The sequence below is a fragment of the Aquarana catesbeiana genome, linkage group LG01 (assembly GCF_042186555.1).
Source record: "Aquarana catesbeiana isolate 2022-GZ linkage group LG01, ASM4218655v1, whole genome shotgun sequence".
NCBI lineage: Eukaryota > Metazoa > Chordata > Amphibia > Anura > Ranidae > Aquarana > Aquarana catesbeiana.
In genome coordinates this window covers 280,566,175-280,854,532 of record NC_133324.1, presented here as the reverse complement: position 1 = coordinate 280,854,532, position 288,358 = coordinate 280,566,175, and the positions used below count along the sequence as shown (strand labels likewise).

Below are 288,358 nucleotides of genomic sequence, written 5' to 3'. Positions count from 1 at the left end.
GATGTGCTGGGGGGGGCGTGTCAGGACAAGTGTGATCATTGGAGGAGAGTACACTGAGTTCCCAGCAGAGTTAGAGAACTGACCATGGTGTGCTCTCCTGCTTGGTGTGGTCAGTTATTAATAGGAAAGCAGAAAGACTGTCAGGACCACCAGGGATTTCACACAAAAAAGCAATACAAAGAGAATAGGATCATTTTTAATTCAAGTACATGGTACAGCAGGCACATATCAGGAATATGAAATGTTGGGGTAACAAACACTTTAAGGCAATTTTACTTTTTTTAATGTTTTAAGTTTCAATAAATAATCTTCTCCCCATCAAATGGTATTGTTAAAAACTTTGTTTTGCATTGTTACATATCCCTCCTGGCAGTGCCTAGCTCCTTATGCCTTTGTTGCCTCTTAGCCTTGAAAATTGTGAGAACTGATTTACAAGCTTCGCTTCTCGTTGATGTAAAATTGCAATTGAGGTTTGCATTAAAATGTGAAATTTGTGAATTTTTGTACATGTTCATTGGCAATGACTGCAAATCGAAACCCAAGCAGATTTGCTCATCACTAGTAAATTGATAAATTGTAAATGACCCCTCTGCCAGGCTTCTATACAGAGGGCTGTGCTTTTAGGGATCACCTGCTGCAAAAAGATATAGATAATGCAGAAGACCATTGGGGAGCCCACCAAATGTCCTAACAGGGTGAAGGAAAATAAGGCACAGGTCATGAGGCATACAAAAGTTCAGGACTCTGCATAAAAGTTTTAGTCCAGTCCCAAATCAGGTTATCTCATTTGTACATTAATAATGAAGGAATTAACAATACATAATATATTATATTTAAAACGCTATTTAACCACTACAGCCCCGGAAGATATGGCTGCTCAAAGACCAGAGCATTTTTTGCGATACGGCACTGCGTCGCTTTAACTGACAATTGCGCGGTCGTGCGACACTGCACTCAAACAAAATTGACGTCCTTTTTTTCCCACAAATAGAGCTTTCTTTTGGTGGTGTTTGATCATCTGTGCGGTTTTTATTTTTTGCGCTATAAACAAAATAAGAGCGACAATTTTGAAAAAAACACAATATTTTGTACTTTTTGCTATAATAAATATCCCCAATTTTTTTTAAAAAAGCTAATTTTTTTATCAGTTTAGGCCAATATGTATTCTTGTACATATTTTTAGTAATAAAAATCTCAATAAGCGTATATTGATTGGTTTGCGCAAAAGTTATAGCGTCTACAAAATAGGGGATAGATTTATCGCATTTTTATTATTATTATTTTTTTTTTACTAGTAATCTGTGATTTTTATCGTGACTGCGACATTATGGTGGACACATCGGACACTTTTGACAAATTTTTGGGACGATTGACAATTATAAAGCGATTAGTGCTATAAAAAAACACTTATTACTGTATAAATGTCACTGGCAAGGAAGGGGTTAACAGTGTTCTCTGACTGTGTGTTCTAACTGTGGGGGGATGGAACTGACTAGAGGGGATGACAGATCGTGGTTCCTAGCTATTAGGAACTCTTTATCTGTCTCTCCTCACAGAACAGAACAGGGATTTGTGTGTTTACACACAAACATCGCTGTTCTGCCTCTCGTGCCCGAGATCGCTCGTGGCCGGCAGTCATCACGACCGTCGGCCACAAGCATTGGCACCCCCGCAGTGCAGCAGGCACTTGCACACGCCTGCTATCCCGCTTAAAGGAGCCGACGTATAGCTACAATCGCTCGCGGGATCGTGCTGACCTGCTGCAGTATAATGATGGCTGCTGGTCGGCAAGTGGTTAAAAAGACAGCATGCCACTACCATGCCTCTTGAACATAAGCCTTAGATATGACGCTGAATTACCTGCAAAGTTTAAGGTGGCAGGACATTAGATAAAGCAAAAGAAAAACACTATTATACAAATATACTGTATTCATTTGTACTTCACACTCAGGTAGGGGGTAACTACTGATCAGAATCAGGCTCATAGGCGTGGGCACAAGGTGTGCCAAAGGGGCCCCTAAAAAAATTGTAAAAAACAATAATAAAAAATGATTGTAAAAAAATTTTTTTTTAAATAATAAAACTGTAAAAATCTCTGCCCTTCTGACACCGTCCACTGCTCTACTTTCACCAACCTCTGCCCTACTGACATCGTCCACTGCTCTAATGACACTGTCCATTTCCCTACTGCCCTATATATACACGCACACATGTGTGTTTGAGCTTTGGGGTGCACACCCTAATGCAATAGGTTGTGCACACCTATGATCAGGCTTATAGGGTTTAGGCCGGGTTCACACATGTGCAGCCACGGGTTGGTGCCTGGCGTCCAGTGCGTGTCTGTTTACCGGTTCAGGTGCGATTCAGGTCCGAATTTTTGCCTGAATTTGCACCTCATTCAGACCCAAACACCCCCGGACCCTTCTTCAATCTGGACCGCGGCCACCACGGACATGTGTGAACCGCCTCTATTGAGAACCGGTCACACTTGCCTGTCATGCAAATTAAATGCGGGGATACCCACATCCAGTTCGCATATGTGTGAATCCAGCCTCAATCTGACACATGTGAAATGGCCTCAGCACCCTTTAAATGTCCAGATTGCATCTCTACATATTTGTTAGTAAACTTCTAGCAGTGTGATAGCGCAAAAAGGGAACATTTATCAGTTGGTAATGTAATATTAACGTTATCATTTCAAAAACTGAATACTTAAGGATAGATAAATATTTTCCCATAAGAAAGTACAGTATATATCTTTCATAACTGTTGTAAGAGCAAGCAAATGATCTTAAGCTTAGGTCAGCAGCAGTAAACCATTTAACTATTTTATGTCATAAAAACCTACGTACAGATAGAACCGCATACGGATACAACACCATGGGATGGAGACATGGTGATGAAAGGGTTATTCCAGGTGGCATTCTTCTATGTTGTTAGAACAGGTAAAGTGAGCCTCCTGTGAGTCAGGTGCAGAGCTGTAATCGCATGCAGAAAAAAACATTTACTTCTCATCAGCCTCTTAGTTAAACTAATTAGCAGTTTCATCGTAATTGCTTGTTTAATGTGTTTGTAAGCCACATTTCTTATCCTGGGGCTGGATTCTTGCTTGGTCATATTAAAATATAGTGCATAGACAATTTTTTTTGTCTGTAGTTTGTAAAAGATCTGATATAGCCCACTGTAAATTACTCTGAAAGAAAGTATGTCTAATATTTCATACTATAAATGTCCGACTAAAGGAAAAACACCCAGAGCACCTCATCCCAAATAGTTAAATATTGTAAGTGGGGAAGGAAGAGGGGATTTTTGCGGTGCTTACAAATAATAATGGAAACCAAGGTATAAAAAGGTATAAATATAATAGAATTATAATTAAAAACTAAACAGAGCCAAACGTTCAACGTTCAACATTTCAAAGTAGAAGTGGTCATAGAGGCAAATGTTCAAATTGAGACATGGAGATTCAAGTTCGTATATTAACCCGACATGTTTCGCCTAGTAGCTTCATCAGGGGATATATGATTACAAAGTGTCTTTAAACTGTATAGAAATCACAGAAAAAACAAAACATAATGAGTATGAAAAACGCAGCAAAAATACATTATATTGTGTACAGAAACAAATTAATAACAATTAGCAACAGTTGCCAGTGCTCTCTCCAAAGGAAGGGGGAACCTACCACCTTAAGACTCCCAGAGTGGCCACCACCAACAAAGGACCAACCAAAAGGGGAAATGGGCCCTGTGAGGCCACAGAGGGCACAAAAAGACCAGGCTGAAAAGTACAATAAAGTATATATGTGTGAAATTATCTAAACAGGTTAATGTTATATATATGGATATATATATATATAAATTTGGAATCAAATTCACAGAACAGTACCCAAAGTATACTTACTTAAAAGCAAGCAAATGCAGAGCATACGGTGGAGAGCGACTAGGATATGGGTTGAATTATATCCAGTAAAGCCAAAAAAATAAATATATCTGTGATGAGATAAAGAATAGGTAATAGAATAAAATCAAATATAGAGAGAAGGAAAAATCAATGGACCTGACAAGTAAAGAAAAGATGGATTAATCTCATAATACCTAAGATATGCAATTTTATGCTACATTTTCAATTATATTATTATTGTCAATTATATGCTACATTTTATGTTACATTTTATGCTACATTTTCAATTATATTATTATTGTCAATTATATGCTACATTTTCTTTAATAAGATTCTTGATTGAGAAAAAATAAGAAAAGATGGTGGTCACACCTGTTAAAATCAGAACCTATAGGCATTTATGAAGGGGTGGATAGAGTTATGGAGAAGAGGAGGAAGGGATATAGTAATAATTGAACTAAGTTTGCATAGTAGTATGTATAATCACTAAACTAAATTTGCAAACCTTGTCTATGGCATGTCTACCATGCAGTGGGCAGCCATCTTGGCTTGGTCTTATTCGATCCTGGAGATGATTGGCTGATGCAACAGAGCAAAGAGAGGTGGGTCTGCAGGTTGGTGAAGAAAGGGGAGATGACTTGAAGCAAACAGGTGTATGAAGAAGACTTAGCTACTGCTGCTGCTGCTGTCTGAACAGACCCCTCCCATAGCTGACCACAATTGGTGAGAACTCAGAGAAGCAAAGAGAATCAGAAAGAACCTTTTCTCTGGGAGGGTATGAGGTGTAATTTGGACACCTGGTGGGATCAGACTGTGCTTGAGAGTGCTCCTAAAGCTTGCGAGGAAGGAGGGACTGTCTAAGCAGGATTGGAAGAGAGACATGAAACAATTCATATCCCTGTCTGAGGACTTGAACTGAGCTAGCACAGGTACCTGGAGACCCAGAGGAGGAGAGGAGGCTAACATTGCACAAGTTAATTTGTTGTCTGCTGGGAAGACAACAAGGGCTTTGTTCAAGGGCCCCCACTTTGCCAGCCAATGTTTTTTTTTTTTTTGTTTTAGCAATCACTGGCCAGTGAGATAAAACTTTGACTGTCATAGTAAGTTAGGACTGTCTTTATATGCAGTTGCTAGGTAAATGCAGTTCAGTTCTGTTAATTACTGTTAGTCAGAATACTGCAGGGGTTTAACCATAACTCTCAGAGTAACGTTATTGTCATATTGATTGTATTGGAAGTACACTTCCAATCCTTTCTTTTTTTAGGCTATGCTTGGCCTTATAAGTTCTTTGAAATACCGTAAGGTGTATCGGTAAGTGCTGGGTGAGCAAGGTGTGTCATCTTCAGGTGTGCAGAGAAACAACACAACAATTCAGCATGTAAGGGGGCTTCTAAATGACTGACTGCTGGCGCCAAATTACTCAAGCTCCCGACTTACTTCTTTATGGATAATAAAACAAAACACTGCTATAGCCCAAAGTCTCTGACATATTGTGCCAACTCCTTGTCAAGAGCCGTCCCACGACATCCCTGGCCATTAGCCTTTATGTTCACATGTAAGGAATGTCCACACAAACGTTATAGTTTTTGCACTTTACTGTTGTTCTTCAAAGATGACAGTAACATCACATTGACATACTGACAGAACTCTTCAGCACGCATTGCCATACATAGGAGCAAACCTTCTGTTGCAGTCACTCAGGCTCGGAACACCAGCACATAATTAATAATTCATCTTCCCTTTGCTCTCCACTCTCCTCTCCTTGAGACCACAACAGTATTGGGACCCATCCCCTGTATACTAGATTCTGTAGCCTTCTGCTTTATTCCAACCTAGTTTTACAAGGTGAAGCATACTGCTCTGTCAGCTCAAATTAACAAGGTGCTTTCTGTTGTATACCAGTCTCTGCTTCTAAGTCCCACTCCATAGTTCTACCCAGCTGGGTATGTTCCCAGATGTCACTCTTAGTCCCAGCACTCAATCAGAGGGCTCTAAATTGCCCATTAGGCTTTTTGCATCTTGAAGACTCCCTTCATATTGTTCCACAAACAGGACTGCTACAGCTGCACTTCCAGATTCGGTAAACTTCTCCAAGGATCTCCAGATGAAATAGCACTCATGACAGAGAACACTTAGCCTGGTCTAAAAGGCTTTTTTTGCATCCCAGTCCTATGGACCATGTTTACTGAGTCAGAACGACTACAGCTGGCTCTTCTGGGTGTAAGACTATCTCACCCTGATCTTCTGCCTTGAACAGGGCCTTTCAAGTTGCTGACTAAATCTGCAAGGCTATGGTGTAATTGGCTCCCATGCCCCAACTCACTAGGCTCCTCCCCTGGCATTTATATAGACACTGACTCCACTCATTACATCTGTAGCACTCTGCTAGAGTAGTCTGATAGATAAATTGAATTTAGCTCCTCAGTAATCAGTGGAGCAGGGGTTGATTATTTAGGTCTGCTCAGTGTCTCACAGGCTGCTGCTTTGATTACTTCTCCCAGTATTCTAGATGATTCTAGAATTACAGTATAGTGGGAGGAAAAACAAAGAAGGCATTCTGAACATTTATGGGAGCCAATCCCTGGGGAGGTGTGCCCAGAAAGTGGTGGAAGAGCCCATACATAGACTGGGGCCTGGGGCAGAGCAGCAGAGCTCCTGGATCCAGTCCTGCTGGAGGAGACCCCTGTGCAGGGGCTCTGCCCCTGGGGCAGCTTTATGGAGGGATCTGTAAGGAAGACAATAAGGTCCCAGCTAGGCTTGGCCAATTCGCAAGCTGAAAACCAAGGATCAGGGGGAGAAGCTCACTGGAGAGAGCCAGGAGGAAGTTGGTGAGAAAGTGTCCAGCTGTCCTGGGTGGTGTGAATTTACACCTTTCTCACTAGGAAGAGCCTGGTGGATATCACCAGCAGGCAACTGATGATCCTGTGGCTAAGTGAGAAAGCAACCCTATTGCTGAGAAATTAGTGATTGTGATTGTGTAGAGCTTTTGAGCTCTGGAAGGAGTACAGATCACCATCAGCATAAAAATCCTGTAAGCCATTAAGCAGTTGTGCAGTGCAGCCAGCAGTCTGTCAAGCGCGTCCAGAAATTCAGGAGTCCTTAAGTTATCCAGTTCTACAGTTGTTAGGTTATCCCATGATCCCTATCCCAGTTTATTGTTTTTAATAAAAACCCAAAATAAACTCCTAGACTCTTTTTAGAACCAGCAGAAGAATGCAGGAAATAATGTGTGTCTAACTGTATGTGCTCTGAGGGGGGAAATAGGACCACAATTTCCAACAGCTCTTAAGTGGGGTACACTACACATCGCTACAGGAAGACTTTATCTAAAAGGGGGATAGCACTACAGAAGTTTTATGCATTTTTTAAATAAAATTGTTATAATCCAAAAGTTCAAATACAAAATGTATGTTTTTTTCACTCTCCCAAAGACAAAGGCAAAAAAGCAAAAACATGCTAAAGTAAAACTTACCAAAATATGCAGATTAAACTTAAAATCACAATTACAAAACAATTTTATTAAAGTTAAGTGTGGCATTAACGCGTTAGTGGTGAAGCGGCGCTAAAATGTTTTAGCGGCGTTTTTTGGCCGCTATTGGGGTGCTTTTAAACCCCGCTAGTGACTAAAGAAGGGGTTAAAAGCGCCTGAAAACCCCCTCAGTGTGAAAGGGGTCTAAATTAAACAACTTGTGCAAGTAGGTGGGGGATTGGACCAGTTCACTCAAGGTAAATGTTTATGGACAATAAGTGACCTGACTTCCCCTTTGACCCATGAACAGCTACAGGAGCAGAGGTAATATGCAATGGCACGCCATATAAAGGCCTCAGCATGCAATAGCAGGCTGTCATTTAATGTGATATGTAAAAAGGGAGAGGGAATAGGAGTGTACCACAAGTTTGCGTACTAAATGCAATTTCTATTTTAAAAAGTGGTGGTGATATTTTTTAGTCTGCACCAGCATCTACAATTGAGTGGCACATTGAACCACCTGCCGACCGCCTTCCCCAGAGATTCTACCTGTACATCGGTCCGTGCAAGAGATAGTGTGAACGCGTGCGCGCTGCACATCTGGGAGAGCGCATGCGCAGGTCCAGTGGACTCAATGTCCGCCGGCCACCCACGATCGCAGTACAGATGTAAACAAGGCAGATCCCCATTCTGACAGGCTGTTCCTAGCAATCAGAACACACCCAGGGAACACAGTAAACCCCTTGATCGCCCCCCTAGTGTTAACCCCTTCCCTGCCAGAGTCATTTATACATTGATCAGTGCATTTTTTTAACACTGATCACTGTATTGATCTCACTGGTCCCCAAAAAGTGTCACTTAGGGTCAGATTTGTCTGCCACAATGTTGCAACCCTGCTAAAAATCGCAGATCACCGCCATTACCAGTAAAAACAATAAAAAAAAAAAGTCCCTAAATCTATCCCCTATTTTGTAGACGCTATAACTTTTGTGCAAACCAATTAATATACACTTATTGTTTTTTTTTTTTTTTTTTTTTTTTTTTTTTTACGAAAAATATGTAGAAGAATAAATATTGGCCTAAACTGATGAAGAAATTAGATTTTTTACATATTGTTTTTGAATATGTATTATAGCAGAAAGTAAAAAGTTTTGGTTTGTTTTTTCAAAATTGTCGCTCATTTTTAGTTTATAGCGCAAAAAATAAAAATCGCAGAGGTGATCAAATAACACCAAAAGAGAGCTCTATTTGTGGGAAAAAAAGGACGTCAATATTGTTTGGGTACACGTCGCATGCCCGTGCAAATGTCAGTTAAAGCGATGCAGTGCCGCAATGCAAAAAATGGCCCAGTCATTAAGGGGTTAAATCCTTCCGGGGCTGAATTGGTTAAAATGAATCCAGCTGAATCCAGTAACCGACCATTTACCTTGCTGGTTTATGTTATGTCAAAAGTCAAACTTCTGGGACAAATGCAGGGAAAAGATGCACATTAGGAATTTAGAATCCTCATTGTAGCACATTCATTGTGAAGATTTGTCCTCAGCAGTGAATGTATAATACCATTTTTGTTGTCTCCTAATTCTTCTTGTCTTCTAATGTATTCATTTGGAAGTGCTAGCAGTGCTGTTGCAATATAATATGTTTTTCAAAAATGCACTCTGAAGAGTGTACAAAAAGGACATTAATTACATGGCAAATGGAACACAGCTTCTCACACACAGAAACCGTGGTGTGGCACTGGAATACAGTGTCTTAGTCCCTCGCTAGTAGTTTCTAATCTGACAGGTAACTGGACCTCTATCTACCAGAAGTGCCTAATCTGGCTCTAGCTTATGCTGTTTATTGAGCCCTAAATTAAAACTAGCTATAAGGCTGGGTTCACACTGGCACAACACGACTGTTGTACGACTGTCATCTTACTTTGCCCTGTGACATCGGTCCTAAATCGGTCATCTGACTTGAATGAACAGGATAAGATTTTGCTCTAACTTTGAGATAGTCCGACTTGTCCTTTGACCAATAAAAACAATCCCAGTGTGACATAAATTCCTTTTCCTGCTGCTGTAATCACCATGTCAGATGTCACAAGTTGGATGGTTAGGATGAGGATCCGACGTCAATGATATTGAATGATCTAAAAAAAGAACACAGTTGGACCAAAGTAGTGCAGGAACCTTTTCCAAAGTCGGGCCGACTTGTGTCGGACCAGTTAAGACGGCTCCCATAGGGAACTATTGATTTATACATGTCATACGACATGTGCTCTCAAAGTCGGAACGTATGTTGCACCAGTGTGAACCGGGCCCTAAACTGCAGACCCAAGACCAGAAAGGGCATGGTTAACTAAAATACCAGGAGCTGCATATAACTAAAATAACAGGAGTGCTTATAAACTATTGCAATAAACAGGTTCACCTACTAAAATACTGTAAGGTAACCACTACATACATACAATAGCACAGACCTAGCTAGCTATCTGGCACTTTGCATGTGAGATAGTAACAATAGGACAGAGATTTATCTGTCACTAGGACAGAGATTTATCTGTCACTATGATTCAAATCGAGAAATTATGGGAAGCTACAGGTAAACAGAACACAGGAACAATTACCTAATAGTATCTAATATTGTTCTGGATAAAATACAGTATTGCAGTAATGCACCTCCTGCATGTGGATATGTGGTGTCAGCACCCCTCTCTCTCCACTTCCTCCTTCAGGAGTTTAAAAGCCAACCTCCCAGAGACAGTGAATACATAATTATAGAATCTAAAATGATTATTAAAACTAACACAGGAAAAGCTGCTGACACCGAATAGGGTCCGGTTCACCCCTATTGTAACAATAAACTAAATATCTTGTATGGTGCTGCGCTAATCCAGAAATAATTTAAAAAATGTCACAGTCTAGGTATATATAGAACTATCCAGGGCTTTTTTTCTCAAACAATAGGTGCTGGAACTTAACCACGGCCACGCAAAACCCCTCCTCCTACACACACACTCCAAATCACATCAAATAGTGGGTGTGTTCAGTCAAATTTCACAAAAACAGTAGGAGGGTCTTAAAGGGGTATTAAATACCAGGAATGCATTACATACAGAGTGCCCTGATGAAGTCATGAGGTGTGTGACATCACGCGTAGGGACGGGACAGGCACTTTTATTGACAGATGCGTACGAGCTCGCCGCTCGTTGGAGTTTTGCGATCTTTGCTGTGTTTTATGTGAGTACCGTTTACCATAATAAACCCGACTTTGGTTCTTAAATTGCTACACTATGTGGCATATCCTTCTTTTTACTTATGGCCCCTGTGCCCCCTGAGGGACTGAGACATATGGAGATCTAGCCTCGGATCCAGGATTCACGTGAGAAGGAGCCGGTACCAGCAGTTCTGTTTCATGCTGTGACCTCAGTATTATGAGGTAAGGGGCCACTGCTTATTAGTGTAGGATTGGTGCATGAAGAGGAGCCACTTTTCCTTTCTGGTCTATACACCCCACGGTTTCCACCTATCTTATGGAATTCCCTATGGAGAAATATCGCTTTATGTAACAATCCACCGATTGGCACTACATGGACTGATTTGCTATTTTAGTCACTGGTTTTATTGCACATGGCACTTTGTGTTCTTTTTTTTGTCTTTGTTGTGTTATATCATACATTAGTTAACCGTATAGATCCATCACTGGTTCCGTTTGCACTGCACACTTTGTTACTTTAGTGCGTCCCGAGGTGTGTTGGGACGCACAGCACTGTATTGGTCTGCACTGAATGATTTATACTTCCCACTAGTGCTATGCCGGATGTATTAGCAATTTAAGTATATTTGCACTAAGATTTATTTAGCTTTATTGGTATGTAGTTTTGTATAATGTATGCACCTTATTGCACTCTGCACTTTTATTGTTGGAGATTAAAAAGTTTATTCTACACTTAGTGCTAACACAACTAACTTATCCCACTCTCTCATAGGGATAGTTCTATATTTACCTAGACTGTGACATTTTTTTAATTATTTCTGGATTAGCACAGCACCATACCAGATATTTAGAATACATAATTATACATAACACTGTGATATTAGCAGTTAACGTTAGAGGGCAGCAGATCCCTACAAAAAAAATACCCTGGGAAACTCTACTTTAAATAGTTTGCCTCACAATTGGTTAGTGAAGCCACCCATCACATTCAGGCATGGGATGAGAGGGTGAAGCTAAATACTGACTTCATAATGGGAGCTGAAATTTTTTCTCATGTTTGGGGCTCCTGGACCATCTTGAAAGGAAAATAAGGAGGTGTGCATTCACAGCTGCATACTACCTCTCAAAGGCAATCCTTTGGGGGAAAGGGGGACATAGTTCACACTGGGTACAACCACTCACAGGGTGCCCTGGTGTGGCTGTTCCACAAATGCAGAATGGCAGCAGGGTGCCAAGTTCCCAAAACCCTTTCTGTGTTCCAGCACCTAGCACTGAAAGAAGCAGGAGCTGTCAGGTGGAGAGATCCGCGCCCAACAGTAGAAGTGTACTCCTGGCCAATAGGTAGAGGCAGCAGCACAGGTAAGTAAATCACTGAACACCATTGCTGAAAGGGGGGTGTCTGATTATAGCCTAAGCCTGCCACTGACCACCAATGCCAGGGGGTTCGTAATACAGCCTAAGCCGACCACTGACCACCAATGTTGAGAAGAGCTTCCTTGATACAGCACACGCTTACCACTGATCACCAGTGCTAGGGATGGGAGTTATTATCAAAGCCTGCTGAGGGGTTTAACAATACTTCCACTTACCATCAATGAAGGGGGAAATGAATGCAGCCATGTACACCAATACTGGAGGTTACCATTACTGCCACTGACACCAATTATGGAGATTATTTTACTCCTACACTACAAGTTATGCAGAGTAAAGCAATACCCACTTTATTAGTTATGCTGCCAGCCAGGTGTTTTTCTTGATCCTTTTAATGCATCCCTGGTAATTTTTTTCACATATCACCAACTATGCAAGATATAGCATCTCTGAGCTGCTGCACACTGGGCAGATTGATATGCCAAGTCCAATGTCTCTGCATAAAGTTGCAACTGTGCATACAGCTGCTGCTGTCTGCCCCCAAGCCGGCCCAATCTGCTTCCAGCCCCTAGCATGCATGAGGTTTCATTTCATTATTTTTACTGAAAATAGGTTTGATGTATGGGGAGGAGGTGTTACCAAAATGATCTGCCCTGGGTGCCAGATATGCTGGGTACACCACTGTCTCCATTAATGAAACTTTACAAAACAGTGAGTACAAGTGCACTTTAAATGTAATTCTGCTTCATTTTCATTGTTAAATAAGTTGAGCTGCACATAAAAAGAAAACAGTTAATAAAGCAAGAAAGGAAATTGTAAATAGCCTGGGGTACCTGTTACTAATCCTGTGGTTTAGGAGCCGCTATAATAAAATATAGATAATAGGTGAGTTGTCACAACTGATGTCATGTGCCACAGCTATTGATATTCTTGCAGAAGGAGTGGAATTGCATTGCTTCCTTTGATTTCCCCTGGCTGAAAACTGAATGCATCTTGAGCATTCGACTGATGCTGCTCACCTTTGTGATTTACCTGCAATTACCATATATTATGTGAACATTGTATGTGTGATCCCCCTTATTGAGGTAGATGGCACATGGATCACTCACCAGGAACTTACCAGCTGAACAGGAGGATAAGGTAGAGTGTAGGCAAGATAAGATTCAATAAAACCAAGTGAGCGCTTTCTGGAATTAAAGGGGACCTAAAATTGACAATATACACTGAGCAAAATTATAAACACAACACTTTTGTGTTTGCCCCTATTTATCATGAGCTGAACTCAAAGATCTATGACTTGTTCTACGTACACAAAAGGCCTATTTCTCTAAATATTGTTCACAAATTTGTGTGTGTAGGCCCCTTTCACACTTGTGCGATTTCAAAGTCGCACGATTTTACCGCAATTTCGCGCCCGCAATTTTACTGTGATTTTGATGTGATTTGGGAGCAGTACTACTTTGTATGACTTTGCCACAACTTTGGCATTAACCATTCTCAGCTTGTGCTTACAAAGTCGTACTGAAATCGTGTCTATATTATTCAGGTACGATTTGCATGCTACTTGAGGGTTTAACATTGAGGTCTATGGACATCAACTTGCATGTAAGTTGGACCAAAGTAGTGCAGGGACTACTTTGAAGTTGGCATGACTTATGCCGCATACACACGGTCGGACTTTTCAGCTACAAAAGTCCGACAGCCCGTCCGACAGACTTTCGACAGACCTTCGACGGACTTTTGGCGGACTTTCAACAGACTTTCTAAGGACCGGACTTGCCTACACACGATCACACCAAAGTCCAACGGATTCGTACGTGATGACGTACACTGGACTAAAAAAAGGAAGTTGATAGCCAGTTGCCAATAGCTGCCCTAGCGTGGGTTTTGGTCCGTCGGACTACCATACAGACAAGCGGATTTCTGGGTCTGGCGGAGTTACGACGTAAAGATTTGAAGCATGTTCCAGATCTAAAGTCCGTCAGATTTGCGGCTGGAAAAGTCAGCTGAAGGTCCGATGAAGCCCACACACGATCGGATTGTCTGCCGGATTTGGTCCATCGGCGTCCGTCAGGTAAGTCCAGTCGAAAAGTCAGACCGTGTGTACGCGGCATTAAAGTTGTGCCAATATGAATGGTAGTCATTGAAAATCATGGATAATGACTTGTCATACGATTTTGCAGTACAAAATCATGGAACAAGTCGTATAAGTGTGAAAGGGGCCTAAGTGAGCGCTTTGCCTTTGCCGAGATACTCCATCCACCTCACATATCAATATGCTGATTAGACAGCATGATTATTGCACAGGTGTGCCTTTAGGCTGGCCACAATAAAAGGCCACTCTAAAATGTGCAGTTTTATCACACAGCACAACACCACAGCATCCTGATATGCCACACCTGTGAGGTGGATGGATTAACTCGGCAAAGGAGAATTACTCACTAACACAGATTTAGACAGATTTGAGAACAATATTTGAGAGAAATAGGCCTTTTGTGTACATAGAAAAAGTCGTAGATCTTTAACTGCAGCTCATGATAAATAGGGGCAAACACAAAAGTGTTGCGTTTATAATTTTGCTCAGTGTAGATGATCTACTTATCGTAACCTCACTGCACCCTCTTGTTAATTTATGTGTGTTCAGGCAAAAGATTAAATGCATAGATAGAGGCAGACTCACTCTATGTATCCTAACTCAAGAACACTTTTCTTTTTCAATCTGCTTCACATTTATTTTCACCTGTTGATCCTGCCAGTAACACACAGGTCTAACTATATTCATAGAAGACAGTGGTGTCACCCAAGGCCACTCACTCCTGATTTGGACAACAGAATAAATCCCCTCCCCTCATCTCCATAAAAATGAATGTGTGGTGGGGTAGGTTCTGTAAGCTTTCCTTTAAGAGAAACACACAATGGAGCCATTTAAACTGAAGGTACATATTTCCAAGATTCACTGGAAAAAGAAGCTTTCTGAAGTAACTACATATCCATTTCATATGATAAAACACAGATTACACACCTGTCCTATACTCATGTTTGTAAACCGAACATTTTCATTAAAACAAAATGGTGAAAATAACTTTTAATGCTTGATTTAACCCCCAATATCAGATGTGGAACAAAATTAAGCAAGCCATTATTGACAAAAATGTCCAATCCAAACCATATCCAACTTGTGTAAAGGTATAGTCCTGGTCTTAGGGTGATAGGTCTGTATTGAGATGGTGGACTATTTCTTTTTCACCATTGTTTTTTTATTTGCATTTCTTTTAAAAGTCTTCAGGGATAAATACAATAACAATGTAATTTTTAACATGTATTTATATAGTTGGAGACATATGTAGCATCATAGGTGGTAGCTCAATAAATGTGTCTTGGGAGGGGAACATTCTAGTATTTTAGCTCTGCATGCCTCAGGCCTGGTGGTCTTACGTTATTACCTACCTTGATTAACATAGCTTGCTATATTTCCAAAAAATCTATGTGATTTTAAAACCTGTGGGGATGTATTTAAAACTGAACAGCCAAGTTAAACCTGTACAAATAGGCTTTCCTGTTCTAGAGGCTACAATTATCTAAGGTGTCACTCGTCATCAATGTTTATAAAACTCTTGAAGAGATCAGGATTAAATGGTCTACTAGTTATGGGGGAAAAGAGAGATCATTTGAAACTAATCTTTCTTGACCTTTCTCTTAAATTTGATACTAAAGCTGAATTAGGTCCATTAAAGTATTTAAAAGGCACCAGTCACCTTTCTGTAACTTATTCAGAAGCTCTCTGCCTTTTTATCTGCCCTTATATCAGCAATCATCCCTATGAATGCCATGACTCTTGTCTGCACAATGGAGATAGAGCTGGGGGAAGGGGGTCATGTGCTAGCCAACAAATGATTTACAATTGAGGCATACGTGCAATTTAAAGGGAAGTTATAGAATATTTTTTTAAAAGATTATGCAGTTATTATTACCCTGGTTACCTATATACCCAGTAAAGTGATTGGCTTCAGGTGATACACAGAGATTCAACAAATCCTCCTACATAAGTTGTAGCTGTTCATCTGCTGTCTTCTCTTCTCTACATCTGTTAAAAGTGCAGAATTCAGCTTGTCTGAGCTTTCAGAAAGCAGGGGGCGGGGAGCTGAAGTTACACTCTGCAGATATCTGCAAAAGCTGATTGGAGGGAAGGGACACACCCTCTTCACACATGTTATCCTTTGTGTCTATTATGAAGTTCTTGCGGTAAAACCCAAGGAAGCTTAGACTTCTGTAGTGTATCAATTCTTTACTAAACAGGAAAGCTGCACATACAAACTGTAGGATGCACAATACAACACAACTCAGCTTACAAAAAGATGCCTACAACTATAAGCATGTACAATATGTACACGTTAAGTAAACTAAACAGTTACTCAACTTAGGGTTACTTTAAGATGTAATGTCCTTCATGGTTCCTTGCTCAGTCCAACTTAAAATGTCTCCAAAGTTATCCAGCTTCTGGCAGCCATGTGCTACTCCATCGTCCTTCCAAACACGGGATATGGGCTGGGCAGGGCGCTCCTTGTATGTGACCCCACCCCCTTTCTATCAGTTATCAAGCACCAGCCAATAATTGGGCTGCTTAAGAAAGGGGGCAGAGACACATACACGGAGCTGCCCGCCCAGCTCCTATCCCGTTGGCTTGTGTTTGATAGGCTAGCTATTCGGTCCCGCCCACCCCCAACATCATCGTCGAGTTTTGACAGCTGGTCTCTGCAAGCAGTGACATTACATTACAGTTTCACGCACTGAGCGGCTCTTAAATGCCTTGCTGACTGCTCAATGTGGAACTCACCCTCTCCTAGATCAGTGTCAATTGGTGCCGCCTATCAATGCCCATCAGTGCCACCTGTCAGTGCCAATCATTGCCACCTGTCAGTGTCAATCAGTGCCCATTAGCGCCAACCAATGCCACCTATCAGTGCCAATCAGTGCCACCTATCAGTATCAATCAGTGCCTATCATTGCTACCTGTCAGTGCCAAAAAGTGCCCATCAGTGCCACCTGTCAGTGCCAATCATTGCCACCTGTCAGTGCCAATCAGTACCCATCAGTGCCACCTGTCAGTGCCATCCAATGCCACCTATCAGTGACAATCAGTGCCACCTGTTAGTGCCAATCAGTGCCACATGTCAGTGCCAATCAGTGCCAACCAATGCTGCCAATCAGTGCCCATAAGTGCTGCCTATCAGTGCCAATCAGTGCTTCCAATGAATGCCACCTATTAGTGCCCATCAGCGCTGCCTATCAGTGCTGCCTATCAGTGCCCATCAGTGCTGCCTATCAGTGCCAACCAATGCCATCAATCAGTGCCCAACAGTGCTGCCTATCAGTGCTTCCAATCAGTGTTGCCTATCAGTGCTTCCAATCAGTGCCCATTGGTGCTGCCTATCAGTGCCCATCAGTGCTGCCAATCAGTGTTGCATATCAGTGCCATCTATCAGTGCCCATCAGTGCTGCCAATCAGTGTTGCCTATCAGTGCCCATCTGTACTGCCAATCAGTGCCCATCAGTGCTGCCCATCCGTGCCGCCCATCAGTGCTGACTATCAATGCCAATCAGTGCTGCCAATTAGTGCCAATCACTGCCCCCTATCAGTGCCACCAAGCAGTGCCCATCAGTGCTACCAATCAGTGCTGCCAACCAGTCCTGCTTATCAGTGGCCATCAGTGCTGCCAATCAGTGACCATCAGTGCTGCCTATCAGTGCTCATGAGTGCTGCCAATCAGTGCTGGCTATCAGTGCTGGCTATCAGTGCTGCCTATCAGTGCTTCCAATCAGTGCCCATCAGAGCACCGAGTGCAGGGATGGAGAGGTGAACTCAGCAGCCAGGCACATTGTCCATGGGGGGCCAGCCTGGTGGGGCACAACTGAAATCTGTATGTTTATTAATGCCACATGCCGATCTTTAGTATAATACGTAATCACCACAGTACTATTTACAATAAATTACTGGAGGTAAAATAAAAAAGTGTCAGTAAAAGGCCTGCCACTAAGCACTGTTACGTGTTCCCACACCACGAAAAAAAAAGTGTAACGCTAACTTACTAATCAATAACAATAATGGTGGAACCCTCTAATGTATGGAAATCTCAATAAACTTCAATATTATCACAATACTGATCTCTGGGATATGTAACATCACATATAATACACATCAAACTGAAAAAAGAAATGAAAAATGAAACTTAGCAGGGATGGTGGAAACCCCTCCTATAGATATTTTCCATACAGATTAACTACAAGTGCAATAATTCCAGTGATATGTGATTTCACATGCAATACACATCAAAATAAGAATAGGACATTTTTTTTAAACTTAGCAGGGATGGTGGAAACCCCTCTACAGATAATTGCAATACAAAGTAACTTTAAGTGCAACAACTTTTTGGTTGGGAGGTTCACACCATTATAGCACTTATTATACACTTAATTTTATATGTTTTAGTTACTATTATAATGTGAATTTTTGCACTTGAAGTTCATTTTCCACCACCCTTGCTCATCCATGTCTTTATGGACCTTGCTTTGTGCACTGGTGCACAGCCATGTTGGAACAGGAAGGGGCCATCCACAAACTGTTCCCACAAAGTTGGGAGCATGAAAATTCCAAAATGTCTTGGTATACTGACACCTTAAGAGTTCCCTTCACTGGAACTAAGGGGCCGAGCCCAACCCCTGATAAATAACCCCACACCATAATCTCCCTCCACCAAATGATTTGGAGCAGTGCACAAAGCAAGGTCCAAGGCAGACGCTGGGCGGGTGTACGGGGTGCACTGCACCCCGGCGCCGCAGAGCGGGCGCCAAAGTGCCAGGGTATCGTCAGTCCCGAGTGTGCTGCCTCGCGCCCGCTGCAGTGTGCATATTCCCTGCCCCCATCGCGCCCGTGGCAGTGTGTATAAAGCAGCATATTCCCCGCCCCGCGGCAATGTGCATATTGCCCTCCCCCAGGCGCGCCCACTGCAGTGTGCATATAGCATATTCCCCGCCCGCACTCCCCGCTCGCCTGCTGCACATCCCTCGCCCGCCGCCCGCTGTATATTCAGTACGAGAAGGAGGTAGGCTAGGTCTGCCCCACCTCCTCCCCATGTCCCCCCTGTGCCCACCCACAACCCCTTCATGCAGCCAATCAGTGCCTGGGAAGGAAGTGTGAGCGGGAGATTTCAAACCAGCCAGCAATCCTGCCTGATGTCGCTGCATGAGTGCCTGTGCCTCTGAAGACAATGCAGCCTGGGTGAGTGATCTCTCCCCCCTCTCTCTTCTCTAAATGTGCCATAGTGTTCCAGGCTTCCATGTATAGTCTTCCATGTGCCATAGTCTTCCAGTCTTTCATGTTCCATAGCCTTCAAGCCTTTCATGTGCCAGCCTTCCAGCTTTCCATGTCCCATAGTCTTCCAGCCTTCCATGTCTCATAGCCTTCCAGCCATCCATGTGTCAGTCTTCCAGCCTTCCATGTGCCATAGTCTTCTTGCCTTCCATGTGCCATAGTGGTCCTTCCTTCCTGCCTTCCATGTGCCATAGTGATCCTGCTTTCCTGCCTTCCATGTACCATAGTAATCCTTCCTGCCTTCCAGGTGTCAGTGATCCTTCCTGCCTTCTATGTGACATAGTGGTCCTTTCTTCCTGCCTTCCATGTGCCATAGTGATCCCTCTTTCCTGCCTTCCATGTACCATAGTAATCCTTCCTGCCTTCCAGGTGTCAGTGATCCTTTCTGCCTTCTATGTGACATAGTGATCATTCCTTCCGGTCTTCCATGTGCCATAGTGATCCCTATTTCCTACCTTCCATGTACCATAGTAATCCTTCCTGCCTTCCAGGTGTCAGTGATCCTTCCTGCCTTCTATGTGACATAGTGATCATTCCTTCCGGCCTTCCATGTGCCATAGTGATCCCTATTTCCTACCTTCCATGTACCATATTAATCCTTCCTGCCTTCCAGGTGTCATAGTGATCCTTCCTGGCTTCTGTGTGCCATAGTGGTCCTTCCTTCCTGCCTTCCATGTGCCATAGTGATCCCTCTTTCCTGCCTTCCATGTACCATAGTAATCCTTCCTGCCTTCCAGGTGTCAAAGTGATCCTTCTTGCCTTCTGTGTGTCATAGTGATCCTTCCATGTACCATCGTGATCCTTCCTGCCACGCCCATGTGGGGGGCGCTAGAAATATTTCTGCACCCAGGCATCTGTGACCCTAGGATCGTCCCTGGCAAGGTCCATAAAGACATGGATGAGTGAATTTGGGGTGGAGGAACTGGACTGGCCTTCACATTAGAGTGGAGACTGCGTGCCAGGCCTTCTCATCCAACATCAGTGCCTGACTTCAGAAATGCACTTCTGGAAGAATGGTCAAACATTCCCATAGACACACTCCTAAACCTTGTGGACAGTCTTCCCAGAAGAGTTGAAGCTGTTATAGCTGCAATGGGTGGGCCAACTCAATATTGAACCCTACGGAGTAAGACTGGGATGCCATTAAAGTTCATGTGCGTGTAAAGGCAGGTGTCACAATACTTCTGGTAATTTAGTGTAAATATATATATATTAATTATTATTATTATAATATATATATATATATATATATATATATATATATATATACGCACGTGTGTTTGAGCTTTGGGGTGCACACCCTAATGCAATAGGCTGCGCACGCCTATGGAAATCTACGTGTGTATGGCTAGCTTTGATCTCCAAATGTTTTCGTGACCTTACAGCCTTGTAGTCCAGTTATACTTATACAGTATAATATGACATTGCAAGTGACTGAGTCTGCCTAACTAGCATAGCCATGTTGAGCATTAATTATAGTCTGAATATCCGTCTACAGGTGAAATTTTAATGAAAGTTCAATTACTGTGAACCCGTTCTACTGAAGTAATTACACAGAATTGTCTCAGGCTTATTGCTTCTGCTTGTAATTAGCAAATTATTAAAAAGACATGCAAGGCAAAACCTAATGTATGGTCATTTCACGGTTAGTTGGGATTCAGATTAATCTTTTACCACATAAATGCTGTGCTTAGAATGCTAAAGTGGGCAAGCCAATGAAAAACTGTACATAGTGTGAATGACTGGTAACTACAAAAGGGAAAAAGGGAATGTTGACCTTCTGACTGGCCCTGATAAAATAGTTGGTGTATAAAACTATAATTAAAAAATATATATATTAATTATGTACTGTAAAGTCATACCAATACTATGATCAGTAATATTAAACAATAGCTTAAATCTTATTATGTTATGAATAATATAAATATACTTTATATTTCCTTTTGCAGCTTTTATATGGTAACCAAAATATAGAATTCAGTCAACAAATTCATTTCGTTTATTTTGTCCTACATTTGGAGGAAGCAGCATAACTATTCATTGTTCATATTCATTCAGTCAAATGTGAAAGCTGGCATTCATGTTAGATTTGCATTACTGCAGCCTGGGAGAAAACAGAGATTTTTACCATGTAGATGAAGAGATGAGAACGGCGGCACTCGAAGATACATGAGAATAAAAATTTAAAACGCGTTTCACGCGTCAGGGCTTATTCTGTTATTCAGTGGTTAATAAGCCCTGACGTGTGAAACGTGTTTACTGGCTGTCCTGGGAGTGTGTGAATTTCCTGTGATTTTTAACTGGATTTTCCAATAAATACATTTTTAGTCTCATCTATCTTGGAGTACCTCCATTCTCATCTCTTAATCTACATTGAACATGGCTGCAGACCAGGCTGGCACCCAGGTGATCCTCCGCATATGTGGATGTGCATGCAGCCACGGGTTGTGTGGAGCGGTGTCTACCTTGTTTGACTTTCTAGAGATTTGTACCATGGTTCATGTAAAATGTGAATTAAGTTTTCTGTTAAAAAAAAATGTAAATGAAATAAAGAGTAGTGGAGGTGTTAAAGTCCATACAATGTAAATTCCCCTAGTGAAGGAAGGCCAGGATCCATCCAGATACGAGGCTATTCCTCCACCGGGGATGGGACTTTAACCACTTCAATACCAGGCAGATAGACACCTTCCTGCCCAGATCAATTTTCAGCTTTCAGTGCTGTCGCAATTTGAATTACAATTGCCCGGTCATGCACATTTTTTATCATTTTGTTCCCACGAATAGAGCTTTCTTTTGGTTGTATTGGATCACCTCTGGGGTTTTTATTTTTTGCGCAACAAATAAAAAAAGACCGAAAATTTTGAAAAAAACAAGTTTTTCTTTGTTTCTATTAAAAATTTTTGTAAATAAGTAGGTTTTCTCCTTCAATGATGGTCACTGATATGGCGGCACTGACGGGCACTGATAAGGCGGCACTGATGGGCACCGATGAGGTGGCACCAATGAGGTGGCACTGATGAGGTGGCACTGACGGGCACTGATGACGGGCACTGATAGGCGGCACTGATGGGCACTGATAGGTGGCACTGATGGGCACTGATAGGTGGCACTGGTATGCGGCACTGATGGGTACTCATAGGCGGCACTGATGGGCACTTGTAGACGGCACTGATGGGCACTTATAGGCGGCACTGATGGGTACTTATGGGTGGCACTGATAGGTGGCAAGGATGGGCATTGATAGGTGGGCACTGATGGGCATGGATGGGCACTGACAGGTGGCACTGATGGGTTGCACTGATGTCACTGATGGGTGGCACTGATGATACTGATGGGTGGCATTGCTGGGCATCACTGATGCCTGTTAGTACATACTGGTGCCAATCAGTGCCCATTTGTGGGCACTGATTGGCACAGATCGGCATAATTTGCACATGTGGATGGCCATGGGGTACATACCTGGCCATCCACATGTTGCCCCCTTCCCTGGTGGTCCTAGTGGTGTCCCTGGTGGTCCAGTGTGGTCATCTGAGGGGGGGTTGCGCTGATAAACAATCAGCGCAGACCCCCCCTGTCAGGAGAGCCGCTGATCGGCTCTCCTGTACTCGCTTCTATCAGACGCGAGTGAGGAAAAGCCGATCGATGGCTCTTCCTATTTACATCGTGATCAGCTGTGATTGGACACGGCAGATCACGTGGTAAAGAGCCTCCGCCGGAGTCTCTTTACTGAGAACGGTGTAGCAGTGTGTCAGACTGACACACCGCTCCACCGATCACCGCGCGCGGTGGCTGTTATCCTGAAGGACGTCATATGACGCCGTCAGGACAACTGAACCACCGCCCAGCTGTCATTTTGCTATAGGCCGGGCGGGAAGTGGTTAAATGTGCCAAGCAAATGAGAAACCAAATAATATATACAAAAAACCCTCACGTTATAAAAACATCAGTTTTACTGTATCTTGTTAAAAGATGCCATCTAGATTAAAATCAACAGTACAAAACAATCATAAAAATGTACATAGGTATAGCAAGCGTGTGACCACTGACGCGTTTTGCTACATATGCTTCTTCAGGGTCATGCTCTAAAGATGGCAGCCAAGTGAAGTGTCTTAAACAATTAAAAAGACAAAATCCTATGCATAATTCTCCATCTCCATCCCACTTCAAACGTCTGCTATAGAATGTGTTCTGAGGTGTATGAGGCAAACACAGTCTATGACAGACGTTTGAAGTGAAGTGGGTTCAGCCACACATTTGTCTTGGATGTCCATCCCTGCCTTTTCCTCTCAGGAGTCTTTATAACTATCCATCTTGTGGAATGGTGTCATCCTGGATATAAAGTGTTTGAGATATGTAATCCCACCTTCTTGGCATGTACGTGTGGGGCTTCTGGGCAACTTTACGGGTTCCCACCCTGGGATGGAGGGTTATGCATAGGATTTAGATTTTTTTAATTGTTTAAGACACTTCACTTGGCTGCCATCTTTAGAGCGTGTACACTGAAGAATCAAAACGCGCCGGATGTCACACGCTTGCTATAACTATGTACATTTGTTTGATTGTTTTGTACTGTTGACTTTAATATAGATGGCATCTTTTAACAAGATACAATAAAACTGATGTTTTTATGACGTGAGGGTTTTTTGTATTTATTATTTGGCTTCTCACTTGCTTGGCACATTTAAAGTTCCTTCCCTGGTGGAGGAATAGCCTCATATCCAGATGGATAATTGTCCTTATGCATAAAAAAAGTAGAAATTAAGCACCGAGCCAACCAGCTTTCCATGATCAAATTTACAAGAAGTGTCAACCCTAAATCTATTTTTTAGTTTGGCATCATAGGTCCTGCGCTCAGTGTTGACTCTCAAGAAATTTAAAATGAATAAAATAAGAGTTAGAAGAATGGTAATAGCAGCACTCACTGCTACCTAAATACAATACCATCAACATAAAAGTAAAGACAAAAGTGTTACACTATACCTAGGGATGAACTCGATGTTTGGGTCGAACATAAGTTAGACTCGAACATCGGGTGTTTGCTCGTTCGCAGAACAGCGAACATTATGGGGCGTTTGTGGATAATTTGAGTGCAGCGGAACGCCCAATAATGCACTGCGAGATCGCAGCGCTTTACTGTATGATGATTGGCCAAAGCATGCACCTGACCTGAGAGAGCCATAATTGGCCAAAGGCAGGGTGCCTTTGGCCAAACATGGCTCAGGAGGACTAAGTCCACACCCCACACTATATAAGGCTGCTTACAGCCTTACTCTGTGGACAGAGAGATAGCTTGATTTAGATTAAGCAGGCAGGTTATTCTGTTAGTGGCAGTGTATTTGACATATATATACAGTCAGTCTAGTATATATATATATATATATATATATATATATATATACAGTATATACTCTGCATCCAGTGTAGCCTATATCTACAGTGCATTTTGTGGTGTACTGTTTCTAATACACTTTAGGCGGTGTATTAATATATATATATTTATATATATATATATATATATATATATATATATTTATATATATATATATATATTTACAGTCTTGTATACACAGTATCTCACAAAAGTGAGTACAATATCTTTTCATATGACAACACTGAAGAAATGACACTTTGCTACAATGTAAAGTAGTAAGTGTACAGCTTGTATAACAGTGTAAATTTGCTATGCCCTCAAAATAACTCAACACACAGCCATTAATGTCTAAACCGCTGGAAACAAAAGTGAGTACACCCCTAAGTGAAAATGTCTAAATTGCACCCAAAGTGTCAAAATTTGGTGTGGCCACCATTATTTTCCAGCACTGCCTTAACCCTCTTGGGCATGGAGTTCCCCAGAGCTTCATAGGTTGCCACTGGAGTCCTCTTTCACTCCTCCATGACGACATCACGGAGCTGGTGGATGTTAGAGATCTTGCACTCCTCCACCTTCCATTTGAAGATGTGCCACATATGCTCAATAGGGTTTAGGTCTGGAGACATGCTTGCCCAGTCCATCACCTTTACCCTGAGCTTCTTTAGCAAGGCAGTGGTCATCTTGGAGCTGTGTTTGGGGGTCGTTATGTTGGAATAGTGCCCTGCGGCCCAGTCTCCGAAGGGAGAGGATCATGCTCTGCTTTACGCACTTGGGCACCTCAGACCACAGGACAGGATTCCAGTAATCCATGTCCTTAGTCTGCTTGTCTTCAGCAAACTGTTTGCGGGCTTTCTTGTGCATCATCTTTAGAAGAGGCTTCCTTCTGGGACGACAGCCAATTTGATGCAGTGTGCGGTGTATGGTCTGAGCACTGACAGGCTGACCCTCACCCCTTCAACCTCTGCAGCAAAGCTGGCAGCACTCATACGTTTATTTCCCAAAGACAACCTCTGGACATGACTCTGAAAACGTGCACTCAACTTCTTTGGTCGACCATGGCGAGACCTGTTCTGAGTGGAGCCTGTCCTGTTAAACAGCTGTATGGTCTTGGCCACCGTGCTGCAGCTCAGTTTCAGGGTCTTGGCAATCTTCTTATAGCCTAGGCCATCTTTATGCAGAACAACAATTCTTTTTTTCAGATCCTCAGAGAGTTCTTTGTCATGAGGTGCCATGTTGAACTTCCAGTGACCAGTATGAGAGAGTGAGCTCGATAACACCAAACTTAACACACCTGCTCCCCATTCACACCTTAGACCTTGTAACACTAAGGAGTCACATGACTCCGGGGAAGGAAAATGGCTAATTGGGCCCAATTTGGACATTTTCACTTAGGGGTGTACTCACTTTTGTTGCCAGCGGTTTAGACATTAATGGCTGTGTGTTGAGTTATTTTGAGGGGGCAGCAAATTTACACTGTTATACAAGCTGTACACTCACTACTTACCATTGTAGTAAAGTGTCATTTCTTCAGTGTTGTCACATGAAAAGATATCATAAAATAATTTACAAAAATGTGAGGGGTGTACTCACTTTTGTGAGTGTATATAGATACTCTGCATCCAGTGTAGCCTATATCTACAGTGCATTTGGTGGTGTACTGTTTCCAATACACTTCAGGCGGTATACAGAGTATCTAATACAGTACAGTGTTTGCAGTTTCTACTACACTTCTGGTGGTGTACACAGTATAAAATACAGTGCAGCAGTTGTACAGTTTCTAATACACTTCAGGCGGTGTACACAGTATCTAATACAGTACAGTGTGTACAGTTTCTACTACTTTTCTGGTGGTTTACACAGTATCTAATACAGTGTGTACAGTTTCTACTACACTTCTAGTGGTGTACACAGTATAAAATACAATGCAGCTGTTGTACAGTTTCTAATACAGTGCAGGCAGTGTACACAGTATCTAATACAGTGTGTACAGTTCCTAATACACTTCAGGCAATGTACACAATATCTAATACAGTGTGTACAGTTTCTACTACTTTTCTGGTGGTGTACACAATGGGGTTTATTTACTAAAGGCAACTCCACTTTGCACTACAAGAGCACTTGGAAGTGCAGTCGCTGTAGATCTGAGGGGGACATGCAAGGAACATAAAAAACAGCATTTTTGCTTGCACATGAATGGATGATAAAATCAGCAAAGATTCCCTTCATTTCAGATCTTCCCCTCAGATCTAAAGCGACTGTACTTTCAAGTGTACGTCCAAGTGCACTTGCAGTGCATTTGTAGTGCAAAGTGGATTTGCCTTTAGTAAATCAACCCCAGTATCTAATACAGTGTGTACAGTTTCTAATACACTTCAGGCAGTGTACACAGTATCTAATACAGTGTAGGTTGGTGTTGCAAAACAAAAAATACATCATGTCCGGAAGGCCACCAAGGAGAGGCAGCCGCTCCCAGGCAAGCAGCTTCTGTGTCTACAGTTAACAGTGGTGGTCGTGGATATAGTGCTTCCTCTGCAGGTGGCCGTGGGGCACACTTGTCCTTTTTTTCTGCTGCTGGCCGTGTTATTGAGCCACAACATGCAGAAGAGTTGGTGGAACAGATAACATAGCCGTCCTCATCCTCCTCATCCTCTGTCACTCAGGCTCAGAGTAGTTTGCCTTCCAATACAGCTGCCAAAGCAGCCTATTCCACCGTCTGCTTGTCCACAGTCACTCTTTCCATAACCCCACCATCATGCACAGAGGAGTCCCCAGAGATATTCAACCACAGTGTCAGGTACGTGCTGCTGGAGGATGCGCAGTGATTTGAAGGCTCCGATGTTGGTTCTCTGAACCAGCGGTGCTCCGTAAGCTTTCAAGGGGCTACATAAGCAGTCAGGCTAAAAGATGCCATGCTGTGCTTGATTTGGTCTGCCTAGGTGACAGGAGCCACACTGGGGCAGAGATTCTGTCAGCTCTGCAGGGGCAGGCTCAGAGGTGGTTGACGCCATGCCAGCTTCAGCCAGGAACGGTTGTATGCAACAATGGCACCAACCTTCTCTCCACCCTCCGACAGGGACACTTGACCCATGTTCCATGTTTGGCACACGTCCTGAATTTGGTGGTGCAGCGGTTCTTGAGCAGGTACCCAGGCTTACAGGATCTCCTGAGGCAGGCCAGAAAAGTCTGTGGTCATTTCCGCCGGTCATACAATGCCAGTGCTCAGCTGGCTGACATTCAAAGGGAATGCAACCTGCCCACCAACCCCCTCATTTGTAACATGCCCACCAGGTGGAACTCAATGTTGGCAATGCTGCAGCAGCTGCACACACAGCAGAGGGCCATCAATGAGTACCTGTGCAAGTATGGCACCAGGACAGGGTCAGGGGAGCTTGGCTTCTTTTCGCCATGCCAGTGGCTACTGATCAAGGATGCATGCACTGTCCTGTCACCATTTGAGGAGGCCACAAGGATGGTGAGCAGCGACAATGCATGCATCAGTGACACTGTCCCTCTAGTCTTCCTGTTGGAACACACGCTTTGTGGAATCATGGACAGGGCACTTGAAGCAGAACAGCGGGAGAAAGAGGAGGAGTTCCTTTCCTTTCAAGGCCCCCTTTATCCAGATAGCATTCCTGCGGGCCCGCCAAACACACAGGAAGAAGAGGAAGAGTATTGTGTGAGCATGGATGTAGAGGATAACACTCAGCAACAGTCTTCAAGGGATGGTTTTTAGTCCCCAGAAACCCAAGGAGTTGTACATGGCTGGGAGGAGGTAGTTACAGATCATGTGATCCTTAGTGATCCAGAGGACTCAGAATCGAATGCCTCTGCAAACTTACGCTGCATGGCCTCTCTGATTCTGCAAAGCCTGCGAAAGGACCCTAGGATTCGTGGTATCAAGGAGAGGGATCATTACTGGCTGGCAACCCCAACTGGCAGCTCACATTTATAAAAAATAATCAGTCTTGGATCAGCAGCTATCAAGCACCTGATGCTGATGTAACTGGTTGAATTTTCTATGGATGTGGGATTCCTTGAAGACTGCCTATGCTGACTATCCTATTCCTCCTCAATCTTGATGATGCTAGCTTCCAACAATATTTTTGGTTTAGGGCATCACCCCCACCCAAGGCCCAATTTGTCTACCCCTGTTTAAAAAGGGCATGTCATTACAATGCTTTATATAATATTTCACAGCAGGTCCCGTTCCTGCGCCCAACAAGAGTAACTGTGAGGGCTTACAGTGTTCTGGTACCACCAACACCTAAGGCCCAATTTTCTGCAGAGTATATAGGGCAGGCCGTATAGTATATATAAATATAAAGGTAAGATTCCAGAGAAGATCACGAGGAAGAGTGATCTCCCTGGAACAAAGACAGCTACTATTGATATAGTGGACAGTAATGGGAGAGTGTGTAAAAAAATTCAAAATTTTATTAGAGTACCAAAAACGTAAACACAAGAGTCGTTTCTATAAGAAAATTGAATGATGCTGGTCCATCATATATCAATAAAAGGGCATAACAAATACACGATTGCATATGGTATGCCTATAAACCAGAGACACAGACAATAGACAAACAATGACATACATAAAACACACACGTTGCAGGCGCCTACGTTACCACAGATGCACAGAACCCCTATGGCTAAACGCCAATAGGAAATTAGAAACCAAAGTAAATAAATTACAGAGGGATATTGTGCATGTGTGGCCCCCGGAGTAATGGGGATCTCATAACCGTAATACTGCCAAAATGTGAGCCGCTAAACAGGAGGTTACTTTTCTGCAGAGTTGCCACAATGTATTAAAAGTTCTTGCTGAATGGAATGAGGATACTTCAAATCATAGAATTGCATGCGCATGCTCCAGGCATTTCATTCAAAAAATGTGTCCATTCCAGGAATTAAATAAACAAAGTGGGGTTCAAAGATCTCTAACAGGATATATTCAAAGATGAATAGATGATCACACAGTGCTTAGATGACTCCTGCCAGATGATAACAGCCTTAATCGGGATGGGGTAGATGAGGGTAATTTAAACCTGCCTTTTGTTGTTAATGTGTATCAGCTAGCAGTGGTTCAATGTCCATCACTGCGGGTTGTCCCGGAATCTACATTCATACCCAGGCCATGCCGATCACGTGTTTCAAGAAATCTGTGCAAGAATGCAAGTGTAAACAAGTAATGGTTTTGGTTACATTACCGCCCTCTTTCCTAATGTAGGGATGACGGTCGAGATCTCCTGCACTTCCACAGCAACACGTCAGCTCCGTAACTTCTCCGACCGTTGTAGGAAGGTTAAACCATAAGTGTTGTCTGGATCATACAATGTCGTATGTTAACGTGTTTGCTGACACTCAGCTGGTCTGTAAATTCGGACTGCGGCGGTGTCATATGGCAGGTAATAGCCTTGCTGCTGGCGGTTCCATTTAGAAGGATTCAATTTTCCTTTTCAAAGGATCCCCATCTCCCATTGGAGTTGGGAGGTTACTGAAGCGGCGTCTGCAAGCTGTGATTACGTCAACGCGTTTCGCAACGTCATGTCACGTAGCTTCAACTGGACGTGGAAGGGGCTGGCAGACATCTCTCCCTCTTATTGCACTGAGGTGCTGTCGCCCATCCTCCTTCTGTTTTCGTAATAGGTTTAACAAGGACGGGCTAAAAGAAAAGCCCGGGTAGATCTTTTTCTGCGTGTCTGACATTGGTCTAAGCTTTCAGAGTTTTTGTGGTAAGTACAGCGCACCAATCAATTACTAGAATGCATGGGGAGCAAATTTACACAGCAGCTCATAACTTCAGTCTCAAACCTCCTTAAATCCCTATGATCATCAAACAAAACATGTACCACAAAAAATATGAAGGTAAAGTCAACCAACAAATAAAAATAAGAATGAAAAAATAAAAATAAAAATACTATTGTCTTCGCTAAAGAAAGGGAGACAAGATCGGGATGAGATCAAACGACCAAAAAGGCAGAGGGAGTGCAGAAGAAAAGGAGAGAAGAGAAATAAGGAAGAAAGTAAAGAGAGAAGGCCTGTGGCCATCTATATCAACAGGTATATTAGGGAGTATGCTAGAAACGAAGGAGAAAGGAAGGGGCATGGGCAGGAAAGGAAGGGAGGGAAGGGAGAGAAAGGAGTGGGGGAGAACCAGAGGGAACAAGAAGAGAGACCGGGGTAGCGTAGAAGTTGAAATGAACAGATTTTATTGGTCCAAAAATGGTTGCATACTCAGTTCAGTATTCATACCCAGAGGTGCAAGGGACTTCAAAGTATATATCCACCATTGTTCCTTTTGTAGTAAAATACGTATAGTATATATACTGCTGTTCAGAGTATATAGTGCCTGGGGGCCCCCCCCACACCATTTTTTTTTTAATTTGGGTGCGGGGTTCCCCTTTGGGGGGGACATCCACGCCATCTTTTTTTTTAGTATTTTTGGTATTTTTATCTATATTGCCAGGATCCGACAATACATTACAGCCGCGAGCAGTTTTCAATAAAATTTTTTCCTTTAGAAATGTGATTTTGCTGTGGCACTGTTATAAACATGGAAAAGATGCACTACTTTACAGGCATACTAAGGACAACCCCCCAGGCACGATATTTAAAGGAATATTTTTTCATTTTTATTGTTTCAATGATCAGGGGGAAAAGAGCGATGGGCGGTCACGTGACCACTGATTGGAGAGAATAAATAAGGTATTTAGAAGAAGATTTTTACAAAACGGCATACACTATATACTCCATGTTATCCTAGCAGTATATAGGACAGGTTATCCTAGCAGAGGGGCTGGCAGTAATTGTGAGCAGTAATTTGTATATTGCTCGGAACGGTGCTAGAAGTGGAGCAGGGAGGGACGACTCACATATAGAGCTGACAGGCAGGAAGGGGAGGGGGGAGAAACAGTGGATGACAGAGGCATGTAAACTGACCATGGTGTCAGGGCTCAGCAGCCATGATAAACCGTGGTCAGTTTCCAGGGGGTAAGGTAGAACCAGACAGGATCAGCCAGGTTTTTAGGTGATACAAGGGGCCAAATTACACAGCACAAGCACTGTGCTGTTATTCATGCTTTAAAGGAACAGGATCCTTTTTTTTTAGGGTAACAAATACATTAAGTGCATGCATGTTAAGTGATTTATAAATGTAATGCTTCCAGTTATTTATTACCTTTACATAGATCAGAGTACTCAGCCTGACAATACCTCTGTCTGCTTTTCTCATCAGAACAATGGTGCCATTTTTCTTCAGGCACTACGTCCCACACTGGCTCAGAGATAACACAATCATGTAAATCATGGTGCCTGTGCATTTCCTGGCTATGTACACAAATGTCTGACACAGATCACATTCCTGCTGTATCCTATCACACTGCAAAGTTACAGTGTTGAAATCTGGGGAGAGGAAGTTCTTCATGTTGCCTGCAGAAAACTGAATATATCATCTCAACCTAGGCAAAAAGTGTCTAACTGAAGCTTTAGGGCTTCTTTTTTATACAATGTACACTGTTTTGAAATATTATACTATTTCTGTACATTGTGAGATGTCAGGACTTTATTTATGTAGACTTGAAAAGGGACTGGCAGGACCAAGTTAGGTGCGGCAGTAATTGGTATTTCTTTGTGTTGAATACAAAGTGACCAATGGCAAATGGAGGTGATAGAGCAAGCCCCATCAATGTTCATCAACTACTGTGGCATGCATTAGGAAAGCTACTAAGTGAGTCTTCGCCGCTTACAGAAATACAATTCTGCTTGATTCAGAGCATGCGTGGAATTTTGTGCGTCGGAATTGTCTACACAAGCTCGGAATTTACGACAACGGGTTTTGTTGTCGGAAAATTTGAGATCCAGCTCTCAAACATCTGTTGTCGGAAGTTCCGACAGCAAATGTCCGATGGAGCCTACACACGGTCGGAATTTCCGACAACAAGCTCACATCGAACATTTGTTGTCCGAAATTCCGATCGTGTGTACGAGGCATTAGGCTAAACAGGCCTTCTAGAAAAGTTAGGGGGTTGGCAAAATGCTCAAAGCATTCAATTTTTTCACTATTTTTCATACCAGTTATTTAGTGAAACTCCCTTCAGTAGGTGAATAATGTTTACCTAGGGTCTGCCCCTATTTCCACCTATAAGCTTTTTGCAATCTGCTTGAACACTAACAGAGCTATTGACAGGGCGATTTTTAATCATTTATGCATGTATAGATGTTTCACCAAGAAGCATCATTGGTTCATTCTTTTGCCTGCTAACTATAATTCTTCTGCCCTTTCTGTAAACATGTCAGTCTACAGTTAATATTTTTTAATGGAGTTATGAAGTGGGCTGTCGAAGTGCGAGAAGCACTGTTAAGTTTATATTGCTGCCTGAATCCTTGCTGGGGAGATTCACCCTCTTTATTTGTCCTGTACCATTGTAAAAGTAATTGGAAATCAAAAACTGGTAATCAAAAATATTATGGTTGCCACTAAAAGAGGATTAATACATCAGAGGAAATCTTCCAATGGGGGTACCTGTTCGAGTGACAACTGTCTAAGCGGGGATTTCCTTTTGCCTTTGAGAACTTTCCTCTCTCTTACTGTTTTGTCTCAGGAACTTGAACAGCAAAAAACTGACAGGGGTTTTCATCATTCACTACCTATCCCAGCAGCTCTAGCTTTACTTTAAACATGTAGCCATAAAAAACAAAGCAGAGGAGCTTCTATAATGTCCCTGTAGCACCACAGATGACATTTTTTGTTCTGTTTGTCCCCACACTTTGCAGTGCTTGGTGGCTAGTCATTATTGTTTTCTGTTCCAAGCGTATGGTATCTTCATGCAAATGTTAAGTCCTTTGGGTGTTTCTGATAGATGAGCAGCAGCATACATAATAAGGCCTCAGAGATCGTTAACGTTTCTTATTACCGGTCTCTTCTAAACACAAAGAATAAACAGGTATAATTCAGAGTAGATGACAGAATGTTACAATATTGCTCAATTTCAACCATACTGTAGTATAAATCCACTTCATTGTAATGCATATAGCAGTAAATTTAAGACGCTCATTCAAAGATATTTTGGGTAAATTTGACATCCATTATGTGTCCCTTTAATGCATTGTTCATCATTGCTAATTTCCATCTATATGATATAATGCTATAAAATAATGCTTGCCTTGATAGCTGTGTACTTTCTGCACTATAGGGCCTGCATAGAACAACAAGTAATCAAAGGCTCTCTAGGGATCGCTCCTGTTCTTGAATTTGGTAGCGTGCTTGTTAGTTGCCACAATAGCTGTGACTAATTCCCCCTGGAGATTCATGGCTTGGTGTGTGAGATTCAGACACTAGCAGACTTAGCTCTGTCTCTTTGAAAGGATGACTACGCACGGTACTGTTGGGTTACTATACACAATCTCAGAGGGGTCCCAGAGTGAGAGTCCATCCATCTCCCCCCAGAGCACCGGGAGCAATGCAACCATAAATGACATAGACCAAGAGAAAAAAGAACCACAATCTGGCAAGCAAGATGATGAAAAATCAATAAAGAATGGAACTTATAACAAAGGTAAAAGTCATCCACGACTGGCACAACTCAGGGGACAGATTCGTGCACAAATTAGGGAACACAGCCCACGCAACCAAATGATAGAACTGGTAGACAAGGTGTCTTATGCACAGCTGGCTTCCAAAACTCCTGTGGAGGGAGAAAAACGTAATGGACCACAAAAAGGCAGCAAATGTTGCCATTGTTCCAGCCCAGCCTGCTTTGCTTTTGACCTTGAGAGTCAGTTACATCTTGAGCTCAATGCACTCCGTTTGGAAATGAAATCTTCTTTTGAGTCCTTAAAAACAGAGCTTACACAGGAGCTGCAAGCATTGCAAAAAGAGGTTAAAGTTTGCTGTCACCACTGCCCTTCTAAGGATGTCGAATCTTCACCAGCATCTGAGAAACGGCCAGAATGGAAAAGTGTTTTTAAAAAAGTAAGTCGCAAAGAAGGCCAAGCAGCACAGACACCTTTGAAACTAGATGGACAAATTAAGGCAAGGTCTGTGCCATCACTTGTTCCTCAGTCAATTCCAAACAGGAATCAAGTCCTTCTAAGGGCTATGACCACCATTGCGGCTAAAAATGCTCTTGTGTCAAGTCTTGGAGCAAGATCAGACTCTGATCCTATGTCCCAAACCACTGGGAAGCACAACAACAAACATGTACTGAAGACTGAAGAGTCACCCAATCATCTGCAAAGCAATGGGAACTGGGGAAAAAAGATTGTAAATCGGACTGTAGCACCTCTTCCACAAAATGGGATTCCACCGACTAAAGCTCACTAAGGGACATCTGCATCAATGTCTGAAAAAAATTATATGAATAAAAAACTCTGTATACAGTAAGCTTTATTATAAGGGTCCTATTAAGTCACCGACAGCTTCCAGATATAGGTGACGTGACTGGTTTACTTAGAAGCAAACTTAGGGTTTCCTTACCCAGAGAAAGTGTAAAGTATTTTATTATCAAATGTATAACTACATACAAATCTATTTAAATCTATCAGTTGAAGTCATTGATGGAGCTTAAAGTGTATGTGCAGCCGAAAATTTTTTCTTAGTTTGGGATATTGTGGATAGAAAATTAGAACCCTTGTTGGATTCTTACTGCTGTGTGGGAATTTTTATTTTTTTGTCTGTATCCCTGTTGCATATTTTGCCTCATTTCTTCTCTGGTGATACAGTTGTCAGTAGGACAGTAAGTTGGAGAATTCTCTTTAACAGAGTGCTGGATATAAAAAGAAACAGACAGGGAAACGAATCCTTTCCCATGCTTTTCAAATCCCAAAAAAAAAAAAAGTTTTTTGGCTTCTTGATATACACTTTAAATCTAATGTGTGTCCATACACAAACTTGCTAACTTTTTAACTTGATCAGACATTGGCTATCATACCAGTATGAAACCAGAGCACTGAAAGCAAGCCAAGGACTCTATGCTAAGATATGAGATATAACCACTAACGTCACTTTAAAATGAATGGAACCGCAACACTCCAAAATGTGCATGTTACTGTGTGTTGTAACATGCAATACAACGCACCATATTTAGCCCAATTCACCCAACACAGAGCGTGAATCTGGCCTAAAGAGTCTATGAATGCAATATTATTTGAGCTCCTGTACCAGTAAGACTTGAAGTCAGTGGTTTTATATGCTCTGTAACATGCTGCATAATGTATTGCCAGAATATGCTGTCACATAAAATATCACTATTCATTCATTCTGAACAGTAATACCATTCGTACTATTCATTGTTATGGATTACTGCATTTTGAATATTGTACTTTGCATTATTACATTTTCTACAGTCTGAAATCCAGCATTGATTTCAAAAGAGAATAGGAGGTGGTATGAACTTAAAAAAATGCATCACCACTATATGTAAGGAGTCTATCTGAACCATGTTATACTTATTAGAGGCTAGACTGTCAACCCCCTATTGCCATGCAGTAAGTTTATTAGTGCACCTCTACTATTCTTGTTACTGAATAATTACAATGTCTTATGAATTTTTTTTTATTCCATTGTGATATATAGATATATATCAATGTTCTTTCATGTAATTTAAATAATAAATATCATTTTTTTTTTCTTAAATTCCAAACATGTATTCTGTTTTACTTATCAGACAGTAGGATGAAACTAGGGAAATAATTGCCAATACAATAAGAAGCCCTATATAATTATTACCTTAAAACATGCTGAGTACATCGTTTTCTCTTTTCAAAGTAAAATTTGTGAAACAGATATGTTTTTTTGAACCATCCAATCATAAGCAAAAATTCTGTTTTTCCTATTTCCGTTTGACTATACCTAGGTATGTACAGTGAGTATAGTAAAGAATCATCCCCCTTTAACCACTTTAAGATTGGGCCTATTTTTCAAACTTGTTACAAGTTAAAATCATTTTTTTTGCTAGAAAATTAATAAGAACCCCCAAACATTAAATATTTATTTTTCAAACACCCTAGAGAATAAATTGGGGGTCGTTGCAATACTTTCTGTCACACCGTATTTGCGCAGCAGTCTTACAAGCGCACTTTTTTTGGAAAAATAAACTTTTTTGAATTAGAAAATAAGTCAACAGTATAGTTAGCTATGTAAATTGATATCCAACATGTTATGCTTCAAAATTGTGCCTGCTTGTGGAATGGCGACAAACTTTTATCCCTAAAAATCTCCATATATGACATTTAAAAAATTCAACAGGTTGCATGTTTTGAGTTACAAAACAGGTCTACCTCACATGTGTAGTTTGAACACCGTTTTCATATGCGGGCACTACTCACGTATGTGTTTGCTTTTGCACGCGAGCTTGGCGGGACGGGGCGTGTTAAAATTTACATTTTTTTTTCTTATTTATCTACTTTATTTTACTCTTTATTTTTTATTTTTACACTGTTCTTTTAAAAAAAAAGTGTCACTTTTATTCCTATTACAAGGGATGTAAACATCCCTTGTAATAGAAAAAAAGCAAGACAGGACCTCTTAAATATGAGATCTGGAGTCAAAAAGATCTCAGATCCCATATTTACACTAAAATGCAATTAAAAAAAAAAAAATGTTGTTAGAAAAAATAAAAAAAGTCCCTTTAAGAGCTATGGGCGGAAGTGATGTTTTGACGTCATTTCCGCCCTGCAATTGTATGGAGCTGGGTAGGGGACATCTTCCCCTCACTCAGCTCCATAACACAAGGGGAGAGGATGCAATCGCCTCCGCCGATGCCAGCAGCTCTGGTAAGCGGCGGAGGGCACTGGAGCGTGGGGGGGGCCCCTCTCCAGCACCCAATAAAAGTGCTCTCTCGGCGAATCCGCCACTGAGACCACTTTTATCTGAAAAGCGGACTGTCCGTAAGTGGTTAAAATCATCACATTTTGTTGCTATGCAGCCTGAAATGAAGATAGATATTTTGTTTATCCAGCTGTATTTACTCAGTGAAACATACAAGTGAAAGATATAACACCAAAGTGTCAGAAAAAAAAAGAAAAAAAATCAAAAACAGAATCACTGAGTTGGAAAAAGGAGCACCCCCTTATGTCAGTATTTTGTTGAACTACTTTTTGCTTTAATTACAGCCTTTATTCTGTTGGGATGTGTCTCTACTAACTTTACACATCTAGACATTGCAATATTTGCCCACTCTTCTTTGCAGAAATGCTCACGTTCAGTTACATTTAATGGTGACCATTTGTGGACTGCAGTCTTCAGATTTTTAATGGGGTTTAAGTCTGGGCTCTGAATAGGCCATGCAAGGACATTCAACTTTTTCATCTTCAACCACTGTGTGGTCATTTTTGCTGTGTGCTTTGGGTTATTGTCATGTTGGAAGGTAAAACTTCTTCCCATTGACAACTTTCTGGCAGAGGGCAGCAGATTTTCCACAAGAATTTAATGGTATTTTGCCCCATCTATTTTTCTTTTTATCCTAACAAATGCCCCAGTTCCTGCTGCAGAGAAACACCCCCATAACAGGATTGAAATGCTCCAGAAAAGCTTTTTCATGCTGAGCTAATCAAGATGACCACAGCTGATCACAGTTGAAAGTCAAATGGCTTTGTGTGCCATCGAGAAGGTTATTAGCTACACCTGATTGAGTTTACAAGTCATTTTTAGGAGGGGGGGGGGGGTGTTCCTTTTTCCGATTCAGTGATTCTGTTTTGAATTTTTTTTAAACATTTTCTGACATGGTGTTATATCTTTCACATGGATGTTTATAAGTAAAAACTGAAAAAAGCTGGATAAAATAAAAACTGTGTCTGTCTTCATTTCAGGCTGCAAAGCAACAAAATGTGGTTATTTTAACCACTTGCCAACCAGCCGCCGTCATTATACTGCGGCAGGTCGGCACGATCCCGCGAACCATCGTAGCTGTACGTCAGCTCCTTTAAATGGGATAGCAGGCGGGTGCCGATGGTCGCGATGACCGCCGGCCAATCGCGGTCGCGGGTGCGAGAGGCAGAACAGGGACGTGTGTGTGTAAACACACAAATCCCTGTTCTGTAAGGAGAAGAGATGCAGATCGTGAGTTCCTATAGTCAGTCTCCTCCCCCTACAGTTAGAACACACACATAGGGAACACAGTTAACCCCTTGATTGCCCCCTAGTGTTAACCCCTTCCATGCCAGTGACATTTATACAATAATCAGTGCATTTTTATAGCACTGATCGCTGTATAATTGTCAATCGTCCCAAAAATGTGTCAAACAGGTCCGATGTGTCCGCCATAATGTCGCAGTCTCCATAAAAATTGCAGATCACCACCATTACTAGTAAAATAATATAAAAATGCCATAAATCTATCCCCTATTTTGTAGATGCTATAACTTTTGCTCAAACCAATCAATATACGCTTATTGCGATTTTTATTACCAAAAATATGTAGAAGAATACATATCAGCCTAAAGTGAGAAAAAAAATTTCTTTTTTTAAAAAAAATGGGGATATTTATTATAGCAAAAAGTATAAAATATTCTAATATATTATTTCAAAATAATAGTGCACAAAAAATAAAAACCGCAGAGATGATCAAATACCACCAAAAGAAAGCTCTGTTTGTGGGGAAAAAAGGACGAAATTATGTTTGGGTGCAGTGTCGCACGACCGTGCAATTGTTAGTTAAAGCGACGCAGTGCCGTATCGTAAAAAATGGCCTGGTCATTGAGCAACCAAATCTTCCGGGGCTGAAGTGGTTAAAGGGGAGTGGTTCTTTTCTATACCCACTGTATTCTTAATTATCAGGCCTTCACTTTATTCACTAAGCTAAAATTTCACTTTTGTAAAAGAATATTCTCTCCCCTTTTAAAAATCAATCACAAACTATCATATCATGTGAAGCAAGATAATAGTGTTGAAAATATACGTGATGTTATTAGCAAATAGAGGTCCTCCATGACTAAGCCTCATGGTCGGTGCGAAATGCGTTGGAGAACGTGTCCTGAGCAGAGTCTGGCCCGAGGCTGCTTTTATCATAGATACTTCTGGTTTTGTTGGATGTGTGGCATTTGGGATGTTTCCTTTCTTCATGTTTGCATACAGTATATTGAGCTGCAAAAAGCTCTTCCCCAGCCTGCACTCTTCACCGTGAGTCTCCGGATCTGGACAGATAGGAATCTTGAATATTTGGTTTTGGTTAGCAAAAAATAAGTGGTGTTACTGTCTTCTTTGTAAAAGGAGAACAACTAAACTAAATATAAAGTGCACTGTAATGGAAAGGCATTCATATAACTTGTAGCTATGGGGACAGTGATAGTAAGTAATATTAGGGTAAAAAGGACATGTTGGAGACAGTTTTATGGGCTGAAAGAAAGCAACATCATAGGGTTTATGTATTCAAAATTTGCAAATTTGCAAAAATGTACAATTGCGAGAAACATTTGCACAGCCCCAACAAAATTTGCAGTCTTTTGTGTAAATATAATTATATCCTATGATCATAAGCACAAATATTGCCCATAATGCAGTATTATTTTTTTTAAATACCTCAATCAGAAAAAAAGAATTATGGCCACTGGATTGTCTTGTGATTATATCAGATAATTATATGACACAAAATACTGCAAGTTTTGTTTGGATTATGCGAATATTTGTCACATTGGAACAGTAATATTTTTATACATAGACCCCCATTTCAAGTAAGCAGTGTCAGAGATGCACTATATTGTCAAAAGTATTGTGACGCCTGCCTTTACACGCACATGAACTTTAATGGCATCCCAGTCTTAGTCCGTAGGGTTCAATATTGAGTTGGCCCACCCTTTGCAGCTATAACAGCTTCAACTCTTCTGGGAACACTGTCCACAAAGTTTAGGAGTGTGTCTATAGGAATGTTTGACCATTCTTCCAGAAGAATATTTGTGAGGTCAGGCACTGATGTTGGACGAGAAGGCCTCGCTGTCTCTGATCTAATTCATCCCAAAGGTGTTCTATCGGGTTGAGGTCAGGACTCTGTGCAGGCCAGTCAAGTTCCTTCACCCCAAACTTGCTCATCCACACTATATTTCCAAAAGTATTGGGCGGGATTATGGTATGGGGTTGCTTTTCAGGGGTTGGGCCTGGTCCCTTAGTTCCAGTGAAGGGAACTCTTAAAGCGTCAGCATACCAAGACATTTTGGACAATTTCATGCTCCCAACTTTGTAGGAACAGTTTAGAGATGGCCCCTTCCTGTTCCAACATGACTGTGCACCAGTGCACAAAGCAAGGTCCATAAAGACACGGATGAGTGAATTTGGGGTGGAGGAACTTGACTGGCCTGCACGGAGTCCTGACCTCAACCCGATAGAACACCATTGGGATGAATTAGAGCGGAGACTGCGAACCAGGCCTTCTCCTCCAACATCAGTGCCTGACCTCACAAATGCACTCTCACAATACTTTTGACAATATAGTGTATTTCAGCTATAAGGATAAGAGCCTTTAGAGCAGTGGTGAGTAGAGATGTGAAAATAAAGAAGAATGGAGTTATATTTACATGTTCATTGCCCCACAGAACATTCATTACTTATAATATTCATTATGAAGTAGGGAAATGTGTGCTGTGATAGGCCATCCAGTTGTTGTTACACCATACAAAAAATGACAATAAAGATAATGTAAAGTGCAAGTGCAATCAATAAATGTAAAACCAAATATAAATAAGTGGATGAGCCAAGACAAAGAAAAGTGTCCAAAAAACCAGTGCAGTTCAAAAAAATGAAAATAGTAGCGTGTGACTCCTAATATCCGCCCAGTGTGAGTCCTCTGAAGGTGATGAGCAAAGTGCAAGTGCAGTAACCCGAGTTATATGGCAGTCAGTGTCAGCTGGTGTGCCTATCAATCCACTGGAGTGCGCTGATCGTTTCCCCCAGCCTCTCACCTGTAGTTGCGGCCCCCAGTGGGCCGAATCTAGCGTGTATCCACAGATGGTGGGACAGTAAAACGGGGACGAGCTTCCGGTCTTGGTCGCAGCCTCCAGGAACACAGCGTACACGGATTTCAATACATCAATCTCCTGCAGTCAGTAAATAGCCTCGATGGCCTCAAATATCCTCAGGTGGATAGCGGAAAAAGAGAGGATGGCCCCATAGTGTAGTAGTCATAAAATTTTATTTCTAAAAATTGTATCAACTTACATAAAAATAGCCTGCGTTCCACAGTGTAAAAGGAAGCTTCCGGGTTCGGCCGTGAAAAGGGGTACCAGGCCGAGTTTATTAAAGAGAAAATACATGATGTTGCATCACTCGATAGAGATATATTAATACAAGATAGTTTTCATTTTTCGAGGGAAAGGGTTATTACCCATGCAAAAACTGCTACGCATGTCGACACACGAAAGAAAATAAAAAGAAAAAACTGAGTTTTATTTCAACTGTAACACGACAGAGTTATCCAATAGATGATTTTATATCATGCCGTAGTGAAGGAGTTGTCTATTTATTGGAATGTCCCTGCCAATTACAATATATTGGTAGGACTAAGAGCAATTCTAACTTGATTCAGTGTAAGAAGAGGACACTCAGCAGCTGTTTACACATCTGGACGCAGGAGCACTAGTGTGGGACACCAGAACACCCTTTTTAGGGTGTTCCACACAGGTGCTCTAGTGGATACTAGGGGTCTCTCTATGTGTGATACTTTACCAAAAAAGGTAAGTATTCCAGCTTTAAGAAGGGGAAAAAAATCTTGTCTTCAGCTTGGAACTCTGCCAAAACAGACAATTGTACGACACTTCCAAGCAATGTTTCATATTCCTATTCCTTGCCTCAAATATCTATGTGCTAAGTATACCTTTTTGCTTTATTAACATAGGGGAGAAAAGACTCGGGACATCTGAGGACACCAAAAAGCCCACACCTGCTAAAGAAGGGTAAATCCCCACACACCCTGAAGAAGATGTGGAGGGAGGAGAGGTTCAGGCAATGGGCAAAATAGTGACAACAACAGGTCAGTGTCTCAGACCACAGCTTCAGGTAATAGATGTATGCCTGCATATTTATAATACATGGTGTGTTTTTTTATTTTTAGGTGATGTGGATGTTGTGGAAGAAGAAACTCATTTCACCAGTGCAAGTGCACAGATCCTCATCAGGGAGATAATGGTGTGCAATCGGGAAATAGAGAAGATCAAAGAAAACATCAATGATGTTGAAAAAAGACTCAACAACATCATTGATGTTTTAGACAGAATCTAAAACACCCAAAAAATTTTGAAGATGCACACAGTGTGTCAACATGTGCTATCTGCCATCACGGGATATCAATGTACGCGTTTTGTGGGTGCAACCCCTTCCTCGCAACTAAAGTAAGTGAGAGGAAGGTGTTGCATCCCCCAAACACATCCATTGATCCCCCATGATGGGAGCTAGTACATGTTGACATTAGGCATGGGATCAGGAGGGAAATCCACATTTTGACTCACAATTTGTGTGCATCTTCAAAATTTGGCTTTTACAGGGGTGACATCACCCCATCTGATGAAGGCAAGATCAAAACAGTTTTGACATACTAATGTCTGATCTGGCCTTCACTTTATCAAAGTTGAACTTTGTAAGTTCCTGAGTTGTGTATGTTATGGTTTTAAACATGCCTGTTTAACCAAAAAAAGGATATTTCTACTGTCAAACATAAAAATGTTATACACCAAAGATGTTGGTAAAAAACCCTTTTCTAACGCACATGTGAATGTGCTTTGAGTAAAATGTTTTATACTCAACAATGTGTGGCTTCTTCTTTCAATGCTCAGTACCAGTTTTTGGAGTAGGTTGTTGTAGTTACAGTGACAATGGAGGTTATTTACTAAAGGCAAATCCACTTTGCACTACAAGTGCACTTTCAGTGCAGTTTCAGAGCACTTTCAAGGGCACTTGCAGTGCACTTGTAGTGCAAAGTGGATTTTCCTTTAGTAATTAACCCCCACAGTGCTCTAAAATTTGCCCCAATCAGGCCATTTTAGGGATGATTATTTTTAGCATTAATGCATTACATACATTAACAACAAAAACAATGTGTGTGTGTGTAGCAGACCCACAACATAATATTTAGCTGAAGAAGAGATTGTCACCTAATGTGTCAAATAATTTACGTTTGCACTATTGAAGAAAATGGCCAAAAAGAAAAGGCCATTGGAGAACCCAGAAAACAGCTAAAAGAAACTCAATCAGTAAATCAAATGAAATATGAGTTCAGTTTTTACCAAAAAACTTTATTTAAAAAATGTTTTAAAGATTCTCTGGCATATCAATGGCCCCCCCCTACCCGCAAAGTACTCGAGATAACTTTGTCTTACAAAGGCGGCCGCTTTGGGGGGGCAAGCCAGGACAGCCAAGTTCAAGTGCCGTCAGAGTTGTTGTATTTTGAAAGCCGGCCTCAGTCCCAACCGAGGCCACATTGTTTGTTGCATTTTTTCTGAGGAAATTATGGAGAATGCAGCAGGCAAGGACAATATGATTAAGTTTATATTCCGCCATATGTATAGCTGTCAGAAATAGGCGGAACCGGCTGGCCATTATTCCAAACGCATTCTTCACCACTCTTCTGGCTCTGGCCAGCCAGTAATTACAAACCCTCTGTTCCGGAGTGAGGGTCCTCATTGGGAACAGCCTCATGAGATGGTCACCCAGCCCAAACGCTTTATCAGCGACAAACACAAACGGGAGACCAGCCACATTGTCTTCTGGAGGTGGCAAGCCCAAGCCACCATTCTGGAGCCGTCTGTAGAACTCCGTCTGGGCGATGACTCCACCATCAGACATCCGGCCATTTTTCCCCACGTCCACATACAGGAACTCTTATGTCGCCGACACCACCGCCAACATCACTATACTATTAAACCCCCTATACTGTCGTTGTAATAGTATGACCCCCGAGTTGGGGGGTGGGACTATGTGGACGTGATTCCCATCTATTGCCCCTCCGCAGTTGGGAAAGTCCCACTGCTGGGCAAACTGGGATGCCACAGTCTGCCATTCCTGTGGGTTTGAAGGAAACTGTGGAGTCAAACAAGAAAAAAAAATGAGTAATTTTGCACATAACATTGCAAGCAGATTAGACACAAACATTCTTGGCCAACATAAGTATAACATTTATTGAAATTAGTATTTAAAGAGAAAAGTATAGGGTCCACTTATCAGATTCCTCACCCCCTCTGATGGCCCAGTGTAAAAATGTAAGGGTGGGGGGGGGATGTTTTGGACAGGTAACCCTCTCCACTTCATTGAGAGCTGAATGCATAAATAACGTGTGTTACTTTGGCCAGCCCCTCCTTACTTACACTATTGGCAGCCCATTGGACAGGTAAGAAGTGTCATAATCCAAAAATATGAATACATACTGTCCAAATTAGAGCACATTTTTTACATTCTGCAATTACCTATCAAGATAATAGGAGAACAAAACTTTAAACAGTACCATTTAAAAGAATTCAGGCAGGCCCTTGCACTACATGCTTTGGTAAATTCATCCATAAATATGAACACAAAAGAGGTAGGTATAGTGTGTATGGGTTTGGCAAAATCAGCAGATAGAGGATTGGTAGCGGTTGACTTTAGCGGTTGGGGGGAAGGAGGATTCCAAATGAGTTTTGGCCCCCCCTAAAAAAAGCCTCTTGCACTCTGCCTGAATTTAAGGACAACAATAACATTTGTACACATTTTAGGGGGTGTTTAGGGGAAGCACTGCAATTGAGCTGACAAAATACATTGTTAAGTGACTAGGCTAGGTGTGGGCCCAGGATAGCATGCTGGGGAGGTTAGTGAAGGCAAATATGCATGAAGGACAAAAAAGGAGCATTAAAAGCTTCCAGCATGCATGAGGACAAAGAGGACATTCACAGCATATTAGAACCATGGTAATTATGGAATGATGAAATGAATACAATACATTAGTAAACATTAAATACATAGAATGTGATGTGAAAGGATAAAACTTACCTGAATATATTCCTTCTGCAGGACCTGAATAATGGCAGAACAGGTCTCTGGAATAATGATTCCCAGAGCTTGGGAGGAGATGGCAGTCGAGAACTTGATGCCCTGCAGACTTCTCCCCGTCGCCAAGTACTGCAAGGTGGCGACTAGACTTTGTTCAGGAGTGATGGCTTGCCGCATGCAGGTGTCCCACTTCATAATATAAGGGGACAGCAAAGCCAACAAACGTAAAAAACAGGGCCCATCATTCGGAGATAATTCCTGAAATCATCAGGATTATTGTCCCAGATCTCCCGCAACAAAGGCGAGAGAGCTGGAGCAACCAATTCTTTGCCCATGAACTCCTCCTCGCCCTGTCCATGGACTGGACTTGGGTCAAAGCAAGAACTCCAACACCAAGCCCTTGCACAGCACGAACTCTACAATGAGTACGTACCCGCAACATGGCTAGAAAACGGTCGGCTGGTCAGCACGAACTAACAGAACGCACTGAAAATCAGAAAGGACCTGAGAAGAACGATCTGAAAATCAGAAACGGGCGGACAAGAATGCACTGAAAAACAGATACGAACTAATAAATAGAACGCACTGAAAGACAGGAATGAACTGACAACATGCACTGAAGAACAGATACGAACCCACAAGCACAAACTGACAAGCAGTAACGAACTGTAAAGCACGAGGCTGAAAAGCGCGAATCATCTCTCACATAACTTCTACTAACACGAGATTAGCAGAAGGAGCCCAAAGGGTGGCGCACTGGCTATTGAACTTCCTTTTTATAGTCCCATCGTACATGTTGTATGTCACCGCGTTCTTGCCAATCGGAATTTCCGACAACATTTGTGTGACCGCGTGTATGCAAGATAAGTTTGAGCCCATATCCGTCAGATGTGATTTAAAAAGCCACAAATGTGAGAAATTAACCTTTAATTGCCATTTTAACCTGTGTGTGCCACCTTCTGTGTCTGTACCAAGGCCAAACATTCCAGAGTATGTAAACTTTTCATCAGGGCCATTTGGGTGATTTCTGTTATCATTATAATTTTATATGTGATAATGTGATAATAAATGGCTTCATGTGATAACTATCCTTGAATAAAAGACAGTTTTTGGCATGATTAGTCATGTTTTCAATATAAATGCCAAAATTTCACAATTTCTGCCAGGGTACGCAAACTTTTGAGCACAACTGTAACTGGATATTAACATTTATAGGTAATAACACCATTGTTGATCCAGGTGTAGCAATGATCCAAAAAGGGACCAGTTGATGTGATGGGTCCTCTGTTCTTATGCCCAGGACTCTGTGAACAGGTCTGTACTCTGACACACCTGGCTGGGCTGAGGATATGGATGCAGACATTTGTGAGTATATACTGTATGTGTGTGTATATATATATATATATATATATATATATATATAGTATCTCACGAAAGTGAGTACACCCCTCACATTTTTGTAAATATTTTATTATATATTTTCATGTGACAACACTGAAGAAATTATACTTTGCTACAATGTAAAGCAGTAAAAGTACAGCTGGTATAACAGTGTAAATTGTCTGCCCCCTCAAAATAACTCAACACACAGCCATTAATGTCTAAACCGCTGGCAACAAAAGTGAGTACACCCCTAAGTGAAAATGTCCAAATTGGGGCCAATTACCCATTTTCCCTCCCCGGTGTCATGTGACACATTAGTGTTACAAGGTCTCAGGTGTGAATGAGGAACAGGTGTGTTAAGTTTGGTGTTATCGCTCTCATTCTCTCATACTGGTCAGTGGAAGTTCAACATGGCACCTCATGGCAAAGAACTCTCTGAGGATCTGAAAAAAGAATTGTTGCTCTACATAAAGATGGCCTAGACTATAAGAAGATTGCCAAGACCCTGAAACTGAGCTGCAGCACGATGGCCAAGACCATACACCGGTTTAACAGGACATGTTCCACTCAGAACAGGCCGCGCCATGGTAGACAAAAGAAGTTGAGTGTACGTGCTCAGCGTCATATCCAGAGGTTGTCTTTGGCAAATAGACGTATGAGTGCTGCCAGCATTGCTGCAGAGGGTGAAGAGGTGGGGGGGTCAGCCTGTCAGTGCTCAGATTATATGCCGCACACTGCATCAAATTGGTCTGCATGGCTGTCATCCCAGAAGGAAGCCTCTTCTAAAGATGATGCACAAGAAAGCAGTTTGCTGAAGACAAGCAGATTAAGGACATGGATTACTTGAAACATGTCCTGTGGTCTGATGAGTCCAAGATAAACTTATTTGGTTCAGATGGTGTCAACCAGGTGAGGAGAACAAAGACAAGTGTGTCTTGCCTACAGTCAAGCATGGTGGTGGGAGTGTCATCGTCTGGGGCTGCATGAGTGCTGCCGGCACTGGGGAGCTACAATTAATTGTAGGAACCATGAATGCCAATATGTACTGCGACATAGTGAAGCAGAGCATGATCCCCTCCCTTCGGAGACTGGGCTGCAGGACAGTATTCCAACATGATAACGACCCCAAACACACCACCACTGCCTTGCTAAAGAAGCTGAGGGTAAAGGTGATGGACTGGCCAAGCATGTCTCCAGACCTAAACCCTATGGAGGATCTGTGGGGCATCTTCAAACGGAAGGTGGAGGAGCGCAAGATCTCTAACATCCACCAGCTCCGTGATGTCGTCATGGAGGAGTGGAAGAGGACTCCAGTGGCAACCTGTGAAGTTCTGGTGAACTCCATGCCCAAGACAATTAAGGCAGTGCTAGAAAAAAATGGTGGCCATACAAAATATTGACACTTTGGACCCAATTTGGACATTTTCACTTAGGGGTGTACTCACCTTTGTTGCCAGTGGTTTAGACATTAATGGCTGTGTGTTGAGTTATTTTGAGTGGACAGAAAATTTACACTGTTATACAAGATGTACATTCACAACTTTACATTGTAGCAAAGTGTAATTTCTTCAGTGTTGTCACATGAAAAGATATAATAAAATATTTACAAAAATGTGAGGGGTGTACTCACTATTGTGAGATACTATATATATATATATATAGATATAGATATATCTATATCTATATCTATATATATAGATATAGATATATATACACAAAATATAGTAATACATACACACCAAAGAATGGATGATGACACCAACCTGTTTGAGTAGTGGCAAAGAGTATTGCAACTAGGTGGAGGTAAGAAAAGACTGTACAGTGATGAATCAGCAATAAAGGGTTATACTGGATTGGTTCACAGGTAAAAGATATTACACAGCAGTCAACAATCAAACATCAGCAAATAGTAGTACTGCAGTATTGAACTGATACAATTAACACCCTACTTTTATAATATATTTTATATTTTATATTTTAAGCCTTAAAGCGGTACTAAACTGCAGGTTAAAAAAAAAAATCCCTGCAAGGCAATGTCATAATGTGCTAGTTACCTTAAATCAAAGCCCTCCAGCGCTGCAATGTCACTACTGAGAGAGCTGAAATCTTCCCCTGGTCTTCCTTCTGTGTTCGCGGCCTCCAGCTACATGAGCATGTGCGCGGGAGCCGCTGATTACGGCATGGACTCTAAAGGCCTGCCACTGTAATTCAGACCTTCAGAGCCCATGAGCTGGTGATATAATCAGCTACATGCACTCTGAATATCTCCTAAACTATGCAAGTTTATGTGTTGTGTTTGTTAAACAATATGATTTTTTTATATTAATCAGACATAACATTACATGGGACAGTCTGTTTCGTAGTTGGTCATAGAAACAGAAATCAGATTACTGTTGAGTTTGTTTGAGGATGCTACTCAAACAAATGCTGTTGGATACAATGGGGACATAGATACCATTGTTCTATTCCACAGTTTGAGCAGTCTATTGTCTCTATAGCTATAGTAAACAGGTAATATATAATGATGACATCTTGCCATCTTGAGAGGGAATTTGAGAGTGCATCTCTAATTGAAAGCTACAGAAATGTCTTTCTGTTAGTTGGTTGTTAAGGTAAACAAGTTTGTAACCAAAAAAAGGCAGCAGCACAGACTAATGGTGGAGGGCTCTATAATGCATTAACACCAAAAGACTCCCATCTGTGACCAGCCAAGAAGAAGGTACCTGATCTCCAAAAGAAGAAGCCTGAGCCTGAGTTGTCAACGGAGATAACAAACCTACAGTAACCGGATTTAAGTAACTTTTAAGCATACTTTTACTGTGTATAGACCATAGTTTCTTTTTATTTGCTAGGCATTTTGCTTGTTAGATATCTGTCAGCCTTGATTTGTATTCCTAATATATTGTAATAGTTTTATATGTACAGCATTTTTGTAGAGTAAAACCACATTTAAACACTGTAGAGGTCTGAGTTTCCTTGATTATACTGCAAAGTAACCTTGCTGGATAAACGCAAGCAAAACAATTTGGGGCTCGTCCAGGATATATTGCACTAAAGTTCAACTGAAGCGGACCTGTTTTCTGTTGTGTAGCTTATGCTAGGCTAAAATGCTGCGTAATCTGTTTAGGAAATAGGTTACAGAGGGTTTTGGTGTCCAGAGGGGAGTGTGCAGCTTACATATCTGGGCTTCTCCCTTGAATAAGACTTGGGGTGATAAAGTCTCAGATAATTTTGTAGATTTTAGCCTTAAGGGGTTGGATTTAAGTAAACAGAGAAGAGGACAGTGTCCACAGTGGGTTGGTACTTTATTCATGCTCTCTATACTTAATCACAAAGGATGGAGATGGCAGAGGCAGAAATGAAGGCATTCAAAGACCAGCTAGCAGTTGCTTCGGAATGTGTTCGTTCAACTGCTAGTCAGGCTGATGATTTGTAAGAGCAGTGTGCAGCCCTCATGACCAAATCAATTAATGCCTTAAGGAAAAAGGAAGGGCCGTAAACCTGTTAGTAAAGCCAGGGTACGTGCCATTGTCACATCCAAAACTGGGATTGTGAGGATGTGCTCTCCTCAAATGATAGTGAGGATGAGGAGATAGAGTTTGTTATTTCTGATGATGATCATCCAACGGGAAAGAAAAAGTGTGCCAGACCTCTCATTACTAAGCATAGGAAAAGGCAACATGATAGAGAGGATATGGCAGATTGGGAGGTGCATTATCGCAACCCCAGAGATGTTGAATTTGAAGAAGTACAGGAGTTTACACAAACTGAACACTATGAACTGGCAAAACAATACAAACAGAGGTCCAGGGCACCCCTATTGAGTTGGCTCCTATGTTTGTGGGATGAAGGGGCGTATAGTGTTCTTTTGTCAGGTAAGAAAGCAGTGGCTATGGGAGTGTTAACCCATGTCTGCAGGCATAGTACAGGAGACAGCCAGAGACTGCAGACATGGTACAGGAGACAGTCAGGGACTGCAGGCATGATACAGGTGTCTCTCGCAGGAGAGGAGCTGGCCGGACAGCACATGGAGGAGGGAGAGAGCCCCGCTGCTTAGTACAACAGGATACCTCCCGTACAGCCAGGGGGAGCCTGGATCCAGTGCTCTGTGTGGCCAGAAGTCAGAGCTGGAGGAAGGAGGTGTGCAGCGAGGAGACAAGACTTGTGGGCTGTTAGGAAGGGCGGGCCTGCACCTAGCGTTGCCACTGGGAGGAGGAGGCGGGGATGGCACTGTCCACTCCCAAGCGACATCACTTCCGGTATCGGTTTCCAGTATCGGAGCATTTTTGCGTGTACCAATACTCGTGAAAATGGCTAGTATCAGCAACAATACCGATACCAGTATTGGTATCGGTGCATCCCTACTTTTAAGCATACTTTTACTGTGTATAGACAATAGGCTGTTAATTTGCTATAGATATCTGTCAGTCTTGTACTGTATTTCTAATATTGTAATAGTTTTGTATGTACAGCATTTTTGTAAAGTAAAAGCACATTTACACACTGCAGAGGTCTGAGTTTCCTTGCTTATACCGCAAAATAACCTTGCTAGCAAGAAAAACAGTTTAGGAGATATTCACAGTACCTACAGGTAAGCCTTATTATAGGCTTACCTGTGGGTACAAGTGGTGTAACAGATTTTACTACCAATAGATAAAGTTATCAGTTAACAAAGAAATGTCACTGATCCAAGCGCTCAAATGGATCAATATGTTCAATGCACGGCAGCAGCTATTATAAATAAACTCAATCAATAAACAATGCTAAAAAAAAACAGTAATCTCAGCATTAACAGCTCTAATAGAATACTTAAAACAATATTCAGTGCAATCTAGAGAGAGTCCTTTAAAGGGTCATTCCACTTAAAAGTCCACTTTAAATTCAAATGTAATAAGATGAAAGGTGTGCTCCATAACCCTTAGCAACAAGACTAAGTTTCTCATCTGGATACCATCACCAACACCACGTGCACGGAAAATCCCCATTGGTAATGCACTCAGCAGACACAGGAGTGGCCTTAAATCTCCATACACTGTGCAATAAGCTTCAATCCTCTCAGCACGAGGTGTATTGAATACTGAAGTCTGTCACCGCCTCAGACTTGGACCTGGCTCCTTATCCCCGAATTAGATCACTTTTCAAATGAGCAGTTCATAAGTGCAAAAAAAAGAAGGGGGGAGCGTGCTTGCCATAGTAATTCCCCTGATTCCCATGCATACTGCTGAAAGAGGAGAGACTTTCAGCAGCACGCTCCCCCTTCTTTTTTCCCAACGGAGATTTTGTGATGGTTTCTAGATGAGAAACTTAGTCTTGGTTGCTAAGAGTTACAGAGCACACCTTTCATCTTATTACATCTGAATTTAAAGTGGACTTTTAAGTGGAATGACCCTTTAAAGGACTCTCTCTAGATTGCACTGAATATTGTTTTTAAGTATTCTATTAGCGCTGTTAATGCTGAGATTACTGTTTTGTTTTTTTAGCATATTTTATAGATTTTACTACCACTTTAAGCTGCTAGCTTTAGTAAAACCACAGGAAAGTATATCGTATTTACTTATTTTAAACATATTTTTTACTTAAGTTAACAGTGAACATTTTTTTTTAAAAACTGTTTTAAATTGGCATACAAATATATATTTGAAATTTAATCTTTATTATATTGTGGAAATAACATGGTGTGGGTGTGGGCTCAACATAGAAACTCATTGAAAACTGAGCATATGCAGAATAATATAATGATGCGACCTAACACAACCTGATTGTAGCAGTGGCAAGCCTCCATCCCTGATATGTATTAAACATATCGGTTTGAGCATATGCAGAGTTGCCACCACAGCTGCAAATAAGCTGAATTTGGGACACAAACAGAAGGTGGTGATAGAGAGCAACAGGATCAACCAGGTTTTTTGCAGAATACAGAAAACGAATCTCGTGTGACTGAATGAGTATGAACAACATGTAATACAGCATTTATTGATTTTTTTTTATGATGTGGGTTTAGTGACAATTTAACTGCACCACAGGATCTGCAAAGTCCAGGTCTTATTCCCAGGGCTCCAGAATAATGTCCGCTCCGCCTCCACTGCTCTCAGGTAGTAATTATCAGCTCACCGCCTCCGCTTATCTCTGGTGGGTTGTAGTCTGCCTCCGTCCTGGTCTCCCCGCAGATAAATTGCCACCTTCCTATATCTGCACATGAAAACAACTACAGCCCCTCCCCTTTAATGTCCTTCTCCTGGGAACTGTAGTTTTGCAAACCTGTAATAGTAGTAATGGCTGGGTATCTTCAGTGAGCTACACTTTCCACAATCCTCCACGCTTTTCCTCAGAGTCTCTTGAAGTCAATGTTCTAGTGGATGAAGGGAAGAATTAACACTGGCTGTAATAGTTCCACTTCCACAGTTAGAGTCTCTGTTATAGCTGTGCCTGTGTAGAAATCCTTTGTGAGCACGCATACAAAAGCAGCAGCAGACAGAGCGAGACTGCAGCTGCTTCTCTCTTGCCAGGTAAGTACTGGACTACACAGGGAATATCTGACTACCTTGGGGATAAGGAAGGACATTTTCTCTCCCTTATCCAGCCTTTGGGGTGTTATTCCCCCCATTGTGGGCAACAGTGGGGTATAGTTCCTGCCACGGACACCAATAATGGACATTCTTCCTCCCACTGCCACCAATAATGGGGCACTGTTCCTGCCCTGCCACTAATGATGGGGCACTGTTCCTGCCCCAGCCACCAATGATGGGGCACTATTCCTGCCCCTGCCAGCAATGATGGGGCACTGTTCCTGCCCCTGCCATTAATGACGGGGCACTGTTCCTGCCCCTGCCATTAATGACGGGGCACTGTTCCTGCCCCTGCTACCAATGATGGGGCACTGTTCCTGCCCCTGCTACCAATGATGGGGCACTATTCCTGCCCCTGCTACCAATGATGGGGCACTGTTTCTGCCCTGTCACTAATGATGGAGCACTGTTCCTGCCCCTGCCACCAATGATGGGGCACCGTTCCTGCCCCTGCCATCAATGATAGGGCACTGTTCCTGCCCTTGCCATTAATGATGGGGCATTGTTCCTGCCCTTGCCAACAGAAATGGGGTACTGTTCCTGCCCCTGCCACCCATGATGGGGCACTGTCCCTGTCTATGTCACCAATGATGGGGTTCTAATCCTCCCACTGCCACCAATGATGGGGCATTGTTTACTGACACCAGGACATTTTCTACTCCTGCTAGCCACGGTCCAACCCAAATAAAGGTTGAAGGACAGTAAACTGGCCTTTATTTTAGAAAGTTTGAAGACCCCCTGATATAGGCACTTGTTGCCCAGTGCCTTGGGCAGCAGATTAAGGCAGGGCAACTTTTTTCCTGCCTCCCCTGGCCACCTCTGTCTACCATTCAGCAATCAGCACATTATAGTAGGGGGAAGCGGGTGAAGGAAATGTTGGGAGATGTCAGAAGGCTCCTAAAATTTCAAGAAAAAGAAAAACCATCTTTCTCATTCTTCTTTTTTGGTGCTTTATACAGTTGAAACATAATTATGTATATAAATCACATAACATGCTGCCTCCAATAATACATGCCAGCATTAGATATTAGTAAAATAATCACATGATACAAGGGGCAGAGATTGTACAAAAGAGTGTCATCTTCCAGATGTACCAAAGCAGCATGGTGTCAAAATATGCCCCAGGCCAAAAAAAAAAAATTGTGTCTCGAATTGGGCTTTAGGGAATTAACCACTTGACAACTGGGCACTTAAACCCCCTTCCTAACCAGACCAATTTTCAGCTTTTGGTGCTCTCACATTTTGAATGACAATTATTCAGTCATGCAACACTGTACCTATATGAAATTTTTGTCCTTTTTTTCACACAAATTGAGCTTTCTTTTGGTGGTATTTAATCACCGCTGGGCAGGGCTGGACTAGGACAAAAATTTGGCCCTGGACTTCATCGTGACCGGCCTGCTTCAATTTTGAGCGTCCCCAACAGCGTCCCTCTTACATCAGTGTGTCCCCAACAGCATCCCCCTTACATCACTGTGTCCCCATCAGCAGTACCCTTCAGATCAGAGTGTCCCCATCAGCAGCCCCCTTCACATCAGTGTGTCCCCATCAGAAGCCCCCTTCACATCAGAGAGCCCCATCATCAGCCCCCTTCACATCAGAGTCCCCACCAGCAGCCCCCTTCTCAGAGTGTCCCCATCAGAAGCCCCCTTCACATCAGAGTGTCCCCATCAGAAGCCCCCTTCACATCAGTGTGTCCCCATCAGAAGCCCCCTTCACATCAGAGAGTCCCCTTCAGCAGCCCCCTTCACATCAGTGTATCCACATCAGAGAGTCCCCATCAGCAGCCCCTTCACATCAGAGTGTCCCCATCAGAAGCCCCCTCCACATCAGAGTCCCCACGAGCAGCCCTCTTCACAGAGTGTCCCCATCAGAAGCCCCCTCCACATCAGATAGTCCCCATCAGCAGCCCCTTCACATCAGAGTGTCCCCATCAGAAGCTCCATTCACATAAGAGGGTCCTCCCTCTCCTCCCCCTCCCACATGTACTCACAGTTTTGAAGGCAGCTTCTCGTTCCTCTCTCCAGTCAAGTGATTACAAGTGATAAGGGGAGAGAGGAAGGAAAGTCTGCCGGCTGTCTATCTCCCCCTGCAGGCTGGAGGGACCAGAAAGCCTATTGCTCTCTCCAGCAAGTGACGGCAGCTGCTTCTCCTGACAGGAGTGAAATTGCGATCACTCACTGTCAGAGAAGAGCGGCTCCAGGACTGCACCTGACTGGCCCACTGAGCCATCGGCCCACCGGGAAACTCCCAGTAGTCCCGATGGCCAATATATGCCTGCCGCTGGGTTCTTTATTTTTTGCGCCGTAAAAGAAAAAAGACCGAAAAATCTGTAAAAAAATACATTTTTCTTCATTTCTGTTATAATATTTTACAAATTAGTAATTTTTCTTCATATATTTTGGCCAAAATTTATACCGCTACATATCTTTGGTAAAATTAACCCAAATCGGTGGATATTATTTGGTCTTTGTGAAAGTTATAGAGTCCAAAAGCTATGGTGCGAATATCTGAAAATTGATCACACCTGAAGTACTGACGGCCTATCTAATTTCTTGAGACCCTAACATTCCAGAAAAGTACAAATACCCCCCAAATGACCCCTTTTTGGAAAGAAGACATTCCAAGGTATTTAGAAAGATGCATGGTGAGTTTTTTGAAGTTGTCATTTTTTCCCACAATTCTTTGCAAAATCAAGGTTTTTTTTTTTACTTTTTTTTTTTCCCACAAAATTGTCATATTAGCAGGTTATTTCTCACACACCGCATATGCATACCACAAATTACACCCCAAAACACATTCTGCTATTACTCCCGAGTACGGCGATACCACATGTGTGAGACTTTTACACAGCGTGGCCACATACAGAGGCCCAACATGCAGGGGAGCACCTTCAGGCGTTCTGGAGCACCCAGGCCAATTCTGACATTTCTCTCCTACATGTAAAAATCATCATTTATTAGCTAGAAAATTACATAGAACCCCAAAACATTATATATGTTTTTTTAGCAAAGACCCTAGAGAATACAATGGCGGTTGTTGCAACTTTTTATCTCGCACGGTATTTGCGCAGCAATTTTTTTAACGCGTTTTTTTTGGAAAAAAAAACTGTTTTGTGCTTTACAAAAACCAAAACAGTAAAGTTAGCCTAATGTTTTTGCATAATGTGAAAGATGAAGTTACGCCGAGTAAATAGATACCCAACATGTCATCTTTCAAAATTGCACGCGCTTGTGGAATGGCGCCAAACTTTGCTACTCAAAAATCCCCATAGGCGATGCTTTAAAATTTTTTACTGGTTACATGTTTTGAGTTACAGAGGAGGTCTAGGGCCAAAATTATTGCTCTCACTCTACCGATCGCAGCGATACCTCACATGTGTGGTTTGAACACAGTTTTCATATGTGGCCGGGACTTACATATGCGTTCGCTTCTGCATGCAAGCACACAGGGACAGGGGCGCTTTAAAAAATTTTTTTTTTTTTTTATTGTTCATTTTACTTTATTTATTTTAGTTTGATGCTTTTTTCCAAAAAAAAAAAATTTTTGACCACTTTTATTCCTATTACAAGGAATGTAAACATCCTTGTAATAGGAATATGGCATGACAGGTCCTCTTTACAGTGAGATATGGGGTCAATAAGACCTCACATCTCACCTCTAGGCTGGGAAGCCTGAAATAAAAAAAAAAAAAAACGATCCTGGCTTCGATCGTAGCGGTGAGTCGGTAGAAGCTCGGGAGGGGGGGACATCCCCTCTCGCCTCCTGTAAGAACGATCAAGCAGTGGAACAGCTGCTATGATCATTCTCATGGTGTAGGGAATCGCCGGCTGAAAAAGCTGATATCTGAATGATGCCTGTAGCTGCAACCATCATTCAGATATCTCCGCACAAAGTCAAGGACGTTGTATGACGGCCGGCGGGCGGGAAGTGGTTAAAACGCTTTTTTTTTTTTTAACACAAAGTTGTCCATTTATACAATATTTCTACCACATAACATGTACACACCAAAAATGACACCCCAAAATAGATTCTCCTGCTCCTCCTGAGTATGGCGATATCACATGTGTGAGACTTCCACAGCCTGGCCACATGCGAGTACAGCTGAGCATGGCTCAGCATGGCAGGGTATGGTGGGGTATTGCGGAGTATGGCGGGGTATTGCGGAGTATGGCAGGGTATTGCGGAGTATGGCAGGGTATTGCGGAGTATGGTGGGGTATGGCGGGGTATGGCGGAGTATGGCGGGGTATGGCGGAGTATGGCGGAGTATGGCAGGGTATGGCAGGGTATGGCAGAGTATGGCGGGGGCATGGCAGAGTATGGCGGGGGCATGGCAGAGTATGGCGGGGGCATTGCAGAGTATTGTGGGGGCATTGCAGAGTATTGTGGGGGCATTGCAGAGTATGGCGGGGGCATGGCAGAGTATGGCGGGGGCATTGCAGAGTATGGCGGGGGCATTGCAGAGTATTGTGGGGGCATTTCAGAGTATTGTGGGGGCATTGCAGAGTATTGTGGGGGCATTGCAGAGTATTGCACAGCATTGCAGAGTATTGTGGGGGCATTGCAGAGTATTGCACAGCATTGCAGAGTATTGTGGGGGCATTGCAGAGTATTGTGGGGGCATTGCAGAGTATTGCACAGCATTGCAGAGTATTGTGGGGGTATTGCAGAGTATTGCACGGCATTGCAGAGTATTGTGGGGGCATTGCAGAGTATTGCACAGAATTGCAGAGTATTGTGGGGGTATTGCAGAGTATTGCTCAGCATTGCAGAGTATTGTGGGGGTATTGGAGAGTATTGCACAGCATTGCAGAGTATTGTGGGGGTATTGCAGAGTATTGCACAGCATTGCATAGTAGTGAGGGATGGCTGAGCATGGATGGATGGATGGCTGGATGTCTCTGTGCAGCGCTGCGGGCACTACACATACAGCCCACAGCGCTGCAGACATCCATCCATCCCCCTCCCCGCTCACTGTGTACCGATCGGTACACAGGAGGGGAGGAGAGGAACCGGCGTCATCAGATGACGCCGGTCTGTTTACATGTGATCGCGCCGTCATTTGACGGCGCGATCACATGGTAAACGACCGCGATCAGCGGCCATTTACCGGGATCCGTGATGTGCCGGGTCCTCTGGACCCGGCGGTCACGGATGTGTTCGGGTGCGCGCCCCAGGGGGCGCGCGAGAAGGGAATTCTGGGAGGACGTCATAGTACGTCCTCCCAGAGTTATCCAACCGCCCTGCAGCCGTCATTCGGCTATGGGCCGGTTGGTAAGTGGTTAAATACAGTTATCAGGCATTAGCAGGGCTTTTTTTTCTGCTGGAACTTGCCAGAACTGCATCCCGGCACCTCTGCCAGGGAGCAGGACTTTTTTTTTTTTTACAGTTGGTTTATGCTGCTGCCAGTCGGCGAAGATTGCTGACAGCCGCATAAGCCGACACAGCTTCTATAGTTCCAGCTGCAGCCTTAAGAGAGGGGATATCAGCTGCACTCCGCCTCTCCCTGTAGTAGAGCGGATGTTCCTTTTGTGAGTAAGAGTTGCCGTGTGGTGTACTGTCCTGCCCTGTCCTTTCCTGAGACTCCTGACTGCCAGACCAAGACTGCTTTCGGTAATTGTTTAACTGTCATTGTTGTCTTGCTTTTTAGATATGTGTCTCTTAACCACTTAACCACCGGGCCATAGCCGAATGACGGCTACAGCGCGGCTCAATAACTCTGGGAGGAGTACATTGACGCGCACCCGGGAATATCCGTGACTGCCGGGTCCTCTGACAGCGGCCGTTTACAACGTGATCGCTCCGTCAAATGACGGAGCGATCACTTGTTAAAAAACCGGCGTCATGTCCGGTTCCTCTCTCCCCTCTCTGTACCGATCGGTATAGTGTGAGCAGAGATGGGAGAGATCGGTTGCAGCAGCGCTGTGGGCTGGATCTGTAGTGCCCACAGCGCTGCTCTGTGCCAATTCAGGGACTCATCGATCCATCCATACTCAGCCATCCCTCTGTCATGCTCAGCCATCCATACTCAGCAATACTCATCCATCCATTCATCCTCAGTCATCCCTCTGTCATACTCATTCATCCATCCATGCTCAGCCATCCACACTCAGCAATAATCATCCATCCATCCATGCTTAGCCATCCCTCTGTCATACTCATCCATCTATCCGTGCTCAGCCATCTACACTGAGCAATTATCATCCATCCATCCATCCCCAGCCATACTCAGCGATACCTAGCCGTACTCAGCCATACCCAGCCATACTCAGCCATACCCAGTCATACCCAGCCATACTCAGCCATACCCAGCCATACTCAGTGATACCCAGCCATACTCAGTGATACCAAGCCATACTCAGCAATACCCAGCCATACTCAGCGATACCCAGCCATACTCAGCAATATCCAGCTGTACTCAGCCATCCCATCCATACTCAAACATACCCAGCCATACTCAGCCGTACGCAGCCATACTCAGCCATACTCAGCCATCCCATCCATACTCAGCCATACCCAGCCGTACTCAGCAATACCCAGCCATACTCAGCGATACCCAGCCATACTTAGCAATATCCAGCCGTACTCAGCCGTACTCAGCCATCCCATCCATACTCAGACATACCCAGCCATACTCAGCCATACTCAGCCATACTCAGCCATCCCATCCATACTCAGCCATACCCAGCCATACTCAGCCGTACTCAGCCGTACTCAGCCATACTCAGCCATACCCAGCCATACTCAGCCATACCCAGCCGTACTCAGCCGTACTCAGCCATACCCAGCCATACTCAGCCATACCCAGCCGTACTCAGCCATACCCAGTCATACTCAGCCGTACTCAGCCATACTCAGCCGTACTCAGCCATCCCATCCATACTCAGCCGTACTCAGCCGTACTCAGCTATACCCAGCTGTACTTAGCCGTACTCAGCCATCCCATCCATACTCAGCCATACTCAGCCATCCACACTTATGGCTCAACCATGCTCAGCCATCCCCATCCACGGCTCATCCATCCCCATTCATGCTCATCCATGCCACATCAGTTCTCATCCATGCCACTACAGTGCCTCACAAAAGTGTATTTGGTAGTCAAATTAGATTTTAGAAATCTATGTCCCTAGAACACCTGATGCTGCTCCCTGCATGTTGGGCCTCTGCATGTGGCCAGGCTGTAGAAAAGTCTCACACATGTGGTGTCGCCATACTCAGGAGGAGTAGGAGAATCTATTTTGGGGTGTAATTTTTGGTATATACATGCTATGTGTTAGAAATATTGTATAAATGGACAACTTTCTGTAAAAAAAAAAGCATTTTCATTTTCTTTCCTCATTTTCCAAAAACTTGTAGAAAAAAATGACATGTTCAAAAGACTCATTATGCCTCATAGAATATACGTTGGGGTGTTTTCTTTCCAAAATTGGGTAATTTTTGAGGCGTTTCCATTGTCCTGGTGCTCCAGGGCCTTCAAAAGTGCAAGAGGTAGTCAGGAAATTAGATGTGTAATTTATGCTCCTGGAACGCCTGATGGTGCTCCCTGCATGTTGGACCTCTCAATGTGGCCAGGCTGTGTAAAAGTCTCACACATGTGGTATCACCATACTCAGGAGGAGTAGCAGAATGTGTTTTGGGGTGTAATTTATGGTATCAGGGCCGTATTTAAGGCGGGGCAAATGGGGCAGCTGCCCTTGGCCCAGACATTGTTGTGGGGCCCAACATCTTCCCACAATGCAGATGCAGCTGAAGGGAAAAGGAAGCAGAAAGTGGCATCATGACTGACACCGGAGCTGGCCGAGTGTGACAAGCAGCTTCAGGGACCGGAGGAGTGAGGGATTATCGTGGGGGGGTGGGGGGGTGGGGGGGTGGACAACTACATTCCTCAGGCAGCATGGATGAGTGCAAAAGCCGATGGGCAGTGGGAATCCTGATTCTGAATGAGCGTATGTGATTAATTGAGCTGATGTTATCCACTGTTTTAGCTGCTAAAGTTTAAACTATTATCGCCCTTCTCTGCTTACTATTAACACTATCAGTGCTGCCTGTGCATACTGGTCAGCATGGATGAGCAGACAGCTTGAATGTTCAACAGCCTGAATTGGCTCATTTGCCTTACTGAGATATACAGTGCCTTGCAAAAGTAATCACCCCCCTTGTCATTTTTCATGTTTTGTTGCCTCACAACCTGGAATTAACATGGATTGTTTGAGGATTTGCATAATTTAATTTACAGAACATGCTCACAACTTTGAAGATGTTTTTTTTTTTGTTTTGGAAAACAACAAATAGGACAAAAGAACAGAAAAAATCAAAGTGCATAACTATTCACCCCCTAAAGTCATTACTTTGTAGAGCCGCCTTTTGCGGCTATCACAGCTTCAAGTCACTTTGGATAAGTCTCTATGAGCTTGCCACATCTTACCACTGGGATTTTTGCCCATTCCTCCTTGCAAAACTGCTCCAACTCCTTCAAACTGGATGGTTTGTGATTGTGAACAGCAATCTTTAAGTCTGACCACAGATTTTCTATTGCATTGAGGTCTGGGCTTTAACTAGAACACTCCAACACATTGACAAGTTTCCCCTTAAACCACTCAAGTGTTGCTTTAACAGTGTGTTTGGGGTCATTGTCCTGCTAGAAGGTGAACCTCCGTCCTAGCCTCAAATCACACACAGAGTGGTACAGGTTTTGCTCAAGAATTTCCCTGTATTTAGCACCATCCATCTTTCCCTTACCCCTGACCAGTTTCCCAGTCTTTGGGTGTTCTTTGGGTGATGTGTTGGGTTTGCGCCAGACATAGCGTTTTATTTGATGGCCAAAATGTTCAATTTTAGTCTCATCAGACCAGAGCACCTTCCTCCATACATTTTGGGAGTCTCCCACATGCCTTTTCACAAACTCAAAACGTGCCATATTGTTTTTTGCTGAAAGTAATGACTTTCTTCTGGCCACTCTGCCATAAAGCCCAACTCTATGGAGCGAACGGCTTATAGTCACCCTATGTACAGAGATACTCCAGTCTCTGCTGTGGAACTCTGCAGCTCCTCCAGGGGTTACCTTAGGTCTCTGTGCTGCCTCTCTGATTAATGCCCTCCTTTCTCGGTCCGTGAGTTTTGGTGTGCGGCCATCTCTTGGCAGGTTTGCTGTTGTGCCATGTTCTTTCCATTTGGTTATGATAGATTTGATGGTGCTCCTAGTGATCATCAAAGATTTGGATATTTTTTTTATAACCTAACCCTGACTTATACCAGTTCCTTGGTCTTCATGGCAGTGTTTGGTTAGTGGTGCATCTTGCTTAGGTGTTTCAGCCTCTGGGGCCTTTCAAAAAGGTGTGTATATGTAATGACAGATCATGTGACACTTAGATTGCACACAGGCGGACATCATTTCACTAATTATGTGACTTCTGAAGGTAATTGGTTGCACCAGAGCTTTTTATGGGCTTCATAACAAAGGGGGTGAATACATATGCACATGCCAATTATCAGTTTTTCATTTCTGAAAAATAGTTTTATGTATATATTTTTCTCATTTTACTTCACCAACTTAGACTATTGTGTTCTGCTCCATCACATATAATTCAGATTAAAAAAACATTGAACTAAAGGCTGTTATGTAACAAAATAGGTAAAAAGCCAAGGGGGAGAATACTTGTAGTTCAGTGGCTAAAGCAGTGAAAGCTTCACTTATGTCTGCCTCTCTTCTTGTTGTGATCATTGACAGTACTGTTTTGAAACTGATCCTGGTCGGCTTCATCAACCCCATCTTTTCTGCCTCATGTTAAATTCTGCTACAGTGCAAGACAACACTTCTACTTTGGCAAGGGGACTGCTGTGAGTTTGTAGCATATTCTATCTAGCAACCAATCAGTTAGCAGTAATGATTTTCTGTAACCTCTAGCAACCATCAGTTAGCAGTAATAATGTGCTGTAACTCCTAGCAATTAGTGAGCGTAATGTGTGCTGTAACCTCTAGCAGCCAACCAGCAAGCAAAAATGATGTGCTGTGAACAACCAGTCAGTGCGTGGTACTGATATTCTGTAACCTCTGGCAACCAATCAGTTAGCAGCAATAATGTGCTGTAACCTCTAACAACCAATCAGTGAGTGGTAATGATTTTCTGTAACCTTCAGCAACCAATCAGTTAGCAGTAATGATGTGCTGTAACCCTTAGAAACTAATCAGCTGTAATCTGTGCTGTAATCTTTTCATGTTGTCACATGAAAAGATATAATAAAATAGTTACGAAAATGTGAGGGGTGTGCTCACTTTTGTGAGATACTGTATATGTGGGCCGCCTCTTGCTTGATATATATATATGTGGGCTGCCTCTTGCGTGGTAATGATTTTCTGTAACCTTCAGAAACCAATCAGTTAGCAGTAATGATGTGCTGTAACCCTTAGAAACTAATCAGCTGTAATCTGTGCTGTAATCTTTTCATGTTGTCACATGAAAAGATATAATAAAATAGTTACGAAAATGTGAGGGGTGTGCTCACTTTTGTGAGATACTGTATATGTGGGCCGCCTCTTGCTTGATATATATATATATGTGTGGGCTGCCTCTTGCTGGATATATATATATATATATATATATATATATATATATATATATATATATATATATACATATATATATATACACAGCAAGAGACAGCCCACATATATATATATCCAGCAAGAGACAGCCCACATATATACATCCAGCAAGAGACAGCCCACATATATATATATATATATATATATATATATATATATATATATATATATACAGTGGCTTGCGAAAGTATTCGGCCCCCTTGAACTTTTCAACCTTTTGCCACATTTCAGGCTTCAAACATAAAGAGATAAAATTTTAATTTTTTGTGAAGAATCACCAACAAGTGGGACACAATTGTGAAGTGGAACGAAATCTATTGGATATTTTGAACTTTTTTAGCAATTAAAAAACTGAAAAGTGGTGCGTGCAAAATTATTCGGCCCCTTTACTTTCAGTGCAGCAAACTCACTCCAGAAGTTCAGCGAGGATCTCTGAATGATCCAATGTTGTCCTAAATGACTGATGGTGATAAATAGAATCCACCTGTGTGTAATCAAGTCTCTGTATAAATGCACCTGCTCTGTGATAGTCTCAGGGTTCTGTTGAAAGTGCAGAGAGCATCATGAAGACCAAGGAACACACCAGGCAGGTCCGTAATACTGTTGTGGAGAAGTTTAAAGCCGGATTTGGATACAAAAAGATTTCCTAAGCTTTAAACATCCCAAGGAGCACTGTGCAAGCGATCATTTTGAAATGGAATTAGTATCAGACCACTGCAAATCTACCAAGACCTGGCTGTCCCTCTAAACTTTCAGCTCAGACAAGGAGAAGACTGATCAGAGATGCAGCCAAGGGGCCCATGATCACTCTGGATGAACTGCAGAGAACTACAGCTGAGGTGGTAGAGTCTGTCCATAGGACAACAATCAGTCGTACACTGCACAAATCTGGCCTTTATGGAAGAGTGGCAAGAAGAAAGCCATTTCTCAAAGATATCCATAAAAAGTCTCGTCTAAAGTTTGCCACAAGCCACCTGGGAGACACACCAAACATGTGGAAGAAGGTGCTCTGGTCCGATGAAACCAAAATCGAACTTTTTGGCCACAATGCAAAACGATATGTTTGGCGTAAAAGCAACACAGCTCATCACACCATCCCCACTGTCAAACATGGTGGTGGCAGCATCATGGTTTGGGCCTGCTTTTCTTCAGCAGGGACAGGGAAGATGGTTAAAATTGAGGGGAAGATGGATGCAGCCAAATACAGGACCATTCTGGATGAAAACCTGTTGGAGTCTGCAAAAGACCTGAAACTGGGACGGAGATTTATCTTCCAACAAGACAATGATCCCAAACATACAGCAAAATCTACAAAGGAATGGTTCACAAATAAACGTATCCAGGTGTTAGAATGGCCAAGTCAAAGTCCAGACCTGAATCCAATCGAGAATCTGTGGAAAGAGCTGAAAACTGCTGTTCACAAACGCTCTCCATCCAACCTCACTGAGCTCGAGCTGTTTTGCAAGGAAGAATGGGCAAGAATTTCAGTCTCTCAATGTGCAAAACTGATAGAGACATACCCCAAGCGACTTGCAGCTGTAATCGCAGCAAAAGGTGGCTCTTCAAAGTATTAACGCAAGGGGGCCGAATAATTTTGCACGCCCCACTTTTCATTTTTTTATTAGTTAAAAAAGTTTCAAAAATCCAAAAGATTTCGTTACACTTCACAATTGTGTCCCACTTGTTGGTGATTCTTCACAAAAAATAAAAATTTTATATCTTTATGTCTGAAGCCTGAAATGTGGCAAAAGGTTGAAAAGTTCAAGGGGGCCGAATACTTTCGCAAGCCACTGTATATATATATATATATATATATATATATATATATATATATATATATATACATATATATATATATTGGGACATCTACACAATTCTAATCTTTTTGGCTCTATACGCCACAAGAATGTGCTTTAACTGCACACTTTCAGCTTTAATTTGAGGGTATTTACATCCAAATCAGGTGAACGGTGTAGGAATTACAATAGTTTGTATATGTGCCTCCCACTTTTTAAGGGACCAAAAGTAATGGGACAGATTAACAATCATTCATCAAACTTTCACTTTTTTAATTACAGCCTGAAGTCTGGAACGCATAAATATCACCAAACGCTGGGTTTCATCCTTGGTGATGCTCTGCCAGGCCTCTACTGCAACGGTCTTTAGGTTCTGCTTGTTCTTGGGGCATTTTCCCTTCAGTTTTGTCTTCAGCGAGTGAAATACATGCTCAATCGGATTCAGGTCAGGTGACTGACTTGGCCATTGCATAACATTCCACTTCTTTCCCTTTGGTTGCTTTTGCAGTATGCTTCGGGTCATTGTCCATCTGCACTGTGAAACGCCGTCCAATGAGTTCTGAAGCATTTTGCTGAATATGAGCAGATAATATTGCCCGAAACATTTCAGAATTCATCCTGCTGCTTTTGTCAGCAGTCATATCATCAATAAATACAAGAGAACCAGTTCCACTAGCAGCCATACATGCCCACGCCATGACACTACCACCACCATGCTTCACTGATGAGGTGGTATGCTTTGGATCATGAGCAGTTTGTTTCCTTCTCCATACTCTTCTCTTCCCATCACTCTGGTACAAGTTGATCTTGGTCTCATCTATCCATAGGATGTTGTTCCAGAACTGTGAAAGCTTTTTTAGATGTTGTTTGGCAAACTCTAATCTGGCCTTCCTGTTTTTGAGGCTTTTTGAATGGTTTACATCTTGGGGTGAACCCTCTGTATTTACTCTGGTGAAGTCTTCTCTTGATTGTTGACTCTGACACACATACACCTACCTCCTGGAGAGTGTTCTTGATCTGGCCAACTGTTGTGAAGGGTGTTTTCTTCACCAGGGAAAGAATTCTTCGGTCAATCACCACAGTTGTTTTCCGTGGTCTTCCGGGACTGTTGGTGTGCTGAGCTGTGCGTTCTTTCTTTTTAAGGATGTTCCAAACAGTTGATTTGGCCACACCTAATGTTTTTGCTATCTCTCTGCTGGGTTTGTTTTGTTTTTTCAGCCTAATGATGGCTTACTTCACTGATAGTGACAGCTCTTTGGATCTCATATTGAGAGTTGACAGCAACAGATTCCAAATGCAAATAGCACACTTGAAATGAACTCTGGACCTTTTATCTGCTCCTTGTAAATGGGATAATGAGGGAATAACACACACCTGGCCATGGAACAGCTGAGCAGCCAATTGTCCCATTACTTTTGGTCCCTTAAAAAGTGGGAGGCACATATACAAACTGTTGTAATTCCTACACCATCCACCTGATTTGGATGTAAATACCCTCAAATTAAAGCTGAAAGTCTGCAGTTAATGCACATCTTGTTCGTTTAATTTCAAATCCATTGTGGTGTTGTAAAGAGCCAAAAAGATTAGAATTGTGTCGATGTCCCAATATTTATGGACCTGACTGTATATATGCAGCAAGGACAGACCACATATATATCCAGCAAGAGACAGCCCATATATATATATATATATATATATATATATATATATATATATGTAGGAAGGCCAGTGTGGTGGCCTGAATTTATGGGAGGAGCCCGGGGGGTATTTAGGCAGCCCGCTCACCTGTGGTGCTTGTCGGTTTCCTGTGCGCGATAGGATACGTCACTAGGCCGACTATTCGAAATACCATCGTCCGCAAGTTCTTGCCTCGCAAGTTCCCGTATTCGTTATTTCCGTGGTCAAAACTTTCAAAGTCCGTGTTTTCCGTTTGTAGTTCGTACCACGCGTCTGGCTTGGCTGTCGCAGGTAGGGTCCCGTCGGACTTTGTTTTTCGTTTTCATTACATGTCACTAAACGTGATTTCAAATTTTCGTTTCACTCGTACTATCGTTATTTTACCATTCGCCTTACTCGAGAAAACCACCGCGACGCAGACGTCGCTTCATTTCTAGCATGTCAGTGATTTCATATACGTCTGTAGACAGCCACAGCGAGTCGCAATTCTCTAATCTATCGGATCAAGTCAGTTCGATGCCAACCATGCCTCATTTCTGAAACATTTCTAAACTCATTTCTAACATTTCAAATCATTTCAATCATTTCTCATTTCAGTCACCTACCGCGCTCCGATTCGAATCCAGTCGCACCTGAAAAGATGCACCGATTCGCTCCGGTGTGCCCCAGTAGTTACGGCCTCATTTCAGTACATGCTCCAGAGTTACGTTATTTTCAGTCATTCGTACCTCTGTCATAGTCATCATTTCATTACCACGTATCATGTTCCGACATGAATTCAGTCGCATGGAGATGCACTGATTCGTCTCGGCGTGCCCCAGGATTGGCCACATTTCAGTACATGCTTCGGAGTCCGATTCGTAGCCAGTCGCTACAACAGCACGACCGATTTGCGCCTCCGTCATGGCAAACGATATGTTACACCTGCACTTACCGCGCTCCGCTTCGAATCCAGTCGCATCTTCCATGCACCGATTCGTTACGGCGTGCCCCAGGGCTCGGCCTCATTTCTCAAACATGCTCCAGAGTCCGGATCATAGCTAGTCGCAGATATCGGGCGACTGATCCGTATCTCTGTCATGCAATTACTACCATTTCACTCCCACAGCGCATCATCGTTTCGAAACCAGTCGCATCTGAGATGCACCGATTCGTCACGGAATGCCTCACTTGTTTCGGCCGTATCCATACCTATACCAGAGCTCGGTTAGTTGCCAGTCGCAAAATACGGCACAACCAATTCAAGCCTCGGTCAAGGTAAACATTTCTCTCATTTCATTTCATACTGCGCTCCGATTCGAATCCAGATGCATCAAACATGCACCGATTTGTCCCGGTGTGCACCAATGTTTTTCAGTTGCCTCATTTCAGTACATGCTCCAGAGCCCAGTTCACGGTCGGATCAGTCACGACACGACCAGGCCGGACCTCTGTCATGGAGTTCATTCATTTCATAATCAAGGCAAACATTTCGAATCATTTCATTGTCACAAGTTTGCAAGCACCATACAAATCGTTGCTTCAAGTTAGTTAGCAATCCCTTCACGAATTATCACCTTTTATTTTCTCTAGGTCAGTCAAAGTTCAGTAGGTTCACCCTGCACCAGGTTGGACGATATCCCCCCAGGTAAAAAAAAAAAAAAAAAGAGAAGAATGGGAGGATAAGTCGGGTAAGTATGACTCAGGGGATCAAAGAAAAACTTGAAATTCATGTCACCCCCAATAGGTTACAGTCAACCGGAAAATAAGAGCTCAAGACAGGAGATTCTCACCAGATCAACTATGTCTCAGGCCGGCAGCGAAGACTTCACGGCCCCTCTGTCACCTTCCCCGGTCTCAGAGAGCGGCAGCGTGCAGTCCCTCAGGGGATGGACTATCCCCAAACTGACGGCAGAGCTAAGACGCAGAGGTGTGCCCTTCCCCGCCACAGCGAGGAAAGGCGAGCTCTTCAAACTCCTCTTTCCCCAACCAGCAGCAGGACCCAGTACCCAACAGGCATCCCTCCAGTCAATATCATCAGCTATCTCACAATTACACACGATGGTGTCATCCTTGTCTACCTCAGTCACAGACGTCCAAACCAGGGTGGCACTCCTGGAGGCTCGACCGGCCACGGCTGTCCCCGACCCAACCGCAACTCAAACCTTGACACCTCTTCCTGCAGGTACCTCAGGCTGGAGCCCCAGTCCCAACCAGTATCAGGAAGGACATTTTGGACGGCAGGGACATCAACCTGGCCTCTCTCCTTATTTCCGTACACGATCTGGCAGAAAATAAGGCCTACTCCTGGGGTGACATATCGGTGGTCCTTAAAGCCAAAGATCCCAGATTGAACCGCAAGTTATCGGTCCCAGAATTTACCCTGGCCTTTGGCATGCTCAGAGATGTCCTATGCTCAGCTACCCCCAGCAGACGGGAAGAGCTGGACTTGTATCTCCATACGGTAGTAGACTTGGGCTACAAGTATGGAGGATTTGCATTTTATGATTACCACCGTTCCTTTTCCGCTAAGGCCGCCGCCAGACTCACACAGTTCCAGACTAGGACAAATTGGAGTCTCATGGACACAGAGCTCTTCTGCCGCCACTTTGCCGGCTTACGCTCACCTCTGTGTGCGATTTGTCAGTCCTCCACCCACACTGCCACCTGGTGCGCCAATGCGGCGATCAGATGGCCCTTCGAGTTTCCCTCTACCTCGGGTACAATTCAGGGTCAGTCGCCCCCTGAACTAACGCCTCAGGTGGACAAATTCGGACGCCCAGTCCGAACCGTGGGAGGGGCAGCCATCTGTAATAACTACAACTACGGGTCCTGCAACTTCAGCCAGTGCCGCCTACTCCACATCTGCACCTTATGCCAAAGAGAAATTTGTGTGAAGTCAAACAACACAAGAGGGCATGACTAAGCCGGATCAACCTCTTATGGTTAGGACTGTACCTCACCTCACATCCCACCCCTTCTCTGGCCACCTACCTTATCCAAGGCTTCACAGCAGGCTTTCACACCGGCCTCATTTCACTACCCCACAGTACTCACGAATGTGCCAATCTTCGTTCAGCAGCCATTGACGAACAAGCCATAGATCAGCTCTTACAAGCAGAGGTAGATCGAGAGTACGTTATAGGCCCTTTCACTTGCCCCCCTTTCAGCACATGGAGAGTCAGCCCTATTGGGCTTGTCAAGGGCAAGTTCACGAATAAATTGCGTTTGGTGTACGACCTGTCTGCGCCTCATTCTTCCCACATCCCCAGTCTCAATTCCCTGATCCCCTCCGAAGAGTTTTCCCTAAAATATTCCTCCGTCGACAGGGCAATACAAGCAATCATCAAAGCAGGTACAGGTGCCTGGCTCTCCAAAGCCGACATCTCGGATGCCTTCAAGCTCCTGCCCATCCACCCATCCCTTTGGTGCTGGCATGGCATCAAGTGGAAGGAGGCATATTATTTTGCCACAAAACTGACCTTCGGTTCAAAGAGTAGTCCGTGGCTCTTCGACACGTTCGCTCAGTCCCTTGTTTGGATACTGTTACACAAGGGTCAATGCCAAGAAGTCATCCATTACCTGGATGACTTCCTACTAATAGAACCTCCCAGCAAGCCCCCAGGAGACCTCGACAAACTCAGAGTGATATTCGGAAACCTCAATGTTCCCATCGCCGAGCACAAAGTCGACGGCCCAGCACACATCATCACCTTTCTCAGGGTCAGCTTGGATACCTGCGCTATGCAAGCCAGTCTCCCCCTCGACAAACTAACACGCATTAGGGCGGTCCTTCACGAATTCACACACACCAAGGGCTGTACCAAAAAGCAGTTACAATCTCTCCTGGGAATGCTTAATTTCGCCATGCGAATTATTCCACAAGGCCGCACCTTTGTATCACGCCTGCTTAGATTCCTGTCAGAAACTCAAGACCCCGATCAGATCTTAAATCTAGACTCCGCAGCTATAGCGGACCTATCTATGTGGGAGGAATTCTTGTCTGCCTGGAATGGCATATCCCTATTTATACCCGTGGTTTCGCCCCTGTCACCCCAGGTAGTGACAGACGCTGCAGCCTCCACAGGTTTCGCGGCAATTTTTGGCCACCATTGGTTTTCAGGACCCTGGCCTCAACAGATACTGTTGATACCCGGCTTTACTCAAACATCTGCCCTCTTTGAACTTTATCCCATAGTGGCAGCTGCACAGCTCTGGGGCCACCACTGGACAGGACAAACCGTAGTCTTCACCACCGACAACCAGACCACAGCAGACATCATCAACAGAGGCAGGTCCAAGTCCCTAGCAGTCATGTCCTTCCTGCGCAGATTGGTACAACTGTCCTTACAGCGTCAGTTTAATATACACTGTGCATTTATTCCCGGCAGATACAACTTAGCTGCTGACGCACTGTCACGTTTTAATTACACCTCCTTTTTTGAACAGGTTCCCGATGCCGAACCAATGTCGGCCCCTATCCCTGTCTGGTCACAACTGACCCTGGACTAGTTCAACATTTACACAGAGCAACGCAACTCATCAATCATTCACTCTCTCACAACACACTCAAAGCCTACCAGACAGCTTGGAAGGCGTTCAATAAATTCATCACATCCTGCCGTAAAGGACCAACAGATGTCAAACAGGTACTGGCCTTCACTGCACACTGTCACACGCAGCTGGCCTTATCCTACAATACCATTCGGCTATACCTAGCCGGCATTCAACATTTCTTGACGCTTGAAGACCCCACGAAATCTTCACTGTTCTCATCACACGCTATACGAGCCATCCTAAGGGGCATTCAGAAACAACAACCAGTCATCAGCACCAAGCGCTTACCCATTACGGGGCCCATCTTTAGGGACATGTCAACTATTCTGGCTACTTCACCATTCGGTCTGCTCCCCAGCACGGTCTTGCAAGCAGCCGTATATTTAGCTTACTATGGGTTCTTGCGACCTGGCGAATTCACCTCTAACAAACCCACAGACCAAGTACTATGCAGACGGCACTTGCTTCGATACCAAGACCATTTCATCCTGCACCTCGAGGTCTCTAAAACCCAGCAAACGGGCTCAGGAGTGAACATTCACCTCTACAAAACCAACAACAGCTGGTGTCCAGTCGCTGTACTCAACCGACTCCTGTCACTCCTGCCTGAGCAACCAGACAGCAGTCCCCTTCTACCATTCCCAGTTAAACCCTTAAGCGCCTCTCAGTTTGTGAAACACATAAGGATACTTCTCCGCAATCTTCACCTTAACCCTAGTCAGTATTCCGGACACTCCTTTCGCATCGGAGCAGCCTCCGCAGCGTCCCGCCACGGGGTTCCAGACCACATCATCAGAAGACTAGGCAGGTGGAAATCAGCCTGCTTCGCCCGGTATATCCCCAATCCTCAAGTAGAGATGGCACAGGCATTCTCCAAATTGGCCCAATAAATATCTGAAAACCAATAAAATTATAACCCTACCTGAATGTTTTTGCCCCCTTATTTTGGCATACCGGCCATTAGACCAAGGCACACTTTCAGGTCCATTTCATATGGTAAGTCCACACTTTCAGGTCTATTTCCGATGGTAAGTCTTATCTTTACTATAAGTGTTATCTATGTCCATATCGGACATAGGGCTCCGACCATAAGTAGGAAGGCCAGTGTGGTGGCCTGAATTTATGGGAGGAGCCCGGGGGGTATTTAGGCAGCCCGCTCACCTGTGGTGCTTGTCGGTTTCCTGTGCGCGATACCCACCCTCCCATCCCCATTTCACAGCATTTCTCAACTATTCATTTCATTCATTTCTCTTACAGAATAATCATTTATTAAACCAGGGTATGCCCCCTTATTTTGGCATACCGGCCATTAGACCAAGGCACACTTTCAGGTCCATTTCATATGGTAAGTCCACACTTTCAGGTCTATTTCCGATGGTAAGTCTTATCTTTACTATAAGTGTTATCTATGTCCATATCGGACATAGGGCTCCGACCATAAATATATATATATATATATATATATATATGTGGGCTGTCCCTTGCTGGATATATATATATATATATATATATATATATATATATATATATATATATATATATATGTGGGCTGTCTCTTGCTGTGTATATATATATATATATATATATATATATATATATATATATATATATATATATCTATATATATATATGTGGGCTGTCTCTTGCTGGATATATATATATATATATATATATATATATATATATATGTGTGGGCTGTCTCTTGCTGTGTATATATATGTGGGCTGTCTCTTGCTGGATATATATATGTGGGCTGTCTCTTGCTGTGTGTATATATATATATATATATATATATATATATATATATATATATATATATATATGTGGGCTGTCTCTTGCTGGATATATATATATATATATATATATATATATATATATACACACAGTCAGGTCCATAAATATTGGGACATCGACACAATTCTAATCTTTTTGGCTCTATACATCACCACATTGGATTTGAAATGAAACAAACAAGATGTGCTTTAACTGCAGACTTTCAGCTTTAATTTGAGGGTATTTACATCCAAATCAGGTGAACGGTGTAGGAATTACAACAGTTTGTATATGTGCCCCCCACTTTTTAAGGGACCAAAAGTAATGGGACAGATTAACAATCATCCATCAAACTTTCACTTTTTAATACTTGGTTGCAAATCCTTTGCAGTCAATTACAGCCTGAAGTCTGGAATGTATAGACATCACCAGACGCTGGGTTTCATCCCTGGTGATGCTCTGCCAGGCCTCTACTGCAACTGACTTCAGTTCCTGCTTGTTCTTGGGGCATTTTCCCTTCAGTTTTGTCTTCAGCAAGTGAAATGCATGCTTAATCGGATTCAGGTCAGGTGATTGACTTGGCCATTGCATAACATTCCACTTCTTTCCCTTAAAAAAGTCTTTGGTTGCTTTTGCAGTATGCTTCGGGTCATTGTCCATCTGCACTGTGAAGCGCCATCCAATGAGTTCTGAAGCATTTCGCTGAATATGAGCAGATAATATTGCCCGAAACACTTCAGAATTCATCCTGCTGCTTTTGTCAACAGTCACATCATCAATAAATACAAGAGAACCAGTTCCATTGGCAGCCATACATGCCCACGCCATGACACTACCACCACCATGCTTCACTGATGAGGTGGTATGCTTTGAGCATGAGCAGTTCCTTTCCTTCTCCATACTCTTCTCTTCCCATCACTCTGGTACAAGTTGATCTTGGTCTCATCTGTCCATAGGATGTTGTTCCAGAACTGTGAAAGCTTTTTTAGATGTTGTTTGGCAAACTCTAATCTGGCCTTCCTGTTTTTGAAGCTCACCAATGGTTTACATCTTGTGGTGAATCCTCTGTATTCACTCTGGTGAAGTCTTCTCTTGATTGTTGACTTTGACACACATACACCAACATCCTGGAGAGTGTTCTTGATCTGGCCAACTGTTGTGAAGGGTGTTTTCTTCACCAGGGAAAGAATTCTTCGGTCATCCACCACAGTTGTTTTCCATGGTCTTCCGGGTCTTTTGGTGTTGCTGAGCTCACCGGTGCGTTCTTTCTTTTTAAGGATGTTCCAAACAGTTGATTTGGCCACACCTAATGTTTTTGCTATCTCTCTGATGGGTTTGTTTTGTTTTTTTCGCCTAATGATGGCTTGCTTCACTGATAGTGACAGCTCTTTGGATCTCATATTGAGAGTTGACAGCAACAGATTCCAAATGCAAATAGCACACTTGAAATGAACTCTGGACCTTTTATCTGCTCCTTGTAAATGGAATAATGAGGGAATAACACACACCTGGCCATGGAACAGCTGAGCAGCAAATTGTCCCATTACTTTTGGTCCCTTAAAAAGTGGGAGGCACATATACAAACTGTTGTAATTCCTACATCGTTCACCTGATTTGGATGTAAATACCCTCAAATTAAAGCTGAAAGTCTGCAGTTAAAGCACATCTTGTTCGTTTCATTTCAAATCCATTGTGGTGGTGTATAGAGCCAAAAAGATTAGAATTATGTCGATGTCCCAATATTTATGGACCTGACTGTATATATACGTGGGGCGTCTCTTGCTGTGTATATATATATATATATATATATATATATATATATATATATATATATATATATATATATATGTGTGTGGGCTGTCTCTTGCTGTGTATATATATATATGTGGGTTGTCTCTTGCTGGATATATATATGTGTGCTGTCTCTTGCTGGATATATATATGTGGGCTGTCTCTTGCTGGATATATATATGTGGGCTGTCTCTTGCTGGATATATATATGTGGGCTGTCTCTTGCTGGATATATATATGTGGGCTGTCTCTTGCTGTGTGTGTGTGTATATATATATATATATATATATATATATATATATATATATATGTATATATGTGGGCCCTTCTCTTGCTGGATATATATATATATATATATATATATATATATATATATATATATATACATATATATGTGGGCTGTCCCTTGCTGGATATATATATATATATATATATATATATATATATATATATATATATATGCGGGTTGTCTCTATATATATATATATATATATATATATATATATATATATATATATATATGAGCTGTCTCTTGCTGTGTGTATGTGTGTATATATGTATGTATGTGTGTGTGTGGGCTGTCTCTTGCTGAATATGGGGATATCTGAAAGTGCCTCTGAGATTACTTTGGTTACTGGATATTTCTAATGTTTTGTACATTTTACTTTCATTGCTTTTTATTAACAAATTCTATACAAAAATGTGTCATATATCCCCCTAAATATACTTGGTTTCCTGCTCTCTAGGGGGTTCTCTAAGGGGGCGGTGCTAGGTGTGTAGGGGTGGAGACAACGGGTGGTCCTAGGGGGTGGTTCTAGGGGGTGGATAGGGGGCAGAGATGGGTGTGACCTAGGGAAGGGGGGTAAGTTCCTGCACCTTTTCTCTGAGAAAAAAATCCCTGGGCATTAGTAATATGGTCGCTAGAAATTCTATTTGAGCTTGTAGAAGAAACCAGTCCTTATGATAGAGTAAGAGAATCTAATAAAACATTCTAGTTGTGTTGCAGTAAAGAGTTAAATGATATGTAATCCAGGGTCTCATCTGTTACTGAAAAGATGTCTTAGCCTGCTATATTGTTCAGTTCATTTCTATAGCTGAGCTTTCTCAGTGAAAGGCGGCTTCCTTCAACACAATAAAATAATGAAACTAGACCGGACTATGAAACTACAGTTATGAAACTAGACTTGACAGACTTAAGTCATCAAAGAAAAGGAAATTCTCTATTATGTCTTATTCTAGGAAAAACAGATATGGGTGTACAGCACAGCCAAGCAATTGTTAAATACATGAGTTGCATAACTGTGTTGTTTTGTTATACAACGGTGTGCAGTTTATGGAACAACTCCGTTGAGCCATCCTTAAAGTGGTTCTAAAGGCTGAAGGATTTTTACCTTCATGCATTCTAAGCATGAAGGTAGAATACCTTAAGTATGCAGCCCCCCCCTAATACTCACCCAAGCCAGAACGCATTCTAGCGATGTGCATGAGTGCGGCTGATCTCCTGGGTCTCTGCCTCCTGATTAGCTGATGGCTCCCGTTGCTGTCAATCACAGCCCACAGCCAGTTAGGAGGGAACAGGGGTGAGGCCGAGTCCTGTTCTGTGTGTCTTATGGACACACCGAGTGTGGCTCGGGAGCGAGCATGCACGAGTGCCCCTACTGCAAGTGGTTTGCTATGGGGGCACTCAGAGAAGAGGTGGAGCCAGAAGCACCAGCAAGGGACCCGAGTAGAGGAGGATCATTGCTGCTCTGTGCAAAATCATTGCACAGAGCAGATAAGTATGGCATGTTTATTATTTTAAAAAAAATACCTTTACTATCACCAGGGCCGATCCTAGGGTCACAGACGCCTGGGTGCAGAAATATTTCTGGCGCCCCCACGTGGGCGTGGTCATCTTACCAACTCCTCCCATTTACAAATGTTACTATGGCAATGACTCAAACACAGATGCTCCCCTAAGAAGTCTTCGTTACCCTAGGATCCTCCCATGATCTTTTAACAATAAAGAAAATACAGGAAGAGCTTACACTAATGAGACCTGGAGGGGAGTCTCTCTGATGCACACAGAGAGGGCTTCTGTTAGAGAGTCTGTTAGAAAGGGCCCCCAGACATGTTACAAGAGATGGTCAGAGACTGCAATCTTAGTACAGGAGATGGTCAGAGACTGCAGACATAGTACAGAAGATGGTCAGAGACTGCAGACATAGTACAGAAGATGGTCAGAGACTGCAGACATGTTACAAGAGATGGCCAGAGACTGCAGACATAATACAAGAGATGGTCAGAGACTGCAGACATGATACAAGAGATGGTCAGAGACTGCAGACATACTACAGAAGATGGTCAGAGACTGCAGACATAATACAAGAGATGGTCAGAGACTGCAGACATGATACAAGAGATGGTCAGAGACTGCAGACATGTTACAAGAGATGGTCAGAGACTGCAGACATGATACAAGAGATGGTCAGAGACTGCAGACATCTTACAAGAGATGGTCAGAGACTGCAGACATAGTACAGGAGATGGTCAGAGAATGCAGGCATATTACAGGAGATGGTCGGAGACTGCAGACATAATACAGGAGATGGTCAGAGACTGCAGACATAATACAGGGGATGGTCAGAGACTGCAGACATACTACAGGAGATGGTCAGAGACTGCAGACATACTACAGGAGATGGCCAGAGACTGCAGACATACTACAGGAGATGGCCAGAGACTGCAGACATACTACAGGAGATGGCCAGAGACTGCAGACATGTTACAAGCGATGGTCAGAGACTGCAGACATACTACAGGAGATGGTCAGAGACTGGAGATATAATACAGGAGATGATAAGAGACTGCAGACATAATACAAGAGATGGTCAGAGAATGCAGACATACAAGAGATGGTCAGAGACTGGAGATATAATACAGGAGATGGTCAGAGAATGCAGACATGATACAAGAGATGGTCAGAGACTGGAGATATAATACAGGAGATGGTCAGAGACTGCAGACATAGTACAGGAGATGGTCAGAGACTGCAGACATAATACAGTAGATGGTCAGACTGCAGACATAATACAAGAGATGGTCAGAGACTGCAGACATGTTACAAGAGATGGTCAGAGACTGCAGTTCCTATGGACATTAGTAGATAATGGCTAATCGGCCCTCTCACCTGACCCAGCGATAAGGCAACGGTTCCTCTGATCAGGAGTCAGAATTGCCCGTAGCGACACTGCTGGGTAGCACCAGGATCTGTATTCTGGTAATTACTCCATTCCTTTATCCGCCAGGGATGGCGCTAGGCTGTGTGACTTTCCCTCTGGTGGCGCAGGGCAGCGAAATTCTCTCTCTGATGGTGTTCCCTCAGCACTGTCCTCTCTCTCTGGAGTCCTGGGTGTACTTCCCTGAAAGCTTTCCCAGGCTCCTGGCTCTCTCTCTCTCTCCCACTCAGCTGAGCATGCTGTGTGGGCTGCAGTTTCCGTGTTACAGTGGGGCTGCCAGTCCTCGGGACTACATGTCCCACAATCCTCTTCTTTGCTCCTTTTTTTTTCTTCCCTGGCCGATATGAAGCCGGGGGAAGAAACATAGTGCGTCGCTCACTGGTACAGCAGCAAGCGCGAAGAGGAGAGGGAGAGGGGTGTCACCTGGTGCGGTAAAACATGGTATCACCCCCCTCCACCAACTATAGTCGCCCCTCAGTACAGACCCCCCTCCACTAAGTATAGACCCCTCCCTCAGTACAGACCCCCAATCAGTATAGACCCCCCCAGGACAAAACACCCCCCTCTATCAGTATAGACCACCAACCACCCCTCCATTAGTACAAACCCCCCTCAGGACAACCCCCCCTCCATTTGTACAGAACCACCCCCCCATTAGTACAGACCCCCCCAGAACAAACCACCCCCCCTACATTAGTACAGTGCAGACCCCTCACTAAGTATAAACCCCTCCCTCAGTACAGACCCCCAATCAGTATAGACCCCCCCAGGACAAAACACCCCCCTCTATCAGTATAGACCACCAACCACCCCTCCATTAGTACAAACCCCCCTCAGGACAACCCCCCCTCCATTTGTACAGAACCACCCCCCCATTAGTACAGACCCCCCCAGAACAAACCACCCCCCCACATTAGTACAGAACCACTCCTCCTCCATTAGTACAGACCCCCCCTGAACAAACCAACCGCCTCCATTAGTACAGACCCCCCTCAGGACAAACCACCCCCCTCCATTAGTACAGAACCACCCCCCTCCATTAGTACAGACCCCCCTCAGGACAAACCACCCCCCTCCATTAGTACAGAACCACCCCCTCCATTAGTACAGATCCCCCAAAACAAACCACCCTCTCTATTGGTACAGACCCCCCCAGAACAAACCACCCCCCTCCATTAGTACAGACCCCCGGGACAAATCACCCCCTCTCCATTAGTACAGACCCCCCGGGACAAACAACCCCCCTCCATTAGTACAGACCCCCCCAGGAGAAACCACCCCCCTCCATTAGTACAGACCCCCAGAACAAACCACCCCCCTCCATTAGTACAGACCCCCAGACAAACCCCCCTACATTAGTACAGACCCCCCTGGACAAACCACCCCCCATTAGTATAGACCCCCCCAGGACAAACCACCCCACCTCCATTAGTACAGACCCCCAGAACAAACCACCCCCCTCCATTAGTACAGACCCCCCGGACAAACCACCCCCCCTAAATTAGTACAGACCCCCCAAAACAAAGCACCCCCCCTCCATTAGTACAGACCCCCAGAACAAACCACCCCCCTCCATTAGTACAGACCCCCTGGACAAACCACCCCCCCACCATTAGTACAGACCCCCCCAGGACAAACCACCCCCCTCCATTAGTACAGACCCCCCCAGGACAAACCACCCCCCTCCATTAGTACAGACCCCCCCAGGACAAACCACCCCCCCTCCATTAGTACAGACCCCCCAAGACAAACCCCCCCCACCATTAGTACAGACCCTCCAGGACAAACCACCCCCCCTCCATTAGTACAGACCCCCCCAGGACAAACCACTCCCCCCACCATTAGTACAGACCCTCCAGGACAAACCACCCCCCTCCATTAGTACAGACCCCCCCAGGACAAACCACCCCCCCTCCATTAGTATAGACCCCCCTGGACAAACCACCCCCCTCCATTAGTACAGACCCCCCCAGGACAAACCACCCCCCCTTCATTAATATAGACCCCCCTGGACAAACCACCCTCCCCTCCATTAGTACAGACCCGCCAGAACAAACCAATTAGTACAGACCCCCCAGAACAAACTACACCCCTTCCATTAGTACAGACCCCCCCAGGACAAACCCCCTTCCATTAGTATAGACTCCCCCAGGACAAACCCCCCCTCCATTAGTATAGACCCCCCAGGACAAACCCCCCTCCATTAGTATAGACCCCCGACAAACCACCCCCCCACTCCCTACATTAAGCTAAGTAAAAAACACCCGGGCGGCAGCTGGAGAGGAGAAGACAGTGTGCAGCCACGCCGCCCGGGTGAAGAACAGAGCGTGTCAGGCTTGGGCAGTAGGCGGAAGTTACACAGGAGGAGGAGAACTGGAACACGTCGGGAACGGGCCGCCCCCACCCACCCCCAGTGACATCACTGCGCGGCTGGTCTCTCTGCACACAGAGACACAGCCTCTCCGATCTCTGGCTGTTTCCGCTCTCCTCCTCTGACAGGAGGAGGGAGGGGGGATGGGCTTCGGCAATAAACAAAGCGGCGGCTGCGGTGACTGGCGGAGAGAGCCATCTACGGACAAGGAGAAGAGGAGGAGGAGGGAGGGGAGCACTCTGGCGCTTTAGTGCCCCCACCTCTGTGCCGCCCAGGTGCACTGCACCTCGTGCACCCCGTCCAGGATCGGCCCTGACTATCACTTCAAATTTCAGTTAAACCTTTTTTGGTTTTGGATAGGGCAAGGAAGGGTTAAAGGGTTAGAGTTTCCATCAGTTGTTTATAGGAGGGGGTAATTGGGACTTTAAATGAAGCACATGATCAAGAGGTCATGCGCCTCTATCCCTGTAATTTGATAAAAAGGAGAGAGTTGGGACTTTGAATGAGGCATGTGACAAAGATGCACGGTGGCATATTTATTAATTCATAAGTATACAGATAAAACATAACATATTACAGAAATGAAAAAGAAAAAAGTTAATATAAGCTGATAGGCATTCCCTGACATCAAACTGATTAAAAATACATGATCTATAAGAAATTCCAACGCATGATTAGGATATAATTGCATCCTAAAAGCTCAACTCATTTTTTGGAATATGGTCCACTTCCTCAGGAGCAGATGCAGGACATAAATCTGCAAAAAATATATAGGTATAAATACCAATGTGATCTGACAGTTAGCCCAAGGGCATTAAAAAAAAGGAAAAAATAAAATAAGGTATATAAATCGACCCCTAATAACTTACAAATCAGCTCAAAGTTAAAATTATGGTGCTAGAGGTTAAGGGTGGCTGAAGATGTGTCTATCGCAGGAGCTGTGGGGGCATACCCTGTGGGTGTCCAAGGCACACATATGGGACACTCCTGGAGTGGATAGGTCTCCATGTGTAAATTGAAAATGATGCAAAAAGCAACTTCAAGGGTTTTCTGTAAAAAGTATTAGTATATATTTGTTATATGATAGATATTGCTACTTGCATATAAGTATAAGCCTAGGAATCCTAGTATATCAGGGAAATAGAGAGAAGTGTGGGAAAAGGATTATACGAAAGTGCCATCACCCAAGAAAGCAGAGCCTGAATTAGTGTGAAAATCTTGCTAAATTAAAATGAACATAGAAAATTGACCCCACTGGGATGGATACAGCCAAAGAAAGACACGATCAGTGAAAGTGCACGTGAATGAGACTCCAGACTAAAATAAAGCCTAATGAGCCCAATAGTTGTAACCATAGTAAGTTGCTTATATGGCGAAAATTGCTACTTGCAAATTGGCATAAGCCTATGACTCTAGATAAAATACAAAAAGAAAGAGGTAAAGATTGTACCAGAGTACAACACAAAGAAAAAGAGTGAAGTTGTGGAAAAGTGTGAATATAATGGCAAAAGCCATAGAGAATTGAACCCAATAAATTACATAGACCAAGGAAAGGGTAAAAAAGTGAAGAAGGAGCCGAATTAGAATGAATACCTTATGAGTCAATTGGTGGTCAGTCACAATTAGTCCAAATGTGATCTACAGCATCCCCAGGAGAAAAAGCATGTGAGACCATAACACCACCAGGAGTGTTATACAGTATATACCCAGAACATAACCGCAGGACGCCCCTGGCATCATGCAGGCGTGATCAACAAGGAGATGCCATATGTCTTCGTTTTGGGGAGATTTCTCTAACAGGAACACATTAAGGGCCGGTTCACACAATTCAGTGCAGTGTGATTTTCAGGCCATTCATTTGAATGGGCTGAAAACACAATGGATCAAACCAAAAGTAGTGCATGCACTACTTTTCAAAAACACACTGCATGAGATTGCATGGTACCATAGCACTGTGTTTAGCAATCTGCATTTGGAGTGTTGCTAGGAATACATTGACACTCGCAGCAGATCGTTTTCCAAACGTAAAAAAAGGTACAAAAATCTATTCACAGATAATATGTATTACTGTAATTTAAAAAGTACTAAATTAAAACATGTGAGCCCTAACAGGATGATGTTTAGTTTGCTAAAGCGTCAAGTACCATAAACGATGGCCACATTTTTTTCACCATTTTTTTTCCTCTTTGTTGTATTTCAGTGCTGCTGACCCCCTCCAGCCTCTTTCAGCCACTTCCTGTCTATATGCGCTCAGCATTAGCTTGAACCTTATTGCTTTGGGCCAGCTCTCTGATGGTGACAAGGGTGGACCCTGCCTGTGTTAACATGGCAACTTGTGGTTTCCTGTGACAACAGAGTGACAATGCAGAGGTACAATGGGGAGTCAGGGACAGAGTGTTGTCACCCTATAGTGCCTATACAAGGACATTAATTTCAGATCATCAGGTATTTAAATCAAAGCTACACGTTTAAAAAGATATCAAAATGCCATACGTGACATGTAATCTTGTTTGTTTTAAATGGCCCAGTAACTAGCAATGGAAAATCAACAGTTTTACTGCCATTTCCTTTTAAATAAATCTCCCAATAAGAAAGGGCTGCCATTGCTAACCTTTTTCTGAAAGTGCTAGTTGCCTGGCTGTTATGCTGGCCCACTGAGTTCATTACGTTTTATTAAATGAGCCACAGTAATGAAATAAGATGTCCAGCATGACAACCTGCAACCCCCCCCCCCCCCCCCAAGATTTATGAGCATTATGTGTCAGCAAAAATCCCCCCCCCAACAAAAAATAAATAATGAGCACTAGTCTGCATGCTTAACCCCTAAGCATAAATCTCTCTCCTCCCGGTACAAATCCACCCCCTGCTGAAATCTCCCCTCCCCTCATCCCCTCTTCCAGCTCAAATCCTCTCTCTCTCCGCAAATACCCCCCACGCACAAATCAACTCCCCAAAAAATCGCTCCTCTTGGCACAAATCCTCTGCTTCTCAAATTTCCCCTGCCAGTACACATCCTCTCCCCCTCCCCACTCTAAATCCCCTCTCCCAGCACATATTCCCCAATCCACCCTCTTAGCACAAATCCCCCTCCCCCAAATTTCCCCTCCTAGCACAAATACCCCCAATCATCCCTACTAGCACAAATCTCCCCTCTCAATTCATACCCCCTGCCATCCCCTAAATTCCCCCTTGCAACACGAATCCCCCCCCCCAATCTCCTTGCAGTGCCCCAACCACTCATGATACCACAGTAACCAGAGCAGCCGTCCCTCCTGCCCACCCCTTGTCCCAGCCCTGCTCCTTGTGTCCATTCAGACATGGAGCCCCGACCCGGCCCCCCCCTTTCTCTTCCCTGATTGACTAGCTGACTTTGATTGACAGCCGCGGGAGCCAATGGTGCCGCTGCTGTGTCTCAGCCAATCAGGAGGAGAGTCCCGGACGGCTAAGACACTCGTGGACATCGCTGGAGAGAAATGTGGCTCAGGAAAGTATTAGTGGGTGCTGAGGGGGCTGCTACACACAGGTTTTTTATCTTAATGCATTAAGATAAAAAAAACTTCTGCCTTTACAACTCCTTTAACCTGTAAAAAATTGCAATAGACTCTGAGATGTGTGTACACCTGCTGGATATCAGAAGAGACATTTCTCTAGCCTTAGCTACAGGGGATAATTCATGATTGGTTGCTAGGTGTAAGCATAGCAGACCATGAATAGCTACAGTAATATTCCTTCTGCAGTTTCTTGCTGACACTGGAAAGAAGTTCATTTGCCGATTTGAAAACATAATTCCATGGCTGCTGACAGTGCTGGGTGGATTTATTAAAGGCAAATAGACTGTACATTTTACAAGTGCAGTTGCACTCTTTTTTCCCAGAGCTTAGTAAATGTGGTAAAGCTTCAGTTTGTAAAGAATATTCAATCAGGTGCAAGGAAAAAAAAAAATTTAATTTTTGCTTGCACATGATTGGATGATGGAAATTAGCAGAACGTTACCGCATTTACTAAGCTCGAGGAATAACAAGTGCAACTGCACTTCCAAAGTGCACAGTCTATTTGGCTTTAGTAAATACACCCCATTAAATTATGAGGAGTAACACAATCTTTCATTTGATTTTCTTCACAGTGACTTAATAAAATCACTAGCCCTGGGTAGCAGGTTATGCCATTGCATGTGCAGTGTGAGGATCACAAGCTGTATCTGGAATACCATAAATTTTGGGCATATATGTTTTGTCTAGTATTATCTCTAGAAAACAAGAAGATAGTAATTTCCATTACATTCATTTTTTATATAGCAGTAGAAGAGGTGGCACGCTGTACATTAAAAGAAAGATCTACATAGAGCCTCAATCAGTTTACACATCAGAATGCTTTGTTTGATACATGTAAATAGAGTCTATCCAGTCATTGTATACTAGTACTGTTCTTTCTTCCGACATCTAAATCCAACCTGGTCTTAAATATTTCTAAAGTGACAACTGTGCTGTTTGATGCCTGTGTTGGTCTTCAAATCGATCCCTGTGGAGCCCCTTGAATTGTAAGCTGTGGGGCCTGCACTGCCATCAAGGTCTAGATTAAAGTGGATTTAAAGTTTTTTTGTTTTGTTTTAGATAGAGTAGGAAGAGGTAAATCCTTCATCTGTTTTTATTGCTCTCCTGGTCCTTCCTGTGGAGGTTTACCCTCTCTATTTGTCCTGGTGATCCTAGTCACCAAGGCAAAAAAGTGAAAGGAAATCCAGAAATTTTGAGTTGCCGTCAGAACAATAAATGAGATTATCCTACAATGAAGACACCTTATCCTGTGCCCACTGTCTAGGATGGAAATTCTGTTCTCTTTGGAAATTTTCCTACCATTTCCTGTTGCGTCTTCAGTAAATTGCCCCAACTGGACACAGACAGTAAAAAATATTTTAATAGCGGTTTTAACCCTTTCCAACTTCTAAACTATCTAAAAACTAAAATAGGTTTTGGCTTTGCCTTTACATACAATTTAAAACCCTTTCATTGAAATGTCAAATGGCAGAATGTAAAGAAGAGGGAGTGAGTCAAAGATCTATACAGACATACGCCACTTTTAAGTACACAATGGGGTTTATTTACTAAAGCTGGAAAGTGCAAAATCAGGCTCCCTTCTGCATAGAAACCAATAAGCTTCTAACCCCAACTTGTTCAATTAGACTTTGGTAATAAAACCTGGAAGCTCATTGTTTTCTATGCAGAAGTGAGCCTGATTTTGCACTTTCCAGCTTTAGTAAATAAACCCCATTGCGTACTTAAAAGTGGGGTATGCCTGTATAGAGCTTGGACCTAGGATCCAAAGGAGCTCCACAGGAATTAATTTCTACTAGAGATACTTGCAAATACTACACGTTGCAGCAGGTTCTGCACAGCTGTCACTTCAGTAATGTTTTAGGACAGTTTGGGTTCACTGAATAGTTAACTTTACAAATCGACATGACTTATAAACGAGTGTGAGTGGTCGGCATGGCACATTTTATTTCATAAAACCAGCCACTTATTCACAGTGGCTTAGACTGGCCATACATGGTCAAATTTTGAAAATCAGAAGTTTTGTGATCCGATGGTGCCACCATTGATTTCGAAATTCGAACAACCAAGCCTTCAATTTCACCTCATGTTGCTACAGAAAATAATTTTCGTGGCTGGGAATCTTCTTTTCTTTCTGGGAATTTTCTTTTCTGGCACTCATATGTACAGACAGGTTTTGTCTGTACATACATTTTAAAACTCTGTCATTGAAGTGTCAAATGCCAGAATGTTAGGAAGAGGGGGTGAGTCAAAGAGCTTGGAGGTCAGCATGGTACATTTTATTTCATAGAACCAGCCACTCATTCACAGTGGCTCAGTTTTGAAACTTATAAAGTAATTCCAGAGACAGAGATAGCTAGGTTTCCAGGAGGTAATATCTGTGATCATGCCAGCCTAATCTGGATGTTCTATTATGTGATTCAATCAGAGCTTGTTTGTATTTCCAAGTTCATTCAGTTCACAAATTCATTACGTCTTCTTTGTGAAATTCTTACATAAAAAAATGACACAGATGATGGCACATTATTCTAATTCAGCAATATCCTGGCTGCCAGGCTAATCATACACAAGGACAATACAGGAGCACACAGGCCAGATGAGCAGCTCACAGTGGCATCTTTGGAAGCCAATACTTGACGTCCCTTAAGTGGCTGAGGTGGTCGGTAATTCTCCCACATTTTCACAGGGGTCTCTCCCTGAGAGGAGAAATGAGCTGTGTCCGTCAGGATTCGATGCTGTAAACACATTAAAATATACAGTGTCTGAGACCTATAATTAACATGAAGCGGGAAAAGAGACCACTGATCTCTTGGAGAATAAACAGTAAATTCTTTGCAAAGTCAAGGTAATTTATCATCATATACAAAACATTAACCTGCACTGTTTTCAAATGGTAAATTTTAAAAAATGAATAGAAAAATATCATGTTAAACTCCAAACCTCCAGTGTGAGTAAATTAAAAAGAAATTCACATAATAAATGACAAACACCATTGCTTGAATGAGTTTAAAGTCCTATAGGAGGAGTATCGTGATTTGTTTGGAAAATTGTGAGGATTTATCACACAAGTACAGGATATGAGCACATTCAATAAGGAAAAAAAAGATGTCTCCTATTTTCCTGATTATGGCATGACTATGGTATTAACCATTTCTTGTTACCTGCTATGCCAATAAAACCACCCCCCTTACCTCTAATGACCACACCACACATAACTGGGGTAAATTGGCTGTAGCAGCCATTTTATTAACCAAATATATAAATAACCAATAATGACCATTTCAATAACCTTTTAAACATAACATACAGTTTATTAACGATAATGGAGCCCAAGGTTCCAATAGGCATAAACCAGAACTGTACCTGCTAGTCACTTTTAAGGCCTCCAGTCGTGAACCCCCAACTCGGAGACAACTAGCAGGTACCCGTACCAACAGGGAGCCGTACCTCAGATGGGTCCCTACACCTTTTAAATGCCCATATGACCTAAAAGGACCTTGTACCCCGCCAGGTGCACCACTTTTCCTCAGGGACGCACACATGTCCCCCTAACCAACCGAAAAATTTCCACAACATGTAGGGCAGGAGGGTGGGAAGCTGTTGCTCTCTCTTTCCCCTGCAGACTGATGTCGCCTCCCTTCCTGGTCCTACGTCACTTCCCCCTCCAGGGCTCCACCCACCGAAACACCCACTACACTCCCCTGCTTCCCTAACCCCAGGTACCTAAAGCCCCATTAAACCCTGTCATGCCGGCCCTCTGTTATGGCTTTGGGTTGTACTCCATGCCTCTCTTTACTGGTTCAGCAACTGACTGCAAATATTCCCTAACTGCAGTCCTATCCGTAGAAAATCTTGGTTCAAGGGAACCAATACTCACATCTTCACATGAAGATATATATATATATATATATATATATATATATATATATATATATATATATATATTAGAGCTGCACGATTCTGGCTTAAATGACAATCATGATTTTTTTGCTTAGAACAAAGATCACGATTCTTGCGGCGTAACATCATCTTTCACATTATACAAAAAAATTGAGCTAACTTTACTGTTTGTTTGTTTTTTTTTGTTTTTTTATTGATTTAAAGTGTATTTTTCCCCTTAAAAAATTGTGTTTAAAAGACCGCTGCGCAAATACCATGTGACATAAAATATTGCAAAAGCGCCATTTTATTCTCTAGGGTCACTGCTTAAAAAATATATATGTTTGGGGGCTCTAAGTAATAAATTCTATAATAAAAAGTACTGTTTTTAACTTGTAAGCAACAAGTGTCAGAAAAAAGTTTAGTCTTTAACTGGATAAACTGACATCATTTACAAACGGAAGTTCATTCCTTGACCTAAATTCTAAAAGAACCAAATATTACATTGTTTATAGTTATCTCTGCCTAAGCGATTTTGTGAAACTTGGCAGGCTGCCTGTTTTTTTTTTTTTTTCTTTTTGACAGCTGTCAGCTGTGAGCAGAGAACTCTCTGCACTTGATCGAATCGAGGAAATGCTGTGTTAAGATGGGGGGGGGGGTTGAATTGAGATTGTAATTTTTTAACGATTAATCGTGCAGCTCTAATATATATATATATTTCAAGTATACAAGCTAACCTGAGCAGCTAAATAGCAGGCACCACAAGGTGTCTGCACATATATCTGAGCTTTCTGACACCCCCTGAAGTTGAGTGCAGTCAATAGGTAAATGTAATTTTAGCAACTATTAGCATTTCAAAGGTCTCAGTCACACTTAAAATGTACACAATGGGTGATTTTGTAATAAGATAAAATGGACAATGATATGCACCATTAAACCCTATGTCTAGTAAACACGATTAGAAAATCAGATGAAAAATACCCCTTTCAAATCAATTGTATGATAATCTGATCGTTAGTACACGGCTTTCAAGAGCCAACTACAACAGTTCATCCAAAATTATCTGAAGGAACAAACATGAAAATTTTTCTCGTACGATACCAGATCGTACAATTTATGTTTAAACAGTACAGTTTTCGAAAAAAATGCTTGGAAATGAAATACATTACAACACACTGGGGGTTATTTACGAAAGGCAAATCCACTTTGCACTACAAGTGCAAACTACAAGTGCAAAATGCACTTGAAAATTGCACTGAAAGTGCACTTGGAAGTGCAGTCGTTGTAGGTCTGAGGGGGACATGCAAGGAAAATAAAAAACAGCATTTTAGCTTACACAAGATTGGATAATAAAATCAGCAGAGCTTCCCCTCAATTTCACGTGCACTTTGCACTTGTAGTGCAAAGTGGATTTGCCTTTCGTAAATAACCCCCATTATATCACTTCCGAAGTTGTATTCCGTCATACGAGAATTTTCGTAACTTTAGTAACCACTTCATCTTTGATATGAGGCTAGCAGCTAAAAAAAAAAAAAGAAAACAGACGCTAATTTGTCCAACATTCTCATCGTTTGCAATCAGTCCAATGTTAACTTTTCTAAGCCTTAAGAAACAGAACAAGTAAAGAGGCTTCGATATTGATTGTTAGAGATTACTACATGCTTTTCCCTATTTACCCACAACCCATGTTTGTTAGGCCTAAAAAAAGGAAAAAAAAACAATCATTTTGGTTGTACCTGCGTCCTACTGATGGTCACCGGCTCTTCAAACACTGTCCAAATGACAGCTTGTGAGCAGTCAGGAGTTGTGAGGGAACCTTGATATCTGTAGTATCTTGACAACTTCCCATGAGCTGGGAGGAGGCTTTCCAGGGCAAATGGTGTCATTAGTACATAGTCTCCTGGGAAATAAAGCGTTTATGCATGTTAGGTACTTATGATGAGACATTAGGGCAATGCAAGTGTTAAAGTTAACAGCTGCTTTTAAATAAACTAAAACATAGATTGTATGGAAACCCTTCAAAATTACTTCTGATCAAAGTCAGACACAACTAATTCATTCACAAGGGTTTATTTGTTAAACCTATGCAAAGAACAATGACATTTATGTTCTGTTAAAGCAGTGAGAAGTCCAGCAAGCAATCAGATTTCAGTACACTGAGGTCAGATAACTGAATTCTGTAGTGGAAAACCAATTGAATCACTACTAATGTGAAGATAACCAAACTCTGCAGACTTCTCTATGTTTTACTGAATAAGGCCGATAGAAAGTACAATCTAATTGTTTTTATATAATAATACGGGTAAGAAGATGATGGTGATTCAACAGATATACTGGTTAACAAAAAAAAAGTAATATATACACTGACCTTCCAATGATATATTCTTCATAGCAGACACTAAGGGACTATAACTTGGATTATCTGCTTCTCCCACCTAAAGACAAATCAGCAGTAGCATACATTGACTAGATTTCCTAGAAATGTGGGAACATTTTTATGCCTGTTAAAAAAAAAATGTTGGACCATGATATAGTAGCGGAACACGTCTTACCATTATCAGTATGCCTAGCACAGCCAAGCCTTGAAGGTCTTTCTTAGCTTCGGTGACACTACTGTATTTGGCATTCATGTGAACGATATGCAGCTGAAAACAAATAAACAGTTATTTTTGCATCTCTGAACTTTTCCAAAACTTGACAATATACAAATGTGCCTCTGTTTGTACATTACTGATGCAGTCAACTAAAACCTTAACGATGTTTCAGTGTACTGCTGTATTATTATATTCTTCAAATACCCATCATAACATGTAATGACAATCTACTACACTCATGGAAAAAAAAAGATAACATAACCTACTTTGTAATTAAGTGAAACCCACCCACCTGGGTGGAGAGAAAGTGCTGCTAGCCCAAAATATGATTCATTTGAAAAATTGCTCCCAAGGACCTATAGGCAGCTAGAAAAAGTTGGACTGAATAGAATATATCAAAAAAAGTTCTTTATTGCGTACAGATATATGAAAAAAAAAAACCTCTGGTCATGCACGATACTTCAATTTGAAGGTGTGAAAAAAAACGTTTTGATCAAACAATGGCTAAATCAGTTGGACGATGTGTCCATATATGTACACTTCTTCATTGTTTTAGGATGCCTTAACCTTGATATGTTTTGTGATATTAGATGTCTTCATCCCCCTGAGGAAGATCAGAACTACATACGATCAAAGCGCGTTGGGACTCTTCTCTGAGCAATAGCATTTAGTGTTAAGAAACTCTTTTTTGCTATCTGCATTTGTAACATTGACATCTCATATTTGGATACCATGCATACCAGAGCTCATGTAGTTTTTAACGTATCTGTATGCAATAAAGAACTTTTTATGATATATTCTATTCAGTCCAGCTTGTTCTAGCTGTCTATAGGCCCTTGGGAGCAATTTTTCAAATTAAACATAACATACTTTGTCCCAGTGAATGCCATTGATAGCATAAATAAATTCATGACTATGCTCTATTCTGCTCAACTTACATTCTATAGTGGAAAACCAATTGTATTGTTTCCAATGTGAATAATTGCATGTGTGATGAAATGTATACAGTGTATGTAATGAGTACAGTGGTCAATAAATCCCGAAAATATATTTAGTGCTGAGCAGTTTATACTTTAAGACTATGGAAAGTAGAGTATAGGTCGTTTACATCGTTACCTCAAGTGGAAACTGCTTGCTATCCACTGTATGTTCTGATCCATCTTTGGTTGGGCTTCCCCAGTGAAAATGGAACTGTAAGGCCTTGTATGTGTTGGGTAAACCTGCACCACTGATACTTATATCTCCAGATAGGCTCAGCAGAACTGCAAAGAGCAGGTATATCATAAAAACATAACAACAAACATAAGAAAAGTACCAGCAGAGTCTTGCTAAAGCATTTGTGCAGCAACCTGCATCTTGAAAATAAACTGTATGGTTCACCATGGAGTAAATAATGAGACTAGTATGCCAGTAAAATTACCTCACCTGAGTGTCCATCATTCATAAGCTTCCATTCAGCAGATGGAGCATGATCATAACCGTTGAAGATGATGTCACCCAAGTGGCTGTCTCTCTTTACTTTGGCTTTTTCAATATTAATAGGTGATTGTTGATCGCCTCCACAGTTTTTATTAATGTCCTTCCAATGGTCAGGGCCTGACCCAAACAAAAATGCATAAAACAATCACGTTGTTTCTTCCATATCTTGAGCCATTGCACTTATATTAAAGTTTTTTTTCATCCCATTTACTAGAAGTTATATACTATTCTGTTACTAATGGGTGAATTAAGTCTTTCATATACCACACATCCTTTATAGAGTATGGGAGATAAAGAGTCACATTTTATTCGTTTTTGATAGAGTGGGGATTAATAAGACCTTTCTGTGTGTGTGCCCATTAGAGATAACACACATGTACACACACAGTCAAAACAGACAGTAAAGATGTGTGTAGATGCAGTTAGCCTTCCCACCTGTAGGTGGCTCTGTGACATTATTACATGGGAAGGGTAGTCTCATAAGGGAATTGAGCCCTTAGAGATTCCATACATTGCTTCAAGAGGAGAAGTGGTCTGATTGGACACTAAACTCTTGAAAGGATTGAGGGAACTTTTTAAACTTCACTTCACCTCACTTCACTTTGGCGCACGTCTGGAAAGTGAATGGTTAGGGAAAGGAACCCCTTTGTGAGGGAGAGTGCAAAGTACAGGGAAAGGTTTCTATGGAGGAGGGATAGCTTAGGGCAGACTCCTTGGTTATTGCTGATAGTCCCGTGTCTGGAAAGGAGGCGTGGGACCGAGACACTATCTGCTTCCAAATACATCTGCTTAAAGGGGGGTTCCACCCAAATTTTGAACAATATCTGTATGTATTCTCTTCCTTGCCTAGATGCTGACATGCCGTTTAAAAAAATTTAAATCGCCATAATTACCTTTTATTTTTCTATTCTTCTTTGCACTTCCTGGTTCTCCTCCCGTGGGAGTAGGCGTGTTTCTAGCCTCTCCCAGACTGCCCAGTGTCTCCTGGGAGCTAGTCTCAGGCTTCCCAGGATGCCACTGAGCATGTGCGGGAACGAGCGGTGAATGCTGGGAGCACAGCATTCACCGCATCCAGGAAATAAATGCTTGTGGGCTTCAAATGCCCACAATGAAGATGGAAACCGCCTGCAGTGAATAATATAAGTTATTCTTTCTGACGAAATCTGACACAGGCGGACATATTACACACAATATGTGAGTATGTAATGCTGAGAAGAAAAGTTTGTGAATTAACTAAAAAAAAAAAAAAACGATAGATAGGTGGACCCCCGCTTTAAGGAATGCTCCCTCTGCTAGCACAAGCCATTCTCTGGTAATGCAATTGGGTAATACAGTACTATACTATTCTGCATCTCTGTGCATACACTAAATGTATCTATATACTAATGTCCAAAACTGTTTGTACTGCACTATAACCTGGACTCATATAAATGATACTGTGCATTACACAAAGTGTGTGACTAACTACTCCCAATCTAACATAGGCCACCACTACAAGGACATCTCACCAACAGGGTCATACACCACAACAAATACCTAAAACAGGTTAATTTACTGCTGCCTTTGTCCCCATTGCAGAATTGTTCTCATGGGCAATTTTGATGACAAAACAGGAAATTAAAAGACATTTGCACAATACAGACAGCAACAAAAGTCTGACAAATGATCTAACCCCCCCCCCCCCCACACACACACACACACACACACACACTCTCTTAATTAATCATAAACTACAAAAATTGTTTGAATGTAATTCTAACATGTTTTAAAGGATGGATGTTTTTTTCAAACCTTATCACGCTTTGTTATTTGCTAAATTACTCACCGCATGCAGGGTTCTGAGAAGAGTAGCACCACTGACCTGAATAAAGATAGACAATTAATAAAGTAAAACTTCCTGAATAAGTTTAACATTCAACTAGTTAAAGTGAATCTTTCAGCTATGTCAAATACAGTGCCTTGAAAAAGTATTTATACCCCTTGAAATTTTCCACATTTAGTCATGTTACAACCAAAAACGTAAATGTATTTTATTGGAATTTTATGTGCTAGACCAACACAAAGGGGTTGATTTACTAAAGGCAAATTGACTGTGCACTTTGCAAAGTGCAGTTGCACTCTGCAAGGCAGTTGCTCCAGGGCTTAGTAAATCAGGTAAGGCTTCTCTTTGCAAAGAACATCCAGTCACATGCAAGGAATATTAAAAAAACTGCATTTTTGCTTGCACATGATTGGATGATGGAAGTCAGCAGAGCTTTTGCTCATTTACTAAGCTCTGAAGCAACTGCTCTTGCAAAGTGCACAGTCTTTTTGCCTTTAGTAAATCAATCACATAGTGTTATCCTATGTGTCCATGCACACTACTTTGGGGTATTACCCTTTTTTGAGCTTCAGCGTCTCCAGGAGCAGAACATTTTTTTTTTTTGTAGAGTTTCTTGGAGCGTTTTTACAGCAGAAGCGCTCCTAATAGCGTTTTTTTAGCCTTTTTTTACCCTTTTACTGCAAAAACGTTAATAAAATGCTAACGCTCCTAAACACTCTTAAACACTCCTAAATGCTCCTAAAACTCTGTTAAAATGCTACTACAAAAAGCTATTGCCAACATTTTTTATCAAGCGTTTGTTCAAGCATTATTTTAGATTTAAAAAAAAACACTAGTGTGCATGGAGCCTTATGCCGCGTACACACGATCGGACTTTACGGCATACTTGGTCCGGCGTACCGGATTTCGCCGGACAATTCGATCGTGTGTGGGCTCCAGCGGACTTTGTTTTGTCAAAAGTTTGACGGACTTAGATTTGAAACATGTTTCAAATCTATCCGACAGACTTGAGTCTGGTCGAAAAGTCCGCTCGTCTGTATGCTAGTCCGACGGACAAAAAACTACACTAGGGCAGCTATTGGCTACTGGCTACTGGCTATGAACTTCCTCGTTTTAGTCCGGTCGTACATCATCAAGTACGAATCCGTCGGACTTTGGTTGATCGTGTGTAGCCAAGTCCGTTCATTCGGAAAGTCTGTCGTAAAGTCCGTTGAAAAGTCCGCCAGGCAAAGTATGCCGTAAAGTCCGGTCGTGTGTACGCAGCATTAATCAACTTTCTCTAGATGCATAGGAGGGGTATGATATACTTTGAAATATGAAATATATTGTTTAAAGAAACAGTCATGTGGATACTGTAATTATTATAAAATAGTGCTATAATTTAGAACCCGATTATGAAACGCACCAATCTATTAAACTGTTCAGAAAAAAAGGGGAGATATTGCTTGACTTCCCCCCAATCCCCCAAACAGATCTAATAACAATGGCAAGGCTGTTATTCTGACCTATAAGAATTTAACGGATGGCCCTAATCCCTTAAACAAAATAAACTTTGCACGAATATCGCCCATTCTAGAATTAGAACCCCTCCCCCCAAATCATTGCTATACCACTGCATGTTAAATCTTGTATCAAGCCAATATAACAGAGTTTCTGTGATTTTTATTTATCAACACAGATGGACAGGACTTTATTCCCTTACATCTCACAGCTACAGTAATAAACTAGTATGTTAATTTTATATGTAGCTAAGGCTCATTTAATTTGCATGCAAAACTGCTGACACCAATATATTATTTGTTTTTTCAATGCTAAAAATGCAGCCACAGTAACCAGAAAAAAAAATGTTATCAGACCTAAAAAAGTGATTTATCAAACCTGAAAAATAATAGTAACTGATTAAGTCAGTTCTGTCCTGACCTCAGAACCCAACCTTAACATTAAACTCTACAAAACTGTTACCTGTAACATATCCAGAACATGTCTCTAAACATGACCTAACCTCTACACCTAAAGACATAGAAGAGGAAACTAAAGATGAAAAGAGAATGATTTTGTTACCATAATGATATTTTGTTACAATAATGCTATTCATGATTGTGGTCTTACCTTCTCCAGACACCTGCTCCAGTAAAATGATAAATGTTATACCGAGCTGCAGCATCTTCATGCTATCCTTAAGAATGTCCTAGGAGCTGAGCTGAAGTTGTCGGACACCCAGGTGGACTGACCATAGACCTATTCTGCTCATACCTCAATATTTATAAAGAATTGGGCTCTGTTTCATGTTAACTCTTTTCTATGCATGTTATGGGCAGTCAGTTTGACTCCACCTGGAGTGTTAACTCTTCCCCCTTCTTCATGAGAATGAACCAAATTCCTTTAGACAATAAGTAACAAGTAGCCTGCCTTGCCTGAATAGCTCAATGATGTTGTTTGCAGGATCTGGTCCCTACCACAAATGAGCATTTAAGAAAGATCATGGTAGGTTTAGAAGTTTTTACATAGCGTATGGTGGTCACCTATACACCATCAACCCATGACTCGAAAAGCCGGGAGTAAAAGAAAGGCCAAATCTAAAGGGAATAACCAGTGGTATAAGTATTTTCCTTGTTATGAAGAACTTTATGAAATAGAATATGACATGAGAAGGAATACGTTACAGACAGGATGTGTTATATCAGATGTTGGCTTATTTTTTTCAAAAGTGGTGTAGTTTTTCACAGCAATTTGTTAAATTTAGAAAACAAAACCCTATTTATAAAGTAGAGATCCCAAGAATGAGAACGTGCTAGATTATTAAACCCCTTGGGCCCCAATCACACCTTAATGTTTTGTTGTGCTTTCATCTACAAAGATAGGATACGATAAGATAAGACTTTTTACCTCATTTACTAAGGTCTGCAGCAAGTGCACTTGCAGTGCACAGTATATTTGAATTTAGTAAATCAACTCCACTGGCTTTTAGCAGAGTTTAGGAGCTGCCTCATTTAGGTGAGGTTTATCGCTTTGACCACGGGAAAATACAAAACGCTGCAAAATCGTGGAAAAAACGCGTTTTCCAACGGCCACGGTCAGGGTAGGCTAGTGTACGTGTAGGCTAACATGTTTTCATGGCTGTTCATGACTGGGCACATTTTATAATACATGCTGGTCATGCCCTATCGCATAGAAACTATGCATACAGGTCTATAAGATTCCCTGCACCCTAGCCCAAAGGCCACTTTCTATAAATATAAGCAAAGCAATTTAAAACCACATGGGATTCTCAAGCATCAGTTTTTGCTCATAGCCCATGTTTTATGAGAAGCAAAGCAGACAATTAGACATGTGAAATTTGTTTTGGTCCAAATATTTAATCGGACAAATTTTTCGGAGATTCTAATGTATTCAAATCTCCGAATGAGGTAGTAACGAATTTCTTTGAAAATAGTTTTGTTTACTTTTGTATATTTGTTTTCTAACATATTCAAAACGTACAGATTTGAATTTAGACTGGTTGAAAAATGATCAACCGATACGAATTCGGTGTGAAGAATAGTCAATGACTCATCAGCTGTCAACGAGCTTCCCCGCTGAGAGCTGAATGTAAACAGCCTTGCCGCAAAGGGTCTGATAATATATTGGAAGGCAGGCAGTTCTGTTAACATTCAGCTTTCATTGGGGAAGCTCACTGACAGTTGATGAGTCATCGGTTGTTAAGGACGCCCACTCCTTAAAAACCAGGTATTCGTCACACAGAATTAGAATCAGTCAATGATTTTTCGACCAATCCAAATTCGAATCATCCCAAAAATGTGTAATTCATTAGAAAATTCATAAACAAAACAAAATGAATTCTGAAACTAATAAACAAAACAAAATTAGTAACATAATGAATCTATCCTAAATGAACCAAAGCAAATTTTTCCGGTTTGCACATGTTTACAGACAATAGTTAAGGTGTAGCTCTGTGAATCCCTGTTCTTGTTGGAGGTCAAAACTACATGGGTACATGAGTACATTGGGTCTTACTAAATTAAAAATAAATGGTAAAACTGCAGAACACTTTGCCTAAAATCTAAAAGCCATTGGTCTCACAATTTATAACAAATAGCTTTGATCATCATCCACTTGATCTCTGATATGCTTTTAGAGGGCTTTCACACCGAGCCGCCACCGGCATTGTTTTTAGCACCGCTTTACTGTTGTTTTAGTGGCGCTGTTCGGCCACTAGCGGGGCGCTGCCCCATTGATTTCAAAGGGGAGTAGCGGTGGAGGAGCGGTGAGTTCACCGCTCCTTCACCGCTCCAAAGAAGCTGCTGGCAGGACTTTTTGTGATGCCCTGCCAGCACACCACCCCAGTGTGAAAGCCCTTGGGCTTTCACACTGGAGTGAATGGAGCCACTTTTTTCAGGCGCTATGCAGGCGCCATTTTTAGCGCTGTAGCGCCTGAGAAACGCCGGCAGTGTGAAAGGGGTCTAATAGACTACATGCAGTCACTGGGAATCCTCCCCAGCCATTGCCTCCCCTCCTCCCCCTTCCCCTACCTAGTCCTTTCCATATCCCACCTCTCTCTTCAATAACTTACCCGCCTCTTTTCCCAACCCTTCTACACTGTGTCTAGGCTTCTTGTCCCTTTCTCTTCCTAACCTTAATGACTGAGATGTACATTTGATGACATGATCGATCGCAACATACAAATCTTTAAATGGCGACGTCAGCCTTTGAGAAGGAAATGATTTAACCTAAGGCCTCTATAGAAGACACATGGCCACACAATGAGGTTGGACAAGAGGCAATTTAAACTTAAAGGAGAGCTCCACCCAAAAGGGGAAGCTCCGTTTGTCTGCCTCAGCCCCTCCCCCCCCCCCCGCTGCCACATTTGGCACCTTTTGGAGGGAACGGGTACCTGGTTTTGACGCGGCAAAGTGAGACTTAAGTTCAGCCCCCCTCCTCCCCCGCAGCCGGCCCATTTACAAAGCGCTGCATGATTCATGCATTTGCGCAGTAGGAAACCAGCTGTGAAGCCCCTTACCTTACCTTAGCCAAGATGGCGGCGCCAGCACCTGAGAGCCGATTCAAGTAATTTTTATAGTGGCTGACTTTTAATTTTTTTTGAGAGGGACTGGAACTCCTCTTTAGCCAAGGTTTACACTAAATTGTGTAAGTTTAGCTGAACTCGCACAATTTCAAACTGGCATTTCAGTCCAACTTCGGGGGGCGATTGAGGGACATCTGTGTGGGTTCATGCACAGATGTCTATTGAAATCGCCCCAGAAGTTGTCAAAAGTAGTGCAGGATCTACTTTTGAAAATCTGCGCGGCGCCATTGCCGTCAATAGGCTTTAATTTGGCATGCGATTTGACATGTCAAATCGGCCCAGTGTGAACGAGGCCTTAAGCTGTTAGAGCAGTAAGGATGTGGAACTACTTTCCATTGCCGTTAGTGTCAGCAGGGAGTGTAGGTAAATTAAAAAAATTAGTTGTGTTTCTTAGCAAACTGGTAGTGACAAAAACACACATACACACACACACACATTGAACTGGATGGACTGGTGTCTTTATTCAACCTTACCAACTAAGTAACCAGGTGATGCCATACATTTATAGACACACACAAGGTATAAGGTGACCATGTGCATTGTGTATTATTGCTTGTAAAGCTTCCACATAAAAGGCTATTCATAAATCATTCAACAGCACTCATTATCCATTTTGCTGCACAGGGATTAGCTATTTGTCAATCAAATTTGTACACCTCTAAAGCTGTGGAAATGCTTCCCTGCGTAATGCATTCAGCTCCCCTGACAAACTCTCACGCACACATTAACTAAATCTGGTACAGCCCTGATCTGTCCTGCATGAAGAGTGCATATCACAGCACAGAACAAAGAATTGTAGGTAGCTGTAACTATATATTTTATGTTTTGTGTTTTAAAAGATCAGTATATCATTGGCTAGTACATTATTGATAGAAAAAGTACAATGTTATTTCATTTTAACTTAATTATCTATTTTTGCATATTTGTTCCTAATTCATTTTTAACTCATTAAATTACAGTGATAATGCTGTGAAAATGGGGCTTTAACCACTTCAATGCCGGGCCCTTTTACCCCCTTCCTGCTCAGGCCAATTATTTGCTTTCAGCACTGTCGGCGGGAATAGTTTGTCATGATTGTATACAGGTAGATTGATTCATATTACTTCTGAAATTCATATGTGGAAAACACAGTTGCAATTCATTATTTGTCTACCCCCTATTCTGTGAAGCTGGGCTTGATCATTAACCACATGCCGACCACCGCACGCCGATTTACGTCGGCAGAATGGCATGGACAGGCAAAAGGGCATACCCGTAGCGTGCCCGCGGGTCCCGCAAACTCGATGTTCGCCGGCGCCCCATGATTGTGGTGAGGAGAGGCAGAACGGGGAGATGTCTGTGTACACAAGGCATTTCCAAGTTCTGCCTAGCAACATGACAGGGATCTTCTGCTCCCTGTCATCGAGAGCAGTGATCTCTGTCATGTTGTAGTGAGCCCATCCCCCCCACAGTTAGAACACACTGAGGGAACACACTTAACCCCTTGATCGCCCCCTAATGTTTAACTTCTTCCCTGCCAGTGACATTTATACAGTAATCAGTGGCTACTTGTAGCTCTGATCGATGAATAAATGTCAATGGTCCCAAAATAGTATCAAAAGTGTCCGATCTGTCGGACGCAATGTCGCAGTCACAATAAAAATTGCAGATCACCGCTATTACTGGTAAAAAAAAAAAATAATAAAAATGCCATAAATCTATCCCCTATTTTGTGGACGCTATAACTTTTGCGCAAACCAATCAATATACACTTATTGAGATTTTTTTACCAAAAATATGTAGAAGAATACATATCGGCCTAAACTGTGGAAGAAATTCATTTTTTTATATATTTTTTTGGGGATATTTATTATACCAAAATTGTCGCTCTTTTTTTTTTTTAAAGCGCAAAAAATAAAAACTGCAGAGGTGATCAGATACCACCAAAAGAAAGCTCTGTTTTTTGGGAAAAAAGGACATCAATTATGTTTGGTTACAATGTTGCACAACTGCGTAATTTAGCTTCCAATTGTCAGCTAAAGCGACGCAGTGCCGAATCACAAAAAATGCCCTGGTCAGGAAGGGGGTAAATCCTTCCGGGGAGTAGTTAAAGCAGTGCATAGAGCAATGGTGAAGGCCCACCTACACATGAATACCAGGGTCATGCTTTTCTACAATTTCCTTCTTCAGCTCAGTGGTTATTTTCGTCACAACCTTATTCTTACAATTCCTGCTCTGAACAGTCTCGTCACCTTCATTACCGCTCTGAACTTTCTTTTTACCACCATGCTTGCTCTGCACATTCTTGTCACCTGCATTACCCCTCTGCACATTCTTGTCACCTGCATTTCCGCTCTCCACATTCTTGTCACCTGCATTTCTGCTCTGCAAAATTCTTGTCACCTGCATTTCCGCTCTCCACATTCTTGTCACCTGCATTTCTGCTCTGCACATTCTTGTCACCTGCATTTCCACTCTCCACATTCTTGTCACCTGCATTACTGCTCTGCACTTTCTTGCCACCTTCATTACCTCTCTGCACTTTCTTCTTACCACCATGCTTGCTCTGAAGAGTCTTGTCACTTTCATTACTGCTCCGCACTTTCTTGTCACCTTCATTACTGCTCTTCACATTCTTGTCACCTGCATTACCACTCTGGACATTCTTGTCACCTTCATTACCACTCTGCACTTTATTCTTACAACCATGCTTACTCTGAAGAGTCGTGTCACCTTCATTACTGTTCCGCACTTTCTCATTACCACCATGCTTGCTCTGCATTTTCTTTGGAGCCATAATGGATGTCCGGTACAGTACAGTATGTGATAAAAAAGCACACAAAAAAGCTTTACAGCAAGTGTGCACAGGGATGTACAGTACAGTACTGTACAGTATGTGCTAAAAAGCACACCAAAAAGCTTCTCAACACTTCTCAACACTGCAAGTGTCTTCACAGTACACTTTCAGTGTCTCTCTGTGACCGCGATCTCACCTACAAGAAGTAGGTTATGTCAGAGCAGGGAAGATGGCTGTGGCTCGTGCTCGTGCACCGAAGTGGAGTTTGCGTACCAAAGCTAATTTTTGTGAACTCTTCTGTTTGCGAACTGAGTTGTTCGTGAAACAGAAGCATTAGTGAACCGAGGTATCACTGCACCTCGAATATATATATAGAGTACCTGAAATACAGTTTCAAATACCAACCACATTAGAGGTAAAAGTGTCAGTTGTGTAACAGAAAATAATCCCTTTCACCATCTGCTGGAAAAAAAGGGAACAGAATTTGCTGTCCAAGGTGCTAAAGATTTTACTAAGGTAACTTTACTGAAAGTATTTGTTGTAGTTTTCTGGATCTGTTTAAAATGACCAGAGGCAAATCCAGGAGCTTCTTTAAGAATAATATGTCACCAGCAATTAAAGAAAAAATCCCTACTTGGACATATAGGCGGGCCTAACCAGCGTACCCAAGACTTGAGTAAAAACATGTAGATACTTAAAATTTGTTTATACTGTAGAAATTAAATGACTGCAGAAATAAGGCAGTTCACAGCTCCAGCTGCTCCCTTCTCCCTGCCTCTCACTAACAGGAGTGACTGCAGTGTCACTCCTGTCAGCAGGGATATTTTTTCATTCAAAGCACTGTGGTATTTAGTACCGTCACCTTCAGCACTAGCCTTGCATTTGCACCCTTGGTACCCCTTGGTACTACTTGGACACCTTCAAGTTTATTAAGGAGCTGGGGCTACATGGAGTGAAGCCCGACTTGTGGAACCAAAAACTATCCACAAGTTGATTAGAGCATCGGACATTGTTGAGACTGTTCCAGGCCTCCCTTCAGCCACTTGTAAAGTGGTCTGGAGGAACGTTTCTTCAAAGAGACTCACCAACAGGCACAAAGATCTGGCATGGATGGCAATCCAAGGGGGGTTGCCACTCAGGACATTCATGCATGCCAGAAACCTGCGCAGATACAGGCACTGCCCCTTTTGCATCATCCAGGAGGAAACTGCTCTGCATGTTTTCTGGGAGTGTCCCTTTGCACAGGACCTGTTGAGGGCCTTAGAACCTGAACTCAAAGACTTTGTACCACAGACTGCTATCACACACTTTGGTGTGTTGAACGGACTCTTCTGTGGAACTCATTCACAGGAGGACATTGACGGTGCCTGGCGGGTGCTGTGTTGCTTTAAGGACGCTTTATGGGATGTCCATCGAGGACTGCCGCAGACTGGTTCACAGTCTGCTCAGAGACTATCACTTGATGGACTTCAAGGAGGAAGAGGAGGTCTGAAGATTTCCCCATCCCCCCCCTCCCACCCGTGTATCCTTTGGCAGTTCAAATAAAGCTTCGGGCCTGTGAACTCTTTTCTCCCTCCCCTACCCCACCTTCTCCACCCCCACCCCCCCCAACACACCCGTTGCACATTTGAATGTTATTAGACTGTATGACCTGACTTTTGTGACATGTGTTTGAAGTAATGCTTTCAGGGTAATGCGGCGTCATGCATGATGTGATGTTTCGGGGTATTATTACCCTGCACAACACATTAGGCATCATACTGCAGGATGAATGTAATTTATTTGTATGCTTGGCAATGTATTGTGATGTAGTGTATTTATGCGCTGCATCGCAGTACAGATTGGAATGTACCCTGTTTAAGTATTTGTTTTTTTGTATACTTTCTTGCAAAATAAAGTATACATTTTCAATCAAAACTAGCCTTGCACTTGCACAGCAAATTTACACTGTTATACAAGCTGTACACTCACTACTTTACATTGTAGCAACGTGTCATTTCTTCAGTGTTGTCACATGAAAAGATATAATAAAATATTTACAAAAATGTGAGGGGTGTACTTACCACACCGGTGGCAGAGGCATTCCCTGTCCTGCAGCTGCATGTAGGTAAGGAGCGCATATACAGTGGGGACGGAAAGTATTCAGACCCCTTAAATTTTTCACTCTTTGTTATATTGCAGCCATTTGCTAAAATCATTTAAGTTCATTTTTTTCCTCATTAATGTACACACAGCACCCCATATTGACAGAAAAATACAGAATTGTTGACATTTTTGCAGATTTATTAAAAAAGAAAAACTGAAATATCACATGGTCCTAAGTATTCAGACCCTTTGCTCAGTATTTAGTAGAAGCACCCTTTTGATCTAATACAGCCATGAGTCTTTTTGGGAAAGATGCAACAAGTTTTTCACACCTTGATTTGGGGATCCCCTGCCATTCCTCCTTGCAGATCCTCTCCAGTTCTGTCAGGTTGGATGGCAAACGTTGGTGGACAGCCATTTTTTAGGTCTCTCCAGAGATGCTCAATTGGGTTTAAGTCAGGGCTCTGGCTGGGTCATTCAAGAGCAGTCACAGAGTTGTTGTGAAGCCACTCCTTCGTTATTTTAGCTGTGTGCTTAGGGTCATTGTTTTGTTGGAAGGTAAACCTTCGGCCCAGTCTGAGGTCCTGAGCACTCTGGAGAAGGTTTTCATCTAGGATATCCCTGTACTTGGCCGCATTCATCTTTCCCTCGATTGCAACCAGTCCTCCTGTCCCTGCAGCTGAAAAACACCCCCACAGCATGATGCTGCCACCACCATGCTTCACTGTTGGGACTGTATTGGACAGGTGATGAGCAGTGCCTGGTTTTCTCCACACATACCGCTTAGAATTAAGGCCAAAAAGTTCTATCTTGGTCTCATCAGACCAGAGAATCTTATTTCTCACCATCTTGGAGTCCTTCAGGTGTTTTTTAGCAAACTCCATGCGGGCTTTCATGTGTCTTGCACTGAGGAGAGGCTTCAGTCGGGCCACTCTGCCATAAAGCCCTGATGGAGGGCTGCAGTGATGGTTGACTTTCTACAACTTTCTCCCATCTCCCGACTGCATCTCTGGAGCTCAGCCACAGTGATCTTTGAGTTTTTCTTTACCTCTCTCACCAAGGCTCTTCTCCCCCGATAGCTCAGTTTGGCCGGACGGCCAGCTCTAGGAAGGGTTCTGGTCGTCCCAAACGTCTTCCATTTAAGGATGATGAAGGCCTCTTAGGAACCTTAAGTGCAGCAGAATTTTTTTGTAACCTTGGCCAGATCTGTGCCTTGCCACAATTCTGTCTCTGAGCTCCTCAGGCAGTTCCTTTGACCTCATGATTCTCATTTGCTCTGACATGCACTGTGAGCTGTAAGACAGGTGTGTGGCTTTCCTAATCAAGTCCAATCAGTATAATCAAACACAGCTGGACTCAAATGAAGGTGTAGAACCATCTCAAGGATGATCAGAAGAAATGGACAGCACCTGAGTTAAATATATGAGTGTCACAGCAAAGGGTCTGAATACTTAGGACCATGTGATATTTCAGTTTTTCTTTTTTAATAAATCTGCAAAAATGTCAACAATTCTGTTTTTCTGTCAATATGGGGTGCTATGTGTACATTAATGAGGAAAAAAAATGAACTTAAATGATTTTAGCAAATGCCTGCAATATAACAAAGAGTGAAAAATTTAAGGGGGTCTGAATACTTTCCGTCCCCACTGTACGTGTGGCTGCGGGGAAGGGAATGCCTCTGCCACCTGTGATTGGCTGTCATGTTCGAACACTTCTGAGCTGATCCCTAGTAATGAGCTTTGTATTTGGGGGTTTGGGGTTGATGGAAGAGCTCTGTACTAGGGAGGTGGAAAAGTTTTGTAGTGGTGTTTCTTCCAGTAACATCACCAAAGCAAGGACATTTTTTCTTCTCGGTGACACCACCAACATAAGGATAATTTTTCCTTTCATAGACAACACAGACTCAGGGATATTTTTCCCTCCAGTTACACAACCGGGACAGGGGCATTATTTGCTTCCACCACCGGCTTAGGGATGTTTTCTTCTTTCCAGTGATACCACCAATCCAGATTTGGATAAAATGAGTATGGCGGACCATTATGGTGCATTTAATTCATTCATAATAACATTCATTGAGAAAAGCAGTCTATTCGTGCGATGGTGATATGGTCACACACAAACTGACCAGTTGACTGCAGCCAGTTTTTGCGCAGTAAAAACTCAAGAGGAGAGCCAACCTTGGAAGAACACTGACTATGTCCAGGGTCAGTCAGAGTCTCTATATATACAGTATTTAACCACTCAGATGAGCAGTTACATGTGAACAGTAGTGGTGCTGGCCATTGATTTGTAAAGATTAGTGGCAGCTGTACGTACACAGTCTGCACAAGCAGGACTTAAGCCGCGTACACACGATCAGATTTTCCAAAGGGAAATGTGTGATGACAAGCTGTTGGCGGAAAATCCATCCGTTTGTACGCTCCATCGGACAATTGTTGTCGGATTTTCTGCCGACAAATGTTGGATGGCAGGCTTTAAAATGTTCTGCGGACAAATGTCTGCTGGATTTTCAGAGCGTAAACAAGTCCGTCAGACAAAAGTCCAAAGTACAAACACGCATGCTCGGAAGCAAGGACGAGCCGGAAGCGGTCAGTCTTGTAAACTAGTGTTCGTAATGGAGAATTAACATTCGTGAAGCAGCAAATTATGAAATCTTAAAATGCAGTGCACAATTCTCTTCTTCTTTAATGGGATAATAATCAAGCTGCTTTGCTGGTGATACTGATGGAGTTATGGCAAACAAATTTTCAAAGGCTTTTTTTTTCTAGTGATATCAAAAATAATATTATTATGCTTGTTTTTTGGGGGGTTTTTTTGGTGCAAATTACCACAACACCATTATCCCGTAGTTTTTATGTCCCTTGTCAGTTTTACATTGTATTTTTTAAAATGTAACTGCCTACTCCCAAACTTTAATTTGAAGTAAAACACATAGCCAAGTATTATTCTCCACAATTTTTTTATTGTGCATTAAAAAAAGAAAACAAATAAAATTAGACATGCTATCTGCCAATAGAACTTAACCAAAAACTGCATTTTATGAATATAGAAAATATACCAAATCAAATCATTATTTAACCAAAAAATAAAATAAAAGCCTCCTGCATATGTCCTGCTTCTTAATATAGGGGATCAACAATGCCAAGAGTTGGTGAAAGCAGGGGTCTGTCATCTGGAGGTAATACCGAAAATCATCTGGATTATTCTCCCGGAGCTCCAACAGCAAAGGCATATGGCATATGACATAATTGGTCACGATTAAAGCGGAGTTCCACCCAAAAATGGAACTTCTGCTTTAAGGGAAGGTGACCCCCTGACATGCCACATTTGGCATGTCATTTTTTGGGGGGGAAGCGGAAACCCTCTTTTTAGAGGTTTTCCGCTCCCACTTCCTCCCGGGGCACCGTGGCGCCGGAAGTAAGTTCACCTCTCCCCTCTCTTTCTCGGCAATCATCTGGGACAAGTCACAGGTCCTAGATGATTGCCCAGCCAGTCACAGCGCGCGCATGCGTAGTGCATGCCCGGCTGTGGCGCCCACAGTGACAATGCCAGCGCCGCAGAGAGGAGGGGGAAACGAGCAGGGCTTTGTTCCCCAGTATCGCTGGACCCTGGAACAGGTAAGTGTCCGATTAATAAAAGTCAGCAGCTGCAGTATTTGTAGCTGCTGACTTTTAATTTTTTTTTTTTTTAAGCGGAACTCCACTTTAATAAAGAAACCAATTTTTGGTCCAAGAAATCCTCCTCTTGTTCCTGGACTGGACTTGGGCCAAAGCAATAATTCCAAGGCCAATAACAAATAGCACGTTATCTCCTCCGACTCCGCAACATGGCTTTTTGACGAACGGCCATTCAGAAACTAACTGAAAAGTGGGAAATGAAAAGTGCGAAATGAAAGGTGCGAATCAACACTCACCAAACTTCTACTAACTCGAAATTAGCAGAAGGACCCCTAAGGGTGGCGCTAAAGAGCTGAAAAAACACGTTCATGTTTGTCGGCCGACAATTCTTTGCTGTTTGTATGCAAGACAAGTTCCTGGCCAACGCCCTTCGGACAAAAGTCCGAGGCTTTGTCTGCGGAAAATCCGATCGTGTGTACGAGGCTTTAGACCCACCTGCAAGAATCAAATGATTCTTGCTGCTGGGCGCCCCTGGCTGAACCTTAATTGCAGTGTGAATGTAACCTTTAAGGGAGGCCCGTTAGATTATGTTTTTATTAGCAAAACAAGTGTGCAAGAGAGCTAAATATGCAAGAACTATATAGATATCAATAGAAGGATCCATTGGTGCCATCTAGTGGTCATCTAAGAATATTTTATAGACAGGTTAGATAGATATGAATCCCATTTCAGGTACCCCACATAGGGTTTTAAAAAAGAAAAGGATGTCTTCTAGTATTGGGGAGAGAAGTAAAAGAGAGCTTGCCACAATGGTTTTGTTATTTTCTGAAATCAAGTGGCCATACTGGAAATTGATTCCATCTTTTAATCTAATAAAAAAAAAGTTGAACTGACAAAGCAATTTATCCATCTGGCTGAACGATGTTTCTATTTCATATTTTGAGATAAGATACCACTGTAATAAAAAATACATTTTAAATTGAGAAAAAAATTACATATGTATATTATTCAAGAGAAGGAAGTGGGCAGGACCAAGCTTGACTTTAGAGGAAAAGTCAATATTTTTACATAAACTGTTACAGTATGCAGTGGTTTGTCTGCTAATTTGGAGTGTATTGTGGTAACAATAAAATGAGGCCCGGAACGGAGAAAGCAAAGAAAGCAAGTAGTGGAGGGCCAGGCATGACTAGGTGGAAAGGTAGCCAACAAGGGGTTAAGGTGGAAGAGGTTTGGAGGGGAGGTTTCAGCAAGAAAAGTGTTGGTAAGGGGAGGAGTAGTATAAATGTGGGTAGGCGGGGACTTCCGGGAGCACTTGTTGAGGTAGACAGGAGGAAGCGGTTTTACACGTTGCTCCTCAGTTATGGCAGACATTGCACGGAGGAGACTGAGGGAAGCAAGCGATGTCGGTGGACAGCTGGCGCGGCCTACCAGGGGCCCCGCGCATGCGAGCATGTGCAGCAGGGCGGCTGTGTCGGGTCACATAGGAGACGGCGATCTGAGCAGCAGGAATCCACAGCCTCCAGGCCTGCTTACACCGATGATGCCAGCTACAGAGGGACGGTCAGAGGGTGAAGTATCGGACTCAGAGGAGGAGGAGCACCAAGATCACCCGCCATCAGAAGCAGCGGCTGTGGGGGGCGTGCCCGGTCAGCCTGGTAAGTCAGTTTCTTTATCACCTGTTGATTTAAATGATGGATTGTGCAAGTTGTTAGGTGTGGGGGGTCCACGGTGATGGGGGTAGCTGCGCCACGGATCATTGCAGATACGGGGGGGCTGGCCGTGGGTGCCGGGCAGTCTGCCTGTCTCCCCTGGGACAATTGGGCAACTGCAAGAGTTGCTGGGGGGTTGCGGGACCTGGTCCAACACTTTGCGGGTGGGCAAGGGGTGCCCCCACAGGTGGCACCATGGGTTGGTGGGAGTAAAGAGAAGTCTGGGGACATGTGGACCCCCGCGGCGGTTGTGGACCCCCCGCCGCTTCGGCGATAGCAGTGCCAGTGAGTATGGCAGCTGGGGACAAGGGAGGGGAGCAGGTGTCTTTGACCAGGAAGGATGTGGTAAAAATTGCGGATGCCGCTAAGTGTGAGGTTTATTTTTGTTTTGAGGGGCCGTTGGGGGCTCACTTAAAGCAGGAGGTGTGGAACAAGATCAGTAAGGGTGAGTATGTGGAAATTTTTTCGTTACTCCCCCTAGAAAAATTTAATTTGGAAAGGGTCAAGCTTGATAACTCAAAGAAGGAGGATGAGGAGAAGCTGAGGTACCGTTTGATCCCGCGGACATTGGTGAATTGGCTGCAGGCATTCGCTATCATGGTCAGCGTCATAGGTGAGAAAAACCCGGAACACTGCTCGGTGCTGTTCTGTTATATGGATGCCATAGGTGAGGCTCATAGGGTGTATGGGGGGACAGGGTGGCTGCGGTATGACGAGCAGTTTAGGCAGTGTAGGGCGGTTCGACCGTCGCTCTGGTGGGATCACAAGGACATCAGCCTTTGGATGGGACTTATGTCTTCACCGCGGGCCCCGAATCAGTTTCTTCGGGGGGGGGGGGGGCCGAGGGACACCTGCCTCTGGACTGCCAGCCGGAAAGAAGTAGGGGGTGTGCTGGCAATTTAATGAGGGCTCCTGTAAGTTTGGGGGGTCCTGCCATTTTAAGCACGAGTGCTCTGGATGAGGGGCACTCATCCCCTGTCCCGCTGCTTCAAAAAAGGGAAGCATGCTGGGGAGTTTGGGAACAAGAGGGACAACTCCTGTGAGGGGGGAAAGGATGAAGCCTTTCCTAAATAGGTACCCAGATAGGGAAGCTGCTAGGATGTTGGCCTCAGGGTTTTTGGATACCGTGCTCCTTTACTGAGGTGCCGCCTATGGCGCGGAATTTGTGGTCGGCTCTACAGGATCGGGGGGTGGTTTCTGACAAATTGGCAAAAGAAGTGGCGCTGGGGCGCATGGGGGGTCCGTTTAAGGTTAAGCCGTTGAGGAATTTGGTAGTCTCAACGTTGGGGGTGGTGTCTAAGAAGGAACCAAATAAGCTTTGCCTTATTCACCACGTCTCCTAAAGGGGGGTCTGTTAACGATGCCATAGACCCTGAAGCGTGTATGGTGTCAGACACTTCCTTTGACATTGCTGTCGGGTGGGTTAGGCGCTATGGTCAGGGGGCACTTATGGCAAAATCGGACATTGAATCAGCGTTTCGCTTGCTTCCAGTACACCTGGACAGTTTTTGGCTGTTGGGGTGCTGTTGGCAGGAAGAGTTTTATGTGGATCAATGTCTGCCCATGGGTTGCTCCATTTCCTGCTCCATGTTCGAGATGTGTAGTTAATTTTTGGAATGGGTAGTAAGGGATGTGTCTGGCCTGGATTCTGTCATACACTATTTGGATGACTTTCTGTGTGTGGGGCCTCCTTCCTCTAATGTGTGTGCGATTCTCCTGTCCACATTGCAGCACATTGTGGGTCGGTTCGGCGTTCCGTTGGCGGCTGACAAGACTGAGGGCCCGACTATGGAACTTAGTTTTCTGGGCACTGTAATTGACTCCAGAGCCACGGAGTGTCAGCTGCCGAGGGACAAAGTTGAGATAAGGGGGGTGATGGGGCAGAGCAAGGTCCAACTCCAGATGTTACGGTCTTTGTTAGGTAAGTTTAATTTCGCCTGTAGAATTATTCCTATGGGTAGGGTGTTCTGACGACGACTGTCGGCGGCTACCGCTGGAGTTCGTGCCCCAATCTATTTAATCAGACTTACCAGGGAACTTAAGGAGGATCTGAGAGTTTGGCACACGTTTTTGGAGACGTACAACAGGCGATCGCTTTGGATGGATGGACCGGTGAGTAACTGATTTAGATTTGGTCACGGATGCGGCTGTGTCTACAGGCTATGGGGCTTTCTTTTGGGGGCAATGGAGTGCGGAATCTTGGCCTAGAGCCTGGGTGGAGACGGGGTTTCTTCAGAACCTGGTACTGTTGGAATTATTTCCAGTGGTCCTGGCAATGGAGCTGTGGGGAGAGGCGTGTAGGAACTTGAAGATTAGGTTGAACGGTGACAATATGGGGGTGGTTCAAGTCATCAACCGGATTTCCATGTCGTCATAGCTGGTAGTACGGTTGCTGCGCCACTTAGTGCTTTGTTGTTTACAGTTGAACATTTTTCTGTATGCAGTGCATATCCTGGACATTGACAGCCACCTGTCGATTGTGTCATCGTTACCCCCTCCCCGGTCGGTTACCAGTCCCGCACTTACCCCATCTATGGCGTGGGCCAGTGCGTCTCCACTCTCCTTCTCCTAGGCCAATAGGATCGCTTCTCCTATCGGCCAATCGGGGGCCTGCATCCTGATTGGCCCGGAGGAGAATCAGTGTGACAATAGCGAATATTCATTTGCTATTGTCACAAACCTGGGTGGTAGAGCCTCTGGCTCTAATCACGTGCTTCAAAAAAAAAAACCCTATTAGAATCCATGCGTCAAGTGCCTCATGTAGATTAGGGGGCATGAACTGCTTAGGGGACGCATGAACTGCATTACGGGCCACCACTAGTGTGGGTTGTTTGTGATTATTATTATTGCTGTATTTGTTGGGCTTTTTGACCCATTCAATGTTACTTTTCATTTATACAGTGTTATTTCACAAATTACTTTTTCCCATGTTATTTCTGGTTGTCCTCCTGACCTTTTTCACTTTGATGAAGGCAGCAAATTCGAGCGCCCCATAATGCACTGCATGACCTCAGTGCATTGCTGTATGATGATTGTCCAAAGCATAAACCTGACCTGCATGCTTTGGCCAATCACAGGACGCTCCTCAGCGAGAGCCATAATTGGCCAAAGGCAGGGGGACTAAGTCCACGCCCCACACTATATGAGGCTGCATACACAGCGCCCGTGTGTAGTGTTATAGTGGATGGAGATAGAGAGATTGAGCTAGATTAGGCAGGCAAGTTAGTGGCAGTGTAGTTGATATTATATATATATATATATATATATATATATACATACAGTCTGTCAGATTAGTATATGTAACTATATATATATATATATATATATATATATATATATATGTATGTATATATATATATATATATATACCATATTTATCGGCGTATAACACGCACCCAAGTTAAGGAGGGAATTTTAAGGAAAAAAACTTTTAGGAGTAAAGTTTAAGGAAGAAAAACTTACATTAAAATGCCCATCAATGCAGCGTTATCGGTGTCCATCTGCAGCCTTGTCAGTGTCAGTGCAGCCTTGCCCCAGTGTCCATTGCAGCCTTGTCAGTGCAGCTTTGCCCCAGTGCAGAATTGTCAGTGCAGCCATGCCCCAGTGCAGAATTGTCAGTGCAGCCTTGCCCCAGTGTCCATTGCAGCCTTGTCAGTGCAGCTTTGCCCCAGTGCAGCCATGTCAGTGCAGCCTTGTCAGTGCAGCCTTGTCAGTGCAGCTTTTCTCCAGTGCAGCCTTGCCCCAGTGCAGCTTTTCCCCCCTTGCAGCCTTGCCCCAGTGCAGCCTTGCCCCCCCGTGCAGCTTTGTGGGATCGCCGCGATCCCTGCCGTCATACACAGCCCTGTGTAAATTTAAATATGGCGCCGAGACTGCAGGGACTCGGCGGAGCGCTGATACACATAGCCGAGAGTCCTCGGGTTTTCTCGGCGCCGCTTACAGTCCCGCCCAGTTCCGCCCTATGGGCGGGACTGTAAGCGGCGCCGAGAAAACCCGAGGACTCTCGGCTATGTGTAGCTCCGCTCCGCCGAGTCCCTGCAGTCTCGGCGCCGTATTTGAATTTCCACACGGCTGTGTATGTCGGCGGCGATCGCGGCAATTGCCGCGATCGCTCCGATCACACACAATTGGGGGGGGATCGGCCTATAACACGCACCCACGATTTTCCCCTGATTTTCAGGGGAAAAAAGTGCGTGTTATATGCCGATAAATACGGTATATATAAAAACACAGTGCCTTGCAAAAGTATTCACCCCTCTTGGCATTGTTCGTGTTTTGTTGCCTCACAACCTGGAATTAACATGGATTGTTTTGTTTGAGGATTTGCATCATTTAATTTACAGAACACGCCCACAACTTGGAAGATTTTTTTTTTTTAACAAACAACAAATAGGACAAAATAACAGATAGATTTTAATGTGCATAACTATTCACCCCCCCTAAAGTCAATACTTTGTAGAGCCACCTTTTGCAGCTACCACAACTCCAAGTCGCTTTGGATAAGCCTCTATGAGCTTGCCACATCTTACCACTGGGATTTTTGCCCATTCCTCCTTGCAAAACTGCTCCAGCTCCTTCAAGTTGGATGGTTTGCGCTTGTGAACAGCAATCTTTAAAGTGGTTGTACACCCTGTCCAACCACTTTTACCTACACGTAAGCCTATATTAAGGCTTAACTGTAGGTGCTGGAAATATCTCCTAAACCTCCACAGTTTAGGAGATATTTACAATAAAGCTGTGCGCCGATGTCTAGGGCGCACTTCAGAAAGGGCAGATCTTGCCGTTTCTAAAGGGGTCATGCCATGACTGGCGGCTCCCACGCGCAGTCACAGAGCCAGAGTTTGCAGCCCCGGAAGGAAGAGGGGTGAAGATGGACGCTCGCTGCTAGTGAGGACAGCTGTGATATCACAGGCTCCCGTTTTAGGTAAGTGACACATAATGGGCTACTATGCAATACATAGTAGCCCATTATGCTTTACCTATGCAGGGAAATAAAGAGGAAGTAAAACCCATCAGGGTTTACTTCCTCTTTAAGTCTGAACACAGATTTTCAATTGGATTGAGGTCTGGGCTTTGACACTCAAGTGTTGCTTTAGCAGTGTGTTTGGGGTCATTGTCCTGCTGGAATGTGAACCTCCGTCCTAGCTTAAAATCACACAGAGTGGTACAGGTTTTGCTCAAGAATATCCCTGTATTTAGCACCATCCATCTTTCCCTCAAGTCTGACCAGTTTCCCAGTCCCGACTGCTGAAAAACATCCTCACGGCATGATGCTGCCACCACGTTTCACTGTGGGTATGGTGTTCTTTGCGTGATGTGATGTGTTGGGTTTGCGCCAGACATAGCATTTTCTTTCATGGCCAAAAAGTTAAATTTTAGTCTCATCAGACCAGACCACCTTCCTCCATACATTTTGGGAATCTCCCACATGCCTTTTCGCAAACTCAAATTGTGCCATTTTGTTTTTTGCTGAAAGTAATGGCTTTCTTCTGGCCACTCTGCCATAAAGCCCAACTCTATGGAGCGTACGGCTTATTGTCTTCACAAGATACTTATACTCAGTCTCTGCTGTGGAACTCTGCAGCTCCTCCAGGGTTACCTTAGGTCTCTGTGCTGCCTCTCTGATTAATGCCCTCCTTGCCCGGTCTGTGAGTTTTGGTGTGCGGCCATCTCTTGGCAGGTTTGCTGTTGTGCCATGTTCTTTCCATTTGGTTATGACAGATTTGATGGTTCTAGTGATCATCAAAGATTTGGATATTTTTTTATAACCTAACCCCGACTTGTACTTCTCAACAACATTGTCCCTTACTTGTTTGTTTATATACAGTGGGGACGGAAAGTATTCAGACCCCCTTAAATTTTTCACTCTTTGTTATATTGCAGCCATTTGCTAAAATCATTTAAGTTTTTTTTTTCCTCATTAATGTACACACAGCACCCCATATTAACAGAAAAACACAGAATTGTTGACATATTTGCAGATTTATTAAAAAAGAAAAACTGAAATATCACATGGTCCTATGTATTCAGACCCTTTGCTCAGTATTTAGTAGAAGCACCCTTTTGATCTAATACAGCCATGAGTCTTTTTGGGAAAGATGCAACAAGTTTTTCACACCTGGATTTGGGGATCCTCTGCCATTCCTCCTTGCAAATCCTCTCTAGTTCTGTCAGGTTGGAATCACAAACGTTGGTGGACAGCCATTTTTAGGTCTCTCCAGAGATGCTCAATTGGGTTTAAGTCAGGGCTCTGGCTGGGCCATTCAAGAACAGTCACGGAGTTATTGTGAAGCCACTCCTTCATTATTTTAGCTGTGTGCTTAGGGTCATTGTCTTGTTGGGAGGTAAACCTTCGGCCCAGTCTGAGGTCCTGAGCACTCTGGAGAAGGTTTTTGTCCAGGATATCCCTGTACTTGGCCGCATTCATCTTTCCCTCGATTGCAACCAGTCGTCCTGTCCCTGCAGCTGAAAAACACCCCCACAGCAGGATTCTGCCACCACCATGCTTCACTGTTGGGACTATATTGGACAGGTGATATGCAGTGCCTGGTTTTCTCCACACATACCGCTAAGCATAGCCTGATGAAGGAGCACGCATGCTCCTAACGTGAAGCACCGCCCACCTCACCCCACTCCCGGAAGTGAAGACGCAGGTCAGCACGGCGCTCCACGGAGGATCCATGACCGACATCCTGGCCGCCCAGAGGCTCTGAGAACCCTTGGCACCACCGGAACAGCTACCAGGACCCAGGTCACAGGACTCACATCCCAGGAACCCCCCACTGGCCCGCATCACCCACATCCCCTGAGAGCATGCGGATGAAACTACTTTATATGCTGGTTTTTAGCAACTCAAATGTGAGTGTTTTTATCTATTGTAATAAATATTTTTAACATACATGCTGTACTTAGAGAGCGCCATCCTTCTTTCTTTTTTATTGTTCCAGAGCTTCTTCTAGCTTTTATAGACTGGCTGCCTTCCATTTATTCAGCATCATTTTATCCTTACATGGACTAATACCTGAATTTGTTGTGAAACAATAACTACCACCACCAAGTTCCCCCTCTCAGGAACCCCCAACCCACCCCATCCCCCACCACCATTTTTAGTCATATGTACTCGGCTACATCCATTGTGCGCCATATTAACCCCTTGACCATAATTAAGGTAGAAATACGGTCTATAAACCTTAAATGCAGAAGGGAAATAAAGAGAGGCAAAATCAGAAAGGTAGGAGGGTTAGGCAATCCCAGGGGGGCTATTTGTCAGCTTAGTCATATAGATAGGAGAGAATGGTGAAATCCTTGTGGCTGTGAATTAGGTATCCACAATTTTAAGATTTCCTGGAGCTTTTCATCATTGCTTGCCATATAGTTTGCCAATCTTCCATATCCAACAGTAAATTCAACTCTGACTCCCATTGCATCTGGTAGGTGTTCTTTTGGCACCGACAACCTTAGCAGCCTTTATAGACATAACAGGGAAATGAGGCACATGAAGTGTGTTATGACAGTATTCCTGCCTCAAATAAGACAAAAGTTCCTGCATATGGAGAACCACATTCAACTGCAGCCCTCATGGCCTGGGACTGGCTTACCATATGCGAGCACTATTAAGGTGAGTCTTTAGTCTCCTCGGGCCTACTGTATACCCACTGCCTACATCCACATTCCTTCCATCTGAAAAAGGTCAACAATTGGCACCTGTAAGAGTCCTCTTTTCCATTCACGAAGTGGGTTTCCAGGCAAAATTACATTTTTATTTCTTGCATAGGTGTGGAAAGGTTAAAAATTCTGTCAGGTTTCTACTGCTGTCACCATTTGGCAGTGTTCACCTCATATTCTGTCAAAGACATAACATGAAGTAAATAGAATTTTGCCATAAATGTGAGAAAAAAAACAAAAACTTTTGACAGCTTCAACAACTGGAAGGTACTTGCCCCAAAATGTAGATTCGCTTAGAGATATTTGTAGATTTCATCTCATAATTCACTAATAAAAAAAGTTTTTGGGTGAAGTTCTACTAAATTGTTAGTGCAGGCTTACCCTTTAGGGGGAGACCTGTGTGTTGATAGCTACAATCATATGAATAATAAAGTACACCCCATGGAAAATGGTTATTTTAATATATTGGAAAAGTCAACAAACATTTGATCTATATTTAAGCATTCATTTAGACCAGGTGGGGAAACCACATTAAGGCACTCTATCCACATGGTCTCTTTTTGAAGGATGTACAGATTACAGTTGCCTCCACATGGATGCCTCCTCACCACCTCAAGCATAAGAAATCACACAAGCAATTATTAAGGGACATCTTTTTTGCTTCCCAATGGGGAACGGTTTACATCCAATTTTTATGCTGACTGCAGTACTCAGGAAGTTGTATACTTGATGGTGTGCCAGTGCGGAGCCTTCCATGTGGGGAAAACTATACGACAATTCAGACAACGTATTAATGGTCATGTTTACTATTCATTTAATGGGAAGATGGTGACTCCAGTTAGCTACAACTTGGACCTTTGCCACCGGTTTGATGCCACGTTTGTGTGTTTTTTTTATCCTTGAGGTTGTGAGGAGGAACCCACGTGGAGGCAACTGGGATTAACACATACTTCAAAAAGAGACCATGTGGCTAGAGCACCTTAATGTGGTTCTAAGCTAAATATATGGAACTGAGTAATAGGGGGGCTCCGCACTGGCCACCCAAATTCTTACATCCAAAAAAATATGTTTTTTAGTGTTTTACAGAATAACTTCTCTATCAGTCTGTGTTTCATCCCTGTGCCAATCTGCATTGTATAGAGTTCAGATGACACGTAACCGGAAACACTTTTTGCTTAGCTAATACATTCCATGCACACTAATGTCCGTATGTTGCTGCTGTTAATGGAATGTGGTTTGTAATCTAAAATGTATAACCATTTCCCTAAATATCATTGCACTTGGTGTGGGCAGGGTTGTCCCATGGTGGTTTGTCATATGATGAGTGTGGGGACAAAACTGTTTCTAAGGCGGTCTCTCCCTTAGAGAATGAGACTGGAATACCTGCTGGCGGTGTCTACATTTCCAGCCAACACTTCTTAAAAGAACCACAGTATATGTCTCCTGCTCCTATTTTGATAATTTTGTTGCTAACATAAATTTTTATTATCTGTATCCCTTAGTATTATTTTTTCTGTTTCCCTCTCTTCACTTTTTTTTTGTATGTGCAGCTGATTGGAGAGAGTGCCTCATCAGCTGCACATACAAACTACTACAGTGATCTGCGCTAGCATCTGGGGGCCCGTGCTACACGGCTGCTTTGCTGCATTGTGAACATAAGAAGTCACTCGCTCAGCATCAGTGTTTTCTCAATGAATGAAAAGCATTCTCAGATTGGAAAACAAAATGCAATACATAAATTTCAGCTTTAAAGTAGAACTACAGTCTGTAGAATATTTACCTCTATGTAAGCGATTTGACTGCTGGACCCCTCGCTGGCTTCTTCTGGGTGCTGGATTTTTAGTCTCTTGCTTGGCTAGTGAAGAAACCGTGAATCCTGCACATGCACATGGGAGTCATTCATCCCAGCACATTGGCATTGTGCCGAGAATTGCGGTAAGCTACACAAATAGAAGATTGGGATCAGGCACGTTGTTTTTATTGCAGATAGGACGTAGCAGGTCTATTTTGCAATAAAAAGCTGCCTGTTGGCAATTTTCTATTTTAGTGGTTTAGTGCCACTTAAGTTTACATATGTTGTACCCACCAGCATTTTCAATATACTCTATACTCACCTACAACGCCACTGTTCTAATATTTTCAACAGGTGGCAATCTTCAGTAATGTTTTGAGTTGCTTGAACACATGTGAGCCTTTGCCTCCACTTAAGTGTCCCTAAACCTACATCATAAAAAATGATCAATAAATGCGGTTTTGTATGCTGTTCATACTCACTGTAGTTCTGTATTCTGCAAAAAAAAAAATCCTGGTTGATCCTGCTGCTCTCTATTTCCACCTTCTGTCCATGCCCCCAATTCAGCTAGAGATTTTGCAGGTGTGGTGACAACTCTGCACATGTTCAGTTTTCAGCGATTTTCTATGCTGAGCATTTCCTCCCGATCACATCTGAGCAGCCCACGTGACTACAGATTCACACATGTGGGCATATACACAGTGGTAAACGACAGACCCTCTCTCCTCCTCCATGCCCACTAACCACAAAGGGGGTGGGATATTACATGTAGATTATTGGTGGCCTCACCTCCCTGTTATTCTAAAACATAGGCTGGAGGGGCGTGACAGTATATGACTGACAGAAATTCACCCAGACCATGTTATTGCCACAAAATAATAAAGATTGAATTTCAAATATATATTTCATGCCAATTTAAAACAGTTTATTCATAATATTTATTTATTTGTACTCTGTATTCCAAAGGTTGTTTTTTTATTTTGAACATGAGACTAGAGCAGAGGACTAGAAACTCCTGCTGGTTATGTTTCCCTGCAGACAGGCTGAGAAAGATCTGGGTCATGTGACAGCAGTATATCGAGTAGGAAAAAAAAAAGGTAATAAAAAAAAAAAAAAAAAAAAAAAGAAACCCATCTAATAAATTAAAATAATTATAGTGACATCATCCACATACAGAAATAGAAGGGACAATGTAAATTAAACTGTGTGTTTAATATCACTTTAATGGAAAGCCATTCTGCCAGCTTCAGACAGGCAAACCAATGACGGTACTGATGGGCACAGAGTAAAGATTTCAGCAACAGGCAAGAATCATCAAGAAGTTGTAAGAGAGGCAAGTGTGTGTCTCCTTCAGTAGTGGACACGCCCTTTGGTGTTAGCTACGCACCTACTTTATGATCAACTGCTTATGATAAATTCAGTTCCACTATAAAAATATCCAAATTAGCTGTTCTCTGTGAACATTTTTTTTTAAAGAGTTTAAAATGGTGACAGAATCACTGTGCCAGAACCTATGTAATCCAGGAGTGAGTTAGTATGTAACACAACCTTGGAGCTGTACCTAACTTTCCAAATTCAGATTTCTCAAAAAAAAAAAAAAAACACCAACAACAGCTGCAGTGGGATGGTTTTAAAAGCTAAGGCTCAATTAAATTCTTTAAGGCAGGGGTCTTCAAACTACGGCCCTCCAGTTGTTCAGGAACTACAATTCCCATCATGCCTAGTCATGTCTGTGAATGTCAGAGCTTTACAATGCCTCATGGGACGAGTAGTTCTGCAACAGCTGTAGGGCCGTAGTTTGAGGATGCCTGCTTTAAGGTATAATAATTATTTGCTATAATGAACCTTATTTTAAAGGAACAGGAGATGAAAACAATATCAAAGCTGAAAATGGCAATCGGTACAGCCAATACCACTTAGCAATTTGTAGAATTAGAGATATACCTTCTTGTAAGATGCAGAAAACATTAGATTTGTTTTCACCAGTACATGACAAGCATGTGCTACTTTAAAAAAATAAAAAGTATGGCCAAAGGTTTTTTTGGCCATACTTCTCTTCTGGGTCACATCAGTGCACTTACTTTTGTTCTCCTGTGATCCAGTCATCCAATAGCAGGCTTTTGCCTGCTAGCAGCTGACATCACAGAGCTGCTCCAGGCTTCTGAACGATCCTAAACATATTTTTCAGGATGCACACAACTGCCTGATTGACAGCTGGCTCCAGTCCTCAGCACACATATAAAAGCTAGAGCTAGTTACGCCTGCCCCCTCTCCTGCCCAGCACCCCCGTGAGTGCTGGAGGCAGAGAGCAGTGATTGACAGTCCCTGCTCTCCACTCCAAGCAGACCGAGAACTGAGGAAATAGGTGGTCAAGTGATCACTCAGTTCTCAACCTTAGAGGCGACACCAATGCTGCAGCATAGAGGTGAGCGTGAAAGTTTTTCTTCTTTTTTTATGTACGCCAAACTTCTCCTTTATGTAGACTTTTCTTTTGGAATAACCGTTGATGGAAGAAACCACATTTAAAATGCAACCTTTTTTCCCAAAACAGACCACATATTTAATTATTAGGACTGTAAAAGTGAAATGAAAGTGAAAAGTTCTAGGACAATCTCTCCTGTAACCAATTGGCAGTGTTTCCAAACTGACATGCTCTCATCAATCCAGTAGGTCAGTCATAACATATCATGTCATCATGCAGTGATATGGTAATGATCCATTTTGTTTGGAGATATCGGAGTATCGGTTCAACTAAGGCAAAAGGGACACTAAATGTACACATCTATAATATGTTCAAAGCAGGAGTGAAAATTAATTAGTCTTTAATGAAAAAAAAAAGCTCCTGGTCCCAACTGTAGATATCATCTACTCCTTGGAAGTCTACAGATGCAAGTTTGTCACACATACAAAGGTCTCACAAATATATTGTTGCGTGCTTGGGAGGGATAAGGGAAAAGTATTCAATCCATAACAAATCCATTAATGCCAAAGACTTAATGGCAATGCAACACCTCAAAGTGAACGCCAAACAAGTCACTTGTCCTGAAATTCATCGAGCACTTCTCTGCCTCTTCCATCGTGCTGGAGCTCAATTTACAGCATGTTCAAGGGTCCCATGATTGCAGTTCTTGCTTGATTATTGCAAGTTTTTCAAGTGTCCAAAAGAAGCAAAATACAATCCCCAAATATGTATAAAAACTCTACAGAAGATACAGTCATTCTCACTCTCTCTCACGCACATACACTCTAGGGTGGGAATGGAGAAAGTGCAGCACTTGAAATGTAATATTTACATGATAAATCGACCAAATTTAAAGACGTGACGTAAAGATGTAAACCGCCTATTTATCACATGATCTGCCTGGGGAGCTTTGTGAAATGGCAGAAACATTTTAGGTAGCAAAAGGGTTAAAGGGGAGGCAAAAAAACATCCTAAGGTAAAAAATTTTGTTCTGAAAGCATCCTGAAATAAGTACTAAAAAGTTCCCAGCAGTTCTTCAGGTCAACACTCCAACATCATTGATCATACGTAATTCCCAGGATCTCATGTGCTTTCTTCTTCCTCCTTCAAACAACAGTGTTCAGAGAACAGTTACTGGGTGAGGGCCCTGTCTGACCAGGGCTGGAGAAGGCTTCGTTTTGCAAAATACTGGGGGCCACAAGGAGTGAACTGCCTTCAGCATCTTCTGTTTCTTGTTGTGGTTGTGGCAGTTGCAGGCCTGATGGTGGCAGTGGTTCTTCTGTAGTTTGAGGTGAAGAGGCATTGCTGCTGCTAGCAGTTGAGAGCTGACCCAAAACAGTAGACTGACGAGTCACCTGATCTGTTTTTTTAGGTTCACAAAAGAAAAAAATTGTATTACATAATCACAATAGATAAAAACAAACATCCAAAGAAATTAGAAGCATTTTTTTTTATTGGTTTTCTTCCCACCATTAAATTTTTTTTTAATTGTTATACATGCCCCCTTCATGCTCCAGTGCTGTCCCCAAATTCCCCTTTGTCAAGTGCTGCCAGTCCAATTCAGGCACAACAGTCAGCAATTTTCTACCAGTTACCTGTAAGCCTGGTATACATGATGGTGTTATACAGGTCTTAAAATAGCTGGACCTCCGCTTTTACCCTCTCCGGGCTGTTTTTTTAGCTACTCTACAGATTATGTATATTGCCACTGTGTAAGTGAGATAATGTAAATTGAGCTTTTTGCTTTACATGTGGTGAGGTGTTAACTGCACAGTTCTTGGGGATGTGTGGGCCATTAGTCTGCCCCATGACACTGCAGGTGAGCTAAAAGTAAAATAGACTGTGCTATCATATCCTTGCACCCGTAGCTCTTGTACTTTGTTGCTTGCCATCTGCATGGAAATATTAAGCAATGAATGTCAAGCTCCTGACTGCACAACGTTGAATTTCGACCCAAAATTCTTTAAAAAGTCACATTGGTTTTCTGAATGAATAATAGAATTAGATGCACTCTCACCTGTTGTTGAGCACAGTATGATGTCTGGACATATCGATGCTTCATATGGTGGTGGAGGATCATCAGGGTGTTGGATATCAGAGTATTTGTAGGCTGTATAAGGGGGAGGAGGTTCATGGAAGTGGAAAGCTCCACCTTCTCCATCATCAGACAGGTGAAGGGGGGTGAGACCAGTACCAAATCCATCAGGTCCATAATCAAAGCCAGGCATTCTGCGACCCAGGTTAAAGTGATGCACTATGACAGATAAAACAATCAGTTGAGACTTTCCGGTTATAGAAAAGCCCACTATATGCAGTAACTGGTACTTTCACTTGAGTCTATTTAACAAGAACAAATGATTCAGTGAGGACAGAAATAGACTGCTATAGCTGGGCCTGTTTATCCTAGTGAGCCACAGACAGAAAATAAGCATTTAACCAATTAAAAATCTTTGAACCAGTGTTCTGCCAGATGAGCAAACCCATCAGATCAGCCAACGAAAGTGGCGCATGCGTTCCACCGCTACTAGGTTTGCTAATCTGACAGAACACCTGCCGTCAGAAGGTGGCAGCGGACATCTTAATAAGTCCAGCACAGTCTTTAATTTAAGTCATTTTAGCAATAAAGTGAGCGTATAAAAAAAAAAAAAAAAAATAGCATATTGGCATCTGTGATGCCGTTTAATTTTTGAAAGCCTTAAGTTTTAGCGCTGAGCAGTGCAGGGTGTACCAACATGGCCACCGCCACCTTCCTATTGCTGGCGTCCAGCTTCTTTAAAAATGTAACATCAAAACAGCATCACAGATGTCTATACACTAGATTTATTTACGCTCGCTTTATTGCTAAAATTACTTGCTAAAATTCAAGACATAGCTGGGTGTAGTAAGATGTCCGCTGCCGCCTTCTGACTGCAGGTGTTCTGTCAGATTTTTTTGTTTTTTCTTTAAATTCATTAAAGTGTATTTTTTTCCAAAAAAATTGTGTTTAAAAGAGCGCTGTACAAATACAGGGTGACGTAAAACATTGCAACAACCGCCAATTTTATTCTGTAGGGTCTCTGCTAATTATATATGTTTGGGGTTCTAAGTGATTTTCTAGCAAAAAATACAGATTTTTACTTGTAAACAAATGTCAGAAAAAAGGCCTGGTCTTAAAGTGGTTAACTTTTTAATAAAACTACTGCACTATGGAAGCATTTGCTTTGTCTTGCAGATGATTATATGAGAATACCGGGGAATTGAGTGGATTCACCTAACCCTGGGCCAAGTATACTGGGCAGCAGGCTCAGTGTCACAATTTATGCATAATGAAGCATGGGTGTTGGATATCAAGTAACACCACTTGCATATTTGGACTTTTATGCATATGGACATTTGATAATACTTAATTATATCCATGTTGTTTGATGTGAAGAAGACTCACTGTCTCATCTGGATACTTGTGTTATTATATATAGTATACACGGATATTTATACATTTTTTCCACTTTTAACTTTATTTTTTTTGGTGGTTGCGCCTCTGGAGGGGGTTTATTGTCTATTTCTTGTGGTTTTTGCACAGCTTTGTATATGCATACACTGTCGGATTATTTATATTTATGCCATTTTTTTTTCATTATTTAATTTGCCATGTTTACACCTCTGGAGGGTATTTACCATTTTGCAGTGTTTAGTGCACCAAGCAGCGTTTTTTTGTGAATTCAGTAGTTATGGTTACACTTACACATTACTACTTGTTGATCACCGATTGTTCTCCCTCAGGGGGTTATTACCATTGTAGGGTGTTTACTGTCACATTTTGATTACTTTATTTAGTGAGCAGCGCAGCATTATTTATGCACAATATATGTGCATTCCCCAACACGCAGTAACGTGAACCAAACCTTACACTGGGTTGAGACTAAAAATATTTTTAATGGCGTCCTGACTGGAAAAAGGTCGAGAAACACTGGCCTAACTCTGCGCTTCATAGCAACAAAAAGTTGCACACCCAACAGAGACATTACAGTTTCTTTAAAACCATTTACAGTTTGCATTATAGTTTTCTCGTTCACATTTGCAATTATAGTAAAGTCAATGCTCAGATCTTCATCTGTATGGACAATTTTGGTCAAAAGCAGGCCAATGCAGGATACAAATGAGGATAATGCAATGGACAAAGTAGAGCTAGAAAGAATTGAGCTCATCCACAGAACCTCATAATTATACGTCCAGAAGGTATACTGTAAATATTGGGCTTTGGTTTATACTTTGTTGCATCCTGGATGTGTATTGAGGGCAAATTTGAAGAGAACACTTTGTAATTCCTCAATTATTGCTAGCCAAGTCCAAGTTACACACCTCTGGGCCTATTTAATATTGAAAAAAAAAAAAAAAAGTGAGGCAACTTTTAACAAGCATTCTGATTTCATTGTAAAACAATTTAAAGCAGTCAGGACAGTCTAATTATAATTCTATATAATTCTTAATATATGTTATAATTCTACCTGTTTCTACACAATTATAACAAAACTATGTTTTAACGGAAAAAAAGTAATGTTGCAGGGAAACTTCTTACAGTTGGCTCCAATTAAAGATTCAATGCGTTCCCTCCGTCTCTGACGCAGCCGATGAACCATAAAAAGCAGCAGAGAGAGGATGAGGAAAGAGGAGATACAGCTCACAATCAGACGCATACCACTGGCCATTGAATCAAAAAGGCTGCTTCCATCTAAAAACAGAATAGAAAATATTTATTAGTGACTGCTCAAAAGAAAACTATCTGATAAACTGTATTATGATAAACCAACCTGAAATTCAAACTGGTGAAAATAAATGCACAAGCTGCATGTAAAAATAAAGAATGGTGCAAATGAAATCCATAGAAACATTTGAAATATTCTTTGCCATGTAAAGTGTATGTTACTCCCAACATTTCATATTCCTGCTATGCGTCTGTTGTGCTTGTATTGAAAAAGTATCCTGTTCTCTTTGCATCACTTTTGTGTAAAAAACCTGGTGATCCTGCAAGTCCCCCTGCTCTCCCATTTCAAACATGCATCCATCCTAGCATAGTCAGTTTTCTTCTTGGAATGCTACTTGGGAGCACAGCCTGCCTGTAATCCAATGGCCAGCCTTGTGCTGACACACCCCCCCTGCATAGCTCTTCACTGGGAAGATCCATGTAGTGGTTTCTGTGCCTCATGTCTACATGCCCTATTGCGTGAAACGACGCATCCGTACGTCATTTTATGCACGAGTCACTGTGAGCATGCACATGTGCCCGCTGCACAGCGGGGAAGCCAATGCGTGGGTCCGGCAGCCGCGAATGTCCGCCGGCCACCCGCGATCGATCCTAGAGAGGCAGAACGGGGATCTGCCAGTGTAAACAAAGCCGATCCCCGTTCTGACAGGGGAGTACAGTGTGATTGTCTGTTCCTAGTGATCAGGAACAGCGATCTATCTCTACACCCAGTCAGTCCCCTCCCCCCCACAGTTAGAGACACCTCCCTAGGGAACACTTAACCCTTTGATCGCCCCCTAGTGTTAACCCCTTCCCTGCCAGTGTCATTAGTGGCTATTTTTAGCTTTGATCACTGTAATACTGTCGCTGATCATCGCCATTACTAGCAAAAAAAAAAAAAAACAAATAAAAATGCCATAAATCTATCCCCATTTTGTAGGCGCTGTAACTTTTGTGCAAAAACCAATCAATATACGCTTATTGCCATTTTTTTTACCGAAAATATGTAGAAGAATACATATTGGACTAAACTGAATTTTTTTTTACTTTTTTTTGGGATATTTATTATGGCAAAAAGTAACAAAATTTCGTTTTTTTTTTTTTTTCAAAATTGATGCTTTTTTTTGCTTATAGTGCAAAAAATAAAAACCGCAGCGGTGATCAAATACCACCAAAAAAAAGCTCTATTTGTGGGGGAAAAGAAAAGGACATAAATTTTGTTTGGGTACAACATCGCACAACAATGCGTGCAATTGTCAGCTAAAGCGACGCAGTGTCGTATCCCAAAAAAAAATGGCCTGGTCATCAAGGGGGTAAATCCTTCCAGTCCTTAAAGGGGTTGTAAACCCTTGTGTTTTTTCACCTTAATGCATCCTATGCATTAAGGTGAAAAAACTTCTGTCAGTCACCGGCCCCCCAGCCCCCTCATTTTACTTACCTGAGCCCCTTTCATCTCCTCAACAGGGACGCGCTGTCCCCCTCTCTACTGGGTTCTAGGCTCTTGATTGGATAGATTGATAGCAGCGCAGCCATTGGCTCCTGCTGCTGTCAATCAAATCCAATGACGCGGGGCCAAGTCCGGCATTCATGTCTGTGGACGCAAATGCTGGACTCGGGAGAGCACCTGCAAGGTAACCCCCTCAGGAGAGCGCTTCTCCTAGGGCAGTGATGGCGAACCTTGGCACCCCAGATGTTTTGGAACTACATTTCCCATGATGCCCATGCACTCTGCAGTGTAGATGAGAATCATGGGAAATGTAGTTCCAAAATATCTGGAGTGCCAAGGTTCCCCATCACTGTCCTAGGGGGTTATCTGATGCGGAGAGAAGCCGCCGGGGGGACCCCAGAAGAGTATGTTCTGGGCCACTCTGTGCAAAACGAGCTGCACAGTGGAAGCAAGCATGACATGTTTGTTATTTTTATAAAATAAAACACGATCCTTTACAATCACTAAGTGGTTAATGCAGCTGAGAACAGAGGTCATGCGATCACAAAAAATAAATAAAAAAAAGGAGATAAGAGATAGAGAAAAAACAGTCCAGGATTGCTGTACTTAAAAAGAGTAGTGCTACTCTTAGGCTGAGTTCACACTGGAATAGAGCAGGTGTTTGAGAGGCGTTAAAAAGGCCCTTCAAATGCCTATGCACAAGATACAATAGACAGCACATAGTGCTGTTCACACTAAGCATTAGCGTTGCTTCAAAATTGAAGCCTCATGTCGAGTCAGGAGGCGTTTGAAGCCTTTCAACGCCTCCCATTCAAGTCTATGGGTAACGCCTCGCAAATGCTCTGGCAGGCAGTTGCGGAGCAGTTGCTGGTCGTTAGGATTTGTTCATTTGCTGTAATGGAATAGGCATTTGTGGAGCAGTTTTAACACTTGTCAAACGCTTCAAAACTGCCCAGGGATGCGATGTGCGTGTGACGTCTGCACGGGGGAGGAGCCTAGCGCCGGCTCCAGGGGAGGTGTAGAGACGGAGCGCCCAAGATTCGCCCATGAAAAGACATAAAATATTAAGGGAACTGTGCCATCTACGCGGGGACATAGTTTTCTTGCAGGAGACCCATCTGACCCTAGATACTAGAATTAGGCTATTTTCTCCTAAGATTCCACAATGGCTCTATGGGGACTCCCGTGATAGAAGGTCGAAGGGAGTCACCATAGGGTTTTCCAAGGCTTCGAATTTTTCGCTGCTGGATAGATTTACAGATCCTGAGGGTCGTTATATTTTTTTAAAAGGTAATATTGGATCTAGGATGTTTACGTTAGCAAACGTCTACTGCCCTAACAAAAATCCAACGGTTTTCCTGGGACAAGTTTTGAAGAAGCTATCGGAATTTGGGGAGGGGGAGGTAGTTCTGGCAGGGGACCTAAATTTCTGCCTCGACCCTGATCTGGACGGTACGTCCCGTGCCCAGGGGATAAGGAAGGTGTCACTAGGGTCAATTAGGTGGAAGCTGCTTCACAGCCAGTTAATGGACGTGTGGAGACTGCAACATTCCAAAGAGAGAGATTTCACCTTCTTCTCCCCTGTGCACGGGACTTACTCCAGATTAGATTATATCTTTGTGGACCATAGTTTACTGGAGTGGGTTGAAGAAACTAGAATAGAAGTAATGTCCCTCTCAGACCACTCTCCTGTCACGATGAGGGTGAAGATCCCAGAAGTATGGGGGCGGCCCTTCTCGTGGAAGCTGAATGAAGTTATGTTGAAGTATCCCAAGGTGGTAGAGCGTATCCAGGATGAGGTGGACTTCTTCTTCAAAATAAATGACACGGGTGAGGTGTCACCCTCTATTCTATGGGAGGCACACAAAGCCTTCATTAGGGGGATCCTTTTATCAATAGGAGCAGGTTTGAAAAAAAAAGAGAAGGGAAGAAAGGGGAAAGCTAATAGAGGAAATTTTTTCCTTGGAGCAAGTACATAAAAAGGCAAAGGGGCAGGACCAGGACTGTTATCATTTATTGGTCGCTAAGAGGGAGGAGCTGAGGGACATGATGGAGCAAGAGGCCAAGAGAGCTATCAATATATTACAAGGGATAACTATAATTGGGCGAACAAGTCTAGTAAACATCTGGCCAGATTAATAAGGAAAAAAAAGAGGTCGGAACTTTATTGACAAAATATATAATTTTGCAATAGTGACCAGGCAATAGTGACCAGTGGAGGTATGGCAGAGGAGTTTAAAAACTTCTATGGCGACCTTTACTCTATAGGGCAACAGGGGGTGGAGGACAGTGCCCGGATAGATAGGGGCGTGGAATTTTTAAAAAGGAGCAGGACTAGTGGGGCTGCCCACTGAGGACAGCGACTTTTTGGATAAGCCTATCGAGGAAGAGGAAATTCTAGCCGCCTTGAGAGACTCCCTGAAGGGTAAGAGCCCAGGTCCGGATGGATTCACCACCACCTATTTAGAGAAAATGAAACACATTTTGGTCCCTAGGCTTTGCCACTACTGGAACGAACTTGGTACCAGATGTGGAATGGAAGGTGAGGCACTGACCGCCACGATTACCCTGATACTGAAAGAAGGGAAGGATGCTAGGTTGTGTTCAAGCTATAGACCTATCTCCCTGCTGAATGCAGACGTCAAATTATACGCGAAAGTGTTGGCCAATAGACTGAAAGGGAAAATGACCACCCTGGTGCATCCGGACCAGGCGGGCTTTGTTCCCGGTAGACAGTGCAGGGACAATGGGGTGCGGGCGGTGCTGCTGTCGGAATTCTGTAAACGTGGTGGGCCCCCAGCTCTATTCCTGTCAGTTGACGCCGAAAAAGCGTTCGACAGGGTGGACTGGGGGTTCATGATGAACACTCTGGAAGCCTTAGGGTTTGGCCCGAGGTTTATTTCCTGGGTCAGAGTTCTATACAGCAGCCCTACGGCTGCGGTAAGAGTAAATGGGGCCATCTCAAATCCCTTTAGGATGTTAAATGGAACCAGGCAGGGCTGCCCTCTCTCCCCCCTCTTGTTCGTCCTGTCCCTTGAACCTCAAGGGACCTCTTGTTCGTCCTGTCCCTTGAACCCCAACCTTCACACCGCTGACTGCAGCGGTGTGAAGGTTGGAACTGAGGAACACAAACTAGCGGCATTTGCCGACGATGTTTTGTTCTTCATCACAAACCCTAGAATAACCCTACCTAACGTGCTCCGGATCCTCAGAAGATATGGAGAAGTCTCAAACTTTAAAATAAATCCCAGGAAGTCTGAGATTTTAAACATCAACTTGGGTAAGCAAGAAGAAGACCATCTAGCTGCAGTATTTCCTTTTCCCTGGAAAAAGGAAATTAAGTATTTGGGGATTAAATTAGCGAATACTTTCAAAAAACTGTTTCAAAAAAATGATATCCCTTTGTTAGACGAGATCAGTCCAGAAAGCGAGAAGATTACGATCTAGGCCCCTCTCGTGGCTTGGGCGAGTAAATGCGGTCAAAATGACTGTAACACCTAGACTTTTGTACAAATTCCAGCTGTTGCCTATCCCTTTACCGAGGTATTTCCTAAAAGCTCTAAGGAGCTTAATTGGCGAAGCTGTCTGGGGTGGCAAAAAAACACGCATCTCATATGCAATACTGAGTAGAGGGAAAAAAAAAGGCGGCATGGCTTTACCAGATTTCAATAGGTACTACATATCTGTAGTGCTTTCATGGGTCACGGATTGGGTTAATAAAGGGTCGGATAAGCGGTGGGTCAATATCGAGCACTTTTTGAGCAATACTAACCTTGGGCACTCACTATGGAACCCTCCAAAATTCATAGCACTAAGTACTAACACATCTTTGCTAACTTATAACACTTTTAAATATTGGGACATGATACATACTCAGCATAAATGGTTACACAACTCACCACTGATATATATGAAAAACAATTTATTTTTTGAACCGGGGAGGAGGGAGGTGGGAGGGAATTGGTTGAAAGATGATTCTATTCAATTAAAAAATTTCATAAGTAAGGGGAGAATTCGCACATTCACGGAATTAAGTAGTGAGTCAGAGTTATGGATAGATGGAGGTACCTCCAGCTTTCCCACTTTATTGAAAAGTTACCGAAACCGCTCAGAAGTGTGGAGGAGCTCAGACCGTTTGAGCAGCTTTGTATGAAGGAGCAAACAGGCGGTGTCATAGCTCAAATATAAAGGATATTGGGAGCAGAGCAGGAGCTGGAGGTGCCCCCCTACATCAAAAGGTGGGAGCAGGAATTGGGGTCACAATGTAATAGAATTACGATAGACAAAATTTTGAGGCTGGTTCATTACCTAGCATTAGACACCAGGAGAACGGAAATTCACTACAAATGCCTTGCAAGATGGTATGCCACTCCAGACAGGGTAAGCAAAATGGATAGGACGAAGTCTAATACTTGCTGGAGGGGGTGCTCAAGTTTGGGAACAATGGCCCATATCTGGTGGGAGTGCCCTATCATTAAAATATACTGGAAAAAAAATGTATTATTGATAAAGGATATCACTGGGATGGAAATTGTGGAGGACCTGTGGGTTTGTCTCTTTCATGGGACTTCGGAACCAGTAAAGAGTTATAGATCCTCTCTGGTCCCTATAATGTTAGACGTAGCCAAGAGACAGATTGCTTCGAAATGGCTGGACTCTTCAAGTCCCAACACTCGAGATTGGCTCTTTGGCCTTAATGAAATATATAATGTCGAGTGTTTGGATGAAGGGGGAGTTGAACCTGATGATGAGGAGGAATACACAGGGAAATGGGCAGGCTGGATTAAAATTTAAACAGACCTGGAGTTATTTAAAGGAGATTACAAATATGGTATAATAAGGCAGGAACTTTTCGAAGAGCAGAGAGACCATGACGGAAGGTGTCCCCTGTGAGCAGTGTCCTGGAGGGCGGGGTGGGTAGGGGGTAGGTGGGAGGGGGGAGAGCGGGAGATAATTTTTTATACCATTGTGGATTTGTATTATGGAATGTTCCCAGTGGGAAATGAATTGTTATGGAAAATGATAAAGAATTTAAAAAAAAAAAAAAAAACAAAAAAAAAAAAAAAAAGAAAAAACACTGCCCATAGGGCGTTTGGGGAGCATTTTTAACTCCTTATTATTGCTTGTAAAATGCCTATCTAATGCCCATACTAAAGCTCATTGATGCCTGTCTGATACTCATACTAACGCCATACAAATGCTATAGGAGTGTTTGTTGAATGTTAGAAATGTAGTCAAGTGTGAAAGATTGGATTGACAAACACTCCATTAGGGAGCTGGTCCAATTGCCTTTATCTCGGCATTTGTCTCGGCATTTTGTAGAAAGGCACATACTGTGGCATAGCTGGTGACAGGGAATTACTTTAAAAAAGAAATTCAGTGGATTCACAGTTTAGGCACATTCCAGCTGGGCAGATTAAATTTGGATTTTGATATACAGCTTTTTCTGTGAGAAATTGGGATTTAACAGTTTGTTAGATCAGCATACAATTTTATATTTTTTTGATGAGTGCTTAATATGAAGAGTGTTTGTAGACTTTTAGGTGCTAATAAGTATGTTTTGTTTAGGTGTTTATTATTTTGTATATCGATTATTTTTGAGTTTTTAATAGGTTATTGTCAGGAAACCCTTCATGTGCCTATGGGGAATGAACTCGTTAGCCTTTTAGGCTTCATGTACACTGCTGCTGGTAAACGGACGTTTAGGAGCAGTTGCGGTGTTTTTTTCAGCTGCCCCTGAACTCTTCTCTATGTTATCTTATCAGTACATGTACACAGGGTAATTTATAGTCACTCCTAGGCACTTGAGTTTAGAAGCATCTTTGGAAAGCAAGAGGTTAAGGAGGAATGTTTAGAGGCATTTGAAACACAAAATGCATGTAACAGCTTGTAAACACGGTAACTCGCATTTAGCCGCATTTCGTTTACAGGTGTTTTTCATCTTTGACTATTTGAAAAAAAAAAAAAAAAGGAAATGCAAACGTGGCAAAACGAACGTTTTTAAACGTCGGTTAATACCTGTCAAGTTGAATAGTTCAGGATAGGCTGAAAAACTTCCAGTGTACATTAAGCCTAAGAATCATGATTTAAAAAATGTGATGACTATGTTAATGATTTAATTGGCTCCTTATTTTTTGAGAATATATATATATATACACACACACACACACAGATATATATATATATATATATATATATATATATATATATATATATATATATATATATATATATACACACACACATTATATATATATATATATATATATATATATATATATATATATATATATATATATATATATATATATACATATACATACACACACACACACACACATACACATACATATACATATATATATATATATATATATATATATATATATATATATATATATATATACACACACACATACATACATACATATACACGAGACACGTGATAAATTTGTGCATGTTGTTTCCTGCCTCTTAGCCCGAAACTGTAGCAACAATGGAGCTTGCCTTATTGTAACTTTTGGGTTTTTTTTGCATGAACTATTTTTTCTATATACTGTGTGTCTGTTGGGAGAGCCTGATTGCATTGCACTAGAAGTTTTGCTGAAGCTATTCACCACACCTGTTTGAGATAGATAGACCAATGTTTCTCAACTCCAGTCCTGTATACTTACCTTCCGTAATTTTCCTTTCCTGACGCATCCCATGGCAGCACACACAATGGGTTTTGACTCCGCCTTCACAACCTAATAGTTACTGAGAATACAGCGGTGGGATCCTCTTCAAAACTTACAGCTAACCAGTCCTATCACCTTAGAAGGGTGGGATTCTGTGTGCTGCCATGGGATGCGTCAGAAAAGGAAAATTACGGAAGGTAAGTATACAATTTTCCTTTTCCTGACGCATCATGGCAGCACACACAATGGGAAATAACTCGCTACATGGGTGGGTGCTTTTAGAGCATTTTATTTACTCAGGTATCTTCCGAACTCAACCGTAGTTAATTGAGCCGGATCTATTCTGTAGTGTGACATAAACGTGGTTTTAGAAGACCAAGTTGCTGCCTTGCAAATAGTTTCCGCTGACACTCTGCAGTACGCTGCCCAGGAGGTGGCCACTGCTCTGGTCGAGTGGGCCTTTAGACCATCCGGTATTGGGAGTGATTGTATAATGTACGTCCTCTTGATGATTTTAATCAACCAAGTCGCTATTGTTCTTGGGGAAGCTGCTTGCCCTCTTCTAGGGCCATGAGGAATGACTAGGAGGTTTTCGACCTTCCTGAACGGTCCAGTAGCTTCAAGGTAGGAAACAATGGTAGACTTGACATCCAAGGGGTGTGGATGACCTTCATTAGAGAGGAAGACTGGAAGATTGATTTCCGAGTTAAAGTGGAAGGTAGACGCCACTTTGGGTATAAATTGTTCTGAGGGTCTGAGGACAACTCTATCCGGATAAAGGACTAGATGCGGTTCTTTAATAAATAGAGCATGCATCTCTGAGACTCTCTTGGCAGACGTTATTGCGATCAGAAATGATAGTTTGAGCGTCAGATCCCATAAGGATATTGATTCCAGGGGAAGAAATGGTTCTTTCGATAGAGCTTCTAAAACGGTGGACAAATCCCAGGTTGGAAAGACTGGTTTCCTGGGCGGCCTTATCTTCATGCATGCCTTTAAGAACTGAACTATGAGGGGGTCTAACGCCCATCTAGTTCCCATCATTGCGGACAGTGCAGAGACTTGTACTTTAAGAGTGCTCGCACCTAGGCCCCTTTCTAGGCCTGGCTGCAAGAACTCCAAAATATGATAGACTAATGGAGAGAGCGGATCCCAAGAATGTTGCTGGGCAAACGCGGTGAATCCCTCCCAGATCCTGTTGTACGTGCCATTTGTTGATCTTTTCCTGGCCTGTTGTAGTGTGGCCACTACTCTAAGTGAACATCCTTTATCCAGCAGCCTTTCCTTTTCAACCTCCAGGTCGTTAGGAGTAAACGTTCTGGTGACGGGTGCAGGAATCGACCCTGAGAGAGCAAATCCGGGCTCAATGGGAGCGGAAGCGGCTCCTCTGTGTTCAACTGTAATACAGTCGTGAACCAAGGCCTCCTTGGCCAGAAGGGCAGCACTGCTATGACCGTGGATGTTGAGTTCCTCAGCCTGGCCAGAAATCTGGCTATTAGGGGAATCGGAGGAAAAATATAGCCTAGGTGAAATTCCCATTGGTGGTGAAGGCAATCGATCCCCGCTGCTGTCGGATAGTCGTTCCTCGCTAAGAATCGGAGACACTTCTTGTTCTCTGGGTTTGCCGCCAGATCTATATCAGGAATTCCCCATTTGCGAGTGATGAGAGTAAAGGCTTGGAGACTGAGAGACCACTCGTTCGACACAAATATCCTCCTCAGGTCGTCCGCTAGTTGGTTTTGTATACCCGGAACGTAGATCGCCTTCAAGTCCATCAGGTGAACATGAGCCCACTCGAGTATGGGTCGCACTTCTTCCATGAGCGTTCTGCTCCTGGTACCTCCTTGTTTGTGGATGTAGTTTACCGCTACCGTATTGTCCATACGTAAGAGAACACTTTTCCCTGCTAGGAACGGTCCGAATGTTAGAAAAGCCTGCAATGCGGCTCTGAGTTCCAGGACATTTGAGACTATGCCCTGTGGGCGGAAAGACCAACGTCTCTGCGCTCCGTGATGTTGGTAATGTGCTCCCCATCCCTGGAGGCTGGCATCTATCGTGACTATTTCTGGTAATGGAGAAACTATAGGACGACAGCGTGTCAGGTTGCTGACTCGTGTCCACCACCATGCTGATCTTTTTATTGCCTGGCTGATGATTATTTGCTGCTTCATTGAAGACCCATTCCATTGAGACAGGAATGCATTTTGAAAGACCCTTGAATTCCATTGGGACCACTGGACCATTAGGAAGGTTGAGGACATCGAGCCCAGGATGCTCAGACACATTCTGGCAGGAAGATGTTCTGCCGCCAAAAGGTTCTTTATTTTGTGAATCTATGGCCTTATCTTCTCTTGAGGCAGCCCGACCGTATTGGAGCTGGTGTCTAATTCTGCACCTAAGAAGATCATTCTTTGCGTTGGGACCAGACTGCTCTTTTTCCAATTTATTATCCAGCCAAACTGTTGAAGTGTGGAAATTAGAATTGCTCGATGTTGGAGGGCAATTTGCTGGATGATGTAGTCGAGCCCTTTTTCTCTCAGAAGAGCTATGATCGGTAGTAAGACCTTTGTAAAGGTTCTGGGAGCCGTCGATATCCCAAACGGAAGGCTTTGGAACTGAAAATGCTGGCGACCTATTGCAAAGCGTAGGCATTTCTGGAAGGTTTGGTGCACCGGAATATGCAGATAGGCGTCGGACAAATCGACCGAGAGCATCCAGTCCTTTGTTCCTATTGCTAGTAATATGGACTGGAGGCTCTCCATCTTGAAGGATTTGACTGAAATTGTTTCGTTTAGGTTTTTCATGTCTAGCACTGGCCTCAAATCTCCCGTCTTTTTTGCCACTAGAAAAAGCGGAGAGTAGAATCCTAAGCCCTTCTGCTCGAGGAACCTCTATGATTGCTTGTTTTTGCGACAGTTCTTGAATATAACTGGTCAGGGTCTTTCGTTTTGGTAGAGAAGATGGTGTTCTGGTCGGTCTGAAGTGATCTTTGGGAGGTTTGTGTTTGAATGACCATCTGTGACCCTCCTGGATGGTGGAAATCGTCCAGGAGTCTTTTATTTGATTTGCCCATGTCTGAGTAAATCGCCTCAACCTCGCTCCTACTATTGCGGGCTGGGCGTGCGCGCCATCAAAATGACTTCTGCTGTTCTCCTGAATTGGGGACTTTCGGTTTCTGCACCCTCACAAAGGACGATTGGGAGTTTCGCCAATTTCGCTTGAATTCCCTAACTGGTTTGTAAGATCTTGCCTCTCGGTATCTTTCTGGCAACTGGCATCTAAATGGTGGATTTCTTTGTTGTTTGGGTCTTCTATCGGAAGGGATGAGGCCAGACTTCCCTCCTGTAACTTTCGAAATTGCTGTATCCAGTTTAGGACCGAATAAGTTGGTGCCGTCATAGGGAATCCTACACCAGGTAGATTTAGAGGTCGCATCTGCGACCCATGGTTTTAACCAGAGTGCTCTCCTTGACATTACTGAAGCCAACATCGCCCTTGCTGAAGATCTTATGATATCAACGGCCCCTTCAGCCACGAAGTCTCCTGCTAGGCTGAGTTCTTGCATAGCTGATATGATTTTTTCCTGGTCTGCTGCCTCCAGCAACAATTTTTCAATGTTGGCTGCCCAATAGGTAATTGCTCTGCCGACCGCTGCCAGAGTGATCGCTGGTCTGCATGCTCCTCCTGCCGCTGAATAGGTCTTCTTAAGATCGATGTGTATTTTTCGATCCATTACATCCCTAAAGGTTACGGCATCCTCGATCGGAAGAGTTACATGTCGCGCCAGACGCATTAATGAGGAATCTACTACAGGAGCTGAAATTAGAGGTTTTACCATTGGTTCCCTTAATGGGTAGAGTTTTGCTATCCTGTTGTTCAGACCGTTTTTTTTTATCTGGTTTCTGCCACTCATCCTTTATTAACTCCTCTAGCTCTTCAATAAAAGGAAAGGTTTCAGGGTCCTTTTTCAGGTTAGGAAAATACTTTAACTTGCGTGGCGCCTCCTTCTCCTCCTCCCAACCGATTGCCTCTTTTACCGATTTTGCGAAGGGATCTATAAGTGCAAAATCAAAGGAAGTGGGCATTAGAATCTCGTCCTCTTCTGGGGACTCTTCCTGAAGAGTATGAGAGGCTGACGGGGAGAGATCTTGAGGCGTATAAGAGGTTGAGGCCACTGAAGCCTGTCTGATGAATTCGTGGGCTGCCACTTGCATGATAGATTCTTTCACTGACTCTCTTATTATGTTGGATGCTTCCCTTGCATCCGATTCTTTTTCACGAGTTGCTTCTTCAAAACAGACTTGACAGACTAGTTTACCAGGTAGTGCTACTGCCCCGCAGACCCAGCAGGCATTGGCCGCAGGATGGGTGCGTTGGTCATCGCGAGATTGACGGGATGAAGTCTCATCTCTATGGTGATGGGATGAGGTTCTTGACCGACTTCTTCTGGACTGGGAATGTTTTGAAGGTGATCGGTCCCTGCGTTTGGAGTGCGTTGACCTTGATGATCTGCCAGAGCTATCAAAATGATATAGCATTAGTGGCAAGGCTCTATTTTACTCCTCTTCACTACTTACCTAATGTCTGCCCCCCTTACCTTGTAGCCCGTGGATGGTCTGCTGGAGCAGCGGCCTCCATGAAAGGAGATAGAGTGTATCTGAAAGGAAGAAGTGTTTTTTTTTTTAAAACAGGAGGTGCCACAAAAATGCAGAGCTAGCAAGGTGGAAGAGTAATCCAAAACTTACCAGTGTCAGGGATAGCACAAGGGTCACAAGGCAGCACTGTGGTGAGGCTCTGGTGCTCATAGAGGCTAAAATGACAGGATTCCCTGTTTTTAAATAAACCGCCTTCGTGGTGGCTCTGACGTCACGCCCGCCCACGCGCAGTGGCCATTTGCGGCGTCCGGCGCCACCTTGGAATTTGGCACGGCCGCATATGTCAGATCCTGTGCGCCCTAGAGCCGGTGCCATGCACAGTAAGGAGACGCTGAGGGACTACAGCGCCCAGCGCACCCGGAGCAATAATTACACAGATGTGCATAAGGGAATGCTATATGTCAGCAAAAAAAAGGAAAAGAAATGAAAACAGTACCTGGAGGCCGCTGCAGATGTCACAAAAAACCTCTTTAAGGTTTGTAAGGCAAAAGTTGATTTTTTTTTTTTACCCCTGAGACCACCAGAGTGGGGTTTGCCTGCATAAAGCTCTTTTAGAGACTGTACAGCCAGGGCTTCCAACTAGGAGAGGCTGAACCTAGCTGGGGCGAAACGGTAAGGGGTTTCCAGCTTTTACCGGTCCAACCATCTACGTGAGGGAAAAAAATGAGAATACAACGGTGGGCTCCTCTTCAAAACTTATAGCTAACCAGTCCTATCAGGTTGAGGAGGTGGAGTCACAACCCATTGTGTGTGCTGCCATGATGTGTCAGGAAAGGTTTATGCAATAACCAAGAATCATTTAAATCTGATTAAGCATGATAGTTTACCATAAAAATGACTGAAAATTGGGTGCTGCAGTCATGTACAAATAATAAACTATACAATGGTAATTTCAAGCAGCAAATAAAGTTATGTCTTAGCTAAATGTTTACATTAATTTATTTGCACCTTAAAAAAAAAAAAAAATTAGGTATTTGCCAGCAGCAAAGCAACTCCCAGTTTATATTTAAAGATCTATCATTTACCTTACAGCGCTGTCCCCTACGGGACAAAATACATGTAGTCATTTTCCCATGTTTCTAAATGCTTTCTAACTATAGTTATGGAGGGCCAAACTGCCCCCTCCTGCCGCAGCCAATCCAACAACAGCTATGAAGGAAACGGCTTATCTCAGCTGTGAGAACTTTCCTAGGACAAGCAACATGCAAAAAGAATGCAGGGATGACACGTTCTCCCTCCCTGTGCATTCTTCTTGCAAGTGCTTATATAGTGAGTGAGTACACCCCTCACATTTTTGTAAATGTTTTATATCTTTTCATGTGACAACACTGAAGAAATGACACTTTGTTACAATGTAAAGTAGTGAGTGTACAGCTTGTTTAACAGTGTAAATTTGCTGTCCCCTCAAAATAACTCAACACACAGCCATTAATGTCTAAACTGCTGGCAACAAAAGTGAGTACATCCCAAACTGAAAATGTCATAATTGGGCCCAATTAGCCATTTTCCCTCCCCGGTGTCATGTGACTCGTTAGTGTTACAAGATTTCAGGTGTGAATGGGCAGCAGGTGTGTGAAATTTGGTGTTATCACTCTCACGCTCTCATACTGGTCACTGGAAGTTCAACATGGCACCTCATGGCAAAGAACTCTGAGGATCTGAAAAAAAAAAAATAAATAAAAAAAAAAAAAGAAGAATTGTTGCTCTACATAAAGATGGCCTAGGCTATAGGAAGATTGCCAAGACCCTGAAACTGAGCTGCAGCACGCTGGTCAAGACCATACAGCGGTTTAACAGGACAGGTTCCACTTAGAACAGGCCTCGCCATGGTCGACCAAAGACGTTGAGTGCACGTGCTCAGTGTCATATCCAGAGGTTGTCTTAGGGAAATAGACGCATGAGTGCTGCCAGCATTGCTGCAGAGGCTGAAGGGGTGGTGGGTCAGCCTGTCAGTGCTCAGACCATACGCCCCACATTGCGTTAAATTGGTCTGCATGGCTGTCGTCCCAGAAGGAAGCCTCTTCTAAATATGATGCACAAGAAAGCCCGCAAACAGTTTGCTGAAGACAAGCAGACTAAGGACATGGATTACTGGAACCATGTCCTGTGGTCTGATGAGACCAATATAAAACTTATTTGGTTCAGATGGTGTCAAGCATGTGTGGCGGCAACCAGCTGAGGAGTACAAAGACAAGTGTGTCTTGCCTACAGTCAAGCATGGTGGTGGGAGTGTCATGGTCTGGGGCTGCATGAGTGCTGCCGGCACAGGGGAGCTATAGTTTATTAAGGGAACCATGAATGGCAACATGTACTGTGACATACTGAAGCGAAGCATGATCCCCCTCCCTTCAGAGACTGGGCCGCAGGGCAGTATTCCAACATGGTAACGACCCCAAACATACCTCCAAGTCTACCACTGCCTTACTAAAGAAGCTGAGGGTAAAGGTGATGGACTGGCCAAGCATGTCTCCAGACCTAAACCCTATTGAGCATCTGTGGGGCATCCTCAAACGGAAGGTGGAGGAGTGCAAGGTCTCTAACATCCACCAGCTCTGTGATGTCGTCATGGAGGAGTGGAAGAGGACTCAAGTGGCAATTGTGAAGCTCTGGTGAACTCCATGCCCAAGAGGGTTAAGGTTTTTACTTTTTTTTTTGACACTGTCCTTAAAAAAAAAAAAAAAAAATTAAATTGGCACTTTTTTTTTATTACAAGGAATGTAAACATCCCTTGTAATAGAATACAAGCAAGACAGGACCTCTTAAATATGAGATCTGGGGTCAAAAAGACCTCAGATCTCATATTTACACTAAAAGGCAAATTAAAAAAAAAATCTCCTTTAAGAGCATTGGGCGGAAGTGACGTTTGACGTTGCTTCCGCCAGTCAATGTTATGGAGCCGAGCAGGGGCCATCTTCCCCTCACTCGGCAGCCTGGCCACCACAGGAAAGGACGCAATCGTTGCCGCCGCTACCGCCGGGTCCGGTAGGCAGCAGGGACCCCCAGAGCGCGGCGGGAGGGGGCACCTCTCCCGCTGCCGATAAAAGTGATCTTGCAGCAGTCTGCAAGTGGTTAAAGGAGTTGCAAAGCAGCCACCCCAGCACCCTCCTACTTACTTACCTGAGCCCCACCTCTCTCCAGCGATGTCCACGAACGTCTAAGCCATCCGAGACACTCCTCCTGACTGGCTAAGACACGGCAGCGGTGCCATTGTCTGAATGGACACAGGGAGCTGTGACTCGGCTCCAGTGCCCCCTAAAGGAAACTGCTGACTCTGGGGGCAATCGACATGAGGGAGGGGCCAGGAGCAGCAAATAGGGACCCGAGAAGAGGAGGATCCAAGCTGCTCTGTGCAAAACCACTGCAACTGAGCAGGTAACTTTTTTTTTTTCTTCTTTTTAAAATGAGACTTTACAAGCACTTTAAGTAGCCATCACTTCATATAAAATTTGCTGTTAGTCAATACCATTGGAGGGGTTTCTGATTATCCCGTTGATGTCACATGAACTAAAATAAGCAATAGTGTATATCATCTATCTAGTGGCAGTTAACTAAACAAGTTTCTTTTGAGAAATTCCCTAGAGCTGTTTTCATTATGTGCAGTCAGACACTGCTTTATAACCCTGGAAACCATTGCATCACAACAAACATCTAGATCAGGGATATGCAATTAGTGGACCTCCAGCTGTTGCAAAACTATAAGTCCCATCATGCCTCTGCTTCTGGGTGTCATGCTTGTGGCTGTCAGAGTCTTGCTATGCCTCATGGGACTTGTAGTTCTGCAACAGCTGGAGGTCCGCTAATTGCATCTCCCTGATCTAGATAATATACAAAATTATGTGCCCTTAAATATAAAAGTTATAGCCATCCTTGCCCTACATATAGATCGATACAAACACTTCTAATCATACAACTATCCCATAACCTACAACATTAAGAGAGTCCCAATTACCTGGGTCAAGACAAGTGAATTTGCAGCATTCTTTGGGATCCTTGCGATATTGCTGGCATCCCTGTGGTTTCTCGCATAGAGCAGCTACGCACATTTCAGGTTCTCCATTGTGGCAAGTGCAGCTCAGACATGGATCATCCCCTTTAGGAGTGAAGTAGTAGCCCTCATCCACAATATTGTCCTTGATATCAACACAAGTCTGACCTAGCAAAGAAATATCATTATTGAGCAAACAATTATTGTCGCATTGCATTTACTTACTATAAGTGTTTATCGGCGATTAAAAATTTCAGCTTTTACAGTTTTTTTTTCTGCGTTTGGAGGCAGCATTCTTTTTGCACACACCAGTACTTAGTGAAGTAATTAGGTCCCCATCACATGAAGGGTCCAATCAGGTCCTCCTTTCAGTTTTTTAGGCAGACCTGCTCGAATGGTGCATTCACCCCTATGACTAGTGGGTGTAAAAACGGACATAAGGCCAGCCTACCTCAGGCAGATCAGAACAAAGTGCACTCGGGTGTAAACATACAGGCAGGCAGAATCTGGTTACTCACGGCCACTGACAGTGGAGTGGACTCTGACCATTTCCACTCTGCATAAACTGAGCCAGTGATCAGCAGGGGATCTGTAGACAGATCCCCTGCTGTACTCAAAGGGGCCCCCCATGTGAAAGGGGCCTTAGTGTCACATTAGTGCTCTTTAGTGCATGTGAGCTTGTAAGCTGGGTATACACTAATAGAGGTTTCAATGGAAACGAGAGGAAAATTCTTAGGGAGATTTGTATGAAAATTATCAGAGAGCATGTTAATTTGAGATTTCTTTGCTTTAAAAACTCAACTCCGGGCAAGAAAAACGTTTTCCCATGCAGTCAGGCTACAGCTAGATAAAACAAAAACTGTGCTTCTTCAATTCAGGCTGCAAAGTAACAAAATTGATTATTTTAAAAGGGTGGTGATTTTTTTCAATACCCATTGTACATATTAAACAGTCAACAACAAAACCCACTTACTGCGCTTGCACAGGAAGGACGACTTTTCATAACAGTTCTCAGCGTACCAGCTGTGCAGGCCATGGTGCCGTAGAGAAGGCAGATGGAAATACTGCAATTGTGCACACAATATATTCTCATTCTCAGACATTGCTGAACCAAATATGGGCACTGGGGGTAAGAAAACTTCAGAGGAACCTGAGAAATGACATAAGGCATTTATGATGTAAGTACCAATCTAGCTATTGTCAAAGACCAAAACAAACGTAACCAACTAAGTCCAGACACTTTCACCCCTTCCAGTCCAGGCCAATTTCTAGCTTTCAGAGCTGTCACACTTTGAATGACAATTACTCAGGCATGCAACACTGTACCCAAAGGAAATTTTTAGAATTTTGCAAGACAGAGCTTTAATTTGGGGGTATTTAACCACACTGGGTTTTTTTTTTATCTTTTGCTACATAAAATGAAAAAATACCAAAATTCTAAGAAAAAAAAAAAAAAAGGGGGGGGGGGGTCTGCTATAACATTTTTTGCTAATTTTATTTTTTACAAAATTTAGGCCAAAATTTATTTTAAGTTATTTTTACCAAAAAAAGTAGCAGATCAGTGTATATTTTTTAGTCTGTGTGAAGGTTATAAAGTCTACAAACTCTGGTATATATTTGAAAATTGATTAGTCCTGATTGTACTGACTGTCAAACTCATTTCTTAATGCCCTAAAATACCAGGACAGTACAAACACCCCCAAATGACCCCTTTCTGGAAAGTGTTCAATCCAAGGGTATTTAGTAAGAGGCATGGTGAGTTTTTTAAAGCTGTAATTTTTTTGTCAAGATTTGGAATATATATTTTTTTTCACAAACCTGTAAATTTTAACAAGTTATTTCACACACACAGCATACGTATAATTACACCCAAAAGCACATTCTGCTGTGCAAGATTTTTTTCACAGCCTAGCCGCATAGAGGGGCCCAAAATACAAGGAGCACCTTCAGGCATTCTAGGCGCATAATTTAAAAATCTAACTTCTAGACTACCCATGACATTTTTGGAGGCCCTGGAGCACCAGGAGCGCCTGGTGTAGCGGTGATTAGGGACAATATGACTGGTGTGGCAGTGATCAGCGACACTAACTGGTTTGGCAGTGGTCAGGGCCAATATGACTGTGTGGCGGTAATTAGAGACGCTGGGGGAAAAAACTATATACCTCTCTCAATCTCATTTACATAGTGACATTGTACTGTGCTGAGCAGGATTTTTTTTTATCACTGTAATAAGCAAAACAGTAAAAGGCTTTAAAAGGTTTCATTCAAGAAACCTTGTGTACTACCTACTGTGATTGGTCACAGATATCACATGGTACAGGGCCTCTGTGATTAGCCCTAGTATCATGTGATCGCTGTGACCAGAGTTTACACAGTAGTAAACAATGACATTGTTTACTACTGTTCATGTGCTCATTGTGATTGGTCACAGTAATCACATGATATCAGGGCCACTCACAGCGGCCTGGTACAATGATTGTGATCAGTTGTGTCTGGCGGACACAGCCATCACCAATCCTGCTGCTGCGTGCTCTAGAGTGCATGCACGAGTGGCCACTGCAGGAGGATATGCGGGTACTTCCACCCGCATTGGCGCTGCTCACGTCAGACCATAGTACAAGAGCTGTACTCAAGCCATAGTGTAAAGAACAAATTTAAACATTATAAAAGGCCAACATGTTTAAAAGTGAAACTGCAGTAGCCTACACTTACCTTTATAAGCAACCTCCCAGTGTCCCTCCACAGAATGGTTCCTGTTTGTTACCACAAACTGGTAACCCACCCACAACCTGTTGAACAATTAACACAGTAAACAGTTTTGCAGAGCACCAGAACAAAACTACAAAATCTAGTTCCCGAATAAGATAAGCTCAATCCTGTCAGGGTAATAAAGCTACCTGGCCACCTTCATGTATTATGGTCAACTATAGTAAAAATGTAAACAGGACTCATAACATTTAAAAACATGTTAACGGACTAAAGTTAGTCACCTTATCAGTGCAGGATCAATTGTATAGAAAACCATAAAGTTGCATTTGGTTTTGCAATAGTAAATAAAAATGTGTACTTACAGACAGTGTAGAAGTGATCACGTCTACAGGAAAAAGCATAACTAGCTCTTAAAGTGGTATTAAAGTTTCGGCTTTAACAAAAAGGAAAAAAAAAAAACAAGTTATACTTACCTGCTCTGTGCAGTGGTTTTGCACAGAGAAGCCCCGATCCTCCTCTTCTCGGGTCCCTAGAAGACGCTTTGGCTCCTCCCCCCTTGACCAGTGCCCCAAAAAGCAATTAGAATGCATAAAGGTAAAAAGCCTTTACAGCCACATTAAATTTAAAAACAAGCTTAGAGATGCTATTGCAGCCATGATCTTGTTAACTTCCTCTTACTCTCCCGTAGTAGTTACAGCTGTGGCAGTAAAAGGTTTGATGGTCTATGACAAAAGTGCCTATTCAATGTTAAAAGTAAGCACTTTTTAGTTGCATGATCTGTAATTTTTAAATCTTTCCTCACCGTCGCTGGTCCTTTCTTAAAAATGGCCTTTCTTCCATGTCCCACTCCTGAGCCAAAATGAATTTTAACTCTGAATCTGTGGTAAATGTTGCCAGTGAGCCATTCACTTTCTGACATGTCTGAACGGCATCCCAGTAGTTTTCCCCAGAGGAGTACACCTTATAGCAGCTTGCTGTTCCATCATAGTGGTGCCATCCTGATGGGCATTTTCCTAGGAAACATAAAAAAAACAAGGGGGATCACCACCCCCACAATGTGAACATCTTGGACACATTAAGGTAGAAAGCTCTGTATAAGTGGTCCTAAAATAATGGCTAACGAGACCAATAGTGTACTTGTGTACCTTTGGTTTACTTTGTTCAAGTGCGACACTGTCACAAGGTCAGAGGTCACCAGAAGACTGACAGTTGTTGCCTGTCAATTGCCTGACCTCAAACAATGCACATTTATAGATGAAAGACAGGGGTTGATTTAATGAAAATGAAGAGTGCAAAATCTATTGCAGCACTGCATAGAAACCAATCAGCTTTCAGGTTTTATATAAAAGCTCAATTAAACAAGCTTTAAGCGGATTAGCTACCATGTCAAAGCTGTACCAGATTTTGCCCTCTCCAGTTTTAGTAAATCAACCCCACAGTGTGCAAGGTCAAGAATCTGACTAGGCATCAACAGTCAGATTTTATCAGACCTCTGAATGCCTCAGGTTCCCATATTTCTATCCTAACCGTTTCCTTTTAATGTTGCTTGCTTGAGGTACTTACCTGGCAAATTTCTATGGTTACAGTAAAATATGTCCCATTACAATTATACCAAAAGAAGAGACCTAAAAACTGGTTATTCAACATCAGTAGTTTACAAATCGGTTGCCATCTTCAGGAAACACATTATGATTTAATACCTTTACCTATATTGCTTTTTAAGATGCTCCTGAACTGGAATTGCTAACTGACACAGGGATCCTATTCTGTTAAATATATTTTTCATTTTTTTGTATTTTAAAAATGTCTGTAGGCTTGCGCTCTTGTATGTCAGTATAATGAGGAGCAAAATAACCATCTTTTCCTCCCTCACTGTGTAATCCAGCCCCTTAGCAGAACAGCCCTTTTGGTCCTTATTAGCCCTCATGCACACAGGCTGTTAAAAAAACGTTATGAAAACGCCAGTATCTTTGCAGTGATTTTTTTAAACTTTTTTCAGCTTTTTTCAGTGTTTTTGCAATAGCGTTTTTGAGCGTTTTTTTTTTTTTTTCAAATTTTTTTTTTTTTCCAATGGATCAAAAACGCTAAAAAACATTGGTGAATGACGTTTTTGAGCGTTTTTCAGCGTTAGAGCGTTTTTACAGCTGAAAAACGTCTTTCAGAACCCACTGGTCCTGGGTTTTTTTTACAGCTTAAAAACACCTATGCCACTTGAAGCTCAAAAACACCTAGGTGGGCATGAAGCCATAGACAGGCCTTTTTAAGCTGCAAAAAAGCTCAAAAAAGCAGCTGTAAAAACGTCCGTGTGCATGAGGAACTAATGTCAGAGGATGGGCTAGTCCTGACAAAAAAACTGTGCACAAGCATTATTGTTCAAGGATCCTCAAACGGTAATGTTGTAGCTGTTACAGTGTAAAGTAGATTATACTCAACTTGTCAGGTTGATGGTTTTTAGCTAGTAATAGGGAGATGGGACCAGCAACCTACTTGCATATAGGCACACAAGAGGACAGCCCAATAAACAGTTCATGACAAGACGCTATAGAAGAAAACAGACACTGAGGAGGAGTTTAAAAAGATCAATGAAGACTGCTTGCTCAAAATATGCACAACTATTCTCTACTACATGATATTCCAGTTCTGTTTAAAAGAAAAAAAAAAAATAATAATGTTACTTTAACACCTTAAGGCCACCAAAGCTTGTATTCCAATGATGAGGAAACAAACTTCACCATCTACTGTTTTAAAAAGTTCTACTAGAACTTCTGAGATCCAACAGATTGAGCAACTAACTGTGGCTATAAAAGACCAGGATGATAAACACTGGCAAATATGGACACCGTAGTTGTTTTACAATGACCAAACCCACTTAACATCTCAGTAAAACAATACACCTTGAGCTCTTACCCTGCCATGCACCCCTTTGGACTTGGACTGTAGCAGACCCACTGCCTCCCCTCCCCTTTTGTTCCATCTTTCTCTCTATACTTTGGATACTTATGAAGTTTTCTTGCCTCTTAAAATATGCAAACCAAGAGAAATGACAGCTATGAGTTTTATGTACATTGTACACTAGGTCTGATGTTGGTTTTGACTAACAATCTGAATTGTCGATTTCAGCTAAATAAAAGAAATGTATAAACAAAAATATATGCACAATATTCTTAAATTGTACCTAAACTCAAAAAACAAAAAATAGGATTTCTATAACAGCTTACCTGTAAAATCCTTTTCTTTGAAGTACATCACGGGACACAGAGCCATAGTAATTACTATGTGGGTTATAGGCCACCTTCAGGTGATGGATACTGGCACACCCTAAGACAGGAAGTCCACTCCCTATATAACCCCTCCCACTACTGCGAGTACCTCAGTTTTTGTAGCAAAGCAATACAGGTGTATACCAGAAAGAAGGGGGGACCTCTGTGTCCCGTGATGTACTTCAAAGAAAAGGATTTTACAGGTAAGCTCCTATTTTCTTAATCGTACATCACGGGACACAGAGCCATAGTAATTACTATGTGGGATGTCCCAGAGCAATGCCAACTGAAGGGAGGGAGACACAAAATTAGGGCACCATGAGATCAGAGAACTTATACTGCTGCCTGCAGCACACCGTGCCCAAAGGCGATATCCTCATGACTTTTTACATTTTGATAGAATCTGGTTAATGTATGGACCGGGTTCTGGAAAAAATGAAGGTAGGACAATATCCTGGTTTAAATGAAAACTTGACACTACCTTTGGTAGAAAGTTAGGATGAGGACGCAATACCAACTTATCTTTGTGAATAATTAAATATGGCTCTTTACAAGCCAGAGCAGCCAACTCTGATACCCTTCTTGCAGAAGATATGGCTACCAGAAAAATGAATTTCCTTGTCAAAAGGACCAAGTGAATGTGTCGTATCAGCTCAAAAGGCTGTTTATGCAACGCTGACAGAACTAAATTCAAGTCCCAAGGGTTCAGGGGTGACCTAACCGGAGGATGAAGCCGCGTTACCCCCTGAATAAAGCTACGAACCAAAGAATGCGAAGCAAGTGGTCGCTGAAATAATACCGATAAGGCCGAGACCTGGCCCTTGATAGTACTCAAGGCCAACTTTATTTCTAACTCCATTTGTAGAAAGTCAAGGATTCTACCTATGACATACTTCCTGGGGTGCCAACCCCTGGATTCACACCAGGAGACATGCCTTCCAGACTCTAATATATGATTCTGGAGGCCGGCTTCCTTGCATTAACCAAAGGTAGATACCACTGAACCCAACAGCCCACGCTTCTTCAGAATGTGGGTCTCAATAGCCAAACCGTTAAAATTAGCATTGGTAAGGTAGGATGGAATACTGGACCTTATGAGAGAAGGTCTAGATGTGGTGGTAGGGTCCATGGGTCCCCTACCGCCATCTTTATGATCTCTGCAAACCAAGATCTCCTGGGCCACACGAATCACCGACTTTCCTTCCTGCTTGATCCTGTGAAGAAGTCATGGAAGCAGCAGAACATGAGGGAATAAATAAATCAGTGAAAACTGATTCCACGGGAATACCAAGGCATCTGTTCCGCAAGCTAGCGGATCTTTTGTTCTTGACACAAAGTTGTTGATCTTTTTGTTGAACCTGGACGCAAACAGATCTACATACGGAATTCCTCATCTCTGACCTATTGCCAGGAAGATGTCAGGGTGAAGAGACCATTCTCCCGGGAACAACTGCTGGCGACTCTAGTCCGCCTGCCAATTCCCTATTCCTGGAATGAAGACTGCCGGCAGGCAAGGTCCATTGTTTTCTGCCCAAGTTAGGATATGATTCACCTCTCTCTGGGCTGCACGACTTCTCGTGCCCCCTTAGTGATTGATATAGGCCACTGCTGTGGAATTGTCGGATTGGATCCAGACAAGACAATTCTGTAATCTGAACGTCCATGCCCTCAGGGCCAAGCGCGCTGCCCGAATCTCTAGAATACCGATGGGCAAGGTCATTTCAGACCTGGACCATTTCCCTTGGACAGTCACCTCTTCCAGGACTGCTCCCCAACCCAAAAGGCTGGCATCTGTTACCACCTTCCAGGTAACTGGTAGGAAGGATTTTCCTTTCTGCAGATTCTTGGTCATCAACCACCAACTGAGGCTCTGGTGCACCTTTGGAGACAAACTCATTGGGAAATCTAGAGCTTGGACCTTCTTGTTCCAAGCCGATAGGATACTGTTTTGCAGCAGCCTCGAATGAAACTGAGCATAAGGAATGGCCTCGAATGAAGCCACCATCTTTCCCAACAACCTCATGCAAAGTTGAATAAAAGGATTCTTCTTTGCCTTGACTACCTGAATCAGCTCCCTTATGGCACTGATCTTTGCCTGGGGTAAGAATACCCTCTTCTGGGCTGTATCTATGATCAGACCCAATTATTCCAAACTTCTTGATGGTTTTAAGGAAGATTTCTCTAGGTTGAGAATCCAACCTAGGTATTCCAGGTAGTTGACTGTGGTGACCATACTTTGGTCCAAGCGGGATACCGACTGGTCTATCAAGAGCAGATCGTTTAGGTATGCTAAAATAGTTATACCTTGAGCCATTAATCTGGCTAGAGGAGGGGCCAGAACCTTTGTAAATACTCGAGGAGCAGTAGCTAGTCCAAAAGGCAGAGCTACAAACTGAAAATGAAGATTTTCTATCTCAAAACGTAGATATTTCTGGTGACCGGGGAAAATTGGTACATGGGAGGTATGCATCCTTGATGTCGTGACGTCAGAAGTTCTCCACCTTGTAGGATGGAGACTACTGATCGGATTGACTAAATGCGAAAAGAGCGGATATTCAAAAACGGTTTAGATCTTTGTGATCTAGAATGGGTCTGACATCTGCATTTGGTTTTGGTATCGTGAAAAGGTTTGAATAAAACCTCAACCCCTGCTCTTCCAAGGGGACCACCGATATCACCTTTTGAGACAAAAGATGGTCCAATGCTTGAGAGAGAGAGAGACTTCTTTTTCTCTGGAACCCTGGGAATGTTTGATCTGATAAAACGAGGAAATGGGGACTCTCGGAACTCTAGTTTGTACCCCAGAGTTATTGAGGAAGCCACCCGTTTGTCTTGACACTCTTCCTGCCAGATCCTTGAGAACTGCAGAAGTCTTCCCTCCACTTGAGCAAGCGGGGGCGCCCCTTCATAAGGAGGCTTAAGTATCTTGTTTTGTAGGTTTCCTTCCCCAGGACTTCTTCTGTCCCTGGGATTGACCCTGAGTTTTAGCTCTTGAATTTGACGGTGTAGGCCGTCGAGACTGCCTGGAGGCTGATGCTCCTGGCACTGAAGAGGCTTGTTTAAATGAAAAACGCTTACTCCTTTTCCTAACTGGCAAAGGGGTACTTTTCCCATTAGAAAGTCTTTGGATGTACTTATCCAGATCCCCAAACAGCTGTTCACCACGAAAAGGAAAACTAGCCAGGAGCTTTTTGCAGGGCGCTTTGGCTGACCAATTTTTCAACCATAGAATTCTATGCATATGCACCAGCCCAAGCGTAAGGCCTGGGGAATAGAATCTCTCATAGCGTCTATTGCAAAACATAACGCCCCTGATAGCTTGGCCAATTATTTGGGCCTGCTGATCAGGAATAATCTTGGAGCACCTGTTTAAACTGGTCTCTCAAGGACTGACATACACCAATTGCTGCCAGCGCAGGCTGAGTTACAGAACCTGCCAGAGAAAAAGTGTTTAATAGGAATTCCAACTTTGTATCCGTTAGATCCCTAAGCATTTGAGTACTGTCTACCGGACTAATCAAACTTTAATTCACAGAGGATATAGCAGCGTCAATTGCTGGTATCTCCCATTTTTTATTAAACTTTTCCTCCATAGGAAAGCATTGAAAACTTTTTAGGAGGAAAAAAAAATGCTCATCTGGGTGATCCCACTCAGAATACATAAGCTTTTCCAGCAATGAATGGAGAGGAAAGGCTTGCACAGCTTGGGGAGGCTTTAGCGAACCCAAACAAGAAGTAGGCTTGTCAACTGACTCAGTTAAAGGGTAGCATAAATGTGGAGCGGACCAATTCAGTAAGAGATTGTACCAATCTTTCAGATTGTGAACCTGATCCTTCCGCATTTGACCCCTCAGAAGAGGAGTAATCAGCGACAGAATCGGCATGTGTGTGTGGGTGTGCGCAAGGAGGAGCCCCGGCAATCAAACCATTGTACAGGGGCGGTAAAAGACGGAGCAGCATCGCCGATTGTTCTGGCCTCCCCCTATCCATGTGGAAGAGGGGGAGAGCTTTGTCCAGATGGGGGGGTGTTTTTTTTGTAAGAAAATTCCCCCCTCAATTGTACCGGAGGCCTGGGCTGCTCACCGGAGGGAATCTGCAGCTTCTGCTGAGACAGCGTTATCTTTGAGGAAAGCAGTGGTGACTTTTAGGCATGACATTTCCTTTTTTAAAGGAGACCATTCATAAGAAACTTTAAAATCCCCTTTAGAAATCTCCACTTACCTCTCCCGCCGCAGGGTTTTCTGTGGTAAAACCAACAGACCCAATCTTCACCTCTCAAAGTGGGCTCCATTTAAAAACCTTCAGGAAACGGGGCCCCTTTTTATCGGGGGATCCACACTCCTGGATGCATAAAAGGCTCCGCCAGAAAAACCTTATGGCTGAAAAAAAACAAAAGTACTGTATCCCGGGGTCCAGCTCTCTAAAAAGAGAAGCGTTACGGGCTAAGCCTCGTTTCTTCCGCCACGAGGCCCGGGTATCATTCAATTTGGCCTGAAGAGACACTTTGAATGGATCCGGCTGCATAGCTAGCCCCAGCAAAGATTGCTCCAGTGGAGCTAAGCATAGCACATCTAAGGCACTGGCGAAAAAACTGAGGTACTCCCAGTAGTGGGAGGGGTTATATAGGGAGCGGACTTCCAGTCTGAGGGTGTGCCAGTGTCCATCACCTGAAGGTGGCCTATAACCCACATAGTAATTACTATGGCTCTGTGTCCCATGATGTACGATTAAGAAAAAATATGTTTTATGTTGCAGTTTACCAAGCCTTAGGATGTGGTGGGTGCATTCGTTTTCACATTTTCAGCAAGTACAGAAAATACCTGTTGATCTTGCCAGAAATGTCCTTGTCACTTCCTGTGAGCTTAAAAGAAGAAAAACAAACACCATTTTTATTGTGTAAATTACTAGTCCCAGCAATACATCATTCAGCATGAAGATGAACAAAAGGCATAAAGTACAGCCTTTGGGACAACCATGGCTCCTCTATAGATGCAGTGGAGAAATGAGCGTAGATATTAGGGGACAGGAAGTGTGTTATTTGCAGGATAACCAAGTGAAATTAAAGAGAAAAAAAAACAAAAAAAAACAAATGCAGCTATTACATTATTTTCAGTTGATATTGCAAATGATATGCGAGGAAAAAAAATAAAAAAGGTAGCTGCAATTGTAAATAACTTACAGTTAAATGACATAGAAAGAAAAGGCACGACCCCTTTGTTTTACGCGTTACGACACTGGTTGACACTCATCTCAGTTATATCAATTATGGAAACTGCCAGTTTCATTAACTGCTGAAATCTCGCTCTCTGAATGTATGCATGAGAAAACATTTTTTCCCCCAGTTCACACATGACTGGTAAACTGACATACTGCATTTTTCTTCAAAAAATACTATTTGCATGTACAGTGCCTTGAAAAAGTATTCATACCTCTTGAAATGTTCCACATTTTATCATGTTACAACCAAAAGCGTAAAATGTATTTTATGGGATTGTATGTGATAGACCAAACACAAAGTGGCACATAACTGAAGTGGAAGGAAAATGATAAATGGTTTTCCATTTTGTTTTTTACAAATAAATACCTGAAAAAAGTGTGGCGTACATTTGTATTCAGCCCCCCTGAGTCAATACTTTGTAGAACCACCTTTCACTGCAATTCTTTTTGGGGATGTCTCTACCAGCTTTCCACATCTAGAGAGTGACATTATTGCCCTTTCTTCTTTGCAAAATAGCTCAAGCTCTGTCAGATTGGATGGAGAGCGTCTGTGAACAGCAATTTTCAAGTTATGCCACAGATTCTCAATTGGATTTAGGTCTGGACTTTGGGCATTTCTAACACATATGCTTTGATCTAAACCATTCCATTGTAGCTCTGGCTGTATGTTTAGGGTCGTTGTCCTGCTGGAAGGTGAACCTCCGCCCCCAGTCTCAAGTCTTTTACAGACGCTAACAGGTTTTCTTCTAAGATTGCCCTGTATTTGGCTTCATCTATCTTCCCATCAACTCTGACCAGCTTTCCTGTTGCTGCTAAAGAAAAGCAACCCCACAACATGATGCTGCCACCACGTTTCACAGCGGGGATGGTGTGTTCAGGGTGATGTGTAGTGTTAGTTTTTCTGACACACAAAGTGTTTTGCTTTTAGGCCAAAAAGTTCAATTTTGGCCTCATCTGACCAAAGCACCTTCTTCCACATGTTTGCCGTGTCCCCCATATGGCTTCTTTCTTTCTTTCAACAATGGCTTTCTTCTCACCACACTTCCATAAAGGCAGATTTGTGGAGTGCATGATTAATAGTTGTCCTGTGGGCAGATTCTCCTGCCTGAGCTGTGGATCTCTGCAACTCCTCCAGAGTTACCATGGGCCTCTTGGCTGCTTCTCTGAATAATGCTCTTTTTGCTCAGCCTGTCAGTTTAGGTGGACGGCCATGTCTTGGTAGGTTTGCAGGTGTGCCATTGCCATACTCTTTCCATTTTTGGATTATGGCTTGAACAGTGCTCTGTGAGATGTTCAAAGCTTGAGACATTTTTAACCTAACCCCGCTTTAAACTTCTCCACAACTTTATCCCTGACCTGTCTGGTGTGTTCCTTGGCCTTCATGATGTGGTTTGTTCACGAAGGTTCTCTAACAAACATCCGATGGCTTCAGATAACAGCTATATTTATACAGAGATTAAATTACACACAGGTGGACTCTATTTACTAATTAGGTGACTTCTGAAGGCAATTGGTTCCACTAGATTTTAGTTAGGGGTATCAAAAGTTTATACACTCACTGGCCATTTTATTTAGTTATACCTTGCCATTACTGGGTTGGACCCCCTTTGCCTTCACAACTGCCTTAACTCTTCATGGCATAGATTGAACAAGGTGTTGAAAACATTCCTCAGAGATTTTGGTCCATATTGACATGATAGCATCATGCAGTTGTTGCAGATTTGTCGGCTGCACATCCATGATGCGAATCTCCCGTTCCACCATATCCCAAAGGTGCTCTACTGGATTGAGATCTGGTGACTGTGGAGGCCATTGGAGTACAGTGAACTCATATGTCATGTTCAAGCCATTTTGAGATGATTTGAGCTTTGTGACATGGTGCATTATCCTGCTGGAAGTAGCCATCAGAAGATGGGTACACTGTATTAATAAAGGGATGGACATGGTCAGCAACAATACTCAGATAGGCCGTGGCGTTTAAACGATGCTCAATTGGTACTAAGGGGCCCAAAGCGTGCCAAGAAACTATACCCCACATCACTATAACACCACCACCAGCCTGAACCAGAGATACAAGACAGGATGGATCCATGCTTTCAAGTTTAGGCCAAATTCTGACCCTACTATCTGAATATCGCAGCTGAAATTGAGACTCATCAGACCAGGCAATGTTTTTCCAATCTTCTATTGTCCAATTTTGATGAGCCTGTGGGAATTGTAGCTGTTCTTAGCTATTCTTATTTTTAGTTCTGGTTTCCTGTCCTTAGCTGACAGGAATAGCACCCGGTGTGGTCTTCTGCTGCTGTAGCCCATCTTTTTCAAGGTTCAATGCATTCAAGAGATGGTATTCTGCATACCTTGGTTGTAACGGGTAGTTATTTGAGTTACGGTTGCCTTTCTATTATCTCGAACCAGTATGCCCATTCTCCTCTGACATCAACAAGGCATATTCCTCCACACAACTGCCGCTCACTGGATATTTTGTGTGTGAAAATCCCAGTAGATCAGCAGCTTTTGAAATACTCAGACCAGCCCGTCTGGCACCAACAACCATGCCACGTTCAAAGTCACCTAAATCCCCTTTTCTTTCCCATTCTGATGCATTGAGTTGCTGTTTGCGGATTAGCAATTTGTGTTAGCAAGCAAATGAACAGGTGTACCTAATAAAATGGTCAGTGAGTGTATATATAATCTCTGTGTGTGTGTGTGTGTGTGTGTGTGTGTGTGTGTATATATATTTTTGGGATCACCGAATCAACACCAGTAACTGCTAAAGGCACTGAGAAAACATTTTTTCCCCCCTAGTTCACATATGACTGGTGTGATGTGCAGTGTGGTGCAGACATACTGCATTTTTCTTCAATGCACTGGAGTTCAGCCGATGTCAGTGCTGGTCACCGCACTGCAGCTCCACTGTAGCAGATAAGAGTGAAAAGTCACATTGACATCTCAATTAAAAGCTAAATCGTGCCTTACATTGTAACAACTGATCCCCACCACAAGCACAGAAAGGAGGCCAGCCTACGCACTGAAAAAGATTGTTTTAGTATGCAGGCATGTGTGAACAAGCCATTACAAGACAGGTATCTGAGAGGTTACATAATACAACTTACTGCTAAAGCGCACAGGCTGGGCAAAGTTCACCGTATGGAATCGTGGCGTTTCCCCATTTCTAACCCGACCATGTCGTGTCTCCACAGCCTCCTTTCCATGATATATTCTCTGGTCTCCAGACACACCTAAAAGCAACATATAAAAATACATCTGAAAGATCTATAATAAATTAGAAATACCAAAGCAGTACTGTTAAAAAAAATAAATAAATACACGCACTAAAATATATATATATATATATACACACACACACACATACATACACACACATACATACACACACACACACACACATATATACATACACACACACACACACAGTGGGGATGGAAAGTATTCAGACCCCCTTAAATTTTTCACTCTTTGTTATATTGCAGCCATTTGCTAAAATCATTTAAGTTCATTTTTTTTCCTCATTAATGTAAACACAGCACCCCATATTGACAGAAAAACACAGAATTGTCGTCATTTTTTCAGATTTATTAAAAAAGAAAAACTGAAATATCACATGGTCCTAAGTATTCAGACCCTTTGCTGTGACACCCCTATATTAAACTCAGGTGCTGTCCATTTCTTCTGATCATCCTTGAGATGGTTCTACACCTTCATTTGAGTCCAGCTGTGTTTGATTATACTGATTGGACATGATTAGGAAAGCCACACACCTGTCTATATAAGACCTTACAGCTCACAGTGCATGACAGAGCATATGAGAATCATGAGGTCAAAAGGAACTGCCTGAAGAGTTCAGAGACAGAATTGTGGCAAGGCACAGATCTGGCCAAGGTTACAAAAAAATTTCTGCTGCACTTAAGGTTCCCAAGTGAACAGTGGCCTCCATAATCCTTAAATGGAAGACGTTTGGGACGACCAGAACCCTTCCTAGAGCTGGCCGTCTGGCCAAACTGAGCTATCGGGGGAGAAGAGCCTTGGTGAGAGAGGTAAAGAAGAACCCAAAGATCACTGTGGCTGAGCTCCAGAGATACAGTCGGGAGATGGGAGAAAGTTGTAGAAAGTCAACCATCACTGCAGCCCTCCACCAGCGGGGCTTTATGGCAGAGTGGCCCGACGGAAGCCACATGAAAGCCCGCATGGAGTTTGCTAAAAAAAAAAAAAAAAAAAACACCTGAAGGACTCCAAGATGGTGAGAAATAAGATTCTCTGGTCAGATGAGACCAAGATAGAACTTTTTGGCCTTAATTCTAAGCGGTATGTGTGGAGAAAACCAGGCACTGCTCATCACCTGTCCAATACAGTCCCAACAGTGAAGCATGGTGGTGGCAGCATCATGCTGTGGGGGTGTTTTTCAGCTGCAGGGACAGGATGACTGGTTGCAATAGAGGGAAAAATGAATGCGGCCAAGTACAGGGATATCCTGGACAAAAACCTTCTCCAGAGTTCTCAGGACCTCAGACTGGGCCGAAGGTTTACCTTCCAACAAGACAATGACCCTAAGCACACAGCTAAAATAACAAAGGAGTGGCTTCATAACAACTCTGTGACTGTTATTGAATGGCCCAGCCAGAGCCCTGACTTAAACCCAATTGAGCATCTCTGGAGAGACCCAAAAATGGCTGTCCACCAACGTTTACCATCCAACCTGACAGAACTGGAGAGGATCTGCAAGGAGGAATGGCAGAGCATCCCCAAATCCAGGTGTGAAAAACTTGTTGCATCTTTCCCAAAAAGACTCATGGCTGTATTAGACCAAAAGGGTGCTTCTACTAAATACTGAGCAAAGGGTCTGAATACTTAGGACCATGTGATATTTCAGTTTTTCTTTTTTAATAAATCTGTAAAAATGTCAACAATTGTGTTTTTCTGTCAATATGGGGTGCTGTATGTACATTAATGAGGGAAAAAAAAAAAAAAAAACCTAAATGATTTTAGCAAATGGCTGCAATATAACAGAGTGAAAGTATTCAGAGGGGTCTGAATACTTTCCGTCCCCAATATATGTTATATAGATAGGAGGTGTGTGTGTGTGTGTGTGTGTGTGTGTGTGTGTGTGTGTGTGTGTGTATATATATATATATATATATATATATATATATATATATATATATATATATATATATATATATATATATATATATAATATATATATATTTTTTTTTTTTTTTTATAAACGTTTCCATGACTTTACCTGGAATGTAGCCCCCTCTCAACTATAAAGTGTGAAAGGGCCAGCACTGGGATAGGCAGGAAGGGATGTCCAGAAAGTCGGTAAAGCTGAACAATAGAAAGAAAAGCCTGGAGAAAATGAAGGCTGCTGGCCAGGCATTGCACATCTGCCTGCAGCCTGATGTCTACCTTCTCAAGGGAGCTCAGAGGTGGATAGGAGATACGATAGGCAAGCATGCCAAGTGTATTTGGATTAATGGTGTAGAGTACTGTGATGAATTATGTGGATTGTTAACGCATACTAATGTAAACCGTTACATTCAGTGCTTCAGAAAATGACAGTGGATTTACTTACAACACCGTTTCCTCCTGCCATTTTGTATGTAGAATTGAGTGAATGTAACTGCACATAAATGCAATCACTACTAGTGACCACCGATTCCATAGGACTTAAATTGCAGTTACCATTTACATTTTAACCAAAGGGTAAGCATCACCATGTGTATGGGTCATCTGTGCAGAAACAGGCTCCATCTCTCACTTAACCAAGCAAAAGTGACCATCCAGAGTGAATTGAATTTCTTGTTGGCAATTTGGACATTTTACAGTAGTAAATTTGGGGGGGGTGTCTCCTGTAAGCAGGACATTTTCCTGCAGAATAGATTTTATGAATACATATGAAAGCCATTTTATTGTGTGCATTTGGCCACATAATGTAGCCTTTTTAGAACCACACCACTCTATTCACTGTGCTGTAAATGACATACTCAAGGCCCTCACTGTAAGTGCCACACTTTAAACTACTCCCTTACACTATGCAGTACAATACACACACTAGACTGCCCCTTTGGGTATGCAGTGCAGTATATTACATGCTGAAAAACTCCTGTAGAATCAGCGCTTTTTAAAGCCCAATGTGCACAGACCCTTAACCGATTGCCGCCCCTGCCCACAGTCAAATGATAGAGGGTCGGTGAGGCTCTTGTTCTGGGAGGACGTCATATGACGGCGCCCCAGAAGGGCCGCCATTACGCACTCGTGGGGGCGCACAGCTAGGACACAGCAAGACCCTGATCTCTGTAAAGAGCCGTGGCTCTTTAACCATGTGATCGGCTGTGTCCAATCACAGCCGGTCACATGCAAATTAGGAAGTGCCATGAATTGGCTCTCCTCGCCTCACACTGACAGTGTGTGGTAAGCAGTGCCTTTCAGTGGCATCTCCTCGTACGGGGAGACCTGGGCAGGTAATCGGGGCACTGGTTAGTGCCCCCGATTACAGGAAAGCCCCAGCAGTGCCCATCAGTCCCACCAATCAGTGCTGCCCATCAGTGCCCACCACTGCTACCCATCAGAGCTGCATATCCGTGCCACCTATCAGTGCCTCCTCATCAGTGCCCATAAGTGCAGCCTCATCAGTGAAGAAAAATTAACCTCTTTACAAAATTGTATAACAGAAACAAACTTTTTTCTGCAACTTTTTTTTTTTTTTGTAAAAAATAAAAAATCCCAGCAGTGATTAAATACCACCAAAAGAAATCTCTATTTGTGTGAAGAAAAAGAAAAAAAAATATTTTGGGTATAGTGTTGGATGACTGCGCAATTGTCAAAGTATGACAGTGCTAAAAGCTAAAAAATGGCCTGGTAAGGAAGGGGGTGAAAGTGCACTGTATTGAGGTGGTTAATGAGTGGTAAGCTGCAATATTTTAAACCAATGTTAAATCCAAAACCAGAAATGTTAAATATTGCAGCTTTCAAATCATCAGATGTGGTGGTTTTCACCTGGTGATCTAGCAGTACCTACACTCTGGATGAAGGAGAAGAGGTGGCACAGCAGACAGCAGCATTGTCAGCCCTGGGGGAGGAGACTGTTAATGTATCTAGATCTGCTAGTCCACCTAACACATTTTTTTTTCCCTTTTGCGATAAAGGTTGTACATAAATAAACAAAAGCTAAATCACTGTAAGCACCTGTCAGTGGTAAATGGTCTGTCTCTTGTCTGCAACTAACACATTCTGCTGGAAACCTTGGTCTTTTGAAAAACAGACTTACTTTCTGGATCACCAGATGAAAACAGAAGAAAGTAAGCCAAAAAAAAAAAACACAACACACCCCAAAACAAAAACAACTAATGCTCCAAAGACATGCTGGTAGGTTAATTGGATCCTGTCTAAATTGTCCCTAGTATGTATGAATGTGAGATAGAGACCTTAGATTGTAAGCTCCTTGAGGGTAGGGACTGATGTGAATGTACAATGTGTATGTAAAGCGCTGCGTAAATTGACGGCACTATATAAGTACCTGAAATAAATAAATAAATAATGCAGCCCTCACAACCAAGAATTGGTAAGCTGTGATATAAAAATTGTTTGCTTTTGTGTTTAATATGGTTTTAAACTTGTGGTTTTGGGTTTAATACCGCTTTAAACAACTACTTTAGTCTCCACAAGATATTTATATGAGTTTTCAAAAAGTCTGGACATTATATATACACATGTATAATAAAAAACAATTATTTTTTATTTAACAGTTTTGTAATGGCAACAGGGGCGCATCAGCAAAGCTCTTTAACAGTTCTGAGCAGCTCAAGATCCACCAAATTATCATAGGCTTAGCAGTCAACACATTCCTTAGGGATGCAATCCCAATGCTATCAGATGCAAGAATGTTTAACCGTATGCTCTTCCCTACTAATATACTAAACAGTGCACTTCTGACCCCATCTGACATAAAAAGGTCATTCGGTTGGCAGGCACAGCTGCGAGAAGGACCAGCAAAGCAGGTGTCAGTCTGGATTTAGACCACAAGAACGTGTTGTGCTGAGTGATTTTAATGCCACTTGCTGCAAAGGATATGAATATTTCAAGCAGAAGGTTTAGGCTTTTACAAGTTATAATACTCATCGTATACATAGATGTGAAGCATACCACTGCTATCCAAAAAGCATTTTAATTTTACTTCCAATTTTACGGAGAATTTTCCATTTTAGAATTGCAATTTGCTAAAATGACAGCTAAACAAACATTTTGAAAGCATTCAACAATGAATTAAAATATAAATTTCCTTTAACCACTTAAGGACCGTAAGTATTTTTTTTTGCAAATATAAGTTTTATTAAGTTTTTATTAAGTTTCTGCAGGAATGAACAGGGTCTGTACAAAGTGACCGCATCTTATAACAAAGGAGGTCACAGCCTCTCATTATTGATAAACATGGAGCAGGGAGTTACAGTACATGGACCGTAAGCATTTAACCCCTTAATGACCAGGCCATTTTTTGCGATACTGTATGCGTCGCTTTAACTGACAATTGTGCGGCCGTGCGACGCTGCACCGAAACAAAATTGATGCCCCCCCCCCCACAAATAGCGCTTTCTTATGGTGGTATTTGATCACCTCTGCAGTTTATTTTTGAGCTATAAACAAACAAAAAAATAGGATTTTTTTTTTCGCCATACTTACCTGTAAATCTTTTTCTTTGAGTACATCATGGGACACAGAGTTAGGCTAATATTCATTACCTACTGGGTTATACCCCATCCCTAGGTGAATGGACACTGGTAGATAGTCTTAGACAGGAAGTGATCCCCTATATAACCCCTCCCATACAGGAAGTACATCAGTTTTGTAGCAAGCACTGAATCCTCAAAAAAGAGGGGAGGGATCTCTGTATCCCTTGATGTACTCAAAGAAAGGATTTTACAGGTAAGTATGACGAAAAAATCCTATTTTCTTTTTCATACATCATGGGACACAGAGTCAGGCTAATATTCATTACCTACTGGGACATCCCAGGGCAATAGCCTTGAGGGGAGGGAGACACCCTGCCAAACAATAGCAATGAGACCTTATACGGCAGCCTGCAGTACACTGTGGGCGAAAGCCAAATCCTCGGCTGCTCGAACATCCACTTGATAAAATTTTGTGAACGTATGCACTGAAGACCAGGTAGTAGCCTTACAAATCTGATCCACAGATACCTGATGGCGAAAAGCCCAGGAGGTTCCTACACCCCTGGTAGAGTTAGCTCTCACCCTAAAGGGAGGAGCTTTACGTTTCAGACCATAGACCTGAATGACCAATTGACGGACCCAATTTGCAATGGAAGCCTTGGACACTGCCTGCCCCTTCTTGGGTCCTTCTGGCAAAACAAAAAAGGAGTCTGATCCTCGGATCCCCGCAGATCTAGACAAATAAACCTTGACTGCCCGGACAACGTCCAAGGAATGCAATCGTATCTCTTCCGCCGAACGAGGAAAAAGGTGGCAAAATAATATCCTGATTCAAATGAAAGGCTGACACCACCTTTGGCAAAAAGGATGGAACAAGACGTAACACGACCCTGTCGTGGTGAAGGATCAAGTATGGTTCCCTGCACGAAAGGGCCACCAACTCCAACACCCTTCTAGCCGAGGTGATAGCCATCAGGAAGGCTAGCTTGCGTGACAGCAAGTCTAATGAAATTTCCTTGATAGGCTCAAATGGTTGTTTATAGAAACACAGACAGCACCAAGTTCAAGTCCCAAGGACACCAAGGTGACCTAATTGGGGGGGGGGGGGGGGCAAACAAGTTCCCCCTCGCATAAAGGGTCAGACCAGCAAATGGGAGGCTAAAAGCCTTTGGTAGAATATTGACAGGGTCGGAAACTGACCTCTGATTTTACTCAAAGCCAATCTGATTTCCACAGCTGACTGTAGAAAAGAGAGAATTCTCCCAATCACGTATTTGAGGATGCCATTTTCTGGCTTCACACCAAGCAATAAAAGGCTTCCAGACCTTATGATAGATCTTCCTAGTGACAGCTTATCTAGCATTCAGTAGGGTAGATACCACTGGTCCCGAGATGCCACTGGCCTTCAACACCCTGGCTTCAATAGCCATGCCGTCAAATTTAAATTGGGGTGGAATATAGGATGTTGGGACAGTAGATCAGGGTGACGTAAAAGCATCCATGGCCTGTCTATTGTCATTCTCACAATCTCCGGGAACCAGGGCCTTCTGGGCCAGGCTGGTGCCACCAGAATGACTGGAACCCCCTCAGTTTAGGCCGATATATATTCTTCTACATATTTATGGTTTAAAAAAAAAAAACGCAATAAGCTTATGTTGCTTGGTTTGTGCAAAAGTTATAGCGTCTGCAAAATAGGAATAAGATTTATTTAAGAGACCTGCCAGACATTTTTGACACTTTTTTGGGAACCTGTGACATTACAGTAATCAGTATGAAAAATATGCACAGACATTGTACCAATGACACAGGGGTTAACATCAGGGGCGGTCAAGGGGTTAAGTGTGTTCCCTGCAGGTGTGTTCTAACTGTATGGGGGATGGGCTGTCTGAGGAAAAACATACAGATCTGTCTTTCTGTATAGCAGAAAGACGGGATCTGTGAGATCTCCCATCAGAATGGAGATCTGCCTTGTTTACACAGGCAGATCCCCGTTCTGTCACTGCGGGGAACGATGGCGGGTGGCCATCTGACATAGAGTCCGCCCCACCTGCTGATTGGCTCCCCTGCTGGCCAGTGGGCACACGCACCCACAACATAGCGTTTCCAAGCTGAAGTACAATGACGGCGATACGTGGCAACGAGCCGACCTGCCGCAGTACAATGACGGCGGCTGGTCGGCAAGTGGTTTAGGGTGTTCTGACCCAAAAATGGACAAAAAGTCAGTTAACTCTTAATATGTGGTCAAACATTTGCAGGCATGATATAGGGATATTGGCTCTCTGTCATAAATCCACTCGTATGTGTCAGAAATACACCAACTTAAAAAAAATGCAAGCCTCCTCCTTGTAAGCTATTTTTTTGTTTGCCAGCCCTGAAGCCAGTTACTGACTTTCAGCGTAATTCAATTACTTCCAGAAACATTTGCTCAATAGATATCCTGCAACAATAGAGCTTTCTGGGAAACTACGGTCCACTAAATGCTCCATCTGGATCTATTTGGATCACAAGCCAAAAAACGTTTCAATCCATTTTCCCAATAACATCCTGTAAGAGACTAAATATAGCCTCAGGAAACTAACTGGCAAAGGTCTGCAATTCCTGGGATACAAGATACCAACGACCTTTGCATCTATAATAAACTCAGAACACAACCTTTCCAAAATGCATTTCACACCTGGGAATAGTGGGTACATCTACAGGCATGGTTTTAATTGTGTTTCTCTGAATTATAATGATGCAAAAACATCAACAGGTTTTTGACCATGAAGAGTATGCATTGTTTCACTGTTCTTGTTCTCTCACTGTTACCTAGTATGAACAGCCAAGAAGGAATGAATGTCAGAGATGACCTCTGGCTTTTTCGGACTGTGCTCGAACATCACTGTAAAACACTTTGGCTTAGTACAGTTCTTTCATTGGAAATGTCAGAATTAAAATTACCCCTAGTACTTGTAATCAGGGAAAGACTGGGAACCTTCAACCCACGGGGCAAACACAACCAACTGGCCTGTTTATTATAGGGGTGATAGCGGGCTTAATTCACAAAGAGTTATTTTCCTCTTTAAAATCTGAGAAAAAATACCTCAATGTTTTTCAAAAAAAAAGTTGAGCAAATAAAAAAAAAAAAAAAAAAAAAAAAATACTAAATACACAAGTTATTTTATCAAAATGTGAGGTATTTATCTCAAAACCATGCGGTATCCAAAGTGCTGGATAAAGTAGAAAAGGATTAGAAACCTGTCAGTTTGTATGGTTAATAAAGAGGTAAAATGGTTACAGTGGTGTAGTGGTAGCACTCTCGCCTAGCAGTAAGAAGGGTCACTGGTTCGAATCCCAACCACGACACTACCTGCTTGGAGTTTGCATGTTCTCCCTGTGCCTGCGTGGGTTTCCTCCGGGTACTCCGGTTTCCTCCCACACTCCAAAGACATGCTGGTAGGTTAATTGGATCCTGTCTAAATTGTCCCTAGTATGTATGAATGTGAATTAGGGACCTTAGATTGTAAGCTCCTTGAGGGTAGGGACTGATGTGAATGTACAATGTATATATATGTAAAGCGCTGCGTAAATTGACGGCGCTATAGAAGTACCTGAAATAAATAAAATAAAATAAAAAAATCATAGAAATATGCCAACTCACTAAGGCCCCTTTCACACTGGAGCGGTTTGCAGGCGTTATTGCGCTAAAAATAGCGCCTGCAAACCGACCTAAAACTGCCGCTACTGTTTCTCCAGTGTGAAAGCCCGAGGGCTTTCACACTGAAGCGGTGCGCTGGCAGGAGAGAAAAAAAAAACTCCTGCAAACAGCATCTTTGGAGCGGTGAAGGAGCGGTGTATTCACCGCTCCTACCCATTGAAATCAATGGGGCAGTGCGGCTATACCGCCGCTATGCGAGCGGTCTTAACCCTTTTTCGGCCACCAGCGGGGGTTAAAACCGCGCCGCTAGCGGCCGAATACCGCCGCTAAAACGACATTAAAACTGCGTTAAAAATAGCGCCGTTTTACCACCGACGCCCCCACCGTGTATACACACACACACACACACACTCTTCTTCCATCAATAAAAAGATAAATGTTGTCATTGCAGAGATTTCACTTCCTGTCACATAACAAAAACAGGAATTGAGAGGGGACCCCAGGACCCCCCCATTGGAAAATTTCATCTTTTCTGGGGACAATCCAAAATTTGGGACTATTACGTTCAAATTACAATGATAACGGTAAACAGGACAAATAGAGAGGATGAATCTCCCTAACGGGGGTGCACACAACAATCGAAACTGACGTTATCCTTCCCAACTGCATGCAAAAAAAAAAAAAAAAAGGGAAGAAGTTTTGCCAGTTATTCTTTAACTACTTCCCGCCCGCCAATTAGAAAAATGACGGACGGAAAGTGGCGCTGTTATCCTGACATCTAGCAGGATAAGCCATGATTGCGCGCAGCGTGGGGAGTCAGTCTGACACACCGCATCTCCAATCGAGGTAAAGAGCATCTGCCTCAGCTGAGCCCAATCATAGCCGATTATCAGTACAGCCCCCCTCCTGAGGATCAGAAATGCCCACCCATGGCCATCAGGGATGGCACTCTTTGCCCATCAGTCCCCCCTTATCAGTGCCCAGCAGTGGAGAAAGCTTACTTATTTACAACATTTTGTAACAGAAACGAAGAAAACTTTTTTTCAAAATTTTCAGTCTTTTTTTATTTGTAGCACAAAAAATAAAAACCCAGTGGTGATGAAATATCAACAAAAAAAGCGCTATTTGTGGTGAAAAAAAAATGATAAAAGTTTTGTTTGGGTACAGCGTTGCATGACCTCGCAATTATAATTCAAAGTGCAATAGCGTTGAAACCTGAAAATTGGTCTGGACAGGAAGGTGTATAAGTGCCCGGTATTGAAGTGGTTAAGTAAATCAGCCCTAATGATTGTGTTTTTCCATACTTAGGTTGCTATGCATTACTGTTGAGAAACTGATCCAAAAAGGTAGAGACTAACTCCAAATTGGCTATTATATGGTTACCTTCTTGCATGCCTGGACCACTTCTTAATTACCGCATGCATTTGTTTTTTTTCCCCCCCTTTAGTGAATTGACCAACACGGTTTCATGGAGGTATTTATTGAGCATTTTTTGTTTTTGGCGGTAAATACCACATAAGATGATAGTGAATTGACATTTTCAGTATCTCATGAGATGACTGGAAAAAATGTGTCACACGATTCAATTATCTCATGAGATATTCTTTAGTGAATTGAGCCTAGTGTCTTATAAAAGACACAGACACACACATTATATATATATATATATATATATATATATATATATATATATATATATATATATATATATATACATACATATACATACATACACACACACACACACACACACACACATACATACTCAGACAGTTGTGCTCATAAGTTTACATACCCTGGCAGAATTTACGGTTTCTTGGCCATTTTTCAGAGAATATGAATGATAACAACATTTTTTCTTTCACTCATGGTTAGTGTTTGGCTGAAGCTGTTTATTATCAATCAACTGTGTTTACTCTTTTTAAATCATAAATCACAACTGAAACTACCCAAATGACCCTGATCAAAAAAGTTTACACACCCCAGTTCTTAATACCATGTATTGCCCCCTTTAACATCAATGACAGCTTGAATTCTTTTGTGTTATTTGTGGATGAGGCTCTTTATCTTCTCAGATGGTAAAGCTGCCCATTCCTCTTGGCAAAAAGCATCCAGTTCCTGTAAATTCTTGGGCTGTCTTGCATGAACTGCATGTTTGAGATCTCCCCAGAGTGGCTCAATGATATTGGAGGTCAGGAGACTGAGATGGCCACTCCAGAACCTTCACTTTATTCTGCTGTAGCCAATGACAGATCGACTTGGCCTTGTGTTTTGGATCATTGTCATGTTGGAATGTCCAAGTACATCCCATGCGCAGCTTCCTGGCTGATGAATATAAATGTTCAAGTATTTTTTTGACAACATACGGCATTCATCTTTCATCTTGCTATCAATTTTGACCAAATTTCCTGTGCCTTTGTAGCTCACACATCCCCAAAATATCAGCCATCAACCTCCGTGTTTCACAGTAGGAATGGTGTACCTTTCATCATAGGCCTTGTTGACTCCTCTCCAAAATGTGTTTATGGTTGTGGCCAAAAAGCTCAATTTTGGTCTTGACTTGGTTAAACTGATGATAGACAACTCCTATCCTCATATTGATTAGTGGTTCCAAATTAATAATAACTACTGCAGTAGGGAACAGACACAAAAGATACGCTCAGCATCTTTCCAAATAACTGTTCTGCCTTATTATGACGCAATTGAAGGTTTTTATGCACATGATTACGTAGGTACCACATTAATATTACAATTGTACGTTTATGGTAACAAGGGGCGTTACATAGGCACACTAATTCTAATCAGGACTCGAAAGAATGAAACATTATTAGTGCTGTGTGCACAGTGAGGGCAGTGTGCAATACATACAAAATACAATACAATTATATACAGAACGTACAAATTTCCGTTACAATCACTAACCATACCTGCTATCACCTTTAACCTGGAACCTCCACACGCTTAGGTGGAGGTAGTCCTGGCCAAAGAGGCAAAAAACTCCATTGTGGAGAAAAAAATAGCTGAGCAACTTTGTTCATTACCAAATGACTTTTAATTGTGAAAAACAAATGATTGATAAGACATATTTATAGAGTACTGGCTGTACACTCCTGTGGCCAGAATGGCCTTCTAGCTGAATTGTGGGCATGCTGACTTATCAGCATATGTAAACAGACAATTCTACATAAAATGGAAGACGTACAAAAGACAAATATGACTTCAACATGGCTAAACTACTTTTCAAATATATATATATCCCTTACAATTAAAGTAATTTAATCAAAAAGTATCCTAGACTGTGATCACAAGAGGGAAACAAATCAAACACAGAGATTTCTTTAATTTAGTCATTTTTGCAGTGTCTGGTGTGGATCCAGGTGACTTTTCCTTCAATTTTTGCAAAAACTGTACATGAAATAGATGCTGTATTGAGTCTCCAAACATTTCCTTATATATAAATGTCTCTTAACAATCCACAAGTCACCTGGCTTTAGTTTTAGATCCTTCCAAACTTTTAGGATCTGGAATTGGGGAGAAAACACATAAATGAGTTTGTCAAAAAACCTTAAAAGATCAGCAACATTCTCTGTGAGATCCGAATGGAGGACTTCAGCTGCTGAGACAAAATATAAGCAAGTGAGTAACACACTCCCAAACCAAATCCCATAGGGAGAGAGTCCAACATCCCCCTTAGGGGTTTGATAAAGTAAAAGAAAACATTCAGGCAAAAGTTTTCTAGTTTCTTATTCTACTTTGTCTGCTACATTGTAGACAGTAGGGGGTGTAAAAATAAAACCTCAAAACTTCTAGTAAGGACTCCCCTATAAAAAAGGATTCCCTCTGTTACTCTCTGTACTTTCTGGCACTCTGTACTTACAAACTACTTCTGATAACACTTTTTACTGTGGCCTTTGTAGTAGCATTTGCCACTGGACATCCAAAAAACATGTCCATACAGAAAAAATGCATACTCGTAAAATCCTGACTTGGACATCTGGATATATCTTTTTTGTAATCTCTGGAAGGGATGTTCAGCTTTTGGTAACACCTTTGGTAACAGGTAAAACAAGAAGTGGTATGTTATAAAAACAACTGTGGAGAACCCTGGTTCTATCTCATGCTCATTTACTAAGGCAGCCATAACTGCTTGTGCCTGATGACACTGCCCATGTGTCAAGCTTTTGGGAAAAAGAGTGGCTGGCAGACATAAATGATCACCTTTTTCCAAAGTCCTGTTTCATAAGAAGTTGCCCCCTGTGGACCACTTGTTCTTCTCGTTCTGGGGTCCTTAAAGTTGAATTATTAATCCCAGCTATACTGGGCCAGAACTAGGGTGGAATCTGTGAGTTGCACAGACCCATCAAGTGTCCGGGGCTGTAATGCAGCATCCTTAGAGTCGCCTGGTCTGCTTCCATGTGTGAGTTTTAAAGTTAATATGGCTACCTCAGCAAGAACCTGGAAGGCTGAAAAATTAACTTGGCATGCTTGGTTGGTTTACCTGCCAAAGTAAAAACAAACTTCTGGCCCTTTAAATGGAACCAAAAGCTCTCGATATCTTGACTATCTATATAAATATACACTTTTTTTATAGCTCACAGGCTTTGCTAAAACATGGAGCTCTGCTTCTTGAGCTGGGGAAAAAGGATCCAATGACTTTGAATACAGAGTATCCTTCTGGGTGATAAACTGCATACTCAAATCTACAAAAAATGTAATATCTGGGTCTTCAGGGAGTGTGTCCCGCACTGGGCTCACAGCAGCTGATTCCTACACCATCAATTTAACACACGTGTCTTCCTTTGTCTCCAGCCTCGTCCAATAGAGGCAATAAGGTGGCTGGATTCAAATGTACGCATTTTTCATTGTTAGATTTATACATAAACTCATATTTTAAACCTTTCATTAGACAAACATTTAGTTAGCTGTATATTTGCTGCACAGAATGTCGGACCATTAAAAATTAAATGTTTGACCAAAACAATATCTAACTTTGTCTAATAGCACCTTTGCATAAAAGCTGCAGCTCTGATATAGCGGGATGAACCCTTCATTACTGGGTCCAGCTTGCATAAATATATTACAATGGCTTGTTTTCTATCACACTATTTGTGTAAGAACTCCAGTTTCATGTTTCAAAAGACAACTTCTTCCTGGCAATATTATAATAAATGATAACAATACCCTGCAGTCACGGAGAGATGCCCATAAATCCAAACTATTCTTCTGCTTATACCACTGTACTTACAAGGAAAAGGGGGAAATCATTTCACAATCTACATATTCTGCTTTGGATTTCAAAAATAAAAATAAATAAAACAAAAAGGACCAGCAATCTGTATGATGGACTAGAAGCATCAAAAACTATAAAACAACTGGCTGCAGGTGGCATCTATCCTAACAGGGTGTGTGGACTTGATGTGATAGGTCTGTTATATTTAAATTGTATTTATTATTACTCTCACATCATGGACCGCACATCAAGTTATTATCAAGAACCTTGAAATTTCATTTTTGTACAAAAACTTCTTATGTATCCCATCCAACTTGGCTTTGTTAAATATTATAGCAGCTGTATTCCAAATAACAACCTCATCTTAAATCTTTTTTTCTCTCAATAAGGGCTTATTGTATAAATGTAAAATTACAAAATTGTTATCTTAATCTAAATTAATCTCATTCATTACAAATTTCCCCAATAACCTGAATTTCACTTCCAACCAAAGATTGTCTAAACCAGTTTCAATATATCTATATTATTAATAAAATTGTTAAACTCATATTAGAAATGAATACTCATTATTACTTAATTTCCCTTTTTTAAATGCACTGCTTCCACTATCAAAGAATATTCAATTTGTGTAATACAGGGTTAAATGTAACCTTCATTTTACCATGTTTGGAAAACAGATTCAAAATAATTGTGATCACATTGTTTACCATTAGATTCGTTAACCCGGCACATTTTGTTATAAATGTTTTGTCTAAAAAACTGGAATTGGCATGGTGTCCTTCCAGCTTATCACTGACCTCTCATCCCAGCCACATTTCCTTCATCAGAGCACAAAGGAGGGGGTCACATCTGCGTACATGACACACACAAGGGATAGAACTAAAGGTCCCAGCATTCGCACACATACATACACCAATATCTCTCTAAAATCACTTACATTTTTCCCATTTGTACACAACACATGCATGTCATTCTCTCACTTTCTTTTAACTCTCATTAATATTTCCCTGCCTAAATTCTGCTTTCCTTATTTTGTTCAGAAATCCTTTATATTTAGCTTCTATGACCAGATGGGCAGCCAGAGTGCTCATCCCATCTTCCCTCTCTGACAACATATAAAGTATTCTGTTTTACCTCTCATTTCTCTGTTTCTAATTTTACTAGTTGTAGTGCCTGACCCCAAATTCATCCCATAACCTAACATGAAAATGTCCCTTTCTGTCTAGTGTTAATGTCACCCTTGATCCATCCTGCTCACATAGATAGCTGTTTCTCTAGCTGTTTACTCTGCATGATTCTTAGTCCCTGCGGACCTTGGTAACCCAGTTACCCATTGTGGATCCCTGTCCACTCTAACCATTAATCTAGGGGCTCAGTATAGGCCAAACCGCAACTTCAGTTCATATATAGCGCTCCTCTTGCGTTGGGCATTTTTGAGGGTCTCTTACCCTTCATTCCCTTACTTAATTCAATGCCCATAATGACTGGCCAGTCTTATCTCTTCTCTACTTGTGCCTATACTCTCTTGCCTCTAAACTACTTTATCTAGCAGATGTACTACATATACCTGTGAACAGCACTATTCTTCCCTTTCTTATCTATAACACTCCGGTGGACAATAGACAGTGACAACATAACATATAACCACCAATCAATACAGTTCGATTAAGGGGAGTAAAATAGGTACCCTTTGTCCCGAAAATGCCTTACCGATCAAGGAAGTCTGATAACCCAAATGTAAGCAAAAGGGTTACCTCAGCCGGCTGATTATCAGAAATTCCCGGATCGTCTCAAGCTCCTCGTTTCGGATACTCAGGGTCACCTGGAAACCCCTCCTAGGCAAAGCTCGCCATGCTGACTTGGTTAAATTGATGATAGGCAACTCCTATCCTCATATTGATTAGTGGTTCCAAATTAATAATAACTACTGCAGTAGGGAACAGACACAAAAGATACGCTCAGCATCTTTCCAAATAACTGTTCTGCCTTTTATGCACATGATTATGTAGGTATCACATTAATATTACAATTGTACGTTTATGGTAACAAGGGGCATTAGATAGGCAGGCTAATTCTAATCAGGACTCGAAAGAATGCAAACATTTACTGAAAACATTATTAGTACTGTGTGCACAGTGAGGGCAGTGTGCAATACATACAAAATACAATACAATTATATACAGAACTTACAAATTTCCATTACAGTCTCATCACTCCAAATGACTTTGTGCCAGAAGGTTTGAGGCTTGTCTCTGTGCTGTTTGGCGTATTGTAAGAGGGATACTTTGTGGCATTTGCGTAGTAATGGCTTTCTTCTGATGACTCGACCATACAGTCCATCTTTCTTCAAGTGCCTTCTTATTATGCATCTTGAAACAGCCACACCACATGTTTTCAGAGAGTCCTGTATTTCACCTGAAGTTATTTGTGGGTTTTTCTTTCCATCCCGAACAATTTTCCTGGCAGTTGTGGCTGAAATTTTAGTTGGTCTACCTAACCATGATTTTGTTTCAACAGAACCCCTCATTTTCCACTTCTTGATTATAGTTTGAACACTGCTGATTGGCATTTTTAAATAACTTTCCTGTTTTATACAGTTCAACTACCTTTTCCCGCAGATTCTTTGACAATTCTTTTGCTTTCCCCATGACTCAGAATCCAGAAACATCAGTGCAGCACTGGATGAAAGATGCAAGGGTCTTGCAGGAGTCCAGAAACTAATTGACCTTTTATACACACACACACACACACACTACAAGCAATCAGATCACAGGTGAGGATGGTTACCTTTAATAGCCATTCAAACCCATTTGTGTGCATGTTATCAGGCCAAAATCACCAGGGTATGTAAACTTTTGATCAGGGTCATTTTGGTAGTTTCTGTTATTATGATTTAAAAAGAGTAAAAACACATTGATAATAAATGACTTCAGCCAAACACTAACCATTAGTGAAAAATCTTATTGTGTCATCATTCATATTCTCTGAAAAATGGCCAAGAAATCATAAATTCTGCCAGGGTATGTAAACTTATGAGCACAACTAAAATATGTGAATCTGCGATTCTCAGTAGCAAGAATCTACTGATCCCCAAACTGTTCCCACAAAGTTGGGAGAATGAAATTGTCCAAAATGTCTTGGCATGCAGACGCTTTAAGGCTACGTTCACACTAAGGCGGTGCTGGCGTTAGCGGTAAAGCACCACTTTTCGGCCGCTAGCGGTAAAGCGCCACTTTTTGGCCACTAGCGGGGTGCTTTTAACCCCCGCTAGCGGCCAAAGAAAGGGTTAAAAGTGCCAGTGTTGCGGCGCTGCCGAAGCGTTTTGCAGGCGCTTCGTCGGCGCTGCCCATTCATTTCAATTGGCAGGGAGTTTTGGGAATGGTGTATACACTGCCCCAAAGATGCTGCTTGCAGGACTTTTTTTCCCGTCCTGCAAGCGCTCCCGCCCCAGTGTGAAAGCACTCGGGCTTTCACACTGGGGAGGCATGAGAGGCGCTTTTCAGGCACTTTACAGCAGTCGCTATTTTTAGCTCTACAACGCCTGAAAACCGCCCCAGTGTGAAAGTACCCTAAGAGTTCCCTTCACTGGAACTAAGGGGCCAAGTCTAACCCCTGAAAAACAACCCCACACCATAATCCTTACTCCACCAAATGATTTGGACCAGTGCACAAAGCAAACTCCATAAAAGACATGGATGAGTGAGTTTGGGGTGGAGGAACTTGATTGGCCTGCACAGAGTCCTGACCTCAACCCGATAGAACACCTTTGGGATGAATTAGAGCGGAGACTGTGAGCCAGGCCTTCTCGTCCAACATCAGTGCCTGACCTCACAAATGCGTTTCTGGAAGAATCCTACCCAAAAAGGTTCCCAAGCTAAAGTCAGCGCTGAAATGCAAGCACCACAACGTGCTTTTAAGTACTCATTTTAATCTGAAATTGATCCCTGTGCAGCCCCTTTAATTCTTATCCCAGGCAGTTTATAGAGCCTTGACTTCTGCTCAAGTTTAGAATAAGCCACATCCACTGTCATTCAACTATTAACTGTGGCAGCCTCTACTGTCCACTGAATTCCTGACAGAGCGTTAGATGAGGGCTGGGGCTTAGTGTCTGGAGACCGCAGACCTAATCTTGACTTGGATGGAACCTTTGGACTAAGATTGAAGGGACCTACAAAAGTAACATTAAAATTAAATTGAAGACAAACAGGTATTTTCAGGCACCACAAGGTGCTTGCACACCACTTACCAACAGTATCTACCCTTTCTACTTGTACACCACAACAGGAATGCATTTTTAGGATTTCTCCTTACTTTTTGTGTCTGCAGCTATAATCACTGGGACAGAGCAAAACTCTAAAGCCTCCTACACATTGCTAGACTTTTTTTGTTCAACCCAGCGAAAAAAAACCTGACAGCTCAAGTCAGAGTCGATGTACTATCTGATGTTAGTACAGTGCTCCCCCTGATGTGCTATTGTGTTGGGACAGGAGGATGGCCCCGCCAGAAGGCTGAGAAAGCCGATTGGCAGACCTTTTACGGTCATGACCCTTTGACAGAAGGCGGCCAGCTTCTGTCGGACCGGCTTCCATATACAGGGGCCGAATGTCAGCCAGTCTCTACTGAACTGGTCGATGCCGCCCAACATGCAGCCCGTGTGTACTAGGCTTAAGAAGAAAGAAAAAAGTTTTATGCAACAAATATACAACAAAGTTAAAACAAAAAAGGAGTATGTCAGTTATTGCTACACCTTTGACCTTAGACTCACCTGGACAGTTAAATTCATCGCTCTCGTCCTCACAGGTTGGCCATCCATCACACTGCCAGTTCAAGGGAATGCACTGGATGGCACCTCTGTGGCAGGCAAACTGCACAGGTGTACAGCGCAGTTCTGTGAAAAGAATGGATACATTTAAAGCACTTAGTCTTAGATTGAAAAATAATCCACAAAAAATTCACATTCAAAGCTGAATTCCATGTGCTATATCTGACCAATCTTCATGGTAGCTGGACTGCTAATCACTGATTGCCACTGGTTTCCGGGTCCCATGCGGAGTGGCTGACCTGCTGCTTAATGAACACAGGAGTTTACTCGGTCAGCATGGGAGCCAGTCAGAGTACACTTTGCATTTTTTCAATGAACACAAAGTACTCTTTGATTGGACAAGAAGGATAGTGATGTCACCACACCGCCTCTCCACCTTGTCCAAAGAGTGAAAACTTTGCATTCATTGGTTGAGCAAGCAAGCTCCTGTGTTCACTAAGCAGCAGGGCAGTCGCTCAGCATGCAACCCGGAAGCTAGTGGGAATCACTGTAGTAGTAGTGAAATGATTTAATAACTATAGAAATAAACAGTTTTACAAAGAGTACTGTTTGCACAATATTTGCTGAGAATATCACAGAACAGTTCTACTTTAAATAAGATTATTTCAATTTTATACAGGTGTGTAAAATATAATACTTGTATTCTGTATCAATTTTACCATCTGCTTTAGGGCTCAAATGAGCATTAGGCCTCTAACAAGTTTTCATGCCTACCAAATTCCACAGCATAAACATGTGTACATGTAAACAAAATTGGCTATTTACTCATACAGTAAACATTAAAACTCTCATAATTTATTTTATACCTGAGAGACCACTGTGGAGATTTAATAATTGTAGTAGTCAGCACCACTACAGTAATCGCCATGATCTTTCAGGCACTGTGCAACTGAATACTAACCAAATGTGGTCGCTCACGCAGCACCATTCACAGAACACCTTGTATTTTTTTTTCAATAAAGAGAAGTGTATTTTTTTTTTTTTGCTTGAGAAAAACTCCCCCGTACTCTAACTTCCTCAATCTGAGAACGTCTTGTATTCATCGAAAAAAAAAAAAAAAAAATACAAGGCGTTTTGTGAACGGCGACAGTGCCAAGCAAGCAACACCCTGTGGTCAGTGTGCAGAGGGGAAGCTGCTTGGCACAAGACATTGAAGACTGCAGAGATCACTGTAGTAATGCCAACTACTACAAATAAAAAAAAAAAAAATCTGAAGGCAACAAAATACCACAAAGATGTGCTCTATTGCACTATTGGGACATGCATTATTTAAAATAGGATTTTTGTACTCGCCGTAAAATTACTTTCTTGCTGTTCATTGAGAGACACAGGACTCGGACATAAAATCTTGACCAGTGTGGTAGAACCCCTCCCACATCAGGCATGCCTCCGTTTTGTAAGGTATGCCAAAAGCAAGACCATAAACACAGAGGGGTGGGACCTGAGTCCTTCAATGAACTATAAGAAAGGGATGTTATGAGAATAAAATTCCTAATTTTCTTTTGTCAGGATTCAGAGACATTTAGGGCACCCAAAAGCTAGCCAACTAAGGAGGCAACAAAGAACACAAAAACGCTAAACAGGTCTACTAAGAAAGCAGACAAAAACTGGAGACTGCCTGAAGCTCAATGGGCTTCCTGAAGCTCTTTACGCCCAAAAGCTGGCATCAGGTAAGGCCGTAATATCCACCCGATAAACTTTGAGAACATGTGAACAGAAGACTAAAGCTTCGTAACACACTGCTCGTTTTTTGTTCCAACCTGAAAAAAAAAAAAACAAAAAAAAAAAAAAACTGACCACTCAGATCAGAGCCACTGTACTAACAATCCCATGTGTCAGACACAGACAGCGAATCACGGGAGTAAGACAGCATGAGTGACACCAAAGCAAGCAGCTTTCTAGGGGGGCACTCAGTGGAGGGGAGGAGCGCTGACAGGGTACCCAAGAAGTGGAGATTTAGGTGGCTCTATGCAATTCCATTGCAGAGAGCAGGTAAGTATAAACCGTTTTTTTTGTTTTTTTTTTTTGTTTTTTTAAAAAAGCATTTATAAGTAACTTTAATTAAGGGTTTTTTTAAGCGCAAGCTAGAAGCTTCCTGAGTTACCATAAAGGCATCATGCACACTGGGCATAAAATAAATACATACTAAAAAAATGGGTTTTGCTTTTAGCATGTAGAAGCAACTCTATGTTAGCCTATGTGTTGACGCACATTTGGGCATTTACAGGCATATTTTGTAGAGGATAGTTTACAGGCTGGAAAAAAACACCACCATCAACGTGTTTTTGAGAGGTGCTTTGGGACAAAAAAAAAAAAAAAAAAAGGCTTGATGCTCCTAAAAGCGGCGTTTAGGCGCATCAGTTGTTTAAGTGTACATTTTTGCATGTGCAATATGCTTCATAGTTTTGGCATTTCTTTCTGCTGCCTAGTATGTATCAACACTAAAAATGTATATGAGAAAAGGGCTGTTTTTATGAAGCAGATCCTTAAAAGTGGTTGAAACCCCTTACACACAACCACTGAAGTGACTAGCCTCAGGTGATACACAGAGATACTTACTCCAACATAAGTTATACCTGTTAATCTGCAGTGATCTGTCCTGTGCGGCTTTCTACAACACACAGAATCTTAACAGAATCTGTCAACATCTCAGCAGCAAACGTCAGGGGTGGGAATCTGAGTACATAAACTGCACAGCTATGGGAGAAAAGCTCTGAGCCTATTTGGAGGAAAGGGACACACCTGCCTCACACTACAAACAGAACAAGCACAGCTGTGGCTGTCATTCACAGGACTTGTGCTGGAGCTCCTCTACCCAGCCACCATTTTTCTCTTAGACTACTTTCACACTGGGGCACTTTTCATGCACTTTAGCACCTGAAAAGCGTCTCTCAAGCCACCCCAGTGTAAAAGCCCGAGTGCTTCTTTGGGGCGGTGGAGGAGCAGTGTATACACCACTCCTGTCCATTGGAATGAATGGGCAGCGCTGCCGAAGTGCCTGCAAAAAGCATTCAGCAGCGCCGCAAAATGGGCGCTATTAACCCTTTCCCACGGATGCTAGCGGGGGTTAAAAGTGACCCGCTATAAGGTAAAGCCACCAACGCCCGCACCTCCCCAGTGTGAAAGGGGTCTTAGTGTCAGGAAAAGCTGTCAGAAGTGGATTCATGCTGATAAGAGAAACAAAGCAGCAGAGAAACTCAGAGCTTTGGGTAAAGAAGGGTACACAGTATAGATAGATTCAGATTTCATGTCTGAGGTTTACAACCACTTTAACAACTTGGTTCAAAGTGTTTCCCACATGTCTGCAGGGAATAGGCTGAAAGACAAGTATTAGGTCTTCATATAGTGCCTTAAAATTTGCATAATGGTAGTACAGCATGCTTTTATAAAAAAGGTTTGCCAAGCTTTCAGTAAGCTTTGAGCAGATTCAAACCTAGATATGTAGTTATTTAATGGAAATGTTCTTACTTCCGGTGTCAATGATCTAAAACAAAGGCAAACATGAGCACACTGGCTGTATGTTCCAGTTCAGTGACTAACAGTACTGAGGTCAGATGATTGGCATGGTTCGTGGATTAGTTTGGATGTAGAAGGAATGATTGGGCTAGCTGTCTATGTAGACTATGCCTGCACGAATACAATTTTCTATTGCAACACACTTCAACCACTTTTGGGGACCGTATCCTCCCCCCGCAAGTTAAGAAACCACCGCCTTATAAAGTTCGCTGTTCTCAGCAAATGAATTCTAGCCCCACCCTTTAACATCCATGGCAGTCCATCAGTTGCTGTTCAAAGTAATTGACTGAACAGCCCGATACACAAGAAGCCACCAGAGGAAGCGTTTAAAAACCTGTATAAAAATACAATTATGAAAAAAGTATGAATCAGCAAGCAATTAAAAACATGAAAGCGATAATGTTATAATCAAAAGTTGCAGTACTAATGCAAAACAGGGCACAGTTTCTCCTTAACAGCAAAGAAACCCTAGTAACGCTACTATAAGTAAGAGAATGCCAACAGTCTTTCAAAACACACAACTACATTGTTTTTTCCAAGCAAAACCAGATTCCTGCAAACGAGCTCCAATTTGGAAAGTGTTTAATTAAGTTCAAACATCAAGTAGAGCACAGCCTGACTACATACAAAAAACTAAATATATCACAGTTGAATGAAGCCATTAAAGTCTCTCATCTCCACTGCAACACACAGGTCTTAAGCTGCCTACATATAGATATCTTGTGAGAAGGATCACAAATGAACAAACAAAATACTAAATACTACACAGACTAAACCAATAACTGCAACCTTTCCATCTCAGACTGCTAATCAACTGTGGGAAGGGGTTCTCAGTCCAATGACTAAACACAAAAGCACCATTGTCACATTTAGTGCACCATTTCTAATTCGGCTTAGATTTCATATAAGTTCAAAGAAAATACATTGAAATAAGCCTTGACAAAACACACACACAATATTTGACAAAAGTGAGTACACCCCTCACATTTTAGTAAATATTTTATTATATCTTTTCATGTGACAACACTGAAGAAATAACACTTTTCCTTTTCTACAATGTAAAATAGTGAGTGTACGTCTTGTATAACAGTGTCAATTAATTGCTGTGCCCTCAAAATAACAACACACAGCCATTAGGCTGCATTCACACCTGAGCATTTTCAGCTAATAAAACGCTCGTAAAACGCCTGAAAAAACGCCCAATAAGCAAAATCCCATTCATTTTAATGGCACCTGTTCACATCTGAGCATTGTCACCTGAAGCAAAACACCCTAAACTCAAAAAAGAACATGAGCTTCTTTGGAGAAGATTATAGGCGTGTTTCTTCTTTTTACACTGGTGACCTGTACAAAATCCTGGTAAAAACACGCAACTTTGAAACCCTCAGGTATGAATGCAGCCTTAATGTCTAAACCACTGGCAACAAAAGTGAGTATACCCCAAAGTGAAAATGTCCCAATTGGGCCCAAAGTGCCAATATTTTGTGTGGCCACCATTATTTCCCAGCACTGCCTTAACCCTCTTGGGCATGAGCTTGGTAGGTTGCCACTTGAGTCCTCTTCCACTCCTCCACGACGACATCAAGGAGCTGGTGGATGTTAGAGACTGTGCGCTCCACCACCTTCAGTTTGAGGATGCCCCACAGATGCTCAATAGGGTTTAGGTCTGGAGACATGCTTGGTCAGTCCATCACCTTTACCCTGAGCTTCTTTAGCAAGGCAGTGGTCATCTTGGAGGTGTGTTTGGGGTTATGTTGAAATACTGCCCTGCGGCCAAGTCTCCGAAGGGAGAGGGTTAATCCTAAGTTTCAGTATGTCACAGTACATGTTGGCATCCATGGTTCCCTCAATGAAATGTAGCTCCCCAGTGTCGGCAGCACTCATGCAGCCCCAGACCATGACACTCCCACCACCATGCTTGACTGTAGGCAAGACACACTTGTCTTTGTACTCCTCACCTGGTTGCCGCCACACACGCTTGACACAATCTGAACCAAATAAGTTTATTTTGGTCTCAGACCACAGGACATGGTTCCAGTAATCCATGTCCTTAGTCTGCTTGTCTTCAGCAAACTGTCTGTGGGCTTTCTTGTGCATCATCTTTAGAAGAGTCTTTCTTGTGGAACCATAGCCATATAGTCCAATTTGATGCAGTGTGCGGCATATGGTATGAACACTGACAGGCTGACCCCCCCACCCCTTCAACCTCTGCAGCAATGCTGGAAGCACTCATATGTCTGTAGCACGAACCCCCGAAGGAGCTGCTAATTAATTGTTATATCCGTAATTCACATTTACCACCCAACTCTTGCAGCCCATAGATTCACAACTCACAGTCCTTGTTACTTTTTCTATGCTTTATTTGACAACATGAACTGGGATGGGAGAGGGACTTCCTTTGAGATGCTCTTTTATTATATTATCATCTTTTCCTTGCTTCACTTGCAAAAACTTATAGCATTGCGGGTGATAGTGATTCAAAACTGGATGATTACTTTATCAGGGAAGATGGAAGTAGATTTTTGATAGAGAATAATCAATAAAGAGTCACTCTGAATAACACCTTTATCTGCAGAACTTCTAAGAACAGTATGTTTCTCTATATGTGTGCTTGCAGCTTCACCGCTACCCTTTTACTACTACTTCCCATCTACATGGTACTTCCAAGTTGAGCTAAAGAAAAGTCACTGAATAACTCTTCCCGCCTGACTGATTGAAATCCCGGGGCATTGTTGAACCCAAAGTCATAGGCCATCACCACCCATCTCACTTGACTTGCGTACAAACAACCCTCAGCCTCTGGACAGTACCCCTCCCTTGGGCTTTTCACTCACTTGATCAATAGCCTGTGTGTCACTCATATGTAATCTATCACCCAGTTGTCCTCCGCTTAGCTACTGTTTCTCCTGCATAGTTCCTCTGTTTCCTTCTCTTCCTCTATGGACCGCTCCCTTCCCCGTAGGGGCGTCCTATGGCACCAGCGACCATATGCTGTCCGGTGTCACTAACTCCGCTGTGGGTCCTGGTGAAGTCCCCCCCCATCCTCCGAGGAGGGGGGCCCGTTGGCTCCCCAGGAGGGGGAACCTCTGGCTTGGCTCTCTCTGGAGAAACTGGAACCCTCACTGACCATGTGACCTGACTTTTATATGAGAGTCCCGGGTGTTATCAAGCAAATTAATGATTGGCCGAGACTAGCATACAAACTACCTGCCACTCAAAAGAAAATCAACAGACAGGCCTGCTGTAATAGCACAAGCCTGTTTAAATTTACTTAACATAGAAACTATTAGGAAAAAAGTCACCTACCTAAAAGTAGGTGCCCGCTACACGTCTATTTCCCAAAGACAACCTCTGGATAGGACACTGAGCACGTGCACTCAACTTCTTTGGTCGCCCATTGCAGGGCCTGTTCTGAGTGGAATCTGTCCTGTTATACCGCTGTATGATCTTGGCCACCGTGTTGCAGTTCAGTTTCATGGTCTTGGCAATCTTCTTATAGCCTAGGCCATCTTTATGTAGAGCAATAATTTTTTTCAGATCCTCAGAGAGTTCTTTGCCATGAGGTGCCATGTTGAACTTCCAGTGACCAGTATGAGAGAGTGAGAGCAATAACACCAAATTTAACAAACCTGCTCCCCACTCAAACCTGAGACCTTGTAACACTAACGAGTCACATGACTCCAAGGAGGGAAAATGGTTAATTGGGCCCAATTTGGACATTTTCACTTCGGGTTGTACTCACTTTTCTTGCCAGCAGTTTAGACAGCAAATTTACACTGTTATACAAGCTGTACACTCACTACTTCACATTGTAACAAAATATAATTTCTTCAGTGTTGTCACATGAAAAGACATAATAAAATATTTACAAAAATGTAAGGGGTGTACTCATTTCTGTGAGATACTGTACTTATAGGATGAAAAGCACATGGATTCTGTAGAAAGGCAAGAAAGCAAGAGGTGGAAGGATACACCAATAGTACTGATCTGTTTTAGCCTATTCCTATAATATAGGTCCTATATTATAAGGATTTCTCTTATTGGTCATTGGTGCGTGGACATGCACAACCTCGTTACTATTTTTCTGTAAAATTACGGTGATTATAACTTCCCCGCCGCTGCATTCATTGTTCATAAGTGTCCACCATGCGCTCCTCTGATCCCCAACCCCCCCCCCCGCTCTCTGGACTGGGATGCCATTACATGTATATTATATATATATATATATATATATATATATATATATATATATATATATATATATATATATATATATATATATATATATACACATACATACATACACATAAAAAAATGTCATATTATATTCTGGACATGGCACTTTTTTTTTTTTTGGAGTTACCCACAAAAATTACCAGCTTCACAAACCTCTAAAGTAAAAAAACAAAAAAACAAACAAACACAGGGATGGACATTCGCAGTCCCTGGATTGTCCCCAAGCAATAAATCAGAGAGGAGGACAAGGAAAACCAAACTGTGGCTGAAAGCTGAACCTGCAGAATTCTGGACATCCATATGGTAGAACTTGGAGAATGTGTGAACTGAAGACCAGGTGGCAGCCTTATAAATCAAAAATGGTGCTTGATGCCAGAATGCCCAGGAAAATCCTGGGCATTCTGGCATGAGCACATAAGTGTACTGGAAGTACCTTATTCTTCAAAGCAAATGCTCTTACGAGTTGTCTTATCCATCTAGCAATAGTGGACTTGGAAACAGAGCATACTTTTCAAGACTCTGTTGGCAAAACAAAGTGGGGGGTTTACTAAAAATGTATTGTGCAAAATCTATTGCAGCTCTGCAAAGAAACCAGTTTCCATTTAGAAGCCGATTGGATAACGTGCAAAGCTGCACCTGATTTTGCACTCTCCAATTTTAGTAAATCAACCCCAGTGTGTTTTCTGGAGAGAGGATGTGTCCAGGTTTCACGGCTGAAAGCAATATTAAAAAAAAAAAAAAAAAAAATAAAAAGCATTTTTTCGACGGAGCAGTGTGAAAGCAGGAGGGGGAGAGAGAGAGAGAGAGAGAGAGAGAGAGAGAGAGAGAGAGAGAGAGAGAGAGAGAGAGAGAGAGAGAGAGAGAGAGAGAGAGAGAGAGAGAGAGAGAGAGAGAGAGAGAGAGAGAGAGAGAGAGAGAGAGAGAGAGAGAGAGAGAGAGAGAGAGAGAGAGAGAGAGAGAGAGAGAGAGAGAGAGAGAGAGAGAGAGAGAGAGAGAGAGATCACCCAAGGGGAGTTACCTAATGGGTTCAAAAGGATGGTTTCTGCATGGCAGAGAGAACCAAATTTGATGGATAAGTTCACCTTTTTTAATTTTATAGGTGTATAAAAAGGTGGCCATACACTATACAATCCGATTGTAAAATCTCTGTATGATCTTCTTTAGATTTACCAAAACTATGAGGACACACCATCTAGCCAGTCAATATCCAATCAGGCAGGCCCTTGCACTACATAGTTGATGGTAGATCTATAGGAGATTGTGCAATCAGCTTGTATAGTGTATGGTGAGCTTTACAGAACCCAGAACATCCTTCTCCTGTTTTCAATACTACTGCTCTATCCACATAGGCTGTTATGTGATCGCTCAGCTCCTGCATACTCTAAATGAATGATCACTGCCTGTGTATTTAGTGAGAACGATGATCACCGATTGCACTGGAAAAAAGTGCACCTGGGGAGATGAATGAAAAGCGATCTGCTGGAAGGGGGAGGGCAGATGCAGGGTGTGTACTAATGAAGTCAGCTGGTGAACTCCTTCCTGTGTCATGTCCCAAGGTCTGTCCAGAAAGTATTGGAGAAGTATTTTTATATTGCCAGCTGGACACAGGGGTGAGTTGCAATTGCTCCACCAGATTTCAATCTTGAAACGCAGGACTGAACATTAATTGTCCTTGTCCAAATTGGCAGAGGTTTGACAAACAGAAATTGCAGCAATAGCTAGTTGCAGGGCTGGACCTGAAAGTTTAAGGCCCCTTTCACGCGATCGGACCGTTCGGGTCCACCTGTCAGTTTTGACGGCGGACCTGAACGGGCGATCCATGTTAGTCTATGGAGCGTCGGATGTCAGCAGAAACATGTCTGCTGACATCGGACCCCACCCGATCTGCTAAAAGCAGACGGATGGCCCTACGTCCAGGTCCGTCGCTGGCGGATCGGGTGAGATCTGACGAAAACGGACATGGTGTCCGTTTTCGTCCGATCCCTCCATAGGCGGCAGCGGCGCCTGACAAGCCCCTCCCCGCTCAGTGAGCAGAGAGGGACCTGTCATCCGCCGGCTCAACGGAGATCAACGGACTAATCTCCCGCTGAGCCGGCGGACCGAGGCGGGCTCCGTAGAAATGGAGTCCGCCTCTTGTGAAAGGGGGCTAAAAAAAATAAGTTTTAAAATGAAGAAACATCTTCTACAGGCACAGTAAGATGTTTCAGACTGAGAAGGTATGGCCTAATAGAATGGTTTAATTTTTAGTAAATTCTTTTTCCACTTGGCAATGATTCTTGGGAGGGGTGAAAACCTTTTCAGGAGAAACTCAAATCATCAGAAGTTGCCCATTCTATTTGTATAGGAATAGGACTTGTCTTTTTAGACTTTACAGGTTTCTTGGTACCCAAGAGGAGCAGGGCAAGATGGAGGAGAAACAAGTGCAATTATATCAAGGCTTTAGCGTACAGCAGAAGTGAGCATTTCAAAATTTTATAACCGAAACTGTGAAAACTGAAATTCTTTTTTTTTTTGTTTTTTGTTTTGTTTTCACCCAAATTTTCAGACTTTTTTGTTTGTTTAGCAAAAAATAAAAAAAACCCAGTGGTGATCAAGTACCACCCTAAAGCTCTGTCAAAAAAAAAAAAAGAAAAAAATTTTGTTTGGGTACAGCATTGTGTGACCGCACAATTGTCATTCAAAGTGTGACAGCATATAAAAATAGCCTGGGCAGGAAGGGAGTAAAAGTGGGAAAGTAGGCAAGTGGTTAAAGTCGGGATCCCTCCAGAGCCTGGACTGGCTGAACGACGTCTGCCAACAACGGGCTTTAGCGCACTGTCGGCTGAATACAGGTCACAGCAATCCAGAACGAAGTGTACTCCTGTCACCTACAGGAGAAGCAGGGCCAAACCTCGTTTGGCTCTTCTTCTGTAGGTGACAGGAGTACACTTTAAATGTTTTTTTCTTTTGTGCTGTTGTGCATCTACAGTAATGGAATATCCGTTTGGAAAAGGCCAACCCTTTAATAGAACTGATCCACATAAAAATAATGCCATCTTCTCCAGTTTTTATTTATTTAGTTGGAAAAAAAAAATTATCAAATCCTGATGGCAATAAGGCTAGGCGCTTACCACAAGCGAAAGGGACTTGTAAAAGCATCAAATTGTCAAATGTAATTTTTTTTTCTTTTTTTTAATAACAAAATTGAATCCATAGCATTGCCCAGTACGAGTCGCATTTCTGCTGGATCCCTTTACAGTCTATAAATCACACCATACATGCTTGGCAGATACACAATAAAAAGGACCATCTCAAATCTGACCCAACCATATCACAGTGATGACGCCGAGACCACAGCTGACCATACAGGTTACGATAGGATGATCATTTTTTAGATTTACCACCAAGGATATAGTGGCAGTGCCTACTTGATCAGGCGTGTGTGTAAAAAAAAAAAAAAAAAAAAAAAAAAAAAAAGATAGAGATATATATATATATATCACATACATACATACAATTTTTATTTATTTATTTTTTTTTTTTTGGAGTATCGCAGATTATATATTTGTTGGCAAAAACAAAAACGCATGTGGTACATTACAGGCACCAGATTTTTAAAAAAAAAGTCAGTATTCAAAAACAGCCAAACTTGGCGTTTTGAATGCTTTTGATCCCTGCAAAAAAATACCTGACACGTAACTTCTGCTATCACCAGAGATGATTACATTCCTTGTGACAGCAATAAAAGTGAACCAAAAAATAAATAATCATTTTTTTTTTTTTTTAAAACCACTTCAGAAGATTTGGCTGCTGAATGACCGGGCCATTTTTTGCAATTCTGCACTGTGTCGCTCTGCCAAATGCCGCGGTCGTGCGACGCTGCACCATAACAAAATTGACGTCCTTCTTTATGGCGGACAATTTTGACACATTTGTGGGACCATTGGCATTTATACAGCGATCAGTGCTATAAAAATGCATTGATTACTGTAAAAAAGGTCACTGGCAGTGAAGGGGTTAACACTAGGGCGAACAAGGGGTTAACGGTGTTCCCTGGGAGGTGATTCTAACTGAAGGGGGAGGGGACTGACTAGAGGAAGTGACGGATCGTGGTTCCTAGCTAATAAGAACACACGATCTGTCACTCCTCTCAGAAAACATCCCTGTTCTGTCTCTCGTGCTCGCAATCACTCGTGGGTGGCGGTTATCGGACCGTTGGCCACGAGCATCGGCACCCCCGCTGTGCACCTGCTATCCTGATCCGGCGAGCTAACATATAGCTACGACGGTTTGCAGGATTGTGCCGACCTGCCGCAGTAAAATGACAGCGGGTGGTCAGCAAGCGGGGGGGGGGGGGGGGATTAGGGGGGAGGTACAGTATAAAAATTAAAAAAAAAAAAAAAAAAAGTTTTAAAATGCCCCATTCCTCAGTGCTCACGTGCCAAAGTAAACATGCTCAAATCACATGTAAGGTATCGCCGCGATTGTTAGTGCGAGAGCAATTATTCTAGCACTACACCCCAACTCTAAACTGGCAACCGTTAAAAATGTTTTAAAGTGTTGCCTATGGAGTTTTTTTTTTTTTTTAGTACCGTAGTTTGTCGCAATTCCACGAGTGTGCACAATTTTACAGCATGACATCTATTTACTCGGCGTACCATCTTTAACCTTATACAAGAAAACTGGGCTAACTTTACTTTTTAGGTTTTTTTTTTTTTATTAAAGTGTATTTTTTTCTGAAAAAAATTGCTTTGAAAGACCGCTGTGCAAATTGTGCGACATAAAATATTGCAATGACCACCATTTTATTCTCTAGGGCAGGATATGCAATTAGCGGACCTCCAGCTGTTGCAAAACTACAAGTCCCATCATGCCTCTACCTCTGGGTGTCATGCTTGTGGTTGTCAGAGTCTTGCTATGCCTCATGGGACTTGTAGTTCTGCAACATCTGGAGGTCTGCTAATTGCATATCCCTGCCCTAGAGAATAAAATGGTGGTCATTGCAATATTTTATGTCGCATTATTTGCACATCGCTCTTTCAAACACAATCTTTTTAGAATTACGTGGGGGTTCTAACTTGAGGTGATAGTAGCCGTATTAGTGCAATTGTGACAGAAAGTCGAGTACTGTCCGTGATATTTTTATTATTTGCACCAACATACAATTTTTCAGGGTATGTCTCCTTCTTCAAGGTCCAAGCAGTACTGATTCACAAATGTTTTAGCAGATTGTAAAAAAAAAAAAAAAAAAAAAAAAAACACCCACACACAAACACACAATCTGAGGGAAAGGAAAAAAAAGAAAGAAAAACCAACATATAAAATCAATGGTAATAAAGCTAGCAGTAGAGCTAGTGAGATAGGCCCTCCTGTCCCTTCTGTATTGAACTGTATTGCAATTGTGCTGCCCCCCCCCCTCTACATTGTAAAGCGCAGCATAAACTGTTGGCGCTATATAAAGTGTATAATAATAATAATAATAATAATAATAATAATAATAATAATAATAATAATAGAGAGCTATAGACTGGAGAGGGATGATAGTCACAGAGGGGGTCGTAAAACTGTAGTATAAATAGGTAAGGAAACCAATATCTAAATTTAGGCCATTATTTTTTGGTGTCAAAAAGTAGCATCATTCTTCGTTCTAAAGTTTTCCTTTCCTGGATAGTTCTGAAATTCCCTTTAAGAACTAAAACATTGAGGTCGTCTATGGTGTGGTCCGGTTGTGAGAAGTGATGTCCCTCAGGTGTGCAGAAAATGTCTTCTTTATGTTCCTTGATGGTACGTCTGTGGGGGTACTAAGTAATTTTCTTGCAAAAAATACTGATTTTAACTTGCAAGCAACAAAAATGTCAGAAATAGGCCTGGTCTTGAATTGGTTTAAGTGATTTTCAAAGACACTTTCCTGTCTGTTGGTACAAATAACCATGCTTACTTAGTGTTGCCTTAGACCTCGGGTGTTAACTGAATCCAGCATTCACCTAAAGTTGCATGCTGTATGAGCAACATTGCATACAAAAGAACGTTCATACCAGGAAGAATATAAACCCAGCACTTACAGTAATGCATGTACACATCCAGCCTCATGTGTACAGGGCCTAAACCAGTAGCTAAATAAAATCCATCCTATTTAACCACTTGCCGACCGCCTGACGATATACGTCGGCAGAAAGGCACGGGCAGGCAAAGTAACGTATGGGTACGTTACTTGCCTCCCGTGGGCGGGGGGTCCTATCGGAAGTGATGTCATCTCTCCTCGCGTCAGTCTTTTTCGTTTCCGGCGCCGAGGAGAGAAGACATCCAAGTAAGTGCACCAACACTACACGTACAGTAGAACACTCTAGGCACACTTTTCATCCCCGTCACAGTGACACCAATAGCAGTTTTTTTATTTTCTGATTATTGCATTGGTGTCATTTGTGACAGTTATAAGTGGTAGGGCAGTTAGTGTTAGCCCCCTTTAGGTCTAGGATACCCCCCTACCCCCCCCCTAATAAAGGTTAACCCCTTGATCAACCCCCGTCGCCACTGTCACTAAGCGATCGTTTTTCTGATCGCTGCATTAGTGTCACTGGTGACGCTAGTTACGGAGGTAAGTATTTAGGTTTGCCGTCAGCGTTTTATAGAGACAGGGACCCCCGTATACTACCTAATAAAGGTTTTAACCCCCCCGATTACCTCCTAGTTAACCCTTTCACCAGTGATCACTGTATAACTGTTACGGGTAACGCTGGTTAGTTAGTTTATTTTTTATAATGTCAGGGCACCCGCCATTTAATTACCTAATAAAGGTTTAACCCCCTGATCGCAGTGTTAGCGGGATCAGCCCAGATACCTGCTAGCACCTGCGTTTTGCCCCTCGGCTCAGCCCAGCCCACCCAAGTGCAGTATCGAACGATCACTGTCACTTACAAAACACTAAACACACATAACTGCAGCGTTCGCAGAGTCAGGCCTGATCCCTGCGATCGCTAACAGTTTTTTTGGTAGCGTTTTGATACAGTCGCCAACAGTCAGGAGCTTTTTTGCCTGTGAGTCTCACTAGTGTACCACTAAATTTAGAGCCCAAAATGGCAAATCGAAGGTACACTAGTGAAGAGGCCTACATGTTTCTGAGCATGACAGAGTGAAGAGGAAATCACTCATCTGTCAGATTCAGGCTCAGAATACGATCCTGTAGAGGACAGCGGCTCCATGACAGATAGCTCTGACGACGGAGTTGTGGTCCCTGCCAAGGTCAGGTGTACCAGACCCCAAACTTCTTCTTCTGTTGTTGAGGTGCAAGAACCGCAGGTCCCTCGTATGGAGCAGAGAAGTACTAGCACCGCTATTCCTTCTGGTGAACTGGCAAGCACCAGCGGCCTAGTACACCCTGGTTGTACATCCAGCACTGCAGTAACACTTGGTGACATGGCAAGTCCCATAAGTGCCGTTCAAGCTGGTGAGGTGGCAAGCACAAGTAGTGTCCCGCTGCCACCAAGAAGAAGACGAACACAGGCCCGTCGTGCCCATAGTGCCCTTCCTGCTGCATTCGCCAATCCGAATTGGGAACCCACCACTTCCGCAGCACCCGTACTTCCCCCATTCACTGGCCAACCCGGCAATCAGGTAGAAACAGTTGATTTTACGTCACTTGATTTTTATTCGCTGTTTTTTCACCGAAGATCTCTATAGATCTATTGTGGACCAAAGCAATTTGTACACTGGTCAACACATCGCCACTATTCCCCAGTCCTCCCTTGCCAGAGATTGGAGACCAATTACGGTTTCTGAATTTTAGATCTTTCTGGGCCTTTCCCTCAACATGGGCATAACTAAAAAGAGTGAGTTGCAGTCATATTGGTCCACTGACCCAATTCACCATATGCCCGTGTTCTCTGCCTCCATGACCAGGGCACGATACGAGCAGATTTTGTGGTTCATGCACTTCAACAACAATGAACTCTGTCATCCTCGTGGAGACCCTGGATACGATTGGTGCTACGAAAAAGCGGCCCCTCGTAAACCACTTCAACCAACGTTTTGCAGACTTGTTTCCGCCCCATCAAGTTGTCTGCGTTGATGAGTCCCTGATTAAGTTTTCTGGCCGCTTGTCATTCAAACAGTACCTTCCCAGCAAGCATGCCAGATACGGGGTCAAGATGTATAAGCTCTGTGACAGGGCCACAGGCTATACATGTAGTTTTATGGTTTACGAGGGAAAAGATAGTCACGCAGAGCCGACAAACTGCCCTGACTACATAGGAAGCGCTGGCAAGATTGTGTGGGACTTGGTGTCACCCTTATTCGGAAAGGGGTACCACTTATATGTGGACAATTATTACACGAGCGTGACACTTTTTAGTCACCTGTTTGATCATCAGATTGGAGCATGTGGCACCGTGCAACCTAATCGCCGGGGCTTTCCCCAGCAGCTTGTAGATTCCAGTCTTAGGCTGGGGGAGAGAGCCTGCTTGCAGTGTAATAATTTGCTCGTTATGAAGTGGAGGGATAATAAGAATGTTTTCGTTCTTACCTCCCTTCATGCAGACACGACGGTCCAAATTCCTACGGCGACTGGTGTTGTGGAGAAACCCCTCTGTGTCCACGAATATAACCAAAATATGGGAGGGGTGGACCTCAACGACCAGTTGTTGGCGCCGTACCTAGTTGCCCGTAAGGCCAGACGCTGGTACAAGAAAGTGTCTGTTTATTTCAATTGGCTTTGCTGAACGCTCATGTGCTATACAGATCTTCAGGACAGACTGGATCCCTCCTTAAATTCCAGGAAGAGATCGTCAGATCCCTTCTGTTTCCAGATGGTGCTCCGCCTCACCTTCCCCAACCAAATGCAGTAAGCCGGCTGCACGAGAGGCATTTTCCTTATGTCCTCTCGAGTACCCCTACCCAACGAGCCCCCCAAAGAAGATGTCGATGTCGTGTGCAGCAAGCGCGGATATAGGCGCGACACCCGCTATTATTATTCCCTCCTGTTCTGACAATCCTGGTCTATGCAATGGTGAATGTTTTGAACGCTACCATTCACTAGTTGAGTATTAGCGTAGGGTACAGCACTGCACAGACTAGGACACACTTCCACAGGGTCTCCCAAGATGCCATCGCATTTTGGGGGACCTGAACCTGGTACCAGTTACAAAAAAAAAAAAATATATAAAATAAAAAAAAACAGTTGTCGTTTTATTGTTCTCTCTATTGTTCTGCTCTTTTTTACTGTATGCTATTCTGCAATGTTTTATTGTTATTATGTTTTATCACGTTTGCTTTTCAGATATGCAATTTTGTTATACTTTACTGTTTACTCTGTTTTATTGTTAACCATTTTTTTGTTTTCAGGTATGCAATTCAGCTGCAGCGCGGATTTATGTATCTTGACAGCAACAGTGTTTGCTCCCACGATACATAAAGCGATACTCCAGTGCTGTTGGAGGTGATTTTACCACCACAATTACATACGTCAGCATATATGCCAAAGCATGGGGGCAGCAGGGGCAGAGGAGCGATTTGCTCCTACCTTTTGCGGGAGGATGCCCCCATGCTTCAGCACATATATATTTTAGCCACACGTTGCGTTAAAAAATGTTTTATTTTTTACTATGGTTTTTTTTTGTATTTGCTTTGCAGGTATGGTAAGTCTTACTGTTATACTGTAATGTTACTTTGTTTTATTGTTAACCATCATTTGCTTAGCAGGTACGCCATTCAGTTGCAGCGCGGATTTATTTATCGTGCTCCCACGATACATAAAGCCGTGACTCCAGCGCTGTTGGAGGTGATTTCACCACCACAGTTAAAAAAAAGAGCATATATGCCGAAGCATGAGGGCAGCAGGGGCGGAGGAGCGATTTGCTCCTACCTTTTGGGGCGGATGCCCCCATGTTTCGGCATATATAAACGGTGCATGTATGCCCATCATTAGAAGTGGGTGGATGAAGGGAGGTATTCTAATGGTGGGCATACCCACCGATCAATCTTTTTTCGTTCAGCCCACAGGCTGCATGAAAAAAAGGTTTACAATATATGCCCAACAAGGACCAGCAACGTACTGGTATGTTGCTGGAGTTTGAGTGGTTATACCAGAATGATGCCTGCAGGTTTAGGTATCATCTTGGTAGCATTCTTTTCAGCCAGCGGTCGGCTTTCATGTAAAAGCAATCCTAGTGGCTAATTAGCCTCTAGACTGCTTTTACAAGCAGTGGGAGGGAATGCCCCCCCCCCCTCCCACTGTCTTCCATGTTTTTCTTTGGCTCTCCTGTCCCAACAGGGAACCTGAGAATGCAGCCGTTGATTCGGCCAGCTGACCATAGAGCTGATCAGAGACCAGAGTGGCTCCAATCATCTCTATGGCCTAAGAAACCTGAAGCTACGAGCATTTTATGACTTAGATTTCGCCGGATGTAAATAGCGCCATTGGGAAAGCATTTTATCACACCTATCTTGGTGTGGTCAGATGCTTTGAGGGCAGAGGAGAGATCTAGGGTCTAATAGACCCCAATTTAAAAAATTAAAAAAAAAAAAAAAAAGGCACCCCTGTCCCCCCCGCTCTCGCGCAAAAGCGAATGCAAGCGTCGGTCTGGCGTCAAATGTAAGCAGCAATTGCACCATGCATGTGAGGGATCACCGCGAAGGTCAGATCGAGGGCAGTAATTTTAGCAGTAGACCTCCTCTGTAAATCTAAAGTGGTAACCTGCAAAGGCTTTAAAAGGCTTTTAAAAATGTATTTAGTTTGTCGCCACTGCACGTTTGTGCGCAATTTTAAAGCATGTCATGTTTGGTATCCATGTACTCGGCCTAAGATCATCTTTTTTATTTCATCAAACATTTGGGAAAAATAGTGTGTTTTAGTGCATTAAAATTTTAAAAAGTATGTTTTTTCCCAAAAAAATGCGTTTGAAAAACCACTGCGCAAATACGGTGTGAAAAAATGAAACACCCACCATTTTAATCTGTAGGGCCTTTGCTTTAAAAAAAAAATATTTAATCTTTGTGGGTTCAAAGTAATTTTCTTGCAAAAAAAAAAAATTTTTTATGTGAACAAAAAGTGTCAGAAAGGGCTTTGTCTTCAAGTGGTTAGAAGAGTGGGTGATGTGTGACATAAGCTTCTAAATGTTGTGCATAAAATGCCAGGACAGTTCAAACCCCCCCCCCAAATGACCCCATTTTGGAAAGTAGACACCCCAAGCTATTTGCTGAGAGGCCTGTCGAGTCCATTGAATATTTTATATTGTGACACAAGTTGCAGGAAAAAGACACTTTTTTTTTGCACATTTTTGATATATTGCTCAAACATGCCATGGGAATATGTGAAATTACACCCCAAAATACATTCTGTTGCTTCTCCTGAGTACGGGGATACCACATGTGTGAGACTTTTTGGGAGCCTAGCCGCGTACGGGACCCCGAAAACCAAGCACCGCCTTCAAGCTTTCTAAGGGTGTAAATTTTTGATTTCACTCTTCACTGCCTATCACAGTTTCAGAGACCATGGAATGCCCAGATGGCACAACCCCCCCCCCAAATGACCCCATTTTGGAAAGTAGACACCCCAAGCTATTTGCTGAGAGGTATAGTAAGTATTTTGCAGACCTCACTTTTTGTCACAAAGTTTTGAAAATTGAAAAAAGAAAAAAAAAAAATTAAATACATTTTTCTTGTCTTTCTTCATTTTCAAAAGCAAATGAGAGCTGCAAAATACTCTCCATGCCTCTCAGCAAATAGCTTGGGGTGTCTACTTTCCAAAATGGGGTCATTTGGGGGGTTTTGTGCTATCGTGGCATTTTATGGCCTACAAAACTGTAATAGGTAGTGAGGAGTGAAATCAAAAATGAATAAGTGAATAAGTATTCACTGAAAAAAAAAAAAAAACAGTATACCGGAAAACCAATTCTACCAACTGAATATTGAGCAGTAATTTAAAAAAATGTAAATTATAAAAATTAAGACATTTCCAGGACAAAATGTAAACATTTACAAAAATCAACGCTTTCCCATAAAAAAAAAAAAAAAAAAATAAATGACCAACAATGAATCTGACTCCTCCCTATCTACCTATTGTAATTTCAAGCTCACCTCCCTGGGCTGACATGCCCACATAGTCACATGTATTCAAGCGGTATTAAACCCCAAAAGTAAAAAATGATTACACTGCAGCTTACCAATCCTTTGAGTGTAACGGCTGCATTTTTTTTTATCTGGCCAGTAACACTTCCTGTCCTAGAGTGTCTCTATCCTGGATAAAGGCGCCACGGTGACCCCTTTGGACAGCAACACTATTTGCAGAGAGGGTAGTGTTGGATGCACTAGCAGATTTAGATTGACCTAACAAACCAAAGTGATATTAAACCCAAAAACAAAAATTTTTAATATACTGCAGCTAACCAAACCTTAAAATTTGGTTGCTACATTATTTTTTCTTTTGTATGTTGTCTGCCTTTTATTTTCCCCTGGTGATCCAGCCAGTAACATACTTCTTCTCTTAGGCCAGCCACAGACAGATTGAAATTCGGATGGTTTAGCCATTGGGGAGATTCTCCCGCTCTATTTGTCCTCTACTATTTTGAGATCAGAGCAGTAATAGAGGGGAAATCTTACGATGGGGACACTAGTTCTGATGACCCTGGTTACACACCAATATTCCCTTATTTTGTAGGGATTTCCTCTCACTTGCTGTTTTGGCTATGGGACAAGAAATTAAGGGAAATCTCCCCAAGGGTCACAGATAGCAAAAAAAAAAACTAAGGCCACTTTCACATTGATCCTTGCTAAGCAGGCACATGGCTGGTCCGTGTCCTCTGAGCTTATGTAGCTGATCACAGAAGGTTTTTTTAGCCTAATGCAGAAAATGCATTACAGTAAAAAAGCCTTCTGCCTTTACAACTACTTTAACACTGACAGGGGTGCTTACAATGGTCATCATTTATGTAAAACCTTTATCCCCAAAGGATAGGTTCAAAGGTGTCTCTGTGCTCATTCCTCCAGAGATGTGTTACTGGCCAGGAAAAAAAAAAAAAAAAAAAAAAAAGGGAAAACCAATACAGCCATTACATCTAAGGACTGGTACACACTAAGCCCTGGTTCACATTGATGCTACTTTGAAATTGCACCCACTTCTCTTGAAGTAGCCCGACTTCAAAGTATCAAGGTCGATTTCAGGTGCTACTTGATAAACATCTGTGTGGCTTCATGCACTATGTCTATTGAAGTCTCACCTGAAAATCGGCAAAAGTAGTGCAGGAACTGCTTTTGCAAATCAGTGCGGTGACGCACCGATTGGAACAGTGCCATTGCCTCTAAAAGGCTGCGACTTGTCATGCGATTTGATCTCTCAAATCGCATGACAAATCGCTCCAATGCGAACCTAGGTTAAATATCGGTTTGTGAAATGCTTAAAATTTATCCAGATCTACTAGGTTCTGTTAATGATCTGTTCCAATTAGAGGCTGTTACTTCTGCCTACTTAAGGTTGTTTTGGCCTCTGCACACTGGGAGTAAAAAAAAAAAAAAGTAGTAAAAAACACATTGTTTTTGAGGGCATTGGGTGTTTAGTGGCTAAACAATGTCCCTCTATGTTAGAAGAGCATGGGGGGGGGGGCACATCTAAACACTTGAGTGATCATTCATTTTAATAGCCAGAATTATTAAAGGCCAAACCCTTCATGTACCTAAAGCACTTTACTTTTGGGGCATTTTTGAAGCCGATTTTCTCCTCTCCAGAGAAAAGACCTTCAGAGGAGCTGGACAAATAGCCAGTGTGCACAACGCCTGTTAGACTTTTTGCTCATCTAATTCTAAAGTTGATGTTCGTATTACCAAAGCCTTACTATGTGAAAACGTTGGACAAAGGTTTTCTAATTTTCAAGAAAAAAAATTTACATAAAAAAAAAAAAAAAAAAAAAAAAAAGAAAAAAAAAAAAAAAGTTAGTGGGTTACTGCTTACTTTTGACTGTTAACTTTGCAAATTCAATCTCTTTGAACCTGGAAACATGTAAAGCCAATAAAAAGGTTAAGAGGGGAAGAAAGGCCTGAATTGTGAGACCGATAAATACCTCTAGAAACATGGCTTAAAGCAGTATTAAACCCAAAACCAGAAATGTATAATATTGCAGCTTACCAGCCATTAGATGTAGGTGCTGCATTAGTTCTTTTTCCCTCAGTTTGTACCTGGTGATCAGGCCAGTAACACACCTCCTGTATTAGAGTGCCCGCAGGGGGCACAATAGCACTGTCTGATGCATCTGGAAGAGCGCTTACTGGCTGCATCATCAGATGAAAATAGAAGAAAGAATGCCTAAAGAAAAAAATACAGCCATTACATCTAAGAATTGTTAGATGCAATATAATAAATGTTTGCTTTTGGGTCTATTACTGCTTGAATGATTTCTAGGAATCCCAACACATACCACAACCCAGCAGGGTAAAGAGGAACTGTACTCTGCTCACATAATTTGTAATAAAAATATCTTTGCCATTCTGAAGCTTACCTTCAACCACTTTGCATATTATTTTATATATACTGTGATTCTGTACTTGCCAAATATGCTCCAGAAATCTCCCTTCACTAAGTCTGGCTGCATCCATTTTAACTCTTGGCAGCTGAAGCTGCTGCCTGTTCACTTCCTGGATTTACACAGACACACACCTCCACAGCTCTCATTGGCCCTCTTATGACTCATCCCCCCTGCTTTCCTGGCAAACTCTCACAAGAGTGACAGAGTGTGAGAGAGAGAGCGCTGTGCATGATGTCATAAGCCTAGGCTTTTTACCAGACACGAAACAGGAAGTGGGCTGTACAAGGTATTTACTGGCAGAAAAAAAAAAGGTTTTACTATAGTTAAAACAAGGACAGAAGATTTATTTGATGGGAAGATGGAAAAATTACTGAAGGTCCGCTTAAATACCAAGGAATAAAATGTTGACTGCTTACTGACATAAGAGGCATTTCTACTCTATCAATCCATTGCCAAAACTATAAGCATGCTCACCTGATTGCAGTCTTGCGAGAGCTATTCGTGGACCTGAAATTTAAAATTTAAAAAAACACTTACCAAACTAGGTACAATCTAATTAGGCATATAATGAAGGAAATATCTACATTTTTAAAATTCAATGGAATAGAAGGCAACATACAATATAATATTTAATAGTATTTTTCAGTTTTTTAATAGGATCTCAAGACATGTGTTTGACTGTTTGGAAAATTCTTTCAACCAAAGCGACTTTTGTCATTCCACCTAACAGTACTTGTGCGTGGAGATGGTTGTAAGTGCTTTATTGCACTCTCTCATGTTACAGCTCTTTAGCAACCCCTAGATACCAGCTGTGAAAACTGTAAAAATACTGCACAGCTGTAAAATACTACTGCAGAAATCTGTGAATGAAAAAAAACTATAAAACCCATCTTACAATGCGGCAGACAGACTTGTAGTTTAAATGTATTGCAAACACACCGATTGGCATGTCTGTAGTTCATTTACACTGCTTTCAGCTCTGAAACTGAAAGCCCATACAGGAGGTATGTACAACACTATAGGTTGTGTGTGCAGAAGCCGGACGCTGCACTTGCAATCCGCTGATCGCGAGTACAGTACTTTGCGCCTTGGTTCACACTGGTACTATTTGACATGTCAAATCGGCGGCAACTGCACTGTCCTAGTCAGTGCAACACTGCATTTGTGGCGCCTCGCCGATTTCAAAAAGTAGTTTCTGTACTACTTTTTGTGATTTCAGGCTGCGATTTACATTGACATCCGTGCAGAAACCTGCACGGATGTCTCCGAAATCTGAAATTGGGACTGACATACGGGAGTGAAATCGTGCGAGTTCAGCTGAACTCACACAGCTTCATTCCCGCAGCTCAGTGTGAACCTGGGCCGCAGGCTCCTGTTTTAAAAGATAACATTTTTGTGCATTTATTCTTAAAAGGAGAAAGTCAGCCTTTGAGAAAAAAACATATCTTGTCTGTCAATCTCATCAAAAGGACTTATCCAGCTATAATGCACACCCCAAAATATAAATTAAAAAAGTAGAACTTAAAAAAAAAAAAAAAAAAAATATATAGAAGCGAGGACTTATAAAATGTTTATTTGGTCTCTTCTGTCAAACCCTCCTCCCTGCCTGTCAGTATTTGTATATACGGCCCAGCACACAATTGCGGCACTTCTCACAGCCGAACCTAGAAGGAAAAACCAGGAGTTGGAAATGCCCATGACAGACTGGAGGGCTGACATCACAGCACTGAAGGTGGGGGGTGGAACGCTTGCCAGGTGTATCTGCCATAATGTACTAATATACAATGCATACTAGCACATTATGGCTTAAAGTTCTGAGCCAATTTTTTTTATCTAATGTATTATTTTTTTGCAAATGTATATATTTTTTTTTTGCATAAATTTAATAGCTTTGACTAACATAATTAAAAAGTAAACAAACTGTTTTGTTTACTACTACTCAGAAGACCTGCCAAAACATAAAAACAGCACCATCAAAAAAATTATAAAGCTCTTCTTAGCCATTTAAAAAATACCAAAACTACCACTTTGTAATGCAAATATTGCTTAAGTATACTTATAAAAAGCACGGTACACTGTCACTACATTCGAGGTGTCTCAACTGAACCCAAGGAAATTCACTTTGTATAAAGCCAGCTCTTAGAGCAACCCATAACAAAGATATAACTTTGTGATCAGTGAGGTGTTTCTGCCGCTTTGTCTAGTAAAATAAATCCTTCAAATCACATGTAGGAAAATGACAATGTGAACACGGGATGGAGTTAAGAGAGAAGTAACACACGCTCCGTGTAAACATTTAATACCTTCTTCTCTTTTTTTTGTATTTGGTTATCCTTACTAAACCCAGGACCCTGAATTCACTAGAATTGGTCTGGTCTCCCCACAATACATGGAAATGCAATAGTTTTAGTAAATATAATTTGCTAAATACCTTTTCTCATCAGCAGTATATGGCAGCCTTGCGACTTCTATTACTGGCTGGTTAAAGCTTGTAGGAGGAGTTTTCATTCTGCTCTGACTGTCCTATGATGCTGCAGGACCCCTGACCCTTTGTCCCGACAGTGCCGATTACATGCACTGTCCCAAGAAAAAAAAACGTCTAGTAATACACACCAAACTGAACATGTGCAGCTTGTATTCCATCCTCTGCTCTATCAGGAGATGGTTTGGGGACAGAGGAAGGTTACAAACAAGTTAGGGACTATAGGTTTGTTCTCAAGTTGAATCTGTTTGTAAGTCGGAACAGGTAAATTTTTTAAGTGTAGCTCCAGCCAAAAAAACAATTTTTAAGCTTTTGGATAACATAGGGAAGGGTTATCATCACCTCTGTAACATTTGTTTTTCTGTGTGTGCCCCTGTTCAGAAGATTTCACCTCACTTTCTGTCCCAATGACAATTGGATTTTGAAAATTTTGGGTTGTTGTGGAAAAAAGGGATTGGTGATAATAAAGCATCAGTGGAGACACCTTTTCCCCATAATAGCTCTTACAGGAAGGGAAATTCACTCCTAGGGGTAGATTTCCTCTCACTTCCTGTTGTCTCCTTCTGTTTGTAAGTCGGATGATTGTAACTAGAGGACCCCCTGTATCTATGTTTCTATATATATATTAAAAAAAAATTTTATGTGTGTTAAAATGAACATCTGTAAACAAAATGCTGCTAAACGCATGTTGTAGCGTTTACAGGCATTTGGCATTTCAAATGCTGCTGAACATCCGTATGAACCCTTTTTTGCGTTCCAAAAAATGCTTCTAACCTCACCTTCCTAGAAAACGACCCTGTGTACATGTACTGATAAGTTAACAGAGGAGTTGTTCAGGGGCAGCTGAAAAAAAAAAAAAAAAAATGCCCAACTGCTCCTAAATGTCTGTTTACCAGCAGCAGTGTACATGAGGCCTTAGGTTCCACAGTGAGTTTAACAATCATGCTTTACTAGGCTTATGTTACGGTTGTGGGAGGAGGAGAAAGAAGTAAGAAGTTCTATTCAAGTATACAGTATCAAAAAGTACCTTTGATTGCCCTCAGCCTCTTCCAAAACTCCCAATTCCTTTTTTCTACTGCTGCGATTTGACTTCCTGTTAGAGGGCGATCGCGTTTGTTCTCCATAATCCCACTGTAGGTACGTAAACAAACCTCTCTTGCTCTATCGTGAGATGGACTAAGAACTATGGGATTTGTTGTAATGCATAGAGCAATGCACATGACCACAACTAACATGCACTGCTCTTCCAAAAACTAAAGAGTGAGGGGGGAAAAGAAGAGGTTCGGAAGCTCAAAGAGGAATTTACAAGGGGGTATAAAAGCACAGTAAGGAACGCTTCCAGGAAAAACAGATTACCATAAAGTAATAGAGGTGTATGGATTATTTCTGGAAAATAAGGACATCCGTTGGGCTCCCTTCACACTGGGCATCAAAAAATGCAATTTAAGGATGTTTGACTTTATTTCTGCCTCTAAACGCACCTCCACGTTAGCCTGTGTGTCCTTGCATAGGTGTTTACAGACGTTTAGTGGCAGAGGAAAAGAAACCATCACTTGCACAATCAGGAGAGAAGCATTCCAGCAGAAAAAAAGCTGAACTGCAAAAACAGGTGTAAATGCGCTTCAGCTTCATTCGTTTCAATAAATTAATATTCTGGCCAATGAAATTAAGGAATGCCCAAACACCTAAACGCAGCTTTAGGCATTTTTAATGCAGTTTTTCTCCTGCCAGGAGAAAATATGTTAAGCTGGGTAAATGTCCAGTGTGCACGAGGCCTTAGTGCCACTTTAGTATTTAACTGCAGATTAAAGCGGAACTTAATTTTTCATACTTGCCTGTTCAAGGGTCCTGTTCACTAATGCTGGCATCTTATCCTGAGTGCTGGTTTTTGGGCCTCATTGACTGCTGGGAGGTGACATCACTCCTGGACATGTGCAGAAACCCATCATCCCGGGACATGGAGACTGACCCAGCACTGGAAGCCGAGCAGCATATGTGCAGCTCACTTTACAGTGCCCAAAAAGACGGTGAGCAGGTAGGTAGGAGTGTTTTATTGCAAAAGAGGCAGTATACGCCTTTTCTGCAATAAAAACCTGCCTGCTTGCAGTTTTTAAAAGCAGGACTTCGTTCCAACTTATAGCTAATCATTTTGAGAACACTCTGATAATTAAACAGTACTTAAAGTGATTGCAAAGTCTTGTGTGTTTTTTTTTAAACCACTTCAGCCCGGACCATTTGGCTGGCCAAAGACCACTTTTTGCGATTCGGCACTGCGTCACTTTAACTGACAATTGCGCAGTCGTGCGACGTGGCTCCCAAACAAAATTGACACCCTTTTTTCCCCATAAATAAAGCTTTCTTTTGGTGGTATTTGATCACCTCTGCGGTTTTATTTATGCAATATTTTTTACTTTTTGCTATAATAAATATCCCCAAAAATTATATTAAAAAAAACACATTTTCTTTCCTCAGTTTAGGCTGATACGTATTCTTCTACATATAGCTAGTAAAAAAAAAAAAAAAAAAAAAATTGCAATGAACGTTTATTGATTGGTTTGCGCAAAAGTTATAGCGTCTACAAAATAGGGGAAAGTTTTATGGCATTTTTATTAATAATTTTTTTTTTTTGGTGGTGATCAGCGATTTTTATCGTGACTGCGACATTATAGCGGACACTTTTGGCGCTATTTTGGGACCATTCATATTTATACAGCGATCAGTGCTATAAAAATGCATTGATTACTGTGTAAATGTGACTGGCAGTGAAGGGGTTAACCAGGAAGAGGCGCTGAAGGGGTTAAGTGTGTCCTAGGGATGCGTTCTAACTGTAGGGGAGGGGATGGACTACGTGTGTCACGACACTGATCACCGCTCCCAATCACAGGGAGCGGCGATCAGTGTCCTATCACTAGATAGAATGGGGAAATGCTTGTTTACATCAGCATTTCCCCGTTCTTCTCCACGAGACAATCGCGGGTATCCGCGGGACCTGCGATCACACTCATGGAGCTCGCGGCGGGCGCGCGTCCACAATGCCGCATCTTAAAGGCGACGTACAGGTACGTTATTATGCCTGTACGTGCCATTCTGCTGGCGGCAAGGGGTTAAATAACAAACATATTATACTTACCACCTCTGTGCAGTGGATTTGCACAGAGCAGCCCAGATCCTCTTCTCCTCTTCTCGGGTCACTCTTTGCTGCTCCTGGTCCCTCCCTCCTATCATGTGCCCGCTCAGCCAGCAGCTTTCTATGGGGGGCACCCAAGCCGAGTCAGAGCTCCGAGTATCTATTCAGACACGAAGCACCGACCTGGCCCCATCCCCTTTCTCCCCTGATTGGCTGAGACACAGCAACAGCGCCATTGGCTCCCGTGGCTGTCAAAGTCAATCAGCCAATCAGGAGGAGTGTCCTGAATGGCTTAGACATTCGTGGACATCGCTGGAGAGAGAAGGGGCTCAGATAAATAATTGGGGGTGGGGGGTGCTGCTACACACAGAAGCCTTTTTATCTTAATACATAGACTGCATTAGGATAAAAAAACCTTCTGCCTTTACAATCCATTCAGTTTTGTACTCTTAAGAGGGTTTTAGTTTGCCACAATAAATTACACATTGAACTCTCAATGAATGAATGAATGAAATATGCTTGTATGTGGTATTCAGTGATACAGAAGAAGTTAAATTCCTTTCAAGTGGGTCGTTGCCTCCAGCTAATGTCTTGACATAATTGGCTTTTCTGTCTCCCTTCTAAAGTGGGTCAATTTATACATTAATTCCCTAACATTCTTAGATACTATATATTTCTGCATCAGCACGAGCCAGAGAGTGTGCATATGCATCTGTTCCAATTTTGCACCAAACAAAATATCAATAAAATGTTATAACCAGGGAAAAGATTCAAATACAAGAATGCACACTGTGCCTCTTAATAGGTGATCTAAAAGTAAAAATGTGCTTCCAGATCCCAGAACAGTAAAGAAAAAGGATGCTAAACCGAATGGCTTGATACAGGGACAAAGAACACGGTACATTTGAACACCTGACAAAGTGAGGCTCATTGTGTTTTCTAAAAGCTATGACTCTTAGAAAATGACTTGCTTTATATAAAGTTGTGCTCATACGTTTACATACCCTGGCAGAATTTATGATTTCTTGGCCATTTTTCAGAGAACATGGATAACACAAAAACATTTCACTCATGGTTAGTATTTAGCTGAAGCCATTTATTATCAATCAACTGTGTTTACTCTTTTAAATCACAATGACAACAGAAACTACCCAAATGACCCTGATCAAAAGTTTACATACCCTGGTGATTTTGGCCTGATAACATGCACACAAGTTGACACAAAGGGGGTTTGAATGGCTATTAAAAAAGGTATCCATCCTCACCTGTGATCTGTTTGCTTGTAATTAGTGTGTGTGTATAAAAGTTCAATGAGTTTCTGGACTCCTGACAGACCCTTGCATCTTTCATCCAGTGCTGCACTGACGTTTCTGGATTCTGAGTCATGGGAAAAGCAAAAGAATTGTCAAAGGATCTGCGGGAAAAGGTAGTTGAACTGTATAAAACAGGAAAGGGATATAAAAAAGATATCCAAGGAACTGAGAATGCCAATCAGCAGTGTTCAAACTCTAATCAAGAAGTGGAAAATGAGGGGTTCTGTTGGAACCAAACCACGGTCAGGTAGACCAACTAAGCCTGGCCATACATGGTGGAATTTCAAAAGAATTTTCTTTTGAAAATCAGAAAATTTGTGCGTTTTGTGATCCGATGATGCCACCATTGATTTCGAAATTCAGCCAACCAAGCCTTCAAATTTCACCTCATGTTGCTACAGAAAAGAATTTTAGTGGCTGGGAATCTTCTTTCCGGGAATTTTCTTTTCTTCCACATGCGCATTTCTATTTCGATTACAATTTCTCACACAATTCTCCCATCATTGATTAGAAAATCGTTCGTTTTTCAAAAAATTTCCAACATGTCCGATTACTCAAATTTGATGGCCGCACAAAAATCGGCTGTTACGGCAGCCCACTAATGGTGCGAAGTTGAGGTGTTAAAAGTAGAAAAAAAATGGGCAATGCAGTTTGTTGTGTATGGGGCAGAATAGCCGCAGTCCGGGTGCCCATTGTTTGTCTATTGTATGGATTCTGACCAGAGCACTTTGGGCTGGAGCCCCCCCCCCCCCCCCCAACATTGCCTCTTATTAGTATCTACCTGTGTTATAGGAGGAGTCTTTTAGATCTACCATATAGGGGAGTATATTTCTCCCATGGTTCAGAGAAGGATCTTCCATTCTATGGATAGCGTAGGACCCATTGATAATGGGGTACTTTGACATAGTAGTGGGCTTAGCACTATATGGCCATATGGTGTAACTCAATCCCCATATTTTCAGAATATGTTCAGCTGTTTTAAATAGCCTTGCAGGGGTTAAGTCATTTTTGTATGTGTCGCTGTAATCTTTTGTTCAGGGTGCCCATGCTGACCCATGTCTACAGCCAGAAGGACCTTCAATAGGCATGCAAGCATCAGAGCTGGACCACAGAACAGTAAAAGAAAAATGGCCTGATCTGATGAAACACATTTTCTTTTACATGTGTGTGTACGTGTACGTGTGTGTGTGTGTTTTGGGCAATGTTCTGCTGGGAAAGATTAGTCCTGCCATTCAGGTGGATGTTACTTGAGAAATACTATTACATAAACATTTTTGCTGACCAAGTACACCCCTTGAAAAACAAGTCCAATCAACAGAGGCCCCACCTTACAACTTAAAGGATCTGCTACTAATGTTTATTTGTATCCCTCTCTCCTCTACAACTGTTTAAAGTGCAGGATTTACAAAAGCATCCCTCCACCCCCACAGTACAGAGGAAACAACAAACAAAGGTTGCGTGCTGGAGCTCTCAGGAAAACCTGTCAAAAGTGAGTTCTGCAGATAGCAGAAGAACTAGACAGCAGTGAGAAAACACTCAGTGCTTTAGCTAGAGGAAAGTAAGGCCCCTTTCACAAGGGCGGATAGAATTGTGCTTTTAGCTGCGGACGCACACAATGCTTTCCTATGGCCCCATTCACACAATGCATTTATAGATGGTTTCTTTACATGTGGTTTTGTGCAGATAGAAAAAATAAAGTTGACTGCGTCCAGGAATGATTTAGCGGAGCTATCTGCACATAACTGCAGGTAATCGCAGTGTACTATTTCTCCTGTAGATAGCAGCGGCAACAAGGAAAGCAACAGGAAGCACATCAGAAATAGCAAGAATGTTACAACGCAGCCACAAATAAACGCACGTAGACGCAGCTAATTGCAACGTACAACTGCAAGTGAACACTGTGCCAGGATTCTCTTAATTTCAAAATAACAAAACATGCTTTTAACAGCGGCAGAAGAGCCACCCATGTGAGGATGAGCTTTGTCCAATTTTCATGCCAGAGGTCTACAACCACTTTAAGCTTCCACAAAAAAAGTCAATTGTTCATATACAGTGCATTCAGAAAGTATTCAGACCCTCTTCAATTTTTTTTCAATTTTGTCAAGTTGCAGTCTGATGCTAAAGCTATTTAAATTCATTTTTTTTCTCATTAATCTACACTCAGTACCCCACAACGACAATGTGAAAATGCGGGAATTTATTATATTAAAAAAATTATATATATATATATATATATATATATATATATATATATATATATATATATATATATATATATATACATACATACATACACACACACACATAGGTAAGTCACCCCCTTCCTGCCCAGGCCAATTTTCAGTGCTGTCGCACTTTGAATGACAACACTGTACCCAAATGAAATTTTTATCTTTTTTTTTTCCCCACAAATAGAGCTTTCTTTTGGTGGTATTTGATCACCTCTGCGGTCTTTATTTCTTGCGCTTTAAACAAGAGTGACAAGTTCAAAAAAAAAAAAACCAGCACTATATCACTATTTTTTACTATAATAAACGGGGCTTTTTTTCCTCAGAAAATAGGTGCTGGAACTCAACCACGATCCACATCAAATAGTGTGTAATATTATATATATATATATATATATATATATATATATATATATATATATATATATATATATATATACATATATATATACATATATATATATATATACACATATATATATATATATATATATATATATATATGCGATTCTGGCCAAAATTAGAATCACGATTTTTTTTTGCTTAGAATAAAAAGATCACGATTCTTAAGACGTAAAATCTTTCACATTAACAAAAAAAAAAAAAAAAAAATGGGCTAACTACTGGTTAGATTTGTTTTTTTTTTTTTTGTTTTTTTAATTCATTAACCACTTCAGCATCGGCCTATTGTCAAATGACGTCCACAGATGGGATCTCCCATCCTGGGTGGACGTCATATGACGGCCTCGGGTTGTGTCCGGCGGCCGCGATGTCCGCCGGGCACCCGCGATTGCCCGTTAACCGGGCCGGACCGTGGATCTCTGTGTGTAAACACACAGATCCACGCCCTGTCAGCTCAGAGGAGAGCGATCTGTGTTCCCACAATGGAGGAACACTGATCGGTCTCCTCCCCTTGTGCGTCCCCTCCCCCTACAGTTAGAAGCATTCCCTAGGAAACACATTTAACCCCTCCCCGCCCCCTAGTGGTTAACCCCTTCACTGCCTGTCACATTTACACAGTAATCAATGCAATTTTATAGCATTGATCGCTGTATAAATGTGAATGGTCCCAAAAATGTGTCAAAAGTGTCCGATGTGTCCGCCATAATGTCGCAGTCACGAAAAAAAAAAAAAAAAAATCGCGATCGCCGCTATTACTAGTAAAAAAAAATAAATAAATAATAAAAAAAAAAAAAATGCCATAAATCTATCCCGTATTTTATAGATGCTATAACTTTTGCGCAAACCAATCAATATATGCTTATTGCGATTTTTTTTACCAAAAATATGTAGAAGAATACGTATCGGCCGAAACTGAGGAAAAAATTTTTTTTTTTTTTTTTTAAATTGGGATACTTATAGCAAAAAGTAAAAAATATTGTGTTTTTTTCAAAATTGTCGCTCTTCTTTTGTTTATAGCGCAAAAAATAAAAACCGCAGAGGTGATCAAATACCACCAAAGGAAAGCTCTATTTGTGGGGAAAAAAGGACGTCACTTTTGTTTGGGTACAACGTCGCACGACCGCGCAATTGTTGTTTAAAGTGCGACAGCGCTGAAAACTAAAAATTGGTCTGGGAAGGAAGGGGGTGAAAATGGCCGGTATTGAACCGGTTAAAGTAATTTTTTCCAAAAAAATTGCATTTGAAAGACCGCTGCGCAAATACAGTGTGACAAAATATTGCAACAACCACCATTTTATTCTCTAGGGTGTCTACAAAAAAAAAAAAAAAAAAAAAAATTATCATTTTCAAGCAAAAAAATAAATGATTTTAACTTGAAACCAACAAATATCAGAAAAAGGTTTAGTGTTTAGGTGGTTAAACTTTTTTCACTTACACAGGAAGTCTATTCCATTGACAAATTGTTATAATGTTTATACTTAAGTTCAACTGATAAAGAATGTGTAATAATAAATTTTATATATATATATATATATATATATATATATATATATATATATATATATATATAGAAGAAACTCAAACAACATATATATGCAGGCAATGCGTATAGACACTAATTATGTGTTTATAATAGACCAAAACATTGATATACTATGTGACAATAAAAATATGAGTGAATGGTGTCCGATAAAGTGAAGGAAAAAAATTATTTTAAAATAAATTATAGTCCTTAGTGTTTGGACAGGTGAACCAAACAATAAATTGTAGATATCCAAATCGTGGTTCAAAATAACTGACACTTGAACTGGATAACGATGTGAGAAAAGAAAATGTGCCCAAACTTGATGATAAGTGATCCACCACCAGAGAGTCAAAAGGCTTACCGGAGCAATTGAACCCAAATGAGTGTACACCCAATGGGTCAATCAGGCTTGTAGGGCCACACACCCAGGGGAAAGTGTCACAGAGGACACGACTTCCAACCAGAAGACCAACTCCAATAATGGACATCAATGGGATAGGTAATGGACAGAGAGCCATATGGATAGTTGCTCCAATAGAACAGATAAATGAAAAGGAAGAAGTAGGCACATAGTGTAATCACATTTAAATCAGACATACTTTATTCAATAAAAAGGAGGAAATACACACACATTTTAGTAGATAAAAAAGCGCTTTGGAGAAGCTCTGCTAAAGTCACTGTTTTATTCTAAAGAGCTTTTTTATCGGACATCATTCACTCACATTTTGATTGTCACATAGTATATCAATGGTTTGGTCTATTATACACATATATTAGTGTCTATACGCATTGCCTGTATATATATATATATATATATATATATATATATCTATATCTCTCTATATATATATATATATATATATATATAGATATAGATATATATACTGTTCACGTTTTCATTTTTTGCAATTGATCTATTGCTGTGCTAGCTGTTTTTTTTACACTGATTGCAGACAGCGCAGTATATTTGCTTTATATCCTGCACTACACACATAGCGCGGAGTTCAGAGGTGCGTTACACACAGAGTGCAGAGTACATCCTTCCACAGCTGGTTACCTCTACATCCCCCACCCACATCTCATTTTCACCCCTTTTCAGCTCTGACCTCTGCATGCAATCCCCCCTTCTGGTATCTCCCCGCACACTGTAGATGTGTCTGCCTCTCTCATTTGCAGGGAGTTCATCCAGTGAGGGTGTCAGAATCTGAACTGCATGGCACCTGCATCTCCCTTGTCCCCATCCTGCACTCAGTGGGAGCCACCCAGGAGATCAGATATGTGGGAGCATTGGAAGACAAGCTTTTACTTGTAAACACAGAAGCCAGACTTCTGTGTTTACAAGTGATAGTGGTGAGAAGGGAGCAGAGGACCTGAGTCAGAGGTGGTGGAACTGAGTTCCACCAAGTTCCAGCTGAAAAAAAGCCCCGATAATAAATATCCCAATTTTTTAAAAACAAATTTCCTCAGTTTAGGCTGATATGTGCTGATATCTAAAAAACTACATTTTTTTTTTAACCAAAAACATCGCAATAAGCGTATAAAGATTGGTTTGCACAAAAGTTATAGCGTCTACAAAATAGGGGATAGATTTATGGCATTTAATTTATTTATTTTTTTTACTAGTAATGGCGGCGATCTGCGATTTTTATCGTGACTGCGACATTGCGGCGGACATATTGGACATTTTTTACACTATTTTGGGACCATTCACATTTATACAGCAATCGGTGCTATAAAAATGCACTGATTACTGTATAAATGTCACTGGCAGGGAAGGGGTTAACACTAGGGGGCGATCAAGGGGTTAAATGTGTTACCTAGGGAGTGATTCTAACTGTAGGGGGAGGGGACCGATCGGTCTTCTCTCCCCTGACAGGACGTGGATCAGTGTGTCAGAAATGAAGGGGAGGAGAGCGAACATGTGTCCCCTCTTCTCCTTCCCCTACAGTCGCCGTCACCCGCCAGGGAGCTCTTGGGCCCGCCAATGGGCAAACGGAGCCCAGTAAGCATGGCGGGGTGCAGCGGTGGGGGGGGGGGTTTGGGAGGTGCCGGTAACGGGGGTGTGTGATAGCGAACAGGCGGCAGCACCACCCCACAAATGCTCTCAGCTGACAGGCAAGAGTCTGCCTGTTACACCGTGTACACACGGTCGGACTTTTCAGCAACAAAAGTCAGACGGCTTGTCCGACAGACTTTCGACTGACTTTTGGCAGACTTCCGATGGACTGTCTAACGACCGGACTTGCCTACACACGATCACACCAAAGTCCGACGGATTCGTACGTGATGACGTACACCGGACTAAAATAAGGAAGTTGATAGCCAGTAGCCCATAGCTGCCCTAGCGTCGTTTTTTGTCCGTCGGACTAGCATACAGACGAGCGGATTTCTGGGTCCGGCGGAGTTACGACGTAAAGATTTGGAGCATGTTCCAAATCTAAAGTCCGTCAGATTTGCAACTGGAAAAGTCCGCTGAAGGCCACACACGATCGGATTGTCCGCCGGATTTGGTCCATCAGCATCCATCGGACCAGTCCAGTCAAAAAGTCCGACCGTGTGTACGCTGCATTAGTTTAATGCACAATCTCCCCGTGGCTGCAGCCACCAAATTGTGTGTCCCCCCCCCCCGCGCTGTCAGGTCCGTACGGCTTATGGATAGAGTTGCCACCTGGTTTTTAAGGGATGAGGTGGCAACCCTACGTATGGACCTGGCGGCGAAAGGGTTAAAAGATCATGCTCCAACGTGTTCCTTTGCAACCGGAATTGCAACACTCCGCGGCAACGGAAGTGGTGCAGCCGCCATCTTGATCCACCTTTCTAGACTGCTAATTGGGTGCATATAACGGCAGCCATTTTGGAGGAGTCATCCCAGGGAGAGGAGAACAGATATGGTCTGTAGCAGGTTCCGATTCTCTCCCCTTCATTAAGGATTTCATGCGCTCAATGAAGAATAAAATGATTTCTACCTTGCGCTCTGTTAAATCTGCTCCGAGCAGCCTTCCACATTTCAGCTGTTCCTCCTTTTAGTGAAGACAGCAGAGGACCCGGGCAAAGCGCTGGCGATCCAGCCAGCCAGACAAGGCCACCCAGCGGAAGCAATGCCCACCTTGCGAGACTCAGGTGGGTGGGCCAGAGTTGCCAAAATCACCCACAGAGCGGCCAGAGGGACCCAGATACAGCCATCCACCGGCAAGCTACTCCACAGCGCAGACACCACTCAGGAACATTTACCAAGGACTCAAGAGGAGCTTTTGGAGTCGATCCATCTTCTGGAGGAACGAGGACCAGATAAAACTTTAAAAAGGGTAACAACTTTCGCATGTTAAACTCCACGGCATACCCATAAGCCATCCAGGAAACTTGGGAAAGAGTTATCCGGTAATCACAATCACCCACTCAGTCAAAATAATAAACATAGCGATGTGTTCTCCTGAAAGGTCAGAAACACAATAACAACTGGGGGCGAGAGGAGGGAGGGTTTTTTTTTTTTAAACTGTTTCTGTATTGTGTTTCCTGTAGAGGGCGGAGCCAGCATCTCTCTAGCACATGGGTGCTCAACCCGTGGCCCTCCAGGTGTTGCGGAACTACAGTTCCCATTATGCCTCTGTGTTTTGCAGTCATACTTGTAACTGTCAGCGGCTTGCAATGCCTCATGGGACTTGTAGTTCTGCAGCTGGAGGGCCACAGGTTGCGCATATAGACTTCCCGGAAGACGCTCTGGGAAATTTAGTTTTTTTTTCCAACTTAAAATTAGTTTAAAAAAAAAAAAAAAAAGCGGTTGTTAAATACAACAACAAAAGGTATCCATTTCCAATAGATGATAAAAACTCACTTGCATACAATTTTGTATGACTGAGTAATTGTCAAACTAACATGGCACTAAAAACGAAAAAAATGGCCTGATAATGAAGCGGTATATACAGACTAAGGTGCTGAAGTGGTTACCAATAAAATAACAAAACCAGTTTTTGCCTTCAATCTAGAGATTTCCCCTACAATTCCAATTCTTTTTTATGCCTCTAGATGTCCTCAATCTGATGGCCAGCATCATTCAATCCACTGCCTCTAAAGCTCAGGTTGCTCTGGACTCTCCCCAGCCTCTGCCTGGACAGTTCAAAAAGGAAGCAGCACAGTGATGAGCTCATCTTTGTCGCTCTTCTCTCTCGCATACTTCTTATCAACACATGAACTGACTGGTCTCTTCTGCTGCTTCTTCCTCTCACACATCAGCCCCGCTGAACAGAGACTGCAAGAAGCCGATTCCAGGTAAATTTTAGGTACATACACTGCTTTCCATTAAAAAATAAATTTTATGACGTATTTATAACAGAGCTGCACTGTAACAGAGCTGTGTCTTTTATATCTGCCTGGAATTCAGCTCGAAGACAAATGAGAGATACCACCAAGTAATGGGAAAAAAAAAAAAATGCAGCCGCTATGTATGGGTACCTAATGCAATAACATTTTGAAACACTGCCAAGTGTGGCTTATTGATTTATCTTAGCAATTGTTCAGTTCGAGGAAGAATGGAATGCTTGCTGTACCAACAGCAGCAGTCTAAAAATCTGCATATAAAATATGACACAGGCAGCATGTTAAATTACATCCAGATTAAACTACTGCCTGGTAAACACCACATTTAGTATTCAAACAGGGTACTAACAGAAAACACACCGTGTCCTGAGGACCAGTTAGAAGCCTGCTGTTAAATTCAGTATTGCAAGTTAAAGGAATGCATTTGAGCCATAAAAATATCACAAAGTGGAAGTAAACCTAAAATTTGAAAACATATTAGCAAGCAGGCAGCTCTTAAATTGCATAAGACCCCTTTCACATGAACAGACCAATCGGGTTCGTCCATCAGTATTTTAGGCAGACCCGATAGGACCATTCATTCAGTGCCGGAACAAGGTCATCCAGTCGCCCAGGGCTAACATGCCAAACTGCGCCCCCTGGGTTGTGCATGGGTTAAATGCTCATTAATGCCTAGTACACGATGAGAAAATTGGAGGAAAACAAGCACATTTGGAGCGATCGTCTGATAATCTGATTATTAGTACACAGCTTTCAAGAGCGGATTCCGACAGTTCTTGTGGAAGGATCACTAAAAAAGCACCAAAAAATTATTTGTAAGATAACAGAACGAATGAAAAAAAAAAAATTTCAAATGACCAAAACTGTGCAACTGTGAAATGAAAGGATACATTACAATAGATAATTTCTGACGTTGCATTCTGTCTGAGAATTTTTGTAACCCATTTGCTTTCCATATGAGACTAGCATGGAAAAAAAAAAAATTGTCCGATAGTCTCATTGTGTGTTAGGGGCCTTTTATTCCAGGAGCAGAGGATTAAAGTAAAACCACTTAAACTGGCATACATGCATTCATCCATCCACACAAGAGAGGTGGATGCAGAAATCCTGTCCGCCGAGATGTATTTTGACAATGGGGACTCTTCTTTGTCAGAATACACTGCAGCTGATTGAACAAGGTTTTCCAGCAGTCCCATTCTACAGAAGCTGATCTGATGGGCAGCTTCTGTCCAACAGGCAAGGCCACACATAGATCAAAATTCAGCTGGTCCCTGCTGAACCAAACTAATTTTGATCCATGTGCACCCAGCTTTACCATATTCCTTGCTCCAGTAGGCTTTCTCCAGTGCTGTGACTGGTCCTCTGGAGCTCCTGGGTGAATTGTGAGTGGCTGTGGTCACACTCCTGCCTCATCATACTTTACAGGGTAATGTAATGTACAGGACTTTAGGCCTGCTCCAACATGCCAACTTATCCACTGAACTTGCCAGACGTGCCTACTGCTGATTTCTTATTTATTTATTTTAAAGCAGTACTAAACCCTCCTATCCATTACAGGACAGGAAGCGGTCATCTTAGCTTCTGTTTGTTTTGACACCAGCCATTTGACGGCTGGACAGTTTTGTTGAGGGCACAAGCAATTGTGACAGTTAGCATTCACAGCATGCCTTAAAGAGGAACTCCAGGCTTTTCGCCCCAAAACAACAGATGCATTGTGCATGTAAATGAATCACAACCCCCGGTGTCAGTTTGTATGTAAATTTTCTCCTTTAGCTGTATACAGAAGGTTTCTGTGTCTGTGATGTCACTCCGCCTCCTGACTGAATTTCAAAGTACTCTGACTTCCTGTTTCCTTCCTTTTCTAGTCCTGATACTACATGTCCCACGATCCTTTGTAGCATCAGGGCAAGTGTTTCGTCAGATTTGGCGACCCGTCAGAATGTGTAACGGAAGTGACATTTCGTCACCGCCATCTTGCTACACCCCGCGCACTCGCCCACAGTAAGGATACAATGAGAAGGGGGAAAGCGGACACCTTGTTACACCCACAGGAGTTTTGCATTTTACACATATTTTTAACTGTAAACTGAGTTTATATAGTGAAATACAGTACTTAGAATTTCTGTTAGATTAGCAAACCTGTGAGATCAGCAGGCTTGCCGCTGCTTTTAAAATTCAACATCTAAACAGTCCAACAGAGTTCTAACTACTGTATTTCACTATATAACCTCAGTTTACAGTTAAAAATAAGTGTAAAGTGCAAAACATACAGTGGGTGTAACAAGATGTCCACTTGCCCCCTTCCCACTCTATCCTTACTGTGGGGTGTAGCAAGATGGCGGTGACAAAACGTCACTTCCGTTACACATTCATTCGCCAAATCTGATGAAACACAGGCTATGGCAGTCACTTGTACCAGTTCTGGTGTGGGTGGTGAAAGGTGTAAATGTGTCATACCTCCTCCTGTGTCATTCCAGTCTACAGCATGCCAAAGAATAATGGCTTACTGCAAGACTACAGAACAGAGGAAGGGCTATGGGAGATTATGAAGGAGTTTCCTTCATATGCAAATGAATCAGTTCACAGAGAGCATGGCTCTGGGAGGGGGGAGCTGAGGGGTGGGACTTTTCCTGTTCACACTGGTCAGCATATTTAACTGGGCAGGACTGAATTTTAATGGTGATCCGTTCAATCCTGCGCAGTAGCAGTACAGCTAGTGTTCAGAATAGGCTGTGTATGAAGGCACATCCTTTTTGAATAATGCTGTGATCTGTGAGGCGGGACTTGGGACTCTTCCTGTAGGTGGTACTGAATGCTAATTAGAATGTACTCTATCCCACCCACCATCAGAGCTGTGAAGAAAGCTACATAATTTGCAGAGTCTGAGAGACTATAAAGGGAGTGTTACAGACTTTAGCTGCTGCAGGAAGTGTCTGTGGAAGGGAAAGAGTCTATAAGCAAGCTATACAGAGTGTTGCATGGTACAAAGCCACAACTAAACCCAGATTATCAGGGGATCTGCAGACAACAGAGAAACATGGTACAAAAGGTATGATCTACGTGGCGACTGATCATTCCATTCAGTTCTAGTGAGAAGAAAGTTGGTTATCAGCTTTAAATGTGACTGTTTTGGGCAACAAAAGGAGTTTAGTTCCACTTTAAACTGAACCCCCAGGCAGAATTTTCTGATTATGAATGTTATTTCTTACCTTTCAGCAACAAGTCCTTCGTGTTTTCAAATAGAGCTCCCACCCCCCGAGAAATCCCTTCTGGAGGCAGTCATAAGAAGGGCTTGGTCCCCTAATATACATTTTGTAAGTCCAGATGCTGTTATGCAAGCTATATCCCCAGGCACAGTCTTGTGACATCCCCTGTGTAATTCTAGTTTCAGTAAGCAGCAACGTAAATAAGTCACTGCTTGTTGTACTGGAAAGACTCGGCCATCGGCCCCATTCACAACTGCAATTCCCATGGCATGGTGGCAATTGTAGTTCCTTAAAGCAATACAACCCAGTGAGAGGAAGTAACAAGGCCACTAACTCAACACCTCCTGTGGGTGTCTGGCTGTAGCTGCGTTCTCTTAATGAGAGCTATGACATCATAGTTTACAAAGATCATGTTCTCCTAAACAATGACATTCTAATGTAAAAAAGTAACAGCAATATATGTGCCTATGTAATGAAACTTATGGAGCAAATGCACTTGTATCACGGGGTTCAGCTTTAAAATCTATTTCAAGTACTCTGTCATGACTGCAGCACATTAAGGTTATTAGCTTTCTATGTCAAAACAAATTGTTGAAAGCTTTGAAGCATTAATGCATTGCGAGTAGATTCATTTGTCGTTCCCCTTCATATAAGACGTCTGTACATGCCGGGCACAGACAGAATAATGCAGAGTTATGCAAGTATACAGGAAATCCTTCTCAACAGCCATGGCATTCCTAGATACTGTTAACATTCGACACACATGACATGCACATGATGATTTGCATCACAAGCCTCCGCAGTCAAAACGAGAAAAGTTATAGAAAGCAAGGTTTTATCTGGGGTTCATTTACTAAAACTGGAGCACTCGGAATCTGGGGCAGCTGTGAATGGCAGCCAATCAGCTTTTAACTTCAGCTTGTTCAATTGAGCTTTGACAAAAAAAAAACTGGAAGCTGATTGGTTTCTATGCAGAGCTGCACCAGATCATGTACGCTTCAGTTTTAGTAAATCAACCCCCATAGTGCTTTGATAATGACAGCCATTGCATTTGTACACAATGGGTGTGTGGCCTTTTTTAAACTTGCGGCTGGGGTACATCACATCAGAAAATGTGCTCTTCTCAGTGGTGAAGGCCGACTTAAAGTGGGGTTCCAGGCTAGAATTATCTAAGTTTGAAACTGTGCACTGCCCTCTTCCAACCACTGGAAGGTGCTTAAACGTACCCATTCTCAGGGCACCCCAGTCTGGTCACATGATCTCTCCAGCAGTCAGGGGAGAGGAGAGATTTCGCCAACAACGGCTGCAATGCCTGGGCAGTGACATCACACAGACTTACTACAGGGCATCCATTGTCGGCTGTCCCTCTTTGACACTGAAGCCAGCACTAGGAGCTGATCATGTAACCAGTCTGGAGCCCCCTGAATAGGTAAACTTAGACATCTTCCTTCTAGGGTAGTTAGAATAGGATTTAGAAGGGAGCTGTTTTAACCACTTCAATACAGGGCATTTTCCCCCCTTCCTGCCCAAGCCAATTTTCAGCTTTCAGTGCTGTTTAAATTGCGCGGTTATGCTATGCTGTACCCAGACAAAATTATTTATCATTTTCTTCCCACAAACAGAGCTTTCTTTTGGTGGCATTTGATCACCTCTGCGGTTTTTATTTTTTATTAAAAAGATAGAAAATTTTGAAAAACAAAGTTTTTTTGTTCCGGTTATAAAATGTTGTAAATAAGTTTTTTCCTTCACTAATGGAAACTGATGAGGCTGCACTGCCGAGCACTGATAAGGTTGCACTGATGATGGGCACTGATAGGCAGCACAGATGGGCCGCAACCGATCGGCTCTCCTCTACTCGCATCTGTCAGACACGAGTGAGGAAAAGCCAATAAACAGCTCTTCCTGTTTACATCGTGATCAGCCAAGATTGGACACGGCTGATCACGTGGTAAAGAGTCTTCGTCAGAGACTCTTTACCTAGATTGGAGTTGTGGTGTGTTAGACTGACACCGCAACAACATTCGCCGTGATGCACGCATCGGCTTGTAATCCTGTGTTATATGACGTCCGGTCAGGATATCGCAACCACTTTGGCAATGTCATTTTGCTATATAGCAGGCAGCAAGGGGTTAATCATAGTTAATTCTAGCCTGGATTTTCACCTTTAAGCTGGTTATACCCTATACAATCTCCTTAGATTACCAAAACTACGTAATATTAAGACAAACCTGAACAGACCGTTCAATTTGTATCAAATTAGGCAGACCCTTGCATTACATATTTGTAAATCTAAAGGAGATTGTACAATCAGATTGTATAGTGCAGTGGTTTCCAAACTGCGGCCTTTTGCTTTGCTCATTACTAATGAAGGAGCACTATTCCTCCCCAAATACAAAATGTGGTGATCCTTACTTCCACTGATACCAGGAAATTTCCACTCCTACTGGCGACAGTCTACACCCAGCCCCCCCCCAAAGTTGGAAGGACAATAAACTGGCCTTTTGTTTAGAAAGTTTGGAGACCCCCGATATAGTGTCCAGTCCTAACGCAGGCAATACACAAAAGTAATTTCTTTTTTTTTTTGGTTTAACCTGATCGTGAGAAAAATTTCCTGCGGGCTGGTTGTACACAAGTTGATCAATAGACTTGTTCTAAGGGGCTCCAAGTAATTTTCTAGCAAGAAAAATCTGATCTTTACATGTATGAGAGAAATGTCAGAATTGGCCCAGACTGAAAGTGGTTAAAGTGAATCTTTAGTCAGAAAGTAAAACTAAACCCAGGACCCTGCATTCACTATATCTGTTCTTCCACAGTACACAGAACATGGAAATTAAATCATTTTAGTAAATATAAACTGTTAAATATCTTTTCTCATCAGCAGTATATAGCAGTCTTGTGACTTCTATCAGTGTCTGATTAAAGCTTGTAGGAGTTTTCATTCTGCTCTAACTGTTCTACGAGGCTGCATTAACCCTGACCCTCTGTCTGGACAGTGCTGATTGGCTCTGTGCTGATCACATGCACCCTCCTAAGAAAAAAAAAACAAAACTAACTGACTGAGCATGTGCAGAGAGCCTCCAAGATTCTGTTGTATTAGCAGATGGATTGGGGACAGTAAAAGAAAGGGGAGGATCAGAGAAGACAGAATCAAACAGCCTATTTACACAATACAGAGGAATAACCCCTTAGATTCCACAGAGAATATATAACATGCTTTACTGCATATACAGACTGATTTTACTACTGTGGGTTCAGTAACACTTTAGGGGCATTTGCGGTAAAACGCCACTATTTTTAGCGGCACTTTACCGTATTTCTAGCGGCGCTTTCCGGTCACTAGTGGGACGCTTTTAACCTCCACTAGCAGCAGAAAAAGGATTAAAGGTGCCCGCAAAGCGCCGCTGCCGAAGCGCTTTGTGGGCACTTCGGCAGCGCTGGCCATTGATTTCAATGGCAGGGGCGTTTTAGGAGCGGTGTATTCACCCCAAAGATGCTGCTTGCAGAACTTTTTTCCAGTCCTGCAAGCGCACTGCTCCAGTGTGAAATCACTCGGGTTTTCACACTGGAGTGGCAGGGGACGCATTTTCCAGGTGCTTTACAGGTGCTATTTTTAGCCCTTAAGGGCCTGAAAAACGCCTCAGTGTGAAAGTAGCCAAAAAGTGGAAGGCAGAAAATTAAGTCCTAATAGATCACTTCAGGCTGGCCCCTTGTGCAGGTATAGCTACTGTATGTAAAATATTAATAATAAGTGCCTATACTGTTTAAAACCCAGTAATACACTGTCTCACCCTGCTCTGCACATGCTCAGTTGCGCTCCATTTTTAGGCACTGCTGAATTTGTAGAGGCCGATCTGCTGACAGCCTTACAGCAGAATTAAACCCTCCTATCCTTTACAGGCTTCTGTTTGAACTGCACATGTGTTCAGTTATGACACCAGCCATTTGATAATTTGACAGTTTGGTAAAGGGGACAAGCAAATGTGACAGTTAGCAATTCCAAGTATGTAACTGTTGTTTAAAAAAAAAAAAAAAAAAAAACGGTAAATTAAATGGATTTAGTTATGCTTTCTGATTCACTGCTGTTCAAGGGCTTTGGCCTTCAGCAAAATGGTAGCCTCCAGCAAGAAGAAACAGGAGCAATGCTGGGGGCAATTTACTACACACATAATTATTAATGTGGAATGTATGTTTCTTGCTAAAGAACATTTTTTAACAAGTTGTTATGCGTAAAGTTCCGCTTTAAGTCCTGCTAGATCACTTCAGGCTGGCCCCTTTTGCAGGTATAGTTATGTAAAACATTAATAATAAGTGTCTATACTGTTTATAATCCAGTAATACACTGTCTCACCCTGTTCTGCACATGCTCAGTTGCTCTCCATTTTTGCGACACGGCACTGCATCTCTTTAAGTGACAATAGCGCGGTCGTGCGATGCTGTACCCAAACAAAATTGATGTCCTTTTTTTTTTTCCACAAATAGAGCTTTTTTTTTTTTTTAAACAAGAAAAACAGAGATTTTTTTAAGTGGTATTTGATCACCTGCGCTATAAACAAAACAAAACAAACAAAAAAAAAAAACACGATAATTTTGAAAACAATTTTTTTTTTTTTTTTACTATAATAAATAGCAAAAAAAAAAAAAAAAAAAAAATTAAAAAAAGTCATCAGTTTAGGCCAATATGTATTATTCTACATCTGAAACAGATGCAGAAAAGTTGAGGTAAGGAAGGTCAAACTAAAGGGTGGGCCCACATCCCAGTGACATAAATCAAATGGAGAAAATGTTCCCCCTTAATGGCCCTAGTGTTTAAGGAGTCAATCATAATATGTAATACACAAGGTATAATAAAAAAAAATTGAAAAAAAAAAATATATACATTTTTATTAAATACATATATTATAAAAGTAGAATCTGTACATATGTACAAGAAAAGTGGCTGAACAACACAGAAGTCAACATAGCCTGGCAGACCCGGACTGCCATAATAGAATGACATGACGGTGTCCAGGGACCACACCCACCTGATCTGAAACATTGGCTGGGGTGCCGACATCCAGGACAGGTGAGCTAATATTAAAAGTCAGCAGCTACATTATTTGTAGCCATTGGTTCGCCATCACTGGTTTAGGAGATATCCCCTGTATCCATTGGCACATGCACACTGACACAAACTGACGTATGTACCGTTGCTTCAGTGAGTGTGCCGTTACTGCGTGCATGTGACGTCATTGTGGCTCCGGCCAATCACAGCCCCCCCGGGAGCGATTTTGCCAGCGGGTGCTGTGTACGGGCACCGCAGCGAGGGCTTCGATCTCAGGTGAGTATTAAAAATGAGCTAGTATGTTATGCATACTAGCTCATTATGCCTTTTTCTTGCAGGTGTTAGTTTTTTTGTTTTTTTTTTCCCCTCAAAGTGGGTTTACAACCACTTTAAGCCGACCATACGCTATACAATCTGATTGTACAATCTCATTCAGATTTTCCAAACCTATGTCAATGGAAGACACACTAAATCAACCCAATGGAATTTGCATCCAATCAGACAGGCCCTTGTACAGTAGATGGTATAGTGCAGGGATATGCAATTAGCGGACCTCCAGCTGCTGCAGAACTACAAGTCCCATGAGGCATAGCAAGACTCTGACAGGCACAAGCATGACACCCAGAGGCAGAGCATGATGGGACTTGTAATTTTGTAACAGCTGGAGGTCCGCTAATTGCATAACCCTGGTATAGTGTATGGTCACCTTTAGGGGTTCATTGTCAGATGGGTGCTGGGACCCCTGTCACCCATGTAGGATGTGACATGACACATATAGATACAGATGGTTGGGTGACATTTGCTCTTTAACCTTTTAGATTGTAAGCTCTAAGGAGCAGGGTCCTCTGATCCCTACTGTATTAAAGTGTATTTATACTGTGTACCCTGCATATACTGTTGTCGCTCTATAAATCCTGTATAATAATAATAATAATAATCAGTAAGGCCATAGAATGGGCAGTGATGGGGAGGCCTGTGTATGTGAGTGGGTGTGTGACCTCTATGGAGATCCGGATTATGAGGATGAATGGTGGGGGGCCTTGTACACACAGTCAGCCTGCAGCCATCTTAGCACCAGGCCGCGCCCCCTCCCCCTCAGCTCCACTCACCTGGCCTCAGCGGCTCGGTCAGGGTTAACACCAGCAGAAAGAGGAGGAGGAAGGTGCCGCTGTCCGGTTTGGGCACCATTTATCCTCCGTTCATCCTCCCGCCAGAGCCACGAAAAGCGGACACTTTCCGAGGACGCCGGTCCGAGGGCTATCAGTCTGCCCGACCGCAGTAATGGGCGAGGCTGCTAAGCTTCCATACAATCCGCCGAGCCCCCCGTCTTGTTCGGTTACAGGAACCCCGCAGCAGCTTCTAGGTCCGGGCATAAAAAGATGGCGGCCTCCGTCCCCTCACAACAAACAGAAGCCCCCCCTTAGCCAATCAGAGCGCTCCATGGGTGGGCTTAAACGAGCGTCACGTGCGGCTGCTAAGCCACAGCCCCTGTATAAAAGGCCGGGATCAGAGGACTGTCAAGAGCTGTGACCGCTGGGAGCTGGTCAAGGAGGTCGTGATTGGATGTCAATGACACTTCACAGTCTCCTTCATATTACCGAACAAGCTTCTAGATCTAGAGCACAGCTACCCAATTAACCCTTTCATGACTAAGCCCATGTCTGACATTTGTTGCTTGCAAGTTAACCACTTAGGGACTGAGCCTCTTTCTGAGATTTGTTGTTTACAAGTTAAAAACAGTTTGTTTTTTTTTTGCTAAAAAATGACTTTGAACCCCCAAACATTATACATTTTTTTTTCTAACACACTAGAGAAGAAAATGACGGTCATTATACTTTCTGTCACACCGTATTTGCGCAGCGGTCTTACAAGCGCACTTTTTTTGGAAAAAATACACTTTTTTGAATTAAAAAATAAGACAACAGTAAAGTTAGCCCAATTTTTTTTATATTGTGAAAGATAATGTTACGCCAAGTAAATTGATACCCAACATGTCACGCTTCAAAATTACGCCCGCTCGGGGAATGGCGACAAACTTTTACCCTTAAAAATCTCCATAGGTGACGTTTAAAAAAAATTCTACAGGTTGCATGTTTTAAGTTACAGAGGAGGTCTAGGGCTAGAATTATTGCTCTCACTCTACCAATCGTGGTGATATCTCACATGTGTGGTTTGAACACCGTTTTCATATGCCGGCGCTACTTACGTATGCGTCCGCTTCTGCATGTGAGCTCGTCAGGACAGGGAGTTTAAAACATTTTTCTTTTCTTTTCTTATTTATTTTACCTTTTATTTTTACACTGTTTTTAAAAAATAAAAACAATGGTGTCACTTTTATTCCTATTACAAGGAATGTAAACCTCCCTTGTATTAGAAAAGCAAGCATGACAGGACCTCTTAAATATGAGATCTGGGGTCAAAAAGACCTCAGATCCCATATTTACACTAAAATGTAATAAAAAAAAAAATTCTTTTAAAAAAAAAAATGGCCTTTTAAGAGCTATGGGTGGAAGTGACGTTTTTGACTTTGCTTCTGCCCTGCAATGTTATGGAGACGGGTGGGGGCCATCTTCCCCTCACTCGTCTCCATACCCAGCAAGGGACAGCATCCAATCGCCTCGGCCTCTGCTGACGACTCCGGTAAGCGGCGGAGGGCACCGGAGCGCGGTGGGAGAGAATCCACCGCAGAGACCACTCTTATCGGAAAGCGGACCGCCAGCCGAAGAAGAGGATACCGGGGTTATGGCAGCTAGCCATTCCTCTTCAAACTTAGCGTGTATATCGGCGTGCGGCGGTCCGTAAGTGGTTAAAATCCATATTTTTTGCTAGAAAATTACGTAGAACCCCTAAACATTTTATATATATATTTTAGCAGAGACCATAGACAATAAAATGGCGGTCATTGCAATATTTTATGTCACACTGTATTTACGCAGCAGTCTTTCAAATGCAATTTCTTTTAGGAAAAAATACACTTTCATTAATTTAAAAAAAACGAAACAGTAAAGTTAGCCCAATTTTTTGGTATAATGTGAAATATGATGTTACGCTGAGTAAATAGATACCAAACATGTCATGTTCTCATGGAATGGCGACAAACTACGGTACCTAAAAATCTCCATATGTGCGCTTTAAAAAAAAAATAACAGTTACCAGGTTAGCGTTACAGAGGAGGTCTAGTGCTAGAATTATTGCTCTCACTCTGAGGATCGCGGCGATACCTCACATGTGTGATTTGAACACCGTTTACATATGCGGGCGCGACTTACGTGTGCGTTTTCTTTGCTGAGCGAGCTTACAGGGGCGCTTTAATTTTTTTTTCTTATTAATTTAATTTCTTTTTCTTTTTTTACATTGTCACTTTAAAAAAAAATTTTTTTTGTAAACATCCCTTGTGATAGCAATAGGTGGTGACAGGTACTCTTTATGGAGGGATCGGGGGTCTAAAAGACCCCAAATCCCTCCTTTGCACTTCAAAGTATTAAGATTGCCAAAAACAGCAACTCTGAATACTGTCTTTTTTTTAAAAATCAGCGCTACTGGCAGCCGAATAAACCGGAAGTGACGTTGTGACGCCGCTTCTGTGTTTACACAAAGAAGACTGGAACAAAGCCATTTCCGGCTTCCTTTCAGTCCTCCTCTAGCCGGCGGAAGTGCCGGATCGTGTCTTGGGTCTCCCGGTGGGGCGGGAGGCCCGGGAAGAGTGGCGGGAGGGGGGCGTCCCCTCTCGCTCCTGGATAACAGCCGAGCGAGTGGATTTTAGCCGCATCGGTTGTTATCCCTGAAGAGCCGACCACCCACTCTAAAGAAAGGTAACAGGATGATGCCTGCAGCTGTATGCATCATCCCGGTATAACCCCTGAAAGCCGAGGCCGCATATGTCCGTACGATCGGCAGGAAGACGTTAAAGTCTGAGGAGGTCCGCTCACTACAATTGTCTTCCAGCGGAGGTCCAAATTCCAACATTATTTATTGTCACGTTTCAGTTACAATATTAAACATGTGGGTAGTTGGAACTAGAATAGCTTTACATTTGCTCTTGTCTTTATATGGAGTACAAACAACTATTTTGTGCCCATCAGAGCGCCCCTTAACATAAAAATGTGCCCATCAGAGCACTCCTTAACATAAAAATGTGCCCATCAGAGCGCCCATTAACATAAAAATGTGCCCATCAGAGCGCTCCTTAACATAAAAATGTGCCCATCAGAGCGCCCCTTAACATAAAAATGTACCCATCAGAGCACTCCTTAACATAAAATGTGCCCATCATTGTGCCCCTTAACATAAAAATGTACCCATCAGAGCACTCCTTAACATAAAATGTGCCCATCATTGTGCCCCTTAACATAAAAATGTGCCCATCAGAGCGCCCTTTAACATAAAAATGTGCCCATCAGAGCGCCCTTTAACATAAAAATGTGCCCATCAGAGCGCCCCTTAACATAAAAATGTGCCCATCAGAGCGCTCCTTAACATAAAAATGTGCCCATCAGAGCGCCCTTTTACATAAAAATGTGCCCATCAGAGTACCCCTTAACATAAAAATGTGCCCATCAGAGCACCCCTTAACATAAAAATGTGCCCATCAGAGCGCTCCTTAACATAAAAATGTGCCCATCATTGTGCCCCTTAACATAAAAATGTGCCCATCATTGTGCCCCTTAACATAAAAATGTGCCCATCAGAGCGCCTCTTAATGTAAAATGTGCACATCATTGTGCCCCTCAACATAAAGTATGCCTCTTAACATAAAATATGCACATCAGCGTGCCACTTAACGTAAAATATGCCCATCAGCGTGCCCCTTAACATAAAATATGTCCATCAGTGTGTCCCTTAACATAAAATGTGCCCATCAGAGTGCCCCTTTACATAAAGTGTACGCCCATCAGCGTGCCCCTGTAAATCACAGTAAAGTAAATCTCTGTGTAGCTTGAGAGCAGGAGGAGCCGACAGAGGTAACATGCTGCAGGGGGTGGGAGCTGCACTAAGAACCTTGAAGGGGGCGGGGTGCACACATGACATCATACACCTTGCAGGGAGGGAGTGTGAGACAGGAGCCGCGAGCAGCAGGGGGAGGGGCGCACATGCAACATCATTGGTTGCTGGGATGCCCAGGAACCCAGCAACCAATGACTGCTGATTGGCGGGCTGACGGTCTGGACAGGAGCATCGCTTGGTCTGTGTTCGGACCACAATCCGCTATTTAATGATGGGCGTTTGAGAACAAACAATGCTAGGGGGAAAAAAAGCCTTAGACTGGTCCTGTGGAATTGCCGGAACTACAGCCATTATGCATGCTTCTATTGGACTATACGGTAATACCTCGGATTGCGAGTAACGCGGTTTACGAGCGTTTCGCAATACAAGCTATTATTTTTTTTAAATCCTGACTCGGTTTGCGAGCGCTGTCTCGCAAGACGAGCAGGATTCAAGCCTCTGGGGTGTGCAGTACCACATTTGGCCAGAGGTGCGGGGGCGCTGGTGACACTCGGAGCCACTTGGAAGCACTCCTTTCCCGAGTGTCTCTGAGCCTCTCCGAGTGCATCCGAGTGTCAATGGCCCACACCCCCCACCCCCTCTGGTCACATGCAGTACTGCATACAATAGCAGTCACTGTGGAACAAATTATCTAAGTTTCCATTGACTCCTATGTGGAAACTCGCTTTGATATACGAGTGCTTTGGATTACAAGCATTCCTCTGGAACAAATTATGCTTGTAATCCAAGGTACCACTGTATCAGAAAAGAGAAAAGTATTATATTCATGGCTTTGTGTTAGCTACCAATTAGAATTCACTAAAGACTATTTATAGCTGAATTTACCCTCTGCATTATTTACTTATAAATAATACATTTTTGTAGACTTTTACATTAATTTTGGCAACTGTTATGAAATAATTGAGCATTTCCATAAGGTCTTTCTTGACTAATCAGAAAAAGGCATTTGAGATGCAGAGGAGCTGTTGCATGAGAAAATACAAATTCTTTAAAAATGTAGGTAGTTGTAGTCCCTTCCATATACCCAGTGAAATGACTAGCCTTAGGTGATACACAGAGATTAAACAAATCCTCCTACATAAGTTGTATCTGTTTATCTGCAGCCCTATCTTCTCTACAGCCACTCATAGTGTAGAATTTATACAGGTTGTCTGAGCTATCAGAAAGCAGGGGGCGGACAGCTGAAAATTTCAGTGAGAAGAGCTCTGGGAGAGCGCATTGGAAGGAATGGGCACACCACCTTCACACTGCACAGGAACAGAGCTGTGGCTGTCAATCACAGGCTTTGTGCTGGAGCTCCCTCCCCTGTCATCTTTTTATTTCTTGGTGTCAGAAAAATTTGTCAGAAATGACTCGTGCTGATAGCAGAGGAAGGAGGCAGCAGAGAACAATGACAGTTAGGGGTTGATTTACTAAAACTGAAGAGTGCAAAATCTGGTGCAGCTCTGCATAGAAACCAATCAGCTTCCAGGTTTCTTTTTGTCAAAACTTAACTGAACAAACTGAAGGTCCGGTTCACACTGGTGCGGCATGCGCTCCGATTTTAGAGTACATGTCGCATGAAATGTAAAAACAATAAGAGGAGGTTTGTTGGGACTTTAAATGAGGCAGGGACCTAGTCATGCCTCCATCCCTATCTATGTGGGAAAGAGAAGAAGAAGAAAATGGGACTTTAAACGAGCCATGCAGTCAATATGATAAGGTTAAAAACTGGTATTTATATGTGTCAGATTTAAACAATAATACATGATACTGATTATTATCACAATATTTCATCTGGATACATACATATAAAAGCATGAATGACACATATCCACGTGGAAAGATTGTGGGTATAACATCTCTTGACTTCCCATCACTATTAGGAATAAACACCATAATTTACAAAAAATTCATATATAATTACACAGGTATATGATTCTGATATAAAACAAAACACACATGATCAATTTAAACATAAGTACAAAAGCTCGACGCGTTTCATGGGATTTTATCCACTCTTCAGGAGCAAGCATGTGTACATCTGTAAAAAACATAAAAATCCTTAGATAATTGTCTTTTGAAAGAAAAAGCCAAAATGGGGGAAAAAAAACCCCTTTAAAAATCACAAAATCACTGTGTATAGAAAGTGCAACACCAATGGTTGGAAACCCCTAGAAAGGGGCATCTTTTCCGGGAACAGTATGGATGGCCCGTGCAAGGAGACATCCAGGGATGTGCATCGACATCACATTCCACACACTCAAGACAATCATAGGAAACATTCACAGTCACGCTCAGGAAATTGTCCTGCAGGGATTTCAGCATCCCTGGATGTCACCTTGCACGGGCCATGCATATTGTTCCCGGAAAAGATGCCCCTTTCTAGGGGTTTCCAGCCATTGGTGTTGCACTTTCTATACACAGCGATTTTGTGAGTACTCCATTTCTAATGGGAGTTTTTCCCCCATTTTGGCTTTTTCTTTCAAAAGACAATTATCCAAGGATTTTTGTTTTTTACAGATGTACACGTTTGCTCCTGAAGAGTGGATAAAATTCCATGAAACGCGTCGAGCTTTTGTACTTATATTTAATTCGATTGTGTTTTTTATTATCTTATATCAGAATCATGTACCTGTGTAATTATATATGATTTTTTTTGTAAATTATGGTGTTTATTCCTAATAGTAATGGGAAGTCAAGAGATGTTATACCCACAATCTTTCCACGTGGATATGTGTCATTCATGCTTTTATATGTATGTATCCAGATGAAATATTGTGATAATAATCAGTATCATGTATTATTGTTTAAATCTGACACATAACCAATACCTTTCATATTGACTGTGTGCCTCCTTTAAAGTCCCATTATCTTCTTCTCCTTCCCATGAAAAAAAAACAATAATTCCCTATGAGAGCCATCTTAACTGGTCCGACTTGTTTCGGTCCAAAGTACCTGAACTATTTTGGTCCGCCTTGGGTGCGATTTTAGCCCATAGAATTGAATGGAAGTCGCATCCAAGTCAGAACATCTTAACTGATCCCACTTGTGGCATGCAACATGTTCTTCTGAGGTCAAGTGTATGCAATGTTAGCAATGCAAAATCCCCCCCAAAAAAATGACAAGGGTCCCCCCCCCCCAAAATCCATACCAGTGTCTGGTATGGATTTTTGGGGGAAAACCCCACGCCAAAAAAATTTTAAGAAAACAGCGTGCCCCCCCCCCCCAGAATCCATACTAGACCTTTATCCGAGCATGCAGCCCAGGAAAGGGGGGGGCACGAGCGAGGCCCCCCCTCCTGAACCATATCAGGGCACATGCCCTCAACATGGGGGGGTGGGTGCTTTGGTGCGTGAAATCACAAGGGGCAGGGTCTCCGTGTAACGTCACCTGATGGCCACGCCCCATAGTTTTATAGGAGCTGTCAGACACTAAGGCTGACAGAACTGCAGGAGCCAGCATCAGTAGGGGAGCGTTTTTTTTTTTTTCATCGGGTCGGTGCCGGACACCGTGATTTATGTTGGAGCTACCACAAGGGACATTATTCATTCTTAATAAAAGGACTTGTCAAAAACTGGCTCATGGTTTTTTTTTTTTTTTTTTTACACTACACTGCTTTTTTGGGGGTGAATGGGTAGGGGGGCCCTTACTCATTCACTTAGGGGGAGACCAGGATCCGGGGGCCCCCTTTCTTGAAGGGAGCTTACAGATTCTGATAAGCCCCCTGCCCACAGACCACAAAACCAGCGGCCAGGGTTGTGGGAAAGAGGCCCTTGCCCCCATCAACATGGGGACAAGACGCTTTGGGGTGGCCCAAACCACCCACCCCCCCATGTTTGGGGCATGTGGCCTGGTATGGTTTAGGAGGGGGTTGGTCGCAGGGTTTGGCATGGATTTTTGGGGGACCCCACGTCTTTTTTTTTTTGGCATGGGGTTTCCCCTCAAAATCCATACCATTTCGAAGGGTCTGGTATGGTCCTGGGGGGGACCCCATGCCAGGTTTTTTTTTTTTCTTTTAATTGTTGCATGGGGTTCCCCCTCCAAATCCATACCAGATCCAAAGGGCCTGGTATGGATTTGGGGGGGGGGGGGGCCTCATGCTGTGTTTTATTTTTTATAAATTTGACATGAGGTTTCATCCATTCCAAAACCAAAGAAATTGCTTTGATTGGTCATAGGACAAGTTGCACTCATCTCAAAGTCAGATCAAAATCGGATCACGTTCTTTAAAGTCGCATAGAAAGTCGCATAGAAGAAAAGAAGAAAATGTCATTTAAAAAAAAATTCAAACGTCTCAGTGAACTGACCCCATAATTATTTGTGTGCTGCAATCAAAATTAGCGCATCACCTAATAGGTGATAAAGTTTTGAATCTTCCATAGCATTAGTCTTAAGCAAAAATCCAAAATCAAGTTTGAAATGAAAATATACCAGTGTAACGTTACCTTTGGTAGCATTTTGCAATTAAATTGAAAATTGATACAAGTAGCGGTAATCTGAATAAGTTCCCTATAAACATGAAGATAGAGCATGTAAAGTGGTTCAAATTTGTATAATACAATCACGTTTTACAGATGGATATTAAAAAAAAAATTTAAAAATAAAAAAAAACTGTACCGAGTTGAACAGAAAGTACATTGTGGACTAATAAAATTCTAGTCCCCTGCAGCTATGCCAATGCAATGGTTTATTACTTTCTGACTCTCCAACCTAGAACAAGTATGCAGCTTCCTTGCAACTTGTTACTTGTTCCTGGTCAGCAACTCAAGAAATGGTGAAATTATGACATCAGTATGACCCCCAAAGAGCATTTTTCTCAGCACAAGTTGTATTTAACCTGTTCTCACCCACGTGGCATATATATGTGGCCTCTCAGCGGGTGGGCTTTAATGCACAGAGACCACATATATGCGGCCCAATGTAAACACTTTCCAATGCTGAGAGTGCGCGACCTGCGCACCCCCAGCACAGACACCTGCAGGGACCAGAAAGCACCCAATCCATACTCTAGGGTTTGCAGAGAATGGTCTGAAAAAGAGAAACTGTCCATTGAGAGGTAGTTGTGTGAACGAAAATGCCTTGTTGAGGTCAGAGGAGAATAGGCAGACTTGTGTGAGATGATAGAAAGGCAACAGTGACTCAAATAACCACTCGTTACAACCAAGGTATGCAGAATACCATCTCTGAATGCACAACACATCGAACCTTGAAACAGATGGGCTACAGCAGCAGAAGACCATACCAGGGGCCACTCATGTCAGTTAAGAACAGGAAACTGAGTCTACAATTCACACAGGATCACCAAAATTGGGCAATGGAAGATTGGAAAAAAACATTGCCTGGTCTAATGAGTCTTGATTGCAGCTGCGACATTTAGATGGTAGGGTCGGAATTTGGTGTAAACAACATGAAAGCATGGATCCATCCTGTCGTGTGTGAACAGTTCAGGCTGGTAATGGTGTGGGGAAATGTTCTTGGCACAAATTGGGCCCCTTAGTACCAATTGAGCATCGTTTAAACGCCACGGCCTACCTTGGCATTGTTGCTGACCATGTCCATGCCTTTATGACTACAGTGTACCCATCTTCTGATGGATACTTCCAGAAGGATAATGCACCATGTCAACAAAGCTCAAATCATTACAAACTGATTTCTTGAACATAACAATGAGATCACTGTACTCCAATGGCCTCCACAGTCACCAGATCTCAATCCAATAGAGCACCTTTGGAATGTGGTGGAACAGGAGATTCACATCATGGATGTGCAGCCGACAAATCTGCAGCAACTGCGTGTTACTATCATGTCAATATGGATCAAAATCTTTCCAACACCTTTTTGAATCTATGCCACGAAGAATTAACAAAGTTCTGAAGGCAAAAGGGGGTCCATCCCGGTAGTAGCAAGATGTACCTAATAAATTGTCCAGTAAGTGTGTAGAAACGCCTGCTATTAACCTGACTTTTAATTAATCAATTGGTGTTAGAAATAGCTCATATGAAAAGCTAAAGCCCTCCCAAATGATGTTTAATGCACTGAAATAAATTAGTTTCACTGAAAAAAGATTTATCATTTAATCAAGACAAACAGGTCAAATTTTGGCAAGACAAAAGTTTTGTCGCCTATACAGAAATTGAACAACTTTACTGAAAATCCAAAAATATGTCAACAAATTAAGTAGTGGTGCTGTGAGATCCAAATTTGATATCTTGTATGACTTCCATGAGCTTGAAGGACAGCATCCATGCGGTTTGGCAAGGATTCATACAATTTATTGATGAAGTCATCAGGAATAGCAAAGAAAACAGTCTTGCATGCCTCCCAAAGTTCATCAATATTCTTTAGTTATTGATGACTTTGCTATTCCTGATGACTTCATCAATAAATTGTATGAATCCTTGCCAAACCGCATGGATGCTGTCCTTCAAGCTCATGGAAGTCATACAAGATATTAAATTTGGATCTCACAGCACCACTACTTAATTTGCTGACATATTTTTGGATTTTCAGTAAAGTTGTTCAATTTCTGTATAGGCGACAAAACTATTGTCTTGCCAAAATTTGACCTGTTTGTCTTGATTAAATGATAAATCTTTTTTCAGTGAAACTATATTATTTCAGTGCATTAAACATCATTTGGGAGGGCTTTAGCTTTTCATATGAGCTATTTCCTAACACCAATTGATTAATTAAAAGTCAGGTTAATAGCAGGAGTTTCTACAAAATAGAGAAGCGACAAGACTTTTGTCAGGGACTGTATATATATTATACATACATGCACACACACACACACAGTGCCATGAAAAAGTATTCATACCGCTTAAAATTTTCCACATTTTGTCATGTTACAATCAACAATGTAAATGTATTGTTTTGGGGTTTTTATGTGATAGACCAACACAAAGTGGTACATAACTGAAGTGGAAGGAAAATGATAAATGGTTCTCGACGTTTTTTTACAAATAAATATGTGAAAAGTGTGGCGTACATTTGTATTCAGCCCCCCTGAGTCAATACTTTGTAGAACCACCTTTCACTGCAGTTCCAGCTGCAAGTCTTTTTGGGGATGTCTCTACCAGCTTTGCACATCTAGAGAGTGACATTTTTGCCCATTCTTCTTTGCAAAATAGCTCAAGCTCTGTCAGATTGGATGGAGAACATCTGTGAACAGCAATTTTCAAGTCTTGCCACAGATTCTCAATTGGATTTAGGTAATGACTTTGACTGGGCCATTCTAACACATGAATATGCTTTGATCGAAACCATTCCATTGTAGCTCTGGCTGTATTTTTAGGGTCGTTGCTGGAAGGTGAACCTCCACCCCAGTCTCAAGTCTTTTACAGACTAATGCACTTTACACACGGTCGGATTTTCCGATGGAAAAAGGGCGATCGGATTATGTTGTCGGAAATTCCGATCGTGTGAGGGCTCCATCTGACTTTTTCCATCGGAATTTCCGACACACAAAGTTTAAGAGCAGGATATAACATTTTCCAACAACAAAATCCGATCGTTTAAATTCCAATCGTGTATACACAAATCTGACAAAGTGTCAAGCTTGCTTAGAATAAATTAAGAGACGAAAGCTATTGGCTACTGCCCCATTTATAGTCCCAACGTACGTGTTTTACGCCACCGTGTTTACAACGATCGGATTTTCCAACAATTTTGTATGACTGTGTGTATGCAAGACAAGTTTGGCCCCAAATCCGTCAGAGAAAATCCGATAGATTTTGTTGTCGGGATGTCCGATCATGTGTACAGGGCATTACAGGTTCTCTTCTAAGATTGCCCTGTATTTGGCTCCATCCATCTTCCCATCAACTCTGACCAGCTTCCCTGTTCCTGCTGAAGAAAAGCATCCCCACATGATGCTGCCACCACCAGGTCTCACGGTGGGGATGGTGTGTTCAGGGTGATGTGCAGTGTTACTTTTCTGCCACACATAGCATTTTGCTTCTAAGCCAAAAAGTTCAATTTTGGTCTCATCTAACCACAGCACCTTCTTCCACGTTTGCTGTGTCCCCCACATGGCTTCTCGCAAACTGCAAATGGGACTTATGGCTTTCTTCTTGCCACTCTTCCATAAAGGCCAGATTTGTGGAGTGCACTACTAATAGTTGTCCTGTGGACAGATTCTCCCACCTGAACTGCGGATTTCTGTAGCTTCTCCAGAGTTACCATGGGCCTCTTGGCTGCTTCGATTAATGTTCTCCTAGCCCGGACTGTCAGTTTAGGTGGGTGGCCATGTCTTGGTAGGTTTGCAGGTGTGCCATACTCTTTCCATTTTCATATGATGGATTGAACAGTACTCCGTGAGATGTTCAAAGCTTGGGTTAGTTTTTTTTTTTTTTTTTTTTTTTTTATACAATAACCCTGCTTTAAACTTCTCCACAACTTTATCCCTGATCTGTCTGGTGTGTTCCTTGGCCCTCATGATGCCGTTTGTTCACTAAGGTTCTCTAACAAACCTCTGAGGGCTTCACAGAACAGCTGTATTTATACTGAGATTAAATTACACACAGATGGACTATTTACTAATTATGTGACTATAGGCTATATATATTCCACTAGATTTTAGCTAGGGGTGTGAGAGTAAAGGGGGCTGCACACCACGCTTTTCACATATTTATTTGTAAAAAAATTATCATTTTCCTTCCACTTCACAATTATGTGCCACTTTGTGTTGTTCTATCACAGTGATGGCGAACCTTTTTGAGCCCGAGTGCCCAAACTGCAACACAAAACCAATGTATTCTTTTAAAAGTGCCAACATATACAGAACTTGATGAGCGTGTGCTGTGATGTCTGGGGGTGAACATGGGACACATCAGAAATCATCGTGTATTCACTATGTAGTCATAGTGTTTTGTACAAGAAGATCTAAAACTAGAACACATTTTGACAAAAGTTACATTTTTTGGAAGCTGTCCTAGCATTGTGCAATCGAATTCCAGTATCACTATTCTACTAACTATACATTAATATTCAATACACTCAAGTTGCATGACAGGTGCACTTTAAATTACTAGTTGTTCAGTAAAAGCACCGGCTAGATGATAAAGAAATCCTGTTACAGGGGGTGACATGCAACCAGCAACTCTCCAGCTACAGCAGAACTTCCAGTCCCCCCCATGCCCTGCTGGGGCACATTATGCACTCTTTGTTTGCCAAGGTATGTTGAGATCTATAGTTCTACTCCAGCTGAAGACATACTGGTTGCCCTGCATTGCTGTAGCAGAAGACTACTTGGAAAATCTCTAATTTCTGACTATGTTCATAGTCCTATATGTCCAGGAAACATCCTTCTGAACGTGAACACTCAAGACAACTGTAACAATGCTTTACCAATGCAATTCACTCACAATGCCTGTGCAGTTCATTGCACGTCAAATGCAAACTCCCAGCAGCTCTACACCTCCTCCCTGTATAATGTCAGTGATTCTGGACTGTCTGTCATGTGACTCTGGTGTCATGAAATACAGGGGGATGGCAGGGACAAAAACTATATGTATTTACATCTCACTGTACTGCAGTGGTCTCTGCTAAATCTAGCAGGCATTCCCAGCCAGATAAACCTGAATAGCCAACACAAAGCATGAGATGTCTGCAACTTTCATTTCCCTCTTCATATCCTATGGAAAATGCTTCTCTGACAGCTTTGATAGAGAGTAACACAGACAGCATATGCACAACAATATTCTGACCATACCCTTCCATATTTTGTGGCAATGTTGGAAACAAGAAGAAAAAAAAAAAGGTCCCCAAGGAATAGATTCGATTTGAAGAGGCACAGAAACAGTGTACACAGCTAAACACATTTATTCCCCACACATCATGTACACTTTAACAACGATTGCCACAGCACTCCAATAATACACCCATCAGCTGACTCAGTTCCCAGGCACGAGAAGGGCCTGTGATTGGGCATCTTCAGTAGGCACCATCACGGCCCCCCATTGGCTCAATCCCCACCACGTGTTCCGCCTGCCATCCAACCCGGAGCAACCCTTCATCTCGTCCATGCCCATCCTAGACACATCACCCCTGGCCCCAGAGACTTGTGGGAGATGTAGTTCTATGGGGAGGGGAGCTGTGCACGAGATACACCCCCGTACAGGATTCTCTCATGTGCCCACAGGAGAGGGCTCGGTGTGCTGGCTGTGGCACGTGTGCCATAGGTTCACCATCACTGGTCTATCACATAAAATCCCAATAAAATAAATTTATATTTTTGGTTGTAGCATGACAAAATGTGGAAAATTTCAAGGGGTATGAATACTTTTTCAAACCACTGTGTATATATATATATATATATATACATATACATATATACACACACACACACAGTATATGAAAGAAATGCCTAAGAATCTTTCACGCTTTTATTACCCAGAACCCCTCACCCAACTATGTGCTTCTGCAACTAGTTTCAATTTGGTACTTGAGACAATGTCAATATTAAAGCCGACCAACTGCCTTTCCCTGTCCAGTGACATGTCCCCATATGCCACGTTCGGCAGTCAGTTGGCGGTGCATAGTCCTGAAGTCAATTCCCAAATAGCAAGGTTAAATTCGTTTCAAAGAGACACAAAGGAAAGGGTTCTCTGGCAATAAAAGTCATAGCAGACTTCTGATTGTACCTGCTCTTAGGCAGGTCTATTACTATTAAAAGATCAATGTTACAGAACCTAATAAATCACCGGGAGAGAAATTAAGAAAACATTAGAGAAGATTTAAGATTTGATCTTTATACTAAAAATGTTGCGGTTTTTATCAGAAATATTTTGATGCATTTCTTGATATTGTTTTTGGAGTTTCAAGCATTACTTGTTCGATGTAGAGAAACCAAAAATTGCTTTTGAGCAGTAGACGTGCAGACTCAAGTAAAACAAACATTACTGGGTATTGCAACAACAAAACACAAACAGTTACTAAATGACAGCATTTAAAACGGACCAGAAAAAAAAAAAAAACATTTGTTGATTTCTTAACGTGATCCTAAATTCTGGTTTAAAAAGAAAAACGTATTAACTTTAAAAAGTTCCTTCTTTTTCTCTCAGTCTCCCCCAAATGTCTTTCTTTTTTTTTTGCTGCTGTTAGAGGGTGGCTTTCTTCATTCTCCATGGTCCCACTGAAAGTACGATTATAGCCCGTCCCTAGGATGGACTATGGGATGTTTCGTGTGAATAGAGCAGTGCACTGTTCATTCCAAGCAAACAGACATAGAGGGAAAAGGAGAGGTTCTGCAGCTCAGAAAGGGTGTTATAAGGAGGCAAAAAAACCATGAAAAATAGATTACAGGGACATTAGGTAGTGATTGTGTATGAATTATTTTTGGGGAAATAAGGATATTGTTTACCGTCACTTTAACATCTTTGTGAAATACCCAATGCGCAGATCCACCTTTAAATAATAATAATTAAAAAATACACATAGTAGTTGCTATTAAATTAGCATTTTCATATAAATGATCTCCAAAAAGAGATTTAAACATATTTTGCAATTCCTTAATCTTGACTGTGTGTGAAATAACAAATGAGTTGTTGTCCAAGTCACTTAGAAATCAGGCCAATCTATAAAAGTCTACAATTTACAGTGTAAATATTTCAAAATCAGAAGAAATCTGATGCTTTTCTTCGTTTGGGTAAATGCAGCAGGTTATCAGTAATGGTAGTGGAATCAGGAACAGTAGGAGTCTGTGAAGCAGCCCCAGGAGTGGGGGTTACAGTGGGCGTTAGACGAGATCCCCCTGGTGTCTTCAGGGCATGCAAGCCTGTATGTGCAGGAGATGGGGTGTAACTTGCTCTTAAAGCTTTATCAGTGTATTTACTTGAAGTCCTATTAACCAGACGCTGAAGAGCAGGAGACATGGAGGGGCTCAGGCCTTTGGGTGTCAGGCTGTGGAAGAAAACATTTATCAATAAAATGACAGACAATGCAATAAAAAAAAAAAAAAAGTACCACAAAATGTTGTACAGTGCCTTGAAAATGTATTAATACCCCATTGAAATGTTCCACATTTTGGTATGTTACAACCAAAAATGTAAAAGTATCTTATTGGGATTTTAAGTGATAGGCCAACACAAAGTGGCACAAATTGTAAAGTTGAAGGAAAATGATAAATGGTTTTCAAATTTTTTACAAATAAATATGTGAAAAGTGTGGCGTACATTTATATTCAGCACCCCTGAGTCAATACTTTGTAGAACCAGCTTTCTCTGCAATTACAGCTGCAGGTCTTTTTGGGGATGTCTCTACTAGCTTTGCACATCTAGAGAGTGACATTTTTGCCCATTCTTCTTTGCAAAATAGCTCAAGCTCTGTCAGATTGGATGGAGAGTGTCTGTGAACAGCAATTTTCAAGTCTTGCCACAGATTCTCAATTGGATTCAGGTCTGGATCTAGACTGGGCCATTCTAACACATGAATATGCTTTGATCTAAACCATTCCATCGTAGCTCTGGCTGTATGTTTACAGTTTAGGTGAACCTCCACCCCAATCTCAAGTCTTTTGCAGACTCTACTTTTTTTCTATCTGCATTTGGCTCCATCCATCTCCTCATCAACTCTGACCAGCTTCCCTGTTCCTGCTGAAGAAAAGCATCCCCACAACATGATGATGCCACCACCATGTTTCACAGTGGGGATGATGTGTTCAGGGTGATGTGTAGTGTTAGTTTTCCACCACACATATCGTTTTGCTTTTAGGCCAAAAAGTTCAAATTTGGTCTCATCTGACCAGGGCACCTCCTTCCACATATTTGCTGTGTCCCCCACATGGCTTCTCACAAACTGCAAATGGAACTTCTTATGGCTTTCTTTCAACAATGGCTTTCTTCTTGCCACTTTTCCATAAAAGCCAGATTGGTGGAGTGCACGACTAATAGTTGTCCTGTGGACAGATTCTCCCACATTCTCTGATTAATGCTCTCCTTGCCCGGTCTGTCAGTTTAGGTGGTTGGCCATGTCTTGGTAGGTTTGCAGTTGTGCCATACGCTTTCCATTTTCAGATGATGGATTGAACAGTGCTCCATGAGATGTTCAAAGCTTGGGATATTTAGAACCTAACCCTGCTTTAAACTTCTCTACAACTTTATCCCTGACCTGCCTGGTGTTTCCTTGGCCTTCATGATGCTGTTTGTTCACTAAGGTTCTCTAACAAACCTCTGAGGGCTTCACAGAATAGCTGTATTTATACTGAGATTTAATTAGTCAAAGGTGGACTCTATTTACTAATTAGGTGACCTCTGAAGGCAACTGGTTCCACTAGATTTTAGTTAGGGGTATCCGAGTAAAGAGGGCTGAATACAAATGCACGCCACACTTTTCAGATATTTATTTGTAAACAACAAAAAAAAAAAAAATTTAAACCATTTATCATTTTCCTACCACTTCACAATTATGTGCCACCTTGTGTTGGTCTATCACATAAAATCCCAATAAAATACATTTACGTTTTTGGTTGTAACGTGACAAAAAATGGATTTTTAAAACAGCTTACCTGTAAAATCCTTTTCTTGAAGTACATCACGGGACACAGAGTACCATAGTAATGACTATCTGTGTTATATGCTACCTTTAGGTGATTGGACACTGGCAACCAATAGTAAGAAGGTTCTTCCCGTATAACCCCTCTCATACAGGAAGTACCTTTAGTTTTGTAGCAAGCAATGAAGATCCCAGAAAAAGAGGGGAGGGACCTCTGTGTCCCGTGATGTACTTCAAGAAAAGGATTTTACAGGTATGCCATTTTAAAAAGCCATTTTTCTTTATCGTACATCACGGGACACAGAGCACCATAGTAATGACTATCTGGGATAAAGCAATGCCTTTGAGGGGAGGGAACATAATATTCCTAGATCCCCTTTTAGGATTTATAAAGCTGCTTGCAGCACGCTGTGGCCAAAAACAGTCTCCCTTTGAGACCTAACATCCAGTTGGTAAAACCTGGTAAATGTATGAACCGAAGACCAAGCGGCCGCTTTGCAAACCTGAGTCATAGACACTTGTTGGCGCACTGCCCAAGATGTACTAACTCCTCATAGGCCTGGATAATGACCTGACGAATCCACCTAGAGATGGTAGAACTAGTTGCTGCCTGTCCCCTCTTAGGACCCTCAGGCAGAACGAAAAGTGAGTTAGTCTTCCGAAAAGGGGCTGACATAGCCAAGTAAACCTTGACAGCTCTCACCACATCCAGTAAGTGAAGTGACCTTTCCTTTTTAGACTTAGGGTTAGGAAAGAAGAAAGGTAAAATGATATCCTGATTCAAGTGAAAACTGGAAACCACTTTGGGCAAAAAAATCTGGACGGGGTCACATCACCACATTGTCCTGATGAACAAACAGAAAAGGTTTTTCACAAGAAAGGGCGGCCAATTCTGACACCCTTCTGGCTGAGGTTATGGCCACCAAAAAGACCAATTTCCTAGTTAATAGGACCAAAGGAATACGCCTAATGGGTTCAAAGGGTTGACTCTGTGGAGCTGAAAGCACTAAGTTTAAGTCCCAGGGGCATAAGGGCGGCTTAATTGGCGGCCTTGAATGCAGCACTCCCTTGACAAAGGCTCGTACTAAAGAATGAGATGCGATTGGCCTCTGGAAAAAAACTGATAAGGCCGATATTTGTCCCTTATTGGTCCCTAGGAATAGATTTAAATTAATTCCTGTTTGAAGAACCCTCCTAAACGTATACTTGCGAGGGTGCTATCTTCTCCTCTCTCACCAGGAGATATACGATTTCCAGACCCTATGGTAAATACTTCTAGAAACTGGCTTTCTAGCATTTATTAGAGTAGACAGGAAAGATCCTCTAAAATCACGGTCTTTTAGTACCCTGGTCTCAATAGCCACACCATCAAATTCAGCGCCCGTAAAGAAGGATGGTATATGGGACCTTGGGACAACAGGTCTGGACGGTATGGGAGGCACAATGGGTCCCCTACCGCCATCCTCACAGTCTGTGAGTACCAAGACCTCCTGGGCCACTATGGGGCCACCAGAATTACTGTCTGTTCCTCCTGAATCCTGCGTAACAGGTGCGGCAGCATCTGGATCGGAGGAAAAGCGTAAATTAGGGAATACTGATCCCAGGGAATCACCAATGCATCCGTCCCCACGGCAAGTGGATCCCTGGTCCTGGACACAAAGCTGTCCACTTTTGCATTGAATCTGGATGCAAGTAGGTCCCCCAACGCTGGCAGATTTGAAGGAAAACTTCGGGGGAAGGGACCACTCCCCACGGTAACAATTGCTGACGACTCAAGTAGTCTGCCCGCCAATTGTCCACCCCTGGAATATAGACTGCCGACAAAAACGGCACGTGCCTCTCTGCCCAAGTTAATATGTGATTTATTTCCCTTTGGGCTGCTTGGCTCCGGGTACCCCCTTGGTGGTTGATGTATGCCACCACCGTGGAGTTGTCGGACTGGGCTCTGACCGGAAACCCCTTGACATCCAGAATATGAGAGCCAATTCGAGCTGCTCGAATCTCCAACAGATTGATGGGCAAGGTCTTCTCTACTTGGGACCATCTTCCCTGTACGGAAGCCTCTTCCAAGACTGCTCCCCAGCCGAGACGACTGGCGTCCGTAGTCACCACTTTCCAGGTTATTGGCGGAAAGGACTTCCCGCTTTTCAAGTTGTTGGTCTTTGAACACCAAGAGAGGTCCTGTTTTACCCCTGGGGATAGAGACTTTGGATGATCCAGGGTTTGAACAGACTTGTTCCAAGCCTCCAGGATAGTCCTCTGGAACAACCTGGAGTGAAACTGCGCATAAGGAACTGCGCTGAAAGACGACACCATCTTGCCCAGCAGTTTCATGCACAGTCGAATTGAGGGCCCTTTTACCCTTTTGACTTCTCGGACCAGCTCCACTATAGAGCTGACCTTTAAGGGAGGTAAAAAATACCCTTTCCTTGGTTGTATCCAGGATCAGGCCTAGATATGTCAAGACTTGAACTGGATGAAGGGCCGACTTGTCCATATTCAGAATCCAGCCTAGGCACCTCAGAAAATGAACGGTAGTTGCAACGTTTTCTACCAAGGTGGAGTAGGACTGGTCCCTTAAACAGAAGGTTGTCCAGATATCCTACCACCGAGATCTTTTGGGACCTTAGAAAAGCCAACACTGGAGCCAACACCTTTGTGAAGACTCGAGGGGCCGTGGCTAGACCGAATGGAAATGCCACAAACTGGAAATGACACCCCTCTACTGCGAAGCGCAGAAATCTTTGATGTGGACCGAAAATCGGCACATGTAGATACGCATCCTTGATGTCTATGGATGCTAAAAAATCCCCTTTTCTTAAGGATGCGATTACTGAACGAACCGACTACATACGGAAGGTTTGGACATTTAGAAAGGCATTGAGAGACTTGAGGTCCAGAATGGGCCTTACCTCCCCATTCGGCTTTGGCACAGTAAATAGGTTCGAATAGAACCCTTTGAATTTTTCTTTGAGCGGAACCTCAATAATCACCCCCTGCCTTTCTAGCTGTTCTAAGGCTAGGAATAGGCTTCTCTTTTTCTCTGGGTCTGATGGGACTCTTGATACTAGAAACCGATTTGGGGGAAAATCCTGGAACTCTATTTTGTGACCTAGTGTTATAGTGGAAATGACCCACCTGTCCTGAACCGATTTTACCCAAGCATCTGCAAACCGCCACAGTCTGCCCCCCACCCGTAAGAGTGGGGGCGCCCCTTCACAAGGAGGACTTGGAATTGGTTTTGGCCGGCTTCTGAGTCCAAGGTCTTTTTTGACCCTGAGGTTTCTTAAAGGCAGGTGGTTGAGGCCGTCGATACTTCTTGGGAGAAGAGGCGCCTGGCCCAGGAGCGTTGGGAATTTTAAAGGAGGGCTGCTTATTCCTTCTTTTAACTGGAAGTAAGGAGCTCTTTCCTCCTGAGATTTTTTGAATATACTTATCCAGATCTTCTCCAAACGCTCCCCATGAAAAGGAAAAGCTGCGAGTAGCCTTTTGCATGGCATCTCGGCTGACCAGCTCTTTAGCCACAAGATTCTGCGCATATGCATTGAGAGTAGCGCAAAACAAGACATCTGCTGGATTGAGTCTTTTAATGCGTCTACCGCAAAACAAAGCGTGAGGAAGTTGGGACAAATCGTCAGAATGTTCCTCCTGAACAGGCAGGTTCCTGACCAATCTTTTAAAACGGTCCTTCAAGGATTGACAAATACCAATAGCCGCAACTGCCGGTTGCACTGCTGACCCAGCCACTGCAAAGGAGGCCTTTAGTAAGGATTCCGGCTTTTTATCCGCTGGGTCTTTAAACCCTTGGGCATTATCCACTGGACAGGTTAAGCTTTTGTTCACTGATGATATAGCAGCATCTACCCAAAGGCGTATCACACCTTTTTCTAAATTTTTCTAAATTTTTCCTCCATAGGGTATAAAAAAGAAAACCTCTTTGGAGGCAAGTATATCCTGTCTGGGTGGTCCCAGTCAGCGTAAATCAGCTGCTCCAATAATGGATGCACCTGGGAACCTTGCTGAGGTCGCAAGGATCCCAATGTGGAACAGGAAAGTCCCGGTCCCTGTACGGGAGGTAACTTAAATCCTGCTCTCACCATCTTAGCCAAAGACTGGATAAACAACTTTTGGGATTGTGAGGCCGATAATGGCTCCTCAGAACCTGAGTCCCCTGCTCTTTTTCCCTTACGGCCACCTCCTCAAAATCCTCTGCCCATTCTGGATCCAAATCACCAGGACCCAACTGGCTAAGGGAGTCTTGGTGCTCAAGTGACTCAGTACTAGGACCAGGCTCAGGAGAGGGAGATCTATGCCTTTTCTTCCCTCCCTGTGTTACTGAGGCAATCATACCTGCTATTTTGCCTTCAAGGCTAGCCAGGGCTGACGTTAAGTCGTCCTTAGTAACATAAGTCGATGCAGGGATATTGGTGTTGGCCACTATGCCTGACAAATGCAATGGCTCAGCCAGGCCAAATGCTGCAGGTCTTTCAGGAGAGACTGATGCTGCAGTAACCTGAGGTTGATCTCCTGTTTTTTAAGGAGTCACTTTAACCCCTGGACTTGCCCTACTCCCTGTACCTCGTTTTCTGGAAGACATTGCTTACAAGGTTTTAAGGAAAATACTCTCTGTGCTATATGGCTGAGATCAGCGTATAGCAATTACCACCTTCAAAGTGCTGCAAATGCCCAACTCACGTGCCCAGCTCTGTGTCCCACTGCAACAGGCTCCTGGATCCTACGAGCCCAATCTCATAAGCCTTGACACACGCAGGCGCCGACTTCCCTCTATATGCGTGCGCCGCCACGTGATGTACGCACGCCCAGGAATCTTACTGCGCATGCGCACTCCAACGGGGGACACACGGCGATACAGATACGCCGCGATGCCGCCATCCACGCACACCATAGCTCACACAGGTGGATGCAGGCGCGGCACCTACCTTCAATGTACGCGCACGCTCCCCGTGCGCACACGACCAGTCCGCGTGGCCCCTGAACGGGAGCACCCGCCTGAGTGTATCTTGTGGCCTGAGACTATTACAATGGACACATCAGACACGAAATTCTGGTCATAACATGTAATTTAGCAACAATGGTAATATAAATTAGGCCTCCAGAGGAAGCACTTACCGATCTTCGCAGCAGGGCCTGAGATAGGCCCAATCTTCCCCCATCACCGCGGGTAGCGTCACTGAGGACCTTCAAGGACCGGGTCCCCCCATTGTTCAGGGTCCACACCCTTGGACCTGTAAAGCACCCTTTAGGTTTCCTTAGGCAAATGAAAAGACCAGGAATACCATATAACAAGGGTCCAGCGCCATACGGACAAGTTACAGGCAAAACCTTGTTCTTGCACCAAGGCTCGGGTACCATCCACTTTAGCATGATATGCCATCCAAATGGATCCGATTATAACATCCTCACTGGGACATTATTTGAAGAATTTGAAGAGCTTCTACAGCCATGACCATCACCTTCAAGACACTGGCAAAAAACTAAAAGGTACTTCCTGTATGGGAGGGGTTATATGGGAGGAACCTTCTTACTATTGGTTGCCAGTGTCCAATCACCTAAAGGTAGCATATAACCCAAATAGTCATTACTATGGTGCTCTGTGTCCCGTGATGTACGATAAAGAAACTTTGAAAATTTCAAGGGGTATGAATACTTTTTTAGGGCACTGTAATTATAGTGTCTGCACTTACCTAGCTAGATTCTCTGTCACTTTTCTTAATGCTTCCTGTTTTTTCGCTCTGTTCTTTGCTGCTGCCTCATTGGCCATTTTCAGACCCAAACGCTCCCTGCGGCCAGGTTCCAGAATCTATTACAACACAGTATAAGAATATCAAACCATTGGAAAGGTTGTTATTAGTTTCTGACCTCAAGTCTCAAACTTCACTAAATGCCTGTGCAATAATATTAAACAAAATTCTAATAAAAGCCATTTTCCGTTACATTTGTAATAGAAAATGTGTGCCTGTTTGATTTTAATAATTTATTTTATTGTTATTAATCTTTGCTGCCGTAGAATACTGATCAAAATGCCTGCAGCAAAGCAGTCACTTATTCCTCAGTACCTGAGAACATAAAGCTCCAGGATGTGTTTAACCATTTGCCTACCGGGCACTTACACCCTATTCCTGCCCAGGCCATTTTTCAGCTTTCAGCGCTGTCGCACTTTGAATGAAAATTGCGCGGTCATGCTACACTGTACCCAAACTAATTTTTTATCATTTTCGTCACACAAATAGAGCTTTCTTTTGGTGGTATTTAATCATTGCTGGGTTTTTTATTTTTTTACAAAAAAAAAAAGGACCAAAAATTTTGAAAAAAAAAACAAAAAAAAAAAGTTTTTTACTTTTTTCTGTCAGTATATTTTGTAACTAAGTAATTTTTCACCTTCACTGATGTGCGCTGATGAGGTGGCACCGATAGGCTGAACTGGTGGGCATTGAGGAGGTGGCACTTATGGGGAGGCACTAATGTGCCGCACTTATGGGCACTGATAGGTGGCACCGATATGTGGCACTGATGGGCACTAATAGGCAGCACTGGTGGGCGCCGATAGGCAGCACAGATAGGCAGTACTGATGGGCAGCAATGATAGGTGGCACTGATTGCCAGCACTGACTCGCATCGCTAATGGGCACTGATTGGTGGCACTTGTGGGCACTGATAGATGGCATTTGTGACACTATTTTGCAATATTGTAATCAGGGCACTGATGATCAGTGCCCTGATTACATTCCTAGATGTCCCCCTGCGTGGAGATGCCGCTGATCGTCTCTCCTCGCCACACACTCTGTCAGTGTGAGGCAAGGAGCGCTGATTACCGGTACTTCCTTGTTTACATGTGACCGGCTGTGATTGGACACAGCCGATCACATGGTTAAAGATCCACGGACGTGGCTCTTTCCAGAGAACGGGGTCAAATGACGGCGGGGCAATGCGGCTCTCGTTCTGGGACGTCGTCATATGTCTCGAGCACGGCGATCGTGGCCGTGCCGTTTTGCTAGGACACGCCGCAGCCACCGCGCACGATAGCGGCCTTCCTGGGACGCCGTCTCAGAACGAGAGTCGCACCGTCCTGCCGTATTTGACGGGGCGGGAGGCAAGTAGTTAACAATCTTATTAATTGCACTGTGATAAGGCAGCCTATGCACCACAAGGCATAGTTTAATGCACTTGCACACATTTTTTTTAAAAGCAGCACTCTGCTGCAGCTGGGGGAAGGAGACTCAGACAATGCCTAGAGAAGGTATGTACACATAGGGCTCACAATTTTGACCTGGCCCCATGCTTCAGGGGGCCTGTGCAGCCCCCCTGTACACCTGGATAGGAGGAACGGCAGCATATACTGATGCCCTTCAATCTCGTCCTGCAGCCGCTGAAAGCCCGCTTCTCCTTCCTGCAGGAGGAAAATGGAAGGAATCTGTTCATCTATATACAGCCACCCCTCCTATCCAGGTACTGCTGCCCCCGGCCTCCCTGTCTGCTCTCCTGGAACATCTCCCCATAGGGGATGCGTCATGATGAACAGCAGGGAAAGAGCCGATAAATATGCACTTTACCGACTGCTTCAGTATGCTTCAGTTTGTGAATGAACAGGAAGCTCTGTACAGAGCTATTCCTGTCCATAAATTCTGAGCAGTTGAGGCTGCAGAGATAGGGATTGAGGGCTGTGTCCTCAATCTCCTTTCTCTGTCTCAAATGTGGACTATCAGATGTCTGTTTAGACCCCTGATATTTCACCAAAGTCCCCCAAATGGGCTCCTAAAAATAAACTGTAAAAAAAATGTAAAAAAATAAATAAAATGGTTAAAAAAAAATGCATTTGCGACTGGGCCCTGGCGTTCCACCACCGTGAGGAGGGCCCAAGATGGCAAGAAGTGGGCCCACTGCGGGACCAGATTAAAGGGTCCCATGACAGGAGTAAAGGGCCCTTAGATCAATGGGAATTGTCACGTGTGCGATCAAGTGACCACTAGGAAAATGTTAAAAAAAAGGTATTTACACTGCTATTTATTGCAACCAATATGCAGCATTACCTAGGACAAAGGCCAGGCAACACCTAAAGCTTAGTCAGGAGGAGTTGTGTATATGAATATGAAAAGTACAAATCACACCCGTTGCTGCAAACAACACTTTGGGGAGATTTAGTAAAACTGGAGAGTGCAAAATCTGGTGCAGCTCTGAATAGAACCAATCAGCTTCTAGGTTTTATAGTCAAAGCTTAAAAGGAGAAGTTCAACTTTTGTAACATGTTACACCCATATTCAGGGAATATAGAAGATATACATTTACCTTAAATGATGGACCAGGTGCCTTTTCCAAATATGGGGTCTCTGAACCATCTAAACGAAAAGGAGTGCTCTCAACCTCACCCCATGTCATTAAAGGCGACTCATCAACTCCTGTAACGATAAAACAATGAAATATTGTTGTTAGTTTAGGACCAAGGTTCTGTTTTGGCTATCTAAAGTACAAATCTTCTATGACTAGACCAACATAAATTTGCTATGTACATACCAGGAGCAGGTGATGGAGTGCCCACAAATCCAAAGCCATTGACTTTTGGGGATTCCTGTGGTATCAGTTCCTTCCCATCAGGGCCAACCTTTCCTTGTTTATACTGTACACAGAAAAAAAAAATATTGCTTACTGAGTCAAATACACTCCAAGAAAGCAGACAAAAGCAATAAGAAAAAAGTGCCTTACTTGTGCATTCAAGGCAGCTGCTTGTTGGAGCTGTGTCTTACTTAAGGCTTGACTAAATGGGTCCTTCTGGAAACGTGTGTTTCTATGGACCACCTCCCGAGGTTTTTTGAAGATGAGATCATTATCTGGCACACCTGTAAGAGATATTACTGTAAAGAAGCTTTTTTTTTTCCAGCACAATAAAGAGTCACTCCAAACTCTGTACATATAGTCAATATACTTTTTAAGGCTCGATTCACACAGGGGCAACACGACTTCAACGCGACTTTGCAACGCGACTTCAACACAACTTCAACGCGACTTGTGGATCCGACTTTGCCCTGCGACATGTGTCCGACTTTCAATGAACGGGGATCCGACTTGGATCCCCGCCACTGTGTTTGGTATGAATCTTTAGGGGGAACTCTGCGCCAAATTTTAAATAAAAAACCGGCATGGGTTCCCCCTCCGGGAGCATACCAGGCCCTTGGGTCTGGTATGGACCTTGAGGGGAACCCCCTACGCCGAAAAAACGGCGTGGGGGGGTCCCCCCCAATCCATACCAGACCCTTATCCGAGCACGCAGCCCGGCCGGACAGGAATGGGAGTGGGGACGAGCGAGCGCCCCCCCCCCCCCCTCCTGAACCGTACCAGGCCGCATGCCCTCAACATGGGGGGGTTGGTGCCTTGGTGGAGGGGGCGCGTTGCGGGCCCCCCCCCCAAAGCACCTTGTCCCCATGTTGATGAGGACAAGGGCCTCTTCCCGACAACCCTGGCCGTTGGTTGTCGGGGTCTGCGGGCGGAGGGCTTATCAGAATCCGGGAGCCCCCTTTAATAAGGGGGCCCCCAGATCCCGGCCCCCCACCCTATGTGAATGAGTATGGGGTACATCGTACCCCTACCCATTCACCTAGGGAAAAAGTGTCAATTAAAAAAAAAACACTACATAGATTTTTAAAGTATTTTATTAGACAGCTCCGGGGGTCTTCTTCCGACTTCGGGGGTCTCTCCGGTTCTTCTCCACGCTCTCCGGATCTTCCTCCGGGCTCCTCCGCTCTCTTCTGCCGCTCTTTTGCTAAAGTGGAGGAGCCCGGTCTTCCGTCTTCTGCCCTCTCCTCTTCTTCTGATGTTGACACGACGCTCTCTCCGGCTAGAATGCTCTCTGTGCGCTCCGCTCTGACTTATATAGGCGGTGACCCCGCCCCCTTATGCCGTCACAGTCCCTGGGCATGCTGGGACTATGACTGCATAAGGGGGCGTGGTCATTGGGTGATGACCACGCCCCCTAAAACGTCACAGTCCCAGCATGCCCAGGGACTGTGACGGCATAAGGGGGCGTGGTCACCACCTATATAAGTCAGAGCGGAGCGCTCAGAGTGCATTCCAGCCCCAGAGAGTGTCGTGTCAACATCAGGAGAAGAGGGCAGAAGGCAGAAGATTGAAGACCGGGCTCCTTCGCTATAGCAAAAGTGCGGAAAAAGAGCAGAAGATAGCGGAGGAGCCCGGCAGAAGATCCGGAGAGCGCGGAGAAGAACCGGAGAGACCCCCGAAGAGAAGAAGGCAGCAGACCGGGCTCCTCCGCTATAGCAAAAGAGCGGCAAAAGAGCAGAAAATAGCGGAGGAGCCCGGCAGAAGACCCGGAGAGCGCGGAGAAGAACCGGAGAGACCCCGAAGTCGGAAGAAGACCACCGGAGCTGTCTAATAAATTACTTTAAAAATCTGTGTAGTGTTTTTTTTTAAATTGACACTTTCCCTAGGTGAATGGGTAGGGGTTCGATGTACTCCATACTCATTCACATAGGGTGGGGGGCCGGGATCTGGGGGCCCTCTTATTAAAAGGGGGCTCCCGGATTCCGATAAGCCCACAGACCCCGACAACCAACGGCCAGGGTTGTCGGGAAGAGGCCCTTGTCCTCATCAACATGGGGACAAGGTGCTTTGGGGTGGGGGGGGGGCCGCAGCGCGCCCCCCTTCCCCAAGGCACCAACCCCCCCATGTTGAGGGCATGCGGCCTGGTACGGTTCAGGATGGGGGGGGGGCGCTGGCTCGTCCCCCACCCCAATTCCTGTCCGGCCAGGCTGCGTGCTCGGATAAGGGTCTGGTATGGATTGGGGGACCCCCCACACCGCCTTTTCGGCGTAGGGGCTTCCCCTCAAGGTCCATACCAGACCCAAGGGCCTGGTATGCTCTTGGAGGGGGAACCCATGCCGGATTTTTATTTAAAATTTAGCGCGGAGTTCCCCCTCAAGATCATCTGAGCACAAGTCGCATGCCGAAGTCGGATCATGCGAGACGGCGATCCGACTTCAATGATAGTCAATAGGCTGAAGTCGGATCAAAGTAGTACAGGGAGTACGCTCTGAAGTCGGAGCGACTTCAGTAGTGTCTATTAAGACTCTCCCATTCACTTAAATGTGAATCTCTTTCTGGGGCGACTTGGGGCGACTTGAGGGCGTACAAGTCGGATCCCAAGTCGTCCCAGTGTGAACCGACCCTTAGTGTTTCGATAGAAGATCCAAGGTGTCCGTTTTGTAAATATCATCCTTTCATAATATTAGGGCTGAAACAACTAATCGATTAATCAACAACTAATCGATTATGAAAATAATCGATTACTATTTTCATAATCGATTAAACGTCCAGTAACACAATTGGGTTAAAAAAATTAAATTGAGCCTTTTATAGTACAAAAAGAGCAAATAATCGCTACTGTAAATGTTACTTTCACAGTTCTACGGTAAAAAAATGAACCCCTTACAATAGAGATTCTCTGTTTTTTGTACTGTAAAGGGCTAATTTTAGTTTTTTTAACCCCATTATGTTACTAAACGTCTTAGACCTGGTTCACATCTGTTTTTTGGTGCTTTTTGCAGAAACGCACTACAGTTCATTTACATGGTTTCCTATGAGACACATTCACATCTATGCTTTTTTTCCGCCGCTGCATATTTGGAAAGGGTCAGGGACTTTTTTTTTTTTTTTTTTAACACAAAACTGTTTTGGTTCAATATACTTCAATGGAAAAGCTGCAGAAAAGCATGTAATGCGTTTTTGCAGCAATTTGTGTTTTTTAATCTGCCCAACAAATTGGCCAAAAAAAGGCAAAAATGCAAATTGCAGCAAAATCACGTGTGCAAAAATCAAAACGCACTGCAAAAAGCACTGCAGAAACATATCAAAAGCAAACTGCATATATGTGTACCGAGCCTTATACTGGCCACACGGATCAATTTTCAGAAGAGAATATTCAGAAGAAAAATCTTTGTACGTTCGCTGAATGAAAGAATGTTTGAAATTTTCACTTGTTTTTAACATTCTGTTTTTAAAATGAACGAAAACCACATACACCGTATGAAAATTCCTTTGACCAAGAAGTTTTCTATTATTTCCAAATTGTCACTGTGGTTGAAAATGAACATCAATTTGACCCCACTAACAATTAGAAAATTAAACAAACGTTCTTAAAATGCCATTTTTTTTTTTGAAGGAAGACACTGTTTGTTTTTTAAATTAAAAAAAATTGATCTCGGAGTCTGATGAGATTTACCAGATTCACCCTTTAATAGTATATATCCTCTAATAGCATATACAGTATATCTACTCTAATATATACAGTATATCTTTTCTGTCTGTTATTCTCAGAGTGGATTAGATATTTTGCTCCCTAACCATATAGTTATTTATATTTACCACTGCATAGAGATATTTAAGAATAAATTGCATTATTTTTAAACTTTACATATTAACTAAATTATACACAACGCTTTTTTTTTTAAGCTTATCAACCAATTAATCGATTAATCGAAACAATAATCGGCCAACTAATCGATTATGAAAATAATCGTTAGTTGCAGCCCTACATAATATGTTATAGTTTTCTATAAAAACTACCAACAGAAATGTGCATGTGATGGAAAAATTCATTTTTCATTGATTATATCTCATTAATTTATAAGAATGCCTCCAAAACCTGGTTAAGGGGCCATATAAAAAGACATAAGGACGGTTTTACCTTAACTGACCTAATGCTATAGGAATGTCATTATAAACTGACCATATGGAAAAGCCCACCAAGATCTTTCAGGAAATGTGCGCCATCTTCCTTAAAAGGCGATGTCACTTTCCAAACATTACCTACTCACCAGTCCTGTATATATCACAGCCAAAATTAGAGAAACATAGTCCTGTAACAAAAACTGTGATAAGCATGTATCTGCCCTGATCATCTGCCAAGCCATTGAAAAACAGGCAGGGACCCTTGGAAAAGTATGATTATTCTACAAGCATTATCGTTAGTGCTTCAAAGAATACAAACCTGCAGGATAGTACATGAGGGTATTATGCGTTTTGTATTCCCAGGTGTCTAGCCCCGCTTTTACATTTTCTATGGCTTGCAATTCAGCAGAAGGGAGAGCCAGGTTATTCTGAAACCGCTGGGGAGAAGTGAAAGAGAGAGAACATTACAATGATTTATTAACATTAGATAAAGTTTCCCCCTTTTGGAATATAGCTTCAACCACTATGTGTGTTTGTATTAAACATACATGTGTACAAGCAGTTGCTTCTTGACAAGAAAGGCTTACCATTAAAAAGGTTTATTAACTAAAGAGCAGGAAATTCCATTACACATAAATGTAATTAGTGTAACCTTGTTACAAACTTGGGTAACCAAGTATAGCATGAAAAAATGCATGAGCAGAGGAATACTATATACGAATAGTTGATCGACATATTTATATTCAAATCTCAACTATTCTGTAAGTAGTTGCACCTTGCCCCTCTCCCTCCCATCTCTCAAGCCTCCCTAAAGCCAAACAGGCCGCATGCCATTGATGATCCAAGATGAAGGCTAATGCATGTAGAAGGGCTGGACCAAGCCTGACTTTTACAGGTAATGTTGGAATATACATATAAACTATGCTGCCAATATCTCCAGATATCCATATCAACTGAACATTTTTAAATATAGTTTCAACCGAGGATAACATCTACTTTATGTTACTTCAGTCCCTATCTCCAGGAAAGCTTACAATATAATAAACAGTACAATATAATGGGCAATGAAGGTAAGAGCATTTTATCCTACTAGTACTATTATTTTTTTAAAGTGAATAACCTGGAGAAAAAAAAAAAAAAAAAAAAAAACACACACACAATCAGAACAAACAATCTCAATATACATGGTCCCCTGGGAAATCAAACCCAGGATTCCAAATCTGTAAAGTAACAATGCTAACCACTGCAGCACCATGCTGAATGTAATGAAGTCTATCGGTCAACTAGGGATAAAATCTGAATGTCATTAATGCAAAATCAACTGTTAAAACGTAATCCTCTTGTATTTTATTGTATTGTCTCCCTTTTATATTGTAAAGTGCTGCGTAAACTGTTGCCGCTATATAAATCCTGTATAATAATATTAATAAAAAAAAAAAAAAAAAAAAAAAAAAAGAGTACTATGTACATAAGTATTCAATCACACATTGTACAGCCATTAAAGGAAAATATAAACATTATCTTGCCTGTTTGTACTCTTCTTCAGCTTCATATAGCCAGGAATTCCGTGCTCTCTCTTTCTCCTTTGCCACTTCCATTATTTGTTCAAAGGAAGCGTTGTCCTCACTAGTGTGTTTTGCTAAAAAATTATCAAGGCTGGGAAGCTCCCGACTTTCCTCTTCTGTTTTCTCGCTTTCTGCTGCAAAAGTGCAATTAGTTTTTAGATTAAAAGCTAAACCTGAAATTGAAATTTAACTATTGGTTGGAAGCCACTACTTCCTACTACTGGTTGTTACTGCACAGTGAATGTGCAGATCATGCATGAAAATGTGGCACAGATATATCTGCACCTAATCTGTCTTTTAGTCAAATAAGATAATCATGACCCCCCCCAACCAGCGATTTTTTTAACCTTCATAGATGGGAAATACTAAATACCTTCTTTCAGTATAAAGCCAGTAAGGTTAGAAGACATACAGTAACCCCCAATCTCATTGCCTGAGTTCCAAAGAGCTACGAGCAGTCAGTATAGGCTACAACACAATGGTATCCACCTAATACTGAAACATTAGTTCTGGGTAACTTTCCCTTAAATCGGTAAAACATTGTAATTAGTAAAAATCTTACATTTTCTCAGCTAACAAAACATACAATATACTCAAAATGGAACTTCAGCCAAGGTGTTTTTTTTTTTCCCCACAGAGATATTGAAGAAGCTTAGCACTTCTTTTAGGATTCTGTTGCTTTGGCCTTTTTTTTATTTTTTTATTTTAATAAGACTTTATTAATTTCAATTAAAAAAGTACAGACACAGGAAAAGCTTCATTAAGTCAATTCCAGATAACATTCCTGAAATAAAAACAAGAGGCAAATTTGCTCCATGTTGGAGTGAGGCAATAGGAGAAGGGAACAACCTGACATTACATAAGTAACAAGAGCTTTAGGTCTAAAGTCACATCATGCCTGTTTTGCAAGGGTCTCCACCTGGGTCTTATGCCCCCTACACAAGGTCGGACTTTGTTCGGACATTCCGACAACGAAATCCTAGGATTTTTTCCGACGGATGTTGGCTCAAACTTGTCTTGCATACACACGGTCACACAAAGTTGTTGGAAAATCCTAAACGCGGTGATGTAAAACACGTACGTCGGGACTATAAACGGGGCAGTGGCCAATAGCTTTCATCTCTTTATTTATTCTGAGCATGCGTGGCACTTTGTCCGTCGGATTTGTGTACACACGATCGGAATTTCCGACAACGGATTTTGTTGTCGGAAAATTTAATATCCTGCTCTCAAACTTTGCGTGTCGGAAAATCCGATGGAAAATGTGTGATGGAGCCTACACACGGTCAGAATTTCCGACAACAAGGTCCTATCACACATTTTCCATCGGAAAATCCGACCGTGTGTACGGGGCATTAGAGTACGGTGTATGAAAAATTTAAAATCATAGTGATGTGGTACTTCCCTAAGAGAGGGGCGTTGCCATCATGGGCAAACACCCACATTTAGTAATTCAAAAGTGAAGTTTAAAGGACTAAAAAATGCGCTCATTAATGTAGAGAAGAGAAAGCAGATGGAAATAAGAGAAAAAGAAAAAGAAAAAAAAAAAAAAAAAGGAGGGAGAGGGAGGATGAGTGTACGGATGGGAAAGGCTTAAGACTTTCCCAAGGGTTTCTAAGTCAGGAGAAAATGGTTTGGAAAAAAGGAGTCTGAAAAGAATATCCAGATACACCAGGTAGCCATTAATGAATGTAGAAAATGTATTGTGATATTGCGCCAACAGCTCTTCTAGACATTGGGGGTTATTTACGAAAGGAAAATCCACTTTGCACTACAAGTGCACTTGGAAGTGCAGTCGCTGTAAATCCGAGGGGGACATGCAAGGAAAATATAAAACAGCATTTTAGCTTGCACATGACTGGATGATAAAATCAGCAGAGCTTCCCTTCATTTCAGATCTACCCCTCAGATTTACAGCGAGTGCACTTATAGTGCAAAGAGGATTTGCCTTTTGTAAATAACCCCCATTGTATGTGAGCAAGTTCAGCAAGCCACTCTACTATTGTGGCGAGGTCAACCGATTTTCCAATGCCTGGCTACATTTCTGACAGCTATTACAAAAAAGCGTAATAAATCCTTTTTAGCTGAGAAGATGGAGCCTGGTACAAGAGAAGAGGTTGATGGACAGGGACAGGGGGATGTGCGAGTCAGTGAGAGTGTCAAAGATGAGGAAGATGCATGACGAGAAACCGTGTATTGTGGTACATGCCCATCAAATGTGGAGCATGGAATCCTGCAAAATGTCCACACCTTCAACAGTTCGGTGAGACAGGCATGTAGATTCTATGGAGCGGATCAGGAGATGGGGACCATGGTAATTAGACAGTACATGAGAATAATGCTTAAGGCTGCCTTACCTTCATCTCCTGTTCTGTGCTTTGCAGCCAAAGAAGGTGTACCAGGAATACCAGCAGGTGTTTCAAATGTGGCAGGTGTAACATCTAAAGATTGAACATAATACATAAGCAAGTTGCACCACACACATTTTTTAGACTGTACAAATTAATGAAAAAGTTATACTTTCTATTATTTAAAACATTACAATACAACTAAATTAGAATTATAGGTTAGCCAAAGAGAGGGCTCTGCCTTTCGGCTTGCTTTGTATGGCTGAAACCCTAAACTGAACTGTCTGATAGTCTATGAGTCGGACTCATTTGCTTGTGTGAGAAAAGAGCCTAAAGCACCACTTTCTGGCTGGACTGAACACTATGAAATGTTCATATGCAAGTTTTAATTTTTAACCAAACCTAAAAATATCTAATCGTTACATATTTATTTTTTTTAGTCCAGACCATAACAAAAAAAAAAAAAAAGGAAGGAGGAGGAAGAGGAGATGTACATTGCAATCATTCTACATTATTATGGCAAATACCCAAAAATGAAATGATTTATGCCCTAAAGATGAAGAGATGGGAAAACAATAAGACACCATTTAGTATCAGCGCATCCTGTTTTCTTATCTTTGATAATACAAAACTGCATCAATGCAAATATTCATGTCTAAATACCCCTACAATGACATTAAATGTATACTGTAAAGCAGTTCATACATACAGTCAAATATCTGATAGACATCCATTCAATGTAATGACCAGATCAAACAGATGTCAAAACCACACAACAAGGCATCAAAGAAAAATTTGGCCCCATGCCAAATATAAATGGGCAGTTTGTTCAAGCTGAAATGGCACAAATAATTCTCCTATTGAAGATGAATGCCAGGTATTTAAAAAAATGGCAATGGAATGTAGCTAGTGTTTTTTTTTTTTATAGTGAATGAGTCTTGGTGCCTCTCTTCTTGCTGACATAACTACATGCAATGCAAGACCAGCAGCTGCTGTTGGGCCTGCATGGTACATGAAGACGTGGAGTGGCCACCCATATTCCAGCGATGCAGAGAAGACTGGAGCACAAGATTCCGCAGGACCCCAAATTAAAAACCCAACAGTTTTCAGGAGAGTTCATTTGTCAAACATTTTCCAACCCACATTATCTTTTTTTTATCTTCAATTCCACCTCACAAAATAAGTCAAAAGAAATCAAGTACTGAAAAAGATCAATATTTGTCAGATTTAATCAAAACTTTTAAAGTAGTTGTGAACCTCAGATATGAAAAATGTACAAAGAATATCCCTCTTTAGTGTGTACTTGCCTTAATACAGAGCACCGAGTATCATTCCTCTCTGGAATCTCTACATTCTTCTATCTGCATGAGTCATAGATAAGATTCTAAGTCGAAACAACAGCCTACTGGGAGATGGCCGCCCTTCCCCTCCCTCCAGCACAAAGCAGGTGACTCCCAGCCTCAGCTCTGTATATTTCCCTATGTCAGTGTACAGATGGAGGTTGTCCCTTTCTTCACTGAGTTTTCAGGTTCCACTGGAGCTCTTTATAATTGTATATATATATATATATATATATATATATATATATATATATATATATATATATATATATATACATACACACACATACACATATATATATATATACATACACATACACATACAGTCACTGGGTGAGGTGCACTGAACGGTCTTTAGGCGGTGTTGTGCAAGCAATCTAGTCCTTCCCAGGGACTACAATATTAAAAAAAAAAAAAAAAAAAATCAGAAGAGGATTACTGCACAAACGGTGAAAATTTATTGGTAAAAAATTACATCATATCAGATATTGTCAGGTGACGTTTCGGGCTAACAATGATATCGCCCTTCTTCATGACCACATACCTACAACTGATCATATACAAAGGTCTATATATACGTAGCTTGTGAAGGCTACTAATCAATCAAATTCAGCTGGAATCATCACATAAAAAACAGATTCCTTATCATGAGTAATTCAATCAATTACAAAACATGGAACGACTTTGGAAACAAGTGGAAAAAAATCCCCTCACTAGATGATAGTATGCTTGATAGAATAGTTCATCTATAAAAAAAAATATATACAACATAATCAATAATAGGTAAACAAGGTAAAAAATTCCTTTGTGCGCTTTGTATTGTGTTCCTTAGGATCTGAGTCACTAGATAGTCGATCGATTAATATATCGGCCGATCTTTTACTGACAGATCCAGTATTTTATCACAGATCTCTTTGTTGTTGTTTTCTGCAATTGTTTTTAATTAATGATGGATAATGGTTTACCTATTATTGATTATGTTGTATATATTTTTTATAGATGAACTATTCTATCAAGCATACTATCATCTAGTGAAGGGATTTTTTCCTCTTGTTTCCAAAGTCGTTCCATGTTTTGTAATTGATTAAATTACTCATGATAAGGAATGTGTTTTTTATGTGATGATTCAAGCTGAATTTGAATTTGATTGATTGATTAGTAGCCTTCACAAGCTACGTATATATAGACCTTTGTATATGATCAGTTGTAGGTATGTGGTCATGAAAAAGGGCAATATCATTGTTAGCCGGAAACGTCACCTGACAATACCTGATATGATGTAATTTTTTACCAATACATTTTCACCGTTTGTGCAGCAATTCTGATTATAATATATTAATATATATATATATATATATATATAAAAATAAATAAAACGGGACCCGTGCTTCAATGCAATTCTTCTTTACTTCAATTTCATTCAAAAGCATGTACAAAAAGTGCAAGCCACTGTACAGTTGCGAGCATCACTGCTCTTCATCAGGCTTATCTGGCTATACATGAAGCACGGGTCCTGTTTTTTTCTTCTATTTAAATATTATCAGTGGAGGATTGGGAGTCCACTTTGACAACAGAACAACAAAAAAAGAAAAGAAGCTAACCCACCGAGTGAGTGTGTGTGTGTGTGTGTGTGTGTGTGTGTATATATATATATAATATCTTACACAGTCTGGAACTTCATCTCCTGACGGGATGTACTCTCTTAACTTAAAATGCACGAATTCCTATTTAATTGATGTGTTTTCTCTCTTTTTTTTTTTTTTAAATATGATATAGTTTTTTCTGCAGATATACTCACACAAAGAATTATATCTTATATCTGGGCTGTCTCCAGAAGAAGTCTTTGTGAACTGTTTATTACACACTTCAACCAATCATGGGTGTTATGTTGTATTCACGTGTTTGATATGTGGATATTGATAATGTAAATGTAATCGAACTATATTAATGCCTTTTGTTAGTCATTTTAAATATTTGTGTAATACATTTTGTACATTTTTAATATCTTGTTTGACCTTTCTTCAGCACCACTCCCAAAAGTCCCACGGGCAAAGTTCTTTTTGGCGGTTTCTGCATAAGTGGGGACTGAGTGCTGCTAGGGTTTGAGTTTAGGTGGCCTTTCTCTATATTTATGTCACAACAGATACCCACTCTCTGCCTGCTGGAGATGAGAAAAAACATTTGACCTGTTTGTTTTAGAAAGCTCTACAGGAGCTATTGCAGCAGATAAACAGGTACAACGTACAGTGCCTTGAAAAAGTATTCATATCCCTTGACATTTTCCACATTTTATCATGCTACAGCCGTAAATGTATTTTATTGGCATTTTATGTGATAAACCAACACAAAGTGGCACATAATTGTGACGTGGAAGGAGAATGATAAATGGTTTTCCAAATGTTTTACACATAAATATCTGAAAAGTGTGGCGTGCATTTGTATTCAGCCCCCTTTACTCTGATACCCCTAACTTAAATCTAGTGGAACCAATTGCCTTCGGAAGTCACCTAATTAGTAAATAGAGTCCTCCTGTGTGTAATTGAAATTCAGTATAAATACAGCTGTTCTGTGAAGCCCTCAGAGGTGTCAGGAGCATCTAGCATTCCTGCTCCTCATTCCCGCATCCTGGTTTTGGCTATGGCATTCTCCCTGTCTTTGTCCACCTGCTAGGTGATTGATGTGGTCAGACACTCACTCGCATGCTTGTGATAGAGAGTAATACATTTGTAATTCCTGATCAAGCCCCCTGTCTGCCCTGCTCTGCTAGATTAGATTTCCCTGTGTATGACCTTGGGACCTTGGACTGGATTTTGAACTATTTCCTGAACTCAGCCTGCCTTTTACCTGGACTGTCATAGAACCATGCTGCCTGTCTGCAAACCACGAATACCCATTTGCTTTGCTCAGTTTGCGCCTGCTTTGGCGTGGTGGCCAGGCACTATAGCATTGTGTATAAGACCTGGGGGCAACCGAGTACCGGTAGGCCTGCTTGTCTTATGGGAAAGGGGGCTGCTATAGGTGAAGAACACAGTAGCCAGCTATAGTGTCTGACCACCTGCGTTGGGGTAGACGTGACAAGAGATTTGTTAAAAAATCTTAGTGAACAAACAGCATTGTGAAGGCCAAGGAACAAACCACACAGGTCAGGGATAAAGTTGTGGAGAAATTTAAAGCAGGGTTATGTTATAAAAAAATATCCCAAGCTTTGAACATTTCATGTCGCATTGTTCAATCCATCATCTGAAAATGGAGTATGGCACAACTGCAAACCTACTAAGACATGGCCATCCACCTTAACTGGCAGGCCTGGCAAGGAGAACATTAATCAGAGAAGCAGCCAAGAGGCCCATGGTAACTCTGGAGGAGCTACAGAGATCCACAGCTCAGGTGGGAGAATCTGTCCAGAGGACAACTATTAGTCGTGCACTCCACAAATCTGGGCTTTATGGAAGAGTGGCAAGAAAAAAGCCATTGTTGAAAGAAAGCCATAAGAAGTCCTGTTTGCAGTTTTGCGAGAAGCCATATGGGAGACAAAGCATTTTTTGGCCTAAAAGCAAAACGCTATGTGTGGCGAAAAACTAAGACTGCACATCACCCTGAATACACCACCCCTACCGTGAAACATAGTGGTAGCAGCATCAGAAACATGTGGGGATGCTCTTCTTCAGCAAGGACAGGGAAGCTGGTCAGAGTCGATGGGAAGATGGATGGGGCCAAATACAGGGCAATCTTAGAAGAAAATCTGTGAGAGTCTGTAAAAGACTTGAGACCGGGGTAGGGGTTCACCTTCCAGCAAGACAAAGACCCTAAAAATACAGCCAGAACTACAATGGAATGGTTTAGATCAAAGCATATTCATGTGTTAGAATGGCCCAGTCAAAGTCCAGACCTGAATCCAACTGAGAATCTAAGACCTTAAAATTGCTGTTCACAGACGCTCTCCATCCAATATGACAGAGCTTGAGCTATTTTTCACAGAAGAATGGGCAAAAATGTCACTCTCTAGATGTGCAAAGCTGGTAGAGACATACCCAAAAAGACTTGCAGCTGTAATTGCAGTGAAAGGTGGTTCTACAAAGTATTGACTCGGGGGGCTGAATACAAATGTACACCACACTTTTCACATATTTATTTGTAAAAAAAAAAAAAAAAAAAATTGAAAACCATTTATCATTTTCCTTCCACTTTACAATTATGTGCCACTTTGTGTTGGTCTATTACATAAAATCCCATTAAAACACATTTATGTTTTTGGTTGCAACATGACAAAATGTGGAAAATTTCAAGGGGTGTGAATACTTTTTCAAGGCCCTGTATGTAGGAGGATTTGTTTCATCTCTGTGTATCTATCACCTGAGTCCAGTCACTTCACTGGGTATATGTGAGGATTTACAACCACTTTAAATTGCTTCTTAAAAAGATCAGATCATTACAGGTGTGTGGACTGCTAAAGAATTCATAGATGTTCTGGTCAGAACTACAATAGCTTGTCAGATTTACTTACAAGGTAATGGAGTATCTCTAGACAACCTCACCGATGTCCCAATCTTGATGGCTATCTGCCTCATCTTCTCAAGATCTCCAGACTCTTCTGCCTCTAAGTATTCCTTCTGAGCCCGCAGCTTTTCCACATCAGGAAAGAAATCTCTCTGGATGATTTTCTGCAGATTCTATAGGGGATAAAAACAAACAATAATGACTACATAAACCTTGCCTCAAGAGACCATTCTAGCAGTGGCGTCTCCAGCTTTCATATTTAGGGGGGGGGGCACATGGGGGGACACTATAAAATAAATAAATATATATATATATATATATATATATATATATATATATATATATATATATATATATATATATATATATATACACACATATATACACACACACATACCGGGGCCCTTTACTACGATCCCACAACGGCCCTTTCACATTTTCTGCTTCCTACTGTATTGGCCCCCCCCAGGGTGGCAGAAAACAAGAGATATATGTCACCAGCATACTAAGAAAATACAAGGGTCCAAAGCAGTGGGAGAACTATCAGGGTTGCAAAGGTTGTCTTGCCACCAGGCCCTGGTGTTCTGCCACTGTGGGGTTCCCCAGCCTCCTCTTGCTGTCCTGCCCCTGCTGTTGACAGCGCTGGTCTGGCATCTCCTGGAATTTACAGGCTGGTTCTCCTGTCCTAAGGATGGGAGAAATCAGTCTGCTTTTTCAGTAATTGAGAGTCCTGGTGGAGTCCTTCCTGCAACTCAGATATGGTGACCATTATAAATATATACATAGCTGAAACACATGAAGCATAATACCAGAAAATTGAATATTAGACGGGATATAGTAAAGTCCCAATGTATGGCTATGAATCGGATACAAAAGAGTCCCAAACATAGGCTAAATATGAATGTTGGACTGATGTAGAAATCTTCTCTTGTATATCATGAGTTGTACGATCATGGGAAGTGAATAGATGGAATACGCTTACCAGCAGGAGTGGATTCGGATGCCGGTGACACCGAATCAAACAGACTCTGAGATCCTTAATGGACGATGGTTGGTCCTGGAAATCCCGGATCTCAAGGGGGATCTATCCTCTATGGTCCACGTCACGACTGTTCGTTCAGAAGCCCGAGAGGGAATTCTCCGCCACAAACAAGTCTCCAGAGCATGGATGGTTCCCAAAAAGATAGATAGGACGCCAATAGTGCAGATCAAATGACGTATTTTATTGGATATAACCAGTAATAAACAAACGATATAAAAACGTGATCACGTGTAAAACAATAAAATCAAGTGTAGGAAAGAGTAAGGCTCACCCAACGCGTTTCATCCACATGGACTTCAACTGGATGCCCCTGTTGAAGTCCATGTGGATGAAACGCGTCGGATGAGCCTTACTCTTTCCTACACTTGATTTTATTGTTTGATCACGTTTTTATATCATTTGTTGATTATTGGTTATATCCAATAAAAAACGTCATTTGATCTGCACTATTGGCGTCCTATCTATCTTTTTGGGAACCATCCATGCTCTGGAGACTTGTTTGTGGCGGAGAATTCCCTCTCGGGCTTCTGAACGGACAGTCGTGACGTGGACCATAGAGGATAGATCCTCCTTGAGATCCGGGATTTCCAGGACCAACCATCGTCCATTAAGGATCTCAGAGTCTGTTTGATTCTGTGTCACCGGCATCCGAATCCACTCCTGCTGGTAAGCGTATTCCATCTATTCAATTCCCATGATCGTACAACTCATGATATACAAGAGAAGATTTCTACATCAGTCCAACATTCATATTTAGCCTATGTTTGGGACTCTTTTGTATCAGATTCATAGCCATACATTGGGACTTTACTATATCCCGTCTAATATTCAATTTTCTGGTATTATGCTTCATGTGTTTCATATATTGGTAATGGTCACCATGTCTGATGTGCATTTTACCATTGGTTATCATTTTTTAGCGCTGCATTTCACTTTTACTTCTGTTTACAATATTGGTCATATTTTATGTAGCTGCTTTTCACATTGGGTTAGCGCAGTGTTATTTATATTTTCTTTGAGATATTTGGACCTTCCTGCAACTCGCTCTTCTCCCTGCCAATGAGGATGCAGGGGAAGGAGCAGATCGGGCGGCCGTGGTTGTGTGAACGCTCGCATTATGCAGTGTCAGCGAGCAGAGGGAGGGGGGAGGAATCACCCGCAGGAGCTGACTGGGGACGCTCTACCTCTTAGACATTGCCTTTTTTGTAAAAAAAAAAAAATTTTTTTTTTTTTATTGGGGGGGCACATGGTGGGGCACAGCATAATGTTGGGGGGGTCAGGGCCCCCTCTGCCCCCCCCCCCTTAGGGACGCCATTGCATTCTAGGGGCTAAGTAACTTTCTGGCTTGACAAAAATCTTCAACTATCTGCTCACAATTATTATAGAAAGAAGATCCCAGTAAAAGGATAAAGCACAATAAGAGGTGTCACGGTGACAGAAGGGACAGGGTAGGGATTTGAGTGGGTTCCCAGGGAAACTCTGCTTGACTGGATTATAAACACCTCCATCACTCTGGAAGACCCAAACCAATAAAGAAGAGTGCTAACTTCAAATTTGTTTCAGTGCTCTGTCCCCAGGGGGGAAAATACAGCTAGCACTTTATCCCATGTTTCTTCATGTTTTGTAAGCCTAGCCTACTAGAACTAGAACATACAAGATGCAACCTCTCTCTCTCTCCACAGCCATCCAACAATGTAGCTAGCAAGGAGATGGCTGTTTAATAATCGGAGCTTGTCTGAGTTTCAAGCACTGGCTGGAGACAACCAGAGGCAAGAGAAATGCAGAGGGACAGAAAGCTGACAAACACCCCTCCCCCCTGCATTCCTCCTTCCGCTGCTTGTCTATGGAAAGTGATGGGAGCCAGTTAGCACCACTTATCAAGATGCCAATTCCTTACCAATTACATTGTTTTACAGTCGCAAAGGGAAGGGAGGCATTCTGTCTTACCTCGTAGCTAGACTTACAAAACATGCAGGAACAAGGACGATACTATATGCATTTTGTCCCCTGGGGGACAGAACAAAAAAAAAAAAATGAAGTAAGAGCTCTTCATTAAAGGCCACCCAATCCTGAATAGACTATAATGGGTAATCACGCAGTCCATGTCAAAGGATTGTGTTTGGACAGAACAGGCCAACAGATTTGGACAGTAAATATTACCTTCTGCACGGAACAGGTGATTGCTTCCTCAACAATTATCACATTGCTCAACACTGCCCTTGCTGCAGGGCTGGAAAAATCCTGGACATTGTCACTGGTGAATGTGGCACCTGAAAATTATCACTGTCCCCTTAAAGTAGAACTAAAGGCAAAACTTTTTCATTTCGGATAGGGAGGGTTATAACCACTGGCAGTTTTATTTTTGCAATCTGTGTTTAATTGGGGAGATTTTCTTTCATTTCCTGTCCTAGCCAAAACAGGAAGTGACAGGAAATCCTTTCAGGGCCAGTTCACACCACATGCAGTCCAGTGCATTTTTTTCTGCATCAAAAACGCATGGAAAGTAGGCTATATGGTTTTCAATGGCATAGTTCACACCAGTGCTTGCAGTTCCAGTACGTTCCAGAAAAAAAAAATTAGAACTTGCTGCATTTGTCCTGCACTGGAACGCTGTAAAATGCATCAAAAACCACTGCAACACACTTATCCTTATTTAAGGTTAAGAAAAAAGAGGGGGGGAAAAAAAAGCACTGGACTGCATCAAAAACGCGCCGGAATGCAGCAAAAATGTGCATCGCGCATGCAGAAAAGCACCCGGAATGCATCCGGACTGCGTTTCTATGGTGTGAACTGGCCCTTAAAGTGAGGAAATAACTAGTTTTCACCAGAATCACCAGAACTAGTGTCCCCTCTGGAAGATTTTCACTATAATACTTTTCTGGGGACAACCCAAAATTCAGGCTTTTCTTTCACTTTTGGTGACAAAAGTGTTCCTAGTACATAGGAAAAATAGAGAGGGTGAATATCCCAAACAGGGGAACAGACAACAATAAAAAACAGATGTTCTAATACCTTTCCACTCTATCCAAAAGTTAAAAAAAAAATTAAATAAAAATAAATAGCGTTTAGTTATACTTTAAAAAAGTAGAATTCATTAAGGCTTACAAATGGGCTTTTTGGCTCACATTACACATTACATTCTAACCATACAATCAATCTTAGAACTGTCAAAATGATTTAAAAGAGAAGTATGGTTGTTGTTTTTTTTCCCCCTTTTATACTTACCTAGGTAGATGCAGCATGGGACTGATGCTGCATCAGTCCCCTGGTGTTTCTACACTGAGAACCGAGCCATCGAACATCGCCGATGGCTCCCTTCTCACAGATCCCGAGAGGAGAGCTGCTGACTATCAATCAGCAGCTCTCCTCGCTGCTCCTCCATGCTCACTGGAGCGCTGAGCTGTGGAGGGGCTGGGATTGGCCGCCTCAGTCTCTCAGCGGCCGATCCCCGCCCCTTCACCCCAACACTAAAATCCCTGCATCTACAGACATCCACGATCTAACAGTAACCTATCTAGCCCTGTAATGCATACCTTTTTTAAAGCAGATCCGACCGGATCCCATGCTGAGCTGTCAGCTGCGGCTTCGCTGTGGACAGAGGACACATCCGACAATGGAATCCCTATAGCAGTGATGGCGAACCTTGGCACCCCAGATGTTTTGGAACTACATTTCCCATGATGCTCAACTGCTCTGCAGAGTGCATGAGCATCATGGGAAATGTAGTTCCAAAACATCTGGGGTGCCAAGGTTTGCCATCACTGCCCTATAGCAAGTCTATGGGTGACATCACTCCTCATTCATTTCACAGCCGTTGTCGGTTGTTTCCTCTGCAGAGCTTCTTCTGATGGAGACCGGATCGGATTTGAAAAAGGTGTGTATACTGATTTCTTCTTTACAGGGCTAGATAGGTTAGTGTTCGATTGTGGATGTCTGTAGATGCAGGGATTTTAGTGTTAGGGTGGACTTACACTTTAAAAAGTAAAACCGTCTGCATGCAGTCGCCCCCCCCCTTTTCTTAAAGAGGAGCTCCAGTCTTTTTTGTGTTTATTAAAACTGTAGCTGTTGTCTTTTAATAAAACACACACTTAACTGTCCCACAATAGCGATGTGCTCACCCGAGCCGTTCCCATTTGCCTGTCTTCTCTCCCCGGCATCTCAACTGTGGGCACCTGACTGTGACAGCTTGCGGCTTCACAGCCAGGCGCCCACTGCACATGACATGAGTCACGCTTTGCCTCCTGAATGGTGCGGCAGTCTTTTGGGACCTGTGACGTATCCCAGAAGATTGCAGAGAGGGAGGAGAGAGAGGAGAACTTCCACTCGGATCGCCTAGGCAATCCAAGCAGAAGTGGGAGCTGGGTACCTGTCAAAACTAGGTACACGCACCCCCAAAAAATGACACGTCAAGTGTGGCAGCGGAGGAGTACTTAAGGTGGTACGTCCCCTTTTGGGTGGAGCTCCACTTTAACACTTACCTGAACCCAATCTCGATCCAATGATGTGCAAGACAGCAGCAGCTCTCTGGGCTCTCTCTTTCCTCACTGGATAGGAAGCTGGCAGCTGGAGCCATTGGCTGCTGCTGTCAACCACAGCCAGTGAGGAGACAGCAGGGGGCATGGCCGAGCCACACTCTGTGTGTTAACAGACACAAAGAGGGGAGCTCGGGAGCAAGCACTCATAAGTGGCCCCATAGCAATTGGCCTGCTATGGGGGGACCCGGCAGGGAGGAGCGAGGAGCGCCGGCGGGGCAACCGAGAAGAGGAGGATCGGGGCTGCTCTGTGCAAAAGCATTACATAGAGCAGGTAAGTATAATATGTTTGTTATTTTAAATAAAAATAGGTTTACAATCACTTCAGTGATCCAGCAGGGCATTGCAGGAAAAAATTAAAGGAGAACTAAACTCTGTGAAACAATTGCCTTCACCTTCCAGCGATGCAATGTTTACATCCCTTGCCAGCCCTTGTCATCTTCTCCCCAGGCTACTTCCGGGTGCCGAGTTTTCAGCCTCTTAACCACTTGACCTCCGGAAGATTTACCCCCCTTCCTGACCAGGCCATTTTTCAATTCCTGTACTGCGTTACGTTAACTGACAATTGCGTGGTCATGCAACGCTGTACCCAAATAAAATGTGTGTCCTTTTATTTTCCCAGACTACAATCAAATCAAGTAGGTTTTTTTTTCCCACAAATAGAGCTTTCTTTTGGTGGTATTTGATCACCTGTGTTTTGGTGATCACCTGATCACCAAACATTTAAAAAAAATTAAAATTTCTTCATAAATTTAGGCCAATATGTATTCTGCTACATATTTACTGTAAGAAAAAAATCCCAATAAGCGTATATTGATTGGTTTGCGCAAACTTTTTTTTTTTTTTTTCTTATTTATTTTACTTGATTTTATTTATTTTTACACTGTTTTTTTTTTTTTTTTTTTTTTTTTTTTTTAAAAAGTGTCACTTTTATTCCTATTACAAGGAATGTAAAGATCCCTTGTAATAGAAAAAAAGCATGACAGGACCTCTTAAAATATGAGATCTGGGGTCAAAAAGACACTAAAATGCAATAATAAAAAAAAAAAAAAAAAGTCATTTAAAAGAATAAAAAAAATAAATTGGCCCTTTAAGAGCTATGGGCGGAAGTGACGTTTTGACGTCGCTTCCGCCCTGCAGTGTCATGGAGACGGGTGGGGGCCATCTTCCCCTCACTCGTCTCCATGCACAGCCCTGAGAAGGACGCGATCGCCTCCGCCGCTGCCGATGGCTCTGGTAAGCGGTGGACGGCATCGGATCGCGGCGGGAGGGGGGCCCTCTCCCGCCACTGATAAAAGTGATCTTGCGGCGAACCCACTGTAGAGACCACTTTTATCTCGTAGCCGACCGCCGGTCGAACACGGGGATACCGGGGTTATGGCAGCTAGCTGCTGCCATAACAACGATATCCGTCCCCAAATTAGGGACATACATCGGCGTGCAGCGCTCGGCAAGTGGTTAAATTGTTCTTTTTGTACTAGTAATGGCAGCAATCAGCGACTTATAGCAGGACTGCGATATTGTGGCGGCCAAAATTTGGACATTAACTGACACTTTTTTGGGAACCAGTGACACTAATACAGTGATCAGAGATAAAAATATGCACTGTCACGGTACTGACACTGGCTGGGAAGGGGTTAATATCAGGGGTGCTCAAAGGGTTAACCGTGTGCCTAGCCTGTGTTTTTTTTTTTTTTTTTTACAGTGTGGGAGGTGCTTTTACTGAGGGAAGACATGGATCCTTGTCCCTGCTTTGCAGGAACACAGGATCCAAGCCTTCCCTCCTGAAAGAACAGCAATCTGCCTTGTTTACATAGGCAGACTGCTGTTCTGCCTCTGTATCGAATGATTGGGGGGAGCTGGCGGACATCGAGTCTGCGATACTTGCAGATCAGCTCCCGCTGTGTATAATCACATCGGGAGTGGGATGTGCGTGCCCTGTTCCGTCAGATTAGGTGACCCGTCAAACCTTGTAACAGAAATGACGTTCCGTCACGGCCATCTTGGTACACCCCGCACTCAGCCACAGTAAGCCTACAGCCTGAGGTTGTCAAGCGGACATCTTTTTTACACCCACGAAGCCTTGCATTTCACACTTATTTTTAACAGTAAACTGAGCTGATATCGTGAAATACAGTATTTAGAAGTCCGTGACACTGTTTTAATGTTGAATTTTAAAAGAAGCGGTCTTCTGTCAGATTAGTAAACATGTGAGATCAGCCGGCTTGCCGTTGCTTTTAAAAATTAAACATCAAAAGAGTTCTAAATACTGTATTTCACAATATAAGCTCAGTTTACTAGTAAATATAAGTGTGAAAGTGTGGGTGTAAAAAGATGTCCGCTTGGTGACTTCAGACTATAGGCTTAGTGTGCCCGAGTGCCAGGTGTACCAAGTTGGTCGTTACGAAATCTGATGGGTCGCCTAATCTAACGGAACACGCCACCTACTCAGAAGTGTTGGATCGCATACAGGGTATGTGATCTGGCGCAGCAGTGCCACCTTGCCGCCGTATATGTAAGTTATACAGTCGGCAAATGGTTAATTGGCTGCTGGGGGATGTCGTCACCCCATACATGTGCACAGGAATCAGTCATTCTGACACTGCTGTAGTGTGTCGGGCATGCACAGCTTAGTGCACATTTATTTATTGGAAGCAGGCTGTCTTATTGCATAAGTGACATATCATGGGTCTTCTGCAATGAAAAGCCTGCCTGCTCACAACTGTTTACATTTAGTTTCAGATTTTGTTCCACTTAAAGTGATTGTAAAGTCTTTTGGCACCGCACTGCTGTCTCAGCCAATGAGGAGGGGTGTCCCGGCAAGCCCAGTGTCTCGTGCAACATAGCTGGATAGAGATGGGCTCAGGTAAGTATTAGGGGGGCTGCTGCACACAGAAGGCTTTTTATCTTATTGTATAGAAGGCATTAAGATAAAAAAAAAACCTTCTGACTTTACAACCCCTTTAAAATATTAGCGGGGAGTGAATGGGATCAGTCTATCTCCCCCTGAATTCAGCAGGCTTCTCCCTGTGGATCACTCAATGCCTGAATGTACATTGTCCCAGCTCCAGGCTACCCCCTCACCTCTATGTACGTCTCCTCACTCAGCACCTTCTTCTTTGGCTTCTTCTCCTCTGTGTTCTCCGATGTCGGCACAGCTACAACGTTGGAAGTCAGGTCTTGGGTTACCAGAGCCCCAGAATGGGAGCACTCTGGGCCTACCGCAGCCATACTCGATAAAAATGTCCCAACGACACCACTAGGAACCAACAAACCCGACACAGTGATCACCGGAAGCACAACACGTCGTTTACACCGGAACTGAAAGTAGATTGGAGGACTCTGTGACAGTTCATACTGCGCATGTCCGCTGCTCTTTTCCGTGTGGTGAGAGCGAGGCTGGCTATATAACACCACACCGTTGTTATCACACATCCTTTGGATAGGAAAGGCAGATGTAATTAATGATTCATATTATAATATTACATATATTGCGTTTCTTCATCGCTTTTTGCGGCAGTAAAATAAATGTGATTGTTCCTATATAATGTAAATAAATTAAAAAATATAATTTATAACTTGTGCTTTCAAGAGTAAATATGAGGAAACAAGCAAATAAAATACAGCTTGTGTGAACCTGTGCACACTACATGGATATCATTCATTTCATTAGCATCTTTTACACTGGCGTGCTTTTGCTGCATATGAAAACTATTTCCCATTAAATCTAATGCAACTGTTCATACTGCAGGTGTGCTGCGCTTTGAAAAGTCCTGCTGGTCTTAAGACCTCCCTTCATCATTTCTGCGGGGGGTCTAAACGACTCCAACATCCTCCTTTCTGTTTTTTAGCGATCCATAACGCCCAAGTAGTCCTTATTGTAGAAAGGATGTTAGATTTTATTGTTTCCCCTTCCCATGTTCTATGACCTACCCTCAGCATTATGGGGGTATAAAGAACCTGGAGGTTTCTTTCCCACCTTATGGAAAACCTCAGAACCACCCTCATCCACCGTGCAACACCCAGATGCCAGATTTTACAGACTAGCCTTCCCAGGTTTCAGGACCTATCACCCACCATTGCCCCACTTCCACTCTCCAGTAAGCTAAATTGCCCAAACTGCCTCCCCCAACTACAATGGAAGCCTCACAATCACCCACCCCCACCTTTTGGACAGCCAACACCAAGGATGCTTTATATTATGGAGGGGATGCCAGATTTAATGGTTTCCCCATTTTTTTTTTTAATTTTTCCACGGCGCGGGTTTAATTTTCAGTTAAACTACCGATAGTAGTTGGCAAAGCCAAGAAAACGCTGCAGAGAAGGTAAACCCACGGGTCGGGGCCACTGTAGGATGCTGAAAGTTTTTCTGGGTCCATCGAAAAACCAGCAGTGGAAATGACATAACCCAGGAATTTAACCTGTTCACGATGGAATTCGCACTTCTCCGATTTACAATAGAGATTGTTCTCTCTTAGTTTCTGAAGCACACGACAGACATCTGTGTGGTGGCTCTCCAGGGACTTGGAAAATATGAGGATAGCGTCGAGATAAACCACCACACATAACCAACAAATCTCGGAGGACATTCACAAAGAAGAAACCAGCAGGAGACAAGGATTTGCGGATGAAACCTCGAGAAAGTGCGTCTGCAACATACTCCACCATGGCCTTGTCCTCCAAGACCAACAAAGGGTAAACCCGACCACGAGTGGGTATGGCACCAGGTGATGGTCAATTGCGCAATCATAAGGCCGGTGTGGAGGCAAAAGACATCGATAAAATCGCGGTACTCCCCCTGGCAGGGAGGAGAGTGAAGTGGTGCACAGGACCTTGGCTACCTTCTGTAAGCATGTCTTACCAGGAGAGAACCTCAGCACGGAGCCAATCAAAAGAGGGGTTGTGCCTCTGTAACCAAGGATAACCAGTGGAAACTTAGGTGAGGAAATAAATTGGAATTGGATTAACTCATGGTGAAGAGCCCCTACGGTCATGGACAACGGAACAGTCTCAGGAGTCACATGGGCAGGCTGTAGAGGTCTCCCGTCTAGAGCCTCAATGGCAAGTGGAGTGTCATGCAGCTGTAGCGAAATCGAGTGCTTCAATACAAAGGCAGCATCAATGAACAGGCCTGCAGCCCCAGAGTTGATTAGAGCCTGTATCTCGATGGACGACTCAGCCCAAGAAAGGGTAACCGAAACCAGGGGCTTATCCTTTTGGATAACTGGGGACGAAACAACGCCACCTAAGGTCTGTCCATGACAGGACTTCAAGGTTCGGGCGTTCCCTAGACAGGTAGGACAAGACTTCAAAAAGTGACCTGCCTGGCCACAATAAAGGCACAATCTCGCCCTCCTCCTAAGGCAGGGGTACCCAACCTTTTAAGGAGCGAGGCCCACTTTATCGACTTGGTAACCGGTCGCCGGCCACAATGAGCGTAAAGGGGGGATGGCAGGTCTGTGTCCACTCTGCATATGAAGAGCAGACACGGATGCAAAATGCTCTACCCTAAGGGCCCTCCGATCCGCCCAGACAGAAGGGGACAGATCCCCTTCTGTTTTTTTTTTTAAGGAGATAGGATTGCAGATAGGCGGGTGTAAACGGACACAAGTCCATTTACATCTGCCACTCTATAGAGGTAAATCGAGAGTCAGTTTGAGTCCACCTAAAAAACAGACAGGTGGACCCGATCGGACCGATCATGTGAAAGGGGCCTAAGGCTGCTTTCACACTGATGCACAGCAGTTTACCTGCTCCTCAAGTGACCTCAATCTTCACTTATTCCTTAGGATTCCTGCAGCTGGCTGGTACTGCCGGTGGATACTGCTGACAGGTGCTGGTACTGCTGGCTGGTACTGCTGGCGGTACTGTTGGCTGGTACTGGTACTGCTGGCTGGTACTGGTACTGCTGGCTAGTACTGCTGGTGGGTACTGGTACTGCTGGCTGGTACTGGTACAGGAAGGGCTGAGCCCATCCCTGACAGAGACACTTGTGGACATCGCTGGATAGAGATGGGGCTCAGGTAAGTATTAGGGGGTGCTGGAGCGGCTGCTGCTCACACAGAAGGCTTTTTATCTTAATGCATGGAATGCATTAAGGTAAAAAACCTTCTGCCTTTACAACCACTTTAATACATTCATTGAGAAACAGTGGAAACAGCTAAATTGTCTTTAAAAACACTTTAAAGTTTTACTAAACCCACAACAGTACAATCAGTCTGTATTTGCAGTAAAGCATGCTTGTTATACTCACTGTGGAACCTAAGGGGATTATCCTCTGCATTATGTAAAAAGGCTGTTTGATCCTGTCTTCTCTGATCCTCCCCTTCTTACACAGTCCCCAAACCATCTCCTGGTAGAACAGAGCCTTGGGGGCAAGCTGCACGTGCTCAGTTTTGTGTATATTGCTAGAGAGATTTTTTTTTCTATGGAGAGTGTATGTGTAAGCACAGGGCCAATCAGCACTGTCCAGACAGAGGGTCAGGGGTCCTGCAGCAGGGGAGAATGAAAACACCTCCTACAAGCTTTAACCACTTGCCGACCATCCACCACAGTTGTACTGCGGCAGAATGGCACGGCTGGGCGAAACAATGTTATGTAACGCCGCTTTGCGTTGTGGCCACTAGGGGGCACACGCGCCCCCTGCTCACCCACAGAGCCGATGCAAATGCCCGGTGGTCGCGATCACCGCCGGGCTCCCGCGATCTCTCAGGGCACATGGAGATCCGGGATCTGTGTGTGTAAACACACAGTTTCCGGTTCTCTGAGGGGAGAACAAACAGATCGTCTGTTCATACAGAGTATGAACAGCAATCTATTTCTTCCCCTGCACAGTCCCATCCCCCCTTCAGTTAGAACACACAATAGGGAACACATTAACCCCGTGATTGCCCCCTAGTGGTTAACCCCTTCACTGCCAGTGACATTTTTACAGTAATCAATGCATTTTCATAGCACTGATCGCTGTAAAAATGCCAATGGTGCCAAAAATGTGTCAAAATTGTCCGACGTGTCCGCCATAATGTCGCAGTCACAATAAAAATCGCAGATCGCCGCCATTACTAGTAAAAAAAATAAAAATAATAAAAATGTCACAAAACTATCCCCTATTTTGTAGACGCTATAACTTTTGCGCAAACCAATCAATATACGCTTATTGCCATTTTTTTCACCAAAAATATGTAGAAGAATACATATCGGCCTAAACTGGGGAAAAAAATGTTTGTTTTATATATTTTTGGGGGATATTTATTTTAGCAAAAAGTAAAAAATATTGCGTTTTTTCCAAAATAGTCGCTCTTTTTTGATTTATAGCGCAAAAAATAAAAACCGCAGAGGTGATCAAATACCACCAAAAGAAATCTCTATTTGTGGGGAAAATTTTTGTTTGGGTGCAGTGTCGCACGACCACACAATTGTCAGTTAAAGCGACGCAGTGCCGAATCGCAAAAAGTGCTCTGGTTAGAAAAGGGGTAAAATCTTCCAGGGCTGAAGCGGTTAACCAGTGCTCTGCTGGACACTGATAGAAGTCACAAGACTGCTCTAACTGCTGACGAGAAAAGGTATTTAGCCATTTATATTTACTAAAATGATTGTATTTCCATGTTCTGTGTACTGTGGGAGACCAGGTATAGCGAATGCAAGGTCCTGGGTTTAGTAACAATTTAAGGGATTAGCCTGCAGACATTTAATAATTATACTATATACTAAATTTACATATCACATTGATGACAGTCAAATTGGTCGTATCATCACTGCACTCCCGAATAAATGTTATGATATTATTAGATTTATTTCTCTTTTTTTTTTTTTTAAAGACAAATTTGAATTATTTTGTCATGTAGTATACAGGGCGTTTATTACTAACATTCAAAAGCAGTTTGCTTGGTAATGGGCCAGGGCACAAGCACACTAATGAAACCACTCTGCGATCAATATGTTGCTTGGCAACAAAAACACAGAAAATAGAGTCACAAAATCCATCTGTTACATTTAATATTCCATAGAAAACAGAATTGACATCAAGTAAATGTTTATTATATTTGGTACAATGTACAATGATCTAAAACTTAGAAAATACCAGTTAACAGAAAAGGTTTTATTTATGCTTCCACATCGTGGCGTTGCCTACTAGCAAGAGTCATCTGCGTTTTTCTTCCCCTGGAGGACGAGAACAGATGCTGTGACCCTTTTTTGCCTCCTCCACTTTGCTCTGCGATTTTTAAACCATACCTAAGGTCCAAAAAATAAATGTTATTACCAGTTTATGATATAGGACTTCTGTCAAGCAAAAAACTATCAATCTAATAAAGCTCAGTCTATTTTAAGGCCATATATGCTCATTTTTTTCTGAAATTGTATACTGTAGCTCCCAAGGATCCCTGATTTCAGGGGACTGTCCCTCTTGTTCCTCTTTCCTCCTCATTTGTCCCTCATTTTGGTCTGATCTATATCGTTGTATATACAATGCACTATTTATCTTTCAAAAAGTGTTTCACAGTGCTAAACTTTTCATCCAACTTCAAATTGCTGTATTTGTTATTTTCAAAAGCCAGTATAAAGGACTAGTAGTGGTAAAAAAAAAAAAAGAAGAATTTGTGGGTTTAACTAATATTCTTTTCATGTAATTCTCTTTTAAGGTTGGCGTGTCCTATGCCTATATACTTTTGCTAACATGTGTCCCTTGTTCTCATCTCAAAAAGTTGGGAGGTATGGAATTGGAATCATTACTGTCTGTAATCCATTTAAAGTGATTGTAAACCTCTGAAAAAAACGAACATAGCATATCCTTTTATAGTGTGTACTTGCCTTAATCCGAGGCACTGAGTGTGATTTCTGCCTCCTCTCTCTCTTTCTGTCTCACACCTGGAACAATGCAGAGTCAGTCTGTCTGAGCCGTGCTCAGCCATTCATAGGAAGCTTTGTATTCTGTGAATGAATACAAAGCTTCCTTTGATTCATTCACAGAATACAAAGCTGCCTATGAATGGCTGAGCACCGCTCAGGCAGACTCTGCATTGTTCTGGGTGTGAGACGCAAAGTCTCTTTCTCACAGTTGAAACCCAGCACAGTGTACTGTATGTAGCTGAAGCTACATGCAGTTTATACAGTGCTTAGAGCCAGTGAAGCACTTAGTAAAGGAAATAGTTTGTTTGGACCAGCTTTTTCCAAACAAACTATTTAACCACTTGCCGACCGGCTCACGCCAATATACGTCGGCAAAGTGGCACGGGTGCACAAAACAACGTACTTGTACGTCGCTGCAACATCAGCGGCTGGCGGATGCGTGCGATCGCGCGCTGCGAGCTGCGGGTGCGTGCCCGTGGGTCCCGCTGACTCAATGTCCGCCGGTGGCCTGCAATTGTGACACAGAGAGGCAGAACGGGGAGATGACTATGTAAACAAGGCATTTCCCTGTTCTGCCTAGCAACATGACAGGGATCTACTGCTCCCAGTGATCGGAAGCAGTGATCTCTGTCATGTTCTAGTGAGCCCATCCCCCCTACAGTTAGAATATGCCCAGGGAACACACTTAACCCCTTGATCGGCCCCTAGTGTTTAACCCCTTCCCCGGCAGTGACATTTACATAGTAATCAGTGCATTTTTATAGCACTGATTGCTGTATAAATGCCAATGGTCCCAAAATAGTGTCAAAAGTGTCCGATCTGTCCCCCGCAATGTCGCAGTCATGATAAAAATCGCAGATTGCCACCATTACTAATAAAAAAAAAATTATGATAAAAATGCCATAAATCTCTGCCCTATTTTGTAGACGCGCTAACTTTTGCGCAAACCAATCAATATACGCTTATTCCAATTTTTTTAACCAAAAATATGTAGAAGAATACATATCGGCCTAAACTGAGGAATAAATTAGTTTTTTTTTATATTTTTGGGGGATATTTATTATAGCAAAAATTAAAAAATATTGTTTTTTTTTTCAAAATGTTTGCTCGTTTATAGCACAAAAATAAAACCCGCAGAGGCAATCAAATACCACCAAAAGAAAGCTCTATTTGTGGGGAAAAAAAAGGACATCAATTTTGTTAGGGTACAATGCCGCAGGACCGCGCAATTGTCATTTAAAGCGACACAGTGCCATATCGCAAAAAAGGGCTTGGTCAGGAAAGGGGTAAATCCTTCCGGGGTTAAAGTGGTTAAAGCGACCAGGAACATGGAAATCAGCTTTAAATTCTATGTATAGCCAATAGTCTGACAAAAATCTAATACAACTCACCATCCAAATAACACCATTCCTACATTAAAGCATGCAACAGGGACTGGAGCACTTGTCAGGATAGAAGAAAAATGGATGGGGCAAAATAGCATCACATTTTTTAGGAAAATCTGCTGCCCTCTGCCAGAAAGTTGTCAATGGGAAGAAGGTTTACCTTTCAACATTACAATGACCCAAAGCACACAACAAAAATGCCCACACAGTGGTTGAAGGTGAAAAAGGTGAATGTCCTTGCATGGCTTAGTCAGAGCCCAGACTTAACCCTTTCATGACTAAGCCTATTTTTGAAATTTGGTGTTTACAAGTTAAAATCCGTATTTTTTGCTAGAAAATTACTTAGAGTTCCCAAACATTATATATATTTTTTTAGCAGAGAATCTAGAGAATAAAATGGCTATTGTTGCAATATTTTTTATCACACGGTATTTGTGCAGCGGTGTTTTAAACGCAAATTTTTGAAAAAGGGACACTTTCATGAATTTTAAAAAATCCAAACAGTAAAGTTACCCCAATTTTTTTGTATAATGTGAAAGATGATGTTACGCCGAGTAAATAGATACCAAACATGTCACCCTTTATAATTGCACGCACTCGTGGAATGGCGGCAAACTACGGTACCTATGAATTTCCATAGGCGACGCTTTAAAATTTTTTTATGGTTACCAGGTTTGAGTCACAGAGGAGATCTAGGGCTAGAATTATTGCTCTCGCTCTGATGATCACGGCGATACCTCCCATGTGTGATTTGAACATCGTTTACATATGCGGGCGCGACTTCCGTATGCGTTTTCTTCGCTGCGCGAGCTCGCGGGGACAGGGGCACTTTAAAAAATTTTTTTTTTTTTTATTTATTTTATTTATTTTTTTACTTTATAAATTGTGTTTTAAAAAAAAAATTTTTTTTTTTACTTTTATTGCTGTCACAAGGAATGTAAACATCCCTTGTGACAGTAATAGGTGGTGACAGGTACTCTTTATAGAGGGATGGGGGGTCTAAAAGACCCCCCATCCCTCCTTTACACTTCAAAGTATTCAGATCGCCGAAAGCGGCGATTCTGAATACTGTGTACTTTTTAAAATTCGGCGCCATTGGCAGCCGAGTAAACGGGAAGTGACGTCATGACGTCGCTTCCGCGTTTACAACGAGAAGGCTGGAACGAAGCCGCCCACAGCTTCGTTCCAGCCCGCCTCCAGCCGCCGAAGGCACAGGATCAGACACCAGGCCTCCCGATCGCACGGGAGGCCCGGTAACAGCGGCGGGAGGCGGCGGGAGGGGGGGATGTCCCCTCCCGCTCCTCCGGTATAACAACCGAGCGGCTTTTAGCCGCATCGGTTGTTATACTCGGGTAGCCGATCGCCTGCTGTAAACAACGGTACCGGGATGATGCCTGCAGCTGCGGGCATCATCCCGGTATAACCCCGGAAAGCCGAGTACGCATATCTGCGTACGGTCGGCGGGAAGGGGTTAAACCCCATTGAAAATCTGTGGATTGACTTGAAGACTGCAGTCCACAAACGGTTACCATCACATTTAACTGAACTTGAGCAGTTCTGCAAAGAAGAGTGGGCAAATATTGCAAATTCTATATGTGTAAAGTTAGTAGAGACATATCCCAACTGATTAAAGGCTGTAATTAAAGCAAAATGTGGTCCTGCAACAAAATACTGACATAAGGAGGGTGATCCTTTTTCCAACTCAGTAAAGTTTTTTAACTTTTTTTTATTTTTTCTGACATGTTGGTGTTATATCTTTCACTTGGATGTTATAAGTTGCACTAGTAAATACAGCTGGATAAAACAAAAACTGTTAACATCAAAGGTTTTATTTATACTTCCACATCGTGGCATTGCCTACTAGTAAGAGTCATCTGTGTTTTTCTTCAGGCTGCAATGCAACAAAATTTAATTATTTTAGGGGGGGGGATTTTTTCTATACCCACTATAAATAAAGAGTGCATAATAGGAACTCATAACAATGGACATGTCTGGTGTACCCAGGCACTCAAGAGCTAGGATCTCAACAATAGTGTGCCTAAAAGATATTAAAAACTTGCATGTTTTCGTTCAGTTAAAAATTATGTTGAATGTGATAAGTATTTTCCTTTATCTTACCTCTACTCGCTCTTCTCTAAGTTGGATTCGTCCTGCCAGCTGTTCTCGAGCTATCACATCTGGGTACTGGTTATGGTGAAAGGTTTCCTCTAAAGCCTGCAATTGTTCTTCTGTAAATATAGTACGATGCCGACGAGTCCGGCGCTGGTTAAGTGGAAATGCATTTATCCCTGGAGCAGTCTTCTGAACAAGAGTTGCCCCGTCTTCAGAGAAGGCGTGCAGCACTTGGAGGGGCCAGTGGATATGTGTAGCTGAATTAATGTGGTCAAAAGAACAAGTGGGTGAAGAAAATGTACTGATGTTCCAAAAAACATATAAATAATTGCATGGTATAAAAAAGTTAATAATAACAGTTTGTTCATGTATCATGTGTGATGTGTGTGTGTACACTTACTGATGGTTCAGTTTTTCTAACTGAAGACCACCCCTAACAAATACTTCAAGTATATCTGTAATAACAGATAATAGGCTGCTACTGCTGATCCCCTCCTAATAATGCTAATTACCTGGCTGATTAAATGATCCAATAACTTTAATAATTTGAGATAGTCTGGCAACTAGCATTTTCAGAAGAAGGTCAGCAATAACTGAGCAAAAAAAGGACATCAGTTTTGTTAGGGTACAACGTCGCACGACCACGCAATTATCAGTTAAAGCGACACAGTGCCATATTGCAAAAAAGGGCTTGGTCAGGAAGGGGGTAAATCCTTCCAGGGCTGAAGTGGTTAAAGTGACCAGAAACATGGAAATCAGCTTTAAATTCTATGTATAGCCAATAGTCTGGCAACAATCTAATACAACTCACCATCCAAATAACACCATTCCTACATTAAAGCATGCAGCAGGGACTGGAGCACTTGTCAGGATAGAAGAAAAATGGATGGGGCAAAATAGCATCACATTTTTTAGGAAAATCTGCTGCCCTCTGCCAGAAAGTTGTCAATGGGAAGAAGGTTTACCTTCCAACATTACAATGACCCAAAGCACACAACAAAATTGTCCACACAGTGGTTGAAGGTGAAAAAGGTAAATGTCCTTGCATGGCTTAGTCAGAGCCCAGACTTAAACCCCATTGAAAATCTGTGGATTGACTTGCAGTCAGACTGCAGTCTATAAATTGTTACCATCACATTTAACTGAACTTGAGCAGTTCTGCAAAGAAGAGGGGGCAAATATTGCAAATTCTATATGTGCAAAGTTAGTAGAGACATATCCCAACTGATTTTTATTACTGAAGACCACCCCTAACAAATACTTCAAGTATATCTGTAATAACAGATAATAGGCTGCTATTGCTGATCCCCTCCTAAAAATTCTAATTACCTGGCTGATTAAATTATCCAATAACTTTAATAATTTGAGATAGTCTGGCAACTACCATTTTCAGAAGAAGGTCAGCAATAACTGAGCAATAATTGTAATAATTTGTCAAGACCTCGAACAAGTATGGAGATCTGGTGTCTGACCTTATTTTGACGTCTGTCTCTGCATGCTTCATCTTGGTCCAACTCAGAAAGTAATAAAACTAGAGATAGTCAGGCAATTAGCATTTTTAGAAGGAGGTCAGTGATAGCTGACCAATACCTTCAAAAATCTGAGTCAAGACCTAGGCATGGAACAAAACCAAGACATGGAGCAAGTATGGAGGTCAGGTGTCTGACATTAATTTGACCTCTTTTTCTGTCTGACTCAGAAAGTAATGAAACTAGAGGTAGTCAGACATCTAACATTTTCAGAAGAAGGGCAGCTATAGCTGACCAATAGATTCAATAATCTGAGTCAAGACCTGGACCTGAAATAGGACCCAAATTTGGAACAAGTATCCAGATCGTGTGTCTCGCCTTATTTTGACTTCTGTTGCTGTATGCTTCTTCCTGGTCTGATTCAGAAACTGATAAAACTAGAGATAGTCAGTCAGACAACTAGCATACTCAGATGGAGGCCAGAAAAAGCTGATCAATAGCTTCAATAAACTGAGTCAAGACCTGGAATAGGACCAAAACCTGATGCAAATAAGAAAATCATGTGTCTGATCTTAGTTTGACTTCTGTTGCTGCATGAGTCTTCCTGGTCTGATTCAGAAACTAAGGAAACTACTTAGTCAGGCAATTAAATTTTTTTGAAGGCAATCAGTGATAGTTGGACATTAGCCTGGACATGGAGCAAAACCAAAACCTAAAACAAGTATGGAGATTAGAAGTCTGACTTTATTTTGACTTCTGGTGTAGAATGCTTCTGCCTGGTCTGACCCACAAACTAGAAACTAGAGATAGCCAGGCAACTAACATTTTCAGAAGAAGGTCAGCAATAACTGACCAAAAGCTTTAATAATTTGAGTGAAGACCTGGACCAAGTATGGAGATCAGGCAACTCACCTTATTTTGACTTCTGTCGCTGCATGCTTCTTCCTTGTATGACTCACAAAACAATAAAACCAGAGACATTCAGGCAACTAGCATTTTCAGTAGGAGCTCAGCAATAGCAGCCTTTGTATTTTTTTTCAATACAGGTTTCCTCTAAATTGTATTCTGCTGTATAATAGAATGTAATACTTACCAAGCCATGAAGTATCCTCAGAAGATTGGTGATGGGAATGTACACAACAACAACAGCTGCATACAGTCACAGATTGGTCATCCTGAGAAGTAGTTAATGGGCTTTGCTTGTTCTGTGCCCACACTGATCTCTGCTGACAACTGTCAATCTTTTGTTTTATTTCAGGTGAAGGAAGAGATAGGATGCTTTCAATAGAGAAGGGTCGCTGAATCTTGTTTTTAGCATTTTGCTTGATTGGTGCCATGGTGGGAGTTTGTTTCTGCATTGCTTCTTGTCCTTCGTTTGTCAGTGCTATGATTCCTTCCTTTATAAAACACCTCATCTTGCGTACTCACAGAGAGACCCCAGTTACCTTTAATACTTTTAGCTTAAAGTGTCTCCTTTCATTGCTTGATTTTTCTGTAATTTTAAATACCTTTATTTCATTCCGCTAAAGCTGCCACTTTATAACTCAAACTATTTTATGTGAAAAAAAAAGCTCCTGTAATCCCCGGACACAAATACTAAACCCCGGTGAATACGATAACTGGCCCTCTAATCTCAGGCGGTTTTGTTCACTGTGAGTTGTGCATCTGAGATCTCCTTAATCCAACCAGAGCTTGGAAAAAAAAATAAAAAAATCTGCTTTTTACATCTGGGGAGCTAGGCAGATTGTGTGATGGGCATTGTGTGTTGGGAAAGGGTCTGATATCAAAACTGCTTCTACACAACAGAGAGGGATTACACAGAACAATTATCCCATCTCAGCTCTGCTCCAAAATACCTGTACGATCAAACAGAGCTGTCATATTAAGTTCAAATATAGAGCTGGACTATGTTTAGCCATGGCAGGGAATGGCACCAAGGAAATAGTGTTGGAGTTTTAGCTGCATAAAAAAATTAAAAAAAAACACACACAAACACTTTAATTTACTTACTCCTCTCTCCTGTGCAGTGCTTAATGACTAAATAAGACCAGTGATAATGCAGATGAATAAGATGTTATATCTGTAACTAGCCTAATATCAATGAATATCTTCCTGTTTTTTGCTCCTCATTGCCAATCTCTATATAAGCAGATCACTATATATATTGTACAATATATATAAATATATACACACCGTATATACTCGAGTATAGGCAGACCCAAATATAAGCCGAGGCACCTTAGTTTACCACACAGAACTGCAAAAACGTATTGACTCGAGTATAAGCCTAGGGTGGGAAATGCAGCAGCTACCGGTAAATTTCAAAAACAATATGATATCAACAATAACTTTAAAAGTACAAAAACCTTAGCTCAATCAGCAACCAAGCTAAAACACAAAAGTTAAAATCCTTCAAAACTGTAATCCTCCTCATCATCTGTATGTCCAAACAGAGCTTCAGCGTTAGCTGGTGTGAGGTTATCAGCATAGACATTGTCATCATCACTGAGTTCGCAGTCATCACCGTCACTGCTGTCGTTCTCACACAAAGCGCTGTCTTCACTGCCATCCATAGCATTACTAATGCCACATTTCTTGAAGGCGCGTTGCACCATGTCCTCTGGAATCTCTTCCCATGCATCACAAACCCACTTTGCTATCAATTCTATGTCGGGCTTCATTAGATTTCCAACTTTTGTCAGTCGGGCTTGACCAGATGACATCCATTCAGGCCACATCTTTTGCACACGGTCTTTGAAAGGTTTATTTAAACACACATCTAGGGGCTGCAATACAGATGTAAGCCCACCTGAATAATAAGTAACTTGAGAAGACTTTGCCAATTCTTTTTATATCATCAGACGTGTGGGCTCTGAACATATCTCAAACTAGCAATGATGTTTTTTTCTTTAAGGCTGCTCCTGGTCATCAGTTCCAAATTTCTTCTAGGCATTTTTTATGTTCCGTTTTCATCCATCCAGCCTTTAATATGTGTGTGCACTGTAATTTGTGGTGGGCATTTGACCTTTTTAGGCCAAGTCTTTCTTTTAAAAATAATGACAGGACGCAGCTTATTTCCATTAGCCAAACATGACAGAACGACTGTGAAATGTTTTTTTTTTCATTTCCTGTGGTTCTGAGAAAAATAGTGTTGTCTACCAAACTTGCCACAGTTCTGTTGCTTGGAATATCAAAGGTTATAGGTGTTTCATCCATATTTCCAACATCTCCCAGGTCATAGTTATGGATCCTTCTTTGTTCTTTGCCACAAACATAGGCCAAACCTATTCATGAAGCGGGTACACCATCCCGCTGATGCAACACAATTTTCAATGCCTGGTGCTTTTAATTTGTCATCTTTAGCCATTTGAAGGGCACGTAAGCAAATTCCCATGCGTGTTACGCAGTAATCATTTTGACGACACTCCATAACCCATTTATGTAATTCAGTCTCTAGAGCCCCATATGAAGTCATTAAACCACGTCAAGCTTTTTTTGCCTTTGGAATCTTTTCCAAGTCAGCTTTCATTTTATGCCACTCCCTCACTTGTTTTTCATCAACACAAAATTCCCTACTTCCAATACTGTTATTGCTTCCTTCTGCTCTTGACACAACCTTAAGTTTGAAACCAGCTTTGTATGACCTGCCTTTTTCTTTTGGTCCAGGATTAGATGTATTGGGATCTATTTCTAACAGGACTAACAGGACACAAGACTTGTATAGTTTGAGGCCTAATGCAGGCTGATGATATTCCAGAATGTGATGCCATGACTGTTTGCATAGAGCAGCCTGTGTTAGGGCTCATAATATACATTCTACCAGTGCCCATGAAATGCAGCCTGCCAGTGCCCATCATATACAGCCTGCCAGTGCCCATCATATACAGCCTATCAGTGCCCATGAAATGCAGCCTGCCATTGCCCATCATATACAGCCTATCAGTGCCCATTAAAAAAATACAGCCTGCCAGTGCCCATCATATACAGCCTACCAGTTCCTGGTAATGAGATGTCACAATGTCCTGCTGTGTCAGAATGGAATCGCCGTGCAGCTGCGGAAACGATGTCCCGCCTCCTATGACACACGGCACAATGATTCCTAGCGTTGGATCACTGTGCCGTCTATCACAAGAGGCGGTCTAGGAGGCGGGGCATCGATATGTGGCTGCACACACTGACACACAGCATGGGAGGGAGGGTAAACTAACAGGAGCGTTGGGCCGATTCATTAATGGCACCCAACGGGACGGCCCCACCCCTTTTTCGCCTCCATTGCGGGTCTTTTTTTCTTAACTTGACATTCACTTGAGTATAAACCAAGGCGGGTTTTTCAGCCTAAAAAATGGGCTGAAAAACTCAGCTTATACTCGAGTATATACGGTATATTGTCAGTTGTGTGCCCTTGTCGGGGTAGGCGGGCGGTACTTCCTCCATGTTCTTCACCTCGTTGGGTGCCAAATCTCGGTCGCATAAAAGGGCTACTCCGGGGTGGGTTATTCTGGAGTACGCTAGGCATCTTGGATAGGGTCACTACTTTACACGTGGGGTACCTTTACTTGGGCACACAACTGAACTTTAGTTAACTCCCTAAATGTTAACCCTTTCATGCCTAAGCCTATTTCTGACATTTGTTGCTTACAAGTTAAAATCCGTATTTTTTGCTAGAAAATTACTTAGAACCCCCAAACATTATATATATTTTTTTAGCATAGACCCTAGAGAATAAAATGGCGATCATTGCAATATTTTATGTCACACTGTATTTATGCAGCGGTCTTTCAAATGCAATTTTTTTTAGTAAAAAATACACTTTCATTAATTTAAAAAAACGAAACAGTAAAGTTAGCCCAATTTTTTTGTATAATGTGAAAGATGATGTTACGCTGAGTAAATAGATACTTAACATGTTATGCTTTGAAATTGCGCACACCATTCGTGGAATGGCGACAAACTATGGTAAAAATCTCCATTGGCGGCACTTTAAAGAAAATTACGGTTACCAGGTTAGAGTTACAGAGGAGGCCTAGTGCTAGAATTATTGCTATCGCTCTGACGATCGTTGCAATACCTCACATGTGTGATTTGAACAAGGTTTAAATATGCGGGAGCGACTTACACGTGCGTTTATTTTGCTGCGCGTGCTCGCGGGGACGGGCGCTTTAAAACATTTTTTTTTCCTATTTATTTCATTTTTTTTTTTTTTACATTGTTACTTTAAAAAAAAAAAGTTGGATCACTTTTATTGCTGTCACAAGAAATGTAAACATCCCTTGTGACAGTAATAGGT

General features: G+C 42.4%; 4 protein-coding genes across 8 annotated transcripts; all 4 read right to left on the bottom strand.

Annotated features, from left to right (window-relative positions):
- Nucleotides 1-87,411: 87,411 nt before the first annotated feature.
- Nucleotides 87,412-96,827, bottom strand: LOC141128163 (carbonic anhydrase 15-like). The gene is made up of 8 exons (XM_073615316.1): nucleotides 96,767-96,827; nucleotides 94,661-94,696; nucleotides 92,782-92,952; nucleotides 92,473-92,618; nucleotides 91,315-91,407; nucleotides 91,131-91,197; nucleotides 90,499-90,662; nucleotides 87,412-87,618 (listed from the first exon to the last, which is right to left on the bottom strand). The coding sequence occupies exons 1-8, from the start codon at nucleotides 96,825-96,827 to the stop codon at nucleotides 87,412-87,414; spliced, it is 945 nt and encodes a 314-aa protein (XP_073471417.1).
- Nucleotides 96,828-120,574: 23,747 nt separating this feature from the next.
- On the bottom strand, nucleotides 120,575-224,199 carry DGCR2 (DiGeorge syndrome critical region gene 2). 4 transcript variants are annotated; one of them, XM_073629159.1, is made up of 11 exons: nucleotides 223,874-224,199; nucleotides 199,601-199,633; nucleotides 176,832-176,954; nucleotides 157,626-157,751; nucleotides 146,838-147,057; nucleotides 146,039-146,115; nucleotides 144,300-144,476; nucleotides 143,291-143,494; nucleotides 126,398-126,550; nucleotides 123,860-124,096; nucleotides 120,575-123,202 (listed from the first exon to the last, which is right to left on the bottom strand). In XM_073629159.1, exons 1-11 carry the CDS (start codon nucleotides 223,950-223,952, stop codon nucleotides 122,949-122,951), a joined length of 1,683 nt encoding a protein of 560 aa, XP_073485260.1. In that variant the 5' UTR covers nucleotides 223,953-224,199; the 3' UTR covers nucleotides 120,575-122,948. The 4 variants fall into 4 exon arrangements, with proteins under 4 accessions (XP_073485260.1, XP_073485266.1, XP_073485269.1 ...); XM_073629165.1 differs by having other exon boundaries at nucleotides 146,838-147,048; XM_073629168.1 differs by lacking the exon at nucleotides 199,601-199,633.
- Nucleotides 224,200-238,480: 14,281 nt separating this feature from the next.
- On the bottom strand, nucleotides 238,481-272,605 carry ESS2 (ess-2 splicing factor homolog). Of its 2 annotated transcripts, none has more exons than XM_073629153.1 (10): nucleotides 272,343-272,605; nucleotides 263,692-263,857; nucleotides 257,857-257,940; nucleotides 255,461-255,630; nucleotides 254,254-254,371; nucleotides 249,960-250,093; nucleotides 249,771-249,873; nucleotides 249,546-249,655; nucleotides 246,947-247,062; nucleotides 238,481-239,651 (listed from the first exon to the last, which is right to left on the bottom strand). In XM_073629153.1, exons 1-10 carry the CDS (start codon nucleotides 272,487-272,489, stop codon nucleotides 239,366-239,368), a joined length of 1,434 nt encoding a protein of 477 aa, XP_073485254.1. In that variant the 5' UTR covers nucleotides 272,490-272,605; the 3' UTR covers nucleotides 238,481-239,365. The 2 variants fall into 2 exon arrangements, with proteins under 2 accessions (XP_073485254.1, XP_073485251.1); XM_073629150.1 differs by having other exon boundaries at nucleotides 255,461-255,633; nucleotides 272,343-272,604.
- Nucleotides 272,606-276,812: 4,207 nt separating this feature from the next.
- Nucleotides 276,813-284,705, bottom strand: GSC2 (goosecoid homeobox 2). Its single transcript, XM_073615196.1, has 3 exons — nucleotides 284,165-284,705; nucleotides 281,609-281,859; nucleotides 276,813-277,490 (listed from the first exon to the last, which is right to left on the bottom strand). Exons 1-3 carry the CDS (start codon nucleotides 284,484-284,486, stop codon nucleotides 277,389-277,391), a joined length of 675 nt encoding a protein of 224 aa, XP_073471297.1. The 5' UTR covers nucleotides 284,487-284,705; the 3' UTR covers nucleotides 276,813-277,388.
- Nucleotides 284,706-288,358: the final 3,653 nt, after the last annotated feature.

Coding starts and splice junctions, on each gene's coding strand:
- LOC141128163 (XM_073615316.1), bottom strand. CDS start 96,827: ATGAAGATGCTGCAGCTCGGTATAACATTTATCATTTTACTGGAGCAG. Junction 94,697..96,766: donor GGAGCAGGTGTCTGGAGAAG/GTAAGACCACAA, acceptor ATCTTTATTCAG/GTCAGTGGTGCTACTCTTCT. Junction 91,198..91,314: donor TGCTAGGCATACTGATAATG/GTAAGACGTGTT, acceptor ATTTGTCTTTAG/GTGGGAGAAGCAGATAATCC.
- DGCR2 (XM_073629159.1), bottom strand. CDS start 223,952: ATGGTGCCCAAACCGGACAGCGGCACCTTCCTCCTCCTCTTTCTGCTG. Junction 146,116..146,837: donor TTAAGAAAGGACCAGCGACG/GTGAGGAAAGAT, acceptor ATTGTTCAACAG/GTTGTGGGTGGGTTACCAGT. Junction 144,477..146,038: donor CTGGGAGGTTGCTTATAAAG/GTAAGTGTAGGC, acceptor GTCATTTCTCAG/GTTCCTCTGAAGTTTTCTTA.
- GSC2 (XM_073615196.1), bottom strand. CDS start 284,486: ATGAGGTGTTTTATAAAGGAAGGAATCATAGCACTGACAAACGAAGGA. Junction 281,860..284,164: donor TGAGGATACTTCATGGCTTG/GTAAGTATTACA, acceptor ACATTAATTCAG/CTACACATATCCACTGGCCC. Junction 277,491..281,608: donor TTAGAGAAGAGCGAGTAGAG/GTAAGATAAAGG, acceptor TTTGGACCTTAG/GTATGGTTTAAAAATCGCAG.
- ESS2 (XM_073629150.1), bottom strand. CDS start 272,489: ATGGCTGCGGTAGGCCCAGAGTGCTCCCATTCTGGGGCTCTGGTAACC. Junction 257,941..263,691: donor TAGAGATACTCCATTACCTT/GTAAGTAAATCT, acceptor TTCAATCTTTAG/ATGTTACACCTGCCACATTT. Junction 254,372..255,460: donor CTGAAGAAGAGTACAAACAG/GCAAGATAATGT, acceptor ACTTCTCCCCAG/CGGTTTCAGAATAACCTGGC.